The sequence below is a fragment of the Anas platyrhynchos genome, chromosome Z (genome assembly GCF_047663525.1).
Source record: "Anas platyrhynchos isolate ZD024472 breed Pekin duck chromosome Z, IASCAAS_PekinDuck_T2T, whole genome shotgun sequence".
Taxonomy (NCBI): Eukaryota; Metazoa; Chordata; class Aves; order Anseriformes; family Anatidae; genus Anas; species Anas platyrhynchos.
Window position 1 is genome coordinate 21595821 of NC_092621.1, and position 288358 is coordinate 21884178.

Below are 288358 nucleotides of genomic sequence, written 5' to 3' on the forward strand. Positions count from 1 at the left end.
TTAAATAAGCTTTTCTCATAATGCTGCATTATCTACTATGATCACAGGCTTCTGGCATGGCAGGTATCTTGCAGGGACACAAGTTTTCTTTACAAACTAGTCTGATACAAGCAGTTTGTGCTCATATCTGCAATGACAGATCAATAAAATGAATTATTATTACAAATAATAAACAAACAGAATTGTGTGAATACACTGGAACTCCATTTTCAAAAAAAAAAAAAAAAAGCAATACATTGATCATGTATCTACTATGGATCTACTAACTGGCATCATCATCCAGGGGTGTTCTGTTTGCCCTTTGTTTTGTGGACACTGGGACATAGTGGAAAGACTGCTTAACTAAAATCCCCTCTTACTCAGGAAGTTGAGTTCTCATAGTTGCCTTTGTTATTAGATTGTGAAGAAATAGTTACTTTAAAGATATTTTTTCACTTTTTTTTTCTTCTTGGTAGGCTTTTTTTTTTTTTTAATAGTTAATCACATCTACAAACAAAAGGCTACAGTCGTATAACATAACACGTGGAAACTAAACATTCTCTAACATATGTGACAACTTCTTGGGCTGCAACTGGTTGGGGGGGGGAGGGGAAGGGAGCAGGGAAGACAGGGGAAACCCATCTATCCCCATTTCCTCATTTCTCAGTATATTAGTTTTTGTTCAGCAATTCTTTCTTTTCTGTGGATAAGCAATGTGCAAAAACACTTTAACTTTTTGTGTAACCCTTTTTTACTTGGGAGTTAATATAAAGAATTTGTAAATTATGAATGGAAGAAATTTGCAGCATAGAATTTTGTTTTCATCATAACTGAGATCTGTTATTTTGCTATTTGTTTCGTATCAATGGCTATTGTCCTGTGACCAACAGAAAAGAACTAATGGGAAAGTTTCTCATTTAGCTGTACAAGTACTGCACATCCTGGAACTGCTTGCTTTTGTCAGGTTTTGTCTGCTGTTTCTTGTTTTCTTAGCTGAGATTATAACCTTAGAATTAGAAATGAAATATGATAGTAACTGTAACAACCTCAGTAATTACTAACTAACTTCATTTTAATGCCCCTGAAGGGCACTTCAGTGGTTTTGTACATAATTATTTTGAAAAAAAAAAAAGGCCTCCACCTCTTCTGCTAACATATTGAAAGGCAGGGATTCTTTCCTCAGATGTCTTAGTACAGGCACGCCCAAGTTATCAGGTAAATCATAAGGGTGTTGGTTGAATACACAATATGAAATGTATTGCTAAGATAAGAACAGCCATGAAGTTCAAATGTAGTCTGTTAACCTAGGTGGGGGAAAGGCTTTAGACTGGAGGAAAAGGATTTGACATGAGTGTAATAAAAACATAAGGCTTCAAGGATGTGAAGGAGGTCATCTAGTCTACCCACCTGCTCATAGGCAAGGTATATACCATCTCTAAGAGGTATTTAATCTGTTCTTGAATCACCTTCACCAGAGAATTATGGCAAACTCCTGTATAATCTGATTCAGTGCTTAACTATGCTTAAAGCATGCTTAGATACTAAGTTGTTGGTTTTTTTTTTTTGTTTTTTTTTTTTTTCCTAAACCATATCCTAATCCTAGAAATCATTTCCAGGCACATGAAGGAAAACAAAATCACCAGAAGTAGTCAGCATGGATTCACCAAGGGGAATTCATGTCTGACCAACGTGATAAGCATCTATAACAAAATGACAAGCCTGAGGGATGAGGGGGAGGGGCACTGAATGTTGTCTTTGTGGATGTCAGAAAGGCCTTTGACATGGTGCCCTGTAAGATCCTCATAGAGAAGCAGCTGAAGCATGGACCGGATGTGTAGACAGTGAGATGGATCAAAAGCTGGCTGAATGGCTGGACACAGAAGGTAATGGTTAGTTGTGCAAGTCTAGTTAGAAGCCAGTAATGAGCGGAGTACCCTGGGGGCCAATACTGGGTCCAGTCCCATTTAATTTCTTCATTAGTGGTCTGGACAATGGAATAGAGTGCATTCTCTGCTAGTTTGCAGATCACACAAAAAAGGGAGGAGTGGCTGACTAACCAGAGGCCTGTGCAACCATTTGGAGGGACCTTGACAGGCTGGAGAGATAAACTGGCAAAAATTGCGTGAAGTTCAACAAGAATAGTAGAGTCCTGCACCTGGGGAGGAACAACCCCAGCACCAGGACAGGCTGGAGGCCACCCAGCTGGAAAGCAGCTCTGCAGGAAGGGACCTGGGGGTCCTGGTAGATGCCAAGCTGAACAGTAGTCAGCAAGGTGCCCTTGCTGCTAGGAAGGCTGATGACATTCTTGGCTGCATTAGGCAAACTATTACCAGCAGGTCAAGAGAAGTGATCCATCCCACTCAGCATCAGTGAGGCCACACCTGGAGTATTGTGTCAAGTTCTGGGCCCCCTAGCACAAGGCAGACATGGACATAGTGAAAAGAGCCAGTAAAGGGCCACCAAGATGATGCAGGGACTGAAGCATCTCTCCCATGGGGAGGGGCTGAGAGAGCTGGGACTGTTCAGCCCGGAGAGCAGGGGGATCAGGGGTTCTCACCAAGGTCCATAAATACATGAATGGAGGGTGTGAAGAGGACAGAACCAGGCTCTTTTCAGTGGTGCGCAGTGCCAGGACAAGAGGCAATGTGCACAAACTGGAACACAGGAGGTTCCCTCTGAACATCAAGAAGTACTTCTTAACTATATGGGTGATGGAGCACTGGCACAGGTTGCCCAGAGAGGTTGTGGAGTCTCCCTCTCTGGATATCTAAAAAGTGCACCTGGATATGGTTCTGAGCAACCTGTTCTCAGCATCCTTGCTTGAAGAGTAGGGGTGGATCAGATGAGCTCCACAGGTCCCTTCCAACCACAGCCATTCTGTGATTCTGTGATTACTTACCCAGATCTTTGTGGACACAGCAATTGGTTGCCATCACCTCAGCGCCTTCACGTACAGGAAGAGGCTATCCAGTCTTTCTGAATGAAAGAAGAGTCCAGCTTTTCCAGCCTTTTCTCAGAAACCATCAGGTGATGGTTTCAAATAACTGATTATATCATGTGCCCTTCCTATGAACCCTCTTTCATTTGCTTTGATCTTTTCTTAATTCCTGCTGTCTACAACTGGAAGTGAGGCCTCAATACTGCTGTGAAAAGCAAAACAGATACCTTTCTGTTTTTTCCCATGTTATGAATTCATCTGACCTGCACAGTGCTGCTTTTGCAAGAGCATGACACTGGGTTGTATTCATCTTGCTCACAGGATAAACCGGGGGAATTTTCAAAGAATTAGTATTGCATTATGGAGTAGAACATTTGAATATTCAGTTTCTGATTTGTGAGTCTAATATTGTTGTTATCATGTTTAATCTTGTTGATGTATTAATTCTTGGAAATTGTGATTTTTTTTCCACATGCCCAGTATAGCAACTGGCTGCTTGTGTTGGATGCTCTGTTCAGCTACTGTGAGAAGCAGTATGGGGCAAAGTTCCTTAGGTTCAGACAAAGTTTCTCTTTGAGGTTAAATTCTAGAGGTAATCACAATAGTGTCTACAGTTCTCTGTCTCTTCTGACTGCTCCTTCTTTTCAAACATCAGGATACAAAGAAAGAAAGAATGTAACTTTTGAAAAGAATCAGGCTTGAGAAAGAATATACATGAATCTTGTGGATGGGCTATGGAAGGCACTCTATAGGTTATTGTTATGAGCAAGTCCGAAGGGGCTAAAATAAAATTCATGCATCTTTCACAAGCATTTTTACTATTTGCCTGAATTTTCCTCAATGCTGTATTAATAAATAAATAAATAAAATTGAAATTTATTTCTACCTTTTCCAGAAGGAATAAGAAAAGTAAGAAATAACGTTCCTTAAGGAAGTCTCTGGATAATTAGAAGTGTATATGAATTCATTTATTTAAGCTGAAGGAAGAGAACAGCCTTAAAACACTGTCTATCCACATTCAGAACTACACATAAAAAGCATTTATCTCTCCAATATATTTTCCCTATACATGTATTACTTAGTTCAAGCACAAAATAATATGTGTATATATATATTTAAATATATTCTATTAGCTGAATCAAAAATATTTCAGTTGCATTTCTTTCCGCATGCACTTGGTCTGGTCAGCTTGGAAACATTTGAATGCCTTTGTCTAGGTGAAATAACATTGCAGCAGACTCACAGTGTATCGAGGTGTGTTGATATTTCCAAAGGATTCCTATCCTTTGACATCAGTATCTGAGCATATGCCTTTTGTTGAGGCAAAGCATTTTCCTCAGACCACCCCTACCCACAGCCCAGGATACTGCCACTGTGATGCCAGTTCTAGCAAGACCCAGACCTGCTGTCTCTTCTTCTGGGTGGAGAAGAACTTGCCAAAGCATTGATTCCTGCTGGAGCCCTTCTATGCTGTAGTTAAATCTCACCGTAATATATTTTGATCCTGACTGGTGTCCTTTGCCTTGGAATCCATTTCACTGGAGTTTATTTCTCAGGAATTGATGATATTTCTGTTAATCCATGCCACCTACTACAAAGAGCCAGGGTGAGTTGGGCTGCATCAGAAGCATGACCAGCAGGGCGATTCTCCCCCTCTACTCTGTTCTCGTGAGGTCCCACTGGATTCCTGCATTCAGCTCTGGGGTCTCCAGCACAAGAAGGACATGGAGCTCTCAGAGCGAGTCCAGAGGAGGGCCATGAGGATGATCAAGGGGCTAGAGCACCTCTCCTACAAAGACAGGCTGAGAGAGCTGGGGTTGTTCAACCTGGAGAAGAGAAGCCCCAGAGAGACCTTCTAGAGGCCTTCCAGTAACTAAAGGGGGCTTATAAGAAAGCTGGGGAGGGACTCTGTCAGGGAGTGAAGGGAAAGAACAAAGGGGAATGGCTTTAGGAAAAAAGAGGGTAGATTTAGATTAGATATTAGGAAGAAATTCTTTTCTCAGAGGGTGGTGAGGCAGTTGCACAGGTTGTCCAGAGAAGCTGTGCATGCCCCATCCCTGGAAGTGCTCAAGGCCAGGCTGAATGTGGCTTTGGGCAGCCTGGGCTGGTGGGAGGTGTCCCTGCCCATGGCAGGGGGATTGGAACTGGGTGATCTTTAAGGTCTCTTCCAATCCAAATCATTCTATGATTCTATGAATCTCTGATTCATTAAATGTAAAGGAATCTTCAATTTCAGTATCATCTCACCTGTAACTGTATTGGGGTTAATATCTACTTTGTCAGGGAAGATACTGCAGTAATTTTTTCAAGCCCTAGTATTTTTATCTCATTGCTTTGTCAAAGTAAGAAGTAGTAAGACAGTTGTCTGAAAAAACTGTTGGTTTATTCTATCTTCTAAGTTTCATCATTTCTGAAACCTAGGGGAAAAAAAAAGTCTGTAAATACTTCTTTAATTAATATATAGAAAAATTATATATGGGGTGGCTAGCAACAGAAGACAGGACATTAGTAACTTTTAGCTTTTGTAATTATTACCTTAAGTAATTACAAGGTCAGGGATTTTTTATTTTTATTTTTTTTATTATTTTTTATTTCAAGGACAAAATTGTAGGTTTACTATGATCATAACACATAAGATTTCTCTAAAGATAAGTAGCTTTTGTTATGATATTTTGAACATATCTTTATTATGATAAATGCAAGCAACTTAATTTGTCAAGAGCAGTATTGAACCAAATAATCTGCATATATCATTCCCATCTTGTCTAAGGTGAAGTGATAGCATATGCAGTCAAATTTGCAAGGATATAAAAACTAATAAATCTTTTAAACTTTTTTTATATATATTTATTTGACATTATTGAAGTTAAAAACATGCATGCATCCATTTGCAAGCAAACTTCTTAAATTTTCCAAGAAAAACAAGAGTAAACATATATTTTAATTCAATTATCAGATGATTTCATTTTAAGAAAATAATTTTGTAGTGATGATTTTTTTTACAATCTCCTTTTGTTGTAGAAGATTTTATTCAAGCTTGTTATATGGCATAATACAAGTCTGCTTGACTCAAAATATGTATATATATTGTGTTATATATGTATTATATATATGAGTATATATATAATATACTCAAATTCTCTGTTGCAGAAGGATAGGGATAAAGAGTGCTGTTCTAATGACTTTGATTAAAAAAAAAATAAAAAAGTCTATTTTTAATTTGTAAAATTATGCATCATTATAATTAGAAAGCATGCCTCTCTGTGCTTGATTTCCACAGCCAAGGTGCTAGCAGAAGGATCTGTAATGTCAGAAGTCTGTACAAGTGTTTAGAAGAAAGCTTAGGATGGCTGTTTTATCATACTTATTTCATATGTTTACTATCTTCCAGGATATGTGGAATCAAACCCACTGACCTCCTGCAAACTGTCTGCCTTTGAAATATCCTTTTAGTTTGAATTTAGGTCCAGATTGCCTCATGATTGAGAATAAAACAAAACTACTTCAAATAGCGCTTTTTTTTTTTTTTTTTTTTGGTTTCCCTTCTGCAAGTTGTGGAACAGGCATGCTCTACACTGATTTTCTTGTTCTCTGTGTGCATCACCATGCCCAGCACTTGTTTGGGTGTTGCCCAAGAATTACACAAGTACTTCTATTTAATTACACAAAGGTTACACTACATTTATGGAAGGGCATTAGAAGGGAATAAAATCATAAACAAGCATGTAAACAATTTACATGAAATAAAATTCCACAATAAAAACGTGCTTAAATATGTTGTGCGAACAAAAATACCTTAGGTGCCTGTTATTGTTAATGCTGTGTGCTAATGATGCAGAAATATATAGAAAACTCCAGGATAACTTTAAAGAGCAAGTAAAAAAGCCACTCTGTTTTTATGAGGTCTAAATGACTTGCTGCAGAAGCCTTACTAGTGAGGCAAAGATGGGATCTAATCATTAGATTAAGCTACAAGGCAGATGCTTTCATGCTAAAACTATTTTCACCAGTAATACAACACAGGATATTTCCTCCTTTTTCATTCAGCTGAGTAAGTCCAACTGGAACACTGTTTTACTAAAGACCCTTTGAGATTTCCCTTAACGTTTTTGCAGAGTGAAAAGATAGGAGGAAAGAAAAGAAGAGCAGGATGAAGAGCAAATATCCATAGCATAGTTGTTCTGGTCTTATCTGTTGGCAGCAGGAGGCTTGGACGGATATATGGGTCCATCTGCTTTTGCTCATGATTTTTCTGAAGTAGTTTGTCGTCTTTCAGGAATTCTGCCTGTGTTTCATACAACCAGTAGAAAAACATAATGAAATATGACCACAGTACATAACTGCCTTGGGCCAGACACTCAGCAACAGCATTTGGAAGGAGTAAGAGAAGACATCACATGAGCCTGTTGTCTGTAGGTTCGTGCCCTGCTCTTTGGGACTACAAGCCAGGCAACGGTGACCGTTAACACTGCCTACTGCAATAAGCGTGTCCAGTTTTGTAATTTTTCAGCACTTCTATCAATTTGTGACATTTAAACCAGCATTTTTTTTTCCAGATTAGTTACATGTTACAATTAATTCACCCAATGTCCACAAACAGTTATGAATATAGACAAGAGCAAAAGATCTTGTCATTGCAGTTGCAGATATAGAGCAGGAATGAAGGTAGTGGTAAGAGAGGGAAGAGTGCTTTTCCCACATGTACGTTGTTTCTCTTACATCTTCTGCTTTGAGGAGTCAGCATGCATTCACACACTTCTTCACTTTTTGGTTCTTTATCTACTATCCAGCAATGCTCTACTTTTCTGCATGTAGATGTTTCTTATGAATGCAGCTCATACTGGAATAATAAAGCCATAAGTGAGGTTTCAATTTTATCTTTGTATGTGCATTTGTTTTAGGGGCACATTTGTGTAACAATTTCTTTTCTCTATATTTTTGGCTGACCTTCCAAACTCATCAAAGTGTACCAAAGCATCTGTATGCAGAGTGATGTTTTTGATAACATTGGAGGTTCATGAGCCCCTCATTTTCTTAGTGTCTTTGGTCTGATCACGTACCCATATACCAGCCTTATGGATGCCGCTAGAAGGATTCTTCTGAGACTAGTCCTACGAGTATCTTAGGAAGCCACATGGAAATAAGCTAGTAAAAGAAGAATATAATCATGAAAGCAGACCTCTGCATACCCATTCATGCAAATGAGAGGCTTTTGGAAAATCCTTCAATTTGTCCTTAGAGAGCGTATTGAAATGCAACTAGAAAAGCCAAATAAGAAGGTATCAGAGTGGTGAGGGATAACACTGGTGACCAAAAGAGAAAATACAAGCTTTCACTTGAATTTGTTCTGTTAGCAAAACAGTGCTGAAAAACACCTTCTGATGTTGGCATGAATATCTCTATCTCATCAACAGCTCTTTTTAAGGTGTTCAACTGATATATGGCAAGTGCGTTTGAGTTTTGTAACAACAATTTCAGCACCTGTATTCTGTATTACACACATACTACTGTAATGCTCAGGCATATTTGTTCAAACCAGAAGGACGAACCATCCATGTTGTTTCTAATATATAATTAGTTAAGTATAATCCCAAAATAATTGTTATTTAAATGAGTCATCAGTTTCATTTCTGAAGATAACCAGCAGAATCTTACAGTAGGCATTTAATGCAGTGGAATTTAGAGTGGGTTTGTGGAAGACATAAGCTTAGTTGTGAAGACTTTGAGTGACATATTTAGAACGTTTGAACTCCCAGGTAAGGCAGCTATACAAAGTTCAACTACTGCAACAATTTATCATTCAGATGTAGTTATATGAAAACCAGATTTTTATATTCCATAAAGCAGTGGCAAATACGTTAAAATATTTCCTCTCTACAAGTAAGGCGGTTCTCCTCTTTTTATCATTTTCTGATAGCATTGTATAGTGCTATTACTCACAAAGTGTTGTGGCCAGCAGGGGGTAGTTTTCAATAGCAATGCAATACAGATGAAAAGATGCATAAAAGGAAAAAGAAGAACAATAAATAAATAAATTAATAAAAGCAGGAAGAGAACTGTGAGACAGCTCATCTGTTACTACTTTCACAAAGGTACCAAACTGGACAAAAAGGGTGTCAGCCTAACAGGGCAACTGGATTTTCAGACAGCTTCTGGCACCGCTTGCGCATTTACTGATTCTCAAGTAGAAAAAATAATCTATTATTAATGTTGTACTTTCTTTATGTACTGAAACAGGAAACAGGTTATCATGATGACCAGATAAGTTACAGTGCTATAGTGGCTTGTTTTTAATTTTGTTTCCATGTATATTAATATGTAGCTGATTTTTTCACATGCTTCTTTTACCTAACTGTTGACTGCCCTGCACACATGTTTAATATCTGTTGAAGTTATGCAACTAGAAGTCATAATTTCCAAGTAGAGTACGAAAAAGAAAACATTTCATGTATATATAATTACAAACTTGTGATATCATTAATCGTAATAATTCACTAATAGTGTGAAATAGTTCAAATATTTACTAATCAATCACTTTTAAGGCATCAGAGAGGGAGACTGGTATTCATAACTTGATTTGGACATCAAAACGCAATAAAGAATTTTAATTACTGCAGTTGTAATCGTGAAATACAGGCAGACGCTAGTGTCTGCTGAAAACTCAAGCATTCCTGCTACCAGATGAAACATACCTGGTAAATGATCATTTTCCACTACTTTTGGTGTCTTTCTAATCCAAAAGCAGCCAAAGTTTTGAACTGAAGGCCAAAGCTTCAGTAATTGTGTAATTTGTGTGTGTTGTCCAAGAACACCAGGTACTGAGGCATCTTCTATTTAATACTGGATTGAGTATGTGTTTTTAATTGAATATGTAAAAAGAGATATTTATTTAGAATATTAGGTAAGAAAAATGGTACTCAGGAGCGCAGTTTTGGATGTAAACTTGATTTAAAACAAATCAAAACAATTAGAGATCTTTATTTGCATTAGAAAACTTTAATGCTTTGCCCTTATTTAAAAATACTCAGACGTATTTATGACTACTGCTGTTCATCCTCCAGATGAACACAAGCATTTTCTCATCACTGCTGACTTGCTCTATGAAAGCCTCTATGTGTGCTTTATGGCAATAGCAAATATCTCAGTTGTCACAGAGTGTACAACAAAATAATAATTTAGGGCCTTTAAAGTGTCAGCTTTAAATTTTTATTTAAAGTTTGAAATATTCTAAAACAATTTTCTGGACTAAGGCCAAAGCACATCACAGATTTCAGGATCAACTCTAGATTTGATATGTACTTAAGTTTTTCTATGTAAGACTACAATTTTATAAATACTTATGATTGTGTATATGTTTCTAAGACTGAATTTCTTTTTCTTAGTGAGATGGCCTGTATGCAAAATTAACCTTCCATTTATGCAGAGACAGGACTTAAATAATTGTCCAGAAAACTATAGTTACATATCAAAGCTTTCAGTTTAATCTTTATGAAAGACAGAGCAAATAGTATGAAAAATTACTTTTTATTTCTTATTCAAACATTTCAAATGAGGTGCTTTCCAATTACTCCTAATAAAAGAATCTGAATATTTTTGTCTTTACTTTACAGAAAAATATCAGAAAAGATTCAATTATGTTGATCATAAATTTAACAGCCACACAGAGACAAAGCAAGTGGCTATCCAAATCTGACAAGGGTACTTATGCAAGACAAAGTTGGAATTTAAGTCTGTGCAGTAGAAATTGTGCAAAAAGAACGTTACAAAATGTCAGTGCACATCACTGAAGTGCCATGGCTTACAGTGAGCAGAAAAAAAAATAAAATTAATTAAACATTAGCTTCTGCCTAATTTTCACATAACTAAAACATTTGTTGCATTTTGGTTTTATTTCAAAAATACCTATGGGTTAAAAAGAGCATGTGTATCATTAACTCTATTATAATTAGAACAGGCCTTCTTAAAGGCATCATATTACTTGCATCAGATCTTTTTCAAAGTGATATTTCTTTGTGTTTGTCAATAGCCTCAATTAAATGGATAGTGACCAAACTAGAAAAGCAATGTAGTTTTGTCGGACCTTTCTTGCTGCCTTTAGTATCATACTTCCAGCACGAGTGCAATAAGGAATGCCTTCCCATGAAGAACACGATTCAGATTTGGACCTAAATTTCTCATGTGAACAATGAAGCTGGGCAAGGCAAGGATAGGAGAGTACGACACGGTTTTTAAGACTAAAACCAACCAAACAACAACAAAAACCACAGTGTCAAACTTTCACTCATCATTTTTTTTTTTTTTTCCCTAGCAGTTCACCGAGAGGGTGGTTTGCATCATTCAGGGCCAACATAAATAGCAACCAAGTTGTGCAAGACGGTTGTTGCTGTTTAACTTTTTTTTTTTTTTTTTTTTTGCCAGTTCCTCTTCTGTGTACGTGTGTTATTTATGTACAAGTGTGCAGACAGCCTGCAGGAGCCATGAGCTGCTGACTCCGGCTCCCTCCGGTCTCAGCACGGATCAGACGGAGGAGAGGGGGCGATGGGCTGTGGGGGCTGCAGCCCTTGCTGAGCCTCGCTGAGGCATTACCGGCTGCAGGGCGGATTGGGGGGGGATTATTTCTAATCGCCGGGCTCTGCCGTGCCGCGGCGACGAGCCTGCGAGCTCAGCGGGGCCGCCCAAGGTGACAGGAGGAGAGCCCTGAAGAGAAGGGCGGCTTCAGCGCCGCACGGGGCTCGGCACCGCCCTCGGAGGGGACACCGAGGAGCCGGCGCCCCCTTCCCCTGAGGCGAGGAGGAGGAGGAGGAGGAGGAGCAGACCGTGACGCGAAGCCGCGCAGGCGCAGCGCCCGTTGTATCCGGCCGGCGCCTTTTCTCTCTTCCTTCTGCCTCTCTCCCTCCCTCCCCCTCTCCCTCCCTCTCCCCGTCCCTCCTCCTCCTTCCCCCCCGTCCCTCCCGCTCCCTCCATCCCCTCCCACAGCCGCCGCCGCCGCGGTCGGTGCCGCCGCCGCCTGTGCGCGCCCTGCCCTGTGCCCGCCCGCCCCCCACCACCACCTCCTCCACCACCACCTTCCTCCTCCTCGTCGTCGTCTCTCCCCGCGGCTGCCCCATGAGGCGATGGCAGCGGCCAACTTCGGCAAGATCCAGATAGGGATCTACGTGGAGATCAAGCGCAGCGATGGTCAGCGGCGGGCAGGGGAAGAAGGGGAGGGGAAGGGGCCGAGCCGCGCCGAGCCGAGCCGCGGGGACCGTGCGGGTGCCGCCGCCTGAGGCGCGGCGCGGGGCCCATTGTGTGCGCGGGGCCGGGGAGGGGCCGGGCCGGGCCGCGCTGCGGTTGCCAGGGGGAGCGCGGGCGGAGGGGCGGGGGCGCGGGGCCGGTGGGGACGGGGCGGCTGCGGCAGCGCCGGGAGGGGAGGGAGGGGAGATGGGAGAGATGGGGGGGGGAAGGCCCCGGCCTTCCTCGGGGCTCCGCAACCTGCTGAGCCAGGGTGGGGTTCTGCGGGCGCCTTCTGGAAGGGCTTCTGCGCCCCCCCCCCCCCCCTCCTCCTCCTCCTCCTCCTCCCCTTCATGATCTCGCCGTACAATAACCAAACGCTGCTCGGGGGAGAGGGAGCTGGAGGTCAAAGGCTGGAGGCAGCGTGGTGTGGTCGTGAGGCAGGAAATGAGCAGCGAGCCTTTATGCAGCCCGGCTGCCCTGCCTGCCGCACGGCCCATCGCGCAGCGCTACCCTGCAATAAAAATCAGATGCTCGGTGTGCGCTGGGCGCCGCGCTCAGCCGTACCCCTCAATTTGTGCCTAATGGCTTGTGTGTCACGTGAAGGATCCGATAGGTCTGGCGCTTCTTTGCACAGCTCCTGCAGATCCGTCTGAGGTTTCAGAAAACCTCACCAGAGCGACTCGAAAAACTGTTTTCCTGAGGCCTGCATCCATTTCTAATACACGTTACTGTCTGTTTTGGATGTTCTTTGGACAATAAGACATGACAATGCCCTGGTGGTTTTTTTTTTTTTTTTTTTTCCCGCTCTGCAGGGTTCTGCTCACTTCTGAAGTTAGAATTGAGGGCAGTAACTCTTCAACATAACAATACTTACTCTCATTGCTGTTAACAATTCACATATTTTGCTGTATCACATATGTGAAGCAGCGCATTAAATATCTTACACATCAGCAATATACCAGGGGTTCCCTTCCCAGCAGTCATGCAGACAGTAGGGGCTTGAGCAATTACGTTGCCGTGGTCCTCGTGAGCATCCACACGGCAGTGTTGTACCAGGGTTGGTGGGTCCTGGTTATTGCGGTGTTTTCTTGTTTCCCATCAGGGCTGCTGGACCACCAGATATGCAGAAGGGAGCATTTTGAGACAAATACCAAAGGCCAGCCCGCACTACATTGTATGTAGATTGCTTTGCCTTTCAGAAGGTAGGCTACCAATGTGGGCTGTGGTTGCACAAGCAATCAAGGTTGATCTGGCTGCTTCTAACAAGATGCCTTTGCCAGTTGCGTTGTTCTTAGGAGCTCCATCTCGCATCCATTGTGGCCACTATTTTTATTCTGACGATTTAATTCATTAATTGCATGGAATTTGCAGACTTTCGGATATGGTAGTTTTCTGCAGGATTAGGGAGTTTACATGATTCTCAGACGGTCTGTGACCCCAAAAGGATCTGTGTGTAGGAAATATGTGGCTGGGAGAAAGTAGAGGTGTGACCTTCTCTGTCAGGAAGAGTGCACCACCTGCGTGTGCCCAACCTGGAACCTGTATCCCAGGTAGAACCAGGGCCATCTATCGTACCAGCTACCCGAGGTAGAAAGCTTAGATGGTTTTAACCATCTAAGAAACTTCTAGAGAACGTGGTGCGTTGATTGGTCTGTTGTTCTGCACTTGTCTTGTTTGAAGGAATTCCCTTTTTAAAACTAAATTTATGCTTTGAGAGGTGAGTACAATTATTCTTTAAAATCTCCTAATTTCTGTGTTCATTTGCTGAATAAAATAAAGTCCTGTTTTGTTAATGGGGTCATTTGAACAAGTATGCATTTTTTTCCCATCTGTCCACCAGTTATGCTAAAGGCTTTTTTGAATACAAAGCTTTATTAATTCCAGATAACTCTATTTTTCTTTAAATAAAAAGTAGAATGAAGAGAATAGCTTTTTCTTTTTTTTTTTTTTTTTTCAATAAAACATTGCTGTTAAAAGCCATCCATCTTCGCTACAAAAAAATTTCAAAGACATGTAAAACACAAGAAGTGTGAGAATGAGACCAGAACGTTCTGGAAAGAAATGTTACATATTCTGTCATTTTGAAAAGTTCTGATTAGGCTTAAGTGTTTAAGTGAGAGATTTCTTATAGGACTGAATAGAATATAGATGTTCTACAAATGAAAGGCATTATTAGAGCTCATGGCCAACAACATATGAAAACCAGCATTTGGATAAAACCCAACATTTTCGAGGATTGACGATGCATTGACGATGCAGAGCTGCTTGCTGTGTATCTGTTTTTTCTCAGTGGGTAAACATTGGTATAAATGTTGTCTAGAGTAACAGATAATATTTCCAGTTATAATTACTTGGGATAACTCATTATGTTCATGTAAGAGCGTATCAAGTGGTCACCTCGTTTGGATTTTAATAATCATTTCTGATACTGAAATTTACTATTTATCTAAGTACAGTCTATTTATGTTACTTGAACTAAGCCCTGGTAATTTGTCTTGGAAACAGGGAAGAACTCGTTTGTTTTAGATTGTGAATTTCTAACAATGGACTGTGTTTCTAGTCATGAAAAATGTGCCTTATCACACAGAAGAGTGAGCCAGAACGTAGCTGCGAGATCAGCTGTGAGGGTGGTTCCTCCTGTCCAGAAGATGCGCCGTTCCCAGGTCTAGACATGGGTATTTGTCTGGTGATGAATTCCCCTTACCCAAATAACAATAGCCCACTGTTTTGCAAGTGAACTTATCCCCACATCTTGTGTGTTATCCAATTAATGATGACAAAGACCTGTATAATTACTTGGAGAAAAAATGTCTTTTTTTTTTTTTTTCCCCATAAATTCAGTCTTTTGCTGAAATAGGATAAATCTGTCTTATGCCCTGCAGACCTCTGGTAGGCTAATTGGTATTTCCCCTTTACTTTTCCAGTCCAGTTGTGTTCTGCCCATTTCCTCCTCAGGCTGTTCCTATCCTCTCCATCTTGGCAAATCTGAAATACTACCTAGAAGAACAGAGAAATTAATTACATATTTGCTCATTTGGAGAGGAGTGGAATACAGTGGTGGTGTCACTGTCAGAAGTAAAGCAGCAGATGAGGAGAAAGGACCTTCTGGTAATTGGGGAAAGTGAAGATTTGACAAAAACTCCAGGAAAAGAAAAAGGGTGACTTCTTTTCTTTTTTACAGATTTGATAGTTAATCACATGAAAAAGAAAGATCACGAGCTTTTGTTCATTTTTATTTATTTATTTATTTTCATGATAGAATAACAGTAGAACTGCCAGTGTTTGAAATAGAAAACTTAAAAAAGGAGAATAAACTTGGAACTGTTTTCACGTGGAGCTTATTACCACAGGACGTGGATGCTGGAAGCCCAGCAGAATTTTAGGGAGGGTGTTGGTATGGGTGATAGGAATATCCAGCTCTGTAACAAAGCTTAAACAAAATACACCACCCATCGTAAAAGGTAGTTTCTGTCCTACCCGAGCCTGTAGTTTAAATAACCTGTAACTGATGGGAGGTAGGAGGAAATCTTGCCTGTGGCTGTGTTATTTTGTAATTGCCTACTTAGGAATTTTTTTTTTCCACTTGTCTCTGAAGCAGCTGAAACTGGTCATGGTCAAAGATAATCCATCTAGTTCAAAAGCCTGCTAGAGCTCCTCTCTCCTTATGCATGCCAAAACATCATGGTAACCATCAAATACAAAGGAAACTAAATTTTTGTAATGGTAAGGGCTATGATTTTTGTTTTATTTTGCTTCTTCAAAGCCCAACTTGCATGAAACTGATGTTTGTTAGTGTTGAGTATCTACACCATCCTCTATGTTTTGGGTGATCCCCTATGACAATCTTGACATTTATGTGCAGCTCCCAATAGCAGTAATGATTTTATAGCAAGATAGAAGGTATAATGATGCTATAAAAATTCAGTTCAGGTTTGGGTAGTCACCCTATTTAACAAGCTCTTGAGGGTAGATTTAAATGGTAATGTGCTTTTACTCTTTCCTTTGGTGACATGTATCTGTTCTTTCCCTGTGACTAAGACTTTTTTGTTACCCCATTTAAATCATCTGACTCAATTACCTAATCCCTATGTAAGCCACACTTGACACAATGTGTCTTTGTCCTTCCCTAGTGGCCAGATCACAAACGGGACTTCAAGTCTGGCATTGTTGGTGGAGCTAATGTGTCCAGCATTTAGACTTACTTATCCAGTGCAGGTGCTCATCTCATTGCACCCAATTTCTGGGGATTGTTCCTGCAGAAATGTTGACCAGGAAGACGTGTTAAGTTTGCTGTGTCCTTTTTAAAATCACTTTTTAAGCATTCTGTTCTCGATACTCAGTAAGTGGATTTTCACTGTAACTTGCAGATTTTCAGATATTTATGTAGGCCTTCTATATTTTGCATAAATAGCTCTTGAATGACAAGAGTTGAAATGCTGATCTTCAGAGAGTCTTCTCATCTTTTTGTTCCATATTCAGTACAGAATCACATACTGGTAATAATGTCTTTTAGAGCTGTGTATAGCCATTGGATCATATAGCTTGTGTTACGTGGTTGGTGGTTTTTTTCATTTTTCTTTTTTTCTTTTTCCTCCATTTCATCGTGTTGTGGGGAAATACACCCTTCATTTCTTTTTGGTAGGTAAACTTATTGCTCTTTCTACCCACTCCTTTTAAGTGGTTTGTTGCCGGCATCCAGTTTTACTCCTGTTTTCTTCTTGCGGATTTACGAACTGAAGACTTTATCATGCTGCTTCTTGACAGCATGGCATCAAGCATGGCTTCACCCCTTGTCGAGGTGGGAAAAGATGATGAATTGATGGAAAGAGGTCATGTCTGAGTGAAAAGCAGTGCCACTAAAAAGGTATCTCTATTTGCTCCAGAGGATGAATTAGCCTTTTGAGTTCTTTGCATATATGTACTTATTCAAAGGCTGTAAAAGTTGAGAGAACAGTATGGAGTATTTATCAGATGAGCTCATTTCCTAGAGCACAAAATCCATGGTATTTTGAACGGATCAACCTGTGGAATTGTGATTTTTTTGTGCTTGGGAAATAAGTAACAGAACGGAGCGAATTCTCTTCGTTTCTGTATTCTCGTTTAAGTTCTACCTTTTAAATCACTTACTGCTTACATTATAGAGTGTGATCTTTCTTTTTTGACTTTTCTCCCATCTTATTGTCTTGTCATCCTCACCATCTTGAGATCAGGAAGAGAATATGTGATCAACCCATTGCAAATGCTAAAATGCAGTGTTTGCTATGAATGTACACAACAGAGGAAAAAAGAATGCAGTTGTGTATGGTAAGTTAGCTCTTCAGAGTTAAGTTTAATTTCCAGTGAAATGTAAGACTGAGGTACGGAAGTCCACAGCAAGGACACCCAAGCCATCTGAAATTTGTACAGTAATGGGAATGTGCAGTAAACAAAATGAATGGGCAGTCAGGATGGGTTTGCAATTTAAAAATAAATAGTTTTTAAGAAGACATTTACTTTTAATAGTCAATTTCTTGTAATGTCTCTGTAGCATAGTTTGAGTAGTCTGGATGCATAAATGCTTTCAGTATGTATTTTCAGATCTAGGGTGAAAAGTTTTGATGGAGCTGTAATATGCTTTTGTTATTATCTCTTTTTTATTTCAAAAGCATGAAAAAGCTTTCAGGTATATGACCAATTCTTTTTGCTGGCATGAAAGCTTATCTTTGTTTTCCAGTTTTAACACTTGTCTCTTCTGAAGTATATGCTTTCTTGCATTTCTTATTAGTATTTTGGAGGGAATAATTATAGTAAGAAAAAAAAATGCCTGCTATTGTATATTCTAAACCTTTAGTTTTTATAGTGACTTCATATTTGGGATTTTATTTAAATTGTTTTCAGTTCTGAACTGGACATAGAGACTAAAATGTATTTTTCTAGCAGTATTGTTTGGACTTTTTTTTTTTCTGTTATTTTTGGTAAAGATTTTTATACTTAAGACTTTTAGACACTTAGCACAATTAAGTTAGTTTTAGTAATTTTGACTACTGGTGTGATTCCATGTCTGTTTAAGATGGTTAAATCTGGGCCGCTTTTGTCTGCCCACTGCATCAGTGTTAATTTTCAATTGAAAGTGTTACAGGGAGGGAGGCTGGGAAACTAAAACTATGGTAATCCAGATGTAGGTTGTCATAAACTGCTATGAGTTACATCCACAAAACTGTTCTTCCTCTGTGTTCAAATGCATTCCATTTCATTTTCTGTCCTTCTTACGTTCCTTAAAATATTCATGTTTGTTATACTCTTGTTTCAGTACTATTTTTTATTTTCATTCAAAGAATTAAAAAGCCAATAGCTCTCTATAATGTTCCCAATATAGAGATAGACAGATGGTTGACATGATTTTCCTACAACTTTGACCCCTGTAATGGACGCTTTGAATACTGTAGTATCTGTTTAGCTATGAAACAGTAATGACTGTCTGATATCCTGGAAATGCATTTTGTTCCTATCCCCAGAAGTATCATGATAAACAGGACAATTGTTGGCTTAGAAAATCCATAAATTGTTGCTTTGGTAGAAGTTGGTGAAGAACATTTATCTTGGTGAATAATTTTCTGAAGTAGAACCACTGTTGGAGGCAGAATGTGTGGCTAGATGTTCCTGTATTTTGCCACTGTTCTCTGTGCCTTGTTAATCTCTTGTGGAGGGAAAAAGCAGCCATAGATAGGGAGGGTATTAGGACAATCGTATTGCCATTTCTCTGGTGAAGAGTGTTCTGTAGAGTTAATTTTGATGTCTTTGAATTTAGTTATTGCTGAATATTTAAAACTAGATTTTACATCTGTTAGACAAAAAGTGGTAATGCTTTGTGAAAAATTGCATGAGAATTACCTTCCCTGGGAAAAGGAATTATTTTTTCAGACTTATGCTTAGTTTTTATTTTTGAATGTCTGTGGTGACCTGAATCATTTACACGAAAGGAGAATACCTAGAAGACTGTTGGTAACTCTACTATTACAGTCTAAATTCAGTTCTTCTTTTATGTTGCTAGGAACCCAAGATAATTTTAGAATTGCTTAGTGTAAATGAGCCAGTAGAGGTTCTTGGAAATAACCGTATAACTATGCTTTTAACGAGAACTTCAAATGACCTTTTACAACAGGTGAGTTATCAGCTAGATTTAGTAATTAAGCTACTTTGTAAGGTGTTTTTTCTTTTTTTTTCACGGTTTTCTTTATTTGAGCAGGCTCTCATTCAGCAACGGAGTCTGATCTTACATTTGACCCTTGAAAGAGATGAATGAGGGATTTTGCTACCTAAAGGCTTGAATGTGACAATGGAACTTTTTGTTCTTTATTCAAATAGCACTGCTTTCAGTGTAGCTTATTGTTTTTACATAGTGGCAGTTCTGGCTGCATGTGGCATAAGCAGCATTAAGGTTTCCCATACTCGTAGAGGGAAAAATCTGCTTGTTCCTTGCCACTGCTGCATTATCTGCAACACTGATAATTCCAGGACTTTGTAAAATGCAATTGTGCAATATCAGGTAGAAATAAAATGAGTAAGGTAACTTGCTTATAACAATAAATCTTTGGCTTTGGTGGCATTATTAGCAGTGGGTGGTCATGCTTTCCCCCATAGAAGAATGTTATTTCGCATTCAAGTTATCATTAATTCAATTGAAGCTTTGTAGTCAGGTGCAAGTTTGAGTTTACCATGGCTCTCATTTGACACTGAAAGCTCTACATAATCCCATGTATGAGTATTTTAAGCATATTTTTTTCCTGTTGGGCTAGTAAGTGAAGAATTGTCTTCAAATTGCCCACCACATATGTATATAAGTGGAGGGAAGTAGAGAGAGAGATCTGTGTAAAGGTTTCTCCTTAGAAACAAAGTCCACAGTATATCTGTACTCTTATTTATGACTCTAGAAAGAAGGCAGTAGAAGTGAATTCACTTTGAAAAGCACAAGCGCGCTTAGATTTTGCAGTTCTCCAATTTACTGATTAAATTCTGGGTTATATTTACATGTTTTGTTTGTAGTTTTGCTTTAGTATTTATGAATTGAACTTTCCAGTTTATCTTGACAGTTTAATAGAATAGGAACTCAGGTGGTGATCAGTGGGGTGAATATAAGTCACCATCTGAAAATTTTTAAGTTACATCGAGCTTTTATCAAACCACAGAGAAGAATTAAAATGTTATTCTAAGTTTACTTAATGGTTTGATCTTGAACTTCTGGAACCTTGTTAAGATAAGGCTAAAATACAGGCTTTAAACATGCATAAAATGAAAAATGCCTTTTAACCAGGAACAACATTTGACAACTCTGTAATAAGTTATGATAAATATTATTTCTGAATGTAGTACTGTAAAATAAGGGGAGAAAACAATATTGACAGGTATGTCAGAAAAGGCAGATGGTACCAGTTGAAATCATCTGTATAAGGTGCTACTAGAAGACTTCTGTGTGATGCAAGAATCTATTGTTTCTGGGCAGCTACTGTTAGCTTCAGAGAAGGCAGAGAACATCATGAAAAAGAGGTCTCTGCTACTTATTTAAGCAACAAACAAAATGAGGAAGGGGGAAGGGAGGGAGAACACTGGCCAAGTCATCTAAGTATTTTGGCAGAGGGTATCCACCACGCTATTTGAGTCCACCACAATCTTAAATCCTGTTGTAGAAAAGTGAAAAAAAATCTACAACGTCTAAACCTCAGTGCTGTTTGAAAGAGAGACATGGTATGTAGGAGTAAAGGTAGATTCAGTCACAACTGTATTGAAATTTGTACTGAACACAGAGGACTTGTAAAAATAGAGGATCTCTAAAAATATACAATGAAAGATTCTGGACAGGTATTTTCATGAGCAATTTAAAAAGATTTTAAGGAAGCTGCCTGCAAAATTGTTTTAAAGGACTTGAAGGAACTGCTGAATAAATGTGCGAGAAGATGTCAAATTATGTTGTCTTCCAAAATTAAAAAAAAGAATAGACATAAGAAGATGTTGAACTATTCTTACAACTTGTTTACAAGTGTGAGAAACACTCCGCAGCCAATAACTGAGGCTCAGGTGAGGATCTCAGTGAAGTAGTAATTTATTCGTGATTGCAATGGCGGGCGCCCCACAAGCAGGAGAGTGCATCTACTAGTTCCAAAACACAGTTCAGTTCATATACTTTTTGATGACAGGATCCTCCCCTGTTTCCCCACTGAGTGGGTAATCCGGGTTCACAATCTATCTGATGCTTCACAAACAATGCATGGCCTTCAGTTGCCGGCCTGTTAAATTCCAACTTTCTTTTGAAATTTCAAATTTCTTTTGACATCTTTACTGTTTGAAGTGGCAATGTTTCTTCACTTACCTGACTTGACTTGACACTGTGATTTTCACCTAATTGTCTTAAGAAATCTGGTTGTCTGCATTTTACATGGTTGCCTACTAAGTTTTCTTATCACTGTAAGCATATCTTAATACCACCTTCCTTTCCTCTAAACAATGTAACTCTACAAAAACAACATTTCTATTCCCACACAAGTTGTCAAGTGGCAGAAAAGATGTGAATGTCATTACCATTAATTGAATGAAAGCCTTCACTTATGCAGCCATAGTAAAAGAAAAATATGATACAGGACAGGAAATACTGTAATGTCATAAGCTAATGTCTTGTTCTCTTTTGAATGAAATTTACAACTCTAATTACTTAATTTTCCTCAAATCTGAGAATTTAAGGGAGCTCAAGTAGGCTAGTGGGAGTTGGAAAACCTTGTGTGAATACTGAAAACGGGTCTTTTTTTGTTGCTTCGGGGTAGACTTTTTCTACAGATTGGAATGGAGATTTCGTTGTGATTGTGGAACAAAATGAATAGGATTGCTTTATGAAAAGCAAAGGAAAACTTGCTTTTCTTTCTATTCAAGACTTCTACTGAAATTGGAGAGAGTGGATTTTTTATTTTTTTTTAAAGTTTGTGAAGTATTTCTGTCTTTTTGGGGTTCATTCATCACCTTAAAGTATGCGAACCACTGCCGTAACCTGCCTCAGTGGATCACACCAATAGCTCGTCTAGCCTACTGGCAGTAGGAGAGGCAGTTCAGGGAAAGCAGACCCGCCTTGCCACCTGTAGTCTGATTGATGCCTTTGTCTTTCCCCAGTATCCAGAATTACATTCGAGATGCTAGGAGTGCAACTCCGCATAGTCCTGCTAAATATCTATTTATAGACCTATGGTTTGTGAATTTATTGAATACCTTTCTGAAGCAGATTACCCTGTCTGCCTCATGAATCTCTTGTGAAAACAAGATCTGGAAATTCACTGTTTGCTACATAGCCAAATGCATTATTACTTTTATCTGCCTAAAACTTGAAGAGTGTGCTCCTAGTTCTAGCCTTTCAGGATTCACGTGAATAGCGATTTCTACTCATTTTGTCCTTTCTGACCGTGAAGCTCAACCAAATCCACTTGTGGCCTTTTCCTTGTAGGCGAGCATTCTCAGGTGCATTGATCTTTGCTCGTTTCATTCTCTTCATCATTTTAGTTGTCCTTCTCTAATTCCTCTACATTGTTTTTGAGGTGTGAAGGCTAGTGCAAACAGTAGATAAGATGTGGGTACAGCAAGGTTTTATTTAGTGTTTCACAGTGACACTGTTTTATTCTTTAGCTTCCTGATGATGGTCAATCTTTTATTGACTTTTTTTTTCTTCTGCAGCTGCATTTTGAATCAATGATTTTACAGAACGGTGAATGATATCTTAAGGGACCTCTTATCTGAGTTGTAACTTCTAGCTGCAGTTTCAGCATTGTGTATCCATAAATTAGATTATTTTTCTTTGTTGCTTTTTCTTTCTTTTGTCTGTGTCAAAGCTCTGCCACCTTTTTGTGCACTCTCTTTTTTTCCTCATAATTATCGTGGCATCTAACTACCCTAAACCCTGTTTTGCCCAAGGATGAGACCCCGAGCTTGGTGTACTTTGGCATGTAACTGAACATCAGGCTGGAAGATGACATGTAAGTTTCTGGCTAATGTTTTGAAAAGCCTGTCACATTAACACAAACAGACAAAACAAAACCAAGCCTACAACACATGGCTTCACTTTCCCAGTCCCCTCCTTCATTCTCACTTGTTTACATGTAATCGTCTTGGTGAGAGGATTAAAGTCTTTCACAGCTCTGAGTGTCCTGGTTGTGTATGTATTGAGAATTTATCTTGCACCTTATTTTAGTCTAGCATTTTGGTACCATGACCATTGTCATTGCACACATACTAGTTTACTTCCAGGCTCCCATTGGAAGGGAACCAGATGACCCAACTCCTGTCGGAAACCTGAACTTTCTTGGCTGGTTGCTGAGAAGAGACCTGAACTGCATCATTTTGCCTATCACTGCCTGGGCAGCCCTTCTGTAGGTATTTCAGTAGGTATTGCACTTGCATATTCTCTTGCACATCCCAGGACAGCCAGCATACGTTCATGTTCATACTCTAAAGGCATCATAGTGGGAGGCTACAATGCAGTTTTCTGTTTCTGTATAGGTCAGTGAGTTAGCATAAAAAATTAAGGTCTGTTGCTTGGACCACTGGGATGTGCCTATACAAGCATTTCAGTTCAGATCCTGAACTAACTTCGATCTTCTGATCATCCCTTACGTCCTTGTACTATGATTTAGTTCACTTTGAAAGTAGCCTTGGAGCATGCCACATTCCTTTTGGATGCACCCTTTCTGGAACGCACCTTCCAGTTAAACGTACACAGTGCTCTCCAACACATGGTGTTTGGTCTGCGGCACTACTTCCCCCAGTCCCTTTGGAACATACGGTGTGAATGTGGGATCCTCGGCACCACCTGCTTTGCTTTGCGGATCTGCTCCTGTTGCCATACACCGCTTGTTAATGTAGGCACAGCCGAGGGACCTGCGCAGAACACGCAACTGCTGCAGGTGTGGGTAGTCTGTCTTGAAACACGCTGTCCTGGGGTGTCACGGACACGAGCCAGCCCATACTGATTCACAGAATGGCTGAGGTTGGAAGGGGCCTCTGGAGGAGCCAGGGACACCTAGAGCAAGTTGTCCAGGACCATGTCTAGCTAGCTTTTGAAGATCTCCAAGGAGGGAGGTTGCACAGCCTCTCTAAAAAAAAGAGTTTTAGGTGCTGGAGGAATCAGCCATTACATTAACATCAGTTTCAGGAGTTGTTTTAGCTCACCTTGCTTGATTTTGTGCGAAAACAGGGGGTAAATACCAATTTAACCAAATCAGTCTTGTAACTTGGAGTGCCTCAACAGAAAGTAGTAGCAAGCAATGGAGGACAGATGCTGATATGCTTCTGGTCTCTTGTGTCCCAGACAAGTGTCCTGGAAGTGACCAGGATCGATGCAGAGGCTTTGCATAGTGTTGCTAGTATAGAAGGTTGTTACATTATTGAAGGTAATCCATACGTTTCTCTGAATTTCAGTAAAATGTTTTTGTAAAGCAAGATAAATGATTCAGGTTTAATACAAGAATTGTCATATGTTTAAGAAAGGTGGTGGTGGTGTACCTACTATTTCTACTCACACTTTCTGTGGTCTGTGTTGGGACTGGCTGGCTGTTACTCCTTCCTGGCCTTAACACAAAGAGTAACATTGTTCTTGGGAAACTTAATTGCTATGCTAGAGTGGGAGTATCAACTCTGTGGAGATTTATATCATGCAGAAAGAGTATGAGCTATGGAATAAACTGGGGTAAAACATAATAACACAAAATAAAAGTGCTTTTGCTACAAATTGGGAGTTCATAAACTGTAAATGACAGGAGAAAAATCTTGGTATTCTAGTTAATCACCAAACAATTGTGGACCACCGGTGTGAATTGGCAAAGGGAAAAGTGAGTGCAATTTCATTATTACTGTAATTTGGCAGTGAGTGTTGCAGTCTGAGTTGTATGTTGAATATCACACTTCATCCTGGTTGGCAGTGTTGGAAAAAGGGCTGAGACAGATACAGATAGGTTCACCATTCCTGTACAGGTGTCCTTGTACAAGCTATAAAAGAAAGTACAGAGTACTAAGTGGCTGTGAACACATGTAAACTAGAAAATGTTTTTATATGTTGACAGTGAGGTGCTAGTGCCACTTGCCACCAGGATGAACAGAAGAGGTTCTCAGCCTAGTAACATGAAGGGGAAATAAATTCAGCTTATTAAAGCATTTTTTTGTGTGTGTGTTGTTGTTGTTTTTTTATTATTATTTAATTTTTTTGTTTTATTTAGTAGGACTTACAGTAGTATGCATTAGATGATTGGACAGGTGCTTCCTTCCAAATGTCTTTCTCTGTGGTTGTTGCATGTGGAGGATTTGGTGGCTTTTAAAAATGATAGGATGACTGGCGTGGTGCAGCTGAGATAACTGGCTGATAAATATCTAGATACCAGTGCATCTGTTACCCATTGTGATATGATACTTCCTGCACTGAGCTGCTCGAGGAACAAGTCTCCTATCTCATTCTGACGCTGACACCTATGGAAGCAATACAGAGCTGTAGCTTCTGAATGCAGCAGTGGTGAGTTCTTCCTCATTCTTTTTGTGAAGCCAGAGGGGTGACTGCCATTGATTTCATGGGCAGTTGTAGCTTCTGAAAGTGGATAAAGTCAAGGCTGCTACCAGAGGAGCTAGGTAATGTGAAATGATGTGCATTGAATACAGTTACAAGAGTGTTAGCTCCACATCCCAGAATCATAGAATCATAGAATGATAGAATATCCTGAGTTGGAAGGGACCCTTAAGGATCATCAAGTCCAACTCTTGACACCGCACAGGTCTACCCAAAAGTTCAGACCATGTGACTAAGTGCACAGTCCAATCTCTTCTTAAATTCAGACAGGCTCGGTGCAGTGACCACTTCCCTGGGGAGCCTGTTCCAGTGTGCAACCACCCTCTCTGTGAAGAACCCCCTCCTGATGTCAAGCCTAAATTTCCCCTGCCTCGGCTTAACCCCGTTCCCGCGGGTCCTGTCACTGGTGTTAATGGAGAAAAGGTCTCCTGCCTCTCGACACCCCCTTACGAGAAGAAACCGGACTGGTGAAGAGAAGTGAAAAGCAGTGTTCCTCTAACTGGGGAAGCCACAAGAAGCTTGCTTTGAATGTAAGGGGAAATATTACACATTGGCTTGGAAAATGAAAGGTCAGCAGCAAAAAAAAAATAATAAATTAAAAAAGCAATGAATGTAGTTTAAAAAGACTAGAGATTTAACAAGTTTTAGAGAAACACAAATCTGAGACAGCAGCAGGGGGATGCAGCTCTAGAAAATGTCTTTAGAGGAGGTGCACCCATGTAGGCAGTTCACAAATTCAGCTAGACTAAGCAAGTAGAGTTACAATATAGTGGTTGGGGTGGAAGGGGTTACTGATGTTAAATGCAAGGGGGACCAAAAAGTTGCTCATGTCCTGTTTGCTGTTTGAGAGATGTGAAATACTCTCTTTGTATTTTGAAGCTAAGTGCTACGCACGCTTCACTGGCATGTGAGCTTTGGTTGTTTTTTTTTTTTCCTCTTTCCCTCATTTGTTAGTGGATTGTCAGTAAGATTTGTGAACTTTGTTTTTCTAAAAAAAAAAAAGAAACCTTGTTTTTATTTTTCTAAAGCATTGTGTTTGATTTGATTATTTTTTTCTTTCCATACAAATTAGATACATATCTTGGATGGGGATTTTCTTCTGAGTTCTGTAGCTTTCTGGGTGGGGCTGAGAGCAGACTAGGTTGGATTTTAATTCAAAACTGGAATATACAGACAGATACAGGAAACGTGGTTTGGTTTATGTTAGTTTTTGTTCTCAAAATCCTGTTACGTTGTAGAGGCTTACAGAGGTCAAAACGTGCAGTTATGACAAGCTTGTTATTTGAAGGACTCAGGTATTGTGATAAAAAAATAAAACAAATTGGTAGCTAGGGATCATTCACCAAAAATAATATTGAAATATATTTGTAATGAAAAATTATGTGGCTTTTTTTAGTGCTTGAAGTCTTGCTTTAGAGACAAGGTAGGTATTGCATACGTTAGTGACAGTGTGCTAACATAACTGAAGTAACAGCCAAGATAACAAGGAAGTGTAGCATGGCAAAAAATAAAGCATCTGTATGATGAAATTAAACAAAACTAAAACATAGCTCGCGATAGAAACAAAGAGAATAAAAGTAGACTGTGATAGCTGAAAAGGCTCAGACATTTCATTATACCAGGGCTGCTTGTATGTGGATAAATGAGACTTTGAAACAAAATAAAATCAAGCATGCTTAGTGATGTGGAGAAAGAAACATCTGTCAATTACTGCCAGTTTTTCCCTGGGGAATTAACAGAAGAACTGTCCATCCAGTGAAGGGGAGAAGTTGTAAGCGCTGATGAAGTGAATGGGAACATAGTCACAGTTAACATCACTGTGGACATCTACACTGGGATTGTCGTCTTCCTTGGGATTTTTCCTTGGATGTTTGCTATAGATGTTGTTTGGTGGATAAAGCGTTAGTTTTTTTTGCTCTTGGAGCTCTGTAAGAGCAGGAAGATTCTTCCATCAAAACCCTTTGTATTGGAGCCCATAGCACGGGTAAAAATGTTTCGGACCACTTTCATTCTGGCATGCACTGCTTCCTGATTCACAACTTCATGTCTAAACGTACATAAACTTTTTTTTTTTAATATAAAACTTATCATTTGCATTCTTTCCAAAAGAATATCAATTGGCAGAGGGTGAAGGTGAAGCATGTCTCTGTTCTATGCCTATGTCCAGGTGTCTGTAGGTGAGGTAACATGATTTGTTGAATCTCCATGTGTGAAATTTTAACTATTAGGTCTCGAAGCTTTCTAAGACTTCACAAAACCTCTGCATAAGAAGTACAAACGCAATGTCATTTTAGGCCATTTTAGTACACCCTAATTGTTTGGAAGGGAGGGGAAGACTGTGGTCTTTCACCAGCCTTATTTCTTGAGTCACTTGAGAGAATGGAGTGGTTTGGGTCACATGTCAGCCAACGCTTTAGCCAAGGCTGTAATTCCAGAAACACAAACTCATATTTACATCTGGTAACTTAAATTTCTGAAAAGTAACAGAAATATGAAAAGGCTATGGATTTAGTATTGAAATCGGTCACTACTTCAGAGTTGTAGGATTTTCAAGAAGTTTTGCAGGTAGAAAACGTTGATTTTTCTCATAGGTAAAGATATAAGTACCTCTTGGGATTTTCTACCAGCTGGCACTGCTAAGTAGGGTGAGGATAGATTAACATGTTTGACTTACCCTGCTTATTTGCTTTTGCTGCTTCTTCCTAAATGTTTTTTCTGCATCAGTAGTTCTTACATTACAGGCATTTTATCTGCTATTTCTGCAGAAATTTGTGCTCATTTGCTTTATTTCTTATGTTTTTAAAATTTTCATAAGATGACTAGGAAAAGAGGCAATGTAAGAGTTGATGTTGTTCACTTGTATTAATAAAGGGGAGAATATTATAAGTGTATTTAAGGTGGCTTCACATACATTTGCATTGTCTTTTACTTGCAGCATTGTTTTCTGCATGCTCTAGTTTGTAGAAGATAAACTGTGCACTATCTGATAGAATTCATTCACAGAAATAATGCCCCGTTCAAATAACTCTTTAATCAGCTTTTAGTTCTAAAGCAATGTAACTACTTCACATAAAAACAAAAACAACAACAAAAAATGTTTTTCCTGTGATGTAAATTCTAATCATATAAGGAGAGGAACTGTAAATGTGAAGAGTCAGTGCATCACCTTTATGGCTGGACTTCCTTCTTTTGTTTTTGAAATGTGTGTGAAGATAGTCATTTTGTAATCACTTGCTCTTTTTAGTTTCATGCACATTCGTGTTTACGTGAACATGTTTACATTTCAGATTTTCTTACCAGCTCCAGAAAACACACCAGAAATGAAGGATGTTGCCTTCAGCCACTGCAGATTGATTTGGCTCTTACGCTTTTAGCATTTGCAGCTTGGTCTTGCTTTATATGCTAGACGAGGTTTATGCCAGCCTAATTGGTTGCTGGCATTCCTGAGTTTCACAGCTGCTGTATTCAGCTGTGTACTAGAAAAATATAATGGAATACTGTTTGCGAGAGCAAGAGGCAATTGTAAAGATGTAAATGTGCTTTCTGGCAGTTCAACAACATGTAAACTTTTAATAACATATTAAGAATTTTGAGGAACAAATTGCATGGGTACGTTGCCAGTTTAAACACAGTATGTATGTTTTCTATTTAAGCTGAGAATATTTGGAGGTTGGACATAACTTTTGTTATTTTTTATTTTTTTTTAATTCAATCCTGACTTTCTTGGCCAGGGAGCAGATGAAGTCTGGCATAGAGATGGAAGACTTATTGTGATTCTTTTGTTATGGCATGCTGGCTTACTGTGTTTGTGAGAGGATTCAGTATTTTCTATTCATTCACCAGCCTGCTTTGATCTCCTTTCACTTGTTATGACAAAGTTTAAACCTTTTTTAAATTATTATTTATTCTGTGGCAAAAATAGTAGAACAAAGGAACAGGTAATATGACTTGGGATGGCTTGGTGACTCATATAGTGTCATGAGTTTCAGACGTGAACAGAGGTTTTCTTCAAAATTTATAGAATTTGGTGACATGTTAACAATTATTATAATGTTCTATAGATTATTTTTCTCTGAGGTTACATTTTTAATATATCGTTTTTCCTTTGATTCCACATTGACAGCCGGGCCAGGCCTTAAGACTGTAGCAGAAAATTTTATCACCGTACGCTTGATGAGTCTGCCAGTTCCTGTAGTGCCGAAGAGGTTTTTTTGTGTCCTTGCAGTCCCAGCGTGTTGTTTGTAGCAATGGATGAAGTGGCACCGCTACAGGAAAAAAAGTGGGCTGTATTCCTAGTTTGCTAACAAATCAGAGAACTAATTAAAACAGTTCCACAATGGAGGGTTCTTGCACAAAATTAAGTCACTGTAGGTTATTAGCAGCGGAAAAAGTAATGGAGAGGTGTACTGAGCACCACACACAAAGAAAATTTGCACAAAAATGTTCATCCAAAGAAGTGAAGTGCAGGAATGCCCTGCTGAGTGAGCCAGCTTCATGGTCACCATCAGAATTAGGGCATAGTCCCAAGGGCAGGACGTGCTTGTGCAGCATTGTTTGGGTGCAGAGGAAAAGAGGAAGGTCTGCACGTGGTGAGAAGGGTATGGCTGTGGTTTCTACCCCTGCATCTCCTTCATTTTTCCAAATCCAGGCTGATGCCCACGGAGAAAGATGAGAACTGTGCTCTTCATGCATGTTGGGTGCGAGTGAGTGCAGTGTTAACAGTAGCAGTGTTTGTCACCTTTCTCTTGCCCTCTGTGAGCAGCTCAGCATCAACGTTGTTGCTGTGGGTACCAAAAGTCAGGATCCAGACCTCCCCTTCAGTGGTGTGTGGGGGCAATGGAAAATGCAAGAGAGTGCTGCTGAAGAAGCACTAATGGCAGCATATACAGAGGAAAAAATATGGCTCAGAGAAATAAAAACTAGCAAATGCTAGAGGAAATGAACTAAAGAAAGGGGAAAGTTTTTTGTTTGTTTGTTTTTAAATAAGTAAAATACTACTCAACCTTTTTTAGTAGATAATTGAATCCTATGATGATGCTTGGAGCAAGGACGAGTGCAGAGTTTAGAAATGGTTTTGTAATGTAATGTCCATTGCGAGGTAAGTGCTGCAGATGTGAAAGCACCACTGCCTGGGGCGCCAGCTCCTACACGAGTCCCTGCATTTGCTTTGATTTTGGCTGAGTTTTAGTCAGTTTGCCCCTCTGAATGCTACATTAGACTGCAAAGATTTGCTGGTACCTTCCTTGACACTTGCACCCTGCCTTTTGTCTTAGATTTAACTCGGTGTGAAAGATTAGGCATCCTGTACGGTAAAAGAATTGCTAAAAATACGCATCTATTACTTGTGCTGTTAGGTGAGAAAAATTGGATACGGGTTAAGCTTTATCTTCCTTTCTTTCTCTCAGCAGGCCCTAAGAGGCTTGGAGTATATAAAAACATTAACTTTGGAAAACTACCAAATTGTGAGTGAAGTGGTTAAAAGAGAAGTTTGAAACAATGGGTGGAGAAACTGGGTGTATTCTCTGAGTTGTAGGAAAGGAGAAACAAGTCACAGAATCATAGAATCATCGCAGCTGGAAAAGACCTTGAAAATCATCAAATCCAATGATCAACTTGTCCTATTGAGTCCTGCCGCTAAACCACACCCCTTAGAGCCTTGTCTACATGTCTCTGAAATAACGAAAGTGAGGCTCACCCGAAAGGCAGGCCCGTGGGCGGGCGTAGCTGGATGGGGAAGGAAGCAGAGGGCTCAGTGAGCCCACGTCTCTCCGTGCCCAGGTGTCTCAGAGAGCTCCATGGAGTGCTGTTGTGATAACTCAAAGGGTTCCGTTTGTGCTTGGATGGCTGACGTCTGCATCACTAAAAGAGCCACTGCGGCCAATGCACCAGCTCAGCTGAAGCCCAGGTGGAAGGAGGTGCGTGGCTGTCGGGGAAAGTATTAGCTCGTGGGGAGAGCTTGATGAAATGTCTGACTTTTATATGAAGTGATTGTGATCAACACTGGTACCTGCTTTCAGACGTCAGAGGTAGTTTTATTGGTGTTTTGGAGAATAACTAGAAAGCCACAGAATGGTTGGGGTTGGAAGGGTCCTCTGGAGGTCTTGTTGTCCCACCCTCCTGCTCAAGCAGGCTGACGCAGAACAGGTGTCCCAGGACCGTGCTGAGATAGTTTTTCAGTATCTGCCAGCACGGACACTGCATAGCTGCTTGGCAGTGCAGCTCTGCTTGTCGTTCCAGGGGGTGGTTCTTGTGGAGAGCTGCTGAGGGATGAGCCTGGCTATGGCAAGGAGAGGAACTTCCTCTGGGCCAGTGCTGCTGCTGGGCCAGACAAAATTTGGGTATGGAGGCAGCGGGGGAGAGCCTGCAAGGCCAGGGCTGTCCTGGCAGAAGGAACAGCAGGCCTTGAGGACCCTCGGCCTGGCTGTTGGTGGATGGGTTTGGAGGCTGCCGCCCTGGTGCTTGTCAGGCCCCTGCTGTTCAGTGGCCTCTCCTGTCAGGAAGCTGGATGCGCAGAGTCCAACCTAACACTGCCAAGTCGACCACAAAGCCATGTCGCTAAGTGCCACATCCTACATGTCTCAAGTGCTTCCAGGGATGGTGACTCCCTGGGCAATGCCACTGTTCGCCAAACCTGTACAGCTGCAAGGGGTCGTTGTGCCCCAAGTGTTGTACCCAGCATTTGGCCCTGTTGAATGCCATACAGCTGGACACAGCTCATTAATCTAGCCTATCGAGATCCCTCTGCGGGGCCTTCCTAGCCTCAGCCAGATCAACAGTCCCGCCCAAGCTGGTGTCATGGGCAAACTCAGTGAGGGTGGTTTTACCTCACTAGGAAGAGGAGAGGAAGAAGCAAAGGAAAGAAACAACTGATGGGTTGAGATAAGGATAATTTATTTAAAGGAATAGTAATTGGAAAAGAAATTCTTGAGGGAAAATCGCTAACTCAATATTTGAAGGAAAGGGAAAAGCAGGGCCCACACGGGTGCTTGTGAGGGCCCTGCTTTTCATCGTCCGCTGGTGTCAGGGAGCTGGATGCGCAGGGGCCGCAGCAGCAGCGAGCCGATGCGGAGGATGGGTCCGTTGGCAGGGCTGGTGAGGCGCTGCCCTGCAGCCTGCTGGGGGGCGGCGTTGATGGGCCCAGGAGCTGCGCCGGCCCCGTCTGCTCGTGCGATCCCCTGCGGCCCCCTTCTCCCAGCTGCGGGGCCGTTGTTGGTGGGCCGTGGGCGCAGGTTGTAGCGGTGCTGAGGGGATCTGCTGCGGACCCTCTCCCTGGCGGCGTTCCTGCGGCCGTGAGCGGACGGCCTGCACACGTACTGCTGGTAGTCGTCGTCCGCTCGCACCGTGTGCAGGATGCGGTCGATGGGCTGCCTGCAGAGTGGGCACGCGGAGATGGTGGCAGCCCACCGCCGGATGCAGCGGAAGCAGAAGGCATGGAAGCAGGTGTAGGTGTAGGCGGTGTTTCTGGTGGTGCCCAGGCAGATGGGGCACCGTTCCCCTGCCGCTGCCTCGGATGGCCCCGCCTGCTGCATCTGGCCACTGCCGGCTGTTGCTGTAGAGCCGCCCTGCTCCAGGTCCTGCTCGGCACGGGATGGAGTGTCCTGCCTGTCAAGAGAGTCATGCTAGGAGGAGTGGGAAAGCACAGAGAGCCCAGGAGAGTGGAGGTTGCAGGGAGGTGAGGGCCTCCTGAAGGGCCTTCTTGTGGGCTGAAACTCTTCTTCCTCATCATCATCATCACCAGGTTCAGCCACGTGGGCCAGCCGTCACAAGGGCTGCTCTCGGCACCTGCCTTGGCTCCCTAATCTCAGCCCCCCATTCACTCTCCCAGGCCAGCAGCACGGCTGGAGTTAGCAGATGGTACCTGAAGGAGGAGGTCCAAGAACGCAGAGGAGCTGTCTGGGCGCTGTCGATGGTGCCAAGGACCCTGGCACCTTCGTTGTGCCCGCAGCTCCGGGACAGGTGCTGTGGGGACCTGCAGTACCCCACCACACGAGAATGCACAAAGGTGCAACTCAGAATAGCCCGGGATGCTCCTGGAGCCTGCACGCCACGCGTCTGAACTCTTAGGAGTCCTGAACCAAATGCACCTCGCGGCAGAGCGGTGAGGTTGGAGCAGTCACAGATGCTGCTCTGTGACATCACGGAGGCCTCTGGGGCTGCCCCCAAACGCTGCCCAGTGAGGACAGCAGCCCCTCCAAAGGGGAAAGCCTGCTGCTTTGCTGGGCATTTGCCATCTTGTCACAGCCTAGGGGCGTTGTCTAACCTCCCACATGTCGGGTCCTGTGGTGGCAGGCTGCGGAGCTCCATGCTCCAGCAATGCAGGCAGGGAACCCTGGTGATGTCCTGGGTGCAAACAGAGCGCACTGACTCGGCTCCTCTGAGGGCTGTCAATGGGACTCACCAGAAGGGCTCATCCCTTGTTGCTGGTGGGAAAGTCCCTGTGGGCAAGTTGTTCTGTTGCTCAGTCACCCCCACAGTAAAGAATCATAGAATATTCCAAGTTGGAAGGGACCCGCAAGGCCCATCGAGTCCAACTCCTGGCTCCACATAGGTCTACCCAAAGATTCAGACCATGTGACTCTGTCCACAGTCCGAACACTTCTTAAACTGCGACAGGCTTGGTGCTGTGACTATGTCCCTGTGGGGTGCCTGCTCCAGTGTGTGACAACCCTCTTGGTGAAGAACCTCTTCGTGATGCCTAGCCTAAACCTCCCCTGTCACAGCTTGACACCATTCCCTCGGGTCCTATAAGAGAATAGATCGGGTCACTAAAGAGAATAGATCAGTGCGTGCGCCTGCACTCCTCCTCGTGAGGAAGCTGTAGGCCACAAGGAGGTCTCCCCTCTTTTCCAGGCTGAACAGGCCAAGTGACCTCAGCTGCTCCTCATACATCTTCCCCTCTAGGCCCTTCACCATCTTTGTAGCCCTCCTCCAGACACTCTCCAGTAGTTTCGTGTCCTTTTTGTACTGTGGTGCCCAGAACTGCACACAGTACTCCAAGTGAGGCTGCACCGGTGCAGAGCAGACAGGGACAACACATCCCTGGACTGACTGGCAATGCCGGGCCTGATGCACCCCAGGATACAGTTGACCCTCCTGGCTGCCACGCTGGCTCATATTCAGCTTGCTGCCAACCACAGCCTCCAGATCCCTCTCTGTGGGGCTGCTGCCCTGTGTCTTGTTGCCCAGTCTGTACGTATAGGCAGGGTTGCCCCTTTGCAGGTGCAGGCCCCGGCACTTGCTCTTGTTAAACTACATGCGGCTGGTGATTGCCCAGCTCTCCAGTCTGTCCAGATCCCTCTGTGAGGCCTTTCCACCCTCAAGAGAGTCAACAGCTCCTCCAAGCTTAGTAGCATCAGCACATTTGCTCAAAACACCTTCTAGTTCTACATCCAAATCATTTCTAAAGATCTGGAGGAGAATTGTCCTTAAAATGGAGCCTTGGAAGACCCCGCTAGTGACTGGGTGCCAGCCTGATGTGGACCCATTTGCCACAACCCTTTGAGCCGTATTTGTCAGCCAATCGTTCACCTATCGTGTGATGTTTTTGTTTAGCTGTGTGCTGGACATTTTGTCCAGTAGGATCCTGTGGGAAACCAGTTCTTGCATCCCCTTTGCGGCCTTTTCTTAGAATGACGTATGTTGGAAAAGACTCTGAGGATCATCAAGTCCAAGCATTAACTTAACACTGCCAAGTCCACCGCAAAACCTTGTCCCTAAGCACCACCTCGTACATGTTGCAAGTACTTCCAGGGATGGTGACTCCACCACTTTGCTGGGCAGCTCATTGCAATGCCTAAGCAGCCCGTCTGTCAAGAAATTCTTCCTGATACTGAATGTAAACCTCCCCTGGAGAATCTTGAAGCTGTCGCCTCAAATCCTCTCACTTGTCACCTAAGGGTCACCCGCCTTGCTACCACTCCCTTTCAGGTAGTTGCAGAGAGCGATGAGGTGTCCCCCTCAGCCTTCTTTTCAGCAGAGGAGACAACCCCAGTTCCTCAGCCTCTCCTCATTGGTCTTGTTTTCTAGGCCCTTCAGCAGCTTTGCTGCTCTTCTTGCAATGCATTTCAGCAACTCAGTGTTCTTCCTGTAGCGAGGAGCACCAAAGTGACCAGAGAACGCAAGGTGCGTTGTGCGTCACCAGTGCTGCAGACAAGGGGACGATCCCTTTCCTCCTCCTGCTGGCCAGACTGCTTCTGGTGCAGGCCAGGAGGCTGCTGGCTCTCTTGGCCAGCCGGACACACAGCTGTCTTGTGTCCATCGGGCAGTTGACCAGCACCCCCAGGTCCTTTTCTGCCAGACAGCTTTCCAGCCACTGTTCCCCAAGCCTGTTTAGCTGCAAGGGGTCGTTATGCTCCAAGTGTTGTACTCAGCATTTGGCCCTGTTGAATGCCATACAGCTGGACACAGCTCATCGATCTAGCCTATCGAGATCCCTCTGCGGGGCCTTCCTAGCCTCAGCCAGATCAACAGTCCCGCCCAAGCTGGTATCATTGGCAAACTCAGTGAGGGTGGTTTTACCTCACTAGGAAGAGGAGAGGAAGAAGCAAAGGAAAGAAACAACTGATGGGTTGAGATAAGGATAATTTATTTAAAGGAATAGTAATTGGAAAAGAAATTCTTGAGGGAAAATCGCTAACTCAATATTTGAAGGAAAGGGAAAAGCAGGGCCCACACGGGTGCTTGTGAGGGCCCTGCTTTTCATCGTCCGCTGGTGTCAGGGAGCTGGATGCGCAGGGGCCGCAGCAGCAGCGAGCCGATGCGGAGGATGGGTCCGTTGGCGGGGCTGGTGAGGCGCTGCCCTGCAGCCTGCTGGGGGGCGGCGTTGATGGGCCCAGGAGCTGCGCCGGCCCCGTCTGCTCGTGCGATCCCCTGCGGCCCCCTTCTCCCAGCTGCGGGGCCGTTGTTGGTGGGCCGTGGGCGCAGGTTGTAGCGGCGCTGAGGGGATCTGCTGCGGACCCTCTCCCTGGCGGCGTTCCTGCGGCCGTGAGCGGACGGCCTGCACACGTACTGCTGGTAGTCGTCGTCCGCTCGCACCGTGTGCAGGATGCGGTCGATGGGCTGCCTGCAGAGTGGGCACGCGGAGATGGTGGCAGCCCACCGCCGGATGCAGCGGAAGCAGAAGGCGTGGAAGCAGGTGTAGGTGTAGGCGGTGTTTCTGGTGGTGCCCAGGCAGATGGGGCACCGTTCCCCTGCCGCTGCCTCGGATGGCCCCGCCTGCTGCATCTGGCCACTGCCGGCTGTTGCTGTAGAGCCGCTCTGCTCCAGGTCCTGCTCGGCACGGGATGGAGTGTCCTGCCTGTCAAGAGAGTCATGCTAGGAGGAGTGGGAAAGCACAGAGAGCCCAGGAGAGTGGAGGTTGCAGGGAGGTGAGGGCCTCCTGAAGGGCCTTCTTGTGGGCTGAAATTCTTCTTCCTCATCATCATCATCACCAGGTTCAGCCACGTGGGCCAGCCGTCACAAGGGCTGCTCTCGGCACCTGCCTTGGCTCCCTAATCTCAGCCCCCCATTCACTCTCCCAGGCCAGCAGCACGGCTGGAGTTAGCAGATGGTACCTGAAGGAGGAGGTCCAAGAACGCAGAGGAGCTGTCTGGGCGCTGTCGATGGTGCCAAGGACCCTGGCACCTTCGTTGTGCCCGCAGCTCCGGGACAGGTGCTGTGGGGACCTGCAGTACCCCACCACACGAGAATGCACAAAGGTGCAACTCAGAATAGCCCGGGATGCTCCTGGAGCCTGCACGCCACGCGTCTGAACTCTTAGGAGTCCTGAACCAAATGCACCTCGCGGCAGAGCGGTGAGGTTGGAGCAGTCACAGATGCTGCTCTGTGACATCACGGAGGCCTCTGGGGCTGCCCCCAAACGCTGCCCAGTGAGGACAGCAGCCCCTCCAAAGGGGAAAGCCTGCTGCTTTGCTGGGCATTTGCCATCTTGTCACAGCCTAGGGGCGTTGTCTAACCTCCCACATGTCGGGTCCTGTGGTGGCAGGCTGCGGAGCTCCATGCTCCAGCAATGCAGGCAGGGAACCCTGGTGATGTCCTGGGTGCAAACAGAGCGCACTGACTCGGCTCCTCTGAGGGCTGTCAATGGGACTCACCAGAAGGGCTCATCCCTTGTTGCTGGTGGGAAAGTCCCTGTGGGCAAGTTGTTCTGTTGCTCAGTCACCCCCACAGTAAAGAATCATAGAATATTCCAAGTTGGAAGGGACCCGCAAGGCCCATCGAGTCCAACTCCTGGCTCCACATAGGTCTACCCAAAGATTCAGACCATGTGACTCTGTCCACAGTCCGAACACTTCTTAAACTGCGACAGGCTTGGTGCTGTGACTATGTCCCTGTGGGGTGCCTGCTCCAGTGTGTGACAACCCTCTTGGTGAAGAACCTCTTCGTGATGCCTAGCCTAAACCTCCCCTGTCACAGCTTGACACCATTCCCTCGGGTCCTATAAGAGAATAGATCGGGTCACTAAAGAGAATAGATCAGTGCGTGCGCCTGCACTCCTCCTCGTGAGGAAGCTGTAGGCCACAAGGAGGTCTCCCCTCTTTTCCAGGCTGAACAGGCCAAGTGACCTCAGCTGCTCCTCATACATCTTCCCCTCTAGGCCCTTCACCATCTTTGTAGCCCTCCTCCAGACACTCTCCAGTAGTTTCGTGTCCTTTTTGTACTGTGGTGCCCAGAACTGCACACAGTACTCCAAGTGAGGCTGCACCGGTGCAGAGCAGACAGGGACAACACATCCCTGGACTGACTGGCAATGCCGGGCCTGATGCACCCCAGGATACAGTTGACCCTCCTGGCTGCCACGCTGGCTCATATTCAGCTTGCTGCCAACCACAGCCTCCAGATCCCTCTCTGTGGGGCTGCTGCCCTGTGTCTTGTTGCCCAGTCTGTACGTATAGGCAGGGTTGCCCCTTTGCAGGTGCAGGCCCCGGCACTTGCTCTTGTTAAACTACATGCGGCTGGTGATTGCCCAGCTCTCCAGTCTGTCCAGATCCCTCTGTGAGGCCTTTCCACCCTCAAGAGAGTCAACAGCTCCTCCAAGCTTAGTAGCATCAGCACATTTGCTCAAAACACCTTCTAGTTCTACATCCAAATCATTTCTAAAGATCTGGAGGAGAATTGTCCTTAAAATGGAGCCTTGGAAGACCCCGCTAGTGACTGGGTGCCAGCCTGATGTGGACCCATTTGCCACAACCCTTTGAGCCGTATTTGTCAGCCAATCGTTCACCTATCGTGTGATGTTTTTGTTTAGCTGTGTGCTGGACATTTTGTCCAGTAGGATCCTGTGGGAAACCAGTTCTTGCATCCCCTTTGCGGCCTTTTCTTAGAATGACGTATGTTGGAAAAGACTCTGAGGATCATCAAGTCCAAGCATTAACTTAACACTGCCAAGTCCACCGCAAAACCTTGTCCCTAAGCACCACCTCGTACATGTTGCAAGTACTTCCAGGGATGGTGACTCCACCACTTTGCTGGGCAGCTCATTGCAATGCCTAAGCAGCCCGTCTGTCAAGAAATTCTTCCTGATACTGAATGTAAACCTCCCCTGGAGAATCTTGAAGCTGTCGCCTCAAATCCTCTCACTTGTCACCTAAGGGTCACCCGCCTTGCTACCACTCCCTTTCAGGTAGTTGCAGAGAGCGATGAGGTGTCCCCCTCAGCCTTCTTTTCAGCAGAGGAGACAACCCCAGTTCCTCAGCCTCTCCTCATTGGTCTTGTTTTCTAGGCCCTTCAGCAGCTTTGCTGCTCTTCTTGCAATGCATTTCAGCAACTCAGTGTTCTTCCTGTAGCGAGGAGCACCAAAGTGACCAGAGAACGCAAGGTGCGTTGTGCGTCACCAGTGCTGCAGACAAGGGGACGATCCCTTTCCTCCTCCTGCTGGCCAGACTGCTTCTGGTGCAGGCCAGGAGGCTGCTGGCTCTCTTGGCCAGCCGGACACACAGCTGTCTTGTGTCCATCGGGCAGTTGACCAGCACCCCCAGGTCCTTTTCTGCCAGACAGCTTTCCAGCCACTGTTCCCCAAGCCTGTTTAGCTGCAAGGGGTTGTTATGCTCCAAGTGTTGTACTCAGCATTTGGCCCTGTTGAATGCCATACAGCTGGACACAGCTCATCGATCTAGCCTATCGAGATCCCTCTGCGGGGCCTTCCTAGCCTCAGCCAGATCAACAGTCCCGCCCAAGCTGGTATCATTGGCAAACTCAGTGAGGGTGGTTTTACCTCACTAGGAAGAGGAGAGGAAGAAGCAAAGGAAAGAAACAACTGATGGGTTGAGATAAGGATAATTTATTTAAAGGAATAGTAATTGGAAAAGAAATTCTTGAGGGAAAATCGCTAACTCAATATTTGAAGGAAAGGGAAAAGCAGGGCCCACACGGGTGCTTGTGAGGGCCCTGCTTTTCATCGTCCGCTGGTGTCAGGGAGCTGGATGCGCAGGGGCCGCAGCAGCAGCGAGCCGATGCGGAGGATGGGTCCGTTGGCGGGGCTGGTGAGGCGCTGCCCTGCAGCCTGCTGGGGGGCGGCGTTGATGGGCCCAGGAGCTGCGCCGGCCCCGTCTGCTCGTGCGATCCCCTGCGGCCCCCTTCTCCCAGCTGCGGGGCCGTTGTTGGTGGGCCGTGGGCGCAGGTTGTAGCGGCGCTGAGGGGATCTGCTGCGGACCCTCTCCCTGGCGGCGTTCCTGCGGCCGTGAGCGGACGGCCTGCACACGTACTGCTGGTAGTCGTCGTCCGCTCGCACCGTGTGCAGGATGCGGTCGATGGGCTGCCTGCAGAGTGGGCACGCGGAGATGGTGGCAGCCCACCGCCGGATGCAGCGGAAGCAGAAGGCGTGGAAGCAGGTGTAGGTGTAGGCGGTGTTTCTGGTGGTGCCCAGGCAGATGGGGCACCGTTCCCCTGCCGCTGCCTCGGATGGCCCCGCCTGCTGCATCTGGCCACTGCCGGCTGTTGCTGTAGAGCCGCTCTGCTCCAGGTCCTGCTCGGCACGGGATGGAGTGTCCTGCCTGTCAAGAGAGTCATGCTAGGAGGAGTGGGAAAGCACAGAGAGCCCAGGAGAGTGGAGGTTGCAGGGAGGTGAGGGCCTCCTGAAGGGCCTTCTTGTGGGCTGAAACTCTTCTTCCTCATCATCATCATCACCAGGTTCAGCCACGTGGGCCAGCCGTCACAAGGGCTGCTCTCGGCACCTGCCTTGGCTCCCTAATCTCAGCCCCCCATTCACTCTCCCAGGCCAGCAGCACGGCTGGAGTTAGCAGATGGTACCTGAAGGAGGAGGTCCAAGAACGCAGAGGAGCTGTCTGGGCGCTGTCGATGGTGCCAAGGACCCTGGCACCTTCGTTGTGCCCGCAGCTCCGGGACAGGTGCTGTGGGGACCTGCAGTACCCCACCACACGAGAATGCACAAAGGTGCAACTCAGAATAGCCCGGGATGCTCCTGGAGCCTGCACGCCACGCGTCTGAACTCTTAGGAGTCCTGAACCAAATGCACCTCGCGGCAGAGCGGTGAGGTTGGAGCAGTCACAGATGCTGCTCTGTGACATCACGGAGGCCTCTGGGGCTGCCCCCAAACGCTGCCCAGTGAGGACAGCAGCCCCTCCAAAGGGGAAAGCCTGCTGCTTTGCTGGGCATTTGCCATCTTGTCACAGCCTAGGGGCGTTGTCTAACCTCCCACATGTCGGGTCCTGTGGTGGCAGGCTGCGGAGCTCCATGCTCCAGCAATGCAGGCAGGGAACCCTGGTGATGTCCTGGGTGCAAACAGAGCGCACTGACTCGGCTCCTCTGAGGGCTGTCAATGGGACTCACCAGAAGGGCTCATCCCTTGTTGCTGGTGGGAAAGTCCCTGTGGGCAAGTTGTTCTGTTGCTCAGTCACCCCCACAGTAAAGAATCATAGAATATTCCAAGTTGGAAGGGACCCGCAAGGCCCATCGAGTCCAACTCCTGGCTCCACATAGGTCTACCCAAAGATTCAGACCATGTGACTCTGTCCACAGTCCGAACACTTCTTAAACTGCGACAGGCTTGGTGCTGTGACTATGTCCCTGTGGGGTGCCTGCTCCAGTGTGTGACAACCCTCTTGGTGAAGAACCTCTTCGTGATGCCTAGCCTAAACCTCCCCTGTCACAGCTTGACACCATTCCCTCGGGTCCTATAAGAGAATAGATCGGGTCACTAAAGAGAATAGATCAGTGCGTGCGCCTGCACTCCTCCTCGTGAGGAAGCTGTAGGCCACAAGGAGGTCTCCCCTCTTTTCCAGGCTGAACAGGCCAAGTGACCTCAGCTGCTCCTCATACATCTTCCCCTCTAGGCCCTTCACCATCTTTGTAGCCCTCCTCCAGACACTCTCCAGTAGTTTCGTGTCCTTTTTGTACTGTGGTGCCCAGAACTGCACACAGTACTCCAAGTGAGGCTGCACCGGTGCAGAGCAGACAGGGACAACACATCCCTGGACTGACTGGCAATGCCGGGCCTGATGCACCCCAGGATACAGTTGACCCTCCTGGCTGCCACGCTGGCTCATATTCAGCTTGCTGCTAACCACAGCCTCCAGATCCCTCTCTGTGGGGCTGCTGCCCTGTGTCTTGTTGCCCAGTCTGTACGTATAGGCAGGGTTGCCCCTTTGCAGGTGCAGGCCCCGGCACTTGCTCTTGTTAAACTACATGCGGCTGGTGATTGCCCAGCTCTCCAGTCTGTCCAGATCCCTCTGTGAGGCCTTTCCACCCTCAAGAGAGTCAACAGCTCCTCCAAGCTTAGTAGCATCAGCACATTTGCTCAAAACACCTTCTAGTTCTACATCCAAATCATTTCTAAAGATCTGGAGGAGAATTGTCCTTAAAATGGAGCCTTGGAAGACCCCGCTAGTGACTGGGTGCCAGCCTGATGTGGACCCATTTGCCACAACCCTTTGAGCCGTATTTGTCAGCCAATCGTTCACCTATCGTGTGATGTTTTTGTTTAGCTGTGTGCTGGACATTTTGTCCAGTAGGATCCTGTGGGAAACCAGTTCTTGCATCCCCTTTGCGGCCTTTTCTTAGAATGACGTATGTTGGAAAAGACTCTGAGGATCATCAAGTCCAAGCATTAACTTAACACTGCCAAGTCCACCGCAAAACCTTGTCCCTAAGCACCACCTCGTACATGTTGCAAGTACTTCCAGGGATGGTGACTCCACCACTTTGCTGGGCAGCTCATTGCAATGCCTAAGCAGCCCGTCTGTCAAGAAATTCTTCCTGATACTGAATGTAAACCTCCCCTGGAGAATCTTGAAGCTGTCGCCTCAAATCCTCTCACTTGTCACCTAAGGGTCACCCGCCTTGCTACCACTCCCTTTCAGGTAGTTGCAGAGAGCGATGAGGTGTCCCCCTCAGCCTTCTTTTCAGCAGAGGAGACAACCCCAGTTCCTCAGCCTCTCCTCATTGGTCTTGTTTTCTAGGCCCTTCAGCAGCTTTGCTGCTCTTCTTGCAATGCATTTCAGCAACTCAGTGTTCTTCCTGTAGCGAGGAGCACCAAAGTGACCAGAGAACGCAAGGTGCGTTGTGCGTCACCAGTGCTGCAGACAAGGGGACGATCCCTTTCCTCCTCCTGCTGGCCAGACTGCTTCTGGTGCAGGCCAGGAGGCTGCTGGCTCTCTTGGCCAGCCGGACACACAGCTGTCTTGTGTCCATCGGGCAGTTGACCAGCACCCCCAGGTCCTTTTCTGCCAGACAGCTTTCCAGCCACTGTTCCCCAAGCCTGTTTAGCTGCAAGGGGTCGTTATGCTCCAAGTGTTGTACTCAGCATTTGGCCCTGTTGAATGCCATACAGCTGGACACAGCTCATCGATCTAGCCTATCGAGATCCCTCTGCGGGGCCTTCCTAGCCTCAGCCAGATCAACAGTCCTGCCCAAGCTGGTATCATTGGCAAACTCAGTGAGGGTGCACTTGACCCTCTTATCAAGAAGGCTGATCAACAGTATTGTCCCCAGTCCTGACCCCAGAAGAACACCACTTATGTCTGGTCACCAATCAGATTTAACTCCATTCACAACAACTTTTTGTGGCCGGCGTTCTAGCCACTTTTTACCCAGTAAACAGCACATCTGTTCATCGGCCATCAATAATCAGTGTCTCTAGAAGACGCAATGTGGAGGAGACCTATGAAATGACATACAGAGAAGGATCAAGGCGTTTTCATAGTTAAACTGTTGACCAATGGAATCGATTTATGCATGAACTGTGTTCCAGTATGGTCAATTTATGTTTTGGGAGCAGTACATGGTTCTTGGTTATGTGGAGGTTGGCTTGTGGGTGGATACAAACATGAGGTCAATTAAAACAGTATTCTGGTGTGACAGGCAGGCAGGATGGTGGAAGAGGAGTTGCATATGAGTTGGTTCTGTGGGAGAAGGTTTTTGCCGTGTATATATATACTTGGGGAGTAACTTTTTGTACGATAAGGTTCTTACTGTATCATCTATGTTTGCCTCTCATACACAACAGTTAGGGATTGCATGTTTGTGCTATGGCTCATTAAAGACTATCTGAAGAGCAGTTACATTGGACTTGTATTGCTTAGAAAGCTGAGTTCTTGGTGTACTTAGGGCAAAGCATGGGTGTGAAATCAATGTGACACATGGATCTTGATCCTTTTGTGTCAGTGCATGGCTGCTCTGCTCTTCCAACCACTCCTTGCTACCATACATAGGAAATATGATAAAGTGTGATAGGGGATATAAAGAAAAGTGCAATAAATTATTTAAAAGGAAAATCTGTATTCCTACTGGAAGTTTACTGGTTTTATTTGTCTTTATTGGCTTATTGGCTTGAGATCTTTCACATGAAAAGTCATAGCAATGGCACTGTAGCAGTTGTTTATAAAATGAGGATTTGTATTGTTGTTATAGACAGCTTAATTTTAGCTGAAATACAAACTGATTGAATGTCCATAAGGAATAGATATCAGAATACTATGTCAGGGTGCTTTACTCCAGTCTTGGGACACTTAGTGTTGTATCATCCTAGAAAGAATACCAAAGAGCCTGTGTGGAGCATACCACACATACCACAGTAAACTTTCCCACCCATGGGGTGGGAAACGTTTCCATTATATTGAAATGTTACTGAAACTTTTTACAGGAAAAAGATTTTAAGTGGTGTGGCCTTCACATGGTATTTTGCTTACTTACCACTGTTTTATATTTCTTGAATTTTTTCACTGGGTCCCAGTAGAACCTCTGCTAGTGGTTCGCATCTAAGCCAGTTTATAGAACGTGGCCAAGAACCTTCTTTTATTTATTTTCCTTACTTTTTTAACCATCTTCTTCCTGCCGTCCTCTGCACACATGTATTCAAATAGCTTCTGAGATTTTTTTTTTTCACCTGTTAATAAATGATTGTTTGTGTTTCCATTCCAGGGCGAATTCATCAAGCTATGGTAACATCCCTAAATGAAGATAATGAAAGTGTAACTGTTGAATGGATTGAAAATGGAGACACTAAAGGCAAAGAGGTAAACTTAACTATTTTAGAACCTTTCTCTTTTTAAATAATGTATAGACTACATGAGCGTTACTTAGAAATTTGCACTGTATAAATGAAAAGAAGATATAAATATTAATTTACTTAATGATTCTTTGGTTACAGACTGTTTTGAATGGGAGCTGTTGTGAAAATCTTATCTGTTGTGTCAGATTTCACTTCCTGAGCTCTGTGTCATAGCTTTTAAATAGTGCTTTTCATCTGTTGATTTTGAACCAGATTACAAAGGCTGAGCTTTCTATCCCCTCTTTACAAGTAGAAAAATCAAATTTTTGAGAGGGAGAAAGACTTGCAACTTAGGCAGGAAACCAGTGGGAGAGCTAGATTAGAAATTCTTTTGTGCCTGTCTTAATGAGGAATTGGACTCTAGTTTGTTTTTTTACCTTTTTTTTTTTTTTTTGGCATTAATTTTCTAGGCTTGCTTGCTTTAACTGTCTTTCTGTGTGTCTAAGTTATGTTTTGCTATCCCTTTTTCCTCAAATTTTTGGACCAAGCTAGCCTGTTCAAGCTGAGATTTTGAGAAGCATCCCAGCATTACACCTAACTAGTTTTATTAAAACACGGGAAAAAGAAAAAAATATGAGCATGTCCTGGTGATCTCATCCATGGAGCTCAACCCTCTAGACATAAAGAATCCATACACTAATGATATCTTTGAAAGGTCCAGCCAAGGGAGGTGGCAGTTTAGAAACCAAACTATTTAAGATCTTTAAGAAGCCAAGTTTCAATAGATCTGAACCTTCCTAGTTTTTAGATCTCATCGCCTCCTCAGATAATGGCATTTTGAAAGAGAACTTAGAAGAAAAAAACAGGGTAATATATTTAATATAGATTCAATTTTGTTTTTACTTTTTGGGTCACTGTAATTTGTCTGTTCCTTTTGCACTGTCTGGTAAATTTCAGATAACTGAGATCTCCTTTTTATGTTATGGAATGTCTTTCATTATCTGCAGTAATTTTTTTTTTTTTTTTGCATTAATACTAGCTATTTCTGTTTTAATTTAATCACTCTACAGAATTACAAATATCTGTTGGTCATTTGTAATTCATCTGTTTTCTGAAGGGTGTGTGTTTCAAGTAAGACAATAACAAATGGCTTAAGATGTTTTAGCGAACACAGAATGAGATAGCTCAGGTTACAGAATTAAATAGTTGTCTGGTAAAAACAATAAATTTATTTATTGTTTATTCTCAAGTGTAACAACAGAAATTGAGAGGTTGAATTTGTTCTTAGGCTCACAAATTTGCTTTATATTCCTTTAAACAGATTGACTTGGAGAGCATATTTTCACTTAATCCAGATCTTGCACCCGATGAAGATATTGAACCTAGCCCAGAGACACCACCACCACCTACTCCATCAGCCAAAGTAAACAAAATTGTGAAGGTTGGTAACACCTATGCAATGTGTTCATAATAAACTTACAGAACTTCTATACATTGTCATGCTTGAATTTTTAAATCTTACTTTTGTCTGTGGAACTACTTGTTGAACACGTTCCTTTTATTCCTGTGGTGAATGGGGGGGTTTCTGAAAATTTTCTAAGAATAGGTTTGGCAGGGAGGTAGATGACTACACTAATGTTTATGTAGCTAGGTATAGCTCAAGTAAAAACATAGAAAAGGAGGTAGTTTTGAATCAGTACATATAGTTCAAGTAGTCTTCGCCCTAGGCTCTTCGGGGTGGGATTTTGTAATTACCACCTCTCTGTGTTACTGATGTTATGTCAGAGGAAGTGGTGAGGCTGTAATTTATGTTTTCAATAGACAGGTGATCAAATAACAGATTTCTTTCTTTGTAGAGTCGACGAACTGTGGCACCTATTAAGAATGATACTCCTACCAGAGATAATAGAGGTAATTGTTACATCTGACCATTTCAAGGAAGGAAAAAATATGGAAACATTTTGACTTCCTGCTCATCTAAAATTATTTAATAGTTCTGCTTTTCTAATTCAGTATGTACACATGTGACATGTAGAAGACATGGCACATCATTCCTAGAATTACTCGTATGTGTATTTAGGAATGGGTATTTATGAATAATATTTATGTGCAAGTTTAAGCAGTATAACATCAGCTGAATGAACTGAAGGTGCAACAATTTGAAGTTAATTAATTATGCTATTATAAATCATTATAAATTATGTGTGGACTTTTACAAATTAAAACATCCTCAATTTACTTCAGCTTAATGGAGTGTTTCGATATACTATATGTATTGCACATAAAATTCTTACACTTTCAATTTTTTGGCTTAGTTTTCTAACAGTCTGTGTGTAAACATTAATTCTAAGAATTCTAAGAACACTTTAAACCTACAAGTTATTTCTTTACAGTTAATAGTGAAAAATCTATAAAAAACATAAAAATGACACTGAATAATAGGTGAAATGAAGTAAGTATTAGATGACTGCAGATGTAATGCATCTGTAATATGGAAAGGAATAGTTACTGCTTGTTGTTTTAACTTTCTAACCTCTGTCGAACATAACTAACTTTGGAATGTCATCTCTATGTTATTAATCAAAGCTGTTACCTTCACTTTCATGCTTTTCTGGCAGAGCTTATTAGTAGAACTTGCAAGAAACTGGCCAGCTGAAGCAGAGGTGCTTGAAGCAACTCTTTGAATAATAACTTATGATATTCAGCTCTGCCAGAGAGGCTTGCATACTTACTACATTCACTGGGAACAGATATCTGCATCTTTAGAAATTGGCATCTCTATCACATATGGAATAAGTGCATAAATTTAGGCAGACATGTTGATTGCATCCATATCACTTTCAATGTGGTCTCAAAAAGGTTTGTTTCTTCCACTTGTAGTTTGAGCTGCACTTTGCTGCATTTCATTTGTTTCCCTATAGTCCTCCCAGATATTGTTTGATGGGGTGGAACTATTTTTTAATTTGTAGAGAATGTGAAACAGCAGGGCCATTTTCTTGCTTGGTTTTTGGTATAATCACAATATAAATAAAATTACAGCACTGAAGGACTGTGTATCTACAAGTACATTCTTCATTCTGTGTACATAATAAGCTATACTAATTGTGTAGTAGAGTATTTAAAAGTATGCACAGGCAGCATTAGTACTTAATAATTATCTTGTGTTGGTATATAACATTAGGATAAAAAAGGCTGCATACCAAATGTCTTTAATAATAGATTTTCCATACATATGACTATCCTCTGCACTCACTAAATTAATGCATCTCAAAAGAGGCCTTGTTTTATCTTGTCATACTAAAACATTTCATAAGTTGGTAGAAATGTTATTTTTTCACATCTAGATCAACTTTGTGCTTTTCTTCTGCAGTGGTTGGTTCTGCACGTGCACGGCCCACTCAGCTTCCTGAGCAGTCTTCCTCCTCGCAACAGAACGGTAGTGTTTCAGATATATCTCCAGTTCAAGCTGCAAAAAAGGAATTTGGACCCCCTTGTATGTAAACAGTGTATCAAGGATTCTTTCATTCTGGGCATTACATGTACATTCTCTTGGATTATGTTGTTGTCCATAAATGACAAGTGATCTATATATGCAGTTGTCTGTAGGCTTCCTTACAAAGTTTCTTCAGAGCCCTGTGGCTAAACAAATGTTCATTTTTGTCATAGTTGTGCTAGTGCTTGGAATTTGATTTTTCTTTAACTATTTTTCAATCATGAATGTGTGATTTTTTTTTTTTTTTTAAATGTGCCTGGACTTGCTTTTAATATGAACCAAGAGATCACATGTACCTGTCCAAATGTATCTATCCAAATGTTTTTTGAGGGTCATTGTCCTTGTATTTTTGGTTGTGTAGTTATTGTCCCATTCCCATATTTTTTCTAATTTATTTATTCAATGAATTTTAGAAATTAAATTTTTATACTTATTTTGTAGTAACCCTGATTTCCTTGAAAAGACAGTTGATATAAATAAATGCATTCTAAATATTGATTAATTAATATAATTGTAGTGTAAATACTAAATCCATGCAACACACTGAAAATATTTTAAATTATATCGTTTTCTCTAAGCACGTAGAAAATCTAATTGTGTAAAAGAGGTTGAAAAATTGCAAGAGAAACGTGAAAAAAGAAGGTTACAACAACAGGAACTTAGAGAAAAAAGAGCGCAGGTTAGTATTTTTAGTTTAGATGGTGCTTTTTTCATTTTTCAGTAATTTTTATGAACTGTGATAGTCTTGAAATTAAAATGTTTCCATCCTGCATAAAAGTTTGATAAGTCATTTTGTTGCATAGCTGCATTGGTTTCATAGCTATATATACAATTTTCCCCCTCTTTTTCTTCCTACACAAACAATTGCTTACAATTACTTATCTTTCCATATGTTATTTCAAAATCAAGTGCTGATGATAGCTGTTTTTTAGGGAGAACATGTTGATAAAAATAATCAAGGCTTTGGCTTTTAGATAAGGCTTTTATTCTACAGAAGATACTTCAATATTATGATAAATTGTTCCTTATGATCTTTGATGCTTTGTAGGAGATGTGTTTAAGGCTCAGATTTGAACAGTGTGTGTTTATTTATTTATTTATTTATTTATTTATTTATTTATTTTTCTTTAAACCTGTCTAGGAATTTATAGTTTAACTTTGTCTTATGCAGGCAGGTTGGCAGTGAGCTGTTAGAAATTTGTGTGAAAGTTGCTAATCCTGTGAGAAAAATCTCTAAATATTAAATGACTTTCTGTCACAGTAGTGTAAAAGCTTTAGCAAAACTAGTAGTGTAATCTTGTTGGCAGGCTTATGCTTATGGGTTAATCTCTCTAAAGAGATGCTACCAATCTGCTACTGGCATGAGAAGTACCACCACTTAGTAAATAATTCAGACAGTTTAAATTTACTTCATGCTTTAATTATGTTTCTAAGCTGACCTAGAATGACCTATATTGAATTCACATTCTCTAATTTTCATCCACTTAAACAAATGAAAAATACTGTTATGTCTTTATGTGTGAGGAACAATTAATTTTTGGTTTATATCATAAAACTCTTTGACATGATGCTACACCTAAAATATTCATTTTATCTCACTTTGTGAATACGGCCTTTGGAACTAAGTCTTAAACTTCTGTATGAGAAAGTTGTGGTTGCCTTGATGACCTCTCTGTATCTGTGCTTTCTGGTGCTTTGCATGTTCTGTTGTGAAATACAGCACTGTTTGCTAGTGGGCAAAATATCACTGTCTTCTAGTGGGCAAGACTTTTAAATAGAATTTGAATAACATTAGGCAAATACATTTTCCATAATAAACAGTACTTCTTGCTGAATTTTAGAAGGAAACATTTCAGGAGTAATACATTTTGTGTGGACTTACTGTAAGCAGTTTTAAGTAGTCAGAGTGGAGAATATAAAAGTATAGTCAACTTCTGATTACCACGTCACAGGTTTATCTGAGATGGGAATCAACTCTTGTCACAGACACACAGACATCTGGTTGTTCAGTTTCAGCTCGTTAACCACAGTGCATTGCTTTCTGGAAGTGCCTGTGCTGCTTCCACAATCTGCTGTGGTCCAGGAGGAGTTTTAGTTTATTTGTGGGGAGCCATGCAAAGCTCAGTAAGGTCTGAGGACCAGAGCTGGCTGTGTATGGCATCAATAGGATGTCGCCAAACTGCAAAAAATGCTATTTTAGGAAAAGATGTTTGAGTAATTCTGTAGCCTGCCCAGCTCTACACCTCTGACTTAGCAAGGCTTAGACAGGTTCCATGCATGAGCTCTCACATGTCCTTTTGCTTCTGTACTTGTGGTTCCAGCTTTAGGGGTAGGAGGGTTTGTGAGCCTGGATGTAGCGTAGCACATTGTGTATCTTTGGGATTGCTTCTCTTTCTGGGGCCTCTTGGAGTGTTGGAAGACAGTTGGACTTGATGACTGTAGAGGTCTTCTCCAAACATAATTCTATGATTCTAAGAGTTTCCAGTGCATTTAAGTCGTTGTAGAAGTTAACTCAGGACCACTGGTAGGATCAACCTCCTTTATCCATCTCATTTAGAGCAGGTGGGGTACCTGCACTGTCCTCTGCAGCCTATTTTACACTTTTATAGTTGTCTATCCATTTGTTTGTTGGACAGTGTTATCTCAGATTAAGAGGCGTTGACTGCATGTACTGCCTGTTGTGAAGTTGTTTGGTAGTGTTTCTGTAATGTACTGATTCTGACAAAAGTGGGAGTCATTTCTCTTCTTTGAGTAGGCTTGTAGTGAGTCCTGAATTAAAAAAGTGTTTTTGACAACCAAAAATATTAAATAAATGTCATATAATGACCATATAATTTCCTTTCTGATCAGTAAATTACCTACATCAGAACATCAGTTAATATGTGTTTTTCTTTATGAGTGAATTCAGAACTAATGTAAATCAGCCCATTTCAGGAAAATAATGTAAGAAATTCTGTTGCTTGCTTCTCTAGGATGTTGATGCTACAAACCCAAATTATGAAATTATGTGTATGATAAGAGATTTCAGGGGAAGTTTGGATTATAGACCATTGACAACTGCAGATCCTGTAAGTATCCTAGGCAACGTGGAAATTTTTTTATCCCTTTGTATTTTTAATATGGGTATTTAATTTTTTTTCCAATGTTTGTATATACTTCTGTGTATATTCATGAAAAATAAGTTGCTTAATATGTATTAGTGTTCTTTATAGCATGGATTTATTTCTTCTGCATTTTCCTGGGATGTTAAGTGATGTGCACACAAAACACTTGGGTTTCTTTGAAAAACCTTGTAGGGTGTAAAGATGAATATTTGATTTTCAAAGTGATGAGGGCCTTTGATTTTCAGAGAAGTGAGGGGAATCCTTAAATGACTTTACCAGATATCTGTGGAAATGTGAGACCCTAATAATTTCCATTAATAAGATATCCACCCTGTTACAGCTGGGTTTGCTTGCTGTGTTATAAGTTGTATCTAATACTTTACAGAACCCAGCCACTATCTGCACAGTTTTTTATCCTTAATGTACGGCTGCCTTTCAGTTTTTTGGTTATTGTGCAGATGCAATGGGCTTTTGCTCATTCAGATGACTCAATGTATTGGAAATTTCTCTTACTTTATATGTTTGGTTAATTAATTCAAAAACAGAGGTAACATATCCTATAACTGGAACTGAAATATAGCTTACTGAAAGATTTTTTCCTTTGCAGATTGATGAGCACAGGATATGTGTTTGTGTACGAAAACGACCACTCAATAAAAAAGGTATGACCATTTAATATTTTGCAGAATTCTCTTTCTGAAAAGCTGCCTGCGACAGTTATATTATTCATACTGAAGAGATCTAGAAATACTGATCAAAGGTGAAACTCCACTAGTATTGGCCAATGTATGTGAGAGACCCAGACAATTTATAGATTTATCGTAACCTGGATAAAGTCAGGGAGAAAAGTAGTTTAAACGGTCACAATTTTGTGGATTGGGAGTAGAGGCACAGAGACTGCAAATTTCTTCCAAGGTCATCTAGGGTGTATTTAGTTGGTTTAAACATCAATTCTGCTGTAATTTCTTGAATAATCTTACAGTGGTAGAATCACCATTTTTTTAAACTATCCTTTAAGTAATCTCCTGATCAGTAAGCTACCCAATGAAAGCTTTTATACACATTTTTTATACATGTATTATTTTTTTAATATTTTCAAGTGGACCTGAATAAGATGTTTAGAACAATTCAGGTGGTACCTACATGTTGGTGTCCTATGACACTTCAGGCACCCAGGAGTATCTAAGGCATCCTCATAGGGCTTGTGGGTTACAGACAAATTGGAGACTCATCTGTAATTGCATCTGAGGATTGGGCAAGGTACCGTGGGGCATATGAAGTGGCACTAACCACCTGTTTTTAGCTGCTAGAATCATTCCGTAGTGACATCTTTGTATATAAGAGTATTATATATACAAACTTACTGCCTGCTCCTTAGGCTGGAGACAATATTCCCCAAATTGTTTAGGTTTTCAACTCCAGTAAATGCCAGTCTTCTCATGATGTTCTCCACTGTCAGTGGGAAAGTGAGAACTACAAATGTTTCTGGACTGGAACCCATCTGAATTCAGCACCATTTTAAGCTGATTTTTATCTTAAAGGACATTTCTTTCTTTCCCTTTTTGTATATATGTGGTTTAGCTAAAAGACTCAAAAGAGCATCACACTGACTATGAAATTACATGAGATGTATTTAGGGTTTTTGTACTGTCAGAGCTACACATTAAGGATTATCTGAAGCAAGCGTTTCCAGAGGGATATGGGAGAAATGTACAGGAAAGAGAAAGTGTATTGATGTCGGTATATAATTACTTTTTCCTTCCACAAAGGAGCTGCTTTGTGGAAGGAAAGCTCACATTGGAAGGAAAGTACACATTAGAGCTGCTGCTGCTACATTATTTTTCACTTTTAAATTAAAATATATACATATAATAATCTAAAAGGAATGCAAAACCTCAAGAGCTGGTTAATTTAAATTATTTTTCACAATCTGTATAATTAGGATATTCAATGCACAAATCTGTTAGAAGTTCAATTTCTGATTTAGCCTTGAAGGTTATCTGTAATAAAATTTGACTTGGAAATCTGATACATTTTGGGAGAAACATTGCCTTCTAACTGCACAGAAGGTGGACAAAGTGAAATTATAGTAAATGAAATCAAGTTGTCTTAAGGCTAATTTATGGGATTCAAAAGTAGCACTTCAAACTCAGTAAGTTGCAGACCTTAGGTATTAGTGGTTAGAAGCTGTTGAGGAACTATTTCTGAAGTTTGTTAGAATCACAAAATCAGAGAATGTCCGAGGCTGGAAGGAGCCTCTGAAGATCATCTAGTCCAACCCACCCACCAAGCAGGATCACCTAGAGCACTTTGTGCATCATGGCATCCAGGCAGGTTTTAAGTATCTCCAGAGAAGGAGACTCCACAGCCTTTCTGGGCAACTTGTGCCTGTGCTCTGTCACACTCAGAGTAAAGTGCCCCCTCATATTCAGCCAGAAACTCATGTGCTTCAGTTTGTACCCATTGCCTCTTGTCCTGTTGCTGGGCACAACTGAGAAGAGACTGGCTCCACCCTCTCGATACACCAGATATTAATAGAGATTGATGAGGTCTTCTCTCAGTCTTCTCTCTTTCCAGCTAAACAGGCCCAATTCTCTCAGCCTGTCCTCGTATGGCAGGTGCTCCAGTCCTTCATCATCTTCGTAGCCCTCCTCTAGACTCACTCCAGTAGCTCCATGTCTCTCTTTTACTGGGGAGCCCAGAACTGGACACAGCACACCAGGTGTTGCCTCGAAGATGAGCGTCTAAGTAAAAGTGAAGTTGACACTAAAGCTATTTTGTATTTTTTAAAATAAGCTTCTCTTAGACTGGGGAGGAACCACAGAGATAATCCAGTAGTACTATGATACACTCTTCTGAAAACGTGTATTTTATTTTTGAGAATTCATAAGAAGCAGCATTTCTCATGCCACATTTTTAAAATTGAAGAGTATAAAAGAATTGAAAGACTAAAATTGAAAAGCACAAAAGAATATTATTCTGTAAACCCCTGAAGAGAAAAAATAAAAAAGTTTCCTTTATTATTGCAATAATAGTACATCAAAAATATTACCCTTCCCTCTTCATGTTTTGTATTTTGAAGTTCTATAAGGTGTTCAAATTTTTCAATAGAAATCAATTGTACAAATTCATGTCAGTCTCTCACACACACATATATATCACCATAGTCTTGGGATATTCCCAGCACTGATAATTTTGTGGATTCACTTTGTAGGAAGTAGGTCTTCAGGTTGATAATTTAAATTTTTATTTCAGTGAGGTATATTTACAGTTGAGAAATAGGTATATGGTGGGTTTCATAAACACTATTGCACATTTTCATCAGCAAGGAATACAGGTTGTCCTAATAATTACCCGGGAGCAGGTAAATGTCTTATTCCAAACAATTTTTAAAGAAATAATAGATTTGACTACTTTAACTGAAAAAGATTTTTGTGTAAATAATTAGCCTTCGTATATCCCTTTTTACCAGTGTTCTTCATTTCTTTGTGATTACTGCAGAATAATTACATTTTACTTTATTGCAGTGCAGTTGAAATTTTGATTATATTGTGAATTGAATGCATACTTGTGTTGGTGTGTTATGTCATGAAGTGGTAAGCATTGTACAGTTTGATAAGTTTGTTAACTGATGAAAAGATTTCTATCTGATTGTGTAAAGCCACATCTAATTCTTGAATTGCATGCTTTACAAAATTTTACATAGAAATGCAAGCGGGACACATTATTGATCTTGACTGTACACACAAAAGATCTTTATTTTTGTGCATATCATGGATCGCTGGGTTCTCTGTATTTTGCTGACTCATATCTCCTACAACAACTAGCTGTAAATTGTAATGCACTGTAGTAATTATAACCTGGGAACTCACTATTGAAATTGCAACTAGATAGCTTTTGTTCATTCCCTATGATAGAAAGCATCATTAGCATTTTAAGCTTTCTGCTTACAAGATAATTTTTCGAAAGTGTTTAACTGTAGAGAAATTCTACATTAAAGACCTACACTTTAGGTTCCAGAAGGAATATACAAAAAGAAATCTCTAAGTAGAATGAAAGCAATATATTCATTTTTGGAAGCTGTGAACATATTACTATAACATTAAGATTTACAGAAAATAAAAGCAAAATTTTACAATCAAGAAGATTCTCCTAAGCATGCTGGACAGTACAAGTAGTAGACTGCAGTGTTCTATTTCTCCACAAGAGAACTTACAAAAACCTACAGGGTATGGTAGTAATCTGTAAAAAGAGTTTATAAGACCTGGGCAAAGAACTTAAATCCATGAAAAGTGTTATTATTATAGACTATATTACAAGCTATAATTAATGATGTTTCTTTATCTAATCAACTTTGTAACACTTCTCCTAAATTTCTAGCAATTGCTAGGATAGGATGAATAGACTACCAAAATGAAATTTCTAATTTAGCAGATTATTATCTAGGTATCAGGAGCCCTAGTCTACTGCACTGTTGTTACTTGGAGGAGCTGTGTTATCTGAGATGTTACAGGAATGTAAACAGTGAAAAAAATGTAAAAAATGGTGTGTTGCTATTTAAATATATATATTTCACTTATTTTATAGAAACTTTAATGAAAGACCTTGATGTAATAACAATTCCTAGTAAAGATGTTGTGATGGTACATGAGCCAAAACAAAAGGTGGATTTAACAAGGTACCTAGAAAACCAAACTTTTCGTTTTGATTATGCCTTTGATGACACGGCTCCTAATGAAATGGTTTACAGGTATGTGTAAATGCTTCTTTTTTTTCTTTTGTGAATATTTTTTTATTTTATCCCTCATTTATCTCCCATGTCAGTAATTGGGTCATGGATCTGACCCCTGTTATCTGTTACCAGATATGTACATTGCTATCTCCATTCTTTTGTCTGTATACTTATATTTTAACTCTGCTCATCCTGAATTTTCATCTGCAATGTCATCGCCGTTTCCACCTCTGTTGACCTCAGTCCTGTTCTCAGTCTTTCTCCAAGCCCAGACTTGACAGACAGTGTGTATTACCTGCCTTCTCAGCCAGTGAATGTTTGAACAACTTCATTGCTACTCCATCCGCCTCAGTGTTATTTTCTTATTAATTAGTATGTGCATGGCACCTGGGGCATGAGTCATTGCTTTTGGTCTTCAGGAAACTTGGAATAAAAGGGCAGCACCAGCCCCAAATACCTTGCTGTTTGAATATAAGATAATTAACTTCTGGAAACAAATCAGAAGAGGGTGGAGAAAAGTACAAAAAAGAGCATTGCTATGTTTTTCATATTGCTGAGATTCCTGAGCTGTTGGAAGAAGTGTAGGTGATGTAATGCAGACCTACATGGAAGCTAATTTATTTTGTTCAAAATGTTATAGCTTTTTGATGAAAAAAAAACAAAACACAACAGCAGCAAAGACACACACACATGTAGCTCCAAGGTATTTGGATCTCTTTTTTCCTTTATTCTTCCATTTTACTTCCACATCTGGCACAGAATAATATACACAACACTTCAAAAACTTGTTTAGAAGTAGCTGTTTGCATTCTACCTGTCACTGAATTGATTAGATACACTAGCAGGCAAAGTTACGACAATAGGGTAGGTCATAATATTGGTATACAGTCTAAATATTGTGAAGCATTTTGTGAGGAATATTGATATTAGAATAGAATTTGATGATTTAACTTCTCCTTAAGCTTTGAGAGTGCTTTTTATAACCCTAAGGAGTATATATTAATTTAATATACTAATGGTTAGTTTTTAATCCAACAGTTAGGAAGTCAAAGTTGGCATCATATCCTGGTGGATTGTGGATGAAATTCTGTCATTGGATAAGTGAAAATACATAATAAAAGATTCATTAAAAAGCCTTGAAAATGAAAATTTGAGTCCTGCAGTTGATAAAATTAGGAGAAGAAGGATAGCAAAATGCAAATCTCTTTAGCCTGTTAGTTTAAAAGATTTTCATTAGTGTAAACTGAAGCAAAGGGAAATCTCCCTTGGAGATTTCTCTGTAATGTTTGTCTATCAGTGACTTTTCTTTCATCACATGGAAGGGCTGTGGGAGAGGAGAGCCTTATGAAGTTTGCCTCTTGCAATGGTTTTCCTCCTGCATAACAACCAGTTCTTTAATCTCCATTTTTCCCATTAGTCCTCATTTATCTTTGTGAGCATAGTGTTTAATGGTGAAAGGTGTTTTTGGCATACAGTGTTACCATATTTTAGTGTTCAGTTTCTTCTGGATAGTTTTTATTAGTTACATGATAAATTAATGGTAATATGAGAAAATATTGAAATATGTTTGTACTCAGCCTGAAACAATCTCTGGCCTTTGTAGTAGTACAGGGTTTTTTCTTCTTCCTCAGATGGCACAATATTGATTATTACTTGAAGGATAGTTTGCTTCAAGGTCTTCTGTTATAACTGAATTAAGAGCAAGATAGGTGTCATGGTAGGCTGCCACTGTGGGGAACAAAAAAATGGTATGACTAGTTACTCCAATTTTCTTCTGTATGATAAAATTAATGTATTTGTATACTGGAAAACATTTTTCAGTTTGTCAGGAAAAAATCTAATATTCCATTTTAGTAGTTTAATTTTGCCTAATTTGTATTTTAAGTATTTTGAGTCCTTGAGCCACAAAACTGAGTTGCAAGTTGTTCTTTTTTCAATGTTAAAAAACTTTTAACACTAGTTTGAATGGGCATGCATTTTGAATATTTAAAGGAGAAACAAAGTTTATATATCTAAAAGATCAAGGTTGCAAAGGAAGGTTCTGGCAGAAGGAAAGTTGGACTGCATTTGGCTTGGTAACATTAAGAGTTGTATAACACTTTATGAAAACGTTTCTAGTTATGATTGTATTCTGTCTTCGTTTAAAATAGATAATATAAATACCACTTTTTATAAATCAAAATGCATAATTTCAAACTCAACAGAGATAATGGAGTATGCTTTTTAGGAAAATAGGCTTCTTGAAATTCATATTACAAATTTAAAAGAACAAACAGAGAGGTGGAAATATCCTGTTGAGGACAAATGAAGTATATGCTTGGAGGAAATAAAAAAGAAAGACTAAGGCTGATCAGAAGTCATCTGGTGCATTCGTTTTTTGGTTTTTGTTTTTTTTTTAAATGATGGTGCTGTTACATTTTGTATAACCCTTGGCTGCTGAATAGGTTGATCTTGCCTGTATACTTTTTGTAAGTAATTTTGTGTTTGTTCCAAAGTGAAATAAAAGGAAACATCTGGAAGAAGTTTAGAAAGAGAGCATTAGAAGAATGTTGCAGAGACTCTTGCTGTAATTGTTTAATAGAGATAACCCTCCATTAGGTTACACTTTGCTTTTCAAGATATTTCATGAAATAACAGTGATAAACAGCTAGAATTAGGAATAGTAACAGAATGTGTTTTTTAAAAGCAGAAGTTAGTCCTTTAAAATAGAAAAATAATACTTTGGGAAAGTTTTTTACACATCAAGCAATACCTCAGGTATCTATAGATTTTTCTGTTCTGATGAGCTTGGTTATACATCTTCTGAGCCTTTTCTCAGCATATGTATGTTCTCAAGATATTAAGAATCTCAATGCTATTTTGGCCGTCTGTCTTATAACATTAGTCTTAGAAGCTGATTTAGAAAGAAAAGAAATAATTAAAAAAGCATTGTAGAGGGATTTTTGTAAGGGCAAAACTTAAGTATTTATCTATTCTGTTCTCCCGCTCCCATATTTTCTAGTGCTGTCTATTTTTTTTAGGAAGCTGCAGACTCCATGTAGTAAGCTGTGCTGTGTTGCGTTATTAAAACAAGGACTTTTTTTTCCTCAGGGCTTAAAGGAGGATTATATTGTTGTAGAATAAATGGGAGACACCTTTTAGCTTTTGTTTAATGTTTTAGGATACTTTAATGCCTTAGAGCTGTATTAGCTCTAATTTGGAGATGTTCTTTGGCATCTCAAAGTACAGACCCAGTTCTGTCATTTGTGGCCTTATGTTGTCCCTGTGGTAGTGGCAATTTCAAGTGTTTCATTTTCTTACATGCTTTTTTTTTTTTACATTCAAGGTTTACAGCTCGACCATTAGTTGAGACCATATTTGAAAGGGGAATGGCCACTTGTTTTGCATATGGGCAAACAGGCAGTGGAAAAACGCATGTAAGTATTTCTTGCACATGTCAGCAATATACTGTTTTTTACATACGATGCACTTGGTTAAATTCTAATAAGTAACAAACACTTAAGTTATGGTTTTGTGACTTTAAGTGTTTTTTTTTGTTGTTGTTTTTTAATGTAGACTATGGGTGGTGACTTTTCAGGAAAGAACCAAGATTGTTCAAAGGGAATATATGCACTTGCAGGTGAGACTTTATTGGTTTGTTGTCTTTTTGCAAATTAGTTGAGGTCAATAAATTTTCTACTTCTTATTGTGCAAATATAAGGTTCTACATATTTTGTGTTACAGTAGGGATTTAGTAATATATAAAGTAGTTCCTAGCTGTGTAGTCTTTACACTGTAAAGGACATACAGATTATTTCCAAAATGTAATAATACTAATGATTAATTGAGTTTACCATTTGAGGTCTTCAGTATCTTCCAATATAATCTGGCAGTTTAAATACAGTGTTTTAGACTTGGTGACTGACCCTATTTATTATACTAGCAAGTTATGAGATTTGCTGTATAATAGACTATTATATATTAATGAGTCTTTACTAAATGAAAATACATAACTAGATTTCGTTTTAATTTGGAAATATATTCACAGCTCGAGATGTCTTTTTAATGCTAAAGAAGCCAAACTATAAGAAGTTAGAACTTCAAGTATATGCAACATTTTTTGAAATCTACAGTGGTAAGGTAAGTACCTGATCTCTTGCAGTGAAAAAACACTTCCTCAAAGAGATTACGAACTTATTATGTAAAAGGTTTTTTTTTTTTTTTTTTTTTTTTTCCTCCTTTTGGTTCTGAAAGCTTTATTTCAAATAATTCTTCACAATTCCCTTCCAATCGTATTTTTTTTTTGCATGGGATACTTTACATAGTTTGATATGGGATTTGAAACAAGTGTCTTCTAAAATTCCTCTTTAACTGTTCTGTTTCCCCCCTCCCCAAAGGTTTTTGACTTGTTGAACAGGAAGACAAAATTAAGAGTATTAGAAGATGGTAAACAGCAAGTCCAGGTGGTGGGATTACAGGAACGGGAAGTCAAATGTGTTGAAGATGTTCTTAAGCTTATTGAAATAGGCAACAGCTGCAGGTATCTCCCATAGCTTCCACCAGTTTTTCATTGTAAATTAAAGAATCAGAACATCTCTTAATTTCTGTGTCTGCATAGTGATTGCTTTTTAATATGCACTGGGGTTTTTAATGATGTTGGCTGCAAGTAATCAATCTGCCAGCCTTTCAAATAATATAGTTTAGACTCTGTCTCCTAGAGAGAAATAAGAACTGACTTTTCTACAGGATACGAACTGTGTGCATTTATGTAACCAGATTACTGACTTAAATTCACATTATTTTTCATCTGGAATACTGCCAAATTCTTCAGTTCTAAAAGGCCTTGATATATAGTGACAGAGGTTAAGCATATAACTTTTATTTTTTGTTAAAATCCAGCTTCATTGTTTTTAAAATTAGCTTTTTGCACAGACTGCTGCGTAATCATTTAAAAATGCCATTGGCGTTTTGCATGTAAGCTTTCTGATGATCTGAAATCTTTGAAGATCTCATTATTCTTGCTTTTAAGATGCAGGTAAAACACTGTAAATCTTCCATTTCTATATGAAGAGATGGAAACATAGGTATAACTGTACTATATACATCAACTTATTAAGGTTATATCTCCAGTCTTCATTAGTATGTTAGACATGCTGTAAGTATATACGAGAAGATACAGGACTCTGCCTTGAAAAAACTAACATTCCTAGCACAGTATGTTTAACATGTGTGGTCCTTCATGTCTTCATATGTCCTCCCCATCTCTCCTTTTGTTTAAAGGACATCTGGTCAGACATCTGCAAATGCACACTCATCACGAAGCCATGCAGTGTTTCAGATTATTCTCCGAAGGAAAGGGAAATTGCATGGTAAATTTTCGCTGATTGATTTGGCTGGAAATGAAAGAGGAGCGGATACTTCCAGTGCAGACAGACAGACACGGCTGGAAGGTGCTGAAATTAACAAGAGCCTTTTAGCACTCAAGGTAACTGAAATGTTTCCATTGCGTTTGAGTAGGTGGAAGCCTTCCACATTTAATAGCAATGACTATTTAAATGAGTGTTTTCGAAGGCTTTGCTTGTCTACATTGTCTACTGATGTGACAGGTAAAATAATGTATTGATTTTTCCTCTTAAGTGCCTGACAGAACACCTGGTAATTACTGAGTAGAAACATTGCAGAAACATTGTGATATCAACTTTCATGCAGTTTTAAAAACAAAACAAAATAACGTGATTTTTAGACTTTTCTGATACATACCTAAAATGAGAGCAGATAGGAGGAAAACTGACTGACTTTGATACTAAAGGTGTGAAATAGAATCGTAGAATCATTAAAGTTGGAAAAGACCTTCAAGATCATCTGGTCCAACCATCACATTACTACCAATGTCACCCACTAAACCATGTCCCTAAGCACCACGTCCAACCTTTCCTTGAACACCCCCAGGTGGTGGACACTCCACCACCTCCATGGGCAACCTGCTTCAATGCCTGAGAAGAAATGTCTCCTCACGTCCAACCTAAACCTCCCCTGGTGCAACTTGAGGCCATTCCCTCTAGTCCTATCACTAGTTCTCTGCGAGAAGAGGCCAACCCCAAGCACTCCACACCTTCCTTTCAGGTAGCTGTAGAGAGCAATGAGGTCTCCCCTGAGCCTTCTCTTCTCCAGATCAAACAACTCCAGTGCCCTCAGCTGCTCCATCTCAGGATATTATTTTTGTTAAATAGATTTTTTAAAAGATAAATAATAAAGTTACCTTTGTGATGTATTTGTGTCGTAGATTTTGAGGGAGAAGGGAGAGTAATCAAGTAAGAAAAAATATCTTCCTCTTTCCCCTCCACAGATTGACTCCCTAATGGAAAAAACCAATAGGTATAATTGCTAATAGTTTCCAAGATACAGTTTCCAAAGTACAGAGTCGACGATGTTACTGAGTACAAATACCAAGTTAGAGTCATGACCAGATATCTCATCGTCTCATAAGCCATTGCTACAACACTCAGTACCATAATGATCTGAAAACAGGGCCCGTAGAGGATAAACAACATGACAGAGAGCAAATACGGAAAATAATGTACTATAATACTCAATTTGGAAAACAGGCGCAGCAGAGTTGAGATTAAAGCAATCAGCATCATGACAAGTGACTATTAAGCAGGTCTAATCCTTACACCAATTTTAGTTTAACACACTCTGGTCAGATCTGCCATTATCTCAACCTTTTGGGCCCCACATTGGGCGCCAAAAAGACTGTCATGGTTTAACCCGGCCGGCAGCTAAACACCACGCAGCCGTTCGCTCACCCTCCCATCTCCCTCTCTGGGACGGGGGAGAGAAATGGAAAGTGAAGCCCGTGAGTTGAGATAAAGACAGTTTAATAGGAAAATAATAATAACAATAGCAATAACAACAACAACAACAACAACAACAACAACAACAACAACAACAACAACAACAACAATAATAATAATAATAATAATAATAATAATAATAATAATAATAATAATAATAATAATAATAATAATAATACAATGGTGATAATAGGTAAGTAATAATAGTATGTACAAACAAGTGATGCACAATGCAATTGCTCCCCACCTGCTGACCAATGCCCAACCTAACCTCTAGCAATCCGGCCCCCTCCCCCTGACTAGCCACCCCTAAATATTGTTTAGCATGACGTCAGATGGTATGGAATACCCCTTTGGCTAGTTTGGGTCACCTGTCCTGGGTCTGTCCCCTCCCAGCTCTTACTGCACCCCCAGCCTGCCCATCAGCAGGACAGAGCAAAAGGCTGAGATGTCCTTGGCTCAGTATAAGCACTGCTCTGCAACAATTAAAACATCGGGGTGTTATCAGCACTCTTCTCATCCTAAGCCAAAACACAGCATTCCACCAGCTACTAGGAAGAAAATTAATTCTGTTCTAACTGAAACCAAGACAATTTGTTTGCTGAATTGATTGAATAAAATTGTTTTGTTTTCGTTGTATTTAAGTTACTTGCTGATTTTTTTCTGGCTATTGTCTTCAGCAAACATACAGCATAGTTCAGTTTCATGCAACACATCATTTTTAATTACAGTGAAAATTTTGTCTGGTGCTGTATTGGTAGCTGTGATCTAAATTAAATGGAGAAGGGGAAATAAAAATTAGTGGAGGTCTTGCAGAAGTCTTGAAAGCAGTATGATAAGATATAACTGTTTTGCAATATGTTAATTTTCTGTTTTTCATGTGCCTCCAAAAACATTGCACATCTTTTTCTGTTTGCATTCAGTAACCTTGAAGTTACTGTCAAGCTCAAATTAAACGAGTATGTTATGAAGAGGTGGTCTTCAGTGCTAACCCAAGACTTGCTGCTCACATGTGTATGTCAGTCCTGTCTTAGCCCATTCAAATTTTTGGTACAGAAAGCTATTTCTGTAATGTTCCTACATGGAAGTAGTGTTGTTGTTTTGTTACCTGGTTTACCATGCTGTGATTAAAAGAAATACGGTAAAAACTCTATTCAAATTTAAAAGCTGGCAGTGTTCTCCTATAATTCTTTTACTATTAAGAAGACAACAGAATTCAATTTTTTCAAGAGTGAGCAAACTAAAAATCGTCACAGTAATTTAAAATATCTTAATTAAACTTGTTGGTTGCTGTACTAGTAACTCAACATGCACATTTGGTATTGTCTATCTACTTTTCTCCTTTTCTAAATATAATAGTAACGTACAAAAAAATTTCAAGGAATGCACTGCCTTGCTCATCTATAAGTATTGGTCATTGGTGAGCCTTTTAAGTATTTGCATGTGAAATTTACATTCAACAAGCTTCAGTTTTTCTGTCTACCTGAGCTATGTGCATTCTAATAAGTTCAGCTGGTGAGATTTTAAATAATCACATTAGATAAGTCCACCTTGCCATTGTGTTTTTTTCTGTTCTGTATCATGACAATTTTTTTCTGAGCCCTTTTTCAGTTCTGTTTTATACTGTTTCATGAGTGCAGTGGTTTCTTGGATTATCATCCCATGGTTTCTAGCCTTGCTTTTGGAAGACCTGTTTCTAGAAAATTTCAAAAGTTTAAATTCAAACTTTCTTATGTAAGAAGTATTTTATTAACTATTGTTTGACCTCTGGGTGGTCAGAAGTGATGTTTAAGTTATAACAATGGCATTTTTGCACTTCTGGACTTTTTTGCTGCTATAATTTCTATAGTAATTTCATAATAATAACTTCTGCACAGTATTTTTTTCTCTGGAACTTTCCAACCAATTGCAAATTTTAGTTTAGCCTCATGCCTTTTTTATGAGTGAAATATTACCCCTGTTTTTTCAAAAGAAGTATTTTGAAACAGGAAACCGGATTATCAAGTGTCTTCTGACATTGACTACATCACCATAGAGCTGTACTCCCTACATTTGTGACCTGTGGGAGCTTTCAGAAAGTTTGATCACTGATAATACATCTGAGCAGTAAAGAATGTCCAGGATAGAGCCAGAATCAAAGCTATTCTTTTAACTGATAAGAGTTAACGTTGGCCACACAGCCTTGGTGGAGGCTGTAGATCATTCAGGCTTTTACAGCTGGTAGTCAGAAACAGTTTGTCTGGATATTTAACATCAATACTGAGTTTGTTGTTGTTGCTGGATACAACAGGAATAAACATTTCAGGTGAGATTCAGGAGCTTTTAAAGCTCCTAAGGTAGAAAGTAAACTTAATGAGAGGTAAAAAAATCTAACAGTTCTTGAATCCAAGCTTTAAAGGTAAACTTTAATGATGTCTTAGAGGACAGCAAGATAACTAGGGCATGCATTATCTGATTTCGAATTGCATTTTAGTACGTAATTTTCTTTAACATTGAATAAATAGAAATCTTTTTGTTCTTTCAGGAGTGCATTAGAGCCTTAGGCCGAAATAAACCTCATACACCATTCAGAGCAAGTAAACTTACTCAGGTGCTAAGAGATTCATTCATAGGAGAAAACTCCCGTACCTGTATGGTAAGTATGTTCGGTTAATTTTATGTGTTTACAACTAAAAAAAGAAACAAATCTAGGAATATAGGATATCATGTTTAGAGCTGGTCACTTGCTACTGGCAATCTGTTAGGCTTAAGTTAATCAACCTGAGAAAATAAGAAAATAGACCACTTCATTTGGTAGGAGTCTTTCAGCAGAGATGTGTCCTTGCTCCCTCCTCTACTTTTTATTGGCCTTTCTTACTGCTTGTTCTAATTTTCCAGCTAGGGTCCTAGGTAGGAAACACTTCTAGCTTGAAAGGTGTTTTCTTAATTACTATTATTATTGTTTTAATGCTTTCCTGATTAAGCTGATGGAAGTAGAACATGCACCTTTCATAAGAAAAGATTTTGGAAAGGTTTTAGGGACTTGTAGGTTTTTGTTCACTAGTTCTCACAGTACTTCATACAGAGACATGCAATCAAAGGATCTTTTCAAATATACACTTGTTATTTTCATTAGTAACTGACGCATACCAGTGTTAGAGGTCTAAACTTAGTGCATGCAGTAGTGGGCTCTTTAAACTTTCTAATCCCCTATTTCTCCCAAGGAGGAGAAATTCCTCTCAGGATGAGTACCTGTGCTCTTGTACAGTAATGTCAGTAGTAGGATGAAACAGAAGACTGGGATTATCTGATCTTCCTTTGTTTCTGATGCTGTGCTGCCAGCAAAAGTGTTAGTGTGTTGGATCTTAGAGGTGTTTGTCCCGGGTAGTGCCTTTTTTGCTCTTCTAAAAAGAGCAAAGATGTAAAAACTGTACTACTGAGAGAAGCTAGGACAATTAATTGTACTGATCTTGCCACTCTGGCCTGATCGCTGTTGTATTTTTGATGAATTCTGAAAAGAAGGTGATATTTTCAATATATTTTGTGTAAATGGAGAAGGAAAAAATTTAAGAGATTACAGCTTAGCTATCAAGTATTATTTACAGAAATTTCTGCATCCAAAAAAAAAATCTCTACTTAGGAAAATAATAGTGATATTAAAGATAAGCATTTGTTCAGGTACAATTTTAAGCTGTGACCAAAACAGCTCTCTCCAATCAGTATTCAGTCTGCTTGAATGGAGAACAGCCTTTGAACATGCATGCGTTAAAAAAAAAAATCTGATTATTGCAGGCAGGATGCATTAAACTTACTTTCTTCTGAATCACATATTTCCCTATTTCTCTTTCTGGGGAGTCTTATTTTTTCAGTTAGAGTTTTTAGTTCACATGTGATATTACTAAGGCTGATCAGATGAGGGAAATTGATTGAAATTTCAGTGAATTCTTAATGTGTCAGGTATGGTTAAAAAATTGAAGCTGAAGGTTTGACTTGATATCTCTATTCTTGACATATTATTGTATAAGGACAACTGTACACTGTAGGTGGTGTTTGTAGAAGTTGTTAAATGAAACCAGGGATTAAAAACAAAACAAAAGTTAATTTGAATTCATCTACCCTTTCATCTATACAAAGTGATTTATTAACGTGTGTTTTGTTTTCTGCAGATTGCTACAATTTCTCCAGGGATGGCATCATGTGAAAACACTCTAAATACATTGAGATACGCAAATAGGTATGGAAAATATCATTCCTTACAGTTGTACTGGCTGTTGATCACTGAAGTTTGGAATACTGTTGTTCCATGATGTATAATTTTTTTATCTACTTGAATAATTTTAGGGCACTTGCATTTCATAGTAAGACTAAAACCTTACTTAAGTAAGATTATTGATCCAGACTCACATTTAATTTAATTGGTCTTTTTTTTTTTTTCCAAGCATTACAATAGAATTGTTAGAAACTGCATTTAAACCAAAAGTGGATATAGCGTGTAGTGCAAGTAGTGTGGAAGATGCCACTATTCTTTTTGCCCCTGCTCTGGAGGCATTGGCACTTGAGTTAGGTGTAGTTGGTATTCACAATGATTCCCTGGAGTGCAGGCTGAGATGCCTTTCCACAGTATGTATTTTCATCCCCTTGGAATTCCATGCGGTTGCCAGGCTATTTCGTATATATATCAGCTAGCTTATTCTAATTCTAAACAAGATTCCACAGTTGCCGTAGCCCTTATTCTATACTTCCTAACTATTTCTGAGATACCTGGTAAAGAACTGGTTAATCCAATGGTGACACTATAATCAGTGTAGAGAAATTAGCACCTTCAGAGGCTGAGTCAGCACCGCTGAGACTCTGCTTTCTGAAAATATGAGCCTCTCTTCAATGAAAGGAGCCTTTCCCAGCTGGAGTTCTCTTTTGTTTCATGTAGATGGGGTGATCTTGTGTGTGCTGCAGTCAGATCTGCTACAGTTTTTCAGCAAGACCCAGAGACAGCAAAGAACAAAGGAGGCAAGCTAGCATCTGGGCCATTAGCAATCCTTTTTTTTTTTTTTTTTTTTTTTTTTTTTCCCTCCAGAACAGGCTACCATCTAGTGGCCTGGAATCACGTTTTCTTGCCTGAATGAAAGAAAGCCAGAACTGTTTCTCTTGGTTGTCTGGCACCCCTGGCTAATCACTAATGAGCAAAAAGGGTGATGGAAAAGCTCACCACCAAGTCCTCATGTAATCCAAATTTGTGCCTGGATCAAAGGACTTAGTAGCAAATCTGTCTGGGTTGGATTTGTCTGTGTGATTCCTTCCTTTTGAAAATGATGCATCTAGTCAAGTTACTGCAGTCACAGCGATGAGGGAGTTCCATGTTCATCAAGACCCATTACATCTTCCTCTCCCATATAGCATACACATTGCTGAAGTGACTTAAGAAAAAATGCAAAAAATTAAACACCGATTTCTAGTTGCATTGAAACTGTTTCTTTGCCTTGGTGTCAGATTTGTTTGCTGCTGCAGTGTAAATGCTGTTACAGGGTAAATGCCTTTCACCATAGAGTTGTTTCATGTTTTTTGTCTACTTTAAGTTGTTTTGTAGCAATGTATCAATTTCATAATACAATTAGTTCAGGTGCTGAACACAAGTGTATGTGCAGTGTAAGACAGTGGGAAGGATAGAATTTAAAATATTTATATATTTATTTATTTTAAAAGGAGCAGCATAATTGAATATTGAATGTAGACCAAATTTTATTAGCTGCACTAACTGAAATCTGGAATTACTCTTCTGAAAATACTGCTACTGTAGTCTCCTGTAGATTAGCAGCACTGGTTTTGCTCAGTTTTGTTAGTGATCTGCAACTATTTACAGATGGTTTAAGTAAGTTACTCTTCCTCATGTTCTGATTTAAAAATAATTTGTTATATTGTTAGACTATCAAAAAAGAATGCTAAACAAAGAGTTGTCATTTAAACTGTGTTTACAAGGACATTTTCTCTTAATTTGCTGCTGTATTTTGCTGCTGCAGAGTAAAGGAATTTGGAATTAGTCCTTCGGACATTCCCTTCTCACAGGGTAGTGGCAGTCGCTCTGATCTCTCTCCTTCCTATGAGTATGACGACTTTTCTCCTTCAATCACCAGGTCTACTTCATTCTATACATGGAATCTTATTTTTAAGTTTTCTTTTTGGCTACGTAATTTTACAGACCAACCTTTCATTAGTTCCCTTGCCTTGAGTCACACATACTTTTTGTTTTTATTTTGTTCGGCAGGTGATGGTTCTGCATGATCTGCAATCATCTTCCCACTATTTTGTTCATCCTCCTTAAACATCCACACTTTGTATCCAGGCTTGCTATTCTCCATCATACATTAAAAAAATAAATAAAAATGGTGATGTCACCTTTGCACATTTAGTGAACCAAATCTGACTACTCTGTTTAAAGGATAATTAAGATATTTTCATTTTTGAAAGTATTTCAATTGAAGGATGTATTCATCCTCTGAAATACTTGGTTGCATAGTATTATTTTCTGTAGAGTTTTGGTGGGTTTGCTTATAACAGCTAATTGGGTGCTGCTGATTATTATTTTTTTAAACACAATTGTTTGAACAGAAAAAGAAAGATGGTCAGGTTTTGGGTGTTGAATGAGCTTCTCTGTCATACATTATTTACTGCTAAGAAGTTGATGTTGAGGGTTTGAATATTTTTGCCCTCAGCATTTTAATGAATAGTGAACTCTCAGTTTAAAAAATGCTTTTTGCTGGAAGATGGATTGTAATTCACAAGTAGCTGAAACTCAATGGTCCGTGGTTTGTTTCTTTGTTTTTCATTAACATTTTCTTGGTACAGTAAATCTGTGAAGGTGGCATCATCATCTGTATTAAGTGAATTAAATAGCATATGAACTCATAGAGCTTTATTTTTGGTGGTGGCTACTTCGCACAGGAAGTTACTAATTGGAAAATGAAATATTTTCTGATTGTAGGGTGAAGGAGCTGACAGTTGATCCTAGTGCTGCAGGAGATATCCGTCCCATTATACACCATACTCCCAATCAGATCGATGACTTGGACACACAGTGGGGAGTGGGGAGCTCTCCTCAGAGAGATGATCTAAAACTGCTTTGTGAGCAAAACGTGAGTAGTTTACAACAATACATGTGGAGAGGAGATGATAAATACAATGGTGGAACAAATCCAGAGTAATGTGCTTTTATAGCTCATAAGCAATACAATAAAGTACATACAGCATGCATCTTTACTTTCTTACTTTACAGGTCGTTCCCATACAGAATTTACAAGTAAAAAGTTTTTTTCACGAGTGAGAGAAAACAATTCTATTTATCTTCCTCACTTATTAGGACCTCCAGTGTCTAAGCAGTGTCTGTTCTAGGCTCTTAAGGTTTTTAGTGTACGTTTTTTGCAGTATAGCTTCACCTTATATTAGGCAGTTTGACATATTCTGGGATACTTGTCCATTTTATTTAAAACACTTGTGGGTTTGAGCATTATTTTCCATGCATTTCAAGTGAGTTTGCCTTTCTCTGCATTTAGGAATATGGGTACCCACATTCCTCTTCCTGAAATCCTGATTTTCATGGTGTGAAACCCCAGTTACCAGTCTAGGATTGAGCCCCACCATATTCCCAAAATATCTCTCCGGGCTGAATGAGTGAGATGCTGGGGCAGAGAGACATCTTCCAAAGAATATTTTTCTTTCAGTGATGATTCTCAGCTCTTGTTCTGGTTCCTTGAATGTTCATCAGGGATCAATGCTCAGTTTGTGAAAATGCTTATGAATGATTTAAAGAAAAATCTGTACTCTCATAACTTACATTTCTCAAGATTCTCTTCCTTCTCAGACATGTCTTTGTGATCTTACTTGTATTTTCTCTCATGTTAGTAACTAGCTCTAGAACGTGATCTATGTGATTCCTGAAGTTTCCCACAGACAGATATCCTTTCACATGCTTTTCATTGCTCATGTGGAATTCAATTAAACTTTACAGTGTATTTTTAGAAAGATGTCAAAGGCATGGTATAGAGAGCCATACTGTCTTGCTAAAAAATTATTTACAACATACCTAGTGCTTTCCCCTTTGATTATTAATTATTTATTTCTACCGAAGTCCTGTTTACCCAAATTTCTAATTCCATGCTCTGCATTCTTCTAATGTATTATTTAGAGGAATTAACTACACATTTTTTAGATTTTTCACCTTAGGTTTACTTTTTTTCCCCAAGGGATGAACTTGATTTTGGTATCTTGAAATGTATTGAATGTGTTCTCTGTTTTGAAAATTGTTGCCTCTGTTGTGAAATGCTCAAAAAAAACAGTTTTCTGTAGGTGTTAAAATCTACTAGAAATTACCATTCTTCACTTGTAACTTTCTCTTTCCACTACTTTCATTCATTCTTCTGATGTGGGATATTCTACACTCCAGTATTCACAAGGATGGCTGGCTGAGAATGTCTAATGAGTATGAATTAAACTTAACTCTGTTAACATTTTGATTTTAATTGCCATCTCCCCCCATATCTGGAGAATTTCATGTAGAAACATAAAATCCCTGTCTTTGTTAGGGTCTGCCTTCCACATATTTCTTTTTTGTGCTCAGTGATGGGATGGAACGTGTTCAGTGTATTTCTTGTAGTCATGGCTCTTTCCAGACTAATAAGCTTACCTGTTGTTTGTAGGAAGAGGAAGTTTCTCCACAGTTGTTTACTTTCCATGAAGCTGTGTCACAAATGGTAGAAATGGAAGAGCAAGTAGTAGAAGACCACAGGGCTGTCTTCCAGGTAAGAATGGATCTACATTTTGTTTTATCCTAATCCAGGAATTTTGTTTTTTTCCAATTGAAGCAAATATCCTGCATATGCTTTGTGTATATGATGCAGGGTATCATCTGGTCGTTACTTTGCAGTCAGGGATTTCTCAATTGTTTCATTACACTATATCAATTGTAGCAAACAAATAGGGGCAGATGTTTAGATCCGATAACCACTAATCTTTATCCCCATGATGAAAGAAAAGCATATTTTTCCAACAACCTAGAAATCTAATAAGATTTTCCTTTTCTTCTCACAAGCATTCTAAATAGGTTGTGTTCATTGTAAGAAAAGTTATTTTGGTTTTAGTACTGAGATACTTTCTGATTCAGTCCTTTTCCAGCATTAGTGGCTCTTTTATTTTTTTGTAGTTTCAGGAAGCTCATTCAGATTGATCTTGAAATTTTCATTTCACTGTCTAATGCATGCTAATATTCATATTTAAAAGCTGGAAGTTAATACTAATGTTTCTGTTAGCACCATTTCTGTTGATGGTTTGGTCATCTCTCTCAAGCTGCTGTAATATTCCCTCCAAGTATCCTTCTGTGATATTCCCATCTGAACTACTCAGATTCAGAAGAGACCATTATTTTTCTAACTGAATGTTTGCTTCCTTTTTACCGACACATAAAGGTTTTCACTTGCTATTAGTCAGGGTCCTTGGAAGGAATATTGCCAACAAAGTACAGTGCTAGTCAACACCATGGATCCTTTTACATTCACAAAACAAATTATAATAATAAGCATGAATTACTAGTTTTCAGAGAGAAATGCGAGCTGCTTCTGTTTATAACCCAAGAGTCTTTAGGCAGGCTGTCCATTTGGCACATCTGCTGCAGGAGAACAGCAGAACATTAGACCTGTGGGGAATACACTCATCTCCTCAATGTGGGCATTGAACTTAATGGAACACTGATGTATGGTCACATAATACAGTAGGATGCTAAAAAACACATTTTCCAACAGATCTAGAGATTTAGTTATGAAACACTAGTCCTGAAGTGAAATGTGCAGAAGTGTGAAAGTCAAACGCCATATGCCATAGCAGTGTCCTCATGCCTGGGACTTCTCGAGAGACAAGGTGCATTAATTTATGATGTTATTGCCTCTGTGTGTCCATCTGGCCTTCTGCTGGAGATTACTGTTCCTCACAGCAGTCACTAGAAGGAAATGTGTTCAAGCCTCAGCTCCCTTAGTTCGCAGCATGGCTTGTTAGCTTATGCTATTGGCGGAGGTGTGCTGCACCAATACAGAAGCTACAACCTGTACCAGGCAGACGTTGTCTTCTATCAGCTTTCTTCTGGAAGCTATTGATTGTGGGATACAAAATACCCTATCCTGACACAAACATCTAAAATGAACGAATTGCGCTCTAATTGTGTCCATCTTGCTTTGATTCTGTGATGTATGAGTTTACATTAGGTGTCCTAAAAAATATACATGGGGTTTGGACTGTATTTTTTATATTACTTGAGCTACTGAGCACAGAGGGAAAGACTTAATTTTAGTATTTCAGGCCCAGCATGCCTAGAATTGTCTGCTGCTTTCTTTTTTAAATTAAAGCATTTCTAATAAGATCAGTTCTTCTAATCATAGCTTTGCACAGTACTGTAAGCTTTCAGCTCCTGTTTGTATTCTTTGATACAATACTATTTTTTTTTTAATTCCCCCTTTTTGGTAATATTTGGAATACAAATGTGCTTAAGAGCTGGTTTAACCAACCTTTACAGTACTCAAACCTATGTGGGGAGTTAGCACAAGCAATAGAGAGTTTAAAATAGCCCTTGTTTTACACAGCTTCTCTCAAAACTGCTTTTGAGCGTGGACAGAGTTGTCTTGTCTCCTTGACTATAGTAATAAGACTGTGATCACTGTCAGTGACAAATAGCCCCTATTTAAAATTGAAGACTGACTTCAGAACCATGTAAGGTTATGGTTGCTGATAGTTTTGCTGAAATTAAGAAACTGTGTAGCAAACACACAGCTTTGTTGAACTGTGAATAAGGATTCGTTTTAGGATTGAAATTCGGATATTGAGGTGACTGTAGAAGTACGGTCATCCTGTGAAAAGGAGTAGGTCTTTGTTTTGCACCTTGTACTTCTGCCAAAGTATTTAGTTGTTTATTGTTTTTGTTTGTTTTTAATTTTAGGAATCTATTAGATGGCTAGAAGATGAAAAAGCACTTCTTGAGATGACAGAAGAAGTAGACTATGATGTGGATTCTTATGCTACCCAACTTGAAGCAATCCTAGAGCAAAAAATTGATATTTTGACCGAACTTAGAGGTAGGTTGCTTTTAATCACTTTTGTGGGGGTTATTAGCAATGCATAGAGTGTACTTTTATTCTGTGATCTTTTTTTCCTCTTATGCTGTCTTGTGGAAGGAATGTTTATTCTGGGAACAAGTTCACATCTGTGTTGCATTCATCCTAGTTTAAAAGAAAAGGCTCTTGTTTTACCTCCAGGAAATATGCACTTGTTCTTGCAACTTTCCCTTTCTTTTTCTTCATTCCAAAATAATAAATGGAGGAAAATGAAAATACAAAGGAAGTGCACACAAAAAAAAAGTAATGTAATGTAATAAGGAAAAAGTACTTGGAAATCCCAGTTCCTGCTCTGCTGCAATCTGTAGTGTAGCAGAGTCTGCTTGTTTTTTAATCTGTATGTTGTTAACGTAGTTTTTTTATACAGCTGCATTTCTGCATTAATTCTGCCAGCTTTTTGTTGAAAAGCAAAGTGCAATTAATTCTTAGTACCTGTTCTGTTTGTCTTCTAAGTCAGGTTGTCAGCTTAATACCTCATAGAAGGTACTCAGAGCTTAGTACCTGAGTATCTTCATTTTTGCAAACATATCTTTTTAGAAAGATAACTCCTTAGAAGATAAAATCTTAGATTTTACTCAATCTCAGTATCTGCTGTAAGTTAGAATGAATCAAACAAATCAGATGTGGCCTGCTCAGCAAGTAATTCGTAATTACACATTCCTTTGCTTCATACAAACTAGCTGAGGGCTTCCTCTTCAGGAAGAGACAGCAGTAGTGAGAAAACACAATTTAGGTGACTCTCTGCTCTTCTAAAGCTTGTTGGATACCTCTTCTGAAACAGTGTTCTGGAGATAAAGGTTGTCTAAAAGATCCTTGTGTGTTTACAGGTAGGATGATGTTTATAGAGCTTGCGAGAGGGAGGAACTGTTAAGTCAAAGATTCTTTCTCCCAGTAACTTCTGAGTTCTGCTCGTGGCACACAATGGCTGCTGCATATTTCAGCTGTTCTTCCTGTCCTTTTGGGACTGATTTCTTTACATTGTTGTTTTGGTTTCCTTCTTTGAATTCTGGAGCATGTTACTGGGAAGTTGCTGGGAGTGGAATAGAAATATGAAGGATTGCCATGCTTCCTTTCATAGGTTTCTCCCCCCCCCCCTCCTGCTAGTTATGATGAAAAGTATAAATGATGTGCTTATCTACTTAGAGTGAAAAATTTCAAAAATGTAATCATAAATTCATTCATAGGAAAACAGAATTTATTCTGGTGGGTGTTAGGATGCTACTGATTATACACTAAGATATTTTTTTTTCTGCTTTTAAAGATGGTTGGGAAGCTGCTGGGAAGGAAAGGGAATTATGCTGTGCTCTCCAAGTTAGAAGCAGAACTGAAACACAAACAGGTTACATGCTGGCAGTGCAATTGTGCAGCTTCCTGCCCAGAGACTAGGCAGGATAGCATCTAAGAAGGTACCAAATTGCTAAGCTGCTTGTTTTATATGGTGAGCACTGAATTTAAGTTTGAGTCCTCTTGCCATTTGTAGCTTCAGCAGCTTTTCTGCAGGAGTGTTTTTTTTGTTTGTTTGTTAAACACTCAGGCAGGGATGTGGAACTTCAGGGCTCTTCAGGGCTCAGTTTCATGATCTGTGTTGAGAACAGGCACATCAGTACTCATTCTCTCTTTTTCCTTAAAGATAAAGTGAAATCCTTCCGGGCAGCTCTACAAGAAGAGGAACAGGCCAGTAAACAGATCAACCCCAAAAGACCACGTGCCCTTTGAAACGGGCCTTTGCTGCTAAAGGAATCCACAAACCTGTACTGCTGTAGCACACATTTGTTACAAAACCCAGTGGCCGTAAGAACTCAACTACTTGAAAGTGTAAAAACATTAGAAATGTCTGTGGAAGTGTCCTGTTTCTTATTCACCTGAGTGACATTTTCGGTTTTGTGTGAAATGCTCCTATGATGTCTACAAAATGCTTCTAGACCAGACAGCACAACCATGCAGGGTTCAGATCTGTGAAGCACTTTGTTTTGAATATTTCTTTATTCGAATTGTGAATTTTTTTTTGTTTGGAAGTATTTACCATGTTTTTAATAATGAAGTAAAACTGTGGACATTAAAATGTCACAGTATTTCCTTTAAACTATGTTCAGTTTTGTTACAAAGACCAGCTGTGCAGTTTTGTGTTTGCGTGCATGCACACCTCACTAGTGGTTGTACATAACTTCTCTTCTACATACAGCTGTGCTTACCTTTTTCCATTCTGTCATTCTGTGCCTTGATGAAGGCTACTTAACCCTAAACATCCTCTTTTTGAAGCACAGCCTTAATAAACAACATTCCTTATTTGTCAATATAAATTGCTTTTAGTGTGTGTACATTTTTAATGTGTTTTGAGACTTTTTTTTTTTTTTTTTGGTGGTTAGTTCATTCATTTCACAGGATGTGCCATATCATTTGAACAGGAACCGCAAGAGCTGTTGGAGTGGACAAACAGCTGGACATTCCATCCTCCTTGTAAAAAAAAATCTGGATTTTAGATTTATTTGAACACCGTAAAGAATGGTTATATAATTCTAACATTTTTCTCTGTAAAAACAAACAAAAAAAATCAAACAAAAAACAGAAATATAAATTAGTTGATGTATGATAAAGGGTAATGTTTTAAGTACTGAGGAGAGTTGTATCTTAGGATAATGCAGATAAGCAGTATGTGGTATGATGTGATAATGCTGTCGGAAAGAAGGTACAATCTGACCTCTGTGTATGATGCATAGGATAACTGTCAAAGTTTGGGGATATAGCTGAATAAATATGTATTGGCCTTTCACATACTGTTAAAATTTGGCTTTTGATGCATGACAGACTTACATGTACATTAACTGTAGTTTGCAGGTAGTTTGAGTAGCTCTGTTGCTTTAATAAAAAAAAAAAAAAAAGTAGCTAATGCCTATTTTTCCCTTTGTATACGGTGCCAGCAGCTGAAAAGTGAGGTAAAATTGCATCATTTGAGGATTTGCACAATACCTCTACCTAGTGCTAATAGAAATCCCTGAAGTACCCGAATTCTCACAAATGGCGCCATGTATATCAGCACTTTTTAACTGGTGGCACTCAAGTTATTTTTGCAAAGTCGGTATCCAGGAAAGATTGACCTCTCATGTAAGAACTTTGTGTCAAATGAAGAGTTGTAGACCTCTCTAGGAGTTCTCCCTGATTCCAGGAGTTCCTATCAGCAGACTTTCCCTTGGAACTGTTTAAACATTACTTTTGGAATACAGGCCTGTATGTTTGTGCCAGGCCTGAAGGAAAATAAAGGGAAGGCAATGAAAAGAGAGTTAAATGAGCCAGGAATTCCTGTAGTGTTTAATGTTTGTATCTCTCATAGGAAGGTAGGCTATGGGAAGCTATTGTCGCATCATGGTTAAATCAAAAAAATCCTCCTGTGTGTAAACATGAAAACTGAAACAACAATGTAGATTTTACATAATGTGTTTAATAAATTAAGCTATTAAATGAATTACAGATGAGAATTTACTTCTATGAAGGCTCTGTTCTGCTTTGGGAAGGGTTGAGCTTTGTAAACACATGTGAGTTGTTGCACTTTTCAAAAGGTCTCCGATTTCAAAATGAGTATTTACTTCTGGAAAAAAATATTCTGCGCAAATTTGTAGTGTAAGAAGAATTCCCCAGAGCACTGTCCTGACTTTATTTTGCAGCAGGTCTCAAAGAAACGTCACACAACTTCCTGAGCATTTGGTTAAGAACATCATTCATTGCAGTTAAAAAAAATAATTAAAAAAAAAGCAGCCACTTCTGTTAGTGGAGGATAGTACAGGTCATTGTATAATACCAGAGGGTTTCTTTGAAGTTGCTTTAGAGAACTCTTACTTTTACTTTATAAAGAGCCTCTAAAGACTGGGGCATCATATGTGGGAAACACTTGCTTCCCTACTACTCCTGCATGCCAAGCCAAGAGCCACAGCCAGGCTGTGGTTTATAGCAAGTAGGAAAGATGAGAGGCAGAGAAAAGGCAGACAGATCTCAGCACCTTTTACTAAACCTTGTAAATTATGTGGCCTGTGAGTTACCAGCTGCAGGTTAAAATCATGTCTAGTGGCTGTTAAGAGACTGCCTCTGTGATAGTGTAGAACTAATCTTTACAGCACTGAGGCTGAAGCAGTGACAATTAAAATAAGCAAGTGAATGCAGCTGGTTGTAGCACTTGAGTTCTGTAGGCCATTGTATGATGGTCAGGCATGACTAGGACTCAGGCAAGTGCGTTCTGTTTCCTGTGCTGTAAACCAAAAGCTTACAAAAAACACGATGCATATATCCTGTATTTGTTCCTTCTGTGTTGGGCAGCTTAACCACTGCTCACAAATTGGTTCTATAGGCAGGGAAGCAGCACTGGAATTGTTACAGTATAAAATAATTGAGCACTCCTTCAGGATGCCTGCGAATTCAGGCAGCGTTTCTGAATCACTGACCTTTCAACTTGCATGAAGTGAAGTTGAATACTACACTACTTTTTGTTAATCTGTCTCTTCTGCATTTACTGGTAAGATGCCACACATAAAACAAATGACTTATCACAGAATCAGAGAATATCCCAAGTTGGACTCAATGATCCTTGTGGTCCCTTCCAACTCCTGGCTCCACACAAAACCACCCAAAAATCAGACCATGTGTCTGAGAGCGTTGTCCAAACACTTCTTGAACTCCACAGCTTGGTGCCATGACCACTGTCCTGGGAAGCCTGTCTCCGTGTCCGACCACCCTCTGATATCCAGTCCTGATATCCAGCCTTATGGTAGTTAATACATAGCTATGCCATCACTTGCTTCATGCTACAGAGTTAATGGTTACTGTTTTCCTGAATTGTACGAGAGATCAAAGTGGAATTTTCTTTTGATGGTTGCTATGTAGAGTTAACGCGAACTTCCTTGGGAAAAAACTCTGCCTTGTCCTTAGTAACAAATACATAATCCAAACTATATTAAGACACTTCAGTAAGTCAGGACACATGAATGTATTGCTTTGAGGTTCACTGAAAGCTTTGATCTATCTTAATCCTCCTCTTGGCCTTAAATGACAAAATTTTCTGACAAAAAATAGCTGCCTGACTTCACAGTTGAACACCTGCTATAACCACCTTCTGCCTGTGTTTAGGACCACTGGCCAGTTAGTAATTTTCTGCTGATTCCAACCGGTGTCTGATGGCAGTAAGGAGGTGGTAAAGGAGATGACACTGGTAATTTTAGGTCCCTCAGTGATACTTCCAACAACTGACACCATGCCCGTAAGATAAATGCTCATTTCTGAAAAACACTTACTGGGATTTCTTGAATAGAAGTAGGTTACTAACAGACTTGGAATGCTAGTAGCTACCAGACAAAAGGAAGAAATGGACATCCCAAATCAAAAGGATTTGTTTAAATATATTTTAAAGGAAACAAAAACCAAGTGGAATGACTACAAATCCATTTTTGTTGCTAAACAGACGAGTTATACTGTAAGTATTACAAGAATATACTGAGATCAAGTTCATGAGCAGAGAACAGAGATCTCAGTTACGGCAGCATCACTCTGCATGTCACCCAGTAAATCTAAACATACTCTGTTGCGTGGAAGTCCAGCATCTCACTTCAGTCCTGAAAGAATTTAACGCTTTTAAAATACAGAGCTGCAGCTTCTTGCCTCTTCATTACCTGTGATAAAATTGTAATGTTCTTAATAAGAACCAGTGTGCACTCTGTATTCTGTTGCTTTTGTGAGAAGAGCTTGTCTCATTGCAGTCACTGCCGCTTCAGCAAGGCTTAGATAAGAAAATAAAGATCTTTCACTCTTCTGGTAGAATCTATGAGAAATGAATGCCTTCTGAATTGAAGCCATGCAACAGTCTGAAAAAGGGAAATAATTCATGTTATAATTTCCACTCATTTATACAGCCAATTAAATCATTTCCAAGTCACGCTGGCTGGCGAAGAATATAAGAAAGTAGCACAAAAGCAGCTATTGTTGTTCAAGTACTATAAAAATTGTTAGGAAGCTTACACTACAAGTTACTATTAAGTTTGCCAATTTAGAGATACATTTCCAGTGCAGTTACTGGTGGTGTGTCATACCAGGTTTGCTGCATCTCTTTGAAAAGCAGTGACCATGTCAATCGTCATGCTACGCTTACGAGGAACAGCTAGTTTTACCTTGAATTAAATTGAATTAGGACAGGATTCTTGTTCCAACATATATTACTCACCAGAAGAGCAAAAAATAGTACTAATTACTAAAATATCTGAATTACGTTAAGGCCTAATCCTCAAGGCAGCTGGACAGGGAAGGACTGAGTAAGTCTCCAGAGAAATTACGATAACCAATCCTGTTATTAGAGCCATTTTTACCAGAGGCACTGTCTAGTGTCTAGAACACAAATTACGGAAGTAGGGATCTTTAGCTAGTTCCATCTGAGTGCTGTAAGCAGCAGTTTATATAGGGTTTATGCAGAGGAAAATGGTTAGTCCTCTTCCTACGTAACCCAACGCTTATCTGTTTGACGTAGGGGTATAGAAGCAGATAGAATTTGAAGAAGCTTCATAGGGTAAAGCGAAAATATTCACCTAATGAAGTCATCTATATCCATTGAACGAGCTCGTTTTTCAGAGAAACCTGTATCTTTCAGAACCGTCTGTATTTTCTCTGCAATTTTGAAGTTTTCAGGTATTTCCTATCAATGGAAAATGGGATACAAATTATTTTTCTATTCATAGCATAGGAACAGGTTAATTTAAATACTCTTTCTTTGCTTTTACAAGAGTTCTTCTTTCAAGTGACAAAAGCTGTAGCTTTTCTTCTATGGCTTACTGTATTCTTGCATCTGAGTTTTTATATCTTAGCTCATTCACTATAAATGAATCACCAACAGTATTGCTGCACAGACTTGAAGTTTTCTTACTAGATTTTGGGAAAAGGCCATCCTTGAGACGTGTACAGCCAATATATTAACAATATCCCCAGATTTCATTTTTTTCACTGTAACTTAGTGACCCTTTTAAACTGTTCCTTAAGAAAAAAAGTTCCTCCCTTCCCAAAACTCTCTTGGAAAAGCTTTAACATGTCAAGCTTTTTAATTCTAATTTTTTTATTCTTACAAATGTTAAAGTTTAGGTCAGAGTACATATAAGTAAAACGTAATATATTAAAAAGGAACTTACTCTATTATGTAAGGAACAATGAATTCGGTAGTTATGATCCAACAACTGCTCTACAGCACTTGACCTGAAAGAAATTCAAATCTAGAATGAAAACTGATCTTTAAATTTTCTTTTTTTTTGACTTAACTGGTTGTTCATCTTTAATATAAAAATAAACGAATGACTACAGTTTTCTTCTTAAACAGCTGCCTAAAAGTTTAACTTGCGAAGTTTGTGACCTCAGCATAAATTCCCCATCGTGGTTTATCCCAAATTCTGCTGGCCTGCATATAACACTGCTAGATATTTACACAAAATAAATGGACACTCAAACTTTAAAAAATTCTAATAGAAGTTACTTACTTAAAGGCTGCAGAGAGTGTCTTGTTTTTCCTAACAAAAGCTATCCTTACCAGACCATCCCATTCCTGAAATTAAAGCACACAGTACTTAATGAAAAGAACATATGGCTGCTAAAAACAAGAACACTATTGGCAATTTCACAAGAATATCAAACGCAAAAACATCTTTTCAGTAGAGTACTTTCTTAACAATAAAAAGAGCACACATTCTTGGACAAAGGAACACAAATGGAAGGAAAAATACTTCACACAATACCACTGAGTACCACTGTCCAGGTCTTAAGTGATGAGAATGCAGATACTTCAAGAAAATCTGCTAATGCTAGGCAAGGCTGAAATGGTCTTGAAGACCAAAGCATTTTAAAAATTAACTTTGAGTATATTATCCTGTAACATCTGTCTTCTGAGACTATGCAGAGTAAAGTAGGAGTTCTCAAAAACACTCCTTTGATCACAAGTAACTTAATTCATCAGTTGGAAGAAACTCTGTGCGACAATAATAACCACTACGAAAAGCTTGTTATGAGTAGCAACTCTCCAATAGATACGGATTTGGTACCTTGGTCTTGTCAGAAACAGAATCATAGAATTGGATAGAAGGGACCTTAAATACCACACAGTTGCAATGCCCTGCCATGGGCAGGGACACCTCCCACCAGACCAGGCTGCCCAAAGCCCCATCCAGAGTGGCCTTGAACATCTCCAGGGATGGGACATCCACAGCTTCTCTGGGCAGCCTGTGCCAGCGCCTCACCGCCCTCTGAGTGAAGAATTGTTTCCATCTATCTGATCTAAATCTTCCCTCTTCTATTTTAAAGCCATTTCCTGTTGTGCTATCACTCCACTCTGTGACAAAAGAGTCCCTCCCCAACTTTCCTGTAGGCCCCCTTTAGGTACTGGAAGGCCTCAATAAGGTATCTCTGGAGCCTTCTCTTCTCCAGGCTAAACAGCCCCAACTCTCTCAGCCTGTCCTCATAGGAGAGGTTCTCCAGCACTCTCAACACCTTCGTGGCCCCCCTCTGGACTTGTTCCAGTAAATCCATGTCCTTCTTGTGCTGAGGGCTCCAAAGCTGAACACAGTGCAGTCTCACAAGAGCAGAGCAGAGGGGAAGAATCCCCTCCCTCACCCTGCTGGCCATGCTGTTTTTGATGCAGCCCACGATACAGCTGGCTTTCTGGGCTGCAAGCTCACATTGCCAGTTCATGTCAAGCTTCTTGTCAACCGACACCCCCAGGTCCTTCTCCTCAGGGCTGCTCTCAATCCATTCTCCACCCAGCCTGTATTGGTGCTTGTATTTTTAAGTATTGCAAGAAAAGCTGCACCCAATTACATGCAGATAATGCAGTAATACAAGCCTGATCAACACAAGAGTAAATGTTGTGGTGTTTTGTAAATACCAATGGATACTTAGTTGTTTATGTTGTTTTCACTACTGAGTAACAAGTACAGAGAAGTGAAACAAAATTAAACACTATTACTAGAATATTACATTGCCATTACACTATACAACACTTACCTGAAAGTTGATAGGTGGTGGTGGGTTCTTTGGCTCTATTCTGACAACGCTGGATTCCACTTTGGGGGGAGGCCTGAAGTTGTTCTTTCCAACCTGTTAGAAGTTAGGCATCGAATCCTCACGTTCTTAGAAACATTATTCTCTCTTTGATAGCTTTGTTAAGTAAAGCAGAATGACATACCTTCATCAGATGGTCCACTCGAGCTAATAACTGGGTATTAATAGAAAGTCTGCAGTATAGCTTAGTTCCTGGTTTTGCAACCAAACGAAGTGCAAATTCCCTTTGAAACATAAGTATTGCACACCTGAGAGTAACAGAAATGAGAAAATGAATACTAAGTCTAACCAACTTTTAAGTTAAAAGCTAACTGCTAGTTAGAAAATATTTTTTTCCCCCTCAGGACTTAAAGGAATGAAATTCTGTGATATGCACACACTCCCTTGATTAGGTCAGACTGAGAAACAAACAAATAATAATAATTAAAAAAAAACAACTTGGCAAAACTATCCAAGTTTCATTAAAACTACAATAGAGTTTTGTTCTCTATACTGCTAAGTGGATCAGAGAGAGTCCAGTCTCAGAGTTTGCATGACAAATAATTTTGAGAAATTTCATAGCAAGCCTTCCAAATACAAGTTCTCTAGCACCGTAAGTTGACCAGTAATGTCACTAATGTTAACATTTCAGTGTGAGAAACGAAGAACTACTGTCATGGTGAAGAACACACAGAAGTACCTGGGCAGTTACGTTTTTAAACCAGACAACAGTAAATGTCTTGGCTTCAATTCTACCTTTAGCACACTTACTTCCTAACATAGGAAGACATTTGAAATGTTACCATGCCCTGCTTATCCTTGGAATAACAATTATAAATAATCTGAGTGTAAACAGGTGCCATTCTTCCCTTCACCAGCTTGACTCTCACACCAAAACCAAGTTTATTCTTACGCATTAGTTGATATATTAACTACTTGACATTAACCAATTATCAATCATTTACAGTTTTCATATTATGGAAAAAAAATGGTGTGGCTCTGATCCACCAAATTGGTATTTAAAAAAAAAACTGATTTGGGAACATTTGTAAAACTATCTTTTTGCCTCCTCCACCCCGCCCCCAATCTGGTAATCTAGAGCAGTGCTCTTGTACATACCTGAAAAAAGGTCTATGAAGTAACAACTTGAAAACAAATGGTGAGGAAATCTGAGAAAAAAAGATAACATCAGTAGTGTAATTTCCAGGCAGTTATCATTAATAAAAAAGTTTCATCATGTACTTTAGTGCATACCTGGTAAGGTAAGTTAGCTACACATGCATCAAAGAACGGTAACTCTGTTTTCAAGACATCTCCAACCTTGATTTCGAGTTTGTTTGCCAGACACCTGGGTGAAAATATACTGTGGTTATCGTCAGATAAGCACATTGCCAATGTTTTTGCCAAAGCAGCTCCACTGCTTTAAATCATCACTACTTCAAAGGCTGATACTTACGTGCCCTGGACTCTCTTCTGAAGTTCACCCACAAGTCTAGGGTCAATTTCACAGGCAATAACCTGAAAATAAAGAAGATACTTAGAACTTAAAACACAAACTCCTCCTAGCTGGGATTAAAATTACAACTGTAAAAAAAGGATCAAATAAATATTGCTATGTTATTAAATAACTCTTAAATACTTCTCATTATGCTACACACCTTCTATTCTGCCCCCATAAAACATGCAAAAGTTATCACATAAACTGGTAACAGCAATGTAGTTTGACAAAGCCATGCAGATTTTTCAAACGCAGCTAAAAAAATCATTGCTATACATGCAAATGTTAAGAAAAATACACTTTATTCTATTTTTTTAACCAGGTAGCTGAAAATGCTTCTCTATGCCAAAGGCCAAGCCATAACATACGGGAAGGCGGTGGTAGAGTCACACTTACTTTTTTTACTTTCTCTAGCATTTTTACTGTCAGGTTGCCAGTTCCAGGGCCGACTTCCAGAATGACATCTGTACGTCGTAAGGCAGCCTAAGAACAGACAAAATAATAAATAAAAAAAAAAAGTATTAAGTAAATAAATAAGAAGTGTTTTTTCTGGAACTGATTTCTAGCAGCAATTCGATTATGAAATAAAAAGTGTAAGGAGCTCAATATAAAGCTGAAATCAGCTAACACAGAACTATGAATATATTTATTTTATTTTTTTGTTAAGGGAATGTCGTACAAGTGAAGTAGGAGAGGCACTTGACCGCGCACAGCCAAGTAAGCGAGTTATCAGCCCCCTGCCGGCTCGGCACCCCCAGCGCCCACCTTCTCGATGATGCTGTTGACGACGAGCGGGTTCTTCAGGATGTGCTGCCCGGCGCCGGTGTTGAAGAGGATCCCTGCGGAGCAGCAGAGTCACACACACACAGCCGTAACGCCGCTCCTGCCCTGCCCATCCCACCCAGGACCCCCCGCTCCGCGGCCTCCCACCCCAGGACCCGGCCTCACCGGGCGCCTTCCCCTCGGGGCGCTCCCTCCGCGGCCGCTTCCCGGCCCGCGCCTTGGGCATGGCGGCGGCGAGCCCGGCCCCGGCCCGGCTGCGAGCACACGTGCGGCCGCCGCGGCGCCCAACCAGGACTACGAGTCCCGCCGAGCACCGCAGCGGGGCGGGCCCCGACGGCGGCCGCGAGGGCACAAAGGCGGAGCGGCTGCGGGGCAGGGGGCGGTGCCCCCGGGCAGGCACACAGCTGGTGTGGGAAGCACACAGCCCTGACGTGTTGGGGATAAATATTCGGGTTTGGCTGAATGGCTGGATCTATTGTGCTGCGCGGTTATTTCCTCTTTTGTATAGAAACCCCACGGGAACACACCTTCCTCTTTTCTCTGATATATGGGAATGTCCGTGCCCCTAGTACCACGAAGAACATCAGCCTGTTGTCCTAGCTAAATGCTTGTATTTCTTAGTTATTTCATATTTAATATATAGTGCTAGGGAAGGCGACAGCATTCGTTATTTAGACACGGTTTTATTGTTGTGTGGGATTTAAAAAACGTGCACGCACACAGACAAAACAGAATACCCGTTCCAGGTAGCTGTACGTGAGTCGAAGGCAGGAAAAAACAGAGTGAGAATAGATAGCAAGGCGGAAGAGAAAAATTGTTAATAGCAGAGAGAAAAAGCGTTTTTAATAAAGGATGTTCTGTGTCGGAGCATTCAGCATTATGCTGCTATATACAGACAACCAGAACTACTCCTTCTTTCGTGAATCCCTGAGGGGCCGCCCATACTCCAGGACCTGTTATTTCACCATTTTCACTCTCGGAAACGTGACCAGGAGGCGATTCAGAGCAGCGCTAGAGCACCGCGATGCCTCAGCTCACACAAACGGGCCATCAGCTCACGGCCGTGACCCGTGCCTTGCACCCAACAGCCCCGTGTCGCTGCGCGCCCTACGCCTGGGCGCTCGCTGCCTCACAGAGCCGGGCCGTTAGGCAGCCGTTACGTGGCCGTTTAACGGCCGTTACCCCCTCACCCACACCACGCCCTCCCCCCCCACATCAGCGCATGCGCGGCGTCGAGCGAGCGGGGAGGGAGCGCCCCCCCCCGCAAGCGTCGCTGAGCGATGACGTCACCCTCGGAGCGCAACCCCCCCCCCCCCCCCTTCTCTCTCCCCTCCTCCCCCCTCCCCTCCGGGCTCGTGGCGCTCGCTTCGGAGCGGGCGGGGGTCGCGCGCCAGGCCCGGCCCCGCCCACCCCCGGCCTTGCCCCGCCCACCGCCGGCCTCGCCCCGCCCCCCCCCGCGTGCGGCGCCGCCGCCGCCCGCCGCCAAGGGTGAGCCGCGCGCCGGGCCCGCGCTGCACGCGCCGCCGCCGCCGCCGCCATCGTCACGGGGCTCAACGGCCGCCAACGGCCGCCAACCGCCGCCTGCTGTGAGGGGGCGGCCGCGCCCCGGGTACCGCAGCGGGGCGGGGCGGGGGGTGCCGGGGCCCGGCGGGGAGGCGGGGAGGGGGCGAGGCGGCCTTGGCCGCGCTGCTGGGCGCCGCGTGTGCTGCCCGCCGCCACGCCTCGCCTCGCCTCGCCTCAGCCGCGGCGGGTGGCTGCGCCCCGTGCTTCTCGGCCCCGCCAGGGGAGGGCCGGCAGCGAGTGGCGGGGGCTGCTGCCGCCGTTGCGCTCCGTGTGGGCTGCCTCTCGGCAGAACTTGCGCGCCGTGGGGAAGGGGCGAGTGCCGTCCCGTTAGCCGTGCTTTGTTGGTAAATGCGCCTGTTTTCCTCCTGCAGGTTCTCGAGGGACGGCAGTTGACAACTTAGTGGGAGCGGCTCCTTCCCAAAATCGAAGGCAGGGTGGGTGCAGGAGTGGTGAGTTGTGCCTCCTGTTTGTGTTTGCGTCCAAGTTGGCAACACGTGTGAAGCGTAGGAACGAGGCCCTAAACACAGTGCTGATGCAGCTCCAGGCTTCTGCTGCTGCTATAAACCTTGCCTCAACCATCAACTGTGTCTGTAACGTGCGTGCAGTGCCTTTCGGATTCACGCTTGTAATACGTGGGACCACCTCAGTCCTTACAAATAGCATGTTCCTTATGTGTTTTGACTTATTTTTACTTATTCAACTTATTTGACTTATTTTGATTTCATTTTAACTCTAGTCTTTTTCATCACTCTCCACATTTCTTCTTGCATTCCGTCGTTTTAATGTTCTGCAGAAGGGCGTTTTGTACCATATATATATATGCATGGCCTAATAAAGGTTTTTGTTGCCCAAGCTGAACATAGAAAATTTTGAACTGTATCATCAGACACTAGTTCTAACCATCTTCTGAAATTGTTTTTAATTCAATATTCAGTTCAATTAACTATTTAATAATTAAAGTCTCTGCATGAAGACAGACTGAGCCTTGCATTTCTATGTCAGTTCTTGAATACTAATTCACTATGAAATGTTGAGTCGTTTTTTTGAAAATCTACTAAAACGAGATGAGCTAGGAAGAATAGGGAATAAGATTAGGCATTGAGTTTGGTCATTGCATAAACTGAGTATTAAATGTTAAAAATATTCTTCTGTTGTCTCCATGTATCTTTTTTTTTCTCCTTTTTTTCTGTTATTGGTACCAAGCCCTATGACGTGGTTTCCTCTGAGCTATATCCAAGCATATTCCTTGGAATAGTCCCACTGTTAGTTTTTATTCCTGTTATTTCTGTTGGGATTTTTGGTCAGTTTCATTTGGCCAGTTTCCACTTACCATAAGAGGCCATTTTTCTTCATCTGCATATTTTATAATGTAATCTGAGATACCTCTAAATATTATCAGCCTTGCTCGCAGCTCTCCATTATTCCTGTGTTCCTCCTTTTTCTTTACTACTTCTTCCCTGGTCTCTTCTGCATGCTGATTTTTCTCAGACCTGGGTTTTAGTTTCAGTGTTGTACTCTTGTAAAAAATATTTACACATGCAAATTGTTACAAATAAGTTCTAGTCTTCTGTTTCTGTCAGAAACAGTGAGGAGAAGAAACACTGTAGCTCCTTCCTACATAATCGTTTTTATTTCTCTTTATTATGTTTTCAATTGGCAAAGCATAGGCAGTCTTTCTGCCTTTTTTATTTGCATAAAAAAGCTACTGTTTTTGAAAGTCTTAATAATGACTAATGTTAATCTTTGTAGTGATTGTGTTCATTAGTGTAGTTGTTAATGATTCTAGAAATACCCAGAATATTCAGAATAGTGGTAGTTTGTTTGTTTGTTTTTACTGCTCAGTAGAATTACTAACATCTGGCATGATTGATACAGGTACTATAATCTTAGGAAAAGAGGCTCATAGGAAAATTTATAGAATGATGGAGAGACATTGGAATGTTTACCAGCTGTTCCTGAAATTGACCGTATCCTTACAAGCATTGCTAATGCCATGTGAATATTGCTGCAGATGCTAGCTTTTATGTTACTTGTTTTTTTTGTTTGTTTGCTTTTTTTAGAAGGTGTCCCGTTACTGGTTCTTGTGGCATGTCAGAATAGAAACTTTTTTTTTTCCTGTTTTCCTCAAAATAAATGTGCTGAAAAACAGTCAGTCCTAAGTTTCTTGCTGAACTTCCCAAGCTGCAGTTTGTAGCTTTAATCTATCACCTGCCATTGACCGGAAGAGTTTGCCTCTGTCTTCTTTGAAAGTGCTCTTCAGGTGGTTGTTTGTTATTTGTAGGTGTCTTTTAAGTCATCACTTAGCTCTGCTTCACTGACTGAACAAGTCCTCAACATCTCTTCATAAGTCAGACCCCAATCATCTTAGTAACTCCAGGCTTTCCAATTTCTGCACTTTTTTCTTTGAACTGGGGAAAGGGAGAGCAATGATGGCAAAACTGAAGACAGTGTGCTAGAAGCAGTCTCACATATTGCTGCATAGAAGAGAATGATAACACCCTTAGAGCTGCTTACCGTGTCCCTCTTAAAGTAGCCCAGAATGTAGTTTGCATTATTTTCAGTGATAACACTATGTATTTTGTGCAATATTTTAACCAATTTCAGAGGATCGTAACTGGATCCGTTCTTACACCTCATCATGGTGGAAAAGAATTTATGGAATTAACAAAAAATAACAAGTGTACAGAATTAATTATTGGGATATGAATGAATACTGCATTCTTTGAAGTTCAAAAAAGTGAAGTTTATAGGCATTTACAAATGAAATCTTTGGTTTGTTCCCTTGCAGATACGTAGTTATTCTTTTTTTTTGTTTTCATAATTGATGAGTGATTCTAAAATTCAGATGTGTGTCAGTGTCATGGGAAAAATACCTGTATACCTTTTAGTCTCTATTAAGAGGACTGACTGATAAGGGAAAACATGATGGCAGAACATTAAAGATACTAGGACTGTTGTTTGAAGAGAACTACTTGTATGTGTGTTTTCTTACAAAGAGAGTGGAGGGTAAAACAGGAAAAGTGGATCCTGGATTTTTGCAAGGGAAAGGAGATGTAGGAGTTGGTGAGTGGGAACAGAAGTGCTGAGCACTGGAAGGTAAGAATGAGAAGACAGCATTGGTTTTCTCAGTGTCTCAAGACACCGCTGGCTCATTGTGCTGAGGGGTTGCATTTGATGTGTTATATATTTTCTAGGTGTAAGTAAAGTTTTTTATTTCAATGTAAGCCGGGGAATATGCTGCTCTCTCAGGTCTGTGCATGCGCAGTACGGTTGTCGAGAATGGGTTTCCTTCTTGTATGTGGTTAGGTTCACTTCCTTCATACAAGCAGAAACTCTGATATGGCAATAAACCCATGCTTTGATTTGCAATTGTAAGATGTTCAGTACCCTCAGCTGAAGGGATTTCTTTTCTTTTTATCCCCATGTGCTTCCTGCTTTGTTGTGATAGCAATGGGTATGAACCACAGAAAAGCAGCAGAAAGCAACAAGTGCTGCTGTAGTTGCTCACTGCTTATTTTGAAAACAAGCTCTGAGATTAGGTGTAGAGGTCAGAAATGCTAAGCTTTACCCAGTGATCAAGCTTGGAAATTCTATCTTCTACTACTCAAAAGTGCAGCCCCTGTCTGTCTTCTAAGAAAGTGGTGTTTGTAATGTAGATAGACTCCACCAATGTTTCTATGCACCTGGCATGGCTGTGAAGGTACCCAAAAGATAACAGGTATTTAATACTTGCCTCATGTGTTTCACCTTTAGCACGTCTTGTAGAACTTGTTTAACAATGAATTGGGTACTGGAAGTACTCAGCAGACTATGGAGAAAATCCTTGTTCCTGTGGTGTAACTCATCTGTGATGTAACCCATGTCCCTTGTTTTTTGCTGTGCAACAGAAAAGACTTTTGCACCTCCTGTTTTAAAAGTGGTCTGACCTGGAATAGCCCTGCTTCAGCTTTTATGTAATTCCTAAAGTTGTGGTTTGTTGGGGCTTTCGTCGTCCTAATGCAATCCAGCTGTGTTCCACTGTTAATTCAATCTCTGATTTAATGTATTTGTTCTATTTATCTAATGAAAATGTTTGAAATAATATATTTTTTAAAAATAGGTACCTTTATATTATGTACTTAAGCTCGTGCATGGTTGGAGGGAGTATAAATTTTTCTGTCTTGTGTTTTTATGGTATGCAAAGCTTTAACTGTCAGCTAAGCACCAGACCTGGCTGGGTCCCGTCTGCAGGAGCTGATAGCACAAAAGCATCTCTGCACTGACAGCCGTAAAAGTTTCTGTTCTGGGAGGATCCACTAACACCTGAGATAGGAGCTAATGTGCTAATTGGGTTGATCATATTTACAGAGTGCATGCAGGAGATAGGATTTCTCTTGAAAATAAAGTTGTTTTTGGGAAAGGAATGTTAGGAGAGACCTTTGAATCAGAATTGAAATTTCCTGTTAAAACCAGAGCCTGTAATGGATTGATGCCATTGCTGGAAGTCCTGTGTTCTTCCAACCTCCCGTAGCCCCTTTGGGTGTCTGCTGAACAGTGTGGTCAGGTGACTTGACACAGTAACCTTGCAAAACACACAAAAAAAAATGGAAAAACAACTTTTGGTTCTCTGGATGAGTAGAGTTCAGCTGGCTTACCAAAAGTGAGGGTGAGAGATGGTGAAAAGAAGGGAGTGGAAAGACAAAAACAAGAGGAAAGGGAGCTGGGAGGGTGTGGTGGAAAGGGAAGTACGTCTCCCTTTTGGGGCTGATTTTTAAATTGGCTCTGTTTTAATATATAAGTTTGTTTGAAGTATTTCTTTATGAGGCAGAAATAATAATAATAATAAAAAGAGTGATATACCCAGGATTTTTTTTCCTTTTAGGAATTGCTTGTAGTTGAAAGTTCACTAGCTTAAAGGAATGCTGAAGTCATCTTGAAGGCATGCTTTTTTTTTTCCTGTATCTGAATCTGGTAATTGATTTAACTTTTTTTAAATTTAAATGAAAAGTACTTTTCTAGTGTTAAGATTGGTATTAGCAACATGTCCTTTTCTCATAAAAATCAAAGTTTTCCATTTCATTCAAAAAGGGGCATCCCTAAACAAGGGTACTCATTCATTCTTAGAGTACTGTTAAGCATCGTAATATAGATCATGGATCTCCTAATAGCTGTCAATGTTTCTTTATTAAAACTGCAGTTGGATGAATACTTCCAGCTGCCACAAACCAGTACTACTGAAGAAGCACCAGCTTGCAGTTCTGCTTGCTCTTTTATGCCCAGCACCCTTAGTTGCCTGGTAGTGTGGTGTGGAAACAACGGGGGAACTTGATGCAAATAAAAATTTATGCATTTTCCCCACCCTCCTCCAGCATCCAGCATTTAAGGGGTGCAGGGGTAAGCACAGCGTGGTACTCTTTACTTTAGTGATCATAACTTTTTCTATAGGCATAACTTATTTGTGATTAGCTTAAGCTGCAAAGTTTAATTTTGTCTTCAATTTCGCTTATGACAGCCTCATTCAATGTTGTCTGAGGGATATCGTCTACATGGGGTCAGAAAACAACAGTGTAAATTTGTGGAAGAACTGAGGGCTGTTAAATTCAAATGGCCTGCTTCTAGGAAGTCCTTGAACCATAATCTTCTGGAGGATGGGAGAGTATTTTTCAGAAATATTACTGAAAGCTTGTCATATTCCAGTGTCCTCACTTGGGCATCCAGGATGGTCTTTGTCAGAGATAGAATAATGGGTTAAATTATTTTTTGTTCTGACCTGCTAAGGTTGTTCTAGGATTGAGCCCCATTTTTTTTTTAAGTGAAAATGCAGACTTCTTGAATAATGAAAAGCATTATCAAAAAAGAAACTTTGCAAATACTTCTTTGATTTTTTTTAACATCTTTAGATCTGTCAGGTAATTATTTTGAAATCAGAAAAAGAAAAACGTCCTTGTAGGTTTTTGTTTGTATTACAATAACTTCAATAAGCAAGTTACCTAATGACAGCTGTTCTTGATGAATTATGTGAAGCTTTATTAACAGCACTGTTCCCTGGGGGAAGAGACAAAAAAAACCCACTCCTTTTATGCATTCAATTCACATGTAGCTGAGAAACAGTTTTGTTTATCAAACATTATGTTAGTTTTTTAGTGAAAAATCAGTTGTTACATAAAAGTTCATTAATGATTTTTTCCATGTACTTGCAATGGATGTTTACAGCAAGTATCTGGATATGTGCCACAAAATTGCTGTTGACACGTGCAGTTTTCCTGTGCAAATCATTCTTTGAAGAACATGGTTCAGCAAAAAGCTTAAAATAAAGTTATTTGGAATTTAAGAAATTATGTAACATTTTGCTTAGGCATGTACACACTGCAAGCCTGTTAACTTTCAGAAATTGTCATTTTGTCTTTCACCTCACAATTAAAACTAATGTTTAGCAATTTTTTTAGTTGATTAGGTGCTCCAAAATTATACTTTATCAGGTTCTGTTTGCTGGTGTAAGATGAGAATGTATTTCTTTTGGAAAGCAGATAGTTTGACTTTTAAATGGAAATAAATGAAATCACTTAAAATATGAATAATAGTTCTGATCTTGTAGGAATTGAGATATGTTCTTGTCTTATGTGCAAATTCTACATCTACTTCTTCGGACGTTTTACCCCCATTTATTTTCCTCCATTCTTTTCCCTCACTACCTTTCTTATAGGTTCTCTGAAATTCTGTTAGCTATAATAGACATACTTTAGCACTGCGGTGTTTATACCAGAAAAATCTGAATGTTATCTTTTACTACAGCTTTGCTTGTGTGTCTGTTTTACTCAAGTTCTTTGTGCTGTGCGATATAAGGTTCCTATTGTGATCCATGTGAGTTAACCCAGTGTTTTTATGTGCTGACATTGTCTTGCTGCTTCCTGGTTAATTTTGGCTGTGCAGTGATGCAGGCAGACAGCATAGGGTACTCAAGATACCAAAATACTCCCTGAAAGGGAGAAAAATAAATGATACAGCACCTAAATATGTTGTCTTACTGTCATGTCTACAAGATCATTTACAGGTTTATCATTTCATGATTACTTTTGATGGAAAAATGAACCTAGCAGGACTTTTAGTATAACACCCAAGTTTTACCTTGACTTTGTTTCTTGGTTCTGTGCAAACCAGTCCCAGCTCGATTTTACAGTGTGCATCAGGGTCTTGGTTCCATGGAAATTGATGGCCTTCTAAGGAGCAAGCTTAGAATTTGAATGTGTAAAGTTATGTGAAGGTCTTGTAATCTTAAGAAACCTTTAGAGAATCTGTGAGCTGATAAAGGCTTAAATGGTAAGAGTAATTAAGAAGAAATAAGTAAATTGTTTTTGTAGGGCAGTAAAAGCAGAGACATAAAAAGATGTATCACATGGCAAGTATAAAACAGAAGATTCCTTGCTTCTTTTCAATTACTGTTGTAAAGAGATGATGTAGTGGTTAGTATTCTTGAAAGTATGCAAAGGTATGTTCTTCAACCCTAAAACCTTTAAATTTGTCTTTTTATCATTAAGGAAGATTGGAGATATACATATATTGTGAATTCTTAGATTTTTTTTTCCATTTAATTGTGCAGGAATATTTCTGGGATAACAAATCTTTAATCTTTTTTGTTTTGGTGTTGGGGTGCTTTCTGTTTTTTCAACAGAAAATTTTACACCTGCATCAAAATAAGGTTTGATTTCTCTGGCGTTCTTACTAACACTGTAACAATTTTCTGCCTTTTTTTTGTTGTTTTGTTTTGGTGAAATTGGACTGAAACTTTTTTCAATTTTGAACAAAAACAGATTTTCATACCTGTTTGTAGTAGAGAAATGAACTGTGCTTGCTTCTTTATTTGGAAAACTTAAGTATAGAAATACTTTAACATGTTTTTGTGTTACAATAAGGTTACATAGATTATAAATGGAGGTTTTTGTAGACAGAAAACCAGTTCTGTTAATTGTCAGATTTTGCAGTAGTTTTTGTGTATGTTTCTCTTCAATTTTTTCTAATTCTTCTCCTACAGTCATTGTCTTCTCTGTGCTATTTGGAGGGCAATGTTCTGGTTTGTCTTTATAGATCGTAAGAATGTATTTGTATTGTAAGTTAGGCAATTGGCACTCTCAATTCATCTGATTATAATCTGATGCTAAACAGATAATAAAGAAATACAAATATGTTGAGGAAAATTCAATTTCTTTGAGAACTCTAATTGAATAGGATTCCACAATTCATCCTTTTTAAAGTAGATATAAAATGTCTATGTGTTTGAATGATGAAATTTAACTGTTAGAAATGGATCTGTTTTTCTTTTGAGGAAAAACTATTTTGGAAATGAAGTGTTAATACTGCATCTTTTCCTGTTTCAGTTAACCCCATGGTGTTGCTTGCTTGGAGCTGAAGTTTATCGTGACTTGCAATTTTGCTCTGTCTGCTGTGCTTCACAGGAGAGGTAACCAGTTTAAAATCAAAATATTTTCCCTAATTCCTCAAATCTAGTAAATATACTTGTAGTGATAGACTTCAGGTTTGTGGAGGATTTTCTGAAAGCAGAATAGTTTAATCACTTCTATACCTTGATACTGCATGTGAGTGGGTGTGATGTTACCATACACAGTGTAGTCTAGTGAAAAGTTAGTGCCGGTTGTTTAGATAAAACACATGGCAATTACTTGTCTGTATTTGCTGTCTTCTTTTAAGTGGTTTTCTTCCTTTTTTTAAATGTTCTCAGATTTTCATGGATCTCAACAGTGCAAGCACTATTGTTTTGCAAGTCTTGACGCAAGCTACTAGTCAAGATACTGCAGTACTGAAACCCGCTGAGGAACAACTGAAGCAGTGGGAGACGCAACCAGGTTTTTATTCAGTCTTATTGGTAAGTTACACTGCAACAGTGGTATTACTTACATTGTGAGTAAATTTGAATGTGACTTTTTTTAGAATGCTGTTGAACAGTGATGTCTAGCTGAGGAAGGCTCTTAGCTGTCATGGCCCAGGTGCTGGTATCTGTACACTATGCCATGCAAAGCATTGCTGTCACTGTCTTAAAGCAGATTCTTTTCCCAGTTTTTTACAAACAGGAGGAAGTCTGTCTTTTAGCATCATGAATGATTGGGCCTTTAGTGCTAAACCTGTTGTTGTCCGCTTGTGAACTGCAGATAACAGAAGGCGATTGCCAAAGAAATTGCCTCTACCACCCCAGGAGGTGGTGACAGTTGTATATGGTGAGGAAATACACCTTTTTCTTTATTGTAGAGGTGGTGTATTATGATGGTTTTTGTAGAAGAAACAATCCCCATGCTTTTCAGTGTACTGAGTTTAATTCTCATGTTAGATTGGTTTCCTTATCAGCAGAGAGGGACTTCCAGGGAGATTACCTGACTGGCTGGTAGTAAGGTTCCCAGGAGGATGAAAACTTGTGAAGGTTCCACTGCTGTCGATGAAACAGATGCATTAGCATGTTGCAAGGTGATGGAAACATACTCTAAGAAGGAGACCAAACAGTTTCAGAGAAGATGCTCAGAATTTAAGTGTTGTTCTTGTATTCCTTTGTGTATGTGTTTATATTAACTATACAGTCTTAAAAAAAAAACATGCAGATAAACTGCTTTTTCTACAAACATCTGCCTTCAGTGGACCCAATGACAGAGTTGTATGGTGACGTTGTTTTCCGCAGACCCCCTTGTTTGAAAAGTTGAAACAAGTCAGGATTTAGGAAGAGAGATTGAGCTGCCAAATTCAGTTTTACCTGCTGCTTAGTGTTTCTGTAGTGATATTCTTGAAAGAAACAGCAGAAATAGCCTCTGACTCGGAATTGTTTTCTGAGCATTACTACCTTAGAGCTCAGGTGGTGGACATGATGAGCACTCACAGCTGTAATTGAAGTTGGTGGGAGTTTTAGATATAATGGCTAAAAACTGTTGTGGTTTAACCCGGCCAGCAGCTAAACACCACACAGCTGTACGCTCACCCTCCCCCCTCCCTCTCTGGGATGGGGGAGAGAAATAGAAAGAGAAGCCCCTGAGTTGAGATAAAGACGGTTTAATAAGACAGGCAAATAATAATAATAATGATGATGATAATAGTACTACTACTAATAATGTGTACAAACAAGTGATGCACAATGCAGTTGCTCCCCACCTGCTGACCGATGCCCAACCTAACCCCTAGCAATCCGGCCCCCTCCCCCTGACTAGCCACCCCTAAATATTGTTTAGCATGACGTCAGATGGTATGGAATACCCCTTTGGCTAGTTTGGGTCACCTGTCCTGGGTCTGTCCCCTCCCAGCTCTTACTGCACCCCCAGCCTGCCTGTTGGCAGGACAGAGCAAGAAGCTGAGATGTCCTTGGCTCAGTATAAGCACTGCTCTGCAACAATTAAAACATCGGGGTGTCATCAGCACTCTTCTCATCCTAAGCCAAAACATAGCATTCTACCAGCTACTAGGAAGAAAATTAACTCTGTTCTAACTGAAACCAGGACAAAAACTGAGGCATTTAATAGAATTAACAGGATTTGATCATTTTAATGTGATTAAGTAGACCTGTTTGGGGATGCATGAGCCTTTCGTCAAGTGTAAAAAGTAAACAGTAATCTTCCAAACCAAATGTAAGTGGAGAATCTCTACTTTGTTTAACTTGATTATGGGAATTCAACTGTCTAAAGGAGAAGGTAGCTGGTACCTTCTTAGTGGAGCTGAAAATGAGGTCTTGAGGGGTGAAGCAGGTGGCTGTAAATGGAGAGTGGGTAAGACAGCTAATCCCTATGGGACAGGGGAGTAATGTAAGTACTTAATGTCAGATATCTCTTATGGGATGATCAAGACAGAAAACCATAATTCACAGTGAAACATATCTGAATCTATAGCCTTTTATACACAGTGGAGATGTTAATATATATTTCTATGCTTTTTTGAAGGTGCTAATGTACCTCTCTTGAAGAACAAAGATGAAAAGTCAGAGTTAGAACACTTGTTTTGAAAAGCAACCTTTGTCCTTTACCAGTTGTATGAGTTTGTGGTGTCTTGTAGCTGTAATGCTGTAACAGAAATTACAACCTTTTTGTTATTTTTCTTAAGGTTGCTAGTTTTGAACTGATACCTTTGTTAGCATGTGTTTGCTTTGTAGTGATTGGGGTTTGTGGCTTTTTTGGTGTGTTGCTTGATGATCTTAGGTTTCTATAGTCCTCAGCTCTTTGAAGAGTGTATTTTTTAACTTCATCAAACCTGGCACCCAATTGTAGCAGGATCTTCTGACCTGAAACCTTGTGTTTTAGTAGAGTTCTGAAGCTAACTAATTTAAGTGCACTATAAAATAAGACCACTGAGCTCATGCCTGTTTATTGCCCAAAGAAGAGAGTAATGTCTCACACCCTCAAAATGAAACCATCTAGTGTAGTCACCATTTTTTTTAAGGGAATGATGGACACAGCTGTAAAACAGTAGGAGAGCTGCTATCCAGGGTAGTACCTGTATTAAGTTTCAGTAACCATCATTTATTTCAGCTTTTCCCAATTGGTTAATTTTACAATGGCATATAAATATAATACCCGAATGTGTTTGCATGCATTTGTGCGTATATGTATGTATTGTGTGTGTGTGAATATATGTATGTATAAGTATATACACAGATACCTATATATCTAGCAGCAGAAGATATTGATCATTATTTTCAAGAATAAGCGTAGGCAAGTTTGAGAGTTGCTCTCCTACCAGGTCACTGTTTTTCTGTCTACCATATTGGTAGTTAGGAAGGTTCTTGGCATGGGTCAAGATAATGAAGAAATTTCTTGAAAGATTTTAGAAATCTGCATGATACAGAATACTTTTTTACTGCAGCCAGAATCCATCTGTTTTGTTAAAAAAAAAAAAAAAAAAAAAAAAGAAAAAAGTAATAACTGGTTGATGCTAGTAGTTATTGCTATTACGTTCCCTGCTCAGCCAGACAAGATTAGAACTATCCTTACACTATACAGCGGGCTTATTTTCTTATAAATTATTAGACCTAGTGCTAAGCATTTCTGTAATCTTTTGAAAATAGTTTTTAACACATTATTTCACTTGCCTGTCAAGTGCTGACTATGCATTTTGCTTATATACAACCGAATATACAGAGGTATGTGTATTTATACATATACCAGTGCTTATGTTTATACAACTTCTATCCTGCGAGTGTCATGCTGAATAACTTTTAACTTATTTTTTTAAACAGAACATCTTCACAAATCATACCCTGGATGTGAATGTCAGATGGTTAGCTGTGCTGTACTTTAAAAATGGAATTGATCGCTATTGGAGACGAGTTGCACCACAGTAAGTTCTAGTTTTCCTGCACTTAACCTACAGTAGGTTTTGTTACTTACCCAACTGGAAAACAGTATATTTCTTGGCTGATAGCAGCTTCTTTGGAATTTATAGTGAAATTGATAGAACATTTCAATATTGGGGATCATTAATGTATCAGGCCGTTTTCATATTTCTTCTTACAATTTTGTTTATTTTACTCTCATAAACTGAGTTACAAGTTTTATTTCATAGATGTCAGATTTTGAAGTTATATAAGTTTTATAAAGTTACGGCCTAGATTATCACATGTGACAGGTAGGAGGTTTCTTGGAGAGGTTATTTGAGACACATTAATTCAGAATTCTTATTGAAGATATAGAATCATAGAATGGTTTAGGTTCCAAGTACCTTGCCATAGGCAGGGACACTTTCCACTAGAACAGGTTGCCCAGAGCCCCATCCAGCCTGGCCTTGAACACTTTCAGGGATGGGGCATCCCCAGCTCCTCCGGGCAACCTGTTCCAGTGCCTCACAACGCTCTGAGTAAAGAACTTTTTCCCGATGTCTAATCTAAATCTACCCTTTTTTAGTTTGATCCCATTTCCCCTTGTTCTCTTTTATGTGAGAAAGAGGCAGTAGCTGTCATGATAGAAAGTTCTGGTCCTCTTTTTTCTTGTTCTGATAATGCATGATAAAAAATTCTCCAAAGAAACTAAAAATCTAGCCAGTATTCTTGAGCATTTACTTAAAAGTTTGGAGTGGCATTATAATCTGTGGTAACTATAGAGCTATATACTTGTCACTGCTCTCCGTGGGGTTATTTTCTTTTTCCTTTAAAGGTAGATATAATTTTAAAAGGGTTTCAATTTTCTTTATTTTTTCGGGAGCTATGACAGACCTGGAAGTGTTAAGTCTGGCTTTTAGGTGCTAATGATATCGATAGGTGAAACATCAGTGTCAGGTTGTGTAGGGTGTAAACAGGACTTTCAGGTCTAGTTTTTATGGAATATAACTGTAAAGTAAGAAGAAAAACTAGAACTCAGAGTATGGCATGGTTTCCATTATGTTGTGTGAGGTAGTTTAGTGTAATTTGCTTTGCACTGTAAGCTTTTTTGAAGATCCACCAAGCTTATGTGGCAGTATGAGGGTAAAGTGGTGAAATTCTTTACCTACAGGACACTTCAAATAATGTGGTATTCTATTATTACATGAAGCACTGGAATTTTTGTATAGGTGGAGTAGTATATGATTGAAAAACATATGCAAGCAGATTCTCTTTTTCGAGAGGAAAATACTGTCTTTGGCATGGTTAAAGTTACACGATAATGCTGTTTACGTTACTGCTGCTTACTTAACAAGTATTAGTCAAAACAGTTAAAATACATTGTTCCAATGTGTTACCTTTTTTAAGATAGATATTAGTAGCACTGGCCTAGAAGCCAATGATTAATTTCCTGCAGAAGTAATGACTGCAATCTTTTTGTTTGAGGTAGAAAATGAGTAACAATCTTTCAATATACTTTTACTGTTGCAAATTTAATTTAAAAAAAAATCATTAGTTACTATTAAAGATTGAATGGAGTAAATCCACGTTAGATTTTCACACTGCCCATTTCTAACTCTATTCTAATTGTCTTTTTCAGTTTCTTGTATGGGACATGTTGCCAGTATTTTGTGCTCACACAGATCAGTTTTCTTTTTGTTGAATATGTTGAAATCATTTTGAGAAATACTGTTCTTGGTGGCAATTTCTCAGTCAATTGTTCTTTGATGCAGTTGTGTTTTGGATACTGTGATTTTTGGAAGTTACATTCAACAGGTTGCTTTTTTTTTTTTTTTTTGTGTCCTTGCATAATTCTCATCTTTCAGCTCATCTCTCATAGCAGCAGCTCTCACTTGTCCATACATGGTAGTATGTTCAAGCTTGCTCTGATCTTCCTCGGCTGTTTGGTTGAAAACATTGTACTATTGACACTGCTGCAGTTTGCCAAATTTGATGGTGCATAGATTGAAGAACTGTCAGAACTAAAAGAGTTCTTGTGGATAAATCACCTCTTCATGTAGCTTTAGTAAAACAGCTAAAGAAGGATCCTTTTAAGACTGCTAGTCTAGAATATTTGTATACTTGTGGGAAATCTTGAATCTGTAAAAACTTTCACAACGAATTAAATGCCTCTGTTGTACAAGTGTGTTGAAGTTAGTTTTCTCTCAATCTAGCAGGACTAATTTTACCCTACTTCTGTGCGTTTGTGGTTTCACAACTGCTACTACTACAAGGCAGGAAAATATATAACAAGTTGAGATCATGAATTCTTTGGAGAGTACAGTGGTTGAGTGTTTCATTATAATAAAATACATAGTTACAGAAGGGTGAATACAAACTATTTTTTTAAAAGAAATTGAACCTTCTGAAATATTTTGCTTTTTGCACACATGCACAACTGCTATCTATCCTACTCATGCTACTCATTCTTTACCTGCCTTAGACGAAAATCAGCATTTTTGGGTGAGTATATTTAGAGATGGGCATTCTTTCTCCTGTTCTTCTCAGGCAGTCTCTGCAGGTTGCTACAGGAGAGAGTCTAGTATTGTAATGGCCTGTTTTCAGGCACAATTTGGTCTGTCTTCTGGAAGTGTTACCAGCTTCCTTATCTTACAATTTTGCACACTTTTAGCTTCTTTAGAAAAGACTTCTTTAATCTGAACGGTATTAGGATTTCATTTTCCTGGAAATACTTCTGATTTCACAGAGAATTTCTATTTCTGTCTTTTGTGGACTTAATTCTTTGATTTGATTACTTTGGCAGCAACTTGTGTAATATTTTTGTTTTAACACTAATAAGTATCTTCAGATTCATATTTCCGGTTTATGAACTAGTTGGAAGAAGATCAAAAACTTTGAAACTGCAAACTGTGGAAGTGTACAACTTAGAGTTTAAAATTGTTCTGCCAAAGATCTTATTTTTTTGTTTGTGATTCAGCGCTGAGGAGAAACAATTTTTTGAATAACATGCATTCTTCCTAATTTCTGGTTTGCCTACAACTTCATTATGGAGTTGTGGGTTTTTCTTGCAATATAATAAAGGAGGATAAAGATACGGTTTTCAACCGTTACGTCTCAACTAACACTGCAGTAGGTGAATATGTAGCTGGGGCTTCAGTGTCCAGCAGATGTCACTGTTGGATTAGCTATATGGTAAATTCTTCTATCCTCCTGTAGCGGCTAGAGACTACTTGACTTATATAAATCACATAAAAATGCACTATACTACTTGAATCCTAATTAGTTTCTTAAATTCTTGTACTTACTATTTGATGACTTTGCTTGTCATAAGCTTTTGTATTTGAGGAGTTCATCTCTATGAGTCCTTTTTTTTTTTCTTTCAAATTATTTCTGAAAATAAGGCTTATTATGCAGTTAGTATGTAGAAAGTGTGGGTTAGTATCACAGACTGGCAACTGATTTCAGACAACAGGAAGTGGTATTGTCGGTGTGTTTAATCTCTGTTTCTAGCTACTAGACTTCATTTGAGATGTGATAATTGAATGCATGCATCTAAATCATAGCGATATGAAGTAAAAAAATTCCTAAATAATTTTGACTGATGTATGCAAGAAACAGATTTCTGGGTATCATCAGTAAATAAAAGAGCATTTCTTTTTCCTCGTTATATAATCAAATACCACCAAGGAATTTTGGAAAGCATTTTTTCCTGTCCAGAAATTAAAAGGAGTTATGTGGCTCATAAGAAGTCTGGAGCAGTAGGGGAGTGATACAATATTTTGTAACCTGAACTCATAAAGAAGCATAAAGATAATTTAAAGCTTTACTTGAGTGAAAATTGACCTTTATGGCTTACAGTTTGTCCTTACTTCTTTTCCTTGCATTTTGTAGAATCATAGAATCACAGAATGGTTTGGGTTAGAAGGGACCTTAAAGACCATCTAGTTCCAACACCCCTGCCATGGGCAGGGACACCTTCCACCAGATCGGATTGCCCAGGACCCCATCCAGTCTGGCCTTGAGCCCTTTCAGGGATGGGGCACCCACAGATTCTCTGGGCAACTTGTGCCAGCACTTCACTGTGCTCACAGTACAAAGAATTTCTTCCCAATATATGATATAAATCTACCCTATTCAAGTTTAGAGCTGTTCCTGCTTGCTCTATCACTACACACCCTTGTAAGAAGTACATCTTCAACTTTCCTGTAGGCCCCCTTTAGGTACTGGAAGGCTGCTGCAAGGTGTCCCTGGAGGCTTCTCTTCTCCAGGCTGAACAGCCCCAACTCCTTCAGCATGTCCTTACAGGACTGGTACTCCAGCCCTTTGATCATCTTTGTGGCCTTCCTCTGGACTTGCCCCAACAGCTCCAAGTCCTCATGTTTGGGGCCCCTGAGTTGAATACAGTGCTCCAGATGGGGTCTCACAAGAGCAGAGCAGAGGGGGAGAATCACCTCCCTTATCCTGCTAGCCACAGTTTTTATGCAGCCCAGAAAGCCAACTTTGTCCTGGGCTGTAAGCACACATTGTCAGCTCATGTTTAGCTTCTCTTTAACGAAAACCCCCAGGTCGTTTCCCTGAGGGCTGCTCTCAATCTATTCTCTGTTTAGCCCATGCTTATGATTGCCGTGACAGCATTGTAGGATTTTGCACTTGGCCTTGTTGTTGCGTGATGTTGCTGCAGGCAAGCCTTGAACTTGCATGAAGATCATATGGGCCCAGCTCTCAAGCCTTAGCATGCTTTTGAGGAGGGTCACCTCCTTTGCAATCAGCTCCTTATTTGCCAAGTGCCTTAGCATAGTTTGTAGGAGGATGTGCTTCCTAATGTTGCGTGACACGGTGGTGAGATTGATGAGCCTGTAGTCCTCCAGGTGCAAGGCTTTGTACTCGGTGTTGTTAAACTGCACGAGGCCCACTTCTCAAACCTGTCAAGGTTCCTTGGTATGGCATCTGTTTCTGCCATCAGATCAACTGCACCACACAGCTTGGTGCCATTGTCAAACTTGGTGAGGGTGCACTCAATGCCAATCAAGTCAATGTTCCTGACAAAGATGTTAAATAAAACCACTCCCAATACTGACCCCTGAGGAACACCACTTATCACTTCAGTTGTCTCCACCTGGACAGTGAACCATTCACTACAACTTTTCGAATCCAGCACACCCTTTTTGAATCCAGCACACCAATTCCTTATTGGAGTGGTCCCTCTGCCAGATCCAATTTGGAGACAAGGATGTTGTGTGGGACAGTGTCAAATGCTTTGCACAAGTCCAGGCAGAGCATGTCAGTTGCTCTTCCCCTATCTACCAAAGCTATAACTGCCACGACTTGTTAAACATGATTGAGAGTGGCTTAGAAACTTCATCCAATGGTTCCTTTAGGTCTGTTGGTTACATCTCATCAGGTTCCATGGACTTGTGCTCCTCATTCTCCCTGCCCCTTCCTTTGCCTTCTGCAACTTGGGTGGCGTGCCTAGAGCACTTCCTAGAGCAAAAAAGTCATGGAGTACCTCAGCCTTCTGCATTTCATGTGTAACCAGGTCTTCGATTTCCTTCTTGAGGAAGTTTTCCTTAATCTTCCATTTATCAGGGATGTACTTGTTGAAGTTCTTGTTGATCTTGACATTCCTGGCCATATTCAATTCTACCTGGGCTTAAGCTGTCCTAACCTGACCCCTGGCTTCTTAGACAGTGTCTCTGCGTTCCTCTCTCATTACTTGTCCACCCTCTGTAAGCAATGTAATTTTCTTCCTTTAGTAGTTTCTTAGTTCAGTAAGTTGAAGAGGATTATTGCTTTTGTATTTGATTGCCTTATTCTTAGCACCTTTTTGTTGTGATCCACTAGCATATGTGGGCCAAGTCATGCTTCAGTTATAATTGTCATAGTAATAACTGTATAATAACTCCTTAATAACAACCAGTTTATATAGCTCTTTTCCTTAATATAGCTGTGTACCCTACTGTATATGTGAACTTTGTCTTTTGCCTCTTGGGTTTGCAGAGATCACAATAAAACCTGATTTCAAAGGGCTTCATAAAGACGTGGTTGTTTCACTGTTCTCTCTCTTTTCAAATACCTTGAGATAGCAGAATTACAGTGGATATGCTCTTGATAGTCTATCAAGCTGAAATAACATGAGTTTCAAGAACATGGTGTGTAAAACTAATTTTTAGCATTTGTGCTACTGAATTTGACTGAAATAAGATCAGTTTCTGTGTCCATTAATAAAGACAAAATAATTCCGAATATGAATTAGTAGTTGGATTTTGTTGAAAATGAAATGATATTCTAATAATTGTATCCTGACAGTGCTCTTTCTGAAGAGGAAAAAACTACATTGCGTGCTGGACTTATTGCCAACTTTAATGAGCCAGTGAACCAGGTTAGTGATGAATGGCTAATTATTACTGTCCTAGCAAATGCTTGTATTGGTGTATAATTTGGTTTCTTTATTTACAAAGTGTACAAGAATAATAAGGAAGTTGACAAGTTGCAATTTATGTGTTGCCTCTCAGAATGTTTTTCTATGTATCATAATTCAGTGTGATCTCTTTCTTGTTTTGTTTTTTTTTGTTTTTGTTGCAGTGACAGCTCATGTTGCCCCTTAATGTTTATGCAGCTGCTTGGTGAAATGATTCAGGGAATGGGTGTAGCTCAAAAATAACCCTCTCCCTACTCTTGCTCCTTTGTGACTTACTTTTTTCAGATGTATCTGTTCTCTGTTTGATCTGGCTCCTATTATAGCCATACACGGAAGTGTGGTGGCGTTGGTGTAGCAGGAATGAGCTGTTGAAAAAGCTGCTGCATAAACGTGCCTAAGCAGTATTGCTGTCACGTGTCCAATCACAGCATTAATTAATTTAAATAAGCATGATAAAGATTCAGTATGATGTTGTCTTGCCTTACATAATTTAAAGTGACTAATAAGCTACTGTTTTGATTAGAATAAGGGTTTATTGTTAAATTGAGTGTAGAGCTAATGCTAGGGGTTCAAAACATGCATAGATGAATCAGTCTTCCTTCTGCTATAGCGTTCTTGCTCATAGATTGAGATTCTGAAATGGAGTTATTAGCTAATATTTTAAGTTAAGTCTCAAAGAACTTGGAAGACAAAACATAGATGTGATTTGCAAAAGGTAAAACTTAAACAGGAAACAAGCTTTCATTCTGCAGATAGAAGTTGAAAACTGAACTCTTGAATTCCTTCATGGGATTACTGCTATTCATAGGATAACAGCAATATATCAGAGTAATTTGTGCTTTGTAGAACTCATTTGTGCAGTGATAAGTTTGAGTAGAATTTAGTTTTTATTTCAAATAGTTTTTTTAAATGCCGGTAGGCATAGGAATTGATAAATTTTTCATATAAGTACGATTTTAATGTAAAAGTATGACCAAATATTACTTGTTTCTTTTTCAACCAAAAGAAACTATGAAGTGTTCCATGCTGGACCATAATGTGTGCATCACTTATGGTATTACTAGGTAGTGCAGAGTTTAGCATATATTTCATTTTAAAGTGACTATTTTAAACCTTTTAAACTGACATTTATTATTATTTATAAGAATGTGAATTTATGTATTTATCTGTGTCTGTATGACACTGTCAGGATTCAGTCTTTTAAGATGTGGAGGGGTTTATTTTATGCCAGCACTGTGTTCCTAAGTGTTTGCCCAGGCAGTTGTTGTGATATTGGAAGTGTATTTATAGACTTTATTGATGCTTATTCAAAGCATGCAGTGTGATTCATGAACCACAGATAAGCCACGCGGAATTTCGTGTTATGTATTCTGCACATTGTTTGCTAATATGCTTTGATGTTAAGGTTCTTGGGGCACGCATAGTTGGCAGTTGTAGAAAGGTATTTCAGTCCGTTTCCCTTACTTTCCTATCATCCAAACTGTGCTATAGGTATCTTTGTGTTTCCTTTTCAGAGGCAATGTTCATTTAGTCCCTTCTCTGATAAGCCTGAAATTTGGTATCTTGTGTTCTTCAAGAGTGCCATTTTTTTAGTCACAGATACTTCATAACAGTTCCTTGTGCTTTCTGCATCATTAAGGGTAGGAAAAATATAACTGTTTTATGTATAAAAATGAAAACAAAAAAAAAGTACCTCAACATATAGGAATTAGACATGGAATTGTGATGACTTCCTCTGACTTAAGGGGAGGGGAAGAAAAAAAATAGAACGTATGTTGGGAGCACAATTTCCATGCCCTCTGATGATATTAACATATGGAGGGCACAGTGAAATAAAATGCTCCTTGAAGTGTGATGTCAGATTTTTTTTCTACTTAAATAGCCAATACCTCAAGACAAAAGTACTCTTAGCATCCCTGATGCTAAGTGTTAACATCAGGTTCCTTGTGTCATATCTGGAAAAGAGTTTATTTGTTCCCTCCTGCCAATCAACATCACTTGATCTAAGAGTAAATAAATCTCCTGCGTTTTCTTTGCAAACTTTGACATCAGCTTTCTGAAGAAAGCTCTCTTAGCAAGCAGGCAGCAATGAATATTGTAGAGATTTTTGTGGAGGTGTTCAGACTTCATGTTTAACACCTAAGGAAGCAGTAAAGGGCATGGTTATTACCTCTTATGCCCTTAAGTTGCTGGAATTATGTTTGATAACATCAGAAGGTAACTTCTAGTGCAGTGGTTGTTGTAAGGGTGGGAACAACGGCTTCATTAGGGTTATCTGATGAATGGCCTTTTCAGTGTGAAAGAGAAAACAGACACAGCCTGATAGATGAGGGCTGACAGGCAATGCCACACACCAAGAGTCTGCAGCCACTGACTGGTGGACAATTGAGGAACTCCAGGCACGGCTCTGTAGAGAGTCAACCTGGACTTAGTAAGGGATTAGAACTGGGAAAGAACAACATCATGAGGTTTTGGGTTATTTGGGATGAGGGTATGTGAAACTATGAAAGCTTATTAAGAAACGTTTAGGGGGAGAAGTGGGGAATAGGCAGGAAGGTGTATAGGAGGGGCCAGCCCTGTAAACCACAGCTGGTCAATACCCATGTCTGCACAAGTGCTGTGCTTGATCACTACAGTCTGTCCTATTTTCAGGTTAAATCCCTTCTTGGATATCTTTTGGTGTAATCTTACTCTCTTGCATGTGTGCGCTGCAAGGGATAGGTACCAGTTAATAGTGAAACTGTTGTGTTTGGTGCCAGCAACTGAAGTTGGAGGGTGCAGTTGTCCCTGGCCTGTGCTATGAGGATCTGGAGCAGGAGAGAGCTATTTGGTTGGGACTGTTGGTTGTAGACTAGGTGCCAGTAGATGGAGGGAAAGAAAGTCTCTGTCTAAAAGTTAAAAATCACATACAGGGATAGCAGAAATAAGGGTGATTGGTATTCAGAATTCTGTATTTTTTTTCGTAGGAAGTGCTAGAAAAGATGATTAACTAAAAAGTGCTTCCCAAGTATCTGATTCTTCATTAACATGATTTCTAGAACAAATGGCTTGAGTGATCTTTATGTAAAATTTAAACAGTTTAGTGAGCTTTAGTGAGCTCAACTTTTTATATAATATTTAATCTGATCATAAAATTGAAGTACAGTGTTTTTCCACTCTATTTGTGTTCTGCAAACTTTAAAATAGCTTAAGGGGGGAAAAAAAACACAAACTCTGTCAATCTGTACTACCTTATTTTTAATTCAGGTTTTATTTGACTTAAATTCTGCGGTGTCTGTTTTCTAAAAGATTTTGACATTGTGGTACCTGTATTTATTTATTTTTTCTTTTTTTGCAGATAGCAACTCAAATCTCTGTGCTAATAGCTAAAGTTGCCAGGGTGGACTGCCCGAGGCAATGGCCAGAACTGATACCCACTCTTCTAGAATCTGTGAAAGTCCAAGATGATCTTCGGCAACATAGAGCATTACTTACCTTTTATCATGTTACAAAGACCCTGGCATCCAAACGGCTTGCTGCAGATAGGAAGCTTTTCTATGATGTAAGTAATGTGGTGCAGTATTGTATAGTATAGGCAAACAGCTTGTCTTATATGATTGCTGCTTCCCTGTGTTTAGTGGGTGCTGAATTAATGGCAGGTATGTTGACTTCTATGTCTGCCTTTTGAAGCAGGAAAAACTCTTACTTTGGTGGTTATATGTACAATACGAAATATTTTAAAGTCAATTCCTCTGTGAAATGTTTTTGAGATTTTTATTAACTTTGTGTGTGACAAATATTTTTATAATGTGACTCATGTTTATGACTTGGATGGTTTTTTATAACAACTTGTGGTAAGAAGCAGAGGATGATCTGCAGCACAATCTGTGCAAATCAGCCTTTTGTTATCAGGGCGTAAAGCAGATGTTATATATAACGTGCAGTGTTTTTGGAAGATTGCTCTAGATTCAAAACTCAACAGTTTAAACAGTGCTGAATTTTAGATTTCCATACCTCAGTATCTTTTCCTTTATTATTAGTGGAAGTGTGTTCATGATGACAGGGCTTTTATTAGATCAACTTTTTCCATTTTCATTCCGTGAATGAAAATGTGAAGTCTTGTCTCATCCAGTTCGTAATCTCCATTGTAACAGTCCACTGATTAGAACACAGATTTGTCTTCAGCTGAATCTCCAGTCCAGTTTGGAGTTAGACAATGATGCAGTACAGATAACTGATCTTTTCCAGGAATGTTGCATTTCAAAATTTTAGTTCATTTCTTGATTTAAAAAAAAAAAGCTTATCACACAGGTATTGAAGAATGCTTCTGAAGGTTTATTTATCTATGTGGAAATAATTTGCCTCGTGAGGTCATCAAGGTGAAATGAAGTCAGCAGGAGCTTGAGGGACTGAAGGCTGATTCCTGTAATAGGACAGAACTGAGATTATATGTTTTTGTGAGGGGTTTGTGTGTCTTCCTCCCTCAGACATACAAGTATATAGATACAGATGAATATAATCCCTATATAGGAAATACTTATATTTAATTTTTGTAATCTGTTAGTCCATTATACATGACCTGAGTACTTGTACACTACAGGTTTTGTTAGATTCAGTTCTTTATTTGAAAGTAATGAAGAAAGAGCAAGCACTCTCCTAAAAGAAGCAGCTGTGAATGTTGCTGATGTGTATGGAGATAGGAAAAAAACAAACAAACAACTGAACTTCAAAGCTCCATCTACATAAATAGTCAAAATTCAGTACAGAGGCAGAACAGAATTAATAGGTCATAAGGTGTAGTGTTGTTAAAGTTGTCTTGTCCAAAGGTACCTGTGCTGTTTTTTCAGCCATTTCACAAGATTCAAAAAGAGCTCAGATACCTTCAATCATATTTCACTTGTTTCCAACAAGCTCATTTAGTTTGTGCGACCTTCTTTCTTGTGGAATACCATTTTTCCAGCACAGCACTTTCTTTATATATTCTGTCGTTGTTGGAGAAAGAGAACTTCAGGTGTGAAGAAAAGGCATATAACTTTTTTTTTTTTTGAATTTATGGGGAGGGCATTTCATATCCAAAATACAATTGAAATTTCCTAACCTTTAAGCACATTTTAAGTCTTCACATTTAAACATTTGTTATTTTTTTTTAGCTTTTGGATAAGTTCAATACCTAGAGTTCTTCTATCATCTGATTTGAAATTAAAAAATACTAGTGTGTTCAGTTTCACTGTGAAGAGAAATAAACAGCTCTGAACTCTATATGTGCAGAGTTTTTTTTAATGTTATGTGGAAAAAGGAGATCTTTTGAGCATCTGGCACTATGGTATTCATATTTTATGATTTTAACAGCAGCAAAACTGGTCAACTTTGCAGTTTACTTCTTCTGTCTCCTGGTAAAGGGAATTCACATTAAGCGGCAGGTGGTCTCTCTTGGACAGGTTATTCTTTCTCATAATAAATAAGAGCCATGCTAAATATTTTTACAGCTTTTGAGTGTCTGCACTTCATAACTTTTGTATCTGTTGAAACAAGAGGACAAGGTTTCTTATCCTAATTCTTTGTATTACTTTTGTGTATTGATCATCTGGACAAGGTATATAGCTATATTGGAAAAGATATCGTGAATAGCTGCAAATCAGTGAAAACATCAATTACATTATTTTTTCCAGTTTCTTATGTTTTTTGGGCCTTCTCCAAACTGGCCTTGAACACCTCCAGGGATGGGGCATCCAGAGCTTCTCTGGGCAACCTGTGCTACTGCCTCACCTCCCCCTGAGTGAGAAGAATTTTCTCCTAACATCTATAGTCGAAATCTCTCCTCTTTAAGTTTAAAAACGTTCCTTCTTGTCCTATCATTATTTGCCTGAGGAAAAAGTCACTCTCCATCCTTTTCATAAGCTCCCTTTAAGTAATGAAAAGCTGCAATGAGGTCTCCCTTGGAGCCTTCTCCAGGCTGAACAGCCCTACCTCTCTCAACCTGTCTTCATAGGAGGTGCTCCAGGCCTCTGATCATCGTTGTGGCCCTCCTCTGGACTCACTTTAACAGCTCCACATCCTTGTGCTGGGGACCTCAGACCCAGATGTAGGACTCCAAGTGGGGCCTCACAAAAACAGAGCAGAGGAGCACAATCCCCTCCCTGCACCTGCTGGCCACTCCTCTGTTGATGCAGCCCAGGATGCGGTTGGCCGTCTGTGCTGCAAATGCACGTTGCCAGCTCATGTTGAGCCTTTTGTCCACCAGAACCCCCAGGTCCTTCTCTGCAGGGCTGCTCTCAGTATGTGTCTGTACTTCTGTCTGGAATTGCCCCAGCCCAGGGACAATGTTGCTGTCACCAGTGCACCTTGCACTTGGACTTGTTGAACCTCATCAGGATCACATGGTCCCACTTCTCCAGCCTGTCCAGGTTCCTTTGGATGGTATCTCTTCCTTCTGTTGTATCAATTTCACCACTCAGCTTGCTGAGAGTGCACTCGATCCCACTGTCATTATGATGTTGATAAAGATAGTAAACAGCACTGGTCCCAAAACAGACCCTTGAGGGTCACCACTCATCACCAGCTTCCACCTGGACATAGAGCTATTGACCGCCACTCTCTGGCTGTGCCCATCAAGCTGATTCCTTATCCACTGAATGGTCCACCTTTCAAATCCATCTCTCTCCAAGTTGTAGATCAGGATTTCATGTGGGACCATGTCAAAGACCTTACAGAAGTCCAGGTAGATATTGGTCGATCTTCCCGTGTCAACTAATGCAGTCACATTGTTATAGAAGGCCACCAGATCTGCTTTTCACTTACCGTGGGAGGCACATTGCTCCCGCAACCCCTGCCCAGTGTTTCAGGGACTCCAGAGATATGGGAAGCCTGACTGGCAGTGAAGGCTGAGGTAAAGAAGTTTCTGGGTACCTCAGCCTTCTCCATGTGTATTGTCATCAGTCCTCCTCTCTCGTTTATCAGAGGGGCCATGCTGTCCCTGGCCTTTCTTTTCTGGCCAATGTCTGTATAGAATCCCTTCTTGTTATTCTTTGCATCCCTTGCCAAGCTCAGTTCCATCCATGCCTTGGCTTTCTTGATCCCATCCCAGCACACCCAGACAGCATCCCTATGCTCTCCCCAGGCTACGTGTCCCTGTTTCCACTGCCTGTGCATTTCCTTCTTGTGCCTCAGTCTGACCAGCAGGTCCTTGCTCAGCCACCCTGGTTTCCTGCTGTCCCTTCTTGCTTTCTTATGCATTTACAATGATCTTGCATATTTATTCTTCAGCTTACATCTCTTACTACTACCACAATCACACTTTGTCTGCTTTATGGACTAAAGGAATTTAAATTAGCCTAGTCCCATGATGAGGTCTTTAGGTAATGCAAATTACCTAAAGTAAAAGTAAAGTAATGCAAATTACAATTGCCATTTGAATGACTTCAGATGTTAAAAGTATGTGGTGGGTCTTCCTTTTGGATGGTATACATTTGTGGTTCTCTTTCTTCCCCTTATTGTTAATGAAGCAATTGCTATTTTGAAAACCATCAAGCATTCTATATTTTAAATGATTTGAGGTGAATCCAGGGTTTGCAGATATCATGGTTATAAGTTTCAGCGTAAGCATTGTTCAGTACTATTTTGCTTACATATATGCATGTAACTACTACGTGTTTTCGCAGTGTAATTTGATTCAGATGTTACCTATGGTGTAAGACAAATAGTTTAAATCTTGTGAGAAAGAAGGCAATGAGAACAGCTGGAATTTTTTGAAGCTTCCTACTCTGTTGTAGACCTGTGGCTAGAGTTAGTGAAGATCAGGTAAGAAAGGAGGCCTAGATAGATAGTTGTAAAGCGATAGTTGTAGTACAAGTAGTCAGGGATGCAGATGAGTCTGTCACAGCATACTCAAATTAAGACACGAAATGTTTCTGGAAAACAGCATTAGGTCAGTACAACTTGGTACACCAAAGGAATGAGCAAAACACTGTTGCTTAGAAGAAGATGGATTATACTTCTTATACAAGAAGATGGATTAAGTAATAGTCTCAACTGCCATTTAAAATTTATGAATATATTGTAATACATTCAGGAAATAAAATATGCTGTTGATCTTTTGCAGCTTGCATCTGGTATTTATAGCTTTGCGTGTTCCTTGTGGAATCATCATACAGATACGTTCCTACAACAAGCTTGTAGAGGGGATGAAGCTGCTGCTACAAATTCCTTGGAAAGAACCTTGTTGTCATTGAAAGGTAATAATACAGAATAATTATTTAATAATGAGTATTTAATAATAATATAATAATAATTTAATAATGAAATAAGTTTCTTCAAACCTGATGATTAACAGTTAAAGAGTAAACAGGTAAAGAGTCCTAACATTATTTGATAAATTTGTGCCTGTTGGGAAAGCCAGTAGCCTTGGCTTCTTTTTACCTGTGCCTTTAGCAAAGCAGAAAAAAAATGGTGCACTTGGAAGGTGAAGAAAGTACCTTTATTCCTCAGCATGCACCATTCTGATATGTGTGTGGTAAGGAGTCTTAAGTTTTGGAGGTGGGAAAGTGAAAGGCATGATAAGACACATTTTTGTGTGTGTTGTAGTGTAGACTTGCATATGTCTTATTTTAGGTGCTTAACTGAAGAACCTGAGCTGCTAATTTTAAGTTCATCTCATGGTCAGTTAAGAGGTAGCTTTATCAGTCAGTTTAGATTTTAGGTTGATGCTCAGGTATTTAATGGTGGAATGATCACATATCCTTACTGTACTTTGCTGCATTGAGGAATTAAAATATTTCTGTGTGGTGCCTGCAATGTGGTTGATATCAGTCCTGAATTATTTCAGAAGTTGTGGCATATGGCTTCTTGGGGTTACTGGCAGTAACAAACCTGAGAAAATTAAAAAGAGGGCATATGCATCCTAGCTTGGCCCTTTACATTCACAGACAACCCTCTCCCCTTACCTCCACCCCCACAGAGTGCATATTTGCAACGTTTGCAGAATTCTTTACAATTCAGTAATTCTTGGTGTTCTTTTCATTGGTTTTCACGTAATGTACAGAACTCTAAATTATTTCAGGAATCACATTAGGTATGATAGAGGTATCCAAAGGCCCAAAATTTATGTATTTTTTTAAATTTGGAAATTGGAAGAAATGCACAGCAACTAATCACGTTCTGAAATCTGAACATGAGAAATATCTACACAACTAACTTCTTTTTTCCTAGTGCTTCGTAAACTAACAGTCCATGGGTTTGTAGAACCTCATCGAAGTGCAGAGGTGATGGTAAGTAATATACATCTGTTTCTAATTGTAAAATCTCTTGTCACTATTTCAGGTGTTACAGCAATGTTTAAAGATGGCTGAAAGACACATTTTTGTTTTCGTAAAGGAAATTAAAGTAATACTCTATCAAAGTTGCCCTCCTGTAAGTTAAGGATCATCAGACCCTAGATAGATCCTAGATACTATGACATCAATGGCAAGATGTCTTTGGGGAAAGAAAAAAAAACAAAAAACTTAGTGTCCCATCCAGTTTGTGTCATGTGATAATAGCATCTCTCTCTCTGCCGGTAGATTTCATGTGTATTCTTTCCCCCCATCATTTGAAAGGATGTTTTTAATTTAATGGTGAATGTAATGGTGTATGTATCCATGATAGATTTTCTTTGATTATGAGATGAAAGCCTGTGGTATGCAGCCCATCTAGGGCAAAAAAAAAAATAAGAAAATGGAATCCAAACCTCTCCTTCACCTCAAAACACTTCAATTTGCTGAAAAAGTTGGGTACCTAATAGCTACATCCTGAACTGTGAAGTAGAGAACAGTTATACCTGCCATATTACATCCTGAGTTCAAGAGGAAAGATTGTAAAGCAGGAGTCTGTATTTACAGACTCCTCTTTCTATTAGAGGTATTGTGCTATTTGTGTGGTGCTAACAAAGATCATCTGCTAGCTAGCTAATTACTTGTTTCATGATGAAATTGCTTGTCCATTAAAATTAATTACTTAATTGAAAGTGATCCTGGGATGTCTGAGCTGTTAACATGTATGTTTGGCTCAACTCTTTTTTCATAATACAGTGCAAAATGAGCTTAATCTATAGACACATATACTGTTATTACATTTTTCAGGGTTTTCTACATGCAGTGTTTGAACGGCTAAAACAGTTTCTGGAGTGTAGTAAGTATCTTAATCTTTCCTTGTGTTGTTTAAATATTAGAAATTGGATGAAAAAGTAATACAGTTCTATCAAAATATTTTTTTTTTAAATGCAGAGTTATTTTAAATGGTGCTGAAACTGCACAGGAAAGGCTTAAATAACTTTTTTTTGCTTTTGTATTGAAAGACTAAAACCCCACCAAAATCATACCCAGTGTTACAATGCCTATTTTGGGGAGAAGAAAATCTTAACCCATGGAGTGACAAAGTATGCATATTCAAATATGTAGATATTACAGAAGTACACATCTTGAATATTCTTTTTGTTTTTCATATTTCCTTGAGTCTACTATATATTTTGGTAACTGTCAAAATGGGAAATAATTACCACATTCAGCTATATGTACTTTATGGAGAATAGTACTCTTAGGCATACAACCACAGGTTAACACAGTCAACAGAAGTATAAGCATAATTGGCAAGTGTTACTGCTTTTGCAGGGAAGTTACCTAAAGCAGGTAAAAAAAAAAAAAAAAGCTCACTGGTATTGCATCTGAACTGACTGCTTTCCTGCTCACTTGCAGTAGGCCTGCAAAGCCATTCATTCATTTAATTCACCCATATTGCAAACCATTCTTTAATTTGAAGCTTGTCAGGCCACTCTCTCAGGATTCAACAATATTTTTTTTCCAATGTTTGATGTCTGAACTGAATAGAAATACTTTTTTGATACAAATGAAAGTAGTTGGCTCCAGAACTTGTACTTAGGTGAGAAGCACTGATCTGGACTCTGAACCTTGTTTATATGAAAACTTACAGAAACTTCCATTCTGTGCAATGCCAAAACTTTTTTTTTTTGTCTTCTAAAATACAATCTTCTATAATACAAGCTTCTCTGCATGCAACTGTTTGCCCTGTCTGCTGTGCTGTAATCACACACTTTCTGCCCCTTCTTTCATTTTTGGCTATATAATCTCCTGGCATAAACTGAATGACTTGTAAGGCAATCCCGTCTTGATGTTTTATGGTTGTCATAGGATTTAGATGTCCTAAGATAAGAAATGAGCTGAGGCTTACTATTTCCACTTTGGTTTCTATAAAATCACAGAATGGTTAGGGTTGGAAGGGACCTTAAAGATCATCGAATTCCACCCTCCTATCATGGGCAGGGACACCTCTCACCAGACCAGGTTGCCCAAAGCCCCGTCCAGCCTGGCACTGAGCACTTCCAAGGATGGGGCATCCACAGCTTGTCTGGGCAACCTTTCTCAGTGCCTCACCACCCTCTGAATAAAGAATTTATTCCTAATATCAAATCTAAACCTACCACCTTAGAGCCATTCCTTGTTGTCCTATCACTCCAGTCACTCCCTGACAGAGAGTCCCTCCCCAACTCTCCCGTAGGCCCCCTCCAGTTACTGGAAGTCTGCTATAAGGTCTCCCTGGAGCCTTCTCTTCAAGCTGAACAACCCTAACTCTCTCAGCCTGTCCTCACAGGAGGGGTGCTCCAGTTCATCCTCATGGTCCTCCTCTGGGCTTGCTTCAAGAGCTCCATGTCTTTGTGCTAGGGGCTCCAGAGTGCTTATGGGGGGGGTCTCATGAGAGCAGAGCAGAGGGCCAGAATCACCTCTCTTACCCTGCTGTCCCTGCTTCTTTTGACGCAGCCCAGGATATGGTTGGCTTTCTGGGCTGCAAGTGCAGATTGCCAGCTTATGTCAAGCTTCTTGTCCACCAAACCCCCCCAGGTCCTTCTCAGGGCTGTTCTCAATCCGTTGTCCACCCAGCCTGTATTTGTACTTAGGATTGCCCTGGCCCAAATGTAGGACCTTGCACTTGACCATGTTGAATTCCATGAGGTTTGTACAGGCCCACCTCTCAGGCCTGCCCAGGTACCTCTGAATGGTATCCCTTCCCTCCAGCATGTGGACCACAACCCTCATCTTGGTGTCATCTGCAAACTTGGTGAGGGTGCACTCAATCCCACTGTCCACGTCACTGGCAAAGATGTTAGTGCCAGTCCCAATACTGACCCCTGAGCAACACCATTCATTACTAATCTCTACCTGGACAGTGAGACATTGACCGCAACTCTTTGAGTGCAACCATCTAAGACTTATCCACCAAGTGGTCCATCTGTCAAATCCATGTCTCTCCAATTTAGAGACAAGAATATTGTGCGGGACAGCGCCTAATGCTTTGCACAAGACCAGGTAGATGATGTCAGTTGCTGTTCCCCTATCTACCACAGCTATAACTCCATCATAGAAGACCAGATTTCTCAGGGATGATATGCCCTTAGTGAAGTCATGGTGGCTGTCACCAGTCACCTCCTTATTTTTCATGTGCCTTAGCGCGGTTTGCAGGAGGATGTGCTTCTTGATGTTGCCTGGCACAGAGGTGAGACTGACTGGCCTGTAGTCCTTATCAGTAAGCTGTTTTTCAAAAGCACACACCACTAACTATAATGAAACTAGAATTTACTTCTGTTACATCATCTTCTTTGCTTTTATGCTGTCAGTATGGCTGTCTTTTGTTTTTTCTATTTTCTTATAAAAGCTTTCTTTGTTTTCTAAATTCAGATTGTTCTTTTTTAAATCCAGACTGTTTTCCAGTGTCCATAGTCTTTTTTTTTTTATGATGGGTTTTCTAATAAGGTACATACGTACATATGTAATAAGGATATACCATAGTATTCTTATAAGGACATTTTAAGCTTTTCAGTCTGCCCTTGCTAGCATTTTGCTAATCTATGCTAGCATTTTGCTTGCATTATTTTGACTGTCTTTTATGATTGAGTGGTGTGTAATGATGTCCCAACTGTTTTACTCAGATCAGTTATAGTGACTTTCACTGCAGCTGAGAGAAATGGTTAAAGATTTTTTTTTTTTTTTGCAATATTCATTACCTTCAATTTATGACTTTGAATTTATTCTGCCATAGAACATTTTTTTCTGGCTGCTATAACCCCTGAACTGCAGATAAAACAAGTTGTTCACCAGTATTAACTTTTTAAGATGTAGCTATCCAGAAAGAAAAGGGGAGTCTGAAAAAATGATAGTTGTTAAATATCTGATTTACCAGGTAGAAGTATAAGAGCAGAAAACGTATGCAGAGATCGTCTAGAAAAGACTATAATTCTGTTCACTAAAGTGGTAAGTATATTCTCCATACAGTTACTGAATAGATTTGAGCAGTGCAGTCCCCAGTCCCCAATATGTATGTTCCTTAAAACCAGTAGGTTTCAGATTTTTTCAAGAAGAAGAAGGTACTGCAGCTTGGAACTTCTTTGCTATATAATAGCCTTTATTTTATTTTATTTTATTTTATTTTTCAGAAATGTATTTGTATGTTCATGCTGACATAAATCACAGGAGCAAAGAATCCATTTCCTTAGTGCAAATAGAATGGCATTCTATAAGTAAATTATTAACTAGCATTTTGTTTAAAAAATAAAAATAAAAAATAACGGTCTTTATTAGAAATAATGAGGTTTTTCATCCAGTTAAGTACTTCTATAAGTACTTAAATTGCTATTTCTAAGGCGCTGTTAGTTCTATTGAATCTCTGGCTACTTCTGGTTTACCGAAAGAAAATTAACAAAAATAACCCTTCTCTTTCTCAGTTTTACAGTCTATGACTTCTGTATAATATAGTACATTTTGAGTTTTTAGCTAATTCTGTGCAACCATTAATTGTGTTACCAGAAGGTGATTTTAGCATTGACATTTGCTCTGCCTTTAATAGGTATAAAACCTAATGACTTCCCATTGTTTGCAAATTATGTTTTGGGACAATGGTTCTAATTTAAATGTTCAGCATAATTATAATAGGTGGGAGGCACACATAGCTGTTAGCAAAATTGAACTGAAGGTACTCGACTCAACATGCTTAGTCTTTATCATAGTACATCTTCTTTTGAACTAATAAGTCTTCTTTTAACTAATAAGCAGAGCATGGGGGCACATCTTTTTTCATCTTTTTTTTTTTCCTCAGAAACCTGGAGAGAAAGTACACGTTATTCATAGATAATCTACCACCTATAGAAATTAAGATGTAAGAATTTAGCTTTAGGCATTTTTGCAAGTAGTAGAGATTAGGAAGTGTAAGCACATTCTAGACCACGAGTTAGAAGAACTAAGGTCAAGAAGTAAGTGCATGTTCTGCAGTGTTGGGTGTATGGGGGGAAAAAAGAATTAAAACTTCTTACCCTTGCACTTCTTATCTTTATGTCCCATCTGTTTAATTATGAGAATGTCAGTAGTATCTGGTATGCCTAATAAACAGGTAGTAAGTATCTGTAGTGACCAATTTAAATATTTTTCCTTATGTTCTGTGTACATTGGAATTGTTTTTTGTGATTCGGTATAGGATGTCTGGAAATTGGCAATAATTTCCTGTATGTTTATGGTCCAGTAAAAATACAGTGTTGCCTCTCCTTAGTAGTTACCCATTTGGAAGCTGGAATTTTTTTAAACAACATAAACCTTAAATGCTGCTCTAGAAGTACCTGTGGATATCAATGTGCTAAAATGTTGACAGCTTTAATTGTAGTGGATGTGTTTTACATACTGTGTTGCTATCAAGTTGGTCAAGTTGAAAACAGGTATGGTTCCTTAAACTTTTAACAAAGGATAATTTTGAATGTGAATCAAGAATTAAGTGGAGAAACTAGTGCTTCATTAAGCGTTGATACCGATCTTTTCCTAATTTCCTCCTTTCAATTTAATTTTCTATAATTCTGTATAAATATAAAGCTTTTCTGTATTTTTTTATGAAAGTATTTAATGTAAGACTTGCACAAAAATTAATTTGATTCTTTTGCTCTTCTCCTTGCTTAATTTCTAGCTTTTGGACTTCCTGGATCAACATCCTTTTTCATTTACATCTTTAATTCAGAGATCATTGGAATTTGCTGTAAGCTATGTTTTCACAGAGGCTGGTGAAGGAGTTGTATTTGAGCGCTTCATTGTACAGTGTATGAATCTCATCAAGATGATTGTAAAAAATTATGCTTATAAGCCATCAAAATATATTGAAGGTACTGCTGCTATTTACTAAATATATTTTTATATTTTGTGAAAAAAAATTTGCGAGTTGTAAGTGAACTCCTTTGAGTCATACTTTTGAAGCACTTAATGCATCAATACTTGGTAATATGCTTCTGTCTCTATACAGGTAATTCTTGTGTTGATGGTTAAAGTGTTGATATGTATGGACATAGATTTGCCAAACATATACAGTGTTTGTTTTGGCTGTATAGCATGAAGTATTTGTTTTTATTGCTGCTTTCTATAACCAGTCTTAATTCCTTAAAACAAAAACAAACAAAAAATGTCATCCTAGTTGTTTTTAACATTATATTTGGATAAACTTTTTGAATAGATATAAACGAAACCTTCTTTGAATTCTGTGTTTTTAATTACATTCTTCAGTAATGTGATGTGTGTGTGTGTATATATAAAGCAGTAAAGCAGTGTTTTTCACTTTAGTAGCTGTAAAACTTGATAAATATTTTGTGAAGCTGTACTGACTGAAAGGTTGTCTAATTGTAGTGTTTGGGAACTCCCATAAAATTAAATTACAGAATCACAGGATGGTTTGGGTAGGAAAGGACCTTAAAGATCACCAAGTTCCAACTCCACTGCCATGGGCAGGGACACCTCCCACCGGACCAGGCTGCCCAAAGCCCCATCCAGCCTGGCTTTGAACACTTCCAGGGATGGGGCATCCACAGCTTCTCCGCACAACCTGTGCCAGTGCCTCACCACACTTATACTGAAGGATTTCCTCACTATTTAATTGTAATCTGGAATTTTATGTGTTTCATTTCAGATAGCAGTCCTGAAACTCTTGAAGCACATAAAATAAAGACGGCATTTTTCACATATCCAACACTAATGGAGATATGTAGGAGATTAGTCACTCACTATTTTCTGCTGACAGAGGAAGAATTAACAATGTGGGAAGAGGACCCAGAAGGCTTCAGTAAGAAACTTGTATAGTTGGCCACAGTTTATTTAGATATGGGTGTAATATATGTACCTCCTACAATATTGGTTGTTTACTTTTTGCAGTCTTGCTAAATTACCTCCAGAGGGAGTGTTTTCTGTAATGTGAGAGCTTTCTCAGTTGTCCGTGACACTCACATTTAAATACTAAACTTTGTTTGAACCATAGCTGAAATAATGCTTTCTCCTTTTCTTTGTGAAATAATAGCTGTAGAAGAGACAGGAGGAGATTCTTGGAAGTACAGTCTCAGAGTAAGTATTTCACTTTGAAATAAAACATTCTACATTTCCGCGTGCACTTCTTGATAGTCTTATAACCAGGAGAGATGATAGGTGGTAAAAAGATAAGTTCATGTTTCTCAAAAAAATCATTAGTTAAAGAAATTTCATTCAAATTAATGTAAATGAACTCCATTTGTTTATCAATGGTTAAACTTTCTGAAATGTACTGGAAACTATGCGCTTCATATTCTAGAAGGGAGGAGAAGGAGTTTGCTTCAGCATTTTGTATTGTGTAGGATCTGGTGGTTATTGAAGAGAAATTGTCTCTTTTTTAAACTGATAACTGATGTTATCACTAATGACTTTATTACTATACATGATGAATGAAGTTTCAGATACATCTGTACCTTTCAGATCAGATCAAAAATGTTCTTTTGGAGTGAATCTCCCAATTATCCATGCTGTGCTTTGCTTTGCAAGATCTCAAAGCATATTTGCTGGGTTACTTTCAGATTAAAATAACATTGCATATCTAGTGCAAGTATAGCATTCAGTCCAAATGACTGAACTAATGCAAAGGGAAACTGAGTGTGGTCGTTAGCTTCTCAGTTTTTGTATTACTTCACAGATGCAGTCCTGTACCACAGAGCTCACTAATATTATTTCATATTATATACTGTATAAAATGAAATGATATTTCATATAAAACTAATTTATCTACAGAAGATTACATTTTAAATTGTGGCTTTCAGTGTAAGGTATTCAGTACTTAAAAAATTCAGCATAAAACACATTTTAATTGCCATTTTCTTGACTCTGAAACTTTTTTTTTTAATTTTTCAGCCATGTACAGAAGTTCTTTTTATTGATATTTTCCATGAGTACAATCAGACTCTGACCCCTGTGCTTTTAGAAATGGTTCACAGTCTGCAAGGTAAGCTGTTTGAAACATAAACTGTAAAATGTAGTGTTCTTTGTTTTTTATAAACTGTTTTATCAACTTTTGTCAAATACTAAACAATTTAACCTTGTGATAGCTAATGCTACATAGCACATTCATTCTGTATTCTGTATTTGAAAGAATTTGTTAATACATTAAAATCTTTAAACTTGCTATAAAAAAAAAATACAATGTGTATATAGGAAGAGGAAATTCTAAGGATTCCTTCCTTTTCAATGTGACTTTTAGATGACTGACAAAAATTGAAGCATTTCTGCTTCTGTGAGGTTTCAGGCTTTCTTGAGAATGGTGAAGTTTAATGAAGTCTGTGAATTGTTTTTTACCGGGAACTTTCTGTTCAAATGTTGCAAGACAGTTTATGTTGATTTTGCCATGTCTGTGCAAGAATCGGGGGGGGGGGAAAGCATTTAAATAGAAAGCTCAAGGTATGCTGTTGTTCTGGAGGGTCTAGAGGACTTTCCAGCTCTGTACAATCTACTTTTAAAATCTTAATCTTTTTCTGTATGAAACAGAAGCCTTTGCAGGCTGAGAAGTTACTTTTTTTTTTTTTTTGGCTCCCAAACTTAAGTTAAGCATCCATAGAAGATAAGTAATAACTGGTCCTTTTTCTCTTGTATTTTGGCTTAGGTTTTGTTTCTCCAGGTTGCATCTTATATAATGTTTCGTATTTGACATATGTATTTGATATATTCTACTATAATGTTTTGTATTTGAACATACCAGAATGACTCAGTACATCCTATTAAACAGAAACAAGGCTCAGAAAATGAATGTTTATTTCTGACTTCACATCCAGAACCTCTTCGTATACACAAGTTTCTGGATGGTTTGCTGTGGTTTGATACTGGGAATTGCAGATCTCTTATAGAAGTGTTATTTTGTTTTCCGAGAATTATGGAATATACTATTTTTATGTTATCAGATACTCATACTTTTTTTTTCCCTGAAGACTTTTAGTACCCATTTCTGGGTATTTTCAGTTTGAGACTTACAGTTAAAGTACAAGATGATATAAAGAATTCATTAATTTTCAAGACTTGGGAAAATTGTTACTTAGGCATTCTAAGCACACATGCATAAACATATAAAGTATATCAGAACTACGTCTGGGTAGTAACTGTTTGCGGTGTCTACCACATGGTAGACACGGTCTTCAATCTGCTCATTAAAATACAATTTCTGACTTGCATATTGCCATGAAAGGTAATTCTGATCTGAGGAAGCAAGTCAATAATAGGTTGTGAAAGCATATTCACTGAAAAAGGTATAAAATGTGAAACACTGACTTGTAAGTAAAAATAACAATGTAGTCCTAATTTAGAGTATAGTTAGTTGAAGCATAAGCTCTTTAAGAAAGCATCTTGCTTGCAGTCTTTATTTTAGTTATGCTTTTTTCTTTAACTTTTTGTCTTGTAGGAACTACCAACATGGAAGATACCAGTGCTATACTGATTAAAGATGCTGGTAAATTAAATTTTACTTTACCTTTGAAGGAACAGAGCTGCTATTGTGTATGTGCTTGACTTCTTAAACGTTATATGAAGCATATGCAAGATGTATTTTTTAAAACGTTAAAGTAGGATCTGAGTCCTATTTTTCCTTGAGCTTGATGTCAGTCTTCTCTTTTAGAGAGACTCGTGTAAATATATGATATTTTTTCAGCTTTTTAACAAGCAATTAGACAATGTCCTTTACCTTTCTATTTTTCCTGTCTGCAAGTAAATGAACTGCAATGCTGTCATGACTATATTCTATCTATTTTATAAATAGGGATATTTTTTGGCAAAAGAACTGTCTGAGGCCTCTAATGAAACAACTCTTGATATTAAAATGAGATCTTCATTGTTCTTACTGCTTTTAACCATTTTCAGGAGTGTTTAAGTTCTATTTAAGTTATATACATTGCTTTTGTTTGTTGCACTTACACTAGCAAAAGTGTTTTTAGTCTTAAATTAGTCTGAGTATTTAGAATTAAAAATAAAACATTAAACAAAACAATAAGCATGACTTTATTTTTTTCCCCCAGTGTATAATGCAGTTGGACTGGCTGCTTATGAGCTATTTGATAGTGTGGATTTTGATCAGTGGTTTAAAAACCAACTACTAGCAGAACTACAGGTTTCTCATAACAGGTAAACACCTTGGTTTGGTATGTATTTCTTATTTAAACATGAATTATCGTTATAAGTCTGGTAAGATAGAAGATCTGATTGCAAAACTACAAAATGCTTGTTATTTAAAACACATCCACTAAATGAACAGAGACATGAAATATGAATATATAAACACTCACACATGTGACAATGTTCATGAAACTGATATTTTGTTAATGTTTGTTAGTGTGGTGGCTATTTTCCGCTCTCTGTAAAGATATTATCACTCTGTCCTCTTGAAGCTCTTTGACTTCACTAAACTTTCTCAGCACAGCCATATTTTCTTATTTAAAGAAAATTTCTTAGGCCTCCAGACTTCCCGGAACCCCTTAGGCAGCAAAGTCCTCCTGAAACCTGTGGAAGTGATTTCTGTGAAGCTGTAGTTTAGCCAATGTGGTGATTTGTTCTTCTGTACTAGTACAAGCCCTCTGTATCACTTCTCAGTTAATTTGGCCAGCAATAAAATACGGAAGTAGGGGCAAATTTGAATTACGTTTACAAAGTGTGAATGATTACACTCTGGTTCTATGAGAAAAGTATTACATAGTTTGTCTGCCAAGGGTTTTTCATCCCACCAAAGTCCTCTTCACTTGGATGGCCTTCATCTGAGTACCTGTCTTTAGTGTCTAAGGTATTGTCTTAAGTCTTTAGTGTTTAAGGTATTTTGAAAGATATTTTTTGGTACCTCAGAATAGAGATGGACGACTCCAACTAGGAAGAGAATTTTCCTCCCATTTCCTCAGAATGTCACCCCTCCCTTGGGGGAAGAATGCTAAATGCTTTTCTACTGCTATCCTCATTAGGTGAATTCCAAATCACTCTTTGACTCAGAATATGTCTTACTGTGCTTTTCAAAGTCATTGGTAGTGACCCTAATGTCCTTTGAAAAAATTAGCTATTTTTTCTTCTGTATTTGAAATTCAGATAACAGTTGAGTCTGGTGAAATGAAATATGAACTAATTTGTATGCTAATGCCCTTAAGAGCTGCTATAAGTTGTAAATGACTTTACATAAAGAGCTGCTAGTTGACTTTTTTATTTGTAAATGGCAGTTATAAACATTTTCTCTACAAATACAGTTAAATTTCATGTACAATGGAAGATCCTGCTAAACTTAAATACTTGCCATTACAGTATACTTCTCTTCTAATTATTTACTTTAACTGTGTCCGCTGATGCTTTTTTTATTTTCCTCATTAGTCTTTTTTTAATATCACAAATTTATCCTGCTATCTGCCAGCGGCCAAGTACTGTAATGGTTATGCTAAATGTCAGAAAAATGGGAAAAAATGAGAGATCCTGTATATATGATCGTTCCTTTGCTGTAATGCTGCCCCAGCACCAGTCTCTAAATAAAGCTGATGTCATATTGGCAGCATATTCTGGTTTTGGCATATTTATGGTGGTATATTTATGCAATCTACACATATATCATAAGCAAAAATTGACAAAACTCTTCCACAGGTGATACAGTTGTATTTATAGTAGGAAAAACCATTTGGTTGGCATTTGTGATATCCTGGGATGAAATTCCTGTGGGGGCAGGAGCTTACAGTAGTTATTGCTGTGTTATGCGCAAAATAAACAGTGTTTGTGACAACTTCAAGATTCATTTAGGAAAAGTGGTGTTTTTTTGTGTGTTTGTTTTCAGACATGAATTTGTTTCCCAAGCCTTCTGGTGAAGAATTTTGATTTGATAAAATCTACATTAAAGTTACGGAAAGTTGGTCTTGACAAAATAATTTTTTTTAAGTTGTTTTGCAGAATATTGTTTTTGTATTGATTGTTAGATTTATTTTTATCAAAGTATTTTAGAACAGCAAACATAATGAATGAATATAATATTTTTTTCCCATCTTTTTTTTTTTAAAGGTATAAACCAATACGTCGACGAGTAATCTGGCTGATTGGACAGTGGATTTCAGTTAAATTCAAATCAGACTTGAGGCCTATGTTGTATGAGGCAATTCGTAACTTGCTTCAAGACCAAGACCTAGTGGTAAATATAAGAAATGTTTTGGATTACATATGCTCTATAAACATAAGTGAAACATGCATACTGTACCTTATATAAACTTTGGAAACTCCATAACATCACACTTCAAAGTCTGTTGTGTCGTGCAGAAAATAATCTGTTTGGAAGTTTGGGGGGAGTCTGTGGAAATGCTGGAAAACAAGTTTGCAGGCATGAAACCAATTTAAGATGTCCACTAGGTGATAAATCTGGGAAAATGAATGGCAAGAACGTCTGTTTTTGTAACAAAGTTGTGAGGCATCTTGAGATAGATTGTTTATTAACTCAGGAACACTTTGTGTAGATAAACTATATCACAGAATATCCTTGTTTTATGTTGTATACAATATTATTTAAGCATCAACATAGCTATTGTCTGCTGGCAGACTATGATAAATGTCATTGGTTGCTAAGCTGCTGTTTGAGCACAGCTCTGGTTTCAAGCAACAATTTCAGTTTACCAGCAGGTGAAGTTAAGTTGAGAAGCTGTATTAGTGTTTTTTTTGTTTTGAAGAGACCTAGCATCTACCCAACAAACAAAGCAAAAGAAAAAAAAAGAAGAAAACTGCCAAAACCTAGATAGTTTGTTAGTTAAATATTACTAGCTGGCAATCTAACAGTTATTTCTGTGACAGCTTCTCCAGACAGCATTAGCAAAAGCAGGATGAATTTCCCTGCCAATGCTATGACTTCTTAGTTAGTGCTTTCCCGATATCTACCAGGGAAGAACATGCTACCTTTTGAGATTGATTTATTTGCTTTTTGGGTGACAGCAAGAAATGAGATAATATCAAATTAAACTCCTTTGCCGTTGCAACATTTTCTATCACAGGCTTGTGATGGAAAGATCTTGCTTAATTCTTTTTTGACTTCTGTGAAGGTTTTGCTTGAGTAGTTTTTCCAGGTAGTATCTCCAGGTAATGCCAAACAAACCGCAAACGATACTAAAAGCAAACAACGTGGCTTGACTAACATGTATCAGAAGTAGTGTGGCCAGCAGGACTAGGGAAGTGATAGCTTCCCTGAACTTGGCCTCCGGTGAGGCTGCACCTCAAATAAATTCTGTGTTCAGTTTTGGGCACTTGACTACAAAAAGGACATAAAGGTGCTGGAGTGTGCCCAAAGAAAAGCAACAAAACTGGTGAAGGGTCTAGAGATTAAGTCTTATGGGGAGCAGCTCAGAGAGATGGGATTATTTAGCCTGGAGAAAAGGAGGATCTGGAGACCTTATTGCTCTCTTCAACTACCTCAAAGGAGGTTGTAGCAAGGTGGGGGGTCAGTGTCTTCTCCCCGGCAGCAAGCGATAGGACAAGAGGAAATGGCCTCAAGTTGTTCCAGAAGAAGTTTAGCTTGGATATTTGGAAAAATTTCTCCACTGAAAGGGTTGTGAGGCATTGGAAAAGGCTGCCCCATGGAAGTAGTTGCTTCACAATCCATGGAGGTATTCAAAAGACAGATAAAAGTGGTGCTTAGAGATATGGTCAGTAGACTTGGCAGTACTAGGTTAATGGTTGGATGTGATGATCTTGGAGGTCGTTTCCAACCTAAAGGATTCTATGTTTCTATGATTCTGCAACCAAATTTCTTAGAGGGTGACAGAACACAAAGAACAATTCAATTACTAAAATAACTGGTTTGATGTTTTTAGATACTATGTTGATAATCAGGATAATGTTTAATGGACATAAGTGTTATGTGTATTTTGTCTTTCAGGTTCGTATTGAAACTGCTACAACACTGAAGTTAAATATCCTTTTACTAACATAGAAACTTGATTAATTCTAAATTAGATGTTACTGGAAAATAAGCAGCTTTAAACTTACTACTAAAATTTTCACATTATAATTGATATGTATTCATAAAATAATAGCTTACTGTAGTCTTGTGCAATGTGCATTATTTTCCTTAATGGCTTTTTACCTGTTGATGACTTTGAATTCAGAACTGACCAGTTCTTACCGGTAAGAGCATCTATATGGATGTATTCTCATGAGCTGGCATATCCATAGAGAAAAAGCAGGAAAAAACATGTCCTATTTCATTTTAAACGAAGTTATTTAGTAATCAGTGTGTCTGCGTCTGCATTTATTTTTAGTTTTCATAGGGCAAAATGTGAAGATTCATGTTGCTGCCCTTAAGGTTGCTGATGTGCAGTATTCAGACAGACAATTCAAAACCTGGCTATTACAATTTCTTCTTGTGGTGTTTAGTACTTTATATATCACGTGTTACCAGATGCTAAGATTTTTCATGCTCAGACAGTATGTATGCGGTTGTTAGTGAGTAGTTTCCTTCTTGCCCGTTTCAAACAGTACTTCGCAACATTCTGTTGCACATCAGTACTAAACATAGACATGTGGTTAAAATAGTGCATTAAAAACATGGATTTGTTCTCCTATTTTGGTGTTTCTTAATGTGGTCATCATTGCTGGCATAGAATAAACAAAATGCTACTTATAAATGCAGCAAAAATTTATTTTGATACTTAAACGTAGCAGGTATTTGTCCTCATTAGGTTGTGACCTCTGTGTTAACCGTAACTTTGGGGGGAGGAGGAGGGAATGAAATGCAGAGTGTATCTATACTCTAAACATTGGTTAAGATGTTTTTTTAAGTTCAAAATCTAATATTTACCTTCTGATCCAAGAGCTGGAAGACCATGCTTTTGCTTTAACACTAGCAAAGTGTTCCGTCTGGAGCAAAGGTTTTCAGCTTCATAGAATTTTATTTGTGAAATCACATTCATACTACCTGAAACATGAAAATAATCTGTGTTCAGATTGATTACATACTTGAACTGTTACGTAAGAGCGTATCTGAATTATGTTGGTTAGTCTGTGGATATCTAATGTGCATTTTCCCAAATGAAAGAGTAACGTTTTGCACACTTCTATGAAATTTGAAAATCACTTAATCTTTCAGTGTTGTAAGTGTACTGAAAAACTAACAATTCATATTACTGATTGGAAAGGGTTCTTCAGCAAGAGGGTGGTTGAGCATTGTTTGGACAATGCTCTCAAAATTAGGGTTTGATTTTTGGGTGGTACAGTGTGGAGCCAGGAGTTGGAGTAAATGAATGGTGTGGGTTCCTTTTGACTCAGGGTGTTCTATGTTTCTTGGATATTTTTTTCAGTGGTCTAATACCTAGTTCTTTTTTTTCTTTTAGTATCTGGAATCCATGTTTACACTGCTCTTTCAGCTACTTCAGGAAGTAACAGAATGTGACACAAAAATGCATGTTCTTCATGTTCTGTCATGTGTGAATGAGAGAGTCAATGTACAGGTATTTTTTCTTCTAGAATTCAGACAGTGTTAGCTTCATATTAACACCACAGGACTTACTGTTTTGTGCTTTTGCAAAAATAGTAGAAAAATAGCATTGTTTAGTCAACTGGTTGTTGTTAGGGTAGGTGCCTGTATTATTTCCTTTATTTGGTCATCTACTTTTTAGTTTTCATTTATCTTTTTGTGTAATATTGTTCTTGTTCCATGTTCTGGTTTAACACGTCTGGCAGCTAGATACCACACAGCCGTTTGCTCACCCTTCCCCCTCCCTGTCTGGGATGGGGAAGAGAAATGGGAAAGTGAAGCCTGTGAGTTGAGATAGAGACTGTTTATTAAGACAGGAAAATAAAAATAATAATAACAATAATAATAACAATAATGATGATAATAGCATTACATAATTACAATAATGTGTACAAAGCAAGTGATGCACAATGGAATTGCTCACCACCTGCTGACCGATGCCAGCCTAACCCAAGCAGTCTGGCCCTCCCACCCCAGCTAGCCACCCCTATATATTGTTCAGCATGACCCCATATGGTATGGAATACCCCTTTGGCCAGTTTGGTTCAGCTGCTCTGGGTCTGTCCCCTCCCAGCTCTTGCTGTACCCCTATCCTGCCCGTTGGCAGGACAGAGTGGGAAGCTGAAATGTCCTTGGCTTGGTGTAAGCAGTGCTCTGCAACAATTAAAACATCAGAGTGTTATCAGCACTCTTCTCATCCTAAGCCAAGACATAGCACCCTACCAGCTACTAGGAAGAAAATTAACTCTGTTCTAACCGAAATCAGGATATTCCATTACTATAACTTGTTAAATTACTATTTATTTGTGGGATTCACTCACTTTTTGGAGTACAGAATGCATTTCTCTGCTTATTTTAATGCATTTCTTGCAATTTTCATTTTTCCGTTTTGTATTCTAGTTATATCATCTTACATCTGACCTATAACTTTATTAAACCTTATATATTAGACTTTTCTGGGGACAAAATGCTTTATACTCCCAAGGAATTCTCATTGGCATGGGTAAGGGTCAGGATTGCCTGTACAGCACTAGTTAACACAAACTTGGAATTTGAAATGCAGTTACCAACTTCCTGCTAAAGTATAGAGTTTGGTTTAAACTTAAAAGATGATATTTTTTGCAGAAGTAAAAACTAATTGTTGACTGCTTTTGTCTCTTCTGGTTTGCTGTATTACTCTATTAAGGGCAGAGACAGGGCATGCTTTGTAGTTTCTCCAACTTCTACAAGTAATTCTGTGTGAGAGCCAAATGTAGCTCTCTTAATTTTCCTTCATAGGAACAGTCAATGTGATAGCAGATTTATCTGCATTTGTATTTATATCAGCCATGGAAGCAGCAGGAAAAGCGACTTCAGTAAGAATCTTTGAGTCTGTTAAGGTTAATTCATTATTAAGTGCTGTAGGAAAAAAGAAGACTAAAGTTTTAGCCATGTAGAGCATCATAGAGAAAATTAGGTTAGGACAACCATCTGGAGGTACAATGCAAGCTCACAGCATGTCAGAGTTTATTCAGGACCCTCTCCAGCTGAATTTTGAACATCTCTGACAATGGCAATTTTGCAGTCTTTGTTTTGAACTGAATGCTTGGTGTTTTGTAATAACTGTGGATAAAAACTAGCATCTGGCTATTGACTTGTTTCTGGGAGAAAGCAGTTGCTGTGTGGTTTTATTTGTGCTTTCTTTTTAGTAGGGGAGAAGCTTTTCAGATGACACTGTGTGTGTCATCTGAAGGGTTCATATAGGTTTTAGAATTATGTTTAGTGTCCTGTCATGGGCTCTTTCATTCTTGTCATTATCACAGGGTAGATGTAACCCTGTAGTGATTCTGTCTTTCTCCCCAGAGCTGAAAACATTGTTAGTTTGAAAAAGAATTCAGTGGGAAGTGACGATTTTCTTGTTTCCATTTAAAATTTTATACTATTCCTTCTCAAAAAAATGTCTGAGTTTTGATCTACATTGGAACATTTATATCTGAGTTTACTTCGTTTTTCTTGCTTTTTGTACTTTTCACCATTTTGGAAAACTTCTGAAACTTAAAATAATCTTTAGGGATTTATAAATGTTTAATTCTCAAGTCTTAAGCGCAGAAAACAAAACTCTAGCTTGTTAATAGTCCTGCTGTTACAGATGTCAGGAGAACAGGCATACACTTAAAATGTGCAATAGGTAACTTCTTGGTTATTTTGCTTGCAATTGAGTTTGTGTTTTTTTTGCTGAAGTCCTGTTTTTTTGTTTTGTTTCCCAGAAATATGATGATGATAGATGTAACAGCTTCAGATTAGAGTCCTGCTCTGGAAACTTAGTATGTTTGAAAACTTCATATAAAATAGCGTTCAGGAACTACACTGTCTCTAAGGATCCTTTTTCCTGGCACTGCTTCTGGCCTTCTTAAAGGATTCAGCAATTGTGTTGTAGTGAAGACGCATATGATGCAGATATTGAAATGTCTTCAGTTATTAAGTTACCGTTCATGTTCTATTTAGTACTTTAGCTTTATTGTCACCACAAATGTTACCATGTTAGATGTGAAATGTTAGCATGTTGTTTTCAAACCCCTGTGCGGCCAGAAATCACTTCAGTCACAGAGTAAGGAATATGCTGTTTAAGGGAAACCTCTTAAATCTGTCAGAAATCATGTTTGGGGTAAATTAATGGCATTTTTTCACATATTAAGAAATACATTTGTGTTTTGAACTTCAGATACGACCATATGTAGGATGTTTGGTTCAGTATTTACCACTCCTTTGGAAACAGAGCGAGGAGCACAATATGCTGCGGTGTGCCATTCTGACCACTCTAATCCATCTTGTTCAGGTAAGGTGTCAAAAGTACAGAAATGTTGCTGGTGTTTCCTTCACTTTTCTCTTATCAGTCATGTCTGCAGGCTCTCAATGTGTATGTGTGTTTGGGGGGGGGTATAATTTTTTACATATTTATATAGATAAATTTGGATATACTTTACATATTTTGGCTTTAAAGACTATTTTTAAATGCTATTCAGTCTTATAAAAACATAGTGCTATGAATGGAGATAACCACAGCTATTCATTTATATTTATAATATTTAAGTATTCAACTGTTTTGTTTCCAGAGGGTTGTTCAGGAAAAGCAGTTCTTTAGGCACATAAGCTTGCGTTCTGGAGCATTTTAGTTTGGTTTCGTTATCTTGGAATTGAACCTCTTTTGGTGTCTGTAAAACATCTTGTTCTGGCTTCCTTTCTATCCCAGAAGATATTCAGAATGTCAGTCGCTTCAGACTTCAGCAGTGCACGTGCACCTGTTTCCCCACTGTTTCATTCAGCTCTCAAGGATGCAAAATTCCTATTTTGGTTGCAGGCTTTGTGAGGAAAGTGAGCCATTTCTAAATCATAGGCTGAGAAGTAGGCCATCATAACTAGCTTCAGAGCAGTGCCTGTTTTTTTAATTCGGCTTTTAATTCAGGTTATCATCAAATGTTTATCGTTTAAATCCTAACTGTTTGGTTTAATGTCTTTCAAGGATTTTTTTTGGCATTAACTAATTATGGGTCATCTATAGCATTCTGACCCTTCTGTTGCCATTTTTACTGTTGTCTTTTACTATATAATCCATGATACCTGTAATGTGCTCTTACAATAATTTCTGCAACATTATGTAGCACGTGAGAGAAATACTGTTTCTCAGCTTTTATGATGTTCTCTTCTGCTTTGTTCATGTGTTATATGGAGCAGAGATAATAGCAGCTTTGAGTTGCCTGCTTCGTTATATAATTAATTTGCTTCACATATACTTGTTTGAATTTCAAATTTTGATTTTCTTTTGAGAATTCATCCATGCTTATAAGTCTTTTCGAGTATATTTGAGTATTTTGTCTTTCTCAATGTTAGCTTTAAAATGGTATTGTCAAAGCTATTAAAATTTCTTTAAGTATGGTCTGTCACCTTACCTTTATTAATGACTGCAGCTTCTAAGTGCAATAACATAAGTGTAGTAATACTGAGAATAAAGGTAAATACAATGATTCTTAGACCATTTTGTTGTAGATTTTTGTAGACGTTTTTGTAGTTCTGCATGTTGTAGGAAACTTTTCCTGGCCCATAATATATTGGTGGTGTTTATCAACATTAGGTTTCATTTGCACATAGGTCATTTAGTTAATTTTGTATAGTTCCCTTGACAAAGATAGATCTAGGTATAACTAAAAGACAATGATAAGATCTAGGTATAAGTAAATCCTTAAATCTGAAATAAGAAATATCCCTGGTCTTGGCAGGAAAAAAAAAATGCAGTAAGTTAATTAAAAAAAGAATAAAGTGATCTATAACCATATACTGCCTGCAGAATTAATGCTATTAAACACTTCCCTAATATGCATTGTATCCCACAAACCAACCTTCTCTAGTCCATACTGTATCTCCAACTAACTAACTAAATAAATGTAGAATTAGCAAAGATTGTGAAGGGCTTCTGGGATGTAGGGCAGCTTCCATACAGGAAAAGATTAAATATGCAGGCAGTCTTGAACCTGGGGAGAGGCATGACTAAAGGGATATTATTGAAGGTCTATGAAAACATTAACACTGGAATAAAAGTGTAAAAGGAGCTGTTATATGTTACAACTAAAATAAAAGTTATAGTTCTTTTAAAAGGCAGGTTAGTTCATTAAAAAAAATAGTAATAATTCCATAATGCATAAATTGTGGAATTTCTTACAGGCCACCATAGAAGCCAAAACAAAATAAACTCAAAAGAGTTCAGACACATTTATGGAAGGCTCTTTGTTGTTGTTGTTGTTTCTCTTTTAATCAAAATTTATTTAAAAACAGGAATAATAAATTATTCTACAAAACAAAGCCTTAATTGAAAAATATCAGTTTTAAACTCAAGTTTACAAATGTTAGTAATCATATAAAAGCTGCATTCACTTAGCCTTAGTTCTCTCTTGTAGTAGTATTGCAAAATGGCCAGTAGTTTCCATTTTAAGAATTCCAATTTTGTAAAATTAGTTTTAATTTATGTGTAGCTTCAACAATGGTTACCTTGAGCATATTTTTAATTGTTGTTGTTTTTTATTGACTGATGAAGGAAAAATGTATTTTACATCCTTGGGAAGGAAGACATCTTTGCATATGACTCATGGATTACTTTAAAAAAAAAAAAAAATAAAACACAAAACTTTATCATTAGTCTGTGAATCTTTATTTAGGAATAAAATCAAACCCTTCTCCTGTTCTTAGAATGTGTCAAAAGATTTAGGATGTGGTAATGTCCAACCAGTAATTCCTTTCTGATCTTTAGCATAATTTATTTAGCATTTAGTATTTGTTAAAGCTGTGACTTTTTCGATAAATAGAATGACTAGTAAATGTTATTTAGGAATGTGTATTGTTCCTGCAGACCATTGGTAGCTGCTCATTCTCCAAAAGTTTATATAAAGTTTCTCAATACTTGTTGAGAGAAAGCTTGAGTATCAAACTAAGCAGCTTCATGTTGCATGAAATGGAAGCAGGTTCAGTGTTTGATTTCTCAAATGCATGTTTACAGCATATAAATTTCTATTATATAGCATTACAGATCTTTTTCAGTTCTATCCATGAAATGCTTGAGTTAATTTTTTGAAGCATTTTACTTATTTTGTTTTTATTTACTCCTACAGGGCCTGGGAGCAGACAGCAAAAATCTCTACCCTTTTCTACTTCCGGTTATTCAGCTAAGTACAGATGTCTCCCAGCCTCCGCATGTCTATCTTCTGGAAGACGGTTTGGAGTTGTGGTAAGAAAATTCTTTATCAAATTCTAATACTTAATTCTTCTTTTTGTATCTTTGGAAGGAAAAAAAAAAGGGATATAACAAAAGCTTCTTAGATATCTTACCTTGACATCATCTATACTAGATATTTTTGAAGAAGTAATGTTGAAGTGTTGATAAAAGAAACACAGTTGAAAGTGACTGCTTGAGTGGGAACTCCTTTTTGAGGCAGTTCGTAGAAACATATGGTTTTGTTTAGATAATAAACTGCAAGACAAAGTCTAGAATCTCTTTAGTGTGTATGCTGAACTAACAATTTGACATGCTTGACTTGAGCACAATAACCCACTGATTCTCAGAGCTGGTTGCTGGAAGAGATGGTGTGTTTTAAAAGAATAAAATTGAGAAGTTATCTTTCAAGTGTCATGCTATCTCATGCCATCTGGTGAGTGAACATAAAATAAGAAGTGGCACTGATCTATTTTTAACTGCCTTCTATGAAGGGAGAAAACAACCTTAACCTGAAACAAATTCAACATATTTTTTTTCTATGGGATAGGAATATATTAAAATTGTCTTAAAACAGTGAGAGATTAATTAGATCTAAATTGCAGGTAAGTATCTGTAGTTCAAATGCCTAACCTGAAAATGATCTGTTTTATGTTACAAAGATTTATAATGCCATTGGTAGGGAGGAGCAACTTTAAATTGCAAGATCTTCACAAAATCTAAGACAGGGTTTCAGATCAGAACATTCATATTTTATCTTACCAACCAAAAACATTCTGTGATTTATCAATGCTGATCTTAGGTGGTTGTTCTGATGCCTATGCTGAAGAATGTATATGGTATTTTAAGTTGTTCTAGAGCATCAGAGATACCTGAATGTAGCTGGCAGAAATGTCGGGACTATAAAAACTATTTGAGCTGGTTTCTACCATAGCTCTTGAAGCACTGCAGACCTGGTCTTTACACCATCAATATTCCCACTTCTCTGAGTTCAGCCCAGGATCCCCAAGTCGGATGCTTAAACATCCTCACTGCTCCATTTTTGAGGTTTTGTTAGTTTATTGTTGTGTTTGTTTTTTTTTTTAAACCAACAACCCTCCCACCTGTAAAACAAAAACCACCAGTAGCATATCTTTGTTTTACTACCTTAGCAAAACCGATGACTCCACTAATGTGTATTTTCTTTTCTCAGAAAGAGCAGTCAGGCATTAGAATGGGTTGCCCAGGGAAGTGCTGGAGTCAACACCCCTGGGAGTGTTTAAGGAAAGGGTGGATGTGGTGCTTAGGGACATGGTGTAGTAGGGCAATGGTTAGACTGGATGATCTTGGAGGTCTTTTCCAACCCTAATGATTCTTTGATCCTTTATATTGTAAAGGACTGATAATGGACTTCAAATATGCTTCAAGCAATTGTTACGTGGTTTTCATGGGTCATGTACATATTTACTTCAGGTTGCAATGCTTTATATCTGTCAAAACAATTAGTCAATGTTACCCATAAATCATTTGAATTATTTCATCTAATCTATTCTTAGGTTAGTGACGTTGGAGAATAGTCCTTGTCTTACACCTGAGCTCCTGAGAATATTTCAGAACATGTCTGCCCTTCTTGGTGAGCCTTTTACTAATAAAACTTCAGTTTGCTTTTTTTTAACTTCCTGTATTGTTACTGAAAATATAACAACAAATTTGCTGAGTTTTACTGGCGTGGGTTATATATTTGCCTGTTCTGCTTAAGACCATGATGATGATTTCCAGTTTCAAGAATTGAATTTTCCATTATTAGCTTTTCCATTATTTAGTCAATAATTACATAGGAGGTTTTCAAACTCTCTAAATGTTTAAAAGTGTATTGGACAAGCAACACTGAAATTAAAGGCAGTAGTTTTGCCTGAGTTGTTGCCAAATATAAACTTAATAATGAGAATTAAGGTTCAGATTTTTTTTCTTTGCGAATAAATGCGGTATAAAAATTTTGCCTTTCAATTTCATTATATAAATATTTTTGATTAATCTTTAGTTGTGCTTTTTTAGGCTGTGGAGCTCATGTAGCAAATATATATATTTTTAAAAGGAATGTTTTTATAAGATTACAGTAGCTGGCTTTCTTCTTATAGAGTGATTTTTGGCTCTTAATATTTTATTCTGACTGAAGGTCAGTAGAAGGTTGCAACACAGTGGGTAGGCAGAAGATAATTCCTTCTGTTACAGTGTTGCTTTAAGTACACTAGGTCTCTAATGACAACTGTGCTCAGGAAAGCTGTATTTTGTACTGGTTTTAGTATTTATCTCCAGATACACCTTTTAGTTTCTGTAGCTGCCCAATACTTTCTCTTCACTCATCTACAAACATTCCCTTTCTCCTCCTTGTTCTTTGTTAGTAGTAGGTAGTCTGCTCTGGGAAACTCACAATATACAAGTGGCCATGATTTTTATGGGTGTATCACACTACCACTCTACTTGTGTTAAGTTCAGAAATGGGCTGTGTTTATGCTTTCCTTACATTTTCTGCTTCTGTTTTCTGCCTAGTTTTCGAGCAATAAGTTCCATGGAAGTGATAGGGATGAATGGAAACCATGGCACACACTTCAGACAAAATGTAGATGTATTACGAAATCATAGAATCAGATAGTGGCTGGCTTTCTGGGCTGCAAGAAGACATTGCTGGCTCATGTTGAGTTCCTCATCAACCAGAACCCCCAAGTCTTTCTCCTCAGGACTGCTGTCAATCCATTCTCTGTCCAGGTGTATTTGTACCTGGAATTTCCCTGACCAGTGTGCGAGACCTTGCACTTTTGGTGTTGACCTACTTCTCACGTTTGTCAAGGTCCCTCTGAATGGCATGTGTTTCCTCCAACATGTTGACTGCAGAGCTCGGTGCTGTTGGCAAGCTTGGTGAGGGTGTGCTCAGTCCCACTGTCAATGTTGCTGACAAAGATGTTAAACAGAGACAGTCCCAATACTGACCCCTGAGGAACAACACTTGTCAGTCATCTTTATTTGGACACTGAGCCATTCACTGCAACTCTTTGAATGCAGCCACTCAGCCAAATCCTTATTGGAGTGGTCCACCTGCCAAATCCATGTGTCTCCAATTTAGAGAGAAGGTTGTTGTGTGGGACAGTCTCAAGTGCTTTGCACAAGTCCAGGCAGAGGACTTGTCAGTTGCTCTTCCCTATCTACCAAAGCTATAACCCCATTGTAGAAGGCCAGCAAATTTGTCAGGCATATGTGCCCTTAGTGAAGCCATGGTGGCTGTCACCAGTCACCACTGTATTTTCCATGTGCCTTAGCGCAGTTTGCAGGAGGATGTGCTCCATGATGTTGCCTGGCACAGAGGTGAGACTGACTGGCCTCTAGTTCCCCAGTTGTCTTTTTTTCCCATTAAAAAAAGATGTTATGTTTCCCCTCTTCCAACCAGTGGAAACTTCACCAGGTTTCTGTGACTTCTCAAACATGATTGAGAGTGGCTTAGAAACTTCATTCACCAATTTCTTTAGGCTTCTTGGGTGTATCTCATTAGGTCCTGTGCAATTGTGTACTTTCAGGTTCCTTACACGGTCTTAGACCTGATCCTTTCCTACAGTAGTCAGTCCTTTATTCCCCCAGTCCCCGCCTTTACCTTCTGTGACTTGGGTGGTGTGCCTAGAGCACTTCCTGGTGAAGACGGAGGCAAAACAGTAATTGAGTACCTCAGCCTTCTCAATTTCATGTGTAACCAGGACTCCCATTTTCTTCTTGAGAGCACCTGTGTTTTCCCTAATCTTCCTTTTATGAAGGATGTACTTGTAGAAGTTCTTGTTGTTGCCCTTGACATCCCTGGCCATATTCAATTCTACCTGGGCTTTAGCTATCCTAACTTGACCCCTGGCTGCTCAGACAGTGTCTCTGTATTTGTCCCAGGTTACCCATCCTTGCTTCTACCATCCATAGGTTTTCTTCTTGTGTTTGAGTTTGACCAGGAGCTCCTTCATCCATGCCGGCCTCCTGGTGATTTTGCCTCACATCCCCTGTGTTGGGATGCATCGTTCTTGAGCTTGGAGGTGATTGCTGCAGACAAGGCTGCCTTTGAGCTTCACATTCCCCACAACCCCCTCCTTGTTCATGAGGCCCTGGAGAATGAGGTCTATCTTCTAAGCTTGTAACAACTTGTTTTATTTTTTAATGAATCCTGGAGAAGAGCGAGACACTCCTTTGGAAAAAATATACATTCCTCAAAGGAACATTTCTTATTTTTATTAAAGTTAGTGAATGATACTGACAGCATAAATACTAAATATAAGCTAGGCAAGTTTTACTTAAGGTGAGGCTTCAGACATGCTTCTGTCAATTTTTCCTACATCAGAGATGGAGTTGAGTGGTGAAAATACAATTGCACTTGCAATATGTAATCATAAACTGATTTCCTTGTATAGCCTTGTGGAACTAGTTTACTTCTTGATCATTTTTCTGACAAACTTTTGTTTTCTGAGTGCCTTTTCAGTCAAAAAAACTATGATTTCTATAATCCAAAATAGTATATGTTTTCCAGAAAGCAGAAACCATTCTGATGCATATTTTGCATGCAATTCAGTTTTTTGTTACATCTGGCTGGACTGCTTCCACATATAAACATGGCAATGCGATACTGAAATAGTGCTTAAATTTAAAGTTAGTGCTAAATTTATTTTCAAGTTATGTTGTTATAAAAACTGCAATATTTCTAGTATGCCTTAGGCACCTGCTTTTTCAATACATTGTACTTGTAAAAGGGATCCTCCACTTAAATCCAATGCAACAACACCGTTAAAGCTGCAGCCACCTGAAGAAGAAAATATGTTAATCAGAAATGACTGTCCAAGTTAGTTAAACTACTGCTCAGTCTTAATTCTATTGTAGTTTCTCCAGTAGATAGTGGCAGTAATGATATGAAACTTCCAACATTTAAGAAAAACACTCCTTTACCCATCCTTCCCACCATGGTGATGTAACTGGCAAGTTTTATTTTCACTTGGACAGATGCAGAAACCCATTTGACTTTTGAGATCCTCAAATTCTTAATCTCAAGATCCTGATGTCGTATGTGCCCTAACTTTCTGAGGTAAAATACATGAAAAAAGTGCACTTGAGTCTGGTTCTCATTCAGTCTCAAGTTTCCAAAGTGGAAGCTGTAAAGAAAATCTGGTGAAAGGGGGGTCATAAGTAGATGATTGGTTTGCATATGTCTTTCAGAGCTGGCAGGGACCTATCTTCAAGGCACTCCACAAAATTATTTTGTTGGAAATACGGTATAAGGAATATGAACCTTCTGACCTTCAGTTTCTGAATTTGTTCTTACTGAATGGAATTACTCTAATACACAAGTAATATAATTGTGTTTCTGCTGTGATTAACTAACTACTCTGTCAGTGACTGTGTTCTTCTGAAAAAGTGTGCTATTAGAGGTCAAGATGGTTGAACTAGAAGAGCTGGAAGGAAAAGAAAGGAGGAAAGTTCTTAAATAAGATTTTTTGGACGTCAGAGAGAGGCAGCATACTCTGTCCTGCTGAGAATGAGAAAGTGGTTATGGGAGAAGCCTTTATGCTAGAGAAGAGAAGTTCCGTAGGCATTTTGTTTTCTTATTTCATCTTCTTCACTTCCAGATAATGATTTTTAAGACTTGTTATTAATGGTAACTCTCATAGAGGTACTATATTCATGTATGCATAGGTGACAAACTACTATGGGAATCGAACTGTATATGTAATAGTGCAGCTTTGATAACTCTCACCCAAAGGCACCGTGGAAAATAGTGTTGATGACCATTTGTATGTAAGCATATGATTAAGGAGGCATAAAAAACAGGCTGACAATTGTAGATCGTATATTGTTGAGTTCGTTGGCTTTTCACAGTGTTGTAGCTTTTGCTTTGAACTAACTGCTTTCGTGGATGAGGTCCTGCGCTTACATGGTTGTGACTGTATACCATATTCTTTAGAGAAGTGGTATAAAATTGAATGAAATACATTTTGAACAAATTGTCAGGTAGTTTTTGAAGTGCGCTATGAATATCACTTAACTGGAACATGTTGCTGTGCTTTGTTTTCTGTTGATGAATTCATATCTAGATGATTGCAAAAGAATGTCACTTGTTGCACAATTCTTATTAAGTGCTCTTATGATGCTTACCAAGATTTGTCTATGATTACTTCCTGGCCCATCAGTAGCACCTGGCAAACATGAACTTTGAAGATACCCCTACTACTTCCTCTTATGCTTTCTCTGCTGGAGATAATCTTTACTGATAACAGTACCTTCAGGGTCCTTTGACTTCAATTCCGAACTTAAATTTACAGCGTAAAGAAGCAATTGTTCACCTTTGCTTCTCTTAGATCTTTTGGGAGAATTTTTATGAGACATATATTCATGTGCCTGTTGGCAAGCTGTTCCAGTGCCTGATACATAAAAATTAGTTTGGGATTTAGATTTTTGTTTGAGTGTTTTATATATTCCTACTGCGTTTTTCATCGTTTGAACATCTCTTTTTCATGGCCATGTCACAGGCTTGTGGCCTATATCAACGTAAGTATATGTCAAACATCTCTTTTACAGTCAACTTCAAGGGGAAAAAATTAAAAAAAGTTTCTGATTTTTAACTAGTTCCAATGTAATATATAGCTTTTCATTTTCAGATAAATCTGAAAGAGCTTTTCTTATGTTGGAACTGGATGTGAGTGGTACAAATCAATTAGATTTGCTTCTTAAAGTAATCAGTGCTGTCGTTAAATCTTAAAGATATAGGAATAGAATGTTATATTTGATAAGAGTAATTTCACTTGTATAGCTGACCTTCCTTCAAACAGCATAGTACTATCACTGATGTATAATAATAATTCACAGCATAATTGTAATATTTAATTTTCATTTCTGCACTGTTAATATTTAAATTCTGAAGAAATATAATTGCCCTACAGAGGGGTTGCAGCAGATTCTCTTAGTGCAGCAGATTGAATAATGTGGAATGGAGGAATATATTCTCTGTGGATGAATGTAATTCTGCAGCAAGACTGCTTAAAATTACAGCTGAATCTGATACAATTTCAGGTTGGGGTATGTCAGAGTCAAAACATACCTGCTTTAAGAAGCATCAGGTTTAACATGAAAAATGCTTTTAGAAAACACTGATCTTTATGCACAGATGACCAATTAAATTTTGTAGTTTGTCTTAACTGTTTTTTATTTCTGGCAAGAAATAATTTTGCTTGTAATTTTGCTAGTTGATTTTTATTATCTTTCTATCAGCTATCAAAAGCTCAGTAGTATTTCATGTTTAGGTGACCATTTATTTATTTGTCTACTGCATCAGTATCTGAAACTTAATGTATGGTTATATTCAATAAAAAAAATAATCTGCAGGCTTCTAAGAAGAATGCAAGAACTTCAGGGAAAAAAAAACAAGTGCAGTACTAGTAGTATCATAGAATAGTTTTCAGTTGAAAGGAAGGTTGATAATGACTTGGTTCCAGCTCCCCTGCCATTGGTGGGGGACTGCCTACTCCCCCCCCCCCCCCCCAGATGGGATTGCTCAAAGCCCCAGCCAACCTGGTCTTGAACACTTCGAGGGATGTGGCATCTACAGCTTCTCTGGGCAACCTCTTCCAGTGCCTCACCATCCTCATAATAAAGACTTTCTTCTGAATGTCTAATCTAAATTTTCCGTCCTTTAGTTTAAAACCATTACTCCTTGTCCTGTTGCTACACTCCCTGACAGAGTCCATCTACAACATTCTTGCAGGCCCTCTTTGAGTACTGGAAGTACATCCCCAACATTCTTTGAGTACTGGAAGGTCTCCCCAGATATTTCTGTTCTCTAGGCTGAACAGCCATAAATTTCTTAGCCTTTTTTTTGTAGGAGAGGTGCTCTAGCCATCTGATCATCTTTATGGCCCTTCTCTGGACTCACTCCAACAGGTCCATGTTTTTCGTATGCTGGGGTCCCCACAGCTTAGCACAGTACTCCAAGTAGGGTTTCATGAGTGGAATAGAGGGGGACTACAAAATATGGTAATAAAGTTAATATATCAGAATCTTTTGATGAGATTATTGGATGGATGACTTGAAAGTCCATCTCTTTTCAAGTAATGATATTTAAATATCTAAAATGAGTGATAATAAGGCATGACCTGTACAATCACTGAGATATTTAAGTAATCATGCATTCAAAGCTCTTCAAGGGCTATGTCATATAACAGAAACTTTAATGATCTTTATAATGAGAAGGGAAAGAAGGAACTGTTCAAACTCTCTCGAAGTTTCCAGATATTGCAATAGAAAACCGGCCATAGTTTCTGTCTTGGAAAATTATCTGTAGTTTTTTCTTTATAAGCATCACTAGGTGTAAGCCCCACTTTCATAGAGACTGCATGCATTTAAGCCATGGAACACATACCATATTTTAGCCAACTCCTGGAGTTTGTTTAATCTGATAAGGATTATTTTTAGTCTGTGTATCAGACGCTCCCTGAGAATGTGCCTTTTTACCTCTTTCTTCAGATTTTATCTGTATGCCATCTATTAGATCTGTGTGCTTTACTTAACTGAAGTAGTCATGGTATGGCCTATAGCTCAGCTTGTTTCAGTCTAGAAGCTCAATGCAATTTGATATGGCTCATGGGTCAGACAAGCAGACTTGAAATCTTTATTTCGCTCCTTTGATGCAACAGTTACTGAATCAAATAGGAAAGAGATGATGTATCAGAAAGTGCAGGACCCTCATAAGTTTTGTTTGTTCTGTCTTCAGTAGCTTCTTAGTGTATTATTACATCCAAAAGTACTTTTTTTTTTTTCTTGATTAGAATTAGCTTTTGGGTTTATAGGATTTCTTGTGCTTCCATATGAGAACATGTTAGCTGAACCCAGTAACCTAGCAGGGAAATAGATTCAGTACCATTCAAATTCTAACTACTTTTTTTTTTCCTATCTGTTGGCCTTTGGCACATTATTGCTGTATGATGAAAACCAGTTTTAAAAGTGGATTGTTTTGGTTGTATTTCAATTTGGTTATGAGTTTCTGAATTGCATGTTTATTTTTTTTTCCAGAGCTGAGTTCAGAAAACCTCAAAAATTGCTTTAAGATCATCAATGCTTATATTTTCTTATCATCGACTGAATTTTTGCAGGTACATTACCATGATATAATACCTCATAATCCTTATTAAGCACCTTAATTCCCTACTGGCAAGTTATTGTTCTTTTTTTAACAAATGCTGGGAAACACTGGGCACATTAACGTTTATACTTTTGCTCATTTGTGTGTATATAGGAATGTTAAAATCCTAGAATCATAGAATTATGTTGTTTATGGCACGTGGTGAACACTCAATAAAATCAGATTTCTGAAAGATTGAGAATTAATGTTGATCAGGTTAGTAGTTTCCTACCTGAAAAGGTCCTGTGCAGGGCAGTAATCATTACTCTATTGATTCTCCTGCCAGATTAAAATTAGGAGAAGTTCTATCAAGAAATGAACTAGTGATATTATGCTACGATTTAAAATCTTCTCTGTTAAAAATATCACTAATTGTTTTGAAATATATATGTAAACATATAAAGCTCAGTGCAAGCTGGAATATAGGAGGTTCCACTTAAATATGAGACGAAACTTTCTCATGGTGAGGGTGACAGAGCACTGGAACAGGCTGCCCAGGGGGGCTGTGGGGGCTCCTTCTCCAGGGATATTCAAAACCTTCCTGTGTGATGCGATCTAGGTGTTCCTGCTCTGGCAGGGAAATTGGACTGGTTATCTTCAGAGGTCCCTTCCAGTCGCTGACATTCTGTGCTTCTGTTACTTAATTTCAGATGTATGCTGTTGACTTGTGTCGATCATTTTGTGAACTCTTAAAGGACATCACTACTGAAGGTCAAGTTCAAGCTTTAAAGGTAGAGTACAATGAAAATAATGTTCAGCTCCAGACATCAGTATTCTTACTTTCTAGTTCTGTCAAGTTTAAATAACATTTTCAAGTGTGAATATAGAACTTGTAGGAAAAAAAACAGCTGATTTCACACATCTTATTACAGGAGTCAGAGATGTTTTAAACTACATATTTGAAGTGTATGTATTGGGAGCATGTATACATGCACACATGTATTTTCAAAAAAGTATATTTATATATGTATTTTACCAAGAGATGGCTAGTATTGTCCCATATAGAGCACTGTAAAAGATGATTCTATAATAATTAGCTGATGCGCTTGCTGTTCCTGTACAATCTCTGCAATGCTTTAAGTCATGTGATTTCAATATGTTTTTAAGTAAATTTAAGTAAAGTTTGAGTCCTCTTCCTACAGATTCATTTAGATTAAGAGTCTGAGATCTTCTCCACTTAGATTATTATAGAAAGAAAGGTTAGTGTGGGCTTGCACCCTCATGAAAGCAGTTCATTTTGCAGCAAGGTAGCAGCACATTCAAAATGCCAGATGACCAATCACTGTATGGCAAAGATGATGCTATTCTTAGAAAACTATGAGGACACTGAGTTGCAAAACAAAGATTGTTTTGAGTCAAGGTAACTTGATGTAAACCGTGAATATTGGTCACCCAGGGAAGTTGAAGAGAATTTATCAAAGCTTTTCGATTCTAGCTGAATTATAAAATGGAGAAGACAACATAAAAGATACCCACACTTGTAATTACAAATAAGAAGGCAAAACTAAGATGGTTAATAAGTTTTAAAACTTGTCCTATTTGTGTTTTCAGCTTGATTCAGAATTCAAAAAAATATATTTTCCATTATTTGGTTCAAAATGCAACGTAAAGAAATGATTCAACTGTAAAAAATTTCAAAATCATTCAGCACACATCAATAATGTAGATTCATTTTGAGTGTTTCTAATCATTATATGAAAAGAGATAACTACCTAATTGCCATATCTAACAATCCAAATCTGAGATTCATCTGTACCCTGTAAATCGGAATTGATTCCTTTGGTCATACAGTAATTTTACTTCTCAGTATTCAATACCAGTAAGAATAATAATCAAGAGTTCAAGTTTTGTAACTGGCAAGATAAGGCTGAAGTGATGAGACTACATATATACATTCATTATAAAAAGTCTTTGTGATTTTATTATTAAATAAGCACAAAGCATCAAAATTTACTTTTTCCTGCATTTCTGTACAAATAGTAGAATTTAATAGCTCTTGGACCTGTATTTGCTAAATACTGAATGTATATACTCTTTATCATGTACATATTCTATATCACATTGTTTTGTATAGCACACTTTTTTGTACTGTGACATCATGTTCAGCCCATCTTTGCATTTGTCGTAAGTTGCTTAGTAGTAGCAACAGCTGCTTAGATGGAATTACTGGATGTTTTTTAAATTATTAAAAAAAAAAAAAAAACACAAACTATTTCCACACAAACTTCAAATGGTATTATGCAAGAGACCTTGCAAAATTTGTAAGCATTTGAAATATTGTATCTGACCTTTCAAATATTCCTTTTGAGGAGTTTCAGGAGGAAATAAAGTTACAATAAGAACTTTAGTAGTAATACAGGATCATATACTATACAGAATAGTAACTGAAGTTTTACTACTTACATTTTCAGTGGCAGTACTTACTAGGAACTTTGTATTGCTTATGAAGTCCAGTTCATTATAAACACAACAGAGGCAAAAATTAAAATCTCACCTACCTCTTTGGGTTGCACAACTACTTGCAGAAAGAATCTGTGGACAGGGAAACAACAGGAGGAGTTAATAGCCCTCCTCTATTTATAATTCCTGCTGCAGGGAGCATAAGGACTCTATCTCTGTAGTTTAAAATGTTAATACCTATCCATTGATGGTATTATTTAGAGTCTGTTATTGGGCAAATACATGATATAGCAGCTTTTAATCTGAACCTTAAAATGAAATAACACTAGTAATATGGCATATTTATCCACTTGGCTCCAGTGTGACCTTGCAGTAGCCACAGTTTGTCCACTGTAATTTGAATACCTTCCTAGTATGCCTATCTGATCACAAAGGAATAACTGAAATATCAGTGTAAATATTTGTATTTTAAAAAATAAAGTTTTATAAGGCATCACCATACTGATGTGTTGAACAACAAAAAAAAGATAAATATTGGCAACAAATGTGGGAGTGTTCTGAAATACTGTGTTACATACAAGTTTGGCTTGTTTGAAAATAGGCCTTAGAGCAGTAAATAAAAGCATAAGGTTGAAGAACCTTAATTTGGTTAAGGCTTAAGACAAGTAATAATAAGACAATTTATTACAAGATTGCTGATTACAAGATTGATTCGACTTGATTTTTGAATTATCTGAGATTAAACAATGCGTTTTTTCTGCTGTTTTTATCCAAAGATAAGTAATGCTATTAACAAATCTGTAGAAATAAGGCACACACACAAACACACATGAAAAAGGAAATAAAGGGGAGAGACCTAGTGAACAAAAAGAGTAATTCTGTTATTACTCCAATACTAAGAGTAGCGTATAAAAGAAAAAGGAGAGGAGATCTAAAGCAATCAAAACTGGCTTAAATGGGTTTTCTGTGTGTGTGTATGATGACTGTATTAACGCATGTCTTAAGACAGTTGAAATGATTGCTAAATTATTCTGTCAGTAACAGTGGTTAGTGTCTAAGGAGAATGAGAGGATTACAGAGCATGAGAACTTAGATCATCTGTCTTACAATAACTCATAACTGTCAAATGTGTTAGGTAAATGAATATCTTTTTCTCTTCTGGAGGAGGTTGTATCAAACAAATGTTAATCCTCTTGTCAAAGAAGTTCTGACTTTTGTGGTCACTTTGAAAATTCTTCTGAGATACGGGACTTCAAAAACTCAGATTCTTAATATTTTAACTACTGCTGCATTTAGATTCAGGAGCAATAAAGTTATTGCTTACAAAAATTTACTTCATATAGTTTTAGTCTATAAAGTAAGCCTGCAATAAAGAAAACTCTTCCCCTTTGTGATAAAAGTCCTATTCAACAAGTTTTTGAACATCACTTTATTAAGAAAAACAAACTTGTCTGGTAGTGTTGGCAAATAATGAGTTTTTCTTTGGAGTTTGAATGTTGCCAAGAGAGACTTCTTGGTAACATTCTATCAGTTTAAAACTTCTGTTCTGTTAGCTCAAAAATAGGTTTACAAATAATTAGAAGATACTTTTGTTGCTCTTGGTGGTCTGCACATCAATATCATTGGTGAACATACTACACTGTATTTTAATGATGACAATCTCTATACATCTCCTCGGTCCTTTCATAAGATTACCAGTTTGAGTCTTGGATGGACTTCTACTTCTCTAGGCTGGTAAATGTGTACCTCACTCTCATGAGCAAAGTGGCTTAAGTCACTTACATGTATAGATGAGAAAGGAAAGGCATTTATGACTCTTTCCCTCAGGTGGACTTTGTTCTCCTTGTTGTCAGGTTAACAAATTGGTTCCAGATTTTACACAAGAACTAAACAACTGTATTATTTCAGAGGAGTGCAACAGACTTCCATCTACAGGAAGGAGCCTCTTTGTTGAGATGTCAGCAGCACACTTTTTTGGCTGCTAGCCTCAAAGTATCCACAGAGTTTCATAACCAGCTTGTTGAAATCAGTCTCAGTGCTGTTAATTAATGGTAAAGTCTTTATCTAGTAAAATGCATTTATTAACAATTCTTCTGTGCTGGATCTTTTACTTGGGTCCACATGCAACTGAAAAACAGGTTGTATGCACTACACGTAGCAAATTCCCAATACTTACAACAGAATTAGCAATCTGAATCGTCCCCAGTATCATTTGGTATGCAAATTAGAGACCCATAATACATGTTTTACCTTAGCAGTACATAGTACTTGTTTTCTTTGCAGGAAAAAGATTTTCCTTCTTAGCAAGTAATGTCTGAGTCTTTTCAATTATGTGCTACTCTTGCTGTTTTGTCCTACCATTATTTCTATGCATAACTCAACACCAGTGTTTTTTAAGGACCTGCAGGGTTAGTGTTACAACTGCTTTTCAACTCTAGTGGAAGCAAGGAAAGATTACATACAGTTTATTGCTGCCTGTAGCAATTTCGTCTCTTAAATTTGAAAACTGAAGTCTGGCCAAGTCTCGTATGTAACCAAGCTGTTACAATATACTTTTAGACATGTAGCGTACATTTATGTATCTTTTTCGCAGGAATCTTTCCAATCTTATTTAGCATCCATCTCTTTCTCATTTTCTACTCCATAATCCAAAATTGACCAACTATATCTACTAAATAACCATGACAAGATTTTATGGGAAAGCTGGCGACCTCATTTATCAAACTTGCCACTTTGTGGCTTCAATCAAACTTGCCGACATCAAAATTCACTGTAAATAAGCAATATTAACATAATCTCTTTGGGGGGAGGATGTATTGTATAGGAAATGCAAGATTATAATTTCTCAAACCATTTTTCTCTTTTGTGCTTTTTTCTTTAAAAGCCTTAATTTAAATACTTGATCATATCCAGTTGCAAACTTTATGAAGTAATCCTGCATGCATTATAGCTAGTTTTGACTCTTGAGCTTAATCTCCAAGAGCAAGCATCTATTTAAACGAAGCTGTTGGCCATCCACTAAAAGGGAGGAGCTGAAACACAGTTCTTGCTTAATTTCTCAAATCATTAAATTTACTGTTACATATCTCATGAAATAAAAAGACATAACTCTTGAGTGCAAGTATTTAATCGTTTTATTTATTAAAGAGAAATTCCTTTAAAGTGGCTTGACTTCTCATGTCAGTTTGCCGTGTGAGAATGAAAGCAGGTCAGGTTTGCAGAGCACTTAACTAGAACATACTTTCAACAGTCCTGGGTTTTGTTAATGGTAAATATCGTACCAGAGTTTTATTTATAGATAGCTATATGTAGTTTTAAAGTTTCAATTATGGTTTTTAAATGTATTTATTGTCTAATTTTATTTTGTTCTTAAGGTTGTGGAAAATGTCCTGAAAGTAAATCCTGTTTTGGGTCCTCAAATGTTTCAGCCCCTTCTGCCATCAGTATTCAAGGGGATTATAGATGGGGAGGTAAGAGTTTTTCTTTTTGTCCTCTCTACTTTTCCTTTTGAACAGGAAAGTACCTTCAGTTGTCTGGCCCAGTTCTCTCGTGTTGGTATTTCTCTCTTTTTCTCTAGTTTTAAGTCCATCTGATAGCTCTTCGACAGCTATTTTCAAAGTATGTAGTAAAAATGGTAGCACAAGCGTTAAATCTATTCATCACTTATTTTGTCGTCTAATGTTCATTATAATAAAATACCACAAGTTTTATTATTCTATTCCTTCACCTTTAACACTGAAAATTTGCTATGACTGCACTGGTAGCACTTAAATGCTTTGTAGGTATTAGGGCTTTTTGGTGTGCCTTTTTTGTGATATACTACTCTTTTTTCAGTGTACATGCATCAGAGAAAAGCAAGCTGGAATGTAGGGAGAAGAGTGACTTGACCTCTTTTTTTTTTTTTCTAATTGACATAACTAATATGAAGAGCTGAAGAATGTGAGAATGATTTATGTAAGGTGGAAGCAAGTTTCATATTTTGTTTACTTAAATGTCTTTGTTTTCTCTGTGCCTTCAACAAATTTCTATGTTGGACAGAAAAGAGTAAAATCAAATATGCTTTAACCAAGTACTGATAGTAGGAGGAAAAGGTACTTTTACTGGCAGAACTGGTGAAGTTCTCTCTGCTTGTGACCTCTTTGATCAAAACATCTCCTTTTTTATCAATATTTGACTTGTACTGTGATTAAGTTAAATAACACATGTCCAAGATTAGACTAAGTAATATTGCTTAATAGTTTTATTTTTGCAGTACAAAAAAAAAAAAAAAGACTTTGAACAGGTATTAATGTGTTAACATTTTCAGGTAAATGTTGGAGTTCTGTTTTTCAAGTAGGCAGTTCTGCAAGATACATTATTAGATGTTGGATTTATCTGTAGCTTCTTTTAAAATGAAAAGCGGTGTCAAGAGTTGGACTTGATGATCCTTAAGGGTCCCTTCCAACTCAGGATATTCTATGATTCTATGAAAATATAAGATAATAAACTAAGGTGTTTACTGTATCCAGTTAATTTTGAGACACTTGCAGACTAGATTTTGGCAAATGCATATAGGTTATCTCAGAGCAGTAAGTAACAACTTCAGAAATACTAGTTGTGTTTATTGTTACTAAAACTTGAAATACTATTTTGTAACCATAATCAATATTAAGAGTAACTTTTTTTAACAATGAAGTATATTGCTTATTTTCAAGCTGCTGACATTTAAATATATATGGTGAAATTGTTTTGCTTGTTGTCATGGCTGTTTGAGAGTAACAGACCACGGATTGCCATGTTTCTCACTTTGTAATTGTCAGTATACTCTTTGGTAACAATTGCTCAATATTGTGTTCTAGGGACATTTAAAATTATAATTTAATAAAATACATAAAGGATGCATGTAAATATTTTCCGTGCATTTCTGTGCTGTATGTTAAGTATTTTTAACACATGATTGACCCAAATATTCTTTGTTCTGATTTACTTTTGTTTCAGAGATATCCAATGTTGATGTCTACTTATCTGGGTGTCATGGGTAGAGTTCTACTACAAAATACAAGTTTTTTTTCATTACTTTTGAACCAGATGGCATGTGAATTGGGTCAGGAGGTAAGGATGTTTGTCTTGGTATTTCAACAGGATTTCATGTGGAAATCTCGCATTCTTCTGACGCTTCTTCCTCCCCAGTACAAGCATGTTCCCTTTCTCCTGCTTTGTTCCTTCTCCTGAGCTCCTTCACCAAGTTTTGTGTGTTCCCTCAATTTTCTTAAAACATCTCAAGAAATTTTATACAATCTCTAGATTTTCTTCTTGCTGTATTCCGCTATGATCTTTATAAGCCCTCTTAGTTTGCATGATGCTTCAGGGTGAGAGTTGCTTTCCTTGTTGCACCTTGATGGTTTTGTACCAGGGACAATGGTTTTAATTGTTCACCATTGATTCACCAGCACATTGAGCTGGTTCAATGTGCTCAGTTTTCAATTATGAGGTTATTGAGGCTCCTTTGCTACAAGTGTTTTGCTATGTCTTGAAGAGGAATTTAATAATTTTCTTCAGGTGTAAACAGAAAAAGACAAGTCTCTGCCACCAGTGAAAGTTTTTTTTAAGAGTAAATTCACATGGCTTACATGTGCTAAGATTCTCGTATGAAAACTGAGTAATTCAGTGTTCCGAATCTGTGCTCTCTGTCTGTGAACTAAATACATTTGTAATTTCAAGGATACAATGGTAACCGTGGTTCAAGGCCTGGAAGCACAATCAATTAATGATTTTAAAGGGGGGGGGGGATGTGGAGAGACATGGAAAAATAAAAATACACCACTTGCTTCAACTTCTGTCACATTTATGTAACTGTTTCCCATTGCAGTTGGACCAAATTCTTGGTAGCATGATTGAAATGTGGGTTGATCGCATGGATAACATCACTCAGCCAGAGAGAAGAAAGCTGTCTGCTCTGGCATTACTTTCACTTCTACCATCGTTGAACGGGTGAGAGAATTCAAGATGCATTAAAATAGCTCTTCAGAGCCCCTTAAGATAGTTTGTAAGACCTTTCACAGAATCACAGAATTTCTAGGTTGGAAGAGACCTCAAGATCATCGAGTCCAACCTCTAACCTAACACTAACAGTCCCCACTAAACCATATCCCTAAGCTCTACATCTAAACGTCTTTTAAAGACCTCCAGGGATGGTGACTCCACCACCTCCCTGGGCAGCCTGTTCCAGTGTCTAACAACCCTTTCGGTAAAGAAGTTCTTCCTAACATCTAACCTAAAACTCCCCTGGCGCAACTTGAGCAATATTCAAATATGAGTAGTTTTATTGCATCTTTATTTAGGTCTAAAGAAGCTTGAAAAGATAAAATTTTGATGCTACGTTATATTAATCTTTTCATTGGATTCGTAGTGATAAAGCAGTAAGTTTTTTTTAGCTTCTTTGAAAATGTCATTCAGCAAAAGTGAGGAAACTACGTTTTTTTTTTTTTTACCATAATTTATAGTGTACATTCTCATATTAGTATCGGGTTAGCTGCTGCTCTCATATGTGGTTCTTTGAGTTAGCTCATTAATCTTTTTATGTCCCTTCTAGGGAATAATGTTTGTTCAGTCTTGTTTCAGGTTGAGGATAGTTCTTAATATTCATCCTGTTTTTCTACTTAATGACATTCAGTGGAAGAGTAACTGTGGAAAAACTGTGGAACAGATTTTTCCCTGTACGGCTATCAGCTTGTAGTTTTGCCCTTTCTCTGACCATGGCAATTGGTGGATAAAAGCACAAAAAAGAGTTCTTAATGAAAAGTCTGAATAGAGTTACTCTTTTAAATTGTCACTACAGGGATTGATTTGTAATACATGTTTAGATGAGAGCTCAGGTCATATGTACCCTCAGTATTCTTGTTTGCTTTGAAAGTCAGGAATGCAGTATTACATGAGTTAACGTTTGGTCTGGTAGATTCCTTGAAAAGTCTGAAGTATTTTCCAACGATAATTTAGATGTTGCTTACAAATCCTAAAGCTATGTTAATGTTTGTAAATCTGTAGAGTATGTAACTAGTACCTAAAAATCAAGGAACTCTTATACATGTAACTTAAAGGTTTCATTTCTTTTAGTGTGCACAGAAGCTTTCATTTTTTTTCCCCAGATCGTCAGGACAGATATTTAGTCAAAGGTGAACCAAGCAGCTGCTTTGAGAAAGCTTTTGTTCTTTTCAGCAAACATAAGTGTTGAAACTTACGAGTGTATTTGAAACATTCTTAGATGTGCTAGCTAAAACTTAAGTTGCTGAAGAACATGCCTGTCTTCCTGTGAAGTTTCTTGTAAAGAGAGGAAGGAAAAAACTTGCTTTAGATAACCTTGTTATTTTGAACTACCTTCAGCTGTTCCAAATTTCCTGCTGCAAGAGCAAATTATTTTTGGCAGTCCTCAATGCAAAAAAACTTCTGCTAATGACAGCTTTAGTTTTCAGATATTCAAATTACTTAAGAACACCCCCCCCCACCCCCCAAAAAAAAAAAAAGCTTATCTTCAGTGGGCATATATTTATAAAGGCTACAAAAATTTTACTGTACAACTATTAGACTGCCAAAGCCAAACATACCTTCAGACTGAATATGTGAAATCGATTCTGTCAAGCACTTGTTCCTTCTGCCTAACAGTGTGAGTCACTGTTTTTGGCATTTCATAGACATTTTATTACATATGCTTGCTGCATCTCACATCTGAAACTCCTGTTTAAGAAATGTTCCTTTGCAAGCCAATTTGCAGAGTTCAGCAAAAATATATTAAACTACTGTATTTAAACAGGGTACTTTAATTCTTACAAACAGCCTTTTCAAGAAAAGCTATGTAATTTTGCCTTTTGAATTACCTCTCCAAACAGATTACTGATTAGACATTTCTTTGGATTTCCTAAGCCAGTTCAAGATTTCTCAGCTGCTAAGGCTGAACAGGATTTTTGTCTCCTGAGGATGGCAGTGAGGCAGACTTGCTCAGGAAAGCCATGTATACGTTTCTGCTTGTTGCCGAGCAGGTTTCTACCCTCAGCTCACTTCCATAATGGATACTGCTAGTAGGTTTCAGGATTCCGCTATAGAGAAAATAGGTATCTGTACTGCATCTAGCATTAATAAAGGATTTTAGAGTGGATATGATGGAAATTATTACAGTGCAGTTGTAGGTCTCAGTGCTTCTCAGGCCAATTTGTTGGCCTAAGCAAGTTATGAACTGTGACTTTATAACCCCAACTATAGCTGTCTTGTTAGTAATATCATTATATGGAATGACAGATCTTTAGTAGCGACAGTACCACTGCATTTTATCATGTATGCATATGGGCCTTCAATCCAGCATCCTGTTTATCTTCTACTCACAGCTGCACATTGTGTTAGTCTTTAGAAGTTCATATTAAAAATATATATATACTAAAAAGAACAATAACTGTTTCTTTCCTGAGTAGTGTTGCAGCACCTTTTCACTTTGCAGTAATTTCCTGGTTTTACTCATTTGTTTTTTTTGTGTAAACTAAATGTTACTTAATTATCTGCATTTGCTGTCTTGAATCTGGGCACTCAAATTGTTAGTGTGCATTGAGTGACTGATACATGTATCCATATTGTTTTCCACATTTTATACTTGTACTGTCTTGTCACTCATATCTCCACATTCACTTTTTGCCTTTATTAAAAGCTCTTGGTACTTCATAAAAATTGAACCTTTTTTTCACTAAATACAAACCGTTTTTTAAAGGATTTTTGTCTTTAAGCTGATGTGAATAACAGTAGGGTCTAGCAACAAGATTTAGGCGATAGGGATACATTTGCAGAATAGTCTTGTTTCCATGTACAACACCTGGGGGGGAAATGCACATAGACACACAACAGCTAGAAAATTGAGGTGTGCTTTTTGTTTATTTTGTTTTAACACAAAAAGAATCAAAAGTTTGGAGGAGGAGAATCATGAGCAGGGTACGAGACATGAAAGACGACAGCAGCCTGGAGTCCTGAGGATGAGTACATTCACAGATGTCATAAGTTCTTGGTCAGGTTTAGTCAAATTCTTGGTCAGGTTTAGTTTCTTGTAGAGCAGATATAATTCAGTTTGATTAAATGTCCCCTTGGTCCCTACAACAGTGCCTAGTGATAATGGTCAGGAGCAGCAGCGTAAGTTTTCTTCAGGCCATTGTGGAAATGAGGTGGGCCCCCACCACTGTCATAGGTGCTACATCAGCAGTCTTTGCATTTCCCCAGACCGAAGTGGCTAAAATTGTACATCTTTCCCTTCTCATACCTATATAGCTCTGGAAATAATCAGTTTGCTAACTGTGCTTTTGTATTTTTTTTATAGTATCAGTATCAGAATGTTTTGAAATGTCCTTTTTTTGGGAATTTATACTTAGCACAGTAGTGTTGTTTTTTAAATTCTTCTGGTTACTATCTGTCTATCTTGATAGAACACAACCATTACTGAAAAATGCTAAAAAAATGAAAGGAGTATTTTACTTTCTAATAGGAAATAAACGCATCAATTTGGCAAAATACAGTGCCAGTGATCGATTTAGCTTTATGTACTGCCTAACTGTAAGCATGGTTAACATTTGACACCATGTTGAAAGCTAAGCATTCCTCTTTTGCTGGGAAGTGTGATTATTGCTGTGCCTTTCATTCTTTAAAGTGGGGTTACAAACATTGTTTTTACTGAAAGTCAGTAAATTCTACATCTGGTATGTAATCTAGTTTTGGTAGTCACACAGTCTTGGAGAGTTTCTTTCAAGACTCCTTGATATCTGTTAGATAATGCTGCTTTGGTGTTTGTTACTTGTCCAGCAATGGTATGTTTCTGTGCTCAGATTCTGATGTACTAGTGTATGGAATTTGCGAGATTTCTTTGGCCTGAACTGAGTATTGCTGGTTTTTTTATCACATCATTTTGTCTGGGAGCACACTTCGTTTTACACAGGTGTCTGTTGAACAGAGGTTGTTGCAGATTGTGCTGTCCTATGTAATGCTGCCAGCTTAGACTCTATGGTTTGCTGATACTGAGCAGGAGGCTTGTGAACATCTGGGATTCATAGTCCAGGTTGGATTTTTAAGAGGTCCCAGTCTCTGCTTTCACTGGAGAAAAAAAAAAAAAGTCTTAGAGTATATAGCTCTTATACTCTCTATAGCTCAGAGTAAAATAGCTCTTGAATTTGTTCTTGTTTCATGAAGCTTCTAAGGCCATGCAGGTTTTTGCTAACCTCTGATACTTGTCCTTTCACTGTTTTCTGTGAAAGTGGTTGTAGTTTTTTTAGATCTTAAATAAAAGTCAATGCAAACTTCAACATAGAATTTGCAATGTGATATCCATGAAGAGCTATCTATATAAAATAGAAACATGCTGTACATAAATTATCCAAATCTGAATAGTGACATCTGTAACCTTATTAATATTGATTCCTGATGAGCGTTTTCAAGTGGAGAGCAATTGTTGTGATTACTCTGTCAATTTAAACAGTAGTCTGGTACTACAGTTGAATTTCTTTTTCAAAATTCTCATGATGCTGTGTAGGGAAAGATGTGTTGATTTCATATAACTGATGTTCATATTCATATCAGTTTGGGAAGGTTACTAGAAAAAAAATGGCAACAGAACCAATGGTAGGAAGTTAAGTCCAAATATTAAAGACTTAAATAATACTAAGGCAATTAATTAAAAGTTAGAATAAGTAGGTAGTAATTTACTAATGAGCTTCTTTGTTCTACTTCTTACTGTTTGTGAGGGTTTTTTAAAAGCTCACCTGTAAAGTGTATTTTGTCTGTTTTTAATTTCTTTCTGCTGTAAATTCTTAAAGTCAGGGCCTTCCAAAAATGGTCAACTAATTGTGGTGCTTGTGAAATATGCTCATTTTTGCTAGACATAACAGTGTAGAGTGGTACAGCTCCAAAACAGCAGAGACTTTACTTTGCTAAGTATGAAATATAAAGCATTTGAATCTCTCCAGTCTCTTTTCTTTTTAGCTTATGGCACTTGAGTAGTATTTCCAGTTTCCAGTGTTCACTCTTTCCCTTTGATTCAAATGTATTTGTCTGGAAAAACTATTGCAAAGAAGAGACTAAGAGCTGAAAAGGTTCTTCAGGTTGCTCTACTTGTATTTAATCTTTGTGTAAATGAATGTCTGCATTTTTTTCATTGTGTATCAAATCTGGTATGTCAGCCAGTGTGATTTCTGCCAATTATAATTGGCATTCAGTGAGTTCAAGCACTTATAGTGTGCAATTATGAATCTTCATTAGATTATTACAGAAGTTTTTCTTTGTCATTTTTTAAAGTTACTTCGTTAGAAATTTAATTTTCCTCTTAAGAAGATGTCTATATGTAATATTAGGAAATAACAAGAAAGAGCCTAATAATGTCATATTCTGCTTTAGGGTAGTTATATATTCCTTCATAAAATCAGAATTTGTTACATAACTAATTTTATCATCTCAATAAAGAAAGAAGAAGGATACACCAAAGCCATTGCCCTTCCTTCCCCAGTTCCTTTTTTATTTTAATGAAAGGTGTGTTCACCTACATAATTAGTATTTGACATCAAAGCATTGACTAGAGGATGCAGATTGGACTTACTGTTTAAACTTCTCTTGTTCAAAAACTCCATTAATTTTTCACCACATCTGAGTTTTTATTATGGGCTGGTCAGGAACATTTCCCATTAGGCCTATAAGGGTTGTTTGCAAAGAGCACCGAGTAATGACAAGGGATTATGTCACTAAATGCAACTGAGCTACTGAAAAATAATAATGATAATAATAATATAAAATAATAATAATAATAAACTGTAGTCATAAGGAATTGACTGCAGCTAGTATCTTGTTTTTGTGTTTGACCTATGTAAATACAGGATTTCAGGAATCTTTCCTAAAACTCTTCTAAATCTATTTCAACCTTAAAATAAAACCTTTTAATTATATAGAAGACAGCAAAAGTTGTTAATGGTTTGTGGCAGGTGCACTCTGTTCCTGCACTTGACATAAGTCTTGTTTAGGCTTCTGAGCCATGGTAGGCCTCGATGGGATCCTTCCTTGCAATTTGGAGTTTCAGAACATGGTAAGGAATCTGAGCTTGACTATGAGTCAGTCACTTTTTCTTATAAATACATAGCAGCTAGAGAAAAGCTAATTTGAGCTCTCTAGGGATTGTGGCTGGCTTAATCTATGTGGTGAGGTTCAGCTGTGGTTCAGGACTGATGTTATGTCACTCCTCCATTGCCAGTGGGCAGCAGGCGTAACGGGTGAGTACGAACAGGCACTCCCTGATTGTGTCTCCAACCCTGATGCGCAGGCTCTGGTCAGTACCAGAGCCATACATTCTGCAAGGTACCAGAGTGGCAGGGTTGGTGGAAAATACTAAAACTGCCTTATCTATAACATAGCCAGGATGATAGTACTGTTAGTCTCACAGTCCTTTAAATAGTAGTCCTGAGTAAAGGGCCCCTTGAGCTCTCCAGGGTCTGCAGGAGGCTGCACTCTTGATCTGCCCCTGAGATGTGTGTGTCTTTATTCTGCTTCTTTGGCTCGCGTGCTTCGTGCGTTTCAGTTTGGATTTTTATAGACAAAGATATTTTGGATGACATTTTGCCTCTTAAGTGAACTCATGCTTCTGATGTGAGATATTTGTGGCTGAAGCTACTTGATTCTCCTGTAATGCCTTTGTGTTTGTCTCTTGTGTTTACTTGTGTTTGGCCATTGATGGGCTTTCTCCTCTTCATTTTGCTAAGCAAGGTGTCTCATGTTAGTGTAAACTGATTTTATAGTTAATCTATTTCTACATTTAATCTCTAAATTTACATCTCTTATTTCATCCTCTTCCCCTTTGAATAAGTCACTGGATTTTACAAGTGTTTAGTCCCTGTGACAGATAAACTGGGGATGTCATGTCCGGTACTTAAGTGAGGGGACTATTTATAGTTCATATTTGCAAAGTCTTTATTTGCACAAGGGACACTGAAGGAAACTAAAGTCATGTACGTAGGATGTGGCTTTTAGACATACATAGAACTGTGCAGATAAGTCTGCTTAAAAAAAAAAAGTGTCCTAACATGAAACTTAACTAAGTGCCTGGATCAAGACTGAAATACAGTGTAATAATATTATTATTGCAAAATACATTAATATGTAAATTATATATGTAATGTAAATGTAATTCACAGCTGTTTAGTACTGTGTTGTGAAGTTCTCATCTCCAAGATTTCCTAGGCTTCCCTGAGCTTTCTGGAGGGGCTTGCCTGGCTGGTATGCCCCAGGTACCATGCCAGGGGTTCAGGCCTTGCCTTCCAGACCTCACTGTTCTACATTTCACAGGACTTTGCTTACATGAGGAGCAATTTTGCTCTGTAGGCAGAGATAGAACAATATAAATGTTGTTTGTTTGTTTAATAGAATGTTTTGTTTTCTGGCTGGGATTTACAGATAAGGCAATAGTACAGTTTTAAATAGGTATGCTTTATAGCTATAACTATCTTCGACAAAACTTATTAGAGCTTGGCTGCTTAAAATCGTTAGTTTTATAAAAAAAAAAAAAAAAAAAAAAAAAAAACAAATCAGGCAACAGTTACAAACTAGGATAGTTCTTGGTTTTCTAGAAACAAACAGTTGAGATTTCCTTTCCAACAATGCTTCTGAAGCACAGATAAAATGACTTCCTGTCTGACAGTTTCCTGTATCCATGGCAACCTCAATTTAACCACTTCTTTCTTAGTTTCCTGAGTGAGCAGTTACAAATCCAGGGGAAAAACGTGAGAGTTGTAGCACACGACAATAGTGCTTTTACTAACGTTTCGCAGATGAGTATAGTCAGTCAACTGGTAACAGCCTAACAAACTGCAAAACAAGTAAATAACGGAAATAATGAACTTCAGATTTGGGGTAAGGAATTGTTTTTGCTTATTTTGAATGTAACACAACTTTATAAAAGCAAAATTCAAGTTAAAAATGATCTGCAAATGAAAGGAACAGTGTTTTAGTTGGCACTTTTACTTGATTGCTATTGAAAAAGTTCCTGGTCATTTTTAACCGTTAAAAATAAATAATAAGCGGTATCTTGAATCTACTGGAATCCATCATTTTGGCAGTTTTTATGCTGCAACCGGTTACATATTTTGCAGCTATTTTGACAGCATATTTGTTTCACTGTTCATTTACTTTGAAATTTGTTTCTATGTAATTCAAAATCATGATACTTAAAAGATTTATTTTGAAAATGATTATTTGGCATCACAAGGAGAATATATGAAATAACCATCTTGAAAGTAATGCCTGTATTTTTTTAAGGAATGTACAAGTAGAAACCATAATTTCAAATGAATAATATTTATATTTTTTTTATCTCTACTAGCGAAGTCAGAGATGAGTGAGAAGGACAAAGACAGGGATATGTGTGGACTACAAAGTTTTCCACCCTGCACAGGAGCATTACCGTATCTCCTTAATGGTTTTCTTTTGCTGCTCCTCCAGAAGGAGGTACTTGGCTGTCCAGCTGTTTGCCAGCTCTGCACAGGGAGACAAGTTACCTGTCGTAACTTGGGTCTTTCAAGCATCCCCCGGAACTTCCCCAAAACTGCAATTCTTGTATACCTCAGTGGGAATAATGTATCGCATGTCATTCCACATGAATTAACAGGTCTTCAGAAGCTTTCTGCACTTTACATGGATAATTCCAGTATTTCATATGTACACCCAAAAGCTTTTGTGGAACTCCCTAATCTGTGCTACCTGCATCTAGATAACAATAGTATTAAACGCCTGGATCCAGGAATCTTTGAAGGTCTTTCCAATCTTCGTTATTTATACCTTCAGAATAATCAAATAGCTTTTATTTCCAGAGGATTATTTAGTGATCTCCTTTCTGTTAGATATTTAACTCTTCAAAGAAACCGCCTCAGTGTCCTTGGAAGTGGAACTTTCATGGGAATGATAAGTCTTCAAACACTTAATCTAGCCAATAATAAGATTTCACGGATATCAGATTCAGCATTTTATCATCTTGAAAACCTTGTATATTTGATCCTTGAAGGTAACAATTTAACACTTGTGCCATCAAATGCCATTGGAAGGCTCAAAAACCTTGAAAGACTTTCTTTGTCTCACAATCCTATTCGGTCAATACATCATTTTGCATTTAAAGGACTTAACAAGCTTAGGTATTTGTCTTTAAAAAGTGTAAAGCTAAAAGAGATTTCTGTAAACGGATTTTTTGGATTAAATAATCTTAGTCAGTTAATCTTAAGTTATAATGATTTAGAAAATATAAATTCCAGCACTTTTACTTTATTGAACAATTTAATATATCTGCAGTTAGACAGAAATAAAATAACCAGTATTGGTGATGGTACCTTTGAAAAAATGGGACAGTCACTTAAAATACTCAGTTTAGCATTTAATAATATTACAGAGTTGCAACCTGAAGTGCTCAAGCCCCTAGTGTCTTTAACTCACCTACAGGTGAACTACAACCCTTGGAACTGTAGCTGCAAAATGCTTGGGTTGCTGAACTGGCTAGCTTCATCTCCTATTTCTGTTAAAATTCACTGTCAAAATCCCCTCAGTATGCGTGGCAGACCTTTACGTTACATTAGGTGGACTCAGTTTGCAAACTGCAGTAGCCCCACTGCCAGCCCAGAAGCAGCCTGGAATCTAGGATCTACAGAAATCCATCACAGCCCTACCACTTTGCTGATGGCATGGCATAAGGTACACAGACAGAACACATTGGAACAGTTTGTTAACGTGGATACAAAACATGTTACTTTCTGGGAAGGAACTACAGCTACATCTGCTAACCCTTTGCCTTATGAAGAAAATGCTGCTGAAATTCCATCACAGGCAACTACATTATCAATATTACCAGTAAAAATACCAGCACGGATTATACCTGTTAACAGAACTGTAGAAGGAAAAGGTTTATTTCCAACAGATGCTGCTCCTGTATCATTAGAAACATCTGTACTTTGTACACAACAGGTTGAAAAGCTGAATCAGGCTTTTGACATTTTGCTAGCCTTCTTCATTCTGGCTTGTGCTGTTATCCTGTTTCTAACCTATAAAATTATTTGGTTTAGACAGAAACTAAAGGTGCTGGAAAACTCAGGGGAAAAGAGAATAGAATATTATGGTTTTTATCAGCCTGGCAGATACAATATAACCAACCCAGTGCAGTCTCTAACTGAGAATTCAGTGGGACATACAGAACTGGACCAAATTAGGTTGCTCAAGAGAACAGCATCAGAAAGTCAGGCACAGGTCATATTGTTTGAACATTCATCTTTGTAATTAACCTCATTTGATTTCTTTTGTGTGATCTGAAATTCCAATAAGTCAATAACTCAAAAGTCAATAACTCAATTTTCTAAAAAAAATAAAATAATAATCTTTCACTAATGAAAATCATCTAGTTGATAGAATTGTAGCAAATGGTGTAATTTCAGTTCTGCATCATCATTTGCTTGTTGAATGTTGTGTTTTTGTTTTTTTTTTTGTTAGATGTCATTTAGTTCTGACATGGATAAGTGTATTGTCATCTTTCCTTGTTGTAAGATTATTTCTATGATTCAAATATGTATGCAGTAAAAAGTATATTGATTTATTTTGCAGTATTTACTGGTATTAAGTTTCTGTAGAAATTGCATAGATAATTTGAAGTTAAGCGTAAGTTTTTAGCAGGATCATGGAGGCAAGAAATGCGGGGGAGTGGGAAGAGAACAATGCTTACTGTATTTATTCTAAAGCATAGTTTCTGTTCTGCCTCCATTAATCATCACAGAGAAAAATGTGAGCATATTTACAGCTAACGTGTTGAAACTCTTAATGAAAAAAATTAAATGATACAAAATTTGTTCATATCTGACATTCTAACATACAAATGTATATTCAATCTGTATAATGAATATATTAAAAAGTGATTTTTTTGTGTGCATCTGTATCATTTCATGGTTATAACTTAGCTAATAGGGAAGCTAAATTTCTAGTGGATTGAAAACTTGAACAAGTTTATAATGTCTAGGATAATGGAGTTGGTTAATTTTTGTCTATAAATGATTCTCATCTATATAGTAAAATTTCAGAGTGTCTGGCTCAACAAGGGGTATAAACAGAATAAATCTACTATACGTCATGTGTATGATTATAGCTGGATTGCTGAAGGTGGTTATTTTCGTGATGTATATTTAGAAATGTAAGTTCTTCAAAGTATGTTTTCTTAGTGACCTTATTTTATGATTATGCTTTAAATGATGGATATTATGTTTGTTTTGCATTTATTTTAACACTTATTTAGGATATTAATGTTCTATTTACATTACTGTTAGGTTGCATCTAGTGTGTTGTGGTTGTGTTTTCAACCTGAATTTGTGATTTTTTTTCTTGTTTCTCCAGTAATTCAAGTTTTATACAGGGAGGAGTCTAAAAAATAGTCTCAAAATGATCCAATCCAGTAAAATTTTCAGCTGTGTACCTGTTTTTGTAAATACTGTTTGTCTTCAGGTATGCACCTTAGAGACTTAAGTCACTCGATTTATCAACAGCACAATTTAAAGGGAGATCGTTTTGCACAGTGAAAAATGGGGAGCAATATTTTAATAGTCAAGATGCTGATTCAACTTCATACTTGCATGGAACTATCTTGCTGTTCCAAGGTCCAGCCTGGAGACCAGGACTTCTCCAGATGCGTAGGGCTGCTGCAGGGTTTCTTGATCCAGACAGCCTTCCTTCTGCCAGTGTAGCTGATGTGCATGGTCACGTTGTTCCACTCCCTGTCATCCTGTTTGTACATCTCCAGTGCATTTCCAGGAATGACAGATACTTTCTGCTGCCAGTACAAATATAGACCTTGACTGTACTTGTATGGGTGTGACAGCGGAAGTCTTCACTTTGTGCTTCTATTGTTGTTTGCTACATGTTTTTGTTCAATGTAATACAATCTCAGTTTTATTGAGATTAATTTCTGTTGTATCACATATTTTATTCTAATCTACTGCGTAACACATATACTTTCAGTTTATGGAGCACTTAATTCAGCTACTTGAGCAAAAGCTTAAACTATTTTTGGTTGCATCAGTAGAAACTGCTTTATTTAGACTCTTCTAGTCAGATATTAATTAAATGTAACATGCAAATACCTTTTAAGAAGGGAAAACACTGACAACTCTTAAATTCATGCTAAATTATTTTTATGGCTAAGTCATTTTCCTCTTTAGTCCCTTTTTGTTACTTTCTGCCTTCCCTATGTAATTCCTTGTGATAAATGTTAATTTTGTTGCTTTTTTTTTTTTTTTGGTGACTATGTGTGATTCCACAGTGCTAGGTTTTGTAGTTTTAAGTGCTGTATTTTAAAATTTTCAATTTTATATGGATGTCTTCAGTAATAATGGACTTTATTAGCACCCAGGTGATAATTACAGTCAAAGCTAGTTAATGTGTCCATATAAGAGGACTTTTTTGAGAGAATGGATGAAAGTTGAGCAAAACGAGCCCAATCCTCAAATCTGTGAGGGGTGGGTCTTCAGTTTTTAGGCTCTGTATTCCCTGGCTGCTCTCTGCAGAAGACTGGTTCCCTCTGAATGCTCCTCCTTTCCACCTGTAGGTGGAAAGCTCCTGTAGGAATTATTTTTCAGGCTTGAGTCTCACAATTTACAGTGGTAGAGTGTAAAAGGATCTTTTAAGAGTTGTCTGGAAGGAGCGTTGGGGCAGTTGAAACCATCTTCTGGAGAAGAGTCATCCTCTAGTATCTGTCTTGCTAACAATTTTGTGTTTCACTGTAGCAAAGAATTGAGAGATACATTGTGCATCTGCCGGGAAGTACCCTTGGCAGTTAGCAGCTTTTAAAGTTAGGTGTTCCTACAAGGAAATAGATGCGTTCATGTACATGTGTGATTTGTATGGCCTAATTATTTAAATCATTAGGGAACACATTTAGAATTCTCTTTAGTGCTTTCCCTCATGAAGCAAAATGGTCCATAAGTTTCCACTTAGTCACAGTCCCTTACTAGGTTCCAATTTGCAAAGTTCATTGTCAAATTTACAGTCAGCCATAGGATTACCCTGGAAATATCATTTTAGATGTGTCATTACCATTTTAGGAGCTTCATAGCACAGCGCAAATTCTAGGGGAGAAAAAAGGATTCATTTACATTGCTCATAGCATGTGTCTAATCTCCATTTGTCCCTTTCTACCCTTTCTACCTCTTCCCCTGGCTAATGAAATAAGAATAAAGAATTAGTCTTTCTCAAGTGCACACCACTAAAGGTATGAAATGAAGCTTCTCCGTTTCTTTTTAGATGTTTGCTGCTTCATCCTGGCAAACAAAAAAGCAGAAAAAATGTCTAGAGGAGAAGGGTGTGTTTTCCGATGAGAATTTTTCCTCCCTGGTAGACTGAGGAAGATGTATAGCAGACACAAGGACCATTTTATATACTTATATAGCAATTGCACCACTAACAATTTATTATGATCTGTGTTTTGTTAAGCTGATTGTAAAACTTTTTTACAGTAGCTATGTAAATGAAATTCAATATTCTGAATGTTTGTATAAAACATTCAGATAATGAGATACTAAAAGTACTAAAAAAAAAAAAAGGCAGCTGAATGAGCTGGAAATGTCAAACAGAATGAGAAAGGTATATTACTACTTTATCACAACATATGTGGTCTGTTTTTTTCCTTTGCAAAAAGTTCAATATTTTTATCTGACAGAATATGCAAACTTGAATGTGAATGATCTCAAATCTTTCATTTAAGCTACCCTAAATGTTTGTGATATTTTTTCACTAGAGACAAAGTGATTTTTTTAGATGGTGTAAGAGATCCTTTTTATAATAATAATAATGAATGTGTCAGTTGCATCTTTGGAACTGGATACTAGACTGATTAGCTTCTACGTGGTTGTCAGTTAGAATCTTATAAAACTGCTTCTGGGCCTGTCTCTTGGTAACTCACGCTGCTTACCAAGCTAGCTGTTGTCCCCATAATTTAGAAAACCTTAGGGTAGGTATAAACCGTACCATTATGCTGTTCTTTGTTCTGCTGCTGACCTGGATTGGATGCAGTTGAAGGGGGGGGACTGCTTAATTACTGCCTTCCTCCTGAGCTGAGACTTTATTATGAGCAGTATCAACAGTTCAGTTTTAATCTAAAACACAGTGTCCTTTTCTTTTCTGAATCCACTCATACAACTTCCCAATGTGTTTCTTGACACAACCTGTAGACGTTTAAAAAGATACTTCATTGGTTTACAAGGCTATTTCCTCCTCGTCTGTGAAAATGAGGCCTAATATCTCATTTGTATTGTCATTGAACTTTAATCCAGGTTTGATTTTTTTTTCAAATCACAATAAACATAGGCCCTTTATTTTTCCCTCATATGTGTTTTACATTATAAAAACAGTATTATTTAATGATTATATACTTAATAAACATTGCAGTGAGTCTCTGGTAGGAAGAAACTTTGTCCCATTTCAAGGGAAAAAGGAGAAGGGGGGGGAAAGAGAAGGTACTAGTTTCACTGAAAGCTGCAGGTACCAGTCATGCTATTTTGAAAGATCTTCTGTATTCTGTAGTATTGCTGTCCTCAGAAAAAGAAAACTTATAGTTAAATTTCTTGTATTCACTGCAGAAAGAAGTAAAATAACATTCCTAATTTATTCCATAAATTAAATATACCTTTTCCAAGTAAAGGAAACATTGATACCTCTGTGTTTTGTAGCTAGCTATCAAGAACCATATTTTGGGTCTTCAACCACTGTCCTCAAGTTTCTTCCAGAAATGTCACAGATTGTTGGAAATAGAAGTAACTCGAAGTGGCTATTCTGTATGCTTCTCATATCAATCTGCAAGCCTGGGGGCTTGTAACTAGTGAACAGTTAATGAATACTATGTTTGCAGTAAGCTTTACGTCTTGGTTAATGTAAACCCCCACCACCCAAGTAGATTGACCATAATTAGCCCTTGCAGCAGATGAAGAGGCTGTGCCTTTGTAGGGTCAAACACCTTTCTCCCTTCCCTCATCCCCAGTTAAAATTACAAAATTATAAAATTTCTCTGGCAATTAGGGATTCTTCATGAAGCTTGAAAGGAGCAAATACAGCTACTGTGTAGCTGATAGCAACCTGTACTGTTAATTAAAATAGTGTATGCTTACAGAGCATAGCTTGCTCCTCCACAGTGCAAAGTGTTCTTGGTTGAATTCCCCAGGTTCCTGTTGAAATAAATGTGAGGACAGCTGTTTCCTTTCTCACAGTGGAAAATACCAAGCTAATGGGGATTTTCCTAGATAAGTGTTTTCTACAAAGTATGAGGCAAAAGAGCTTTAATGGGAGGTGTACTTTGTTGGAATCTTTAACTCAAATGAAGAAATCCCTTATCTCTGAGGCCTTATTCTGCAGGCTGCTAAATAGCTCATGCTTGTTTTCTCAGAGGTCTGCAGGCTGTTTGCTTTCTTCTTTGAATGAGGTAGTGAATCTGTTTGTAAGGGAGAAAGTATCTTTCAAAATCTAAACGAGTTATAAGAAACCAGTCTGAAGGAAAATTGAGTCAGTTTTCATCCCTGAGAATGCTGGAGTTCTAGGTTTCTTCATGCAAAATTCAGTTCAATTCCTAGTATTTGACTGTAGCCAGGCAAAAAGAAATAATCCTGTGAAATCAAAATGGTCCTGAGCTGAATCATAATCTTATCAAAGCAAATAGAAAAGACAGGTTTTGTATGCTTAATATTCTAACTTTGTACCTGTTTTTTTCCAATCTATTGCTCTGTAGTCTGTTTTATATTTATAACTTTGTATGTCTGAAAATGAATTTATCAAATAGAACTAATGTAAAAGTAGCTGTATTTTTATCCAGTCTTTCAGTTTTGATCATATTGTAAATATGAAAATGGAATGAAAGAATATTAAAAGAGTTGACTAAACAGTTTTAAGTAACACATTTAGAATATAAAGGATGAAACTACCATGAACACACTTAGTGTTCAGTATCATTAAACATATATGAAACCTGTTTGCTTCTGTATAATAGGCACCAGCTGCATCTTTTGGGGAAAACTAAGTCTGAAATTCCAAAATGGGGCTAATATAATGCTTCAGCCAAGAGCAGTGAACCAGGAAAGCTGATGTTTACCATCACCAGTTAGACTGCTTCTTTGCTGCTTATAGATGGAAACTTTGCAGTCTTTCAGAGAAGAACATTTCTTCACTTGCAATGTGCCTTAACCCTTTTGTAATTCACAGAGAAGGAGTTCAGGCACTGATAGTCAAGCCCAGAATAGCAGGGAAATCAGCAGAAACTTCAGCAATCACAGCTGCTTTCTGTTTAACTGGAAGTTGGTGGCAACTACTTTCCCAGTGAGTCTGGGAGATTGTGGTTCTGTGCTTTTCTTATGCTACAGGCACTCTTTCTCAAGACAGAAATAAGTGTCTAAAAGTAGTGTCTTTTTGGGTATATGGGGTATCCAGCTTGGCCTTTAGCTGCAGAAAGGAAGGTCCTCTTTTTTTTTTTTTTTTTTTTTTAAGTCCCTGACAGTATCTGACAGCCCTTTTCAGTTGTCTTAAATAACGTGGTATTTCGAGTGACAAGAGATGCCTGTGTTTAAGCAGAGATGAATCGTGTCCCCACCTTTCTAGTTAAGAAAATTGGCTGCTGTGGGTGGAAACAGTGGAAGTTGAAAGAAATATTCATAAAGCTGAAGAAAGAAGACAACAGGGGAGCGTACTGGCTTTACACGCTGCTCTTTGCTCAAGAGTTTGCAGTGTATGTTTTTCATGCAACTCATGATGGGAGAAAATGTGCAAATGTGTTAGGAAGATAAACCACTAATATGACTGCCTGCTCATTTCTGGAGTTCTATGCAATTATTTGCAATTACTTTTAATTTTAGTTTTCAACAACAGCATGCAACACTTAATTCTATTTTTTTTAAAGTCAATGTTACTTGCATCTTTTGGTGACTTTAGGTCATTTATGTAATCAAAATAAAAATCGAATTAGCTGCTTAATAGCATGCTCAGCTAAGCAGTAAGTAATGAAATCACTGCTCACTAACTGTGCTTTACAGTTATTGAGCAAATTTCCTGTTTAATTCCTTTAGCTAAGTCACTTTCCTGTTCTTTTCCAGTGTTATCCAAGATAAATTTTGTTCTTTTTCAGTGTTTTGAAAGATAAATTTTGTTCTTTTCCAGTGTTATCCAAGATAAATTTTGTGGTATCATCCACGTTACATTGGAAGGGCTGTATGACGTTATGACTGAAGATCCTGAAACAGGAACATACAAAGAGTAAGTGGAAAATCTAATTTTTGTGTTGTGTTTTTTCACAGAAAAGCATGAATGTAATGAGAAATGTCTGCTGATTTTGTTAATGCTACAGTTTTTTGTATGTGCCACTTTTATTTTCATACTGGCAGAACGCAGAGTGTTTGTATAGCACTCAACTGGAAAAATTGGGAAATTCTAGATAGGGACAGTAGATTTGATACGTTACATGTTTTAAACCCACTTGATCTGTTTTCTGTATGCAGAAACACATTTTTAAGCAAGAACTCGAGGCAAAATAGACTTTCTTTTCCTGAGGCTTGTTCTTTTTGAATATAATTTCTGAATTGATCTGCCAAGACAAAAATGGCTAGTCTTGATGAAATTCACTGCAAAATGAAAGTACCTGTTCACTTAGATTAAGACCAAGTTTACTATCTATAAATCAATTTTGAAGCATATGTATTAAATGTTAGCATAGAAGACATAGAAGACTAGTTACCTAACACTACTGGAAATTATAAAACAAAAAAACAACAAAAAAGAAAAACAGTCTAACAGAAGAGATGTCCATCAGCAGTAAATTTGATGCCATGGAAACTTCTAAATGGAAACTTATAAATGCAAGCTTTTTTGTTTTTTAAGAGAAATAGTCATAATAATAACCTACTGTTAGATGCATACTGATATAAAAATAAGTACATACATGGTGCCATCTATACACTAGAAAGTGGCCAAGTTTGGTTGTCTCTCCCAAACTTGAATAGGTTTTAAATTGGTGGCTAACTTTCCAGCTGTTTCAACAAACATCAGTTACAACTTGAGACAAATTCTTCAGAAGTTACCATCTTGGCAGAGGAGAGAAGCGTGTTTCCACTGAAGGAAAGTCAAGTGAAATTTGGCAGCAGCCATCTGACTAAGCATTAATACTTGTTACCTCCACAAGCATGTATTGCCTTGTTAATAGGTATTGACTTTCAAACTTCCTCCTGCCTGTCCTGTGTTTTTAAAACTGCTTTAAAATAAATTTTAGTTGCAATGTGTACTCAAACTATTTTTATTCCCATTCTTAGCTGCATGTTGATGTCTCATTTTGAGGAGCCCAAAGTTACAGAAGATGAGGAACCTCCAACAGAACAAGACAAAAGGAAAAAAATGGTAAGTTTTAGATCTGTTAATCAATTATAGAACTGATTATGTAATTCACTTGTATTAGACTAAATTACTTGGATTTGGTTCAGCTGTTTTTCTTAGAGAATTCATTTCTTGAATCAAAAAAAAGAAAAAGCTCTGATGATGAGCTTTGCAGGCACAACATTTATGCTTCTACATTCCTTTTGAGAATTAGAAAATGTTGCCAAAGTAAACATCATCTGCTCACAAAATCTGGACATCATAAAATTGAGATGCTTTAAAAATGGTTTATTGAAAAATGCAAGAAGATGAACCTTACTGATATGTCATAGCAGGCCAAGTTCATTGCAGAATTATAGTATTCACTCCTAGGAATTGTGATGTTTCTTTAGGTACGTATCTAATCTAGATAGATAATATGTATATATATGCAGGTATCTATATAGATAAATCTGATAAGGATTTCATACGTTGAAATAAAATATATACAGATATCTTGAGATATATACATAGGTATTTCTATTGAAATAGCTCAAGATACAAGGCTCCATATATTCATATCTGTATGTATAGACTTATACAAATACATATACGCTGGATTTAGTAATCAGATTTTAAAAACATCAAGTGAATTTTTAAATACAGTCATTCCATTTTATTAGCATTCTTCAAATATACCCACATTTTATTTCTCTCAAGCTAAAGTTTTAATAAATTTCTAGTCAAAATTCTCCTAAGTTTCTAGTTACAGATTGACATTAATAGTATTGTATGCATTTAGAAATTTTAACTTTGTAGATTTAATATGGATTACCATTGTTGGGGATGTACAAGAGAAGTAAAAAGGGCAAAGGGCTCATTATTTTATGACCAGTATCATTCTAACCTCCTAAATGATTCAGTGCAGCAGTACAGTGTTGATGAACGTAATCAAAACTATACTATAATCATACAAAGTTCATTGGACATTTGGATAATAGTTTTTGTTTGTGTTTAAAGAGAAGTGTTTGTGCTTGGGTAGTGAAGAGCCAGAACTTGTAAGGACATGACAAGTCAGGTGTTAATATACATGAGAAATATTTTTTTAAAGGAAGTGCTTGTGATCTTTCCTCTACTGTTCTTTAACGTTCAACCTGAACACAGTCAGCCTTCGTATCTTTGGAAGTTTTACATTGAAGACATTATACACAGACATTGCAGCTTCCTCTGTTTATTTCATAATCTAGATATATCTATTTCTACTGTTACCATGTTTTGTAGGTTCCTAAGTATTATGAAAATCCTTTTTCTCATTTCAAGCCTCTGTTGTAAGAATATCTTTGTTTCACTCTTCATTCTTGTACTTAAATGATTATTCCTGATACACTTCAGACTTGAGCCTTCTCTACTGTCATTTTTTTCAGCTAATGTGTTTACTATATTCTTACTCTGTTCTCTGCAATTTCTCACAGCTGTTAAAGCAAGCAAACTCTAGCTGTTAGGATTGTCTGCTAGAAATTCATTCTGAATTGCAGCTGAAATTACTCTCTGTAAATTTTTCTGGATGGTGCACAAGTTGAGACTTCTCACAAATGTTTATTTCAAATTGTCCTGCTTTCAATAGCACAAATAATGCAGATGATTTGGTTGGTTTACTAGTAGTAGGAGTGTGCCAATCCTAGTTATTATGTGATACTGAGCTTTTAAAGTGCAACTAGCATTTGATTTGCAAAACTGGATTAAAAACAAAATATCACCAGGGACCATACCAATCCACCTGCACTGGAAGCTTTTTCCTTTATGTAATAGAATCAGCACACACATTTGTTGTGATGCGGTAACAAATATCTCTGGTGAAACAAAGATGTGAACAAACATTAGTAGAAGTCTGTGAAAACCTTTCATATTGTCCATCTCCATTTTATAATCTGAGATCCTTGTTAAATGTAAAGGACATAACACAACTTAAATAATTTTTCGAGTCTTTCACAGTCTGAAGATACTAATCATCTTGGTAAATACTTCATGTCCACCACTCTTGCTTTTTTCAGTATTAGCGTTTATCTTTAAACTGAAGAGATTCTTTCAAACTCTGGAAACCTTGTCAAGAAAAATTTAACTCAGGACCAAAAAACTTTTAGAGTTTTATTAGATTTTTATCACCCATTCTTGCATTCTAAATACCATTCCATTGACTTGCTTGTAGTGATTAGATCACTGATTAAACACTGGATGATGTATAATAATGTATTAGAAATTGTATGATTTTTGATGGTGTTGTCTAAAGTTGTTGAGGAGAGAGATCCACCTGACAAAATACTGGTTTCAAAAAAACTGATAATTCTGCAGAAAGTCTGATCGTGGCAAGTGGATTTTGGAGGTATGGGGTATGTTTTGTCTCCAGACCTGTGTACTGCTTTTCCCATTCAAACTGCTTTTTTCAATCAGTGAAGTGGAAAACTTATTTCTTGAGTCCAGCCTTAAAGTAGGCACCTGTGTCCAGATTCAAGATCAATTTGTAAAGTAGCTATATTAAAAAGCTAGCCAAACTGGGTTTTCACTCAGCATCTTAATGCAGATTTCAGTAACATATGTTTCCTTGCCAGAATTCTGCTGCTTGTGTTTAGCTTGCTGTTCAGGTGAAGAAACCATTGGAATTTTCTAGATTTTTTTATTATTATTATTTGCAAGCAGGTACTCCTTGGTCTTCTCTGCATCACAAGTGTTTCAATCAAAAAAAAGTCTAGCCACACAGCTAGGAGCACAACATACATATATGAATTCAAAGATTGACCTCGTGTTTAGAGAAAATAGCCAGTGTTAATATTAATACAGCTGTTTGAGCCGGACTCATGTTAGATGTTCAGTGCTTATCAAGCCAGAGACTTAGTTTTCAAGAGGACAATTGTTCCTTAAAAAAATCAGGTAGAATTGGCTGAAAACATCTGAAAGGTTATCTTTTAAACCAGGTACTATTATAATTTTGTTATAACAAAAGTAATTTATAGACTTGATTATTGACTTCCACTGTTAATGTTGAAGGACCTTTGTTTTAAAATACATATGCATAGGGGTGTACCCGAATACCTTGGTGAAATTCTGTTATGCTCAGGGGAGACTTCTACCTGAGGCAGCATTTTCTGTGGTGTCACAAAACGAAATATCAGAGCTCGAGTGTTTAGTGTTCTGCCAAACTGATTATTTTGCTTTATTATTCAGCTGAGATTGCAGCCGATTTTATATTATTATTATCTTATCTATTATATTATCTATAAACTAGTTATACTAAGGGGTTTCATTTTTGTTAGTTCTGAGTACAAGTTCCAAAAGTGTAAAGTAGTAGGAAAGCAAATTTAATTTACTCAAAATATTTTTTGATGTGATGATCTGAATGAAATCAAATTAGTGTATTTAACTCCTTGAATTTAAGTCAAAAGACTAAGTCCCATATGGCTTAGAAACATTAGCTGGTAGTTATGACAGCAAGCATTAATCATACTACAAAAGTCCCTACTGGCTTACAGTGTTGCTGCATTGAACAGATGGTGGGAGATATTTACGCCTGTTGCAATAACCTAAACAAATTTTGATACAATTACTTCTCAGTAATATTGCAGAGATTATTCAAAAGATTTTTGGAATTGCTGTCTGCCACCTGACAAGTGCTAGTGTGTTAGCACCTCAAAGAGATACTAGAGAGGACCAGTATAATTAAGAGATGATAGCAAGAGTTCAGATTTGAAGTTCCAATGAGCTTTCCAAAATTATGCAAGGATTCAAACCTTGTATTTCAAAAGAAACAGCACTTCTGTCTGGAAATTGAAAATCACCATTTGTGTTCTAGAATAGCATTATATGCATAATTGTATTCCAAAGCTTGTGAGAATTAGGAAAAAAATGGTCTTAAACTGGGGCTTATTAGTGAACATTGGTTATAAATATTAGAAGCTTTTTTTTTTCAAATTGACTTGAAGTCTGCTTCTTCTTTGTTTTCACCTTCTTTCTTTAGACATCAGGAAATATACTCTGTAAATATGAAATTGTTATGTGGAAGAATTTTTTTTAGAAGAATAGAACAATTAAAGCTGAAATTTTCAGGAAATTGTTCTGTCTTCACACATAATAATGAGTACTTCAGCAGAGATTTTTGGTAGGGTCACGTAAGTTACTTAGTTAACTACATCTGTGGATTATTAATTGGTTTGTGAGTAAAATGGTCGTTAACAAACAACTTTTTAGAGTTGTTTCCCAAGGCAACTGTGTAGTACATGCCATTAATGTAGTTGCTGCTCTGAGGGTCACAACTATGAGAAGACTTGTCTATTGCAGTTTCAATGCCTGTTTTTTTCTGTGTAATATTTCCTACAGCAATTTTATGCTTGATTGTTTTGAGCTATGAAACTAACTAGAAATGTGTTATGTGCTCCAAATTACAATCATTCATTAACAAAAGCAAATAGTTAGGAAACTGCTTTCTTTGCTTGGCAAGATGGTCATTTTTTTTTAAAAAAAAAAAAAAAAAAAAACTATAGATTTTGCTAATACTGCTACTGAAGAATATAACCTCTTGTGGCAGTTCAACACCAATGAGCTCCACCATGCTGCTCTCTCATTATCCCTTCTCAAAAGAGCAAGGGAAGAAAATATGAAACAAAGGTCACATGTTGAGATAAGGACGACCCATCACTCACCAATGCTGAGCATCACAGACAAAACAGACTCAGTTTAGGGAAGATAAATGTGAATGTATTGCCTGTTACTAAGAGATTAGAGCAGCAAGAACTAAAAGCAAATCTAAGACAACTTACCCCAACTACCCTCTCCTAAATCCTATCTCCAAGCAGTACAGGGGAACAGGGAATGGGGGCTGTGGTCAGTCCCTGATGCTTCATCTCTACTGCTCCTTCACGGTCCCTCTCTGCCCCTGCTCCATGTGGGGTCCCTCCCATGGATGCCGTCCTTCCCCAACTGAGCCTGCGGGGGCTGCCCACAGGCAGCAGCTCTTCAAGCACTGCTCCCACACGGCTCTGTCCCACAGGGTCCATCCATCCCCCAGGAGCAAACTGCTCCAGCACGGGTCCCCCACGGGTGGGCGGCAGCTCCCCCCAGACCCCCTGCTCCTGCGTGGGCTCCTCTCCACGGGCTGCAGCTCCGGCCCGGGGCCTGCTCCTGCGGGGGCTCTCCATGGGCCGCAGCCTCCTCCAGGCCACATCCACCTGCTCCACCGGGGGCTCCTCCACCCATGGGGGGGCTGCAGCGTGGAGATCTGCTCCATGTGGGACCCATGGGCTGCAGGGGGACAGCCTGCTCCACCAGGGGCCTCTCCCTGCACAGCCCGCAGGGGAACTGCTGCTGCCTGCCTGCAGCACCTCCTGCCCTCCTGCTGCACTCACCTGCAGCAGGCTGGCTTTCACTCATTTTCACTGACTTTAGCTCAGGCTAGCTTTTCACTCACCCAGCTGCTGTTATGCAGCATTTTTTTTTCCCTTTCTTAAATCTGCTCTCCAGAGGCACAAACAACATCACTTGGTGGCTCGCTCTGGCCAGCAGCAGGTCCCTTCTGGATCCAGCTGAAACTGGCCCTTATCTAACATGGGGTAGCTGCTGGGCTCTGCTCAGAGGCCACGTCTACAGCCACCATGCTACCAAATCCTTGTGATGTGAACTCAATACACCATGGTAAATCTGGACTATAGTAACTGTAGTTTAGAATTTATGTTACAGTATTTCAATTTGAGAAGCTTGTGTATATTCTAGCAACCAGACTACATTTAGTGAGAATTAGTACTATACAAAAAAGATTAAAATCTTACTGCAATTAGTCCTTTTCAAAAGGGGAAAGAATATGTTAAAACAAAATTGTTATACAATGTTAGGATTATAATAATGTTATTAAGTGCTATTGTTATAAAATGCTAGGAATAAGTAGTAAAAAGATTGTATTTCACCTTTGAAATATAAAATAGATGAATGGTATAAAATGGTGGAGGATCGAAGGCTGTGAAGACAGAGGTAGGAATATATAGGGAATGATAAGATTTATAACTTGGAAGTTGATGTGACCATAATTAAAAAGAAGGGCTAGCACTTTATCATGATAATTAATATGTTTTGGGGTGTTCTACTCTTTCTTTGCTTTTATTTTTTTAAACAAACCACTAATAGGCAAACATAAGTATTTACATTGTGATAAATCCCATGTTTATATGGCTGTTTCTCTCAGTATGTCCCTATGTTTTGTCTGTAGTATTGTTTAATAGATAAGTAAACCCTAATGTATTCCACCCCCTTTTAAAATTCAAATATTCCTTTCTTTCTATCATACCAAAACAGAAAAGATTCTTATTTTATTCTATTTATCTCAAAGCATACATTATGGTATGCAAGAATTATTTCTGAATTTGCGATAAGATTTTCTCTTTAAATAAGGTTTTTTAGATGCATCCATTAATGTTACAAGAAAGACACAGCTCACAGGTTGAGAGTGACCTATGATTGCTACTGCTCTGGAAAAAGAAAAACTCTGTATTAGGCAGTAGATATCTGTACTCTTACTGGTGAAATGATGCATCTGTGTTCAACCTCATTTGTTAGTCCAGGTAGCATATTTAATAAGGCATATTTTTGATACTGCATTCCCATTGATACAAATCCCCATGTGATGCTAATTGTATCCCATAGCTTGTAGTCAGTGAAGAATTAAATGCCATAATTCCTTGTTCTGATTTAACCCAACCAAGGAATTTGATCAATAAATGTACATGACTGGAAATACCCTTTTGCCTGTAGCAAAAATCCTGTGTAATTTTCACTTTAGATTTTTACATAGTGGCTGCTAAGATAATGCGTTAATAATGCAACAGACTAGGGCAATAAAGTGTGAAATAAGAATAAAAAGGAATAAAAAAAAGTACAGTTATGTGCATTTAGTATGCCCTGTTTCTTTGGAAATAGCATAACAGGGTATACAGACTTAGAAGGTTCTTTTTCAGTGGACTTTGAAACCTAGCATTATATGTTGTTTCCTGACCTTCCAGCGTAAATAGTAGTGCTGTTTGGTTTTGATTCTAAGATAGCAGAAGAATCTGCAGTGGTTTTGTTATTATATCAATATCCTAATACTTTTTGATGCTGCAAGCTCTAGGTGTCCTCACCTCCCCATCAACCACCCTATCTGTATCCCTAGTCAGCCAACCCCTCTCTTCTGATTTCAAAATCGGTCTTCTATCAATGTAGCCCTTATATTTACTTCTTCTGCAGTTATTGTTTAAAATAGACAAATATTCTGTTGCTCCCTGCCTAAAAGAAACTTGCATAATTCAGATGGACAGATTGTTACATAAGTACTGCTACTGAAGAAGTGTCTACTCTTTATGCATATGAACAATTTATTTTAGCTATTGACCTAATTGTAATTATGATTTTTATTGCCAGATCTTGTCATATAAATCTAGTGCTGCACTAGTTGAACTAGTTTGTTTCCTTACTAATAAAATATAACTGATCATAGTTGATACGCTATCTAAAGTGCTTATCATAATAACTCATCTGATGTGTTTCTTAGAAGTTATGGAGAATTCATTCAGCAGAATGAATTTCAGCAGAATTTATTCAGCAGAATTCATTTCAACAAAGCAGCTTTGAAATTGTTGTATCTTATAGAGGGGTGAAACTTTACAACAGGCTGTGTTCATGGTTTGAGACTATTGTTTCAAATGGTGTTAGGCTAACGTTTGCTTTTGATAGTAATTAACTTGATCTGTGTTTTATGGTTTTTCCTTTTGTTTCTCAATTAATTACAAAGAATTCTAGATTTCTTTCCTGGGCTCAGATTATTATAGAGATGAGTACTTGCAGTATTTTAAGTGCGTTCTTATATTTTTCCTCTTGTTTTCCACAGCTTGCACTGAAGGACCCTGTACACACTGTGTCATTGCAGCAATTCGTCTATGAGAAGCTAAAGGCACAGCAGGAATTGCTGGGAGAACAAGGTTTCCATGCACTTATGGAAACCGTGGATACAGAAGTAGTTGCACAGCTGCAAGAATTTTTACAAGGCTTCTAAATAAGCGAAAACAAGATTTTGTATGTCCAATTTTCCTTTCAAAAGATAAAGAAAAAAAACTCTAACCTCCTCTTGTATGGAAGAGCCTCCTGAAAACTGAAAATAATGTGTTCACAAAGAAAAAGCAGATTTTTTTTTTTTCTCACAGTATGGCTGAAAGAATAAATGTAAATTGGGTCCTGGCTAGAGTTTAAAAGTGTTTCATGACTGTGAGTGATTTTTCTATGCATGACGAATGATGGATTGTGTAAGGAAGTATGTTTAATTTTTTCTTTTTCCTCTGCTGTTAATAGTAACAGGAAGTGTTTTTGATTTCATTCTGAGGAGCAGAATCTGATTTTGGAGCTGCTTTTATGCAGTGGTAATACCTTGATTTTTCAGCCTTATACTTCTTAATTGCCTGTGACAGCGTTTTTCTGCAGCTGTAGGGAACTGTTTCAACAGGAAACAGTTTTTGAATGAAGTTTGTTAAACATTGTATGCGCACATAAACCTATATATGCCTAAGATTCCAGGCTGAAGAAGTTGAATACTTCTTTTCCTTACAAAAAAAAAAAAACAAATCCTGCCATATGTGAGTTCTCTCACAAGCTGATAGGGTTCACGTGTACTGTTGCTATTTAAGTTACCAGTCTTAGTAGAAGTGGGTCCTATGATATATTCAGGATTGAGTAGCGTCCTCTTTGTAAGATTAAGGACATTCAAAATTTATCGAGGACATTTGATTTTTAGAGAAGATCCCTTAGGACGTAGCGAGGATATTAAACTTAGAAAAATTGTAGAGAAATCTTGAAGGGAGTTGGTGATTCAAAGGCAGCGTTTTTCCCCTTTGTCATTACTGCTTATTTATTCCTCAGCAGAATAAAGTGCTGAAGGGAGGAGGGACGAGGAGAAACCTATTTTTGTATAGTTGGCCTATGGTGACAGGACAGACTTCTTAGGTGTAATGTCAAAATGGACAGTATAAATTCTCTGTATGTGGCTGTACACAGCATGTAACTGGGGAGTCTTTTGTTCCCTGTGAGTTGTAAAAGAGTGCTGCAATTTATGGTGCTTCCAGAGAGGAAAACAGAAAAGTGTCAATTAAATTTCAGGATGATGCCTCAAAACATGTTATGTGCTATTACAGGTCATACTGTTTTCTTTACCATTACTGACTGTTTCACAAAGCTGTCATAAACTGAGAGAGAGGTATGAAGGAACTTGATAATATATATCATGAGGCATACCTACTAATCCAGCAGTGTGGTTCAGTATCAGTAGTTGCTTGTTTTTTTTTTTTTACTGTATACCTATAATTTTCTCTTTGTCCTGTTACCATTTCTTGACTCCACATTTAGCCATGCAAGTAGACCTGTAAAACTGTGAGTAGTTCACTCCTTCAGGAGTGAAACATAACTTTAGTTTGAATTGTCTTAAGGAAAAAGAAACTTAGATTGTAACACTTAAACTGTATTTGTCAAGGGGTTAGAGAATGCCAATGTATATCTGTCAAAAAATGGAGGTTTTAATTTTTCGTTATTTCTGTTACAAAATTTTTCTTACTTTCTCTTGAGTTCCTTCCGTCTCCCTTTTAGCTGTTGTAACACAGTGAAGCTATCCAGAGTTTAGTGAATAATTAATTTCAATCAACTCTGGACTGTACTTGGACTTAAAGTTGCTGTTATCCACTGTCTCAGTTCTCTTCTTTTTCACCAAAGTCATATCACTGAGATGCTTTTTAATTGTTACTGAAAAAGTTTGAGCCCAGTGTCACAATTTAAACAATTATCTACAAACTTGAGACTCGAATGAAACTCAAAGCTATCTTTATTAGTTACCTGGCAGCTGCAGGAATGACAGGGCAAAGCATCTCCTTTCTATGTACCTTTGTCTTTCACATCTGGTTTTGGGGTGAGGAGAAGACTCTTGCATTTTTAGCTTTTCCTTTTAAGTTCTAGTCTTCCGTCTTCAAGGCTGAAGTTTGTTTGCTTGACTAAAGGATAATTAAGCTAGTAGGATGGACTTCTTTTTCTCCTCAGAGTTGATTAACTATTTAAAGATAGAGATACTTATACTTTTGATAATCCTACCAGATAACCATACTGCTGTAGTTTAAACTTGGCAGGCATCTATTACCACACAGCTGTTCATCACTGTCACTAGATGAGATGGGGGAGAGAATCCTAAAGGTGAAAACACAAGAATTCTTGAATTGAGACATTTTATTAGGTAAAGCAAAAGCTACACACACAAGTAAAGCAAAATGGAATCCATTCACTACTTCCCATCAGCAGGCAGGTATTCAGCCACATCCAGGAAAGCGGGGCTTGTCATGCATAATGGTTTCTTGGGAAGAACACCATCACTCCAAATGTTCTCACCTTCCTCCTTCTTTACCCTACAGATGTGCTGTTATTTCATTAAAATTGCATTTGTTGTGTGGGTCTGATCAGCCCTGCTAGTTTTTTTTTCACTGCATAGCATCGCTGCAAGGCCTGCAGAGCAACCTCTGGTCAGGAAACAGTACTTCTGTATCTTAAAGCACTTTTTGGTAAAATCCCATGTGCAACTCCACATGGGGCTCTGATCTCAGGTGGAGGGCGGTCCTGCCACCTCTTCTCCAGACATGGATAGAAGAAAGATGGTCTCTGCATTAGGACCCTACACAGCATCTGCATGCAGTTGGGGATTGTCAGCACAGCTGTGTGCAGATGAGCCAGACCTGCTTTGTTCTCAGATGTTCAAGCCTCGCACTGCTCCATGTGGTGAAGCATTAGCAGAAGTTTATTTTAGTGCACAGTAACTAATATTGGCACAGGCTGTAAGGAGTGATGGACATACTTTTGGCTGATAATGGCATCATAACATTGTGATTAACTTTGAGTAATACCTCTGAATTAGCATATTAATTCATTTTCATATGCATTAGGGAACAAGTTGAATTTTTCACTAAATGTTTAGCTTTTCATCTTGAACTATTTTACTGCAAGACTTGGACTACAAATTAAAGTAATTGTCATCACTGTAACTGCTTATCTGACAACTACTATCAGCACAATACAAAACAAGTGTCTGCCAGCACTCAGTTCCATTCCAATACTGAAAAAGTGGAGAAATTTCAGCTTAAAAATAGAAGAAAAACATGTTCTGAGACAATGGGAGAACTTGTATTGCCTGTTAAGGCAATGCCAGGTTCAAATCAGGCAATATTATATGTGGTATAGCAGGGAAAAAGATCTTCAAGATGCTAACAAACTATTTCCACTCTCCCTCCCAAAATAGGATTAAATTTCCACTAAAAGGTTGTGAATTCGGGACTGCTGCAAGCTTTAGACCCTTTATGTTGAAATTTCTGACAGCGGCTACTTGGATAAGAAAGGATGCTGAATACAATAAAACCACCTGAAACAGAAGCATTGAAGTAATTTCTGGAACTGTCCTGAATGAGGAAGGATCTTTGATCCGGATGCCATTTTAGCTTTATTTTTGAAATGTTTTTGAAATGGGGAGGGGGGAAGGGGGGATGGAATACAGTATAATTAAACTTCTGAGGCTTACACAGTTTGTCACTTTACCTTTCCGAAGAGGCAATGTAATGGCTTTACATGTCAAGGTTTTGGTAGTGGCGGGCTGCAGAGGCAGCTTCTGTGAGAAGAGTCCAGCAGCTGCTCCGTGACAGATCAGAGCCAGCTCCAAAAGGGACCTGCTGCTGGCAGAGCTGAGCCCATAAGTCATGCCGTTTGTGCGTCTGGAAGAGCACTGGCACAGGCTGCCCAGGTCACGGATCCGAGGTGCTGGAGTTCAAAAAGCTTTTGGACAATGCTGTCAGATATCTGGTCTGATATTTGGGTGGTTCTGCATGTAGCCAGGAGTTGGACTCAATGATCCTTGTGGGTCCCTTCCAACTTGGGATATTCTGTGATTCTATGAACAAGGGGGGATGGTTTTAAACTAAAAGAGAGGTTATTTAGATTTAGTGTTAGGAAGAAAAGCTTCACGCAGAAGGTGGTGAGGCCCTGGCACAGGCTGCCCAGAGGAGCTGTGGATGCCCCGGAGGTGTTCAAGGCCAGGCTGGATGGGGCTTTGGGCAACCTGGTCTGGTGGGAGGTGTCCCTGCCCATGGCAGGAGGTTGGAACTGGGTGATCTTTAAGGTCCCTTCCAATCCGAGCCATTCTGACTGGCAGGACGCGTCATTTGAGGAAGGGCTGGGTGGTGATCTAGGAAGTCATCTGGAAGAATTTGCATAAGGAAACTTGGCTACTGCATTGTTGTTTAGAGACAATGCAGGGGGGAAGAAGGCCAGTGGAAGTACTGTTTTGTTGCAATTACTCTTCAGGCGGTATTATTCATGCTACAAAGGAAAGAATGTTACAGTGCAGAGATTTTTGTTCTTCCTGTTGTGAAGTTGTTTGTTTTTTTTTCTCCCAAGGTTTGGACCACAATTTTTATTTTAAAATGGACCACCTCATAGTGTGGTCTCCTTTGCAAAGCTACTCATGATAATCTTTGTTTTCTTGTTGTTCCCCAAAGGCATCTCCTCTAAGCACACCAAGAATGCTGACTGAAGTCTTTAAGTGGAGACACAGCTCCTAACTGAAAATCATAACAGATGGGTTCATTTCTTTAATGGTTCAACAATGATAAAACCACTTTTGTAAACTGTATTATCACAGACATGCTATTAGATTTATAGTTAATAACATCCAGTAATTTTTACATTTTATTTCATTTTTGTATAGTTCGAAACTCTTGTGATGCCCATAAATTAAGAGTTCATGGTGTTTTTTGAACTGCTGAACATGCCACATCTTCCCTTAGAAAATGCAGCATCTTTGTAATTGAGGTGCACATTTTGAAGGCTTTCCAAACTCATTTACTTGTCTTGCTCAAGTGCTGCTGTTTCAAAAAATAAAAGATTAATTACTAATTTTTAGATGTTAACAATTGCCATCTTGCAGCTAGCTGTGATTAACCATGATGACTAATCATCAGATAGTCAAATTTGACTGATTTTGTAGAAACTTTTCAAAAGGTATGATAGCTGGTTCATACTGGATTTTGTTGATTCTGGGGTGAAAATGGAATTGAGTTAATCCCCTGTAAAATTTGATTGTGCAGTGAACAGAAGTGTTTAAAATTGATATATACTCCATAGTCCACACTGGTTAGGCACAATTTTTTAGGATAAATGCATATTACTGCACTGATTGTTGCTTATACTGTTACATACTGCTTAGAAAAACATTGATTGTGAAAGAATTTCTTCTCGGGTTTACACAAAATGGGTGGTTGGTTACATCAGTTTCCAAAGAGGGTTCTAAAGAGAAGTATAAAGGAGTAAAACTAAAATTGCTGCAAACAAGACAGTTCTGCCACCAATGTGCAAATGTAACTAAAGTATGGCTCTTAAAAGGGATTACAGAAAATAAAATCACACTCTACATCAAAGTATGTTTCATGCTTGAAGTCAACAGTGGCTGTTGGCAGGTGGCAAATGTGTCCCCTGGGCTGGAGCTGTAGAAGTAATTGGCTTTTTCATTTACTTTCTAAAGAAGGGTAAAATGGTGTCTTGGAGAAAAAAATATTCTATGTGACCCAAGGTTTAATACAGTACTTCATTTTCAGGTTTCGTAGCCAGCTTTTAATAAAATACAACAGCTTTTGAAATAGCTCTGTCACTTCTAAACATGTCAAAAACCTAGAACATTTAAAATAAATATTCTTAGGTGAAATAATTTCCTGAACTTGCATACAGTTTCTTACTATCTGAAACTAGTTTTCACTTTCTGCATTTTATTAAGCTCCAGAAAGCTTATTCAATTCTGTTATGGGATTTAGTACTACTATAAATCATTGGAGGTAGGGGCACACTGTTTTAAACAACAGCAAAATAAAAAATCAGTTATATTTGTGATTGTGGGTTGTTATCACTTCCTACAGTGGTTTTTAACTGTATCCTACAAGAACAATCATTGAAACAGCATTTTAAAATACACAGAACACAGTCTATGACATGACCGAATTGAAAGCTATTTATTCCCAGTATTTCCATCAGCAACATCTTTGGTGTTACTCGGGGAGAATAACAGAATGCCTGTGCATTGTTCAGTGTTTCTGTTTTAAGCTACGAATATGTTGGTTTCAGGAAAACCAACTAAATCAACCATACAACATAGACAACTATTATCTAATAACTTACCAACTTGAGAAAACTGGAACTGCTGATAGGTAAATGCACAAAGTCTAAATCTGTACAGCAATCACAGCAGTTATTTTGCTGCAAGGCAGTGTTTCAGAAGTACAACATGAGTAATTTCTGAAGTTGTTCTGGAAGTATTTTAAACCAAACAGTCCTCCTTTCAGTTGGAGGTTTATTCTAATTTATTTATTTATTTTTGTTGGTTTTGATTTCTTTCTTTTTGTTTAAACAAAATTGACAAATGTATCTTCCAGATATTTTCCGCAGTTTTTCCAGGATGCTGAGGAAAACTAGAAACTCTTATGCAACAGGAATGTGGGATTTTGTACATACATACAGAATTTGAGTTTTCAAGGGAAACATTAGGGAATCCAAAATACCACCTTCACTATGATGGTTCAGGCAGGAATGCATACAGGAATAAGCTGTTCATCCACTACAGTTTGTTATTAAAATTTTTAGTTGTTATTAGTATATTTTAGTTTCATACAGCTGGTGAAACGCTCTGCTGTGTATTTTCCCCTTTTCTGTACTAACAGAACTTGCTCTATCTTTTATTATATCTGTAGCAAATGCCTGGTGGTTAACTAGCACTTGTGTTTTTCATTATTTTATTTTATTTTAAATATATAGATGAACTCCTTGAATATATAGCACTAAATGCTCAGGTCAAGGCTAAGGAGATTTATTAATCCAATAGCTATAGGTTTAGGAAGCAGTAAGAGTCCTGTGTCCTCTTAGCTATTGTCAAGGCTTCTTATATATTTTATTCAGCAATATTGTAAAGTGGAATATATCAATACTCCCTAGATCCCAGGAGCCCTCTTCTGGCTTTCTTCTGCTAGCCATGCACTTATTGAAGCATTTTGATGTATTGTCTCACTTCTGAAATCAGCCTGAAACCCTGCAAACAGAATTGTTCTGCTGTGCCTAAATTAACAAGTTCCTTTGAGCCTCTTTCTTGAACATAGCATGAGCTGAACTTTCACAAAGCCATGTCACAAAGACTGGTAAGGAGAGTGGGTGGCTGCATGGTCACAGGTGGAATTCTAACATCTCAATAATTAGAGGTAAAAAGCAGAAGGTGAATAAGCAATTTTCAATCTGGTAAAAGGTTTTCAGAAAGATGACATGTTCTGGATTAGATTAGATTCTTATCAAACTTTTGATGGTTAGGAAGTGTTGATGAATAGTGAATTGGCAAAAATTGGCAGTGAATTGGGAACTGCCAGGAAGGTAACTGAGCAGGGTGGTCTAGCAATGCAAAGGTAGATGAAGCTTCAGGGCTGGGAAAGGCTAATCAGCCTTGCAAGAGATATCCTGAGTCAGCTTTCATGTGTGAACTGGAAACCTAGATGGTCAAATTACCAAGGAGGGAGAGAGAGAATTTAAACAAAGTCACACAGTTATGCAGAAAATGAGATGTCACACAATTGTTTTGCTTGAAGGGACCTCTTGTGACCACCTAGTACACTTTTCCTTCTCAAGCATTGTCAGCTACAGCAGGTTGCCCAGGACTGCGTCCAGTTGTGTTTTGACTGTGTCCACTGATGGAGACTCCACAACCTCTCTGGGCAACCTGTTTGACCACCCTTACAGTAATAAATAAATAAATAAATAAATAAATAAATTGTGTTCAGATGGAGCTTCATGGGTTTCAGTTTGTGCCCATTGCCTCTCATCCTGTCAGTGGGCACCACTGAGAAGAGTCTGGATACCTCTTCATTCCCTCCTAGCAGGTACTTATACATGCTGGTAAGAGACTCCCAATCTTTGGGGATCTTATTGTGAAGAGTTTTTGAAGGAAAAATACAGAGTCAATGAAAGGCTGCAAATGTTTTCCCTCTAAGGAAGTCAAAATGAGCGGATGAAGACCTTGATTTTAAGAGTAGTTGGTATGAAAAAGAAACAAGTATGCACTTGGATTAGGACAGAAAATTTAGGAGGTTTAGGGTACCAGGACCAGACCCATAGTAAAAAGAGCGTAGGGATTACCACACACTGGAGGGATGTTACCAAAAGTCTGTAATGAGGAAGTAAAAATATCTTAGCCGTGTTGAAGATGATATTTCAGGAACAAGACCAGAAAGATGAAAGGTCCTCTTCAGAAAAGATCCAGTGATGATTTATGCTCTATTGTAAAGGGAGGACTTTTGATTTTTTTTGAAAGGAAGAGTGGGATTTGGAGAAGGCTTTCTGCCTTGAGGTCTACATCTGGTGAATTGTATCACTGCAGCAAATTGATTTCGGAAGGAGTGATCACTTGATGTTGAATTTGCTCACAAAATCTGAGTTGAGGTTGCAGAGTGAAAGATGGGATCATTTTGTCCTGTTTTGTAGGTTAGGTTCCAGAGAGATAGGTAAACCTCGAATGTACTGCTTTTGTATTAAGGCTCAGCCCATGGGTTCAAGTCACTGAACATTTCATATGCAACCAGCCATATGCACACTTGCATCACAACCAACACAAAGATGGTACAGAAGATATTAGCCATAATTAGAGATGGAGATACTGACATTGCTTTTCATGATAGCATGACCACCCTCACGAATCTCACTCTCTGGAATTCAAGGCCCTTGTTTTAATATGTAGGAATGTGAGTCCAGCACCAAAGACAATCTGAAATATTTAATGTATTATTTCCTGCAGGCAATTGAGCAGCATAGTCTGGTTTAATTTGCACTTCGTGCGAAATCTGTTTGTAAACACTGAAGTAATGATATGACAGCTTTAGAAGTTTACTGTTGTTATTCTGTTCTGTCAATTTCTTATTACTTCAATACAACATTAAAATTTAGCAGAATGCTTAAACCTAGCAGGCCATATCGGAGGCTGCTGTATTTTTACATTTTATTTTGAGCCTCTTTTATCATTTATTGTAAAGGATTCTAGAACGTTGCTTCTGATTGAACACTAATATACTGTCATTTCCCTATTCACCACATTTAAAAAGAGAAAGAAATGGGTGATTTTTTTTTGTTTGTTTTTCAAACAGCTTCCTACAATGCTTATTTATCAGGCCATTATTAATATTATCCATTACTTCTACAGATATCTTATATATATATATATATATATATATATATATATGTATATATATATATATATATATATATGTATAGCCAAATCTGCAACTAAATAAAGATCAGTGGCATTAGTGAATCTTCCTGGTCCTAGATCTGGAGAGAATTTTGTAGGCTAGTATTTAGAAATCGAGGTGGAGAGGAGGCTTTCAGAAATGTCCCATATTTCCTTCTATTTGCTGTTAGGGATGACTGCAGGTGCAACTTTTCATTTACTATACTTTTAAACTAGTTCTTTCAGGTCTGGAGATTGGGAGAGCAGCATAAACCTCACAGTGTCACTCCTGCAGGTTAATTTTGTCTGAATTGCACTTTTACAGCCTGAAACCCTCAGCATATTGGACATAACCAGGTCATGTTCTTTGTGTAGTGAAAGTGCACAGCTCAGAATGGGACAGTTTCAACTGCCTGCTTGCAGGGAGCAGGTGCAGTGGAGATGCCCTTAGGAGTAGATTAAGAGAAATGAACTGGCCTATGGAGGGAGAGGACAGAAAAAGTGAGCTATGGGGAAAAGAGTGGGAAATAACAATGAAAAAGGAAGATGATGAGAGCTGACACAAGCACAGAGGTAAGAAATGAATGATGCTGAAGAATAAAAATGATGAATATAAAAGGATGGAAAACAGGAAAACCAACAGTATTAGAGTTACAACGTTCTGTGCAGTGTAGACTGTGTGTGTGTGTGTGTGTTTGTAAAAAGCCCCACTCATACAGTAGCAATAGAAATCATAGCACGTAAAGCTACCCCTTGTTATGCTGCTTATGTACGATCTCTGCCTGTTTTAAGTAGGAAGAATGTACAAATTTATTTGCTTAGACCACCAGAAACTCACACCGAAGATGCACAGGACCATGGGGCTTCAGAGCTTGACTGCAGCATATCAGCGATAAGTCACTAAGTGACAATAACACAATTGATTCGGGTCATTTTCTTGTGCCTCAAATATGAACATAAGGCATCACCAGTGGAAAACCCATCTTCAAAACTGGACTGGCTTACATGAGCAGCCTTTACCAAAGCTCTTCTTTCAGCTCTAGAGCTGCATATAGGCAATGCCACTTACCCCAGGTTACCAATCCATTATATTACACATTACATTGCAGCACCGATGTGGTGCTTCTGTAGTAACAGAGGCTGCTAGCAGGGTGAAGTTCTGCTACTTAAACACCACAAGAACCTGAGAAACAGCGGTGTAGAAACCCATACCTATTCTCCTCTAATACTTTGTTTCATAAAAGAGTGATTTTTTCATCTGTGAGAAAAGTCATGACAAATTGTCACATGAAGATTTCGTAGGTAGGAGTTTGGACTAGTTCTATTTTGTATGAGTAACAAAACAACAAAACAAAACAAGCTTTTCCTGAAACTAACTTTTCTGTTTTAAAACAGACAAGTAGGATGATGAATCCTGTAAAAAGGATTTTTTGACTTCTTTTTTTTTAAATTATTATTATTTTTTTGGACTCCAGAAGTTTAAGCATATTATCAGAGTGCCCAAAAGAGAGCTGTGGGGATGGTGAAGGCCATAGAGGTCGAGATGTCTGAGGAGCAGCTGAGGCCCCTTGGTTTGCTCAGCCCCGAGCAGAGCAGGCTGAGAGGGGGCCTCATGGCGGCCTGCAGCTCCCTCACGAGGGGAGCGGAGGGGCAGGCGCTGAGCTCTGCTCTCTGGGGACAGCGACAGGACCCGAGGGAACGGCATGGAGCTGGGACAGGGGAGGGTCAGGCTGGGGGTTAGGGAAAGGGTCTGCACCCAGAGGGTGGTCGGGCACTGGGACAGGCTCCCCGCCCGGGGCACAGCACCAAGCTGCCAGAGTTCCAGAAGCATTTGGGCAATGCACTCAGACATCTGTTTTGATTTTGGAGTGGTGCTGTGTGGAGCCAGGAGTTGGATTCAGTGATCCTTGTGGGTCCCTTCCAACTTTGGGTATTCTATGATTTTATGATAATTAGTTGCTATAACTATACAGAATGTATAAAACATTTCTAAAAGTTTCTGCAAGTTTTTTTTTTTTTGTTGTTGTTGTTGTTTTATTTGTTTTGTTTTGTTTTTTTAAGCAATTCAATAACTTCAGGAATTGATAACTCTGGACTAAAAACAACAACCCAAACTATGATCACTCAATTTCAAACAAATTGCAAGGCACTGAATTTTAAAGTGAAAACATGTCTCTGGGTTATTCAGAGTCATGGGTGTCAGCAATTCACTTACTGGCATGTTTGTAAATGTCAGGTGAATGTCAGTCTTCTGAGCATTAATGAGGCAAAAAGTAGGATGTGAACAAGGCTTCTGATAATGCTGGAGATGTCTTTGAGGTAAATATGAGCTATGACAGGTAGGAGTAACACAGTTATTCCTCTGAGGAAATATTTTCTGTCGAAAAGAAAAAAAGCATCAGGCAGTGTGAACTAAGGTTTTCTCCATCTGCACGTGTTTTTGAGAATTGTGCTTAAAAACAATAACATTAAAATAGAAACTAGCGTCCCATGGGTTATGGTGTGCATTTTGTGACTCTGTAATATTCAGGGAAGATCTGTTTTGTACAGTCTGGTTGATAAAGCCTAGACAAATGCTGAATGTCTGTTAAGTCTACCACTGGTGGCAGGGCTGATGGCTTGCAATCACATACATAGCAGGATTTTCATCTTCAGTGAACAAATGTTGACCTTCAGACATAGTGACTGGTTTTCTTTATAGGCTTTTAGTGAGAATATGGTAGTATTAGAGAAGATTATGTAAAGATGAAAAAGCCTAATAAGTGCTCATTCAAATATAAAGATCACACAGTGTTTTGTTTTAAAGACTGGGGTTTGAGGGTGAGTGTGTGAACATCAAGAGATGGAAGTTGTCATCAGCTCTTTGGCCAGTTATTTTAATATAATTCTTAAACATGGATAAACAGAAGTGTTTTTTTAAGGTTTAGAAGTTCTATTCTCCTATTGCTATAAAATCTGTTGAAAGGACAATTTTTGTCAAAAGCCAATCCTCTAAAAATAATAAATTTTAAAATAATTAGTTATTAATCCTTGTGAAAGTCCTTTTCTTCATTTGCAGTGTCTAGTGAATGGCATAGGTTATATCATGCTTTGATGTTAATTTAGTTAGCCAGTGAAGTTATTTGAAAAGTCTAGAATATATTCATTTTAATTACAGGACTTCAGGCATTGTGAATTTTCACAAGGCAATATAAGGTTTAATGGAACCAGAATCAGCTTTTCTGTTGCTGTTGGACTTACTGTTCACACTTGGCAAAAATGGGAATGGCCTGATAAAACAGTAAGAGGCAATGATAAAATAAGCACTAGTGCACAAACATGTTCTTATGCCAGTGTATGGTTTCTGGAGAGTGAGTTAAAATAGGTGAAGGGAAGTACAAGTGTGCTTCTTTGGTTCAGCTAATGTGGGATAGGAAAAGGCAGAAATACACTTTGTGACTGAGTCAAGCTGGAAAGAAAAAGTATTGTTAGAGCAAATTCCAGTCAGATTTCAGGTCCCATTTTGCAAGCCAGCTAGTTCTGTTGAGTTTTAGATAGACATCCAAACTTTGGGATTTTTGTCTGGTTCCATTTCCTAAATCTTATAAATCTCTCTAACTAAAACCTTGTGCTTTGTTTTGCAATACGAAAACTGAGTGATCATCTGTTTTTTGTTTGGGGGTGGGAATGGGGGTGGTTTGTTTCTTTATTTTATTTTATTATTTGATTTATTTTCACAGACACTTATCTAGGTTAGCAGGACTCAGGATTTTGAACCAAAACTTTGAGGTAAAGCCAAAAAGGATGCCTTTTCAAACAGGCAAGAAACGTTGATGCATATATATGTATATAACTTTATTGATTTTAAAAATAATATTGCGTAACTCAAAAGCATAAAAAAATTGTTACAATATTCAAAATGTTCTCCACTGTCTGGGTTTACATGATGTAAGAACATATGCAAGGAATTTTAGAAACAGAAGTCATATGGACCAGAGTTGAATCCTCTAATGCTTCACTGTATTTATTTGGGCTTGGTTCAGTTACATTCTGTAAAACCTATTCTGCTCTGCAGCTGGCAATGAATTGGTATGTGCAAGACTGCCAAACTAAATCTAGATGTTGCACAAATTAGTACTGCAGATGGTGTGCCTCCTTGTGAATACTTTGGTTTCTTTACATTGAAGAGGGGGCTGTGCATGGGGGGATGGAGGTAGGAAGTGTGAGGGTGGAAATGCTGTTGTCTGGGAGGCAGAGACTGTACAAGAAGAACCAGGATGACCTTGCTGTATTCATTGTGCCTCCATATTGTCAGCCTGGTTTAGCTGAAATCTCTTTTTGTTACTCAGTGATCTTATTTTCTTCAAAAGGCTTTGCTCCTGCAGTGGTGCTGGTACAAGGGAAGGGATGGCAAGGTGAGGGGACAGACCCCAGCTGGCATCTTGTTGCCCCCGTGCTTTCAATGGTCCTTCTAAACCTGAATCTTCATGGCTTAAGGTGCAGTCCTGAAGCTGGTGGGCATAACTATCATCCCCTCCATCCACATGCTGCATCGCAGTCAAGCCAGCAGTGAAGGCTCACTAATATGACGCCCAGGAGAACCCTAGTGGCAGTCAACTCACAGCTTTGGAGGAGCGTGACTTTGGCCCCGGGGTAACAGCATGCAGGTAAGGGAATTTCTTCTGATGCTGAAACTACATCTGGAGGCAGTTTTTGCCCTTAGCTTTACACAAACTTGCTCAGCTCTAGTAAGCTGATCATTTTTTTTTGTTGTGGTCCACCACTTGGCCTTGTTAGCTGGCCTTGATCTAGCTAGATCTGGCCTCTTACCCTTCAGCATTAGACTAGTGAGTATTAAGGGAGATTTGTGACCTTTTTCTGTTCCTGTTTTCTCCTGACAGAAGGCAAGAGCACAGAAAAATTCAAGTTCACTCAGAAGAACACTGTTTTTTCTTTTACTTCAGCTCAGAAGTGTAAACTGCAGCAATCATTCTAAATGATGAAAAGGTTATGGGATGATCATTTGTCATTTCCTTTTTTTTTTTTTTTGTGATAAACTGAGATTATGACAGTAAGAGTTGATGGTTCTCTTCAGATAAAGATAAGAATAGGTTTTACCATTCCAAGCTGTTTCCCTTCAGTGCATTTCTGACCCTAAAGGTGAAGGAAGAAGTCTCAACAATAAAAACAGATTTGTGCAAAGTGCTGGAAAGGATATTGAGGTTTCAGGGGATGAATGAATAGGGTGTTATACCTCTAATCTCTCTTATTCTGAGTTTCTGGCTGCTGTTCTGCTAGCAGCCTCCAGATCAGATGTTTGCTTCAGAGGTCCAGCATTTCTTGACCCTTCATTGCTCACAGACTAACATGTTCTTTACCCTTGTCCTGGTTTAGGATGAATAACAGTAGCTTAAATTGCTCACTGCAGGCACTGAAGATAGGGTCCACATTAGTGGTGGTTCTGGACTGTGCTTGGAAAATCAATGTAATTGGAAGGTGTGTCAGCAGTGACAATTGCTTGCTATCCAGCTATAAGGATCAAATCTTAACTTTGCATACCCAGTTTTCAGAAACACCGATGAATTTGCTGTTTACTTTGTAATTACCAACTTTCAGTTGTTGGAACCATTCTAAGTTAATTTTACATTTTGTTGAGCATAATTTGATCATGTTAATATCTAACTTTATGCAAATGCTAACTGGAATCAATTTATACATTGATAATCTTTTACTGACAATATATACGTTTACATTGTCACATGCAAGCACACACAGATCTTAGTTCTTTTTTTGTTTGTTTGTTTTTGTACTTTTAGCCAATGTTGCTTTTATCATGCATATTACATTTTACAGAATGTGTGGCTAACATTTAACATTTTTCCTGGCAAAGTGAGGTAGAGGTGTTAGATTCTTTGGTTTGTTTTTGTTCCACAGTGTCCTAAAATATCTCTGCTGAACAGTTTAGAATCCTGACATTCAATTGATTTTTTTTCCTTAATCAGTAGATCTAGGGAAAGATTTACAGCAAGCTTCAGAAACAGAACACTGAAGTAAAAAAATAAATAAATAAATCAAATGTGTGTGATCAGTTTTCAGTTTTGTTTACTTTTTAAGTCAACGGTCACTCCTACTTTAGCTGCGTATTCTGCTTTCCATTCATATGTTGACACGCAGTGATCCAGCCTTCACTGTGGGGTACCTTTTATGTAACTGTTAGTCAAGTATGAAGTCGCTGAGAAAGCACCGCTGTTGTATTGCTCATCTGCAGCACGTTCTCTGAAGAGCACAGCAACAGAGAAGTGCAGCTTCATCCAGATGAGGGAGCAAAAGCCTGGGTTGCTGTGGTGGTTTTAGTGCACTAGGCAGCTGAACTCCACCACAGCTGCTCTCTCACTCCCCCTTCTCAGGAGAGGAGGGGAAGGAGGAAAGGAAGGAAAGAAGAAAGGAAGGAAGGAAGCTCATGGGTTGAGATAAGGCTAGTTTAATTAAAGGGAATATAATTATTAAAGTACATTTATTGTTAAGGAAAAGATTCAATAATTTAACTAAAGGGAAAAGGAAGAGGGGAGAAAGAGAAAAAAAAAAAAAAAGAGAGGAAAAAAAAAAGAAAAAGACATGTAGAAGCACAGAGAGAGGAAAGAAATTACTCTCTACTTCCCACCAAAAAGTGATGTTTGGCCAAGCCCCTGAAGCCTAAATGCGCATAGACATTGTTCAGGAGGACAGATGTTTTCACAATCAGAGCCCTCCCCTCCCCTCTCCTTACCCTTTTCCACATTTTATTGCTGAGTGTGACACCATATGGTGTGGAATATCCCTTTGATTGGTTTGGGTCAGCTGCCCTGGTGATATTCCTTCCTCACCTGTGGCCCACCCACAGCCTGCTGGCTTTGGGGGTTAGAGGGAATGCTGATGCTGTGCCAGTATTGCTCAGCAAGAGACAAAAAGTTGGTGTGATACCACTGCTGTTCTAGCTACAAGTGCAGAGCACAGCACTGCATGGGCTGCTGCAGGGAAAGGTAGCTGCATCCCAGCCAGACCCAGCACACTTGCCCCCTTCCAGGTGCATCCTTAGAGCAGTGGTAGTACCACTACTGCTGCAGCTGCCATCTTCACCAAGCACAGCAGAGCAGGTCCTGGGCACCTTGCACTTGTTCTGCTGCAACAGGAAAAACATGATGGGAGGGTGTGTCAAGTAAACGTTACCCAAGAGACTGCCTATGCTCACTGCAGAGCTTCTGTGTTCCTGTTGGCTGCTCTGGAGCTGCTCATGGAGAAGGGGCAGATGTCTTCTCCGTGCAGATACAAAGGTCTCACATCAATTTTGCATCTGCAGGGAATTATTACATGTTGATAAACAGTTTAGGAAGTTTTATATATATATTTCTAGTTGTGCAATCAGTGTTGCTATTCTGGGAAACTTTTGTAATATAAGAAAATGGGTAATTTACCTGGGAGTTAGTTTATACTGTATATCAAAGGAGGTAATTTGTTCCTGACAATTCTCAGCATTACTTCAGAAAATGGCACTTAAATGTTCTTTACCATTTACCAAAACTATTGATTCTTAATATTTCTGTCATAATTCTAGGATTTTATTAGCAATGCTTCTTTATTTTTCAGTTACAGTGAGAGAGTCTTCTCCAAAGAAGGGCTACAAAGCTGCTGAAGGGCCTGGAGCACAAGTCCTATGGAGAGCGGCTGAGGTTGCTGGGGTTGGTTAGTCTGGAGATGAGGCTCAGGGGAGACCTTATTGCTCTGTACAGGTACCTGAAAGGAAGGTGTGAGGAGCTGGGGGTTGGCCTTTTCTCACAGGTAACTAGTGATAGGACACGAGGGAATGGCCTCAAGTTGCACCAGGGGAGGCTCAGGTTGGAAATGAGGAGACATTTCTTCTCAGAAAGAGCAGTCAGGCACTGGGATGGGTTGCCCAGGGAGGTGGTGCAGTCACCGTCCCTGGGGGTGTTTAAGGCAAGGTTGGATGTGGTGCTTAGGGACATGGTTTAGTGGGTGATACTGGTGGTAGGGGGATGGTTAGACGAGATGATCTTGGAGGTCTCCTCCACTCTTAGCGATTCCATGATTCTATGAATCTCCAAGGATTGATATATCAGGACATCTTTCCTGCTCTGAGACAGGACCGAGTTCAGATTTTGCTCTGTTGGGAAAGAGAAATAGAAAAAGGGAGGAGATGCTGGTCAGGAACTTGTGTATCTGGGGTCAACCAGCTGCCTTGAGGGAGAAGGCAGTGCGAGAAGGAAGGAAACAGAGTCCGTAGCTGGAGAATGTGATACTACCTCCACCCTAGCTGCTGCTGTTCTCCAAGTCCCATGTCAGCCCTTTAGGGCTACAAACTATACATGTAATAATTTAAAGTGCTTTTCATTCAGGCCAGGGTTAATGGAGTGTGCAAAAGCAAGTTCTTAATTAGCTACTCTGTAAGCTTTTTACACTTTACCCTCATGTCTATCTCAAATGAACAATATATTCTGCACTGTGCACTTAAATCCTCAGTATTACCAGAAGATGAATGAATTTGCATCTCCTGTGTTTTTCTTTGAAATTTTCTTTTTAAAGGCTGTGATGACTGTAAATTGAGCAAACTTAGCTGAGAAAGGGAGAAAAAAATAGATATCTAATATGATACAGCCAGGAGTTATTCAGCTGCAAGGCATTAAACCCATTTCCAACACCATTCTTTACATAGATACATAGAACAAGCTTTGCAGATACAGGAATTGGAGAATTCTTAATGCTGTTAACTTCTTAGATTTTGAGCTGCTTATTTTATCATCTGTTGCAAATTGCACCTTCTGTGACTCCTCTTAAGGAAAGCCAGCTGTTTTCTATTCTTCAGATGATGCCAGACATACCAGCTCCCTTTCTTCCTATTTATACTTTTCAAACTTACATATAGAAATAAGTTTTAGAGAAAGCAGTGTTGGGATTTGTATAGCACAAGTAGCTTACACCAATGAAGATCAAGATCTAAAAGATAATACTTCCAAATAGTAAAGATCATAAACTGTGCCACTCTTCTTTTGGCCCGATAGTCTTCTCATTTTCCAAGTGCCAGGCTTTATCCTCCAAATTTCTTTTACTGCCACTAAGAGGACTGCAGATTTACTGTTTCTCTTATAATCCTGATTGCTTATACAGACCTCTTTGGGAATTCTATTGCATTTAATTCTGAGTGCTATATTGTACTGTGTTTTGGACAAATTATTTGTAGAATAAAAGTCTTCATGAGGGCTCAGATCTCAATAAAAGTCTTCATGAGGGCTCAGCTCTCAATAGTAGATTTCTAATAATATGGTAATAATTGTTTCACATTTTCTTTTTTATGCATGCTCTAACCTACCTGTTTCCCACCATTACCATCCCTTATTTCTGTTGAGTGCTGATACCTAACAGATAGGACTCATAATGCTGCATGGAAGAAGCCTTGTGAAATAAAACATATGTATCTCATATGGGATCCTGGCATGCATTAAAAGGAGCGTGGCAGAGGGCCACAAAGATGATACGGGGCCTGGAGCATCTTCCCTATGAAGAAAGGCTGAGAGACCTGGGTCTGTTCAGCCTGGAGAAGAGAAGACTGAGAGGGGATCTCCTCAGTGCATATAAATACCTGAGAGGTGGGGGACAGAAGGATGTAGCCAACTTCTTCTCAGTGGTTTGTGGGGATACGAGAAGGGGCAATGGCTGCAAGTTAGAGCACAGGAAGTTCCGCACTGACATACGAAAGAACTTCTTCATGGTGAGGGTGACAGAGCACTGGGACAGGCTGCCCAGGGAGGTTATGGAGTCTCCTTCTCTGGAGATATTCAAGGCCCATCTGGACGCCTACCTGGGCAGCCTGCTCTAAGGAACCTGCTTCAGCGGAGGGATTGGACCCGATGATCTTTTGAGGTCCCTTCCAACCCCTACAGTTCTGTGATTCTGTTTCTGTGATTTGTCCTCTTTTTTTTTTTTTTTTTTTTTTTCCTATTAAATTCATATATAATGAATTACATAATGCCATATGCCATTCTGGGTATTTATTTGTGTGCTATGGAGTATGTCAGGTGAGCCTAACCATGATTTCTTTAACTGAACATGTATCCACTGGTTAAGCGTTCTTAGCTTGTCCCATATGCACCCCCATCAAGTTCTAAATCTCTGTTATGCCTAGGCACCTACCTCTTATTATCTTCCTTTGTAATTGACCACTTACTGATTGTAGATAATAGAAGCGGTGCTAAGAAGTCCTGGGCTAGGAGATGCCAGAGCTTGACATCTCCTTACATACAACAAACATAGGTTCTGCTCAGCTTTTTTGCTTGTTTCCATGAGATGGAGAATTGCTTTGTACAGCTGCTGCCACAGCCATGTCTGGCAACCAGCATAGCAGTGTTAATGAGGCATGGCAGCTGAAGTCCTTGCCATTGGATAAGCTGCCCATGGTTATCAAGATGTTTCTTGCAGTTGTGATTGTGCTTATAATAATTATGGAAAACTTTTGCACATTCACTTGTCTTGAGTTATTCTGCACAGGTGTCTTCATTGCATGTTCCTGTAATACAAACTGAACAGACTCCTAGTTTTTCTGCTTTAAAACTGTGCAGTGTGGAAACTGGTTAGAAATGTCAGTGCTTCATATTTCATTTGAAGTTCTTGCTGATCATACTGGACCTTCATTATGTACCAAATTTTTGAAATGCAGCACTTGTCTTCCAGCACTCAGCCTCTGGTTTAGGTAGATTTATTATCAGTTGTTGAGACTTCACTTTTCAAAGAAATTAAATTATTGGTAGGTAAATTAGTTTTCATTGCTTCTGCCATTGATTTATTAATAGTAAGACCCATTGTTTTGGCAGAGCTCGTAAGACCATCTGTCTTTCTGTGCTTATCTTCAGCTAATGTTTTCCTGTTATAAGAAATCAGATTTGGTCAAGTGAGACAGCTCTGCCAAACATTCACTGTTTGTGTGCTTGCTTATTTATCTGTTGACCGGCTATCAATGTAATCAATGGCCATGTCAAGCTATGTGGAAAAGCAAAACATCAAGGCCAAATTACTACATACAACTTAGGTACAAGCATCATTATGAACCTGTAGGTACAGCATTTCGAATCTGAATGCTGTCTTACACTGGCAAGAAATGCCTAAATTGGAATTTAATGACAAAACAGCCGCCTTCTGGTTCTATCTCCAGGAAGGAGCTAGTACACACAGAATTAAGCATGTCATAAGTCCTGTTGGCCTAAGAAATGGGTTGCATTGGAGGAACCTGAACAGTGAATCAGCACAGATCACTTACAATTTCTTTTTGTTTTTATGTATGCATATAAATTGTACCTGAATGATATGTATGCAACATTTCCCCCATCTTCACACATTTGAAAGCCTTCAGCAAAAAGCTGTTTTTCTCAGAAATTTAAACACTCCTAGTAATCATGCCACCAGTTATCATCACAGCTCAGGATAATAAGCAAGGAGGCAGATAAGCTGGCAAAACAAGGTAAGTAAATGATCCATATTTTGTATCTCCACCTCCAGAGCCCTGAGCAAAATGAAAGAGAAATTAGATAAATTTATGTATGCATGTAAAACTCTGTGTGAGGTGGTTGTGAACGGTGTGTTCTGTGCTTCAGTTTTATATGGCAGCAGAGGTACTTGAAATGAAAGCAGCTTCTAAAAATAAATGTCATTGAGACCTTGAAATAAAAATTAAATCACAGGGGTGTCAGTCACTTTGCCTATGTGGAAACTGGTGGATTTCATAGTCTTGTATTAAAATAAAGCCAGTTTGCACAACCTGAACACAGCTTATTCCAAAACATTAATGTCATATAATCATAGAATCCTAGAATCACTGAGGTTGAAATCAAACCCATATCTTTAACTGTTGAAGAGTTTTGTTTGTTTTTGTTTTGTTTTGTCAGGCTCTCAGGTTAAGCACATCAGTCTGTCAGTCTCTCTGGCACCCTGGCACCTGGAAAATAGTATTTTTCCTAGACAGTTTTCTAACTTCTCGAAAGTTGTGAAAACAGGTGTCTTAACTCTAGCAGTGCTGTTTGTTTTTTTTTTTGTTTGTTTGTTTGTTTCTTTTCAGTATGCTTCTTGGATGCAATAAAGCCATTATACTAGTTACAGAGAAAATTAATTTGATAATAAAAAAGTAGTAAATCTTCCTTATAGTTTCATGTGTATCCTTCAATCAGATTAAAATGCCAAGTGTAGAGGTCTGTCCCTATCAGGCAGTCATTGAAGAGCTGACTGACACTCCAAAGAGTTAGAAAGGAAATATTTATTCCTAAACAATTTTTTTTTGTTATAGATGTATATTTCTAGTATTATTTTTTTAATAGTCTTTAAAGAGTGCATACTGGCACGTTAGATGTAAGACATTATGAAACCCATTAAAAATCCTAACTTTCAGACATATGTTGACTGAACCTATCATTAAAAATCTGTAGAATGACTAACCAAAAATTCAAAGTGGGAGCTGCAATTAAGGTACCTATGTTGAAGGAGAATTAACTATGTAAATCATTCAGAAAACAGCAATTTTGAGGGGATTGGCCACTTCTTCAATGTGAGTCAAAGGAGAAAACTATTCTTCTGCCCCTGTGTACACGCTAGTAGAAAGTTAAGAATCTGAATGGAAAATAATATAAAGGATAAGTAGTTTGCAATTAACCTTTCAGAATTCCAAACAACTGATGATATAAAATTCTTAAAAGCTGAAATTTCCTGACTTTTCATAACTAGATGAACGTGGAGAGGAGGAAGGGAGCTTAAGGAATATTAACTTATCTGAAAAAAATACATTTGTGCAGTTTTTAAGCCAGGTGTTTTAAGGCATTAGCACATCAGGATTAATTTTTAAACTAAGACCTTAGCTCATAGCACAGGTATATATTCCTGCATATATTTCATATATTTCTGAACCTTTGCTGAGGAGCAGCAAAGCTTTACACTTTAAAATGCTCTACAGCTTTTTAGCTTGGCTGCTTACAAATTTGTTGTGCGTATTTGTTCTTTACATATAAACTACTACATTTTGGCATTTGTCTTTGTTCCACTGCTGTCATTTTAAATGCTGGACCTGCTTTTGTAATGTTCAGGAGACATGTCTTTTTTTAGTTCTGAAAAAAATATATTTTTGTATGAAAAGCTGAATGTATTTCTGAGATCACTTCCTTAAAACATTCTTTCTAACCAGAAGTGTGTTATGTCAGTAATTTTACACCAAATAGTTATCCTTATTGTGTTCTTTCATCTAGTAATATTTTTAACCTTAAGACTCTTATTGCTGCAGAACAGCACAATAAACAGACATATTCCTACAGGCTTGTATTTTCAAAATATGTAATAAAGGTTCATTTGAGTTTAAGATGAGCAGAAAACATAAGATGTCAGAAGTTGCTGGTGTTTTTATGAAATTCCTCTATTTACTTTTAAGAAATGCTTTCAACTTTTCTTTTTGCCTACTTCATAACTTTATATTACTGTCTGGATTTTATTGAAATGACGATAGTAGATATAAAAGTTCTGTGCACACTTTGCACCTTGCTTTTTCAGCAACAGAAGGGTGAGTGGCAGGCAGAAAGAAGAATGGTTACACAGGTGTAGCTGGTCAAGGAAGAACCAAGGCAGCCTTTAGCATGAGAAACCTTGAATCTGAACTCTCTCACTGAAAAAAAAAAAAAAAAAAAAAAAGATGAGACATTTAACAAAGGGAAAGAAGATGGAAAAGAAAATTAAGTAACAGAGTTCTTATTAAAATTCTTACTGCAGATTTCATAAAATCATTTTATTTTTAAAGAAAAGAAAAGAAAAGAAAAGAAAAGAAAAGAAAAGAAAAGAAAAGAAAAGAAAAGAAAAGAAAAGAAAAGAAAAGAAAAGAAAAGAAAAGAAAAGAAGAGATCTGAGCTGTGAACAGGAATAAGTCTTCTGACACTATGACGCCAAAGGTTTGTTTTCTAAATTTTAGCAGAGATATTTAAGACTTTGTAAGATTTTAAATATGCAACTTTTAAAACCAGAACAGCAAAAAGCAGGCAGGTTGTCAGCTGGAAAGTTGCTGTATCATTGGAAAAATCCAGATGTGTCATTTTATGTATGAGACAAGAAGTGGCATTTTCTCAAAAGCACTTTTTCTGACTTTGCATTACTGGCACCACTAGCCCTGGGTGTTCTCACCTGCTGCTCCCTCCTTTTCTGCACCATAAAACTTACTTTCCTACTCCCAACTTTCTCAGTTACGAAAACTTGTATAAAATTTATAAAGAATTATATGTTCCTTATGTAAGAATTACATAAAACTTACAAAGAATTATAAAGAATTTATAAGTTTGTTGAAATGGTAAGGTTAAAGGGGGATTAATAGCTACTGGGTCTTTGATGTACGGCTTCTAGCCTCCAATGTGGGGGCTGAGAACCTTGGGAGGATTCTGGTTGCTTATTCCTAAGATTAAAGATAGAGTGCTTGAAGTACCATGTTATCCTTTTTTCTTTAGTGCTAAATCTTGTGGACTCAAAGGTTACCATCACAGAGAGGAATGCAGATTTGACACCTGATTTCCATTTACTGTTGCCTCATAGACCTCTTGTTCAAAAATGTTTTTCACGTTCTCATGGGAGGAATGCATCATAGAAATTTGCATTCGTATACTGGTCACTAAATGATTTATTTCCACTTGCCCACTCATTGCCAGTATCAAGCTCTTCATTCCCATCATAGCAATGGGGCAAATTGGTTTTACTATATGGCTATACTGTATGTCCAGGAAGAAAGATGAAGTTGGTTGAATTTATACTCAAAATGAAATAAAAATTACCCAGCTGTACAAGTTATACACACCTCTGAAAGTCTGGTCTCAGTAGATGCTCTTCAGAAAGAGTACAGATCTACACAGATCTTTCACATAGTAATCAGAGTCTGATGGCAGTTGAGATTGTGCACAAAGAGAAAGATTTATTGCTTCTGGTTTTGTGTTTTGCCAGAAATGTAAATGCCTTTTCCACAGAGATATATCTCTATATATCTGACCTCTCTGAATTTAAAGAAAGAATTGAAAAAGTGGGAAAACTTTCCTACAGAACTGAGCTATACAATTCAATTTATTAAAAAAAAAAAAAAAAAAAAAAAAAAAAAAAAGTTTCCTGCAGAATGGCACACTAAGTAACTTAAGCATTCAAGATTAATGAATTATGTCAATGTTATGACATTCAGTTAAAGCTGAAATGCTTTCATCATGGTTTAATCTCCAGATTATAAATCCTCCAAATCAGAGAATAGTTGTTCACACATAAATATGTCCCATCTGAGTTCCCATTTTTCCAGTTCTTTCCAGTCACTCATGATATTACTTTCATTCGTGCTCTGGTCATTTCTATCAGAAGGAAATAAAATTTTCTGAGCTGTTGTGCTCTTTGTCATCAGACTATCAGACTGTGATACACACAATACTTCACCATGATGCCATTTACTTTTCAGAGTTTGGGATCTTTTTTCATGATTTTTAGCAGTAACATTTTCTGTCTTACTCTACTTTTTTATTTTTTTATATATTTTTTATAATAACAAACAATTAGTAGAACCAAATGAATACTTTGTTACCTAGGAAAAAAAAAGAAGGACATTATTTCTTCTTCCCTCCATCCCTCCCGTCCTTCCTTCCTTTGGAATACTGTCTCTGTTCAGAAACAATTCCTCTTCGTTTATGAGACCTTATTTGCAGAAATAACCTGACAGTTTTCAGCTAGATGCCTCAAAGAATGGATCATCATTGATAAAGAAGTAGTATATGTTTTAAAGATGTTAAGCTCTCCAGAAGCTTAATCAATATTAAGCCAGTGAGTACTTATAACTGACAATAAGTGTGCCTTATTTAAATTCCTAAATAACATGTTTTAAAGGGGAATCTATCTGCTAATAAGTAGTATAGCTTAGTCTGATGTCCTGTGACCACAACATTTGCCAAATATCAACTTTATTGCTTGCATCTACTTTCAGAGGAACATTATAAGATGACTAGAGCAAGTAAGTCTCTCAGTGTAAGCATAAGTTAATGCAATATTATGAAGTATCTATGTAGCTTAGTAGTTCTTTTCTAAAGATGCTCATATGTGGGATTATTCTGGGTTGTGCCTGCGTGCACAAAAGGAGGGGTCTGGGGTGCCTGCGAGCACAGTGGGAGGGGTCCTGGGTTCCTGGGTGGGATGTTTTAACACTATATAAGATACTGTCACACAGCAATAAATTGGCTTACGGCACAGAACGCTGGTCGTTGTGTCCGTTTGTCCCGGGGCTTTCAGTCGGGTTATCCAACACTCATAGAAATCTATGGTTTGTGTTACTGCTTGTGGTCTGCAAGTGTGGACACACAACACAGCAATTTACATCACAATATCTGACTCTTGGCCTCTAATAGTGTCACCGAATCTTTTTGTAGTAAGGGGGAGTTTTCCTTCTGATGTATTGATAAAGATATTTGCCCATGTCCAGAAGAACATTATACAGTGTCTGTATAGTATTCACATCATATTTCAGTCTTGCAGAATGGATATATCAGTAACACTGTAACAATGATGCTCTAAACTTTCTTGCTGGTGGACTTCACAGTATCTTCTATCTTGGGCTGAGTAAATTTAGCTTAGTTTGCCTGTAGGTGTCAGTGGAAAGCCAAACCAAATTGTAATATCTAAACCTGCTTGAAAACTAGCTGGATGGCTTCATGGAAGATAATGTGATGTATTGATATTAGCAGTGTGGAATAATTGCTTAAGGTGACTTGGAAATTAAACTGATATTCACATTTTAAAGAAAAGGTGCAACATTGAACAAGGTTCCAGGGTGGAGTGTAGCTGCACTACACAGAAGTTCCCTAGGCCTCCAACCTTAGACGCTAATCACACTGGGAGAACTTGGTGTGCTGACTCTAAGAGGAACAGAGTGTGGAGCAGAGTGGAGACAGCTAGGCTCTGTAATAAGATGGAAACTCGATTGTTATTGTGCACACTGAGACTGATAAGCTGCACATTTGCTACCCTGAGCCAACAGCCTGCCATGTTTTTGATAAAATGCTGACTTTTTGGTGAACTTTGCTCACTATAACTGCACCAATTATAATCAAGATATGCATGACTAGGGTTACTCAAGCTCCAACTGAAGGATAGAAAATAATATAAATTGGCTTAAGAGAGAGGGGTTATTAGGGAAGATAGCATCACAAAGGATACCTTCTGACTTCTGGGATTGGTCAATGGGCTGAGCCTCTCTTCCCCCCCCATTGGGACACCTTTGGGTAAGATTAAAACACTTGGTTATACCAAGTGCCTCCCTGGGAAACTTAGAAATCTCTACAGAGTTGTTTTATATCTTCCAATGCTTTTATAGCCAGGCTGAGTTACTCATACTTTTGGTATTAGTATATGACTTGCAGACAGTGAATTTATCACCAGCAATCCAAATAACCTGTGCACCTGTTGCTTTAAAAAGTTGCCCTACTCATTAATCTAGGTGTGATAGTTCTCACTGAACGCAACCAGACTCTTTAAGTGTGGCCATGGTAGTTCATGGAACTAGACCGAGAGTGTATCATGTTATTTGTGAATCCGTAATCATAATAGTTCAGTACCCTGAATGTGACCAGACTTATAACAACTAATTGGGCATCACACACATTTACTACTTTAACCTTTAACACAACAGGCAGAAAAGATATGCTCTGGATATTAATCTAATTTCTTAGATACAAGCATAAGAGTGTTCTTGAAGGCTCTAATATTTATGTGCCTTAAAATCAGTGAAACATTTGTCTTTATCTAAGATAACCAGATATCAGTGGAATGCCATTCCATCCAGAGGCAATGAACTATGTAAAACTGTAAAACCAGAAATAATTGGATAGAGTCAGGGTTATTTTAATCCTTCAGATTAGAGTACTTTTTTTTTTTTTTTTTTTTATGGAGCAGAAGATATATTCCTTTAAGAAGAAATTGTTAGATAAACCAGATAAATGTTATTCATTTTCATTTTCACAGGGATCTTAAGGATTAGATACTCATGTATTTTTTAAAAATAGAATTGCTGGTTTCTTTGTATAAGCTGTGTCAGCATGGTGAATGTTTTAATGATTGCTTCAGAGCAGATTGATAGTAAAAGAGCATTTCATTCTTTTCCTTGATATCAAGTCTTTGCACGAGAATCAATTCATAGACTTTACGGATACCACGATATAATATTACAAGTATGCAAGGTTTCAGTTCTTTCACTAACTCACTCAAATACTGCAGAGCGTATAACCCAAACTGCTCTTCTCCCATTTATTTAACTCAAATAGGTGTTGTTGAGAGATGAACGTTGTTCATTCCAAAGTGTACCAAATAAAATTTAAAAATGTAGTTTGAGCACGTCGCCTGCAGTATAGGTGTTACTATTTTCTGTGTGAAGTGTAGCCCACTAAAGGTCCACAGCAAGCTTTGGGACAACATACAATGAATAGTACTGCCACACTGGTGTGCACTGTGCTGCTCAGCATTTCGAATGTGTCTGAGTCTTTCTGATCATCCTTTTACATATGAAAAATGGATAATGAATAAAAATATGCAGTTAGATAGCTGCCCTTTCTGGCAGCTTTCACTGCTTTGGAATCATGTTTGTTTCCTATAGCTTATCTATTATTTTTTTTTTTTCAGCTGCATGTTCTTCAAACTTCTTGAATAAAATGTATTGGCATACATTTCTAATGTGTATACCACTGCTCAGAGCACGTTCATGGTTTAAGTTAGATACAGATATAGGCAAGATAAATTCAGTAAGACTTTTTTCTTGTTCATATCCCCCCATGCTGGTATGAAGAAATCTTTACTCCTGTGCAAGTGAAACAAATCAACATGACATGCAGAGATGGTTTAGAATGCTAAATATGAATTATGGTGAGGGCAACTCAGTACTCCATCAGTATTTATGATTCTTTGCATTAAACACATCACAACTGCAGTTCTGGGCTCCATCATGCTATGTGCAATACAGATACATCACAAAAGAAAAAACAACAACAACAACAACAACAAACTGAAAACTTTTCTTTCGTGTAGAACAGAGATGATTTTTTAAATATATAATATTTGATTTTTTTTTTTTTTGATGGACAGATAAAGAAACCTGATTGAATCCGCTCTGTGTAGACATGGCCAGTAATAATATGGGAAACAAACAAATAATTTAAAAGGCTATCACATTTAAATTTTGCTCTTCAAAATTATATCCAAATAAAACTACTTTTATTTTTGTTTTTAAGAAAATGGGGTGGACATCCTAGGAATCATCAATTCTTCAAATCTCTAAAAAGGAGCCAAAATTTCTGTGAGTAATTTTTGGCAATATATGTTTCCTGGTTATGTAGAAGTACAGGCTAAGTATGTGAACTACCTTGGATGAGGCATGTAGGCACTAATACTTAAATCTGACAGTGACAGTGAGTTGTAGGACATTGTCTTTTGACATTGTTGGCCCATAGTGAAAATAATTCAGCTAAGGGAAACATCTGACAAATATGGTGTGACTGAGGATGGCAAATTCCCCCTCTGGGGATGTTCAGAAGCATCCCTCAAAAGGGATGCAGCTTGCTTCCAAATAGTTACCCACTTAAACTGAGGCCAGTGATATTTTTCTTTCCAAATGGCATTATTGGGGAGTAATTACTTCATTTTCCATGATGGGATACAAGATTCCATATTGGTCTCACTGATGTCCCACCTCCATTCACATACTAAAGTAATGGACCTTTTTCATAGTAGTGATATGAAAAATAATATAACATATAATATAAAATAATATAAATATTATATTATATATAAAATATATAATATATATATTATATTTATATATTTTTATATAAATATAATAATAAAATAATATTAACAATAAAATAATGCTTGTTTTTGATTATCCTGGAAATTTTTTATACTATTTCCTGTACAACCCTTTGACGTGAGCTTTATGCCCTTGTGTTACAATACTGGAAAATATTTTAAAATACATTTTTATTAAGGCCCAAATTTCAGCTTTCATGATTAGTTAGTGCAAAGTTGGCAGTGTAATAATATTTCAGAGGTTAAGAAAACCTCAAGTAATTTGCCTTAGTGAGTGAATACTTATTTTTTGTATCTTATTTATAAACTAGGCATCTCTAAGTTATAGAGCAATTTTGGGTCTAAAGGTACTGAGATACCACTTTGTACCTCCAGTAATTTATTGAATAGTTCTGTTATTGCCCAGTTGATTTTAGGTGATTAAAATGATCAAGAACAGTGTTTGTAATGAGGATGGCTGCTAAATGTCAGTACACACTATATGATACTGTATAAAATATTAAAGATAATTCTGGAGTATGACAGTAACTCTACGTCTGGAAATTATAGTGGCTACTGTTAATGAGAATAATATTTCCAGCTAAAATCAAAGCTCTTTTTAAACGAATATGTTTCTTCATTATTGCATAATCATTTTTGTTTAGAAAGGGTCCTCCATATCCAGTTAATCAATAAACATCAATGCATTTACCTTTTTACTGCTACACTATAAAAGCTGTGAGCAGGAAACAGATAAGTCTATGGAAAGGTACCAACTCTGTGTTGAACTCTCTTTGTTTTTCAAGATAATACATAAAACTGATAGAATAAGATGCAATTATTCTGGACTTTTATTTATTTACTTACTCTTCTTTGCTTCATGTTCTGTCCTCGTCCATATTAAGGATAATCTGCAAATAAACTAGAAATTGAGGTGACATCGCATTCTGATCCTTTTTGATTTGCAGAGGAAAAATAAATGTTCTTGATAATAAAAGTTTTAGGTTATCATCTGCTTGCTCTAAAATTCAGATTCTGCCTGGCTAGAAGGTACAGATACTTGAAGAATGCTTGAAGTTATTACAACAATAAAACAAAACTTGAATTTTTTTATAGGCTAGGGTAAAGGATCTAGCAGTTCTTTCACAGATGAAACTATTTAATACTCATATCTAACAAATACCGTGAAGAAAGAAAGATTCAAGTGCACACACACACACACAAAGGAGCACCACCTGGGGGATTCCATTATTGTGTAAAAGTTCCCCCCAAACCTATTAATAGCAGCAGGAATCATTCTGGGGAAGCTTCTCAGATTGAGTGCCTTATTGCAGTCAGTGGACCCAGGTGCAAGTCAGTACAATAAGATATGTATAACCAAAGATACATAAGATAGGTATAACCAAAAAATTCCTTGCCGAGATCATTTTAACACCTAAATGTTTTCTTACAGAGAGAAGGGCTCCATGACAACCAACTTCCAGTTCAGAAGGAAAGAAAGAATAATAAAACTAGTTTATTGATATATACCTTTTATTTGCAGTGCATGCTCTTCAGAAAACATGTCGCTAAAACATATTGCTGTTATGCAGTCATGGTGTGTAATTATTCTGAGCATTTTCAGAGTTGATTCTGGTTCCAGTTTCATGAACAAAGCTTTTAAGTGAGGGCAGATTTGTCCTTATTCCAAACTGAGGGCTTGATCTCAAGTGCCGATGATGTTTGAGATGACTCATTGACTTCAAATATATTAATGTGTTTAAATATAATTGTAATGTGTTTATGTGGCAAGGTTTTGGTAGCAGGAGGCTGTAGGGGTGGCTTCTGTGAGAAGAATCCAGAAGCTGACCCAAGTTAGATAAGGGTCCCGCTGCTGGCTAGAGCTTGAGCCAGAAAGCTATGCTGTGAGAACTGATTTAAGAAAGGGAAAACAAGTACAACAACAAAAACCTGCTCGGCAACAGCAGCTGGGAGAGAGAGGAGTGAGAAACAGCTTTGCAGACACCAAGGTCAGTGAAGGAGGAGGGCGGGAGGTGCTGTAAGTGCCAAAATTCTCTTGTGGAGTGGGCTTCTGGAGAGGCCCCTGGTGGAGCAGGCTGTCCCCCTGCAGCCCATGGGTCCCCCATGGAGCAGATGTCCACGCTGCAGCCCCCCCATGGGTGGAGGAGCCCCCGGTGGAGCAGGTGGATGTGGCCTGGAGGAGGCTGCGGCCCATGGAGAGCCCCCGCAGGAGCAGGCCCCGGGCCGGAGCTGCAGCCCGTGGAGAGGAGCCCACGCAGGAGCAGGGGGTCTGGGGGGAGCTGCCGCCCACCCGTGGGGGACCCGTGCTGGAGCAGTTTGCTCCTGGGGGATGGATGGACCCCGTGGGATGGAGCTGTGTGGGAGCAGGTCTTGAAGAGCTGCTGCCTGTGGGCAGCCCCCGCAGGCTCATTTGGGGAAGGATGGCATCCATGGGAGGGACCCCACGTGAAGCAGGAACAGAGTGACCACGAAGGAGTGGCAGTGGAGAAGTGCTACAGACTGACCGCAGCCTCCATTCTCCTGTGGTGCTCAGGGATAGGAGATGGAAGAGGATGGATGGAGAGAAAGTGTTTTTAGTTTCTTTCATTTCTCACTTCTCTAACTTGCTAGTAATAGGCAATACATTTTACTAATATCCTCACACCCTTTTCATCTTGGTGCACTGCCATAAGGGCCTGCTGGTATCAGGGCTGTGGGAGGACACCAGAAGCGGGAGGTTGTGGTCCACGGCCATTTTTTTCTGGCTACAAACATGGCCTCTGAAACCAGTGGAAGCACAATGACCTTCTGAAATTTGAAGGTGTCTATGCTTGCCAGGTGATAGAGTTCCACTTAGGTAAGAGGTGTGCCTATGTATACAAAGTGAAAAACAACACTGTAACCCCTGGTGACAAGCCCACCAGGACACCAGTGATCTGGGGGAAGCTAACCCGTGCCCATGGGAATAGCCTTATGGTTAATGCCAAGTTCCATTCCAATCTTCCTGCCAAGGCCACCAGACACAGTATCCAAGTGATGCTGTGTCCATCTAGGATCTAAATTTTTTTGGAAATAAAATGCAGATTTTGTTTAAAAACAAACAAATAAAAACAAAATAAAATAAACAAAACAAAAAAGCCGTGACAAGAGGTTCAGGCTGGATATTAGGAAAAGGAGGTTCTTCACCGAGAGAGTGGGTTGTTGTGCACTGGAACAATAGTCCCCAGTCATGGCACCAAGCCTGTCAGAGTTTAAGAAACATTTGGACTGTGCACTTAGTCACATGGTGTGAATTTTGCGTAGACCTGTGTGGTGCCAGGAGTTGGAGTCAATGATCCTTGTGGGGCCCTTCCAAGTTGGGATATTCTATGACTCTGTTTCACCCATCGTGATTACTGTTGAGCAATCTCCCCGTCCTTATTTCCTTTTTTTCTCCCCTTTCCCTTTGAAGAGGGGGAGTGAGAGGGCAGAGGGCAGTTGTGTTGGATCTTAGCTGCCCACCTGAACAAAACCACCATAACAATACATAGAAATGATTATGCCAAAATAAACACAAGCCAAAAGCACACATGGAAAGAAGCCTCCAGGCAAGTTCTTTATCAAAAGGTGACTATACATAGGAGAATTTTTAGAATTATTTGATGTGAGGATGCATCTCACTGAGAAAAATGAGAATGTCAATGTCCTTCATACAAAGATAATGAGAAGATTATCTATATGGAGCATTGTTTGGCTGTATTATAAAACACTTTATCTATCTTGAAAAATGATCGTTGACATTTCATTGTCTTATGATCTATGCACTGAATACAAATCTCTTGAAGTCTCTTCATGGGCTAGTACACTTAATGAAGGTCATACATATATGGTAGTTGACTGGATTAAATAGGATTATCTTAATAAAGGGGCATAAAAAGAACAGAAATTCTTTAAAGTTGGAATTTGTACATGTGCTTTTCCTACCAGGATGTATTTTAGGTAAGTAATTTGCCAACACTGAAGTACACTACAGGAAAGTATCAAAAATAAAACCTAAAAAAAAACACCCAACAATTTAAAATAAAATAAAAAAATAAGAAAACCACACAACACTTCAGTATTTCTTCATCCTGGAAATCTTTGAATCCTCAAAGACCTGAACCTCCTCAAATTCATCCGTTTTTTGTGCAAAGTAGTAGTGTGATTTTTCCTCCCTTGAGAGTTCCTGTTCACCTTTTAATGTCAAGGCTGTATAGCCCAATGATGGTTAAATTTGTATCACTAAGCCTTATTTTGTCTTGATAAAGGCATGGAGGCCCAGGAGCACAGATGTTAGCTTTTCACTTATTTATTTATTTATTTATTTATTTTTATAATGGAGAACTATGGAACCAATCAAGTAAATTCCATAAAAAAAAAAAAACAAAAAAAACAAAACAAAAAAAAAAACAGAAATAAGTACTTACAGTAATGAAAAACACGGACTTGATACCATAACCATCCTTGTCCAACATTTTTAAAGAAATTTTTCAATTGTGCTGAATATCTGCAACTACTGTTAACTCAAAGTTTAGCAATCCACTCTTATGGCAATCCACTCTTATGAATACCGTGTTCATCATGCTAAGTGTGTCCTCATTTGCATGTAAAGAAGTTACTTAATGTTTTTCTTGTTTTCTGGCTTTCAGGCCCTTGTAGTCCAGCAGTGTCATGCAGCTGATGACTTGCTGAGGGTCTGATGAGAGTTATGTCCTGAGGTGTATGAGGTTTTCTGAGCTCTCTGCCCTCTGACACTGCTCGATCAACAAAACTTGGCTCCTCTGTGATCTTGCAGATTGTTCTTGGCCAAGGCAGCCAGCCTGCAAGACAACATAGCTGCTACTCATTTGTATTGAGCTGAGGTAGATTGGGCTGCCATTGTCGCCCCATGAAAAAAAAAATAACATCCAGTTGTGCTAGCTGAGCCAGCAACTTTGACTTCCAAGATCTGTAAAACCATTCCTCTTGAAAGTAGTTGAAGAATAAAAATTCATGATAGCATTAAATTATTACTCAGTTTCCTGTAATGTGTTGCAAATTATGCATAATTATATCCCTATAAGATTCAATTGAAAAGGAGATTTAATCTTATTTGACTGCTGTGAGGGAACAGGTACAAGCCAAGATAAGTGAGGGGACTTTAAGAAATCTGCCTTGTAGTTCATCTTCCAGCTTTCCAATTTTATTTATATTTGATTTAATCTAATTTTTTTAATTGGAAATTGAATGGTAAACCAGACACACTCTCTGCAGAGCATAATGAGATAACAACCCATGGAAGTACTGCTCTTTCATAAGGCTGATGTGTTCTTGGCCTTTGTGAAACACATTCTGAAAACATGCGTGTCATTTTATGCAATAACTGCATAAGTAACATGTATTGTTATATCTGAGACATGAATTGGTGTGGCGAGATGGGGTTCTGCTAACTGTAGCTTGCCTACGGGCCTGATGGAAACTGTGTAGAGCTAACAATTGCTGTGGGGTACTGCCTCAATTCAGGTATTGATTCTTGGGGGAAAAAATAAAAAGAAAAAGGCACTTAAAAAAAAATATTTTCCCAATTAGTCCATTTTCACTGATGTGAGGGATGAAATTTCTTTAACTCCATTTTGCATTTGGGTGCCTGAAAAAATGTTTGGATACAATGAGGGTGCAAGCTGTCTGTTGAGGCAGCCAAGCAGGCTGTCTCAGAGATACAGAGCAGATACTGTTAGCCAAAGAGCTTCTGAGAACAGCACACAGCTGACGTGGTCAGCAAAGGGGATGGTTTGCACTCTCAAAAGCATTTAATTATTGACAAGATTGAATTTTGTATGCGTCTTTGCCAGATCACTGTATCATAGAATCACAATGGTTTGGGTTGGAAGGGACCCTAAATATCATCTAATTCCACCCCCCTCACCATAGACAGGGACACCTCCCATTAGACCAGGTTGCCCAAAGCCCCATCCAGCCCAGCCTTGAACACTTCCAAGGACGGGGCATCCACAGTTTCTTTAGGTAAACTGTTTCAGTGCCTAACTGCCCTCACAGTAAGGAATTTATTCCAAGTATCTAATTTAAATCTACCCTTTTTTAGTTTAAAGCCATTCCCCCCTTGTCCTTTCACTCCACCCCCTGACAAAGAGTCCCTCCCCAGTTTTTCTGTAGGCCCCCTTTAGGTACTGGAAGGCCTCAATAAGGTCTCCCCAGAGCCTTCTCTACTCCATGCTGAACAACCCCAACTGTCTCAGCCTATCTTCATAGCATAGGTACTTCAGCTTTCTGATCATCTTCATGTCCCTCCTCTGGACTCACTGTAATATATCCATGTCTTTTTATGCTGGGACCCTAGATTTGAATGCTGTATGGGGTCTCATGAGAGCAGAGCAGAGGGGTAGAAATCACCTTCCTTGACATGCTGGCCATGTTTCTTTTGAGGCAACCCAGCATATGGTTGGCTTTTTACAAGCACACATTGCTGGCTCATGTTGAGCTTCTCATCAGCCAAGACTCCCAGGTCCTTCTCCTCAAGACTGCTCTCTATCCATTCTCTGCCCAGCCTGTGTTTGTGTTTAGGATTGCCCTGGCCCAGCTGCAGGACCTTGCACTTGGTCTTGTTGAACCTCATAAGGTTCACACAGGCCCACCTCTCAGGCATGCCCAGGTCCCTCTGGATGGCATCCCTGCCCTCCAGTGTGTTGACCACACCACACAGCTTGGAGTCATTGACAAACTTGCTGAGGGTGCACTTGATCCCACTGCCCATGTTGCTGACAAAGATGTTAAATAGTGCTAGTCACAATACTGACCCCTGAGGAACACCACTGGTTACTGATCTCCACCTGGACATTGAGCTGTTGTCCGCAACTCTTTGAGTGCAACCATCCAACCAATTCCTTACCCACAAAGTGGTCCATCTGTCAAATCTATGTATCTCCAATTTACAAGGATAAAACGGGGGACAGTGTCAAATCTGCACAAGTCCAGATAGATGGTGTCAGTTGCTCTTCCCCTATCCACCAATGCTATAACTTCATTGTAAAAGGTCACCAGATTTCTAAGGCATGATGTGCCTTTAGTGAAGTTATGTTGGCTGTCACCTATCACCTCCTTGTTTTTCTTATTCACCACCTTATTTGCCTTAGCAATGTTTCAAAGAGGACATGCTCCATGATCTTGTCAGGCACCAGGGTGAGACTGACTGGCCTGTAGTTCCCCATGTTTTTCTTTTTATCCCCCCCTTTTTGAAAATGTGGTTTATGTTTCCTCTCTTCCCATCAGTGGGAACTGCACCAGACCGACACAGATTCTCAAATATGATGGACAGTGGCTTAACAACTTCATCTGCCAGTTCTCTCAGGACCCGTGGATGCATATTATTATGTCCCATGAACTTCTGAAGGTTTATGTTCCTTAGCTGGTTTTGAACCTGATCTTCTCCTACAGTAGGTGGTTCATCATTCTTCCAGTCCCTGCCTGTGCCTTCTGGAGACCGGGCTATGTTACTAGAACTTTTTCTAGTGAAGACTGAGGCAAAAAAGATGAAGGTTCAGCGAGCATGGCTTTGTTTTAAAAATTTTTCAAAAATGCCCAAATATAAACAAATGATTCATGCATACCTGACATACTTTACTCTTCACCAAGTTTGGGTATATTCTACTGGTTTATTATAAACAGTTCTGTAGGGCAAGGATTCCTCTATACCTACTAACTGTAAATGCACCTGTATAATATAAGCTGTTTAATTTTATAAGACAAAGCCAGGTAAATTATACATTGTACACAGTATTGCCTCTGGACTTCATGTTGAATTTCAGCCTAGATTCTCACAACTGAGTTTTAAATTTCTAGAAATGTTCATGGAATGTTACCAGTAAAACACTGTGGGTGTTGCTATACTTACCTAGATGGTAAAATTGTTATTTTCCTGTATAAGCTATTATAATCCTGAAATAGTCATGTTAAATCCCTCAGCTGTCAGCACCAGTCCTGATTTATGAAAAGAAATCTTTGGATAATGGCTAATGCCTTCAAAGAGCACACAGGGTGAACAGTAAGGAGCCTGCGTTACAAAGCACAGACAGTCTTTCAGCAAGTAAGATGGGAGGTTCTGCTGTCCTCTAAACTGTCTTTGTGGAACATGATAACTTACTGCTCATTTCATACCAGATAAAAATGAATAAGTATGCAGTGCTCATGATGAAACTTTATTTATAAATACAATACAGCACAGGAGAAGGCTGCACAGTTTCTGCTTCGCTGTCATGTCAGTATGGCTCATTTATTTTCAAGGTATTAAAAGAATAACTTTCAAGGGCACATTGCAAAGCCTGTTTTTGCACAGAGAAAGTTGTAGACAGAGGACAGCTGAATCTGCTGAGTTTGGGAAACTGTAGTTTTCAAATTTCTTTTTGATGAGTCAGCCTATCTTATAATGTCTGTTCTAGATTTATTAGTTTTTAAAGGGATTCAAAGTGTAAGGCCTATTAGTAAATTGTGGGTTATGACTATGCTGGCCTCCTTATTCTCCTAAAAAGCCAATGGATGCTAATGGTTCTCAAGCCTATCCTAAAACAAAACAATCCTGTAACCCATCATGACTGCTTTCAGTTTAAGTTTTGTTTTAAAGTTTAATATTTCACATTATATTTTACCATTATCATTTATTATAATATTTATCATATTCTTATTCTAGTAATGCAGATGACTGGGAAAAGCTACTCATGCTAAAAGCACATCCTATATCTGGGTGACAATTTACATTGGAATATTATCTAGCAGTGGAATACGACAGGACTCTTAACTTCTGCATTTTCTAATTCACCATTTTGAAGGGATGCCTTGAAGTAATTCAGGCCAAGTCCGGAAATTTTGTGCTTTTTTCTACAATTAATCTTTTACGAGTTTCTTGCTGTTACTCTGAAATGTTGAGAAGAATGAGAAGGAATCATTTCATATCAGCGAATTTTCCAGATCCTTTATCTCAACAGCAGTATCTGCCTTGGGTTTCTCTCATGCAGCAATTTCCACTGAATTGAGACCCTGTGATTTGATCCAGCCAGGTCTCAGCTAATGTACATCAGAGAAAACAACTAACTCATTTCTGTGTTCAGCATTAAAAAATTAGAATGAAGTTTTGAGAACAGGCTTTTGAGAGCCTCTGGAAATTAAGTCTAGTATTTGACTTGTGTTCTACATTTTAATGCAGAAATTATAATCATTAATTAATAAAAAGTAAAAATCTATTTAATGAAATAAGTGAATGGGTGATAGATGAGTGAAATGTCTTCTTAGAGCATCACTTCTCTGTATATACTGTTTTGTTTACAAAACCTTGTCCTATATAGTATATGAGAATTATTCTCTATTTTTTTCCTTTTTTTCTTTCTTTTTTTTTTTTTTTTTCTTTTTTCTTATTGATTTATTTCTCAAATGTTGGAGTAAATGTATCATGCTAGGAAGGAAGTTTTGCTTCTGTTTCTTCTTATTTCTGCTTTGTATTCCTCTGGGACTGCACACTTGAAATGGGATGGCTGGGAGAAAGACTGGGCACACTTGTCAGTGGGTCTCATTGCTTATGGAGCTATGCCTTTAATTCTTAGTAGGGGTGCTAACGTGAGAGAAAATCATGAAGGAGAGATCCTTAGAGGCCATTGTAAACAGTCTTGGGCTACTTCTGCTCGTGCTACAGTAGCATGTATAGAGATAAGCTCCCAATGCTCAGCCTGTTCCCTAAGTCACCAAAGGGTGCCCTGTGAAACTTTGCCCTCACTGGCTGACACCTGAAGTCCTGGAGCACAGGTGAATGTTGTAACATTAATGGAAAGCATTTTACATGCATGGATTTCCTCATTAAGGAGGACATGGATATGGGAATTTTCTAACAGATGCTAATGTTGTCTCATTAATATTGTTCAGTCTCAAATAATTGTCACTATTTGCTATGTGTTGGTGATCAGGAAAAGTGTTCTAGTGGCAGTCCTGAGGAGGGCAACTGACATTATTTTAAGTGTATATCTGTATTTAGTTTATAAACCCTGATGAAAATCAGATAATTAAATGGTCAAACATTTTCAAATAAAAATACTCTCTTGGAAATAGGGCAGATGCACTTGTCATGGCTGATCAGTGAAATCAGAGCACCAGTGTCTCCTTTTGCCAGTAAAACCAGAACCAAACCATTATGACAACCTCAGTGATGGTAAAAATGGATTGCCTGGTCTCTCTTTTTGACAACAAATTCATGGTGAATTTTGAAAGAAAGCCCTTGAGTATTTAAGCACCAAAATAATTCATAAACAATCCCTGTTCTGATTTACCAAAACAAAAAGCTATTATACCCTTCCCTTCCCTTCCCTTCCCTTCCCTTCCCTTCCCTTCCCTTCCCTTCCCTTCCCTTCCCTTCCCTTCCCTTCCCTTCCCTTCCCTTCCCTTCCCTTCCCTTCCCTTCCCTTCCCTTCCCTTCCCTTCCCTTCCCTTCCCTTCCCTTCCCTTCCCTTCCCTTCCCTTCCCTTCCCTTCCCTTCCCTTCCCTTCCCTTCCCTTCCCTTCCCTTCCCTTCCCTTCCCTTCCCTTCCCTTCCCTTCCCTTCCCTTCCCTTCCCTTCCCTTCCCTTCTTTTACAAAAATGGCAAAAGAACAAATTAGTGATACAGATACACATTACTAGGCTTCCCAAAACAGATGTTATTCAAATAATGTGTGATACAAGTTTCTATGAAACATACTGACCTGTATTTCAAAACTAATTAATGCAGAACATTTATTATGATTCTCTGTTGATCCACGAAGTTACAGAATGCTGTAGAAATCACTTAGTTTGCTTACAAATGATGTGAAAGGCTCCAACACTCTTTTAGAATGTAATTAATTTATGGAAATTCTGCACAGTAGAATGTGGAATTATACACAGTGTCTGATACCTTCTGGTTATTTCTTTACTGTTTTGTTTTTTTTTTTTGTTATCTTTTTTTTTTTTTCTTTTTTTTTTTTCAATTGGAAGTTTATAAAGTTGAAACCCTCTTGGTCATCTCATGCCAGAAGGCTGTGCTGCCATTCAGCGAGACCTGGACTGGCTGGAGAGATGGGCAGGAAGAAACCAAATGAGGTTTAATAGGAGCATGCGTAGAGTCCTGCACCTGGGAAGGAACAACCCAAAGTATCAGTAGAGGCTGGGGGGTGACCTGCTGGAGAGGAGCTCTGAGGAGAAGGACCTGGGGGTCCTGGTGGACGACAGGTTGACCACGAGCCAGCAGTGTGACCTGGTGGCCAAGAGGGCCAGTGGGATCCTGGCATGCATTAAAAGGAGCATGGCCAGCAGGCCAAGGGAGGTGATCCTCCCCCTCTACTCTGCCCTGGTCAGGCCTCACCTGGAGTGCTGTGTCCAGTTCTGGGCTCCCTGGTACAAGAAAGACAGGGATCTCCTGGAAAGAGTCCAGCAGAGGGCCACAAAGATGATACGGGGTCTGGAGCATTCTCCCTATGAAGGAAGGCTGAGAGACCTGGGTCTGTTCAGCCTGCAGAAAAGAAAACAGAGGGGATCTCACCAATGTGTATAAATACTTTAAGTTTGGACAGAGGGATTTGGCCAACCTCTTTTCAGTGGTTTGTGGGGACAGGACAAGGGGTAATGGCCACAAAATTGAGCCCAGGAAGTTCCACACCAACATGCGAAAGAACTTCACCGTGAGGGTGATGGAGCACTGGGACAGGCTGCCCAGGGAGGTTGTGGAGTCTCCTTCTCTGGAGATATTCAAGGCCCATCTGGATGCCTACCTGGGCAGCCTGCTCTGAGGAACCTGCTTTGGCAGGGGGGTTGGACCCGATGATCTCTTGAGGTCCCTTCTAACCCCTTCAATTCTGTGATTCTGTGATCTCCTCCTCCTGATTATTAATGTCATATAGGAGGATTTCAGGAAAGGATTGTTGTTGCAAGCCCAGCAGCAGTAGGAATAGGCATATGAAGAACCAAATTGATCCTTGTCCTCTACGTAAAATTAACAATGGCGATGAAACATCAGATACATTTAGATTATATTCTCTGTTTACCTTGCAGCAGAGACTTTAGCATGCAATCTCAACAAGGGAGTGAGAACTGGAGCTTGAGTGTTATTCCTGATGAAGAACATTTCCAGCAATATTAGCTGAAGATGCTTGGATTTTTGTTACTTTCTGTTGCAATAAAAAGTCTAATCTCTTAACTGACATTACCCCCCCCCCCCCCCCCATCCCTCCATTCTCATAGATTATAAAGGTAGAAAGGCTTGTGTTCACATGGTTTGATCTTGGATTCAGGATCTGGGCCTTGCCTACTGAAGCTGGAGTAATTTCCGTGTAACAAAAATGAATGAAGGATTTTATGAATTTTATGATTTTATGAATGAAGGATCATTAACTGATTCCACTGCAACCTTTGGTAGGTTTCTGTAATCACCACCAGCTGAAATGAAGCAAGCTGATTTTGTTTGTTGTGAATATAGTGTGATTTACCCTGGGCTTTGTTGTCTTTGTTGTGTCAGCAGAGTGCAGCTGTTGCAATGTTTCACTGAGCAAAAATGGGGCCTGATGTTCATTGGATTTCACCAATAGCAGTGAAAATGACATTTAAAACATTTTGATGGCATCAGAGTTGCCCTCAGGAGGTTCAAGAGATTAACTGTGCAGTGTTCACAGTAGGGTGAATCATGGAGAAATCAATCAGCCATATCCAATTCCAGATGTCATCTTTGTGTCTTCAGGGATGGTGTCACAACATCCCATGGTGGGGATGGAAAGGCCCAGTTCCCACCTGAGTGGAGGGAACACTTGAACAAAACACTTGGACCTCCAAAACCACGGATCCAAAGGAAAAAAAATGTATTTGGAAACTGATACCACTGCTCCTAGTATAGGGAAGACTCTAGCAAGTCTTTCAGGGTTTTGAGTGTTGCTGATGTGTTGGGTTCCTGCTATCACTGAATGTGGAGACAATATATTGATCAAGTCTTCTAAAACTGTCAGCTTCAGCCAGAAGCTCGTCATGCAAAATGATGACTGTTCCCAGGGCATTTCATAATAGATGACCAATAAAAACAGGGTATGTAGCTGAGAATAGTCAGCCAATAGAGGGAAAGAAAACACAGTTGTAATCTCTATTAGAGACCTTGTTTTAAGTATCCAGAAAAAATAAAAATAAATAGATAAATAATTGTATATACATATATACATCTATGTTTTATATCTATGGATAGTACTAGGTCCAGCTGAGATGTAAGAAATCAAATGTCTTTTAAATAGACATCAAATCAAAGATCCCAGTGGATTTTTGCTCTCTGCACAGTCTTTATTAAACTTAAAAAAAACGAAAGTAGACTGATCCTCTGCCCTGCCTAAATGCCATATTGTTTTTGTTTGTTTGCTTGTTTTTTGTTTTGTTTTGTTTTGTTTTGTTTTTGTTTTGTTGTTGGTGGTGTTGGTTATTTGTTTATCTTTGTTGTTATTTATCTTTCCTCCTTTACTCTTCATACTTTTCATGTTGGTATTTTTCTATTCGGTCCCTGAATTACTTAGTACTGACTTAACTTCTGTCTTTGTTTTTACATTTCTTGTCTTGCCTAGATTTAGCTTTATTATAGTCTGTCACAGCTCAACAATTTTTCTTTCAATAATGCTAAACCAGGGATCCTCAGCTATGATAATGTGATCTGGGCCCTTGGTCATATTAGCTGAAATCCAGACAGGGGATTACAGCTGCATGCCAGTCAAGTTACTGGTTGCATGAGTTTTTTTTAGGATCCCCTCAGAAAATGCAAGCATTCCAGAAAACTAAAGAAAAATGATATGCCAGTTTCCTTGTATGTTATATGAACAATTATTTATATGAAGTAATGCATTAAAAAATTCTGCATCTTAATATGAATTGTGCACACATCTATCAACTATGAAAATTTAATTAACATTTTAGAAAAACAGACAAACGTTGATATGTGATTTCACTGCAGTTTTACTCTCAGCTTTTGATGGGTGCATTAGGGGTCTCATAACTCCACTGTCAAGGGGAAATACGGCATTAGTAATGAGGAAAAACTTTTTTGACAGTTAGAATTTTAAATTTCACAACACTAAATCTGACACTGGAATCAGAAAGGTAGGGTTTAAAACAAAATAATTTAATAGAAGGTTAACTTTTAGGATAACCTTTCTATCAAGGTAGATCAATAAAGGCCCTGTGGTCATGAATACAAAGGACTTTTTATATAGTTGGCTGAGTCCATCTCAGAGATATCTTGGTATTGTGCCACTACACATTCTTTTAATCCAGTGGCATCTTGTGTGATAAAGCTTGGGCTGTGCAATCAAAGAATTGCCTTCGGTTGTCTCTGTGCCTTGCTCACAAGATAAATTAATGTATAGATGGATGCACCCAGTACCAGGACTATGTCAATGCTCATGGACAAGATATAAGAGGGCAAATCACAAAACACAATGATGCTCTTCAGTGAAAGCTGATTTTAATAGAATAAGGTCCACAGGAGAACAGATATGCAAATTTTGTAAAGTGAAATGGATTTCAGTGGTTACTAAAATATTGTGGTTTCTTCATAGCATGTGTGTTGGTTTTTCTCAGATCAGCAGCTGAACTCCATCACAACCATCATTAAAGGCAAATGGGGAGAAAATACGATGAAATGGGCTAAAAGGTTGAGATAAGGACAGGGAGATCACTCAACAATTACCATCATGGGCAAAACAGACTCAGCATAGGGAGATTCATGTCATTTATTAACCAGTACTTACATGATAGAGCAGTGAGAAACTAAAAATTCAAACTAAAAACACCTTCTCTCTATCTACCCTCTTCTCCCTCCTTCCACTAAGCAGTGCAGAGGAACAGGGAATGGGGGCTGTGGTCAGTCCCTGATGCTTCATCTCTGCTGCTCTTTCTCGGTCCCTCTCTGCCCCTGCTCCCCGTGGGGTCCCTCCCATGGATGCCGTCCTTCCCCAACTGAGCCTGCGGGGGCTGCCCACAGGCAGCAGCTCTTCAAGACCTGCTCCCGCAGGGCTCCGTCCCACGGGGTCCATCCATCCCCCAGGAGCAAACTGCTCCAGCACGGGTCCCCCACGGGTGGGCGGCAGCTCCCCCCAGACCCCCTGCTCCTGCGGGGGCTCCTCTCCACGGGGTGCAGCTCCGGCCCGGGGCCTGCTCCTGCGGGGGCTCTCCATGGGCCGCAGCCTCCTCCAGGCCACATCCACCTGCTCCAGCGGGGGCTCCTCCACCCATGGGGGGGCTGCAGCGTGGAGATCTGCTCCATGTGGGACCCATGGGCTGCAGGGGGACAGCCTGCTCCACCAGGGGCCTCTCCCTGCACAGCCCGCAGGGGAACTGCTGCTGCCTGCCTGCAGCACCTCCTGCCCTCCTGCTGCAATGGCCTGAGGGCTGCAGGGCTGCTTCTCACTCCTCTGTCCCAGCTGCTGTAGCAAAACAGTGTTTTTCCCTTTCTTAAATCTGCTCTCCCAGAGGCACAAACAACATCACTTAGTGGCTGGCTTCAGCCAGCAGCAGGTCCCTTTTGGAGCCAGCTGGAGCTGGCTCTGACCTGACATGGGGCAGCTGCTGGGTTCTGCTCACAGAGGCCTCCCCTGCAACCCCCCAGCTACCAAGAAGTTTTCAATGGAAACCCAATACATGCAGTTCCAAAATATACCATCTTCTGAAATGCATAAAGAAAGAAAGAAGACTAGTAATTATTTAGAATAGGAAGTCTGAGTTTTAAGTTCATGGAAATGTTCCTGAAAGAAGACAGGTACTAGATTGATCACAACTAGAGGAAATGGTGTATTTGATATCTTGAAGTTTATATGCCTTGTTACGTGCTATATTGCATGGTATTAATGAATGACACTTGAAAAATTTCAGCTTTAGAGAAGAATTCTCCTGTTTGATAATTACAGTATCATGAATAACTTCAATATAACTACTTTTTTTTGTTTGTTTGTTTGCTTGCTTTTAAGATGGCTTTGTAAGAAATGGACATTACCTGACCATAGAGCTTCTGATGTTCTCAGTAATGGGGGGAATTCTTATAATTTGGAATGTTGCTTTTTAAAAATTATAGATTAAAATTTTGATTCCAGTCAGTTCTTGGTATAGACTGTAGACCATGTCTTTGCTAGACCAAACACTGCTTGGGTTAATCAGGGAAGAGACTTCCTGTCTCTGGACCAAAAGTTCTGTTTTTAACTGGTCATGGGATTATGTGGAATACAGAGTAAGTATGGCTACAGCAGGTAGTTGTGCAATCAGGATAAAATAAAATAAAATAAAATAAAATAAAATAAAATAAAATAAAATAAAATAAAATAAAATAAAATAAAATAAAATAAAATAAAATAAAATAAAATAAAATAAAATAAAAAATAATAAATCTGTTCCATCCAAGCATGATTTTAACTGGTTTGATTTACAGATATCATAGCCCCTAATTTTCTCAATGATAACAGGTTTAATCAACAGGGATGCTCAGATGTTTTAACACACTTATTGCTCATGTTATTTAGGCTAAAACAAGACTAGCTTTAAATTAAAAATAAATTTATTCAGCAAGGCAAATAAAATTGCTTCAAGGAAGATGTGTAAATTTAGCCTTCCTAAAAACAAAACAAAACAAAACAAAAACAACAACACTTGCTGCTCCCCTAGTAAAGGAAGCATCTGCATGAGAGTAGCTCTCTCCTCACTGACTTGTATTTCTGTGGAGGAGTGCAATGATGTAAGAGGTGTCGTATATCCATTTAAATGCTCTATGTTCTTGAAGAAAAAAACAATGTAGAAAATTGACCTATGCCTGCCCTGCTAGCCATCAGTACTGTGCTTTCTAGAACTAAGGCTGATAAATGGTTTTGGACCATTTATCTGAGAGTCTATAGAGAGTCTCCCAGGACTCTCTACCATACTTAAGTTCAAGATAGCTTAGCTGCTTTAACTTGTTTATGAGTTTTATATTCTTATTAGAATTAGAACAAAGCAGAACAGTGAAAGAAAGGAGCTGTCAGACTCAAATCAAGTCATTTAGTTACCTGCAAGCAGCATAATTTTCTAAATTCAGCTCCAGCTAAATTTCAGTTTCACAAACATTGAAGATGCTAATACAGCTAATACAATGTAATTCATTTCCCATACACAGAAAAATTGCAGTTGTACTTCTTTGAGCAATACTGTTAATACAGACGGAAAATTTGATAAAACATCCAAAGCAGTGTCATGGTTCCACTCGAGTGGGCAGCCGAGCTCCACCACAGCCACTCTCTCACTCCCCCTCCTCAAAGAGGAATGGGGAGAAGTATGTGAAAAGGGCTCAAAGGCTGAGATAAGGACGAGAAAATCACGCAGTAATTATTGTAATGGGCAAAACAGACTCAGCATAAGGAGATAGTAAGATTTATTGCCTATTACTAACAAGCTAGAGAAGTGAGAAACAAAGGAAAGAAACCAAAAGCACTTTGCCCCCTATCCACCCTCTTCCACCTCCTCCCCCCGAGCGGTGCAGGGGAACGGGGGAATGGGGGTTATGGTCAGTCTACTGCACTTCTTCTCTGCCGCTCCTTCTCGGTCACTCTCGTCCCCTGTGCTGTGGGGTCCCACCCACGGGATGCAGTCCTTGATGAACTGATCCAGCGTGGGCTTCCCACAGGCAGCAGCTCTTCCAGAGCTGCTCCAGACATGGGTCCGTACCATGGGGTCCATCCCTCAGGAGAAAACTGCTCCAACCTGGCTCCCCTACGGGCAGCAGCTCCTGCCAGGTCACCTGCTCCTGCGTGGGCGCCTCTCCATGGGCTACAGGTCCGACCCGGGGCCTGCTCCTGCAGGGGTCTTCCACAGGTGGCAGCCTCCATCGGTGCAGGGCCACCTGCTCCACCGTGGTCTCCTCCACGGGCTGCAGCGTGGAACCCTGCTCCACCGTGGTACTCCATGGGCTGCAGGGGGACATCCTGCTTCACCATGGTCCTCACCACAGGCCGCAGGGGACTTCTGCTCCGGCGCCTGGAGCACCTCTCCCCCTCCTTCTGCACTGACCTTGGCGCCTGCAAGGCCATTCCTCACTCCTTTCACTCTCCCAGCTGCTGTGTGGCGCAGCGTTTTTTTCCCTGTCTTAAATCTGCTCTCACAGAGGTGCAAAACAACATCGCTTATTGGCTCAGCTCTGGAAAACAATGGGGCCGTTCCCAAACATGGGCCAGCTTCTAGATCCTTCTCACAGAAACCACCCCTATGGCCCCCTGCTACCAAAACTTTGCCACGTAAACCCACTATATTCCACCCCTTGCCTCTGTTAAAAGCATATTTAAGATTATTCACAATATACTCTTACTTTACAATTATCACAACCTTCACTTACATCAAAAAGAAAAAGAATTCACCACACCAAAATAAACATAAAATCATCACAGCACCGACAAGGTGGACATTTTACACCACACCACCCCTCATCCCTTCACCACACTAACATCTCACAGTTACTGCTTTCTTAAATTCTTCACAACTTGTACATTCCTAACAATCATCCTGTCCATATTTTGCCCGTTACTTCTATCAACTATCATCCTTATCTCAAATTCCTCGAGCGCCACGTTGGGCGCCAAAAAGGACTGTGGTGGTTTTACTCAGGTGGGCAGCCGAGCTCTACCACAACCGCTCTCTCACTCCCCCTCTCCTCAAAGAGGAAGGGGGAGAAAATACAACACAGAGAACTTGAGGTTTGAGATGAGAAAGGTTTAATTAAAGGGAAAGGGAATGGGGAGGAAAAAAAAAAGAAACAAAAGAAACAATAAGTCCACAGAGAGAGGGAAATAAGCACAGAGAGAGGGAAAAAAAATATTCTCTACTTCCCATCAACGAGTGATGTTTGGCCATGTCCTGGGAAACAGGGCCTCAAAATGCGTAGTGGTTGTTCAGGAGGAACAGCCCCCTCCCCCATGAGAGCCCTCCCTTTTATTGCTGAGTGTGTCATCAGGTGTTATGGAATATCCCTTTGGTTGCTTTAGGTCAGCTGCCCTGGAAATGTCCCCTCCCCATCACTTGCCCACCCCCAGCCTGCTGGCTCTTGGGGGCTCAGAAGGAGTCTTGATGCTGTGCCAGCACTATGCAGCAATAGACACAACACTGGAGTGATATCAGTGCTGTTCCAGCTATGAGTGCAGAGCACAGCACTGTGTGGGCTGCTGCAGGGAAAAGGTGACTCCAACTCAGACAGACACAGCACTTATGCCCCAGGGGAGTAAAAAACTGTACTTTGTTGAAGGTTAGAGATCATTTATTGTAAGCATAGTGTTATAAAATCAGTGAGACATTGCTATTTTCTAACAATTGGTGATTTAAAGAACTAAAAAGTGGTTATTTTCCATGAGGGTCAGGTTAGAGAAGAACCTACAAAATGCACCAATTTATATTAAAAAGTAAAAATAGTACAAATATAAAGTTGGCTTGCCAGGGAGAGTTGTAATGTGGAGTTTCATTTGGATTTTAAAATGGTAGCTCTCAAACAATAACAATGTATGCAGGCTGCTCATTTAAACAGAGTTGAAACAGTATAGGTTTCACCAATAGGGTACTCCTCTTCACTCTGCTTAATTTCTGTGGCTGCAGTATAGTACACAGCAAGACCACTGAGAATGAAACCAAATTAACATCTGCATGTTTTTAGGATATAATTGCAGCAGGACTTGTTGTTTTCATAGTAAATTGTAATAGGTAAAATAAAAGATTGTCAGATGTCTTCATTAGAAAATCTCTGTAGTTTCATTTTCTGATGAGAACCAAAAGAACCATTGGAGAATAAGCATATTTGAAACAATGAATAAAAAACAAGGAAAGGAAATTATGCTATAAGTAAGCATTGTAACTGTTTCTTATTTGTTCTATTACTGTTTAATAATGGTAACTCTAATCTGCAGCCTTGTACACATTAATAACGCTGTATGCATCCATTGCCCAGTGCTAATTTACAAGGGAATACTTACAGAATGAACTAATGAAGGAAATGTTAAATTAATTAAGAACTTGTTCTTACAACACAAGTCAACAAAATCAATTGCAAATGGATCTCTGAAGTGCTACTTCACTAAATAATTCCACTATAAAAAAGCGCTGTGTATGCAAAACACATCAATTTTTATTTTTTATTTTTTTCCTTGACATATGTTCAGCAGTGATTAACATGAATCCTATTGCTCTCCCTTCTCAAGCTTGATGTTGTTCCTTCAGCCGTATTTCTGAGGAAACTGGAAAGAAACAGGTATGGCCTATTGAGTAGCTGCCACATACAGCAGCTCTTGCTTTTACATCAGTTTGATGCTGTACAGCAATTTGTCCGACTACGTGTCAGCTGCCTTAGGACGTTGACAGTGACTATCCAGGGGGTCTTCAAATGGCACTGTAGACTGACACATGCCAGAGTACACTGCACCACCCGTCAATCTGATTTTAAAAGGAATTAGAAGAGTGACTCAGCCTCATAATTAACAATTTCCCTTGCATGAATCTGCTCCTTTTTCATCTGATTTGCCAGCTCTGAGATTTATGAACACTACCGCACATAGCAGCTGCTGAAATAAGCTGTGAGACACAGAGCAGTTTGGAGAGGCTGTGCAAGGGTACAGTGGGAAACACAAGAGGAAATTGAAATAGCAGAGCTTTGGAATTGGTCGATGGGTCTGGCTGATATCTCCCATTCTGGAGGTAACCACAGAGTGTGCCTTTGCAGTGGGGAAAAAATGGCAAGCAACTTGGAGAGAGTAATCGTAATGGCACACACTTTTTCTAGATGTGCATTAATACTCCTTGCTAATGGCTATGTTGGTGACTGTTAGGCCATTCAGTGACATTTGAAAGGCAAAAAAATAACCAAAGAAAAACCCCACCTTCTGTTGTAACGGCGAAAATGTCCAACTGGGAACATGCAACCCCCCTCTCTGATGGACATATCTCTCGTTGTGCTTTGTGGGGTGTGGATCAGAGTTTTCTTAATGCATCAGTTCACTGCTGGGAAGGAACTGTGACTTCCAGGGAGGAGACCTTCCCTTAGCATCAAGGTCTGGTTTCCCAAGTGACAAGCAAGAACGGCAACACCAGGCCCCACCACAGAGAGCTCAGCTCCCAACCACTGCAGATGCACTTTCTCTCAGAAAATAGGATAAAGTTTGTGATGTCTCTCCCCGCAGGATAAGAATTCATATCCTGGGTGATATGAATTATTTTGGGGCTTATACCTGTTTTTTTTCTTGGTAATCCACTGTGAAAGGTTCTGTGATGAGACAACGAAATATTTTTTGAGAGAAAACAAGATAAGGTGAGTGGTATGCACATGGTGTATGAGAGGCTCAGGGGAAGAAGCTGCTAGTGGAGCAATGGAACAGGGCAAGTCCTGGTTGGTGGCAGGAAGGAAAGAGCGTGGTGTGCCTCATGTTCTGCGGTGAGGCAGGAGGGATTTCTCTTTTTGTACCTGCTGAACTGGTCCTCTTTGTCTGTGTTCTCACTTGCTCCTGCTGTTAAGTCTCTCTTCTGTGAAAGTTATTGCAAAGAAGCAGCCTAGTAAATACCCGCTTTGTAGCAAGATACTTCCTTTATGTGGTTTTATGCAGGATGTTGTTTCTTTTTTTTCAATTATATTCCAGTATCATTAGTTTAATTTGAAGCCTTTTCACAATTTTTTCTTCCATTAAAGGATTGAAGCTAATTAGAATGAAGTCATGCACAAGAAAATTTCCACTTTGATTTATGAAAAAAAAAAAAACAAAACATTCTGGGAAATCTATTTTTGTCACTCATTTGGAATGGACAGGATTATTTTACAGCTTTGCATATGAAATATATCCCTTTACTTTATAAATGTATTGGCAAAAAGTGATTAGACACATGGGTGAGAAGATGTAACTGAGCCAGTTATTTAACCATTTATTTTTAGAAAAAAATTCTGATATAAGGAAAAGCACAACTTTTCTCATATAAAATTGAAAAGGAGGTTTACAGGCAAGTGTAGCTGAACTGTCAGTCTGAAAATTTATCTTACGATTACACAATTGTAATGTTGAAAGAGGAAAAAGTAATGTTTCTCTCAGGGTATTTTTCATTTCTTTCTCTACATCAAGTCTTATGCTGGCTGACTCAAAGTCAGCCATAATGCAGAATGCAGTATTTCATGCTATCTTCAAGCATGTACGTTTGACCAGGTTACATAATATTATTGTGACACTAGTGACAAGTTTACACATGCCTGTTGTTATTTCAGTTTGGCTTAAATGCAAACTGGAGTCACGCAGATAAGTATCTCTCAGAAGATCACATCTTTCCTCGTGTCATCAATGAGAAATAAAAACAAACAAACAAGAACAACGAGAATAGAATGGTCCACCTAACATAAAAATCTTAAAAATGAAAAATATATATTACAGAGAGAAGTTCATATGACTGCGTCTTAGGAAGAAATTAGTTTTAGAATGAAATTCTTCAGTCCGAGAATGGTGAGGCACTGGGACAGGTTGCCCAGAGAACCTGTGGATGCTCCATCCCTGGAGACGTTCAAGGCCAGGCTGGATGGGGCTTTGGGCAGTCTGGTCTGGTGGGAGGTGTCCCTGCCCATGGCAGGGGGGTTGGAACAAGATGATCTTTAAGGTTCCTTCCAACCCAAACCATTCTGTGATTCTATGATACAGTGATCTAGCAAAGACGCATACAAAATTCAATCTTGTCACTAATTAAATGGAGACATATAGGACCAAAAATAGAATTTTAAACTTGGCCTAGGATATCAGCAAGTCATGTAGCTAAGTAAGCATGAATTTCACTTGTTATGAGAATAGTAAGGTGAAAAAGTAGATTTGTGATATCAGGCTTAATAGAGGGAAACTATGATAGCGAAAGCAGAGTCTTGCATTTTTAGTTGAGAGGTGAAATGGAAAGAATCCTCCAATTAATTCAAGGTGTCCAGTTTCGTGTGCTGTCTTACAGATCATTCTGTTAAATCCTGTCACTTAAGGAAAATTCCCACTGTTTCTTATACAGGTCATGCTTATTATTTCCACTGTCTAAAGCTCTCCTGAAAGCAAGCTGCAAAAATAAACCTTCCTTATTTTCAGCTTTCTAATTTGGTGAAATAGATTCCAGCTCACAGAAGTCATGAATTTAAGTGATACAGATAAGAAAGTATATCTGGAATAGTGTCTATTCCAATATCATCTCTGACATCTCATTAGTGCTTTCTTACTTTCCACATAGGATTGAGTTAAAAAAAAAAAGAAACAAAAATAAAAACCTGTAGATGCATTTTCTGAGCTACCTAGTTCTGATACATAATCTTACAGTACATTAAACTTTATCCATTGTCCCTTCCTCTTCTCTGGAACTCCTTATTATCACCATTTTCTGGGAAGAAGTAATATATACATATACACACATATATATACACATATATAGAAAACATATAATATAAAATATATATATATATATATATATATATTTCTCTAGAATGCCTTTACCTTGCATTCTTTACAAGGAGATAATAAAATGCTGAAGCGATACAGATATTTCACAATATTTTTCGGTTATTCATAAAGTAACAGGGCTTTTGATTTGGTTGAGTATATTATTTCATTCAAGCTGTAGCTTTTTAATGAATTTTCTGTAAAATTCACTGAAACCTTTCAAGCAAAAATATATTCAAATATAAGAAAAAATACTGCATTTTTGTAGATCATATAAAATGTACAAAGTGTAAGTAACTATTATGGAAGAAACTTAAGCTTTAAAAAGCCTTATTTCATGCTATGTCTGCTGCTAGCATGCAATGATTACATGCTCTGATTTATTTTTGTAAAAGTTTCCCAAGAGCTGCTGCTACCCAATGATGATATATATTCTCCTCTAGATGAATGTGCCTCTTTTATTTGCTTTCGTACCCCTAAGTTGTATAGGAATTTTAACTTTAAAGGAAAAAAAAATAGAAAAAAGGAAAAAAAAAATAATATGATAGGAAAAAGGAAAAAAATGATATTCATAAAACAATATTATTTAACAATTATGCCATGAAGCAATGATGCAAAAATATAGAAAAAATATGAAAATAGAAATCCATTAAAGACATTTTGAATTTGATTTCCAACTAGATACTCGAGATTTAAAATGTTAATACAGTACTTTGAAAGTTCTAAACAAATAGTTTTCAAATCAGTGCAAACAAATATATTTTATCAGAACTGTTGAGCATTTGTTTTCCATTTCAGTCAAAATATTTTTAATTTAAAATGCTAACAGCAAAATAAAATTTAAACAGGAACAGTTTGAATTGACATGCTTTCCTAAGCATTTGATGTAAAAATATTTGTGGGAACTTTCCCTGTGCAGCCTAGCTGTTCTGCAGTAGTGCATCTGCCCAAGAGCTGAAGACATAAAACATCAGGGGTGGCAATTTTGCATCTTTTATAACAGCTTGTGTAATCAGATTCTTGATGTATTAAGAAAAAATATAAAGGCATTTAATTACTGTTTCACTTTACTTGGTTTTAGCTTTTCAAGCTGTTAGTAATATAATATTCAAAACTGAAAAATCGTTTTCCTCTCTTCGACTGCTTATGCCAGTCAGTTAGCACTACTGTCTGCAAGTGCTGGACAGTTATTGCATCCCACCCTGCGTACTTCTGTTGTATTTTTCATGGCCTAGGGCCTAGGGAGACAACTCTTTGGCTCTGTTTTGCAAGGCTGCTTCTTGCCATGAGAAAGCAAACCCTATACCTTATATAATTAATTTTCTCCTTTGATTTCCTCTCCATTTTGTTCAATAAATGAAACTGCTACTCCAAGACATATCAGTGAAAATTTAATATAGATTTGCGTTCTGATATTGCCAGACAGAGCTGTCATTTATTCAGAAGTGGTAGGGAAGAACTGGCTGCTTCTTTAATTTGGTCTGTTCTCTTCCTCATATTATGCATGTGGAAGGTACAGGAGATAATTTGAATGATGGATTCAGTAGAAATGGGATGGAAAATAGTGTAGATAACAGTATGGGTGATATTTTGTCATATATGGATGATACTTTGCAGCTCTCTCTGCAAAGGTACTCGGCAAATACTCAGGCATGCGTGGTACCTGAGCTCTGCTGCAGCATGAATCACCCCTTCTTCTCATTCATTACATGACATTTACCAGCCTTGACTTACTCTTAACAGTGGGTTAATGGTTTGTGTCCCTCATAGAACCTTTTTGCATATCCAATGTGTCTTCAGGCTGTTTTCTTCTGACTCCCCGATGTCTTCCCTAGTACATTTTTCATAATCTTAAAATGGGCTTACTCCTTGTTTCCTGGGAATCTTAAGGATGCCTTCAAAAATGTAAACCTGAACTTTTTGTCAGGTTCTTAGTTTTTGATAACATTTCTTTACAGACTGTTGGGAGAAGAGTATTCAACATAACTTTCAAAAAGTGCTACACTGAGCAGTGAAGGTGGGAGAGCAGAAGTTCAAAATAGGTCTACTGGAGAGGTGCCTGAGGTTGTCATGTGTGCCTTGTCACTGGACACCTTCAGCTGCACACACAGGAACAGGGTAAGGGAGGTCACTCCTGCTCACTTTGGAGGTTGTGCTGCATCCCTTGTTTGTCTCAAACTGGCCCTTTCAGCCACCCTGCCTCTGTTTCTTGAGGTTATCAGGGATTGTGAATAAGATTTCTCTGAAACATTCCCTGCACCCTGATTCCTCAATATCTTACTGCACATCACTTAACACAATCTGTTAGGTGTAAGCAGAATTGTTGGTGATCTGTACTTCAGGGTCTGAAAACCTGCCTCTTTGCATGTGGTTGTGAATCATGACATAGTCACGGGGCTCTATTCTGCAAAGAAACTGAGTTTTAGGGCACACCTGGATATTTGCAGTCCTTGAAGCACATGGAGCAGAGAGAAGGGCCAGTATAAGCTAGCCTAGCAAACCTGTTGAGGAGTGTGACTTGCTCATGTCAGTATCCACGTGCTACACCATAATGCTAAATAAATAAATAAATAACTTTCAAATAATTAAAAAGGACTTAAATCTTTGCCAAACTTACAACTTAGAGACTACAATGGGTTGGATGAATGCAAGGTAGAAATATGTTTTTTATTTTTTTTTTAAACATTTTTCTTGTTATTAGCTGGGATTGAGCTGCTACTGGGAGGAATTTGGTTGCAATGGTCCCTGTTGTTGATAAAGCATAGTTTTCAAAACAGTTTTCAGTTTTGTTCTTTATCTTCTTTCCAATTATTCTAATTTACAGAACCTATAATATCCAACTAAAATTGTTAAAATGTTGTCTACTTATCCAGTCCTCTGTTCTTTCTCCAATGACACCAAAATGAAATCCTGGGGAAGTGCAGGAACAGTACAGACATATGTGATGCTTTCCCCTAACTTTTCCCAACATTGGACATTTTGTGCGTATGTGTGTGTGTGTGTGTGTGTGTTCAGAAGATCTCCTTTGCCCGTTTTGTTCATGTAGGATGCAACTGATGGTAACTCTCTCCTATGATATTATTCAGGCACTCCCTGAAGCAACCTAATATTCCTGTATCCACAGCATCCTCTAGCAGGGTGCTCCACACATCTGTGTATGAACTGCTTTGTGAGCAGTCTCCTTTTGCTGGTTATGAACCTGTCTCCAGTCACCTTCTTTTGATGGCCACTGATCCTTTGCATTAGCAGAGGGAACAGCTAGTCTTTATCCAGTCCCTTTATGACGATTATGATCTAGTAAGCCTCTGTCATTTCACTGAAGAATACTCATTTTTCCAAACTGAATTCAGTCTGCTCAACCAATCCTTTCATGAAAGCTCTTTCATGGTTTTGAGTACTCTTGAAGTCTGCATTCAAAAAATTCCCAGTCCTAGTACATCTCCTTTGAAACTAGGGAATCAGGATTGCTCAAAGTATTCAAGATATTGAATTCAAGTAATGGATTTTTACAATGACACAATTACATTTTGTGTTTTGTTCCTTATTCCTATCCTAAAAACTCCCGACGCATGACAGTGCATGTTTTTGACTACTGCTGAACTTGGAGCTGCAGCTTTTGTGTAACAGTCTGTCTCAACAGCAAGTTGTAACTATTGAACATTAAGAAGCAACTCATGGCCCATCATTTTCCTGCATGCAAACTTTGCATATACCTGCATTGAATTTGATACATTTCTGCTTTGACTAATGCTGTATGGCTTTATTATGCCCAACATTTCCTCTACTAGGGCAGTCTTAACTCTGGAAAGAGGACTGAGCCAGACCAGACAAGGCCAAAGGTATACAACCCCAATTGTCAAGTTTGTGCAAGGCTTCATGATTCAAAGATTCACTTTCCAGAAGTGTCATGTCTGACCTCCAGCTTGTTACAAAAGTTTTCTTCCTGTTCTCAAGATGGCAACATGTCTTAGTGACTGTGTGTTTGAAAGGGATTGCTGCAACCTGCTGCCCCTGAGGCTGACTATGAGTGGTGAACATGTTCCAGGAGGCACAGAGTGCAGCTGCTCTCCTTTGGTTTCAAGCTAGGCTTTCTGTTTTTTCTTCTGTGTTAAGTCAATTAATGGATCAAGCTTCAACTTTATATTAAACAAAAATAAGTATTGATGTGTGAGCCATTATGACAGGTCAATTCATCTGTGACACCCCAGATCATGTACACTCAGGAGAAGTGCAGACAAATTTATTTGTTGTTCAGAGAGGTCCACCTATGGAAAAGTATTATAAGGGGTTACCTTGATCTGGAATTTTGCACTATTAGGGGATGTTTCTATATCTTCCTTTGGATTAATGCAACTAATGCTACTATATATATGTGTGTATATTTATATATATATATATATACACACTAATATCACTTCAGTAAAAACAGGAATTTAATAAATTAATCAGTCCACTTTAAAAACATTTTAGTGTCAGTGACCATTATGCACAACAAAAGACTGTACAGCACAGCATCCTTCTGTGTGCATATTAAATGTCAGATCCTGGGAGGTGACTGTTTAGTGGAACCTTTTGCTGTCTAGGTTCACTAAGAAGAGTAGAATCTGCTTTGTTTGGTAGTAAGAACCAACAGAAGTCTTTCAAAACAGTAGGTGCACACATACAGATCTGCAAACTCTGTATTTTTCATACTTGCCAGTAAGAAAAAGTCAGGGAAGCATATTGTCAGCCATTCATGTGTACATACTCTTGATTTTCCTGTAGGTAGAAGACCAACATATGGTAAATATACACTATTCAAAAGTCAGCAGCATTGAGACCACACTAAAAAAAGCTATTATTTCCTATTCTGTGTTGCAGCTTGGCAGACTGGAGTGTAGGAATGTTTTCATATTTTTTTCAAGTGATAGATTATCCATTATAAAATATAGAAGAAAATAATTTCTGTCCAGTTTCTAATGTGAAACTACAGAACAAGAAATGGCAATGTAAAATATTGATGAAGTGCAGTTTACACTATTTCTCATGCTTTATGTTAAGGACAAAAAAGTTGCTTCTGCTTCTTTGGCCTCTCACCTATGTTCGTTCAGGATGGAAAGATTTTTCTTTTATCTTCTACAAGGCTTAGGACATCTATTAGCAAATAGTAAGTTAATTTTCCAATAAACCCCTTTTATTCTCTCTTTCTGCAGCTACTTTGCCTGTGTTTCACCTACGCTGGATAGCCCACACTTTTCCTTATTTTTTCCTTAAATGTTATTATTTTCTTTTTTCCCTGTGGCAGACATTCTTTATTTGTTCTGATTTTGCTAATTCTATAATGTTTTCATCTGGTTTCTATTTATGGTGTTAATTCTGTATTTTTCTCAAATTTATGAACTCTTTTTCTTCATCTTCCTCTTTCAAGATCTTTCACACACTGACAGACCCATAAGATCTCTGATAATTAATGGCAGCTCATCATTCATTTTCATTACATTACTATGCAAGTCTTCTGAGAACAGCCAGGGAAGCCATAAAGTTGCTCACCCTATAAACTTTGCAATGTGTCTGTTGATTGATATATCCCTTTGTCGTTAATGATCCCTGAGGATATAATACGAACATTGACCTAAAATAACCTAACAAGAAATAGGGAGGAAGAGTTTATTTTCTATTAACCAAGTCAGAAAGACCTCATAGCTAACAGACTGAGGTGATTGGGATAATAGTTTTGGAAACTTGTCCTGTCTCTTGGTAAAAGCAGAATTCCTAGTCTAGGCTTAATCGAGTGTTGGAGCAATCAACTAATGGTAGCTCTAGATTACCTTCCAAGTGGATGTGCCTTGCATGATACACTGGATGGTACAGATGGGTAATCGGTATGTGGTCTGATGCATCTGTGTTGAAATAACTGTTTAGTGACAAGGTGGGTGACCAGTGTTATTTCTGATTCATGTATAGAGCAGATGATTTTGCAATATGTTAATATGTTTTAGTTTATAACATCACAGTAAGCACAATTTTCAATTTTAAAATAGCTGGTGGAAAAATACTACTGAGCTAAGCCCAGATATTGTCATTCTGTTGAAAATACTGATGTAACTGCATCTTTGTTATAGAGCATGTGCCAGACTCTGTCTCAGTAAAATGAGTAATGGTTATCATTCCTATATATCATGAAGGATCAATCCCCATGTAAACCTTGGACTTTCTGCCTATAACAGCTTGATTTTGCCTGATCTTTAGTTCAAACAAAATCATTTTTAAAACTTTTTTTATTTTTTTTTTCCCTTAGGGAAAACATAGCCAACATAGCAGGGCAAGATGCATCCATGAATTCTGGATTAGAATAGGAACCTCAGCAAGCACTGAGTCCATGGAGAAACTGAGTTTGACAATTATTGTAGACTGTGATAAATCACCAGTGCTGTGGGACAGAACAGATTAAAATTTAATATTGTCTCTTTTGTAAATGGCTATATCTTTGGGAACATAAGGATATATGATAAATGAAGGACTTGAAAGGGCATTGTGAGTGGATTGCTTGCATATTTTGGCACACTGTGTACCACTGCAGTACGGTGGATGTCTGCAAATAGACAGGTTAAGTGGTACATCGCTCTGTAGGGACATTGGTTAAGCTCTTTTCTCACCTCTGATCACGTTTCAGAACAAAGGTGTGGTTTATTTAAGAGTAATATCAGTACCCTGTCTGCATTTAATTATAAGGAAAACAATTACAAATTATATATAAGGGAAAATATTTTTGGAATTTGGATGGAATCATAGAATGATTTGAGTTGGAAGGAACCTTAAAGATCATCTATTTCCAACCCCCATATAATGGGCTGGGACATCTTCCGTTACACCAGGTTGCTCAAAGCCCCTTCCAATCTAGGGCATACACAGCTTCTCTGGGCAACCTTTTTCAGTGCCTCACCACCCTCACAGTAAAGAATTTCTTCCAAATATCAAATCTAAATCTACCCTCTTTTAGTTTAAAGTCATTCCCTCTTGTCCTATCACTGAACTCCCTGACAATGAGTCCCTCCCCAGCTTTCCTGTAGGCTCCTTTTAGGTACTGGAAAGTTGCTGTGAAGTTTCTCCAGAGTCTTCTCTTCTCCAGGCTGAACAGCCCTAAGTCGCTCAGCCCGTCTTTGTAGGAGAGGTGCTCCAGCCCGTTGATCTTCTTTGTGGACTTCCTTTGAATTCAGTCCAACATCTCCATCTCCTTCTTGTGCTGGGGGCCCCAGAACCAAGTACAGCACTCCAGGTGGGGTCTCACAAGAGCAGAATAGAGGGAGATAATCACCTCCCTTCATCTGCTAGTCATGGTTCTGTTGATGCAGCCCAAGATACAGTTGGCTTTTTAGGCTGCAAAAGCACATTGGCTATTCAAGTTCAATTTTACAGCCACCAACACTCCTCAGGGCTGCTCTCAATCCTTTCTCCTCTCAATGTATATTTTTTCTTGGCATTACCCTAACCCAGATGCAGGAGTTGGTCTTGTTGAACCTCATGAGGTTTGCACAGGCCCACCTCTCAGGCCTGCCCAGGTCCCTCTTGATGGCATCCCTTCCTTCCAATATGTCATTGGCAAACTTGCTGAGGGTGCACTCAATCTCACTGTCCATGCCACAGACAAAGATCATAGAATCATAGAATATCCTGAGTTGGAAGGGACCCTTAAGGATCATCAAGTCCAACTCTTGACACCGCACAGGTCTACCCAAAAGTTCAGACCATGTGACTAACCGCACAGTCCAATCTCTTCTTAAATTCAGACAGGCTCGGTGCAGTGACCACTTCCCTGGGGAGCCTGTTCCAGTGTGCAACCACCCTCTCTGTGAAGAACCCCCTCCTGATGTCAAGCCTAAACTTCCCCTGCCCCAGCTTAACCCCGTTCCCGTGGGTCCTGTCGCTGGTGTTAATGGAGAAAAGGTCTCCTGCCTCTCGACACCCCCTTACGAGGAAGTTGTAGACTGCGATGAGGTCTCCCGTCAGCCTCCTCTTCTCCAGGCTGAACAGGCCCAGTGCCCTCAGCCGTTCCTCGTACGTCTTCCCCTCCAGGCCTTTCACCATCTTCGTAGCCCTCCTCTGGACACTCTTCAACAGTTTCATGTCCTTTTTATACTGTGGTGCCCAGAACTGCGCACAGTACTCGAGGTGAGGCCGCACCAGCGCAGAGTAGAGCGGGACAATCACCTCCCTTGACCTACTAACGATGCCGTGCTTGATGCACCCCAGGACATGGTTGGCCCTCCTGGCTGCCAGGGCACACTGCTGGCTCATATTCAACTTGCTGTCTACCACAACCCCCAGATCCCTCTCTTCTAGGCTGCTCTCCAGCGTCTCATCGCCCAGTCTGTACGTGCAGCCAGGGTTTCCCCGTCCCAGGTGCAGGACCCGGCACTTGCTCTTATTGAACTTCATGCGGTTGGTGATCGCCCAGCTCTCCAACCTATCCAGATCCCTCTGCAAGGCCTTTCCACCCTCATGAGAGTCCACAACTCCTCCAAGTTTGGTGTCATCAGCAAACTTGCTCAAAATACCTTCTATTCCTACATCCAGATCGTTTATAAAAATATTGAAAAGTACCGGCCCTAAAATGGAGCCTTGAGGGACCCCACTGGTGACCGCCCGCCAGCCTGACGCAGCCCCATTTACCATAACCCTTTGGGCCCTGCCCCTTAGCCAATTGCTCACCCATCGTATGATGTTTTTATTTAGCTGTTAAGATGTTAAATAGTGCTGATTCCAATATGGACGCCTAAGGAACACCACTTTTTGCTGATCTCCTCTTGAACATTGAGCTCTTGACCAGAATATTTTGAGGGTGACCATTTGAACTGCCTTGACTGTGTTATTGTTCTATTAGAAATAATCTCTACTATATAAAGATCCTTAACATCTCATGGAGATATGCACATTAAAATCCTCCTTAAACATGTCCTTTACAGCAAGGAAAGCTGGAAACCAGGTTTGTGGTGCCCCTGCACCCATGTTGTACCTGTAATATTATCAAAAATGTGTGTCTTAAAGATGTAATTTTTCTGGCAAAAAGAGACAATCACTTCAGTGTAAACAATGTTGGCTCCTACTCAGTTTCTCCTCTCAGAAAATGGTCTCCAACTCAACCATGTGTTGCAGTGTATTAGATAAGAATTCAAATAATCCATATGACTTTATACAAGGTCCAAGTGAATTATTGAATGTGAATATATCTACTGCTGTGTTCTTGAACTGTTGAGCCAGTGCTTTCCTCTGCCCTAGCCTGTGTAGTAGTTCTGCTTAGGTAGTGCTCAGAGTTTAATAAATTGTAGACATATTTCTTCACCCCATTTGGGAGTGGGGTGGGGTGGGTGTGCATTTGGGGGTAAGGGGGCGGTGGCTTGTTGTGGAGGTTTATTCTTCTGCAGAAACGTGGCATGCCTGTACTGAAGTGCATTATACATAGACGTGTATTGAATGCAGATCAATCTATTAAGGTAGCGCAAAATACTTAAAAGGTCAGGACTTGCAATAGTGTTTGCAAAAGCACGTTAAAGAGCATGTGGTGAGCCACAGAGATATTCAACTGCCAGCTTGAGAAAGGAACAGAAAATGAGTATGCAGTGTGGTTAAACTGTTATTTTTTGTTTGTTTGTTTGTTTTGTGTTTTTTTTTTTTTTTTGTTTTTTGTTTTTTTTTCTTTTTCTTTTTCTAGAAGTAATCTTGTAATCTTTGTTTTATTTTAGTTTTACTCAACTAATTAATTAATTTTATTTTGAAAGTTTCTTATTCTTGTACTTAATCTAGCATTCTTGCAGCAAGGCTGCAATAAGGGTATGGGAAAAGCAGGGCTGGTAGGAGAGGGAATAGCTTTTGTTGTTTACTGCTACTATTGTGAAAAATCAACTAAACTGTTTTCCATACAGTGCCCGTCAGACCTATAACAAATAGCAAATTTCAAATTGCTCTGATGAGCAGGTGCACACAGAGTTTTTTTATAGATTAAATATTCTAAAATTTCATCTATTTGTCTTTGAAAATCCATCTACTCTATTCGTTCTTTACAAACAAAGGCATTATTTTATTTAGGTCTTGAGCAAACCAATGTTTGGTGCCAGCAAGCACTCTTTCATATAATTAAACTTTGCAGAACTGTCCCATAATAAAAAACAATTGTAAAATGGGAGAATTAAAAATATTTATGAATCATATATGAAGAGAGAGAGATGATAAACCTCAGTTTCCAGTATAGGTGAATGATATATATAATTTATGGGTTTAACAATAATAACAGTTGTCATGTTATATCTTAAGAGTGAAGACTGGCATTTTTAGGTCTGATGAAACAACAGTATTTTAAAGAGGGGTTTAAAAGAAGAGAGGATAGAAGATGACAGATGGGGTTTCTAAAACAGTGAATTGCTTGGCGGAAAGTTAGGAAAGGTAAATGAGAGAAGGAAATGTAAATCTGTTGGTGAGGTTTATTGAATACCCTTCTACATGTATAATAATGTTATTGCAGATGGCATGTACAGGCTGGTTTGCTAAAGCCCACTAAGAGCTCAACATTATCTTTAGTTTAGCTCGTATAAAAGCTTACATTTATGATATGAAAAACAGGTAAGAAATACACCTCATTAGCTTATGGAATATTGAAAGGCTTGTCTTCACACAGAGGTCATCAAATTCATAGGGTGCTTTCTTTCCTAAAATGGCACTGTTACTTTAAGTTTGGATTGTTAATACATTCAAAGGAAATGTGATTAAAACACTGTAACTTAATATTTCTCTTTTAAGATCAGAAAGGTGTGGAATTATCTAAATTAGGAATTAAGCTTTGCAACAGGTTAGCATTAACCAGCTATTCAGTAGCTGTGCATAAATATTTGAAGAGTAATCCTTCTCTTTGAAGAAGTAAGATTTTCCCCTGGTTAATCCAGGATATAAATATTTTAAAATACCTACTACACTGAATACTTAAGGGTTGAAATTTATTAAATGAGAATGCTTTAATTCTCTGTTGTGATTTAACCTGTCAGGCACCTAAGCACCACACTGCTTTTGGTGCAATATTGGTACAAATGCACCTTTGTGCAGTTGGTACCTCTGTTCTTTGACCCTCAGCAACCTCTCAACAGAAGAGTTCTCTGAGAGACCGGACAAGACAGACAACTGTTTGACCTTCTTATTTCTTAAGTCAGGTATGACAAAAACCCACCAGTACTCTTTTGGATCCTTGAAGTACACTGTCCTGAGGGTACTGCCAAGGATGTATGGAGCCTCCAGGCCAGTCACAATGGGGTGCTTTTGCCACTCATCCCCAGTTAGGCTCACTTTGGCCCCCAGTACTGTTAGTTGTTGGGATCCTTCTGTCATTCCAGAAATACAGATGGGTTGTGCCCCTTGATAGCTTGATGGCATTAGGGTAAACTGTGCACTAGGTCCACTAGATCCTTATACTCATGCTGTTCTGATGTGCCAGGCTATCAAATCTACACAGTCCAATAAGACCAGTTGTATCTTTCCTCCACATGTCTGGAGGTAAGGCCACTCTAGTCCTGGTCATTGCATTTGTTACTCACTTCTTGTACATTTGAATCAAATGTCCCTTTCTTATGGTCAGAAGTAAGATCAGTCTATCTACTGTCCACTGGAAACTGGAACAGCCATTTCCATTGTTTTTCCTTGCAATTCATGTACCTGTGCCTAAAGAGTTGAGGTACATTTTCCATTCTACTTCCTCTTGTCCTCACTGTGGTCATGCAGATAAAAAAACACAGGGTGGCCCATGGTGCATGTCCGCTATACCCTCCTTCCTGAGCAGAGAAACACTTCTAATAGCTGATATACTGGTCTGTATGGGTGGGGAAGAAAACTTATTCTGTGTTTGAGCTGCTGAATCAGTTTCTCCACAGCTGAGGCACAGGCCTGTAGGGAAGAAGGGAGACTTTCTTTGTATTTCTGGAGTTGGACAGCCAATTCATCCAGCATTTGTCCCTCTCCATTTTTCCAGGTCATTATTGTCAATTAGTTGCCATACTAAGACAGTGCACTCTGTATAAACTTCTGCCACATTTTCTACACAGTGTTGCATGCAGTTCACTTTACCTGGATCTTTAGATATCTGTTCATTGTCTAGGTCACCATAAATCACCTCCAGTATGGCTAATTCTCTCAGGTACTGGGTGTTCTCAACATGGTTGTCCATTTGCCTGGGTGACATACAGCACCTTCCTTGAAAGGATATTTTTCCTTCATGCCTGACAGGAAGCTAAAGGCTTGTACCTGTATTCCAATCTCTTTCTCAATGCTCCCTTCCCTAGAGATGGATCCCTGGCTGCCTGGCTTCCTTGTCTTCTAGTTCCATGCTACTGTCCCTGTTGTCCCAACATTGGAGCAGCCAGGTGACAATGGGCACACCTGGATGACAGCTAAAATCTTTTCACATATCTCACTGCTCACTCAGGGGTGGGGATCAGGTGGTTGACTGCTGCATTTATGAGATCTGCCTATTCGTCTTCCTATTCCCATGACAGCCCTACTTCAGAGTAGCTTGCCTTGTCTTCTTCTTCCTCCTTCCTATTCTATGTAGGAATCTATTTCCTTGCTAAACAAGATGACTTTTGCATCCCTTGTTTCTTCCTGTGTATAGGGGTGACTGATACCTGCGTGGGTTGGTTCTCTGGTTCAGCTGCAGGGCCTTTTGCTGGGGTTGGAATTACTGGAGGGCCTGTCGTGGGAGTCAGATGAGCTGCAGAAATTGTCACCAGAGCTGGATCAGATTCAGAGGCATTTTCTTCCTCTTAAAGGTGCTGATTAAAATAAGAAAATGTGCTAAATAATGTTTGATGTGCACAGACCCCAGCACAGCACAGTGGGCTATAAACCTCTGGCATTGCCAGGATCAGAGCTTGCATTAAAAAAAATATATATATAAAAAAAATCTACCAGCTTTTTAGCATTCTGCATTTGTTCAGGTGTAAATTCCAAAACCATCAAAGATGACAATCATGATAGATGCCTGCTTACATCCTCCCACACATGTTGTGACCCACAACCAACCTTCCTCAGGGCAGATCTCTGGTTGGTATTTTAAAATAGCTGTATAACCACAGACAAAAATGTAAAAAGGTGTAGAAGACAAAATAATAGGATCATACTAGTCTAAACTCCTCAAGAGTATTCAAAATTTTCAAAAACTACTTTAACTTGCCTGGAGTAAAGGGTGTAATTTTTAATAGTCTCTATAGTGAGGTCCAGGTGGTTGGACCAGATGATCTTGGCCGTCTTTTCCAACCTTAATGATTCTATGATCCCTTTGGCCAGTCTGGCTGTGTCCCCTCCCAGCTTCTTGTGCAACCTCAGCAGGGTCTTCACACTGTCTTCAGTCTTTTTTCCATAGCCCTCTGCACACTATATTGTTTAACATGTTATTACTGGTATTATTTAACATCTTTGTCAGTGACATGGACTGAGAGACAGAGCACCCCCAGCAAGTTTGCCGATGACACCAGGCTGAGTGGTACAATCAACATGCTGGTGGGAAGGAATGCCATCCAGAGGAACCTGGACAGGCCCAAGAGGTGGGCCTGTGCGAACCTCATGAGGTTCAACAAGGCCAAGTGCAGCTGGGCTGGAGTTATCCTAAGCACAAATTCAGGCTAGGAGGAGAATGGATTGAGAGCAGCCCTGAGGAGAAGGACCGAGAAGTGCTGGTGGAAATAAAATTGAACTTGAAGTAATATGCATTTGCAGCCCAGAAAGCCAACCGTATCCTGGGGTGCATCAACAGAACTATGACCAGCAGATGAAGGGAGATGATTCTCCCCCTCTACTCTGCTCTTGCGAATCCCCCACCTGGAGTGCTGTGCTTAACTCTGGAGCCCCCAGCGCAAGAAGGATATGGAGCTCTTGAAGCAAATCCAGAGGAGGGCCCTGAGGATGATCACAGGGCTGGAGCACCTCTCCTGCAAAGACAGGCTGAGAGAGCTGGGGTTGTTCAGCATGGAGAAGAAAAGGGGCACCTTCTCCAAGGACACCTTACAGTGGCCTTCCATTACTTAAAGGGGTCCTACAGGAAAGCTAGGGAGGGACTCTTGATCAGGGAGTGGAGCAATAGGACAAGGGAGAATGTCTTTAAACTGAAAGAGGGTAGCTTTATATTTAATATTTGAAAGGACTTATTTACTGTGAGGGTGGTAAGGCACCGGAACAGGCTGCCCAGAGAAGCTGTGGATGCCCCATTCCTGGAGGTGCTCAAGGCCAGGCTGGATGGGGCTTTGGGCAACCTGGTCTGGTGGGAGGTGTCCCATGGCAGGGGGTTGGAACTGGGTGATCTTTAAGGTCCCTTCTAACCCAAACCATTCTGTAATTCTGTGATTAACATTGTACAAGCACCAACATGACAGTACAAATATCATATCTACTCTGCACTTTCTGAGAGAACATTCAGTGTTATTTTACAGTATCTCTAGAGAAGTGGAGCTGTGATGTTTATGACTTGATTTAACACTATCTCAACCAAGTACAGCAGTCCTGTTTGCTTTGCTCTGAGAATAATGTAAGCTGCAGACTCAGATTGTCAGACAGCACATAAAACAGAGAAAAAATTACTTTTATGGTTATGTTTTAAAAGAACAGAAGGATACAAATCCTCTTTTCACAGAATGGTGTGCAGGTATAATGTCCAAGGTGGCTTGGAGGTATCCTGTAGCCAAGATAAACAGCTCTTCCACCACAGCTGCAGGTTTGCTGAGGTTCACCATTGCCTGCTGGCCAGAATGACCTTACCACACTGTGATGGTTTTACTCTGCTGGGCAGACAAACTCCACCACAATCGCTCTCTCACTTCCCCTTGTCAAAAGAAGAGGGGGAGAATATATTCTGGAAAAAAACAAAAAACAAACAAAAAAATGCTCACAAGTTCAGATAAGGATAATTTAATTAAAGGGAAAAGAAAGGAAAACAAAAACAAAAACAAAAACAAACAAACAAACAAAAAAGCAAAAAACACATGGAAGCAAAGTGGAAATTAAAAAAAAAAATGTTCCCTACTTCCTGTCAATGTGCAATATTCAGGGCCTCAATACATTTAGTGTTTGTTTGGAAGGACAAATGTCCTCACAACGAGAATCCCTCCTTTCCTACCCCTTCCACACCTTTTATTGAACCATCACACCCTATGGAATATTCCTTTGGTTGGTTTAGGTCAGCTGCCCTGGTGATGTTGCCTCCCCACCTCTTGCCCACCCCCTGCCTGCTGGCTCTTGGGGGGAATTGGAGGGAGTCTTGGTGCTGTGCCAGCACTGCTCAAAAATAAATGCAGCACATTACCGCTGCTGTTCTAGCTACAGGTGCAGAGCACAGTACTGCATGGGCTGCTGCAGAGAAAGTTAACTCCATCCCAGCCAGATCCAGTATAACACACCATTCGCTTTATGGTGGACTGGGCACTTAACATGCAATTAAGATGTGTATTGTGCTGCAGCTTTGAGCTTTGTGAATAACTGAGATGAGGAGAGAAACTGTTGGTCATATTTTATGATCTTGCTGCTTCATGATACACTTTTGGGTCCTGTCACATGTCACCCACAGTTTTACACAAATGAAGTGGTCTCTTTCAGTGACTGCAAGCCTGTTAATCTACTTGATCCCACACATCTCATCATTTTCTCATCTGAAAACCTATGACTCTGTTGGTCATCTTGTAGGTATTATGCTCTTTGATTTAGCTCATTAGTGAAATTACACATCATTAAAACTTAGACCTGTGTATGGAACAGCAGGGAATATGTCTCCTATGTTCTCTTTTATTTTGAAATAGCTGATGAGAATATCTTATCTTCATGAGGCAATGTGTTGTAATAGTTGAAATAGATAACCAGATTTCTGCTTCCCATTTTGCTATTGACTTATTTGATCACATTGGTAAGCTGTGTGAACACTCAACGGATCTCTAAAGGTGAGGTGGTGTGGACCCAACCTATTGTGTGCTTTGTTATGTGCTTTGCTATTTGAAGATATTTTCCAAGTCTATTAAGTACACACTAGACTTCTGTATAAAATAATTTCCTGCATGTTTTCCACAATGGAAAATAGGGTTATTTTGCTAAGGTCTATTAAAGAAAACAAAACAAAAGAAAATAAAACAAACAAACAAACAAACAAATGGTGAGTAAGAGGGCTGTGCAGATGTTGAAAATGGGGTCCATATAGAGAAGTGCTAATGAGAGACTGCACACCTAGTAAATGTGTCTCAGACGCTGTAGAAAGTACATGTGGCTTCGTGCTGAAGAACTCTGGAGTTTCTCAACAATCTTCATACCCCACAGTAGAAAAATGTCAGAGATTCTCATATAACTGCAATGTCAAGAGGTGTCGCATTTTGTGAACATTTCTTCACAGTAATGTTTTTTTCCTTTCCTTTTCATAGATGGCTTCCTAATAAAATTGTACAATGTACTCAGAGTAGAATGCAAATCTTCCCTAAAATCATATTTCTTCACCATCATAGTTCTAATGCTGTGTGTATTTTTTCTCCTTTTTATACTGGGTGAGTGAGACGTGGGGGTTAGGAAGCAGACCCATAATAAAACAGCAATGGGTCAGTGCAGAGGCAAATATTGTGGTATGGTAACAGGACTGTAACTGCAACCTAAAACAAATACGCAATTCTTCTCCCTAAAAGGTAGCACTGCTATTGCTGGAAGACATTGTGAGATTTAAATAAATAAATAAATAAATAATAATAATACATAAAGAAGTTTTGTGGACTGAATGGGAAAATGTGTTCCTGTAGTTGTGATCTGTGAAGTTTGAACATGTATTAAGGTCACAGAACCAAAGACAAATTGCCTGAAATAACTAACAAGTAAGCAAAACCCACAGTAGCAATCTGCAGTTTTCTTATTTCTTTCCTTTTTTGCTGCGTTGAAGTGAGTCTTTATTTTCAGCTTATTGAGAAACTTTTGTGGATCCCAGTCATTTGGACACAGATGCTCAGCCTGAATATGCAATATGTTTCAAAAGTATTTGTTAACTATTTAGCTTCACTTTTAACTTCTGTAACTCTGTTGTAGAAGGCTGATAGAAGTGGTCATTTGTAAGTTGTTCATTCACTATGGAACATTTCTAAAACTTGTCAACTTTTCTTCACAAAGGGGGCATGAAGTGAAGGCTAACTAGAAGTGAGTGAATATTACTCCAGCCAGAAAATTGTGAGTAAAGGCTGGCTGATACATGCAACAGGGGCATTCTTCAGACAAATTACAAAGATTTCTCTAGCCCCACCTGTCACAGAAGATAAACATTCAGACGTTTTTCTGAAGATTTACAAGTAAACAGAAGGTATTTGAACCTGATATACTGAAGATTAGATGTGTTGTGTTTCACTTTTCTCTTTTTATTGAGGGAAAGCTTTCTCTGGGATGTCTGAGCAGTGTGATATAGGTGTTACAAATCTGAGTGGGCTGAATGACACTGGTGATTTTGTGGTTATTTTCCAGCATTTTCCCAAGTTACTGTGCAGCTGTACCAAGACTGCTGTCTACAGTAGGAGTGGCAACACCTGCTCAGCCAGAAAGTGCTATAAAGATACTCTTATACTCTTACTACATGGACCTAAGTTAATGAATCTTTGTAGATGTTGAGCTGCTGTTTTATCGTCTTGCTGTCTGCCTTTTGACCTTGCCACAATTCTTCATTGCTAGAATGTAAGCATGTACTCATTTTCTGGCACTTCTCCAGCAGTCTGTGTTCAGTTTCTGAACCCTTGTTTCACTAAGGTTGCTTTATTCAGTGTTTGCATGAGATGATTGGAAAAATGTCATCCAGATTGACAAAATGGGACAGCGGGGTGCTGAAATAATACAGGTATTTTTGAGATGTAGAAGGACCCACAGAAAAGTTCAAGTTTACTTTAAATACCTAGTTCCAACTTGCACATTAATTTCTCTTTTATTCCACTGTTTGAGTAACTTACAAATAGATTAACCACTTCACTTTTCTCATGTAAATTATATTACATACAGTGTAAAAGTCTGTAAGCAGGCTACACAGATTTATGACAAGTCTCTGCTATTGGCACAACCCATTTTACTTCACAATGAGTAATGCAACTCATAGGCTAATAAGAATTTATTTGAGAGCTTCAGGATCAGGCCCTAAGGGATCTAATTTCTGCCTCATTGAAAGGCAGAGGTATAAAAAAATTTAGCAAGACAGTATTAACTCTCCTGCATTTTAAACTAATCTTGTTATATACAAAGTACATTTTTCATACATCATGTGTATTTTGTCCCTTCTGAAGGGAAGCAAGATGCAAGATGCAGAAAATCATATTCTATTTGAAGTGTCTTTTTTGTTTTGTTTTGTTTTGTTTTGTTTTGTTTTGTTTTGTTTTTTAGAGCTGTTGTTGCCACAGTTATATTCTTGAAGTGTTTCTGTTGTGGTTTTTCTTCTGTCTTGTAATTTAGTAATACACAAGTATTCTGTCTTGAAATTGGCAATGAAAGTGTTCTCAGTTATCTAATAACCAGACATACTGTCCTAATGTGTATGTCTGCTGATGTACATCATTTATGAAAAGCAGAATCTGACTTTATAGCCTGTTTAAAATTTCCAAAGCCTTTCACTGTCCTGTTGTCAGCCTTGGCTGTTTCAATGTAACCTGCTTGTTCCCCTCTTGATGATTTTTTTATTCCTTTGTTTAAATTGCAGATTTAAAATATATTTTTTTCTTACACAGATTTTAGCAAATCAAGCAGGCTGTAGTCACAGGCCTTTAAGTCTAATCAAATATCTATATTTTGAAAGACTCTAGATTGCTATGTGTCCTCCTGTGCTGTGGGGTCATTCTGACTGACATTTTATTTTGGTTTGGTTTAATTTTATTCTACAAGACCAGCAAAAGCTCTCATTATCTCCCACACTTAAACTGGAAGAGGAGAGAATGCCTGGTACCACCTCAGCCAAGGAAGACTGACCTGGCTGTATAGTTAAAGATTCTGAGGAAGATGGGACTATTCAGGGAAATATATTTATTAGTACATTTTCTCTTCTTTCTCATGTTTGAGAGAATAGTCTGCATTAGTCTTCATGCAATGCATGCTTTACACATTGCTCATACTGTTTATGACATATTAGGTGTATCTCTGAGTCATTCACACGAAGGCTGTGTGCCCACCAAGTGCTGCATTCACAGAATCACAGAATCATAGAACGACCAAGGTTGGAAGGGTCCTCTGAAGATCATCTAGGGGACCCCTGGGGGGAACCACTAGCTACATACCCCCCGGTAGACTCCTCACCACTAAGCACAACTCTCTGAGCTCTGCCATCCAGCCAATTACCAATTCACCTCACTGTCCGCCCATTGAGGCCACACTTCCTGAGCTTGTCTATGAGGATGTTACGGGAGACTGTCGAAAGCCTGGCTGAAGTCAAGGTAGACTATGTCCACTGCTCTCCCCTCTTCTCATCTCATCAAAGGTGTATAGAAGATTGGCTAAGCATGATCTCCCCTTGGTGAATCCATGCTGAATATTCCAGATCATCTTCTTATCCTCCATATGCTTGGAGATGATCTCCAGGATGAGATGCTCTATGACCTTTCCAGGGATGGAGGTGAGGCTGACTGGCCTGTATTTTCCTGGGTCCTCCTCTTTACCTTTTTGTAGACGGTTTTGGCTTTCTTCCAGTCCTCAGGCACCTCTCCTGTTCTCCATGACCTTTCAAAGATGATGGAGGGTGGTCTATATAACATTGGCCTGCTCCCTCAGCACCCATGGGTGGATTCCATTGGGACCAATGGATTTGTGGGTGTTAAGTTTGCATATTCACTCCGTGTGTCACCACTGTGGTGTAAAGCTTCACTGCAGTGATGGCATAAATAGAGTTCCAGATTGTCACTTAGCAGAGGTCAGAAATAGTGACAATCCTGAGAAGCATCTTTGTCATGTGGAGTGTGCTTTGGTCATAGTGTGGAGGCTCCACAATGGCAGGAATGATCTGAAGGATCTGGTATTTTTCATCTCGAATAATAAATAAATAAAAATATAAATATATATTTATGTTTATATATTTATATTATCTTATATATTATATATAGTATATTAAATATTATGTATTACATATAACATATTTTATATATGTATATTTATATTCTTATATTTTATATATAAACTATATAAATTTTTATATTTATTGTTATTTTCTATGTAAAATATATGAATAAATAATATATATATAATATTATAATATATATATATTATGTTATATATTTTTATCTATCTATCCATCTATATGTCAAAGAGTCAATCCCGGTGCTGCTATGAAAGACAGAATTTAAGGGAATGACCATCTAAATTTGTTCCCTTATTAAGATGAATCTCAGATTATAACTAGGAAGAAATTAAAAATTATGACACAGGAATATGCTGTCCTGAAAGGCTAAATTCTTTTCATCACTCTTCCTTTGATAGCACACTCTTCTTATCCACACTGAAGAATCATCACCAAGAATGACACATTGATAAAGAAGTGTAATGATGTATGTGTAAGATTTTCTGTAGGCTTAAAAGCTGGTCCTAGGAGGATCCTGACAGTCAGATATAGAATCTCCAATGGAATTAATTTTCCACAGGTGAGAACAACTTAAGCATCCCCTTGGAATGTATTTTTGATTGTATCATTGGAATACTCTGCAATGTGATGGGCAGAAATGGCTGCTAGTTTGATAAAGATGGAAGGCATATTAGGTTTCTTGAGATACACCAGACAAATGTAAATAAATGGTATTGAGGACTTACCTTGGTCTTGTAAAGTTTCGTTTGGTCTATTTTTCCAGGCAAGTATGTATTCTGAAGCTGTCATTTCTGATGCTTGAAGCAGCTTCACTAAAGTCTTCTAAAAAGAAGTAATGATTTCTCATAAATAAGGATGACCAAAATATGTGGTGATGATGGTCTGTCATCACACAGAAATTATCTTCCTGCAAATGAAAAACAATGTGTAGGAGCTATTCTTATTTTTTCCTCATGTGACAGTGCTGTTCTTCTGGCATGTGAACCTAGTGAGAGGCCGGTTCCTTCAAACAGGTCTCTGTCTTCCTGAAGTGTCTAAAGAAAGGCAAATAGAGTACTGGACCTTGATGTGCATCCCTAGAGACACAGTCCACCTTCAGATGGAGTGTTGTTTCAGGCAGTGGCACTGCAGCAGCCAGTCTGTGAATCTGGATCTGTAAGTCTGAGGAGCATTATCTCTCATGAGTGTCACTGTTGAGGGATTTTTTGAAACAGCAAAAATCCCATGGCTTGCTGTAGCTGAGCAAACCAAGCTACCAGGGCAACTATGAGAAGTTCCCATGACAGTGTTCCCGCGTCGCCCAATTGAGGAATTCAGAAAAATATTGTTACCAGTAGCTGGCTTCAAGGACAAGGTCTATGTGACTGCTAATCACAAGGGGGTTGTTTTCTTGCAGGTGGGGTTGTTTTCTTGTAGTTTTTTGTCTGAGTGCCTTTGACCAATAATCTTGTGTGAAACACTGTCCGCCCCCGTTAAGTTCACTAGAAAAGTTATGCTATTCAGGCAATAAAATGGAGCATGATCTGAATCTACTGGTGTCTGTCGTGCTTTCGGCCGTGCTTCCTGCAACAGTGTCACAAGGTTTAGATTACCGAGGAAATCAAATGATCTAAAGTCACTGCTGAATTTATTCTCTGCTGGTCCTTTTTCAGCCAATCATTTGGATCTAACATCGACATTCTGGATGTTCTTGAATGAGCAAGATGTCTACCACAATCTCAACAAAATTGATAAACCCTCTGAACTTTGACAGCCTGAATGGTAGGATGACGTATGAACTGGTTATCATATTGGTTTTGTTGTTGTTTTGTTTGTTTGTTTGTTTTGTTTGGTCTGTTTTTTGTTGTTGTTTTTGTCTTATTTTTTTCTTCTATTTTTTATTTTTGTCCGCTTTTGTTGCTGTTTTTCTAATTCCAGAACTTAAAGAAATCAAGAGAATAGCAATAAAACAGGGTCAGGAATAATGGACAGTTTTCATCAAACCTTTAATTTTCAAAAGAAAAGCTTTAAAATTCCTTATATATAAGATATATTGCCCTCCTTTATATATCCAATATATATAAGATATATTGCCCTTTTTTCATCAAAAAGTGTGCATTCCTTTGTACAGCAACCAAAATGTTGCTTTATAGCCTTCCGTGTTCAAGAGAATATCTACCTGCTGTTAAAGCAAATTGCACTTGTGCTTACATGGGGGATGTGTGAAAGGATGAAAGAGAATGTTAAACTCCTACTAGGAGACCAACATAACTGTTGAGAATATAAATAATTAGATATATATATTTATATATATATATTCCAGTTTATACAGTAAGAAGTGCAGAGTCCTGCACATGAGGAGGAATGACCTCAGGCACCAGGACATGCTGGAGGCCACCCAGCCAGAAAGCAGCTCTGCAGAAAGGGACCTGGAGGTTCTGGAGAACACCAAGCTAAACATGAGCCAGCAAGGTGCCCTTGCTCTAAGAAGGCTGATGGGCAAAGTATTGCCAGCAGGTCAAGAGAGGTAATCTTTCCCTTCTATTCAGCCACACCTGGAGTACTGTGTCCAGTTCTGGGTCCCCTGGTACAAGACAGACATGGTAATGCTGGGAAGAGTCTAACAGGGGGCCACCAAGTTGACAAAGAGACTGGAGCATTTAACTTATGAGGAGAGGCTGAGAGAGCTGGGACTGCTCAGCCTAGAGAAGGGGAGGCTCAGGGGGATCTCATCCATGTATATAAATATGTGAAAGGAGGGTAAAATGAGGGTGGAGCCAGGCTTGTTTCAGTGTTGCCCAGTTTCAGGACAAGAGGAAATGAGCACACACTGGAACAAAGGTTTATTTGTTCGGCAAAGATGGTGGGTGGCCAAGCACTATCAGAGATTGTACAGGTAGGTCATGAAGTCTCCCTCCTTGAAGAACTTCAAAAGCCACCTGGATGTGGTCATGGGTAATCTGCTCTTGGTGTCCCTAGGTCCCTTCCAACCTCAACTGTTCTATGATTCTGTAATTTCATTGTATAGTAAGATCATGTATTTCTTCTGCACATCTTCAGTGAATGCCATATTAATGTCTGTGAAGAAGCTCATCAAGAGAGATCTCTCCCAGGACTGACCTCTGGAGAAATTCAGAGGTGACACATCAAGACCAGTGCTCACTTTTCTATAAAATTCCCTCATATTCAGACAGTCCTCAAATATCACTCTCTGTGTTACTTCAAATCTCCTACAGTTGAATATAAATGTATTTTATCTCTCTCTCTCTCTCTTCACTGTACAATATGCCATAGTTAAGTCCTGGGATACATAAATAGAAAATTACAGATTTTAAAAACTGTTAACATAAATAGAGTTGAGAGAAATATTTTAGTGAGTCACATAGGCACAGAGATTTTACACCTAATTACCACACTCTCACTCTGAATTTTTATTTTGCTTTGCATTAGCAACTGGTGAATAACATAGTTTGCATTTTTTTTGGTATACCTAAATATTTCTACATCAATCAAATGATGAAATACAAAATGTGTTATAATTAAAAACAGAACATGAATTTTTTTTGTAAAGAATAAATTTAGCCAAACAGCTTTAATTATTTAGTTAATAGTGAATCTAGTGAACCGTTTTTTATTTTTTATTTAATAGTGAAAAATGAAGTATTTGTAACTGGCCCCAAAGCTCCTTTGCCAGAGTAGAATCTAGAATACCATAAATTTCAGACAAAATGTATTTCTATATCACACCACATGTACTACATAAACAACATTGAGATACTTCAAATTAGTTCATCATGGTATATTTTGCTTCCGGAAAACAAACAAACAAACAAACAAACAAACAAATGTGCATTTTCATTATGGAAAGTTTAATCAGCTGTTGATCACTGCAGTGATGTGTTTGATGGCAAGTACGAATTCTGTTGTTCTCACTTGAAAGTCTTCACTGGGTTTGATACCAGTAGAGAGACAGAGCATACTGTGACTGTGGATCTTTCAGAATTTTTTTATTTTCCTTCTAGGTCATGGGAAGCTCTAAATGGCTTGTACAGAAACTGTCCCAACAGCTTAGCAAACAGTTTATTTGTCAGTATTTGTCCAGTTTCTACATCAAATTGCAAAGTTGATTACTGACTCATTTTAATGCTCAATTGTAACTTCTTTTACTCCAGTGAAATTACACAAACTGTTTTTTCCTAAACATCTCTGAGTATCAGATCTTAGGAATATGTTCCAATAATAAATATCATGTTACATCATTCAGCAAAATAGAGATACCCAGTGTAGAGTTTATACGGGCTTTCATGAAGCCAGTGTTTTGTATTTCATGTTCCCAAATCAAGCTTTACCTTGATAACAGCAAGATAAGAATACATTTTTGACATAGTAGCTTAATGATCTTCTCTTGCACATTGAAAAAAATAATAAAAAAACACTGCTACTACCAAGAACAACAAAAAATAAACAAAAACACCACCACCAATAAAAAATAGTAATAAAAAACACCTAATAAGCAACAACAACGACAACAAAAATGAACATTATTTTATGGATGATTTATTTATTTAGGAGATATGTAAATGCAGGTGTTTGCAGAACAATACATTTTGCAGATTATTGTTGTTGTTGTTGTTATTATTATTATTATTATTATTCCTCTTATCTTTGCTCTCTTAACAATCTGTTTCTTTAAATCACTAAAGAATTCAAATTATTAATTCTACTTGTTATATGTCAAGAAAAGGAATGGAAAATGGAGACTGTTAAGTCATAGAACTTAAATGATTATTTGTTACCTTTCCTGATTGTACGTATGTATAGGCATACTTGGGTTTAGTATGTAAAGCAATGTTCTATATATTTAGAATGTTTGATATTTATGTGTGCGTGTTGGTGGAGTGTAGACTCCCTGCACACCCAGCGCTGTTTACTTGCCTTTTATATCTTTTAGAAATATTTGTTTTATAAATATTACAAAATTCAGATTGAGTTGAGACTCAATCTGAATAACACTTCAGTATAAATGAGGTCTCAACTCAATCTGAATTTTGTAATATTTATAAAACAAATATTTTCCATTCCTTTTCTTGATTACTAACAAGTCTCCATTTTCCATTCCTTTTGAACAATATGTCTTGCTTTAAGTTGTCAGGCAACTCGGTCTTCAGGCCTTATGTATCCCGTTCTTCCTGGATTGAAGAAAAGCATATCCATCTCCTTTTCAAGGCCAATAGGCCTGGGTCAAAAGGCACGTTCAGGTCAGGGGGCGTAACAGCAAAAGCCTTCAATAGCTGTAGCAGCAGAGGGGCTGATGGCGTAGCAGTCGGATCAGTAAAGGAGCCTGCAGCTCCCTCACTGTCTGGCAAGCCACATGTTTGTGATTGTGGCTCAGAGACTGCTCGCCAGGTGCCAAGCAGTCCCACTGCAACATTGTCATTTTTAGTTGCAGAGTCCCACACCTTGACCTCAGTTTGGTCCCATATTTCAGGATCATAAACTGTCCGATTGTTAATAAGGAGAATTAGCTGTAAGTTTATCAGGAGAGTCTTTGTTCCTAAGGACGTATGACTCCCCATAATGCGCAACTGCTTACCAGCGAGAGGCAGTTGTGTGCATGGGTCTGCTTCTCTCAGCTCAAGCTTCTCTCCAGCTCCAGTGCGCCTGTTTCCGGTGACTTTCTGTACGAGCTTCTCTGAGCGGTTTGCTGAGTCTGGCCGAACCTATCTTCATGAGGCAATCAATGTGACTGTTCCCGTCCAGGTCTCCATTCTGCCAGCCTGTTCCTCTTCACTTCTTTTTCCTGCTTCTTTACTGATGTAACTTCATCATGTTGCCTTTTTTTTTTATCTTGCAGGCAGGCTCCCCTCTTATACACTTCTCTCCACAGCAGTTCTTTTCAAAACAACTTTTCATTGGTCAAACAACTTTGAATGTAACAACAACAGCAAACACCCAGAAACATCCATGCCTTAATGGCTGGAGAGCAAGAGAAGCAGCTGGAGAACAAGAAACCGGAGACTGCATGGAGTCTCCTGAATCACCCTTCTTTATTCCCTCTAAACTCGTCATTATGGCCTGATGGCCTCGTCATTAAGAGTATAATGTTATCTCAACCACGGGGCTTTCCAACCCCCATGGCCACATTCCCAAATCTCCCCCTTCTTTATTAATATCAACCATTTTCTTGACACAAATTACAACTCCATATATAACAGAAGTAATTCCAGACTGATCAAGATTCACCATGATATTGATTTCATTTTCTGTCTGTTGACTAAACTTTTGTTGAAGCAATGTGCAAATAAACTACTCTGCAGGATGCTCAAGCCTGAAATGAGCTGGTAAATGCCATCTTCATTACAATGAACTAGACAGGAAAGTAGTCTGATCATTTTGAAAGGGTGTTAATTTTCTGTTCTGATGGAAATGTATCAACAGACTGGCTCTTTCTTTCTTGTCACCCATTTCTTTCTCAGTTGTAGCTTGCAGCTAGAAGATTTCTTCCTAATTTCATTTCTTTATTAAAAAGCACAAAAAAATGCTGAAGACCCTAAGTAATTAGCCTGCACATGTGAGGAATCCCCGTTCTACAGTGTTCCCTTGTGAAATGTAAATCTGTTTGCAAAATCAGAATCTAAAAGGATTTTTCTGATGGTATGGTTATACAGCATCCAATCATTTCTCTGAATAGGAATAATCATTTGAAAAAACACTGCTTTTTTATAGTTCTTCCTCTTAGCTTATTTATGGATGTTAACATTGTTCCATATCACTATTAAATTGTCCATTACCCTCTAAGTTTAAGGTGCTGCATGGTTACTTGGTTACTTGGTAACCCATTGTCTTAAATCAGCTAATTATAACATTTTGGCCCTTTTTTATCCAATTGCTAGTGGGTGGTCGATGTGTGAGAGGGTTGGGCAGTTAATATTGATAGCTAGATAGGCAGATCTATTTGAGTTCAGTGTAGTTAGGGTAAGATAAGCAATAATAAACACATCTTGCCAATCTTTCTGTCAGCTCTTCAGGGTGACGGCTTATGTGATGCTGTTATACAGCCATGAGATTTCTTTAGGGGAAGGCACTCTTTCTTTCTGCTGTCCCCATTACGTGAAAGACAAATCATTTAGAGTAGAAAACAACCTTTTCAAGTCTGCTTATTATTATTATTATTATTTTTTCCAATTGTGAAAATGGTGTTCACCAGTGCCTATTTGCAAGCAGCTCATTGAAGTGAAGAACTAGTTTCTCTGTCTACCATACACCTCATTCACTCTTGTTTAAAACAACCCATAATAGAAAGGTAAGATCAGGCACAGATGCCAGACTGATTTGCTGTGAAAGAAGCATGAAGCAGAAATAGAGTAACTCATTTTTGTTGCATCAGTATTCGTGCTGCAGGGCTGAGTGCAGTAAAAGGTTACTTATTATTAAACTGAATAAATGCAGAAGTCACACACTCAATATGTTTATGTGACAGAAAAGTTCCATTTGTATTTCAAATAAAAAATACTTCCATACATGGAGGATCATTTAAGATAAATAGATTTAATATTTATGCAAATACATTTCAAATGCTGCTGGTGATACATGATAAATAACTTCAATACAAAAAAAGCTTCATGTTTTGTAACCACTCTGAAAAGGGAAAAGAATCCTTTCACATTTTTTTCCCTTGTTGGATTAGAGAATGATAAATATGCTAACCCTGAACATCACTAATAAACCAAGAGAAGACACTATTAAACATATTTGCTGAAAGGTATCTTTTGGGGAAGATTTTGTACTCTAGCCAAATCTCCTGCTCCTCCCCTCATTTTTCTTGCACTTCAGTTTTTGCCTCAGTTCACGCTTATGGCTCTGAGAAGCAGCTATATTCATGTCTCCTAGGTATCGAGGTTCCTGTTCTTTTTCCATTCCGTGTCCTTTTTCCTTGTTCCTTTATTTATTTATTTATTTATTTATTTATTTATTTATTTATTTATTTCCTGGCTATAGTTTCCAAAGGCTAGAAGGTAAGCACAAGAAGAAAACCAGCTGAACAATCAGCTGTGGGGTAAATGGAAAGGGAGAATTTTCTTAAGATAGAATAGGTTTGGGGAGATAAAAAGAGAAGATGTCTATAAAAGCCCAAGGCAAAGGGTCAACAAAACAGACAGTAGCACTGAAGGGGGAGCAAGTAGAATGTGATGAATTGTTTAACTGCTACTATCTCATCAAATGAGGAAAGTGATCACAAATCCTTAGGTGAATCCTAAAGATGTTACAACAATAGGTGCTACCCAGAAGAAAAAGATGGGCCCTACGAGGAATTTCTGTTCTTTTTAATTGTGTCAGTTTGGCAAAATGACAGAAATCCAGTCAGTACCTATATGTTGTTTCTCTGTTCCTCCTCTTATACCACAATTAGACTTGAGATGCAAATGAAAAGAACGGTAATGAAAAATCACACCTTTCTTGTGACCATAAAAAAGAACCAATGATAAAATATGAAAGGATGGAGGAAGAAGAGAAGTTCAAGACAGTGAAAAGGAGGGGGAAGTAACACTCTCGGGATTGGGATATTTACACACTGATGGAAAACCAGAAGCACACACTACCTTCCTCACTTTTCATTCCTTTATTCATGGCAGAGAAACAACATATTCAGATAAACTAGCATGTTTTATGTTTTTTTTTTCTTCCTTTAGGAAAAAATGAATCTATGTTTCTTCTGTAACAGTGAGTCACATATGCTATTACTACAGTTAAAGTGGTACCACCTTATGTTCTGGCAGCAGAGGTACCAGAATAATAAAACTATATCTATTTTTATACAGAAAGAGAAACACAACTCACTTTTAGTGCATCTTTATATTAAGGTACTTAGTGACTCTAGCTTTCTAAATATTTTAGTTTTTGAAAATGTCTTGCAGTGAACCAATGAAGTCACATTTCCACGAAATTGCTTTGCTTCTCTTGCCTGAAATCCATATCTAGTCTTTTTATTTATTTTTATTTTTTTTTCCAGCCCTTTAGTACCATAAAAAGAGTAGAGACCTGTGGCAAACCACTGTGTTTAGCAGAGGTGTTTTGGTTTGCTAAAGCTGTTTGTCATTGACAAGGATCATAATGTGGTGATATTTGAGGTAGGAGATTTTGTACCTATGAAAAGCATTGTGAGTCACACTCCTCATCATGAAAGAATAATAAAAAAATAGCTCATGGATATCTGACTGACAGTGAATATTTCTATTCTCCAGCTGCTAAAGCTAGGCATAATTTTCTTGGTATTTGCTGATTCTACTGGTCAGCCTTTTCTTCAATAGAAACACTGTGAATAGTAAGACAGTTTAGTTGAGGGTCTCTTCCTCCTCTGCTTATTTAGGTTTTATGTGCTCTTTGCAATAAATGCCTATAGTATCTACTATAGTTTCGTTATAGTGTTGAAATGGTGCTCTCATTTCAAAATGAATTTATGTTAAAAATAAAAATATCTATAGGTGCCTTTTAATTTAATGAGCGTGTTCACCTTGTCATGTGGTACAAATATTTTATAAATTGGTACCTTTCTTCTAAACTTCCTGTTATGCAGTGCAAGGGGAGAAACTTTCAGAAAGTGTCTTGTGAACAGAATAGTAGAATTGCTAACTGGAAACCTGTTCTTTGTCCCCACAGCCTGAGGAAAATGAATTGGCTTCTCCATTTAGCATGGAAATGTGACCTTACACCAATCCAAGCAGAACACTGCCTTGTAAAATTGTTGGCTTCACCAATCTGTTGTAATGGATTTTAACTACCAATGTGTTACAGTTTAGTTATAGACCCTACCCATTCTTTTGGAAACAGGTTTTATATGCCAATATGGACACCCACCTTTTGCAGTCATTATCTCAATAACATGACAAAACAAACAAACAATTAATCCTTAACAAAGAAATCATTCTACTTGCAGAAATATTCTGGAGCTGTTGTTTGTTTTCTTTTGAGGAAGCATCCAGCAACCTGCATGATCTGTGACAGACAGATTGATCAGGAATAGGCAAGCTCATCACTCAGAGATGTAACCTAGTAGAAATATATTTTCCCTTTCGGATTACTCTACGATGTATTTTTACCCTTTGGGTTTTTGTGTGCTCTGCATCTGTATTTCTAAAAGTTCTTTGAATCCTTGGTTGGCTCTTCAGAAAAGTTATAAGAATAATTTGCCTGCAAGGACCTACCCAAAGTAAAAGAGCAATGCATTAGAAAGCATTAAAAGCTACATCTAGAGATCTGTTTTCTACTCAGTTCCAAAAAGGCAAACATTTCCACTTGAGATACTACAAATTTTTGCCTGAGTTAAGATTAAGCAGAGACTGAGTGAAATCCTTTTTATATTACAATCATAAAGTAATTGAACAATTATCTGGGGTCATCAACAAGACAATAACTATATATAGATATTTTGGTGAAGGTTTCTTTTCTCTGAAGTAAACAGCAATGTAGTCCAACAGAAACCATGGTATCACAAGAACACAGACCACCTGCATGTTGAAAAGTACAAGTATTAGATAGAAGTGAGGACATTGCTCTGCTCTGCATACAAGCTGTTACCTACCACTGTATCTGAGTCTCATTTGAGTGTGTCTGCAATAGTCATTTTTTCGTCATCAGTACATTTATCCAAAATCAAATGCATGAAGAACACAACAAAAAGCTACTATTATACAAGAGGTGAAATTCTGCAATCTTCATCTGTGCTTTAACTTGTGAGGTTCCCACAGAAACTACAAAGCATTTTCAGAGTAAGCTATCTGGTGAGAGTTCATGCCTCTGAACAGCAACAATCACCCATACAAATTTTCATCTGTATTTAGATTTAATGTAATCATTCAGAGCAATATTGAGCAAAGACCAAAAGAGATTTCTCAAGCGTTTATGTTTTAAATAAAGCAAAAAACAACATGGTAAGTGCTTTCACTGTGCTCTTCTTTTGTGCTTCTCCTGAGAAATATACAAATGGAAGAGTGATGTTTTTTAGCTCTATGTGCCTGCATTGATGTAATACTTATATTTGAAATACATTTAATTGCCTGGGAAATATTTATAGAAGCAACAGTAATTTTCAGGTCATATATAAAAAAAAAAATAATCATAGCATTTTGGAAAGAGACAGTAGCATGTGATGTTTAGAAGAACTAACAAGCCACGGTGTAACTGAATCCTCTAAGATCCTGTCACATTCAAAGGAAAAACACTTAGAAAATTGGAAAAATACATTTTTTCTAATATTGAGGGATCTATGATGTGCAGTGAAGCGTGAAAAGTCCAAGGTACACTGAAAAGGAGAAAACCTGATGACAGAGTGCCAGAGTTGCTAATGTCTTTTGATGTGGAGCGCAGTGAGTTCAGGTAGGGTGTAAGGTGATGACAGATGCAGTAGGTGGATGTGATCAGGAGGTGCAGCTAAAGGTAATGTGAAATGGGCAAAAGTAATGGGAAGAGGGAAAAATAATCAGCTGTAATAAACATGAGGGTCCATTGGATGTCTCCATTGTTCTGTTTCAATGAAGCAGTCATGCTGTCTTGCAGCATCACCTCAATAACTCCGGGACAAGTTTTTTTAGGCTGTTTGGAATTCTGCAGCAAATAGGTTATTTCATGGGATAACAGTCATAAGCAATGATGAGGGTGTAAAAGGTAGGGAAAAGAGAAAAGGTTTCATAATGGGTATGCAGGAGCTAGGCATAGGTTTTGTTGCATCTTATTTTATAGATAAGTACAGTATTTTTAATGAAATGTAAATGGACTAGAGCTTAAAATTAGGTGTCTGATTTATTACAAAAAATATAAAATGTAATCCTTTTGAAAAAGTTCCATCTAAATTGCAAATGACTTCATGTCTCTAGGGATCTGGAGCAGCAGCTCTTCTCTTTCTTTCATTTATATTTTTAAAGAAAAGCTTTTATTATTATTATTATTATTATTATTATTATTATTATTATTATTATTATTATTATTATTATTATTATTATTATTATTATTATTATTATTATTATTATTATTATTATTATTATTATTATTTGTGGAGACAAAAGAAAATGAACAAAACAATTCTGACCCTTGTTCTCATTACAGAGAGGAAACTGTTTTTTTTCCTAATGTGCAGGCAGGAGTTTAACAAGTGATGCAGATGATGCATTTGGAGCCTGAAATCCCGACTGGCCTGGGTTAGCAACATTGTGGCAGGTAGAAATCTTTGTGCAATGCTGAGTTACAGAAACAACAGCAGGAGGAACAATTAAAAGCTGGTGGGAGGTAATTTATTTGAAGCAACCAACATTGCCACTTCTGTAGCAGAAAAACATATAAGAAATATTTTTCAGCACTTCTATTAATCTCACTTTTATGGAAATATTTTAAACTGCTTTGGGGGATTTGAGTACCCAAATCATATTGAAACTAGAGAGGAAGTGGCAGTTTTACAGTCTGTCTGAAAATCTCAGCCCTCTTTAACAGGTGCCAAAGTCCCAGTAGAAAGGATCACTAAGAAAAAGCTTTTTTTTTTTTTTTTGAGAATAATGGAGAAAGAAGAGAGTTTGTAGGAGCCACTGCTCTAAATAGTTAATCAACAACTGCTTTTCCTGTTTGGCTGCAGTTTCTTCTCTAAAAAATGTCAACTCTGAAATAAGTGGGAGTCCTTGTTCAGTAACTCCCATCAATAGTTGCAAAATAAGAAGAGGATTTATAACACTTTGTTCAGCATTTCAATCCAATGCTGTATGGATAACCACTGACAGTGCCAACCTCAGAGAACATGGTTAGTTTATATTGTGGCTTTCTGTAACTTCTGGAAAGCACTTCATGTTCTTCTGAAATCTCCAATCTTTTGAATATAAAAATGTCCCTGTACAGGCTGGATGCTTAATTATTAGTGATTGTAACAAGTTTAAAACAAAGAAATAAACCTTCCCCACCTCTCCCAACAAAAAAAATAAACAAAATCAAAAACACATACATTGTAAACATACCATTTTTTTAATTTATTATTATTATTATTATTTTTAAGGTGGCCATATTCTTGAAGCCATCCACTACATGGTTTTGACAGAGAAACATAAGGTAGAATATCTTTCACCTGTGAGTCACTCACTGCTGCTTCAAAAACATATAAAGAAGATGTAGGACTGATGTATTTCCAGTGATTCTACCATCGTGAAATTCTGGACAGCCAGGCAAGTGTAAGCAATTTTGTACATTCAAAAATAAGTCAAAATACATTTGGAATCTGTATTGGAAGTGTATGTTGGTGTTTGACCTTCCACAGATTTATCGTTTCTTTTCTGTACACTTTCTAATTTATTCTGGTAGAAACTTGACAAAGGTAAAGCATTCTCCCTTTTGCAATAACCTCTGTTTTTGTAGGATGGAGCAAGTGGAGGTTTTCAGAGGAACTGAAAAAAGAATTAAGAATTAATCTCAATTTAACAACTAAGAAGGTGTATAGCTAGGCATTACAGATATTTCTGACTTTAGGTGACAAGCACCCTTTTGATACCACCACCTCAGTCAGCCAAATAGGATTTGATATATCTTCTTTTCACCTTCTATCCCTAAGATTTTTGATCATGTAAACCAAACAGCTCTAAGCTCAACCAGATTGCAGCCACTTAAACATTTTGAACATTTAATGTATATTTTATGGAGTTTAATTCCCTGTACTTAAAACAGTAAATGCTGACAGACTATAGGAAAAACTTTGTAAGAAGGTTTTAAGACCACTGAATATATAGTTATGTGTTCGCCTCTGTAAGTTTTTTACAAACTACTAGACAAATTACAATGAAAGCTTTGGGAAAATAGAAACTGTTCTTATTGAAATCTTGAGGACAAGTGGAGGTAAAATGCCATCCACTTTTTCTGTCTTACATGGATATGTGTCTTTGGAAACAGGACAGAATGGTTTACACATCCTTATGAACTTAGTCATTTGTCTTTTGTCTATAAAGTACTATACAGTTCCTGTAACAGGAATGAATGACTTATAAAAATAATATACATTTCAAAGGTTGTATGGAGTAGAGCCAGTCACCTTAACAAGCAGGGAAAGAAAGAAAATCATCTAATATTGAAACAACACTGCTGATTCAAGGCTGTATAAAGAGGAGATGAATAGGAAATTTGCACATGGACTCTATTTAAGAAGGTGGATGAACAAATCTATATTTTGTGTTGCAAATCACTTTTAATATAGTAAAGAAATAGAAGATTTCATAAATGTGTGTGTACCCATCTGCCAAAATGTCATTGTAATATGGAGCAATAAGTGAATAGTACCAAGAGAGAAGATGAAAGAGAAATATTACCCAAATCTATTGCCCAAAGAATAGTTTTAAATTCTCCCCTTGAAAGCCACCAGAACTCAGGCTGCTTCTCATAGTGATCCAAAGAGTATGTTGTCCCTGTTTCCAAGCTGCCATCAAATCTTAATGCTTTTATCCCAAATATGTAACTATAGAAAAAAATATTATATATATATAATATATATGTGTACACATATATATATTAGTATATATATATATAATATATATATATATATATATATATTATTTTTTTCCTTATATACAGTTCATATAATCAATCACTTTGCTGTGTGAAACTTCACTGATGGCAGACCAAGGCAAGGACTGTGTATTTGCTTCCAAACACAAATCTCACCCTGCTGACTGACTGATGGTTGCCATGGGTACAGCGATGCAGTGTCTCCTTTCCATTCTAAAGCAAAAAGCTTAAAACCAGGTTTCTGGTTAGAGTACAAAGAGTAAAATGTACACAGAGAACAATGTAAAGAGAACAAAAACTCAGTTGAATAGTTGGATATTAGTAGCTAACTGTGTTAGGTAGCTAGGGTTGTATTTTGCGAGATTGTTTTGGTTTGGTTTGGTTTTGGTGATGATGGTGGGGTAGACAGCAATTAATTTTTATAGGAGTTAGTCACCCAGTTTGAAAATCAGAACTGTGATCAGTCACTACCTGGCCTGTGGTTTTACAGCAGTAAGAAATGACACCACCAGAGGTGGCAGTGTATTTTTGCCTTAAGCTCTGGTTCATTAGCCCATGGAAGGTATCACATTATTTTCAGACTGTATAGTTTACAGGCACCCATCCCTCATCCTGCTCAAAGATCAAGGAGAACAAAGCTTCTCCACAGCAATCCATTTTACACACTTATATCTAAATCCACACTTACATATCTCCAGTGTATACCTCAGGGCTTCTGAGCTATTTATACTAACTTAATAACAGGTGGGCACATGCTGCCCATAGCAGAACCTGTAAGGGTATTTGGTTGTGTAAATTTTGGGCAGAAATACGATCTCTCTGGAGTACAGGATTTCTCTGTTTGGATGGGTTTTACCAGAATAAGAAGATACACATTTCTGTCTCTTGCTCTCCCTTTTTCCTGAAGTTTCTATGTGTTTTCTTGTTTTCATATTAATTCTACTTCCGGCTACAGTCACTGATGCAGGTTTTTCATTAATCTCCATTGAAGGATATTCCATGAGAAGGAACAGGGTGTTTTTCTGCCTCTTTTCCCTCCTTTTACCAGCACAAGATCTCTTTTACCCAGGCCCAGGATTAGCCAGCTGCTCCTGATCCACCAGTAAAGACATTTATAAACTGACGGTTCAGACTGCCTCTTTCTCTGCCAACTGCTTCAACATGCCAAAAGGCACGGGACAAAGACTGGAATCTGAAGAAATCTTAAAAGATAATAGAAGAAATAATTAAAAGCAAATGAAAGACAACTGTCCCCAACCAAATTCTTCGACCTCCTCCCCTTCAAGCAGTGCAGGGAGCGGGGACTGTGGTCTGTCCCTGACACTTCACCTTCTCTGCTCCACGGTCCCTCTCTGCCCCTGCTCCACTCGGGGTCCCTCCCATGGATGCCGGCCTTCCCCAACTGAGCCTGCGGGGGCTGCCCACAGGCAGCAGCTCTTCAAGCACTGCTCCCACACGGCTCCATCCCACGGGGTCCATCCATCCCCCAGGAGCAAACTGCTCCAGCACGGGTCCCCCACGGGTGGGCGGCAGCTCCCCCCAGACCCCCTGCTCCTGCGTGGGCTCCTCTCCACGGGCTGCAGCTCCGGCCCGGGGCCTGCTCCTGCGGGGGCTCTCCATGGGCCGCAGCCTCCTCCAGGCCACATCCACCTGCTCCACCGGGGGCTCCTCCACCCATGGGGGGGCTGCAGCGTGGAGATCTGCTCCATGTGGGACCCATGGGCTGCAGGGGGACAGCCTGCTCCACCAGGGGCCCCTCCACAGGCCACAGGGGAACTGCTGCTGCCTGCCTGGAGCACCTCCTGCCCTCCTGCTGCACTCACCTGGGGGGCTGCAGGGCTGCTGCTCACTCTTCTCTCTCCCAGCTGTTGTTGTGAAACAGGTTTTTTGTTGTTGTTGTGCAGCAGGCTGTACATATCTAATATGGAGCAGGCCATCCCTACAGCCCCCCACTACCAAAACCTTGCCATGTAAACCCAATACATGAGTAAACAGACTTTTAAACCAGCAATGTGTATTACTCTTGTTAAAGAAGTTTAATTTCTGATTAAGTACAAATTTCCATTATTTTGCAGACAAAGGAGATTTGGAAATGGTGGAAGGTGGTGCAATAGGAAGCGACACACCTACCAATCTATGTCTGTCTTAAGCTAGGCTAAGTAAGATGTGAGTGTGAAAGCCCCATGAGCAATTTTTAGCTTTTTGTCTAAACTAGTTTGAATAGTATTTTTTCATTGGCATTTGAATTACAGTTCTATCTGTCAGAGTTGTTGCTTGGAAATAAAATTGGCCATGATTGTGACACTTTCTGGAAACATTTTTATATGATCATATTTTTGCAGTGTCCATTTCAATTGCTTTCTTACTGGCAGAGGCAGATATGAGCATGAGGCTGAATTTTACATACTTTAAAAAAGATCGGGTCTATAATACATCATTAGATATATGAATACTAATTCATTTGAACTTTTGATCAAAAACTGCTTTTTACAGGCAAAATGACAGGTTTAGAACAGAATCTGAAATAGAATATAATCTGAAATAAGACACTCCCCCACCCCCACTCCCACCCCCCGCAAACTCACCATAATTGTGTAAAACTTTTGAATAAACTCGTTTTGCTCTACTGGACAGCACCACACAGTCAAACAGTTTGGTGCATTTTGTTCAACCATACCTAAGAAGAGTGCTATACAGCATGCCAGGCTCTGCAAAAAATTAATCCATCTTTACCTCTGTGGGAAACAGCAAGTGCTAAGCGAGATAAAGCATAGTATTCTGTTTCAGGTTCTCAGAATTAAATCTGAAACTGGGTATAGACAATTACCTGATACAAACCTCAATGGCAATGCTATTGCAAAGTGAATTTAAAGCTAATGAAATTGAAATATTAAAGAGCAGCACATCATCTAATTATTAACAATTACAATAAAATCTAAACCTTTTATTGTTTCTGAAAGAAAAACAAAAATTTAAGTGGAAAAAAATCAATCTTTGAATGACCAAGTACTTGGCATTCCTGCAAGAGAAATGTACCATACCTTTATGGAAATGTATCCTGAAATACTCAGAAATAGGTCTTATACAAACATTACCATATATATACACATACACATACTGAGTTGACCCTAGTCAGCATTTAATTCTAACATGCACATTTCTAGATAAAGGTAAAAGAATACCAATGATAACATCTAGGAGAAGATGAGTTCAGGTGTACCTTGGGGAGGGGTGGGGAAGGGCAGGAGAGGGAGAAGTATTATGAAATAGGTTTATCTAATTGAAAAATATAAAAAATACTATATGACAGAACTGCAGATTCTCAAGAAGAACTTGTCTTTCTTGGAAATAATAATAAAGATTCCTAAAGGTCAATAAAAGAGGAAAAAATAAGGAGATCTTGATGATGTTGCTGAACGGAATTGCAGGCTGAAAGCATCCAATGTTTGCCTTTTTTCTCGGGTCTCATTTTTAGAACTATTGAATATCTCCAGAGAAAGTTGGTAGGTGCAGTTGAAGTTAATTGAAGTTGCAGATGATCTAAGAATTCAGAACTTCAGGGTATACATATTCCTGATGATTATGCTTAAAATGAAAAATACCCCAAACTTTCCCAAATAAATATTGATTTGTTGTAGGAAGACAAAAGAAGAAAACTGAAACTAGTAGGAAGCAGCTGTACCCAGGGCTGCTTACGTTTTAACTCTTTGTATGCATTTATTTTTAACCAATTCATATTTTCCTGTTGTATAAAGTATTTTCTCAAGAATTGTATCTTTATTTATTTCCTCCTGTAAAAAGGTACATTCTAATAGTTTTTATAAACTTGTGGCCTGAGTCCTGATTTTTATTCAAAGGGCAGGAATTATCATGAATTTTGATGTGATCTCTTTTCTCTTTGCAAGCTGTGAAGTGATAAAAAGTATTGGATTTAGACTAAATTATGCATGCTGTCAATATCTCACTTCAATACAGTAATGAGTGACTTACTAGGGGCTACTTGCCACCCAAAAAAACTGTCAAAATTAAAAAAAAATAAAAGGAAAGGAAAAAGATATCAAGCCTTGAGGTAAGAAGGAAGATTTTTACTATATTATTAGAAATTTGTTTTATATACCTGGACAAAAATGCAGCATCCCAGGAGCTTATCTTTCAATCTTCTGTTAGCATACAGCTGTGTCCTTTTTGATGCTAATAACTATCATTGTGACATAGCTTTTTAAATTGATTCTTACAGAATTTTGTGACCTATAGTTATAATAAGGTAGTGGCAGTCATGAATTTTAATGTTAACCAAAGTGCTTTAGCTGATTTAAACCTTCTCTAAGATTTCTATTTATTTATTTATTTATTTAGAGAAAAGGCTTCAACACTTCAACAGCCATGTATTTAGTATATCACTTCAGGTTGGATTTTTTTTTTTTTTTAATTATTGTTGCTACTTTTTTTTTTTTTTTAATTTATTACATACCGTTGGTATAATCTCTGGAATTCTTCATGCTTAATTTTTTTCAAAAGAAGAAACAAAGCTCCAACAGCATGAGAGGAACTTCTGCAGTCCCACACATAACCAGCCCCACAGGTTTATGCTATTTATGTTGCAATTAAATGAGGACACCTTGCCATACCACATGGAATATAAGTATAATAATGGGTGAAGATGGAACCTTTTGGAGGAGGTTGTGAAACTTCATTTGTGTGTGTTTACTGTATTTCTATCCATTTCTGCATTATGAGACGCCAGTAAAAAAAAGTGACTTTACCTTAATCTGTTTATTTTCCCTGGAGGATACTCAAAATCCCATTCTTACTCTTCTACATTTCTTAGAATAGAAAATCCTCCCCAGACAAGTACACACATTTATTTATTTATTTATATTTATTTTTATATATTTATGGTACTATTGAAACTGAGTCACTTAGGAACCCAAGTCATGCTTTGAGATCAGTGTTCTTCTAAGTAATTGAGACCAGTCTGGTGCACGTGTAAGTGAAATTAAGCTTCTGCAACTAGGATACTGAAGTACCTCCCATGCCCAACTCATATGTCTAAATTGAATTTCAGCCCATATGTCACTTAGGTCTTTTTGAAAATGGGGTCCACCAGGTTTCTCTGGCCAGAACAGTGAATAGTAAACTATGTGAGAATGCATCATTACTATTACTTTCTAGCATCATTTATTTTCAATACCTGATTCTTCACACATTATTCATACATAGCCTAACATCTTGTTTCTTCTTTCAGTTGGCATGCACAGTTCCACCTCATTAGTGATCACATAAATACATTAGGTAGGGGTTGTGAAGAAAATAGAAATGAAGAAGAATGTAAATTATTTCACTGACTGAAACAGGGAGGGATGTGAAGGAACTGTCCTGGAACACTGCTGAATTTGAAGCAGGAACAGACCGAATTAAAGTCACCAAGAAAACTTACTGAAGTGTGTCTTTGCAGATGTGAATTTTACTTTTTGCAGTAGAATTGATAAGACACTGGATACAAACAACCCAGAAAATCTGGACCCTGATTTGAATTTTTAGCCATTTTCCATATTCTTTCTTATCTGAATTATATTCTTGAAAATAAATTAAAAGACTGCAACTCCAGTTCTCCCACTCATCTGTTTTTATGGCCATCTTCCTTTTACAGTTGTTTCACCTCTCCCTGACATCCATAACATACGGTTCAAATTTTCAGATGCAAGTTTTATCTTCTCAGTGGAGGAGAGACAAAACCACTGTAAAATTACCTGAGAGATTCTTTATCTAGTCATTCTGGTTCTAGTGTGAGTTAAATATTTGATAGCAGCAACTGCTCATGTTTGTAACCCTGATATCAATAGTACATGCTCCACAGCACTTTTCATTTGGTTAGAAATTTTTTTAAGGCATTTTGTGATTGTATTCGTTTCAACACAGGAGAAATAAAAACTGATTGCATTGTATTTCTTTAGGCATATTTCTGAACTAGAGAAATGTCTATCTCAGGATTTATCATGCTTTGCTGATTCCATAAAAACTGTGTTTTAAACTATCTATATTTTTTTAATTTTTTTTTTAACTTGATATTTCCATTTTATTATTTTCTGATTTTTAGAAATATTTAGGTCTGTAAAATTAATGAGCAAAATTAGACCTGTTTAAATAACCCTTAAAGCTACTATTTCCCAACATATTACTGTTAAAACAGGTTTGCAGGCAAATCAAAGTTTTAAAATAGTGCTAGCCTACTGTTCAGGAAATTGTTTTGAGATGTGAGTGTCATTGTGGGCTGATACTTTCAGCTATAGTGTGTTAAAAACCAAACTTATCTTTTAAATCTACTAATTTAGCACTTAGTATCTGAGAAGGGAGAGAAAACTGAGGCTATATTTTTTGTTCCCTGAGTCTTTTTATCTGTTTTTAAGGTTGTTGGGTGAATACCTGTTGTTAAATAAAGAGCACAACCTACAAAAACCTGATGACTGAAATTTCTGTGCATGCTGGGCATTTAACAGTGTTTAAACTCAGCCACAGAGCCAAAGTTACAGTGCTCTATCAGAACAAAATATTGCTCATGCAAACTAGTTTTGTATTTGTTTCTGCTTGCATAATTCTGTGCTGCTAACCACACTGGGGACAGCAAGTTATCTGAAATAGTTGTTTCTGAACCGAAGGGTAAATATAAGCTGTCAGTTGATAAAACAGGATCCTTTGTACTTAGTTGAGATCACCACTAGCTCTGTGATGGACCAGCTATGCTCTTTTCCTGCAGAGACACAAGAGGGCACAAGTTTGAGTCTTGCTTTGGACTCTTATGGATTGTGATGCTGAAGATGGTGCTTACTTATCCAGGGTGCCTTAGCCATGCTAGCCTGCTTGATTGCCTCCCTGCTGGTCAGATCATGATTCAGATTGTTCATGTTAACATAATAAGGTTCTAACAGTCTAAGTGCAAGGTGCTGCACCTGGTTTGGGGCAATTGCAGTCAAGAGTACAGACTGGGAGAAGAACTCACTGAGAGCAGCTCTGCAGAAAAGGACCTGGGGGTTCTGGTGGACAAAAAGCTCTACATGAGCCAGCAGTGTGTGCTTGCAGCCCAGAAGGGCAACTGCATTCTGGGCTGCATCAACAGAAGGGTGGCCAGTGGGTCAAGGAAGGTGATTGTCCCCCTGTACTGTATTCTTGTGAGGCCCCACCTGGAGTACTGCATCCAGGTCTGGAGACACCAGGCACAAAAAGATGTGGACCTGTTAGACCAGGTCCAGAGGAGAGCCATGAAAATGATCAGGGGACTGGAGGACCTCTCCTATGAAGAGAAGCTGAGAGAGCTAGGGGTATCCAGCTTGGACCAGGGAAGACTCCAGGGAGTGGCCTTCCAGGACTTAAATTGGGCCTACAAGAAAGCTGGAGAGGGATTCTTTGTCAGGGAGTGGAGTTGCAGGACAAGGGGTAATGGCTTTAAAACAGAAGAGGGAAGATTTAGACTTGATGTTAGGAGGAAACTCTTTACTGAAAGGGTGGTGAGGCACTGGCAAAGGTTGCCCAGAGAAGCTGTGGATGCCCCATCCCTGGAGGTGTTGGCAGGGGGTTGGAACTGGGTGATCGTTAAAGTCCCTTCCAACCCAACCTATTCTGTGATTCTGTCCTCCTTCACTCTTGAACCACACAAGAAGCTCATAGGTGTTTATACAGGTGCCTGGTGATTCGTGGTTTGTGGTTGTTCCTACATTATCCCCTCCTCTTTTGCTCCTCCTCATGTTTGTCCAAGCAGGGTGGAAGCTTAGCCTCTATTGAAGGTGTTTCTCCCACTCCAATTGGAAACTGAGGGCTCTTGCAAAGTGTGTGCGGAAGGATGGGGCTGCTGTGCCATTCTAGATTGAGCTCATTTTCAAATTAATGGGTGTAATGCACATGTTATACCTGTATCATCTTCAGTAATGTCTATAATATACACGAGGTTTCAATTTTGCTATTATTACATGCTTTGTTATTGCTTCCATAAATGTATATTTCTTCCAAAAATTATAACAAAGACTTAGTAAGTCCAGATCCATATAATTTTTATGAACACTCAGACAAGTATTAATATTATTTATGTTCTGTTATCATAAGTGTACCAGCATATTTGTTCATATAATTTCCAGAGTTTACGTTTAACTCTCCTGGTTAGCTGGTCCTGTGGCCTTTGGAAGCTGACCATTGTCCTTGCTTTTAGTAAGGTAGTGTAGGTAACAGAGTATTACAGATGCATCCAATAAGAATAAACCATACTTATGGTAAATGTGCTTACCTGCTCTTCAAAGATGAGAAAAAAAAATATATATAATATTTCAGATTTTCTTTGTTGTTGTTGTTGTTGTTGCTGTTTAACTGTTATCGGATGTAACATTTAAATTCATATCTAATGCTGAAGAGAGCAAGTGGTATCCTGCAGCATAGTATTGAGGCTGTGATGCTCAAGTATAACAAAGACTTGTTCAGGTGAAGCATAGAGACACAGAGAAATGGCATTTCAGAATGGATTCATTGAAATGTGTAAAGGGTTTCAAAGGAATGAAATGTATCACTCAGGCTCTGATTAAAATGAAACTGGAGGCATTGAGCTGCAGGTGAACAAAAGGGAGAGTTAATAGTGCTTAATGAGAGGCCTAAAATTGTTTGAAAATTACTCTGTAAATGACGTTTTAGTTCCTAGATGGTAGTTTAATTATAATTGAAATACTCATAGCATAATGGTGATGACAGAGCTCCTGTTGCAGATGATTTCTGGCAGCACTCTAAGGGACAGCAGCACTAAAACCTGGTGCCTCTCCCCTTGTTCTCCATGCCTCTCACATGTGAATGGGCATTGTTTGCTTTGCAGGTATGTGAAGAAGAAGGGAACATTGAGATAGAATGATGTGTTCAGAAATACTTATCAACTTCAACTTCAGTCAGTGCAAAGCCATTAATAAGAAAATGGGCACCCTGGAAACAAATAGACATATCTTTCACACTTAAGAAGTGATTGCCTGAACAAAGCTCAATTTTGTTTCATTTTTAAAGCAAATAGATAGAGTAATCAGAGAAATAAGAAGCAAATTCCAATCCCATAAAACCTGTTTTTCAATAAGAAAGCAAACACAGGCTTGTATGTATTGAGCATTTTTTGTACTCTTTCTGTCTTGTTTTTATTTTTGTGTATATTGGTAATCAGAATAGCTTCACTTCCATTCGTGAATTGGCTCCTATTCTGTAATGTAAGGAGTGTCATATGCTTTAGATTATATATAATAGTGCCTGTTGATATCAATGAGCTTTTTTTGGATTATTCTCATCACTTCTTCCTGAAACATACAGCTACACTAAAATAAAACACATCAGAAAATAACAATGTATCGTAAATCTGTGATTCTTGTACATTGCAAACTGAGTATCCTGATTTTTTTTTTCTAGGGTTATTAAGGATAAGGATAGGTTATTTTTTCACATTAAGTTGTTTATTTGGTCAGAAACTTGAAAAAAAAACGTCTTTTGGTGAATGTAATTTATTATAACAATTTCACCTGTGATTTCCCTGTCATATCCATCATGACACAGAACTTCTGAGTTTAAACAAATGCATATCAGGAGGATGTCTTAGCATAAAAATTACCTCTGGTACAACAGAGGCTGGCATTACATTAGCTAAACAAAATTAGTAAGGCCGGGGAGGCCTTAAAAGAAATAACTTCAGAAAAAATGTCCTTTTGAACAATGAACAGCAATGCAGAGAGGTAGAGTAAGTGTTCATGATTAATCTGCAGTGAGCCTGTTTGGTCTGAAACAAAATATACTGCTTAGGCAGCAGTGTTGTTTAATGATGTGAAGTTGCTTAGTAGTCCAGAATGAGAGAAAAATACCTTACTATTATACCGATGAGATATTGGTTCTGGGGCCCCCAGTATAAGACATGGACTTAACAGTGAGTCCAGAGGAGGTCCATGAGAATGACCAGAGGGCTGGAGCACCTCTCCTACTAAGACTGGCTGACAGACTTGGGGTTGTTCAGCCTGGAGATGAGAAGGTTCTGTGTAGATCTTACAGCGGCCTTCTAGTACCTAAAGGGGGCCTGCAGGAAAGCTGGAGAGGGACTCTTTGTCAGGGAGTGAGTGGAGGGAGAAGACAAAGGGGAATGGCTTTAAGCTAAAAGGTGGTAGGTTTAGACAAAAGGAAGAAATTCTTCACTCAGAGGGTGGTGAGGCACAGACACAGGTTGCCCAGAGAAGCTGTGGCTGCCCCATCCCTGGAGGTGCTCAAGGCCAGGCTGGATGGGGCTTTGGCCAACTTGGTCTGGTGGGAGGTGTCCCTGCCCATGGTAGGGGGTTGGAACTGGTTTGTCTTTAAGGTCCCTTCCAACCCAAATCATTCTGTGGTTCTAGGTAACACTGTGCCTTGCGGCAGATGTACTTTTAGTGTGTGTGGTGCAAGGGTTATTCTGTCGAACCCTACAAAGCTGCAAAGTGGGTTAACAATGTGGTGGAGATGATATAAATCCACCCATGATTTCTCAGGTGACAGTGTTCAGAATAGTTATTTTAAATTACTTATTTCACCTCTGACATTGATATTACTGTTGCTGCAGATTAATCTTCATTAGATAACTTCAGAAAGGGCAAGAAATTTCAGCAAAACGTAGTTCATGCTTTAGACTATCTTTTGCGTGTGTGTGTGTGTGTAACTATCCTACTCTGACATAGTTCCACCTTACAGAAATACTGCTCTTGAACAGGCTAGACAGTTTCTCTTAGTTTCTCTTTGGCAGCCACATGCCCAGTTTAGTAATCCACCTAAGCCTTTCTCCACAGTGTCCTTATCAAGGAAATTGCACATAGCTGTGCTATTTTGTAGAAGCTTGACAGGTGCTCAAAGAGCTTGTGTTTGTTAACGGTAAATGGGTTCCTTCTTCTCACTCCAGAAATTTGGATCTTCACTGCTGATCTTTAAATGTTCAAGGAACTGCCTGAGCACTAGCGTATATGTTCCAAAGACTGTTCCTAGGCTTAAATAGCTTTCCATTTGCTCTTTGTTGCCTTTATAAACCTCACACCCCAACCTCTCAAACATACTATCTTCATAGACTTTTTTTTTTAATATTTTTTATTTATTTTTTTATTTTTGAACAATATAACAAATGGCAGAAACAAATATTCAGCATCTTTCTCTTATGTCAGGCACAAATATATGGCTGAAAGCAAAACATCGAAAGGAAGTTTGATGAGCAAAAATTTCAGTTTAACAATGATCTGCCAAATGGGGGTTGTGGATCTTTGACTTATTTGTGATGACTGACCTTATTTTTTTCAAACTGACTTTTGCCATGTGGGTGATGAAACTGTATTAAGTTAATGAGCTCAAGGCTAACATGTGAAGCTGTGCAAGGTGTTTCTGAGGAAATTTAAAACTGATTTTTTTTTGTCCAAACTATTTGAAAAAAAAAAAAAGAGAAGGCTGTAGCAATCAATCTTGTAGGAAATTTGTTTTAATGGATGAGACAAAATATTTATGATGGGTCATATATCAAGTATGGCAAGAAAAAGTTTCCTGTTTGAACTCAGGAAATAAAAATATACATTAAAAGTGCTCTCCAAAGCCTGTTTGTGGGGGGTGAATGATTTTCTGGATGGAAGAAGATGCTATGGAACATTTGAAAGTTATGGAAGGTATAAAGGTGCTGCCTGTCTTGGGAAGCAAAGAGGAGTTTGTGCATGTTTGTGTGTTTTTAGAAAGCACGAGGAATTCTGTGTGTGCACTTGTGAAAGAGCAAGTGAGATGGTAAGAGCTGGCAATAACCAATGCTTGTTCTACTGTTCTTTGTTTCTTGCTGCTGATCAGGAAGAGCCAGGAACCTTCCCAGCCAGGTGGCACGTTTTGGGGCTGGGCAGATGAGACTGTTCTGGCATGAGTGTTCTGAACAGTATCCTGAAACAGAAGGCTCTTGAAAGGAGTCAGAGAATTTATATGGTCCTCTTGGGCATAAAGAGAGGTTCACCACTGCATATTTTAGATGTGACTTTAAACTTATTTACCGGTAATGGAAGATTTGGGTAATTTGTTAACCTACGGTTGGTGCCAAGAGAAGGTTGAGCAGTGGTAATGCTGAAGAAGTGGGGGATGGGGATGTTCCCAGATGAGCCATTGTTTGGGGCAGTGTTCCAGAGATGTGGCTGATGAGATATGAGATGGGTGTTACCTCAGATATTCTTAAACAACAAGAAAGTAGCTACCTGAACTGCTGGAGTACGACAATGTGAACAGGAGATTTAATCCCTACAGTCGGAGATTTAATCCCTACAGTCAGAGATTTACAACAAATGTAAAACAGTTTTCTAGGGTGGTTGCATGTTTTTCTGAAATGTAGCAAAGGAAGCACTAAACCAGTGTTGGTTGTAAGGGACTTAGATAAAGTGGGAGATACACAGGAGGAGAAGGGAGGTAATTACCAACAAAAAAATTGTCACTGAGAGAAAGCAAGGGATGAAAGGCAGAGCAGGTATCAGCATGAGTAATATCAAGCAGAGAGCTGTAAAATGCCATGGGAGCTGCAGTCTGCCCAGCTGATGTACAAGGCAAGCTGCCACACACTTTGGTGGTATAATATTTACAGCAGGAATCCTATGCAAGTGTTGCAAGGATGCCCAAGGAAGTCTGATGGCTTGGGCTATATGCATTGTATTCACCAGTGCTGTAAGAGGAGATAATAAAAATTGGAGCCTTTAAAAATTCAATCTAATAAGATCTGGCTGTCTTCCCAAACAGCTGGAGACATTGCCAGGGCCTCCGAGCTCTGACAGACATTTCCATGTAGACAGACGGTCCTATTACTAAAGAAGCATATGTTCTATGTTCAGAGTTTGTCCTTCCAGTCCTGTCCCATGAATGTTTTCAAACATGGCATTCTGGCATCCAAAAAGAAACCTAAAAGTGTATTTGGCATTTGATGTTTTACTGCATCTCCTCTAATGTTTCCATCAGATAAAAGGTGCTATCAAATTGAAGCACAGATACTGACTTAGTTTATTTTGAAAATAATTTTATTATTATTATTTTCGTAATATATTATTTATAGGAACTGGTCTCTGGTCTTTCATTTTCTCCTTTAGTAACAAACAATTCAGGTAAACAAAAGTTAACTTATGTTTCAAATGTCAAATCAAAAAAAAAAGAGAACAATATATTTTAATTTACGAAGAGACAGTTATCTTGTATATAATCTCATACAATTCTTGTAAGATTTTCAAGCAGCATCATGTTGCAAGTCACTCCTTTGCTAAATTCTTCTAAGCCCCTCAAAGTGCCAGCAGAGGAGCCCTGAGAGTCCTCTGGAATAAGTAGCTCCAGGTGTAGGTGGGAATTTTCAGAAGTGAGAGAAAAATGTAATTTCTGAAAAAGAATCCATACTAAAGAGATTATAACTGGAAGGAAATGGGGAAAATTGGGTTCAGTAAAATGTCACAAAAGGTTCAATAGAGTTTTGAAAGATTTCCTGGCAGTTTTTTTTTTTTTTTTTTTTTTTTTGACTTCCTCTGTGGTATAGCCATCATTTCTGAAATGATTTCTGAAATGATGGCTATACTTTCGCGTTCATGTTCACATTTTCTTCCTCATCGCATGTGCTTAATTATCATACCAAACTTTCTCCTCTTCTGGAAGATCTCACATAGCACACATCATCAGCAAGCAGATTGCAGGTTTGGGATCTCATTTCACCTCTTTTGCCTAACAGGATCACAATTACCATTAAGCTGCCCTAGAGGAAGTGGTCATTGCTCCTAGGAAGAAAGAGGGTCTTTTGGAGGATCACATCAATGACATGTCTTTGCAGGTTGTGTCATGGAAGAGTGCATCCTTTTCAGAATAAGGCTGGCACTGCCAACCCTGTGAAATCCATGTGGGGAATCATCACATCATAAACTTGTTGAAAAAGTTGTGTTGGAGGGACCTACTCAAAGCCATGTTCCAAACTGGGTTAAATTCAGCATTAACTGGTTGTTTCAAGGCCCTGCTTAATGCAGTGGTGGCTCAGCAACTTCTTAGCAACTTCTTAGCTGAGCAGATGGCAACTGCATCTTTTGTGGAAATAGAGCAGGAACATTAGCCTGGAACGGGTTCTGTCTGTTAGCATTTTCCACCTTGTCACTGACGTCTAGTAGATTGTGACATTTCTTTCTATTCCTAAATTGCAGAGCAAGAGTTAGGTTTACTCTCTTAAACCTGAATATAGATTATCAAACAACATACCTCAGAGCCTTTAGGCATGCAGTTATGCTCAAGGCAGAGCACAATAGTATCGATAAGAAAATAAAAGAAGAAAGTCCATATTTTTTGCCAGAAAACTCATTCAAATCCTCTTAATCTTCCAAAGGAAAATCCAGTACAGAAATATACTTTTAACTGAGATATAATCATATACAAACCAATGAGATCAAATATACTTTGCCATCAGATAGGAATAAATAAATTACATTTCACGTATTAAAATCTTTGATATTTCAGTGGTGTTTTTGCTTGAAAGTGATTTCTCACATCCTGTGTAAAATGCAATTTTGATCACAATAGCATGTTAATTTGTTGAAGAATTATCATTTTGCCTACAAAAATGTTACTTTTCCCAAAACAGCTTTAATTAACTGTTTGATCTAGTCATTCATCCTTTTCTCTATTGTGTTCAAAACCCTTAACCTGTTTTTACATCAGCTATAAGCCCTGTGAAGTAACAGATACACCTTGATATACAAAGTTGTTCTGGCAATGAAGGCAGGGTAATCTCATTGAATTAGATAGAGAACTGAGAACTGGATGTTAGATTAGCAAGAGTTATGTTCTGGATGTTCCTGTAATGCACAATTCTGATTTTTTTTTGTCCTGGATCACCAGCTATGTTTTTGTTTGTTTGTTTGATTGCATGCTTTTGTTTGTTTCCTAGCTTGAAATAGAAAAATTCCTCAATGACATTTGTCTTGCACAATTGTATGTAAAAAAACAATGTGCCTTGGTGGGGGCTCACTTTAGGGTTGTTTATAACACCTATCGCAAAACAGTGAATGCAAGGACTTAATGGAAGAACTTGTGTCTTTAATGTGAAAAGAAGGGAACAAACCTTTCAGATGCTGAATACACACAATCTTCACTGGAACCTGAGGAAGTCTGAGTGTGTTCTTCGTACCTCTTCAGCACAAGTTGCTTGTGAAAAAATGCATAGTGCAGACTTCACTGTATGTACATGTATCTATTTGCAGACACTTCACAAAAAGAAAGTGTTACAACCCTCATTTTCCTGGTTGCTTTGCTCATACAGGTTCTACTGTGCACAGAGACTCTGCAACCAGGATGCACACAATTTATGAGCACATAACAAGTTTATTGACTACTCACACATAGTATGGGTCTGGGACTGTCATGAGGCTAAACATAAATAGCCTTTCTCCCTCTCTGCAATTTTTCAGGTGAGTCAAGTGGGAGATTTTGGCTGGTGTAGCTGCTCGGACAGGCTGGCTCATGAACTTACTGGGTTCTCACTGCCTTTTTCCCCTCAGTGCTTCATGTGTTTTCATCCTGATATTTAAGTTTGATACCATGAGCCACTGTTGACAGCAAAATCATTTCAATTTTTGCCTTTGCTTCTGCTGTTAAGTGGCGTGGATGCCAAGTCCCTCAGTCCTCTAGGTAGCACACTGCTGTGTGGCCTCAGTCAGCCACTAAGGTATTTTCAAAATCAGGACCATGCCTTTCTCTGATCCAAGCTGGACCTCTCTCTCTCTCTGTTCCCGGGAATCCCTTGTTCTTTTATCATTAATAACTACTAACCAGGTCAATCAGAGAAGACATGTTTTCACGGAGTTTACTGCTGGCAAATCACATAAGGAACAAGGTCATTTCGGGGCTTGTTCCAAATTGTTTCAGAAGACCTGCTGAAAAGATCCAGGAAAGCTGTGACTGCTTTTAAAAATGATGTAGAAGCAAGCTGACATGCAATGTAATCGTAAAGAGTTTCCCTGCGTAATCACCCTTGGTGAATGTGTTTCTTACCTAAAAATTATGCTGACTTGCAAGTGTTAACTACTTGTGCTTAAACAAGCTGATAATTCACTATCCTCTATATAGCAGTGTACTGTATTCTCAATGTGACAACAATACAATTTTAAAGTGATTTAGACTACAGCTTTATTTTCATTAAAGTTATGAATAGATGCAGCTTTCCAATCAGAGTAACCACTGGTCTGAAGCGAAAGCATTTGCCATAATAGCATGACATTTTTTGCATTTTCATTATATAAACCAATCATTTTCTAGTATTAGAAACTAAATTTTATTTCCATAGTGCTTAACTGCTGCAAGGTTGTATGCGCCTCATGAGCTTAAGCTGTGATTTTGCAGGATAGAGTGTGTTGCAGAGAAGAGAACAGAATAATGATCACACAGAAGCCAGCAGTTGACCGCCACATTATCCTACACAGAAAGACTACACACAGCATCACAGACAGACTGTTCTGGCTGGGTTTCTAGTATTTCTAGGCAGTGGATGAACCATGCAGAATCACTTTTTTTCACTGCCTTTTCAGGCAACATGGAGTTGATCTGGCTGTGGTGAACTTACAGCTTCCAGGATTGCCATGGGTTCTTTTTACAGACAGCCAGACTTACAAGTAAAGTGATAGCTTAACTTTATTCTTTTCTGTTTTGTTCTTTCAGTATCTAGTGGGATGCAAGCAAGGGCTCAGAATAATATGAAATTCTGCAAGAACCATGCAGAGATATGGGAGCTTGTTCAAGTGCTAATATATATTCTGCTTTCCAAAGTTATCCAGACAAAGGGTGAATACATCAGCTCCTTGGCTCTGACTCATTTTCTGCATCTACTTTCCAATATCTGTTATTTTCAGGATTTTTTTTTTTTATTTTTTTTTTCAAGCTTGCAGTTACCTTTGACTCTTGTAGAATATAATAGGGATTGCCCTCCAAGTTCCTCCTTGAGTTTGTTTACAAAGCTTATAGCCGTGCAGCAGCACAGTTACACTCCCCATGCTCTTCCTTTCTTCTTGTTTTGGTCCCCCAAATCCCTGATCATCTGGCAGAATCCCTGATATCTGCTGAACCTCAGCTGTCACTGTGGAGGCAAAGGGAAGGGAAAAATATCCTCTGATCTTAGGTCAGTTCAACAGCAGGAGGTAGGTCTGTGTTTTCAGCTCCCATTTCTATTGTTTTCAGCTGGGAATGTACAGGCATGGAGTAGAACTTTTCAAAGAGTACATGAAAGGTCTGTCTTTTAACTTCTCTGACAAGTAAAAAGGCTACTGAGACTGTGCAGCTTCAGCACAGGTTTTGTCATGTCAGCAGGGTTGAGCTGCACTACAGGATCAGAGCTAGAATTTTCTTCTTTAGCTTCCTTTTCTGATATTTCAGCATGCCTTCACAATGTTGTACATGATGGGGAATACTTGTGGTTGAAGTATCAGGACAGTGTTGCTTTGAAAAGGATAAAAATCTTGTCAGAGGAAAAGAACCTAAACTAGATCTGACCAGTTAACCATCATGATATGAATAAATTATATAAAAATCACAGAAGTGCATCAGAAGTCAAAAGTGGAGTTTATTAGGCAAGCCAGTAACAGAGCTTTTCTTTAGTTCCTCCTGCTCTGAGTAATTCTGCATGTTTCTTAACACATAGTTATCCATGCCTCAGCCAGCCCCATGCCTCATATCAACAAGAAGAGTAAATTCTCTCCATGGTATGAAAAACCCAATTCCAATGCTATCTTTTCCTGTTTTAGAATGTTTGATTGCCACTAATATTATTCAATTTATGTGTTAAATTTGTAGCTCAGACTTTCTGGAGTTCAGACACTGTCACTGGTGTTCAGTATCAATGGACACTCTTTGCTCTGCAGTTATACTGGATACACTCTTGCATTTTTCATTACATATCTATATACATATATATATAGCATATATATATAGTATATAGTATATATACACGTATATATATACTATATTCTGAACCATTGTTTTCTGGGGCCAAGCCCCATTTGGAAAGAAATATGACAAGAAATGTCAAGGACAAGAAGGAAGGCTTCTTCAAATACATTAGTAGCAAAAGGAAGACTGGGGAAAATGTTGGCCCGCTGCTGAATGGGATGGATGCCCTAGTGATAAAGAATACAGAGAAGGCAGATAATGTCTTCTTCTCTTCTGTCTTCACTGCTAAGACCAGGCCTCCGGAATCTCAGACCCTAGAGACAAGAGAGGAAGTCTCACAACTCCTAGCCCTTGTACTTGTGGGGGACTTCATCTTATCAGATGTCTGTTGGAAATATAACACAACAGAGAGGAAACAATCTAGGAGGTTTCTAGAGTGTGTGGAAGATAACTTCCTGACACAGCTGGTGAGTGGGCCAACTAGGAATGGTGCCCCACTGGACCTTTTGCTTGTGGGTGATGTGAAAGTTGGAGGTTATTGCCATTAAAGACACTAAAACATGCTTCTATAAATACATAAACAAGAAAAGGAGGATGAAGGAGATCTCCATCTTTTATTAGAGGTGAAGGGAAAGACGATGACAAGAGATGAGGAAAAGGCTGAAGTACTTAATGTCTTTCCCTCAGTTTTTAGCTGCAAGACCTGTTGTTCTCTGGATACTCAGTGCCTTGAGCCAGAAGGTAGGGGCAGGGAGCAGCCCTCATAATCCATGAGGAAATGGTTAGTGACCTGCTACACCACTTAGGCACACACGGGTCTATGGGGCCAGATGGGATTCACCTGAGGGTACTGAGGGAGCTGGTGGAAGTGCTCACCAAGTTGGTTTACATCATTTATCAGTGGTCCTAGCTATCTGGAGAGGTCCCAGATAACTGGTGACTAGGAAATGTGGCACCCATCTACAAGAAGGGCCAGAAAGAAGACCTATGGAAGTACAGGCCTGTCAGTCTGACCTTGGTGCTGGAGAGGCTCATGGAGCAGATAATCTGGAGTGCCATCATGCAGCACTTACAGGACAACCAGGTGGTCAGACCCAGTCAGCATGGGCTTAACAAAGGCAGATCTTGCTTGAAAAATCTTGGAGAGGATAATACTGAAGAGGGATCTCCACAATTTATATAAATATCTGAAGGAAGAGAGTCGAGAGGATGGGGCCTGACTCTTTGCCCAGTGGCAGGACAAGAGGCAATGGGCACAAACTGAAATGCATGAAGTTCCAGATGAACGTGAGAAAATATTTCTTTATGATGAGTATGACAGAGCACTGGAACAGGTTGTCCAGAGTGGCTATGGAGTTGTCTTCTCTGGAGATATTCAAAACTTGCTTGGATTTGACCCTGTGCGACGTGCTTTAAGTGACCCTGCTTGTTGGGGGGGCTGGACTAGATGATCTCCAGAGGTCCCTTCCAACCCCAACCATTCTATGATTCTGTGACTCTGTGTCTCTGAATACATCTGTACTCTCTCCCCCCCTCCCTCCCCCCCCTTTTTTTTTCATGCTACCATTAATTCCTAATGATTTTTTATTTTTACTCAGTGAAGGAAATTCTTCTCCATTAAACTCTGTGTGTGATCTCTTGAGGCTTCATTGGCTATGGTGATTCACAGAAATTAGGGCCATTTCTGTTATCTGTTTTTTGTTTGTTTGTTCTGCTGCTTCTCTCCAGTGGATGTACTATGTGTGTCAATTCATGGCTGATTTAGACATACTATTCATAGTTTCAAATCTGATTCATAGTTTGTGTGTAGCATCTTCAAGCTTTCACAGGATGGAGTAATGTAATGCACTTTTTCATTATGCATTTATTGGAATTTGATAGATGATTTTTCTTCAAGCAAGATAGGTCTTGGATATTATTCAACTTTTTATTTTGAAAAATTGGAGAAGACTCAGGAGAAAATGAATAGAAAATCCTTGAGTCTGGATGAAGTTCAAGGGATGAAGGAGTGGCAAACATTGTCATTAAAAGTAAGATGGCAGTCTGCCTGCTTTCAGTATCTGGTATAATATTGATCCAGTACTTTTCAGTCATTCCAAGAGAGCCTAGGTGACAGTAAAATTAGAGATTGAAGAACACGTTTTTAAAAAGTATAAATTATATGGATGCAACCCAGTTTTCTTCCACAGAACTGAAAGGGCAGAAATAGTCACTGGTGAGGCTGTTCACAGGGTCTCATATGACACTGTGCTAAAAGGGATTTGAAAAATATGTGCAAAATTAAATCAGGATGAAATGGGTACATGAGTTAAAATACATAAATACTTGAAGACAGTTACCTGGAAGAGAATTCAAATGGGAACTGCCTGTATCTATCCTGGCTTGTGTCTGATGATTGACTAGGAAGGTGACTTCAGAGTCAGAGTGTTTCTGAAGAAGAAGAAGACATAGAATTGGATGACAAATGAGCTTCATAAACTGGACAGCTGACATGAAGAAACTGAAATTCAAAGAAGGTGACTGCAAAGTGTGCCACTGAAAGAAGAAAAAATAACTATACAGATGTAGAATTGGGAATAACTGGACTTGGCAGAAGTCCAGAAGGAAAACATCTAGGAGAATTTAGAGCAGCTCACACACAGTCAACGAAGTGTTGCTGTTTGGGAGAACAACTAGTATCACAGAATGGTAGAAAGGCTTACATTAAAGGTATCTCTAGAGGTCACCTGGTATTATTCCAGAAAGCAAGACCACCTAGAGCAGGTTGTCCAGGTAGTTTTTGAAGTTCTCCAACTTCAAAAAGAGGGAGACTTCACAACCTGT

At 38.7% G+C, this 288358-nt stretch overlaps 4 protein-coding genes and 1 pseudogene across 16 annotated transcripts; 4 read left to right on the forward strand and 1 right to left on the reverse strand.

The window, feature by feature from the left end:
* The first annotated feature begins 11837 nt into the window (after positions 1-11837).
* KIF2A (kinesin family member 2A) lies at positions 11838-77880 on the forward strand. 8 transcript variants are annotated; one of them, XM_072030896.1, is made up of 22 exons: positions 11838-12094; positions 13233-13332; positions 45066-45160; positions 46457-46576; positions 46992-47046; positions 48506-48571; positions 49207-49307; positions 51601-51696; positions 52340-52394; positions 56320-56482; positions 59790-59880; positions 60020-60083; positions 60492-60583; positions 60841-60983; positions 61724-61928; positions 65822-65932; positions 67443-67510; positions 69291-69404; positions 70253-70403; positions 71964-72065; positions 74246-74381; positions 76051-77880. In XM_072030896.1, exons 1-22 carry the CDS (start codon positions 12092-12094, stop codon positions 76134-76136), a joined length of 2217 nt encoding a protein of 738 aa, XP_071886997.1. In that variant the 5' UTR covers positions 11838-12091; the 3' UTR covers positions 76137-77880. The 8 variants fall into 8 exon arrangements, with proteins under 8 accessions (XP_071886997.1, XP_038026343.1, XP_038026346.1 ...); XM_038170415.2 differs by lacking the exon at positions 13233-13332 and having other exon boundaries at positions 11841-12094; positions 48506-48628; XM_072030894.1 differs by lacking the exon at positions 11838-12094 and having other exon boundaries at positions 13257-13332; positions 48506-48628.
* Positions 77881-79781: 1901 nt separating this feature from the next.
* DIMT1 (DIM1 rRNA methyltransferase and ribosome maturation factor) lies at positions 79782-86922 on the reverse strand. Of its 2 annotated transcripts, none has more exons than XM_072030899.1 (12): positions 86700-86922; positions 85729-85802; positions 85360-85446; positions 84922-84983; positions 84720-84813; positions 84585-84634; positions 83611-83734; positions 83430-83522; positions 81914-81978; positions 81572-81635; positions 80978-81084; positions 79782-80263 (listed from the first exon to the last, which is right to left on the reverse strand). In XM_072030899.1, exons 3-12 carry the CDS (start codon positions 85378-85380, stop codon positions 80221-80223), a joined length of 723 nt encoding a protein of 240 aa, XP_071887000.1. In that variant the 5' UTR covers positions 85381-85446; positions 85729-85802; positions 86700-86922; the 3' UTR covers positions 79782-80220. The 2 variants fall into 2 exon arrangements, with proteins under 2 accessions (XP_071887000.1, XP_027302633.1); XM_027446832.3 differs by lacking the exon at positions 86700-86922 and adding an exon at positions 85912-86188.
* A 241-nt stretch (positions 86923-87163) lies between these two features.
* On the forward strand, positions 87164-180717 carry IPO11 (importin 11). Of its 5 annotated transcripts, none has more exons than XM_038170402.2 (32): positions 87164-87234; positions 87681-87758; positions 95661-95743; positions 96023-96166; positions 99503-99603; positions 105887-105959; positions 109336-109539; positions 114076-114208; positions 115182-115240; positions 116090-116138; positions 119199-119269; positions 120963-121155; positions 121950-122102; positions 122334-122377; positions 123191-123281; positions 124725-124772; positions 125335-125440; positions 127334-127460; positions 129189-129222; positions 129396-129436; positions 130642-130758; positions 133486-133599; positions 136421-136536; positions 138057-138133; positions 145579-145658; positions 146338-146418; positions 151462-151557; positions 153065-153178; positions 153936-154057; positions 171269-171364; positions 172414-172498; positions 180354-180717. In XM_038170402.2, the coding sequence occupies exons 4-32, from the start codon at positions 96029-96031 to the stop codon at positions 180516-180518; spliced, it is 2928 nt and encodes a 975-aa protein (XP_038026330.1). In that variant the 5' UTR covers positions 87164-87234; positions 87681-87758; positions 95661-95743; positions 96023-96028; the 3' UTR covers positions 180519-180717. The 5 variants fall into 5 exon arrangements, with proteins under 5 accessions (XP_038026330.1, XP_038026332.1, XP_027302045.2 ...); XM_038170404.2 differs by having other exon boundaries at positions 87174-87234; positions 87681-87743; XM_027446244.3 differs by having other exon boundaries at positions 87201-87355.
* LRRC70 (leucine rich repeat containing 70) lies at positions 162452-165015 on the forward strand. Its single transcript, XM_072030883.1, has one exon. The coding sequence runs from the start codon at positions 162452-162454 to the stop codon at positions 164372-164374; it is 1923 nt and encodes a 640-aa protein (XP_071886984.1). The 3' UTR covers positions 164375-165015.
* A 22990-nt stretch (positions 180718-203707) lies between the features above and the next one.
* LOC101796483 (large ribosomal subunit protein eL33 pseudogene) lies at positions 203708-212666 on the forward strand (annotated as a pseudogene).
* The last annotated feature ends 75692 nt before the right edge of the window (positions 212667-288358 follow it).

What these genes read in the sequence shown, in the direction of transcription:
- KIF2A (XM_038170415.2), top strand. Translation starts at nt 12,031, where the DNA reads ATGGCAGCGGCCAACTTCGGCAAGATCCAGATAGGGATCTACGTGGAG. An exon ending in AAGTAAACAAAATTGTGAAG is followed by an intron (nt 46,577 to 46,991) that starts GTTGGTAACACC and finishes CTTTCTTTGTAG; the next exon opens with AGTCGACGAACTGTGGCACC. An exon ending in ACGACCACTCAATAAAAAAG is followed by an intron (nt 52,395 to 56,319) that starts GTATGACCATTT and finishes CTTATTTTATAG; the next exon opens with AAACTTTAATGAAAGACCTT.
- DIMT1 (XM_027446832.3), bottom strand. Translation starts at nt 85,972, where the DNA reads ATGCCCAAGGCGCGGGCCGGGAAGCGGCCGCGGAGGGAGCGCCCCGAG. An exon ending in TGCTAGAGAAAGTAAAAAAA is followed by an intron (nt 84,984 to 85,359) that starts GTAAGTGTGACT and finishes CTTTATTTTCAG; the next exon opens with GTTATTGCCTGTGAAATTGA. An exon ending in CACCACCTATCAACTTTCAG is followed by an intron (nt 81,979 to 83,429) that starts GTAAGTGTTGTA and finishes CTTTAATTTCAG; the next exon opens with GAATGGGATGGTCTGGTAAG.
- IPO11 (XM_038170402.2), top strand. Translation starts at nt 96,029, where the DNA reads ATGGATCTCAACAGTGCAAGCACTATTGTTTTGCAAGTCTTGACGCAA. An exon ending in TAATTCTGTTCACTAAAGTG is followed by an intron (nt 119,270 to 120,962) that starts GTAAGTATATTC and finishes CTTAATTTCTAG; the next exon opens with CTTTTGGACTTCCTGGATCA. An exon ending in CATGTGAATTGGGTCAGGAG is followed by an intron (nt 153,179 to 153,935) that starts GTAAGGATGTTT and finishes TTCCCATTGCAG; the next exon opens with TTGGACCAAATTCTTGGTAG.
- LRRC70 (XM_072030883.1), top strand. Translation starts at nt 162,452, where the DNA reads ATGAGTGAGAAGGACAAAGACAGGGATATGTGTGGACTACAAAGTTTT.